Source organism: Pseudophryne corroboree, chromosome 3, assembly GCF_028390025.1.
Source record: "Pseudophryne corroboree isolate aPseCor3 chromosome 3, aPseCor3.hap2, whole genome shotgun sequence".
NCBI lineage: Eukaryota > Metazoa > Chordata > Amphibia > Anura > Myobatrachidae > Pseudophryne > Pseudophryne corroboree.
This window is the reverse complement of record NC_086446.1, coordinates 14,370,865-14,659,222: the sequence shown is the minus strand read 5'-3', so window position 1 is coordinate 14,659,222 and position 288,358 is coordinate 14,370,865. Positions and strand designations below refer to the sequence as shown.

Sequence of the window (288,358 nt, the reverse complement as noted above, 5' to 3'; positions counted from 1 at the left end):
TTCCTGGCTCTACAGTATCTGATAATCTGTTCTTATGCCCGATTCCTCTTTCTTCTGTTAGCATAGTCCGTGCTTTTTACGTGCCACAGGCACTCGTTTTAATAATACAATTAGTTTAATCCAGACCAGAATTTGCGATTTGCCTCTGCTGACACATCTGTGGAAAAAACATTAAACACAATTTAACTACAAAGTACAAGTATAATGTACATACCTATGTCATACAACCTGTATAGTATAGCACAAACAGCAATTTGAATTATGAGCACCCATCTGCAGGGCCGTTACTCATTATTACACACCGTTATGCCCATTACACATTATTACACACAGTAATGCCCATTACACAGTATTACACACCGTTATGCCCATTACACATTATTACACACCATAATGCCCATTACACATTATAACACACCATAATGCCCATTACACATTATTACACACCGTAATGACCATTACATAATATTAAACACCACAATGCCCATTACATATTATTACACACAGTTATACCCATTACACATTATTACACACCATAATGCCCATAACACATTATCACATGCCATAATGCCCATTACACATTATCACACGCCGTAACGCCCATAACACATTATGCTACACACCATAATGCCCATTACACATTATTACACATCATAATGCCCATTACACATTGGCCTTCATTCCGAGTTGTTCGCTCGCAAGGCGATTTTAGCAGAGTTGCACACGCTAAGCCGCCGCCTACTGGGAGTGTATCTTAGCATCTTAAAATTGCGAACGATGTATTCGCAAAATTGCGATTAGCACACCTCTTAGCAGTTTCAGAGTAGCTTCAGAGTTACTCGGCATCTGCGATCAGTTCAGTGCTTGTCGTTCCTGGTTTGACGTCACAAACACACCCAGCGTTCGCCCAGACACTCCCCCGTTTCTCCGGCCACTCCTGCGTTTTTTCCGGAAACTGTAGCGTTTTTTCCCACACGCCCATAAAACGGCCTGTTTCCGCCCAGAAACACCCATTTCCTGTCAATCCTGTCAATATGTAATGGGCATTATGGTGTGTAATAATATGTAATGGGCATTATACTGCCGTGAGTAAAAATACTACCTTCATAGCAAATTTACTTGGCGCAGTCGCAGTGCGGACATTGCGCATGCGCACTAAGCGGAAAATCGCTGCGATGTGATGAAATTTACCGAGCGAACGACTCGGAATGAGGGCCATTATTACACACCATAATGCCCATTACACATTATTACACACAGTAATGCCCATTACACTTTATTACACATCCATAATGCCCATTACACATTATTACACATCCGTAATGTCCATTACACATTAAACAATTTTATGCCCATTACACATTGCACATCATAATGCCTATTACACATTATTACATACCAGAACGCCCTTTACACATTATTACACACAGTAATGCCCATTACACATTATTACACGTCCGTAATGCCTATTACACATTATTACACACAGTAATGCCCATTATACATTATCACACACCACAATGCCCATTACACATTATTACACACAGTAATGCCCATTACACATTATTACACATCTGTAATGCCCATTACACATTATTACACATCTGTAATGCCCATTACACATTATTACACACCGATATGCCCATTACACACCATAATACCCATTACACATTATTACACACCGTAATTCCCATTACACATTATTACACACCGTAATGCCCATTACACATTATTACACACCATAATGCCCATTACACATTATTACACAGTGTTATGCACATTACACATTATTACACAGCGTAATTCCCATTACACATAATTGCATGGGTATGGGTCTCTGGGACTTCACCAAGAAGGTCGACACTGATTAGGTCGACACCCATTGGTCAACAGTGGATAGGTCAACACTAGAAATAGGTCGACATCAACAAGGTCAACATGAAAAAAAGATTGACATAAGTTTTTTATGCTTTTTTTGTGTCGTTTTCTCTGTCAAGTAATCCAGAACCCCAATTAGTGCACTGCGTCCCCTTGCATGGCTCGCTTCGCTCGTCATGCAGCAGATTACCATTCCTAATCATAGTATCAAAGTCCACGTGGATCGTAAAGTATGAAAAAGTCCCCCAAAAATGTGAAAAACTCATGTCGACCTTTTTTAATCTCGAACATGTTGATAACCTAATGGTCGTGTCGACCTATCCCCTGTCGACCATTGGGTGTTGAACTAATGGGTGTTGACCCAGAGTCCAGATAACTTATTACACACCCGTAATGCCCATTATTACACACCGTAATGCCCATTACACATTATTACACATATATGTAATGGCCATTACACATTATTACACAGTATAATGCCCATTACATATTATTACACACCATAATGTCCATTACATATTATTACACACCATAATGCCCATTACAGATTATTACACAGTTATGCCCATTACACATTATTACACACCATAATACCCATTACACATTATTACACAGCATAATGTCCGTCCAGGGTCCCTGCGTTCCACTGTCATCCGCACCTCTGCCATCAGACATCATCCTGGGCCTGGGAGCGCTCCTGTGACAGCGGGCGTGTAGCACGCCGCGTTTTCGCTAGGCCGCGGCATGGGCGCCGCCATGACAGTCTCCATCGATCAGAGCACGGCGGCCAATCCGGTGCTTGGCCGCACCTACTTTCATCACTCCCACCAATGACTGCACATCAGGGGGTATATCAAGAGCTGCAGGATCAGTCTGCAGGCATCCTGAACTTTGTGTCACTCCTGCGACCCATGTGTCTGGATCTGGTTCCTGTTCCTCCGTGTTCCTGGATACCTACCTGTTCCTCCGTGTTCCTGGTCATCTACCTGAGACTCCGTGCTCCTGGTTATCTTTCACAGCTCCGTGGAACTACAAGCCTCAGCAACACCTGCTTCTGTTTACAGGCTTCACACTAATCATCAACTCAGTGTGCTTCAGCCTAAGCAGTAGAGACTGACTCCAGGTGTGTTCCATCTCCCCACCTGTGATGCAGCTTGCTTGCTGCCAGTGCCTCATCACCTGCACTGTGGACATTGTCAGTCTCCTGCCTCTGCTACCAGGTTTGCCATTTATTATCATCACTATTTCTGCTGCCTTTTGTGAACTTTGTGTTAATAAACATCATTGCGCCCATGCGCAGAAACTTAATCCAGCCTCCTCACTTTCTCCCTCCTACCTCCACTGACCCACTAGCGCCCCCTCCGTGGACACAAACAAAACCTAGTCTGACAGTAAGTTCAGGATCGATGGACTCGGACGGTGGTCGGAGTGTGGGGTCAGAGGCCTTACAAAATCTGGTCTCCCGTTTGGATGGTCAAGAGGCTGTGCAGCAGCAGATGTTTCAGTTTTTGCAAGGGATGTCCTCTCGGATTGATACACTACAGCAAACCCTGCCTAGTGTACTTACTACTACAGTTCCAGTTACTCCAGCACCTGCAAGTGCTGTGAGTTCTTCCATACCGGCTGCATCAACTCCAGTGTCACGCTTGCACCTGCCCGTGCCTAGCAAGTATGATGGCAGCCCAAAGTCATGTCGCGGGTTTCTTAACCAATGCGAAATCCAGTTCGAATTATTGTCACACAATTTCCCCACGCCAAGGTCCAAGGTTGCCTACATTATCTCACTGCTCTCTGGTTCTGCCTTGAGTTGGGTGTCTCCTCTGTGGGAACGTGCTGACCCTCTGATGAACAACTACGCTGAATTCGTGTCAACCTTCAGACGGATCTTTGACGAGCCGGGTCGTGCAACATCAGCCTCTGCAGATCTTATGCAACTTCGTCAAGGTACCCGTAGTATGGGGCAATATGTCATCCAGTTCCAGACGTTAGCCGCAGAGATTCAGTGGAACAATCAAGCCCTGGTAGCAGCCTTCTGGCATGGACTTTCAGATCGGATTAAGGATGAACTGGCAACCCGCGATCTCCCTGAGCAATTGTCTGATTTAATTTCCCTCTGCATCAGGTTGGACTCTCGCATTCACAAACGCAACAGTGAACGTGCTCGTAGTGAGCCGCGCAGGTCAAGGATGGTACCTCCAGTACAATTTCAGTCTCCACCTTCTGATGAGCCTATGCAAGTAAATAGGTCCCGCATTACTCCTGAGGAGAGGTCAAGAAGACTGCATGAGAGACTGTGTCTTTATTGTGCGGCTGCAGGTCACCAGATTAATTCTTGTACAGTGCGTTCGGAAAACGCCAGATCCTGACTTGTAAAGGAGGAGTCAAGTTGGGATCTTCTTGTCAAGCTCCTTCAAATCAAGACCTTATTCTTCCCGTGACTTTAGAAACTTTGGCTGGTCTTCAATCTGCATTTGCGTTAGTGGACTGTGGAGCCGCAGGAAACTTCATCACTCAAGCTGCGGTAGATACATTTTGTTTGCCAGTCTGTGAACTTTCATACCCAGTCTACATTACCGCTGTAGATGGTAGCCGAATCTCCAAGGGGAATATCTCTCACCAAACCATACCAGTGGTTTTGGGAGTTGGGTTCCTGCACTCAGAATTAATAAAGTTCTTAGTTATTCCTCAGGCAACCCAAGAGATCGTTTTAGGTATGCCCTGGCTCCAGCTACATAATCCACAGATTGATTGGTCTACATTACAACTTACTTCCTGGGGTTCACATTGCCACCAGTCCTGTTTAGCCCAAGTTTGTCCTATCAAGTCTACTGAAGTTAAAACCCAGTCAAGTCTTCCTGCGGCTTACCAAGATTTCTCTGACGTCTTCAGTGAAAAAGCCGCTGATGTTTTGCCGCCCCATAGAGAGTGGGATTGCCCCATTGACCTTGTTCCTGGCAAGAAACCACCTAGGGGGCGTACCTATCCGTTGTCCGTTCCTGAAACTGAAGCGATGAGCGACTACATCAGGGAGAACTTACAGAAAGGATTCATCCGTCCCTCATCTTCACCCGCTGGTGTGGGCTTCTTCTTTGTTAAGAAAAAGGATGGAGGATTGCGTCCATGCATCGACTACCGGGGTCTCAATGACATTACCGTCAAAAATAGCTATCCATTACCACTCATCACCGAATTGTTTGACAGAGTTAAGGGAGCACGCATCTTCACCAAGTTAGATCTCCGCGGTGCCTACAACCTCATCAGAATCCGGAGTGGTGACGAATGGAAGACAGCTTTTAATACTCAAGATGGTCATTACGAGTACCTGGTAATGCCATTCGGGTTGAGTAATGCCCCAGCAGTGTTCCAGCACTTTGTGAACGAAATCTTCCGTGACGTTCTGTACAAATACCTTGTAGTTTATCTGGATGATATCCTCATCTTCTCCCAAGATCTCTCCTCTCATCGTCTACAAGTCCGTGAAGTTCTCCGACGTCTTCGTTTCCTCTATACCCTTCCTGGGGTATATAATTTCCGGATCGGATCTCCAGATGGATCCGACAAAGTTGGAAGCCATTGCCAATTGGTCCATTCCAAATTCTCTCAAGTCTATTCAGCGATTCCTGGGATTCGCCAATTACTATAGGAAGTTTATCCGAGGATTCTCAACTCTCATCGCTCCTATTACCAACTTAACTCGGAAAGGGGCAGATCATTCCAACTGGTCAGAAGAAGCTTTAGCGGCCTTCCAAAAGATCAAGCTGGCCTTTATGTCTGCTCCAGTTCTGTCTCAACCAGATGTAAACAAGCCGTTCGAGTTGGAGGTGGATGCCTCTACAGTAGGAGTTGGAGCTGTTCTCTCCCAGAAGGGAACTGATGGGAAGATCCACCCCTGTGGATTCTACTCTCGTAAATTCCTCCCTGCAGAAGTTAACTATTCCGTTGGAGATCAAGAACTACTGGCGATTAAGCTGGCCCTCGAGGAATGGAGGTATCTCCTGGGAGGGGCCAAATATCCGTTCAACATCTATACGGATCATAAAAATCTGCTATATTTAAAGGCAGCCCAGTGCCTTAATCCTCGCCAGTCCCGGTGGGCTATGTTTTTCTCTCGTTTTAATTTTAAGCTTCATTTCCGCCCAGGTTCTCAGAACATTAAAGCTGACGCCTTATCCCGATCCATGGAGTCCGAAGAGGAAACGTCTAACTCAGTTCCGCATTCCATCCTGAGTCCTGTGGTATTTGCTGTATCTCAAGTTTCTCCGGCTCCTCCTCCTGGTAAGACTTTTGTTTCCCCAGAACTCCGTCCCAAGTTGCTGTCTTGGGCCCATCAATCCAAGTTCACTGGACATCCCGGTGTCCTGAAAACTTTCAAGTTCCTCTCTGAGACATACTGGTGGCCAAAGATGAAAGCTGACATCAAGGATTTCGTGGCATCCTGTCCTAAGTGTGCGCAGCATAAGATTCCTCGTCAGTCTCCAGCAGGTCAGTTACAACCATTATCTGTTCCCAGCCGTCCCTGGTCACACTTGTCCATGGACTTTATCTCCGACCTTCCTCCTTCTCAAGGATATAATACCATTTGGGTTGTGGTGGACAGATTTACCAAGATGGCCCATTTCGTTCCTCTCCAGGGTCTCCCTTCTGCCGCAAAACTCGCCCAAATCTTCCTACGGGAGATTTTCCGTCTACATGGTCTACCCTCAGAAATAATATCCGACCGAGGTGTTCAGTTTGTAGCGAGGTTTTGGAGGGCTCTCTGTTCTGCCATGCAAGTTAAACTGAAGTTCTCGTCAGCTTACCAACCTCAGACGAATGGGCAGACAGAGAGGGTAAATCAGGAATTGGAGACATTTTTAAGACTTTATGTTTCATCTTCTCAGGATGACTGGTTGGATCTGCTCCCGTGGGCCGAATTTGCCCACAATTTCCGCTATCACACCGCTACTGACACAACTCCGTTCTTTGCTGTATATGGGCAACATCCTCGTGTTCCAGATTTCCAAGAACTCCCTCACATTGATGTTCCTGCTGCCACTACTGCCCTGAGTCAGTTCTCTTCAACCTGGAGGAAGATTCATGCTTCTCTCAAGAAGGCCTCCAGCCGGTATAAGTACTTTGCTGACCGCAAAAGACGTGCAGTTCCTAGCCTGAAACCTGGGGACAAGGTTTGGCTTTCTACCCGGAACCTCCGTCTTAGGGTCCCGTCGATGAAATTTGCACCACGTTTCATCGGTCCCTTTCCTGTTGAAAGAGTCATCAACCCTGCGGCCTACAAGCTTAAGTTACCATCTTCTCTGCGAATACCTAATGCCTTTCATGTCTCTCTCCTCAGACCATTAGTCCTGAATCGCTTCCAAAGAGCTCTTCCAGTCGGCCCCAAAGTTCGAACTTAGCGGGGCGTGGAGTTCGAGATAGAGAAGATTCTGGATTCCCGTTGCCGGTACGGTCGTCTACAATATCTTATCGATTGGTCCGGTTATGGTCCGGAGGAGAGAAGTTGGGTGAATTCGTCAGATGTCCATGCTCCAAGGTTGGTCCGTGTCTTCCATAACACTCATCCTTCCAAGCCACATGGGTGTTCAGTGCCCACCCTTAAAGGGGGGGTACTGTCAGGAATCGACTCACCACGGTCACATCTGTCCGCCGGTGCGGACTCCGTTCAGGGTCCCTGCGTTCCACTGTCATCCGCACCTCTGCCATCAGACATCATCCTGGGCCTGGGAGCGCTCCTGTGACAGCGGGCGTGTAGCACGCCGCGTTCCCGCTAGGCCGCGGCATGGGCGCCGCCATGACAGTCTCCATCGATCAGAGCACGGCGGCCAATCCGGTGCTTGGCCGCACCTACTTTCATCACTCCCACCAATGACTGCACATCAGGGGGTATATCAAGAGCTGCAGGATCAGTCTGCAGGCATCCTGAACTTTGTGTCACTCCTGCGACCCATGTGTCTGGATCTGGTTCCTGTTCCTCCGTGTTCCTGGATACCTACCTGTTCCTCCGTGTTCCTGGTCATCTACCTGAGACTCCGTGCTCCTGGTTATCTTTCACAGCTCCGTGGAACTACAAGCCTCAGCAACACCTGCTTCTGTTTACAGGCTTCACACTAATCATCAACTCAGTGTGCTTCAGCCTAGCAATAGAGACTGGCTCCAGGTGTATTCCATCTCTCCACCTGTGATGCAGCTTGCTTGCTGCTAGTGCCTCATCAGCTGCACTGTGGACATTGTCAGTCTCCTGCCTCTGCTACCAGGTTTGCCATTCATTATCATCACTGCTGGCTCCACGTTTTAAACTGTTCTGGTTCCCATACCAGATTATCTTCTATTTGATTATTCATCTATCACGTTATTATCCATCAGTCATCATTCATCAGTTACCATTCATTCATTGTCACATCTCTGTTGCCGTAGACTTTCAGCTTCCACGCTGTACCATTGACATTGCATTCCTTATTGTTTATTTCTGCTGCCTTTTGTGAACTTTGTGTTAATAAACATCATTGCGCCCATGCGCAGAAACTTAATCCAGCCTCCTCACTTTCTCCCTCCTACCTCCACTGACCCACTAGCGCCCCCTCCGGGGACACAAACAAAACCTAGTCTGACACCAATATGCCCATTAGAAACCATAATACCCATTACACATTATTACACACCGTAATGCCCATTACACATTATTACACACCATAATGCCCATTACACATTATTACACACCATTATGCCCATTACACACCATAATACCCATTACACATTATTACACACCGTAATGCCCATTGCACATTATTACACATCTGTAATGCCCATTACACATTATTACACACCGATATGCCCATTACACATTATTACAGACCGTAATGCCCATTACACATTATTACACACCGTAATGCCCATTACACATTATTACACCATAATACCCATTACACATTATTACACACCGTAATGCTCATTACACATTATTACACACCGTAATGCCCATTACACATTATTACACACCGTAATGCCCATTACACTTTATTACACACCGTAATGCTCATTACACATCATTACAAATCCATAATCCCATTACATATTATTACACACCATAATGCCCATTACTCATTATTACACACCGTAATGCCCATTGCACATTATTACACACCGTAATGCCCATTACACATTATTACACATCTGTAATGCCCATTACACATTATTACACACCGATATGCCCATTACACATTATTACAGACCGTAATGCCCATTACACATTATTACACACCGTAATGCCCATTACACATTATTACACCATAATACCCATTACACATTATTACACACCGTAATGCTCATTACACATTATTACACACCGTAATGCCCATTACACATTATTACACACCGTAATGCCCATTACACTTTATTACACACCGTAATGCTCATTACACATTATTACACACCGTAATGCCCATTACACATTATTACACACCGTAATGCCCATTACACTTTATTACACACCGTAATGCCCATTACACATCATTACAAATCCATAATCCCATTACATATTATTACACACCATAATGCCCATTACTCATTATTACACACATAATGCCTATTACACATCTGTAATGCCCATTACACACATAATGCCCATTACACATTATTACACTCAGTAATGCGCATTACACATTATTACACATCCGTAATGCCCATTACACATTATTACACATCTGTAATGCCAATTACACATTATTACTCAGTAATGCGCATTACACATTATTACACATCCGTAATGCGCATTACACATTATTATACACCGTAATGCCCATTACACATTATTACACATCTGTAATGCCAATTACACATTATTACTCAGTAATGCCCATTACACATTATTACACACGTAATGCCCATTACACATTATTACACATCGTAATGCCCATTACACATTATTACACATCTGTAATGCCCATTACACATTATTACACATCGTAATGCCCATTACACATTATTACACATCGTAATGCCCATTATACATTATTACAAATCCATAATCCCATTACATATTATTACACACCATAATGCCCATTACTCATTATTACACACATAATGCCTATTACACATCTGTAATGCCCATTACACATATAATGCCCATTACACATTATTACACTCAGTAATGCGCATTACACATTATTACACATCCGTAATGCCCATTACACATTATTACACATCTGTAATGCCAATTACACATTATTACTCAGTAATGCGCATTACACATTATTACACATCCGTAATGCGCATTACACATTATTATACACCGTAATGCCCATTACACATTATTACACATCTGTAATGCCAAATACACATTATTACTCAGTATTGCCCATTACACATTATTACACACGTAATGCCCATTACACATTATTACACATCGTAATGCCCATTACACATTATTACACATCTGTAATGCCCATTACACATTATTACACATCGTAATGCCCATTACACATTATTACACATCGTAATGCCCATTACACATTATTAGACACACAAAGCCCATTATACATTATGATGTGTGATGGGCACTTTTTGTGTTTTGATTCTGGTTCCATGCTCGTGTTTTGGATCAGGATTGGTTTTGCCAAAACAACCCTTTCGGACTTTGATTTTTTTTTTGGTTCTGGAATTTTTTAAAAAAAATATAAAACAGCTAAAACCACAGAATTTGGGGCTAATTTTGATCCTACTGTAACATTCATTTCCACTCATTTCCAGTCTATTCTGAACACCTCACACTTCACAATATTGTTTTTAGGCCAAGAGCTTGCACCAAGGTGGCTGTATGACTAAGCTAAGCAACACAAGTGTGCGGCATAAACACCTGGCCCATCTAGGAGTGGCACTGCAGTGTCAGACAGGATGGCAGATTTAAAACGCACAATAAAGACTGGATGTATATCACAGGGTACTTGTACTAGATAACCCTGACTAAATGCACTTTTTCTTAACTAACACTGTCAGCAGACATGTAGAATACTTAAGTGTCCTGTAAAATGCACAGCGCTGACATGCAGGCGGCTTTACAGAGGAGGATTTGCCCAATCAGCCCCAGGAACAGTGTAGCTGTGTGTAATGGCGCCCAAACACTGACAGGGAGTGAGGGAGATAGAGATATGCAGCTCCAGGGCGGGAACAATTACTCTAAATGGCGCCCTGCGGCTGGGGGAGGGGCTACAGCTCAAAGCCTTATCCCCCTGCTGGACTTCACAACCAGTACTGCGGGCTTAAATAAACAGTTTTATGAGAGAAAACCGACCTGCACCCATACCCTGGTGGTCCTGTACTGCCACAGTGTCCACGCCAGCGCATGTGGCCCGCCTCCCACCGGCCGCGCTGGATCGCGATTTACAGCAGGGCCCACCGTGGGGACCCACTTACCTCCTCCTTGAGTGCGGCCACGCGATCCAGGAAAGCAGCGGCCGTATGTGTGTGTGACTAACCAGAAGAAAACTGGAGCCTCCATTGCAGGTACCCGGCAACCAGGGCACGGGAGTATACAGCGCCACTGGGGGAGTGATGGAGCTGCTGTTGGAGATGTCAGACTGACATCCAGCACATACAGTGCCTCTGCTGCAGCCCTTGAGGTCTTCTTCTTCTTCAAAAAGCTTTTCTTCAGGGCTGCTGGAGCAGCCCCCCTGTTGTATGCCTGCTCACTGCAAGGCACCAACTACAAAACTGAGCTCCTGTACATGGAGGCGGGGTGATATAGGAGGTGGCGCTATGCATCTTGGGAAGAAGGTCAAAGCTTTGAGTCTGTTGGTGCCTCTGATCAAGATCCTACTCTACACCCCAATGTCATTCCTTGTGGAGCCCAGTGTACCCCGCAGCAGAAATTGTTTTTAGGCCAAAAAATTGCACCAAGGTGGCTGTATGACTAAGCTAAGCGACACAAGTGTGCGGCACAAACACCTGTCCCATCCAGGAGTGGCACTGCAGTGTCAGACATTATGGCAGATTTAAAAAAATAGGCCTAAAACAGCACATGATGCAAAGAAGTAAAAGAGGAGCAATGAGGTCGCTGTATGGCTAAGCGACACAAGTGTGCAGTACAAACACCTGGCCCATCTAGGAGTGGCACTGCAGTGGCAGACAGGATGGCACTTAAAAAAATAAGATTTTACACTTACCGGTAAATCTATTTCTCGTAGTCCGTAGTGGATGCTGGGGACTCTGTAAGGACTATTGGGAATAGACAGGCTCTGCAGGAGACAGGTCACTTTAAGAAAGAATTTGTATTCTGGTGTGCACTGGCTCCTCCCTCTATGTCCCTCCTCCAGACCTCAGTTAGAGAAACTGTGCCCGGAAGAGCTGTCAGTACAAGGAAAGGATTTTGGGAATCCAGGTTAAGACTCATACCAGCCACACCAATCACACCGTATAACTTGTGATAAACTTACCCAGTTAACAGTATGAACACAAAAGAGCATCAGATCAACCCTGATGCAACTATAACATAACCCTTATGTAAGCAATAACTATATACAAGCATTGCAGAAAAAGTCCGCACTAGGGACGGGCGCCCAGCATCCACTATGGACTACAAGAAATAGATTTACTGGTAAGTAAAATCTTATTTTCTCTAATGTCCTAGTGGATGCTGGGGACTCCGTAAGGACCATGGGGATTACACCAAAGCTCCCAAACGGGCGGGAGTGTGCGGATGACTCTGCAGCACCAATTGAGCAAACACAAGGTCCTCCTCAGCCAAGGTATCAAACTTGACCAAGTAGCTGCTCGGCAAAGTTGTAATGCCGAGACCCCTCGGGCAGCCGCCCAAGAAGAGCCCACCTTCCTAGTGAAATGGGCCTTAACAGATTTTGGCTGCGGCAATCCCGCCGCAGAATGAGCTTGCTGAATCGATTTTACAGATCCAGCGAGCAATAGTCTGCTTTGAAGCAGGAACACCAAGCTTGTTGGAAGCATACAGGACAAACAAGGATTCTGTTTTCCTGACCTTAGCCGTCCTGGCTACATACACCGTCAAAGCCCTGACCACATCTAGTAACTCGGAATCCTCCAAGTCTGTAGTAGCCACAGGCACCACAATAGGTTGGTTCATATGAAAGGATGAAACCACTTTCGTCAGAAATTGAGGACGAGTCCGCAATTCCGCTCTATCCTCATGGAAAACCAGATAGGGGCTTTTATGTGACAAAGCCGCCAACTCTGACACACGCCTAGCCGAAGCTAAGGCTAATAACATGACCACCTTCCACGTGAGATATTTCAACTCCACGGTCTTAAGTGGTTCAAACCAGTGGGATTTCAGGAAACTCAACACCACGTTAAGATCCCAAGGTGCCTCTGGAGGCACAAAAGGGGGCTGACTATGCAGCACTCCCTTTACAAATGTTTGAACTTCTGGTAGAGAAGCCAACTCTTTCTGAAAGAAAATGGATAGGGCTGAAATCTAGACCTTTATGGAACCCAATTTTAGGCCCAAATTCACTCCAGCCTGTAGGAAGTGAAGGAAACGGCCCAGCTGGAATTCCTCCGTAGGAGCATTCCTGGACTCACACCAAGAAACATATTTTCGCCATATCCGGTGATAATGTTTAGATGTCACGTCCTTCCTAGCCTTTATCAGCGTAGGAATGACCTCATCCAGAATGCCTTTTTCTGCTAGGATCCGGCGTTCAACTGCCATGCCGTCAAACGCAGCCGCGGTAAGTCTTGGAACAGACAGGGCCCCTGTTGCAACAAGTCCTGTCTTAGATGAAGAGGTCACGGTTCTTCTGTGAGCATCTCTTGCAGATCCAGATACCAAGTCCTTCTTGGCCAATCTGGAACAATGAGTATTGTTTTTACTCCTCTTTTTCGTATTATCCTCAGCACCTTGTGTATAAGAGGAAGAGGAGGAAATACATAAACCGACTGGAAAACCCACGGTGTCACCAGAGCATCTACAGCTATCGCCTGAGGGTCTCTTGATCTGGCGCAATACCGCTGTAGTTCCTTGTTGAGACGGGATGCCATCATGTCCACCTGTGGCAGTTCCCACCGACTTGTAATTTGTGCAAAGACTTCCTGATGAAGTCCCCACTCTCCCGGGTGGAGGTCGTGTCTGCTGAGGAAGTCTGCTTCCCAGTTGTCCACTCCCGGGATGAACACTGCTGACAGTGCGCTTACGTGATTCTCCGCCCAGCAAAGAATCTTGGTGGCTTCCGCCATCGCCACTCTGCTCCTTGTGCCGCCTTGGCGGTTTACATGAGCCACTGCGGTGATGTTGTCTGACTGGATCAGAACCGTTTGGTCGCGAAGCAGAGTCTCCGCTTGACGTAGGGCGTTGTATATGGCCCTTAGTTCCAGGATGTTTATGTGAAGGCAAATCTCCTGACTTGACCACAGACCCTGGAAACTTCTTCCTTGTGTGGCTGCACACCAACCTCGGAGGTTTGCATCCGTGGTCACCAGGACCCAGTCCTGAATGCCGAATCTGCGTCCCTCGAGAAGGTGAGCGCTCTGTAGCCACCACAGGAGTGACACCCTGGTCTTGGGGGATAGGGCGATTAACCGTTGCATCTGAAGATGTGATCCGGACCACTTGTCCAGTAAGTCCCACTGAAAAGTTCTCGCATGGAACCGGACAAAGGGAATGGCCTCGTATGATGCCACCATCTTTTCCAGGACATGAGTGCAGTGATGCACTGACACATGTTTTGGTTTCAATAGGTCCCTGACCAACGTTATGAGTTCCTGAGCTTTCTCCCTCGGGAGATAAACCTTTTTCTGGACTGTGTCCAAAATCATGCCCAGGAAGGGCAGACGAGTCGTAGGAACCAACTGTGACTTTGGAATATTCAGAATCCAGCCTTGTTGTTGTAACACTTCCATAGAAAGTGCTACACTGCTCAGCAACTGCTCCTTCGATCTCGCTTTTATGAGGAGATCGTCCAAGTATGGGATAATTGTGACTCCTTGCTTCCGCAGGAGTACCATCATTTCCGCCATTACCTTGGTAAATATTCTTGGTGCCAAATGGCAACGTCTGAATTTGGTAATGACAATCATGTACCACAAATCTGAGGTACGCCTGATGAGGTGGATAAATGGGGACATGCAGGTAAGCATCCTTTATGTCCAGAGACACCATAAAATCCCCCCATTCCAGGCTGGCAATGACCGCTCTTAGCGATTCCATTTTGAACTTGAACCTTTTCAGGTATCTGTTCAGGGATTTTAGATTTAATATGGGTCTGACCGAGCCGTCCGGCTTCGGGACTACAAACATGGTCGAATAATAACCACTCCTTGTTGAAGGAGGGGAACCTTGACCACAACCTGTTGTAGATACAACTTGTGAATTGCAGATAACACTAACTCCCTCTCGTGTGGGGAGGTGGGGAGGCTGGCAGGGCCGATTTTAGGTATCGGTGAGGGGGCATCTCCTCAAATTCCAGCTTGTATCCCTGAGACACAATCTCTATCGCCCAGGGATCTACTTGGGATTGAACCCACTTGTGGCTGAAATTTCGGAGACGCGCCCCCCACCGGGCCTGGCTCCGCATGAGGAGCCCCAGCGTCGTGGTGGATTTTGTGGAAGCCGGGGAGGACTTCTGTTCCTGGGAACCAGCTGCATTGTGCAGCTCCTTACCTCTGCCCCTGCCTCTGGCAAGAAAGGACGCACCTCGGACCTTCTTGTTTTTCTGTGATCGAAAGGACTGCATTTGGTAATACGGTGCTTTCTTAGGCTGTGAGGAAACATAAGGCAAAAAATTTGACTTTCCAGAAGTAGCTGTGGAGACCAGATCCGAGAGACCGTCACCAAACAATTCCTCACCCTTGTAAGGTAAAACCTCTATGTGCCTTTTTGAGTCGGCATCACCTGTCCATTGCCGAGTCCACAGGATCCTTCTGGCAGAAATCGACATAGCATTTATTCTAGAGCCCAGCAGGCTAATGTCTCTTGGAGCATCTCTCATATACAGGACAGCGTCTTTAATATGCCCCAGGGTCATTAATATAGTATCCTTGTCTAAGGTGTCAAGTTCCTCGGACAAGGTATCCGTCCATGCTGCCGCTGCACTACACACCCAGGCCGATGCTATTGCCGGCCTTAGTAAGGTACCTGAATGTGTATAAATGGACTTCAGGGTACCCTCCTGTTATCTATCTGCAGCATCTTTGAGGGTGGCCGTATCCTGTGATGGCAGGGCTACCTTTTTGGATAAACGTGTTAACGCCTTGTCCACCCTAGGGGAAATTTCCCAGCGTAACCTGTCCATTGGCGGGAAGGGATACGCCATAAGAAGCCTTTTGGAAATCTGCAGCTTCTTATCTGGAAATTCCCAGGCCTTTTCACATAACTCATTGAGCTCGTGTAAGGGGGGAAAAGTCACCTGCGGCTTCTTTTCCCCATACATATATACCCTCCTGTCAGCAACTGGGGTTTCCTCTGTGATGTGCAACACATCCTTAATTGCTATAATCATATATCGAATGGATTTAGCCAATTTTGGCTGTAACTTTGCATCATCGTAATCGACACTGGAGTCAGAATCCATGTCGGTATCTATGTCAACAATTTGGGATAGTGGGCGCTTCTGAGACCCTGACGGCCTCTGCGCTGTAGGATCAGTCATGGGTTGGTACCCTGACTGTCCTAAGGCTTCAGCTTTTTCTAACCTTTTATGTAAGGAATTAACATTTTCATTTAAAACCTTCCACATACCATCCAATCAGGTGTCGGCGCCGTCGGCAGAGATACCACATTCATTTGCTCCCGCTCTGCTTCCACATAGCCTTCCTCGTCAAACATGTCTACACACCGACACACCACACACACAGGGGATGCTCTATTTGAAGACAGTTCCCCCACAAGGCCCTTTGGAGAGACAGAGAGAGAGTATGCCAGCACACACTTCAGCGCTATATGTCCCAGGAATCACACAGTAACGTAGTGTTAACCCAGTAGCTGCTGTAAAACAAAGTTTTTGCGCCTAATTTATGTGCCCCCCCCCCCTCTCTTTTTACCCTCTTCTACCGTGATTCTGCAGGGGAAAGCCTGGGGAGCTTCCTCTCAGCGGAGCTGTGGAGAGAAAATGGCGCTGGTGAGTGCTGAGGAAGAAGCCCCACCCCCTCAGTGGCGGGCTTCGGTCCCGCGTTTCTGTGTAAAATAATGGCAGGGTCTCATGCATATATACAGTGCCCAACTGCATATATGCTCACTTTTTGCCAAGAGGTCCTAATTGCTGCCCAGGACGCCCCCCCCCCCCCCCTGCACCCTACAGTGACCGGAGTATGTGGGTTAGTGTGGGAGCAATGGCGCACAGCTGCAGTACTGTGCGCTACCTCAGATTTAAGACTGAAGTCTTCTGCCACCGATTTTTACGTCTTCTTTCTTCTGACACCGTTTTCTGTCTTCCGGCTCTGCGAGGGGGACGGCGGCACAGCTCCGGGATCGCACGACGAGGGTGCGATCCTGTGTACGATCCCTCTGGAGCTAATGGTGTCCAGTAGCCTAAGAAGCAGGACCTATCTTCAGTGAGTAGCTCTGCTTCTCTCCTCTCAGTCCCCCGCTGCAGAGAGTCTGTTGCCAGCAGATCTCCCTGAAAATAAAAAACCTAACAAAATACTTTCTTATAGCAAGCTCAGGAGAGCTCACTAAGGTGCACACATCTCGTCCGGGCACAGATTCAAACTGAGGTCTGGAGGAGGGACATAGAGGGAGGAGCCAGTGCACACCAGTATCCAAATTCTTTCTTAAAGTGCCCTGTCTCCTGAGCCCGTCTATTCCCCATGGTCCTTACGGAGTCCCCAGCATCCACTAGGACGTTAGAGAAAAATAGTCCCCAAACAGCACATCATGCAAAGAAGTAAAAGACGTGCAATGAGGTGGCTGTATGACTTAGCTAAGCGACACAAGTGTACGGCACAAATACCTGGCCCATCTAGGAGTGGCACTGAAGTCCCACTGCACTAATGGCAGATTCCGGATGCACATCTATCACCAACATAGCTGTCAAGGCCTCAGTTATCCACTATGCAACAGGATGCCTGCTGTCATATTTCATCTTCCTCGCAAGGACTGTTGGACAGTGATTTGCTTAGTTGAAGTAGTAAAAGTGGTCTTCTGACTTACCCTCTGGGATGACGATCGACTCCCTGCAGCGGCAACAGCAGCGGCAGCAGCAGCAGCAGTAGTAGGAGGAAGTGGTTCTTGATTTTTCCCTATTTTATCCTCCAAATTTTTGTTCTCCATTATTTTTCTGGAGTTATATAACAAAATGCAGCAAAGGAGAGCGTACCTCTACACTATACAGGGCAAAACCTGTCAAAATTATTTGGATTAAATATTAATAACCCCTTTATTTGGAGTAAATAATATTACAGCACAGGACAGCACTACTGAATTTATACTGCAGCACCACTGGACTGGACTTATATGGCAGTACCACTGGACTGGATTTATACGTCAGTACCACTGGATTTATACGCCAGTACCACTGGACATATACGGCAGCACCACTAGACATATACAGCAGTACCACTGGACTGGATTTATGCGGCAGTATCACTGGAAATATACAGCAGTACCACTGGACTTATATGGCAGTATCACTGGACATATACGTCAGTTCACTGGACTGGATTTATACCACAGTACCACTGGATTTATACGACAGTACCACTGGACATATATGGCAGTATCACTGGATTTATACAGCAGTATTACTGGACATATATGGCAGTATCACTGGACTGGATTTACACGCCAGTACCACTGTATTTTTACGGCAGTACGACTGGATTTATACGGCAGTATTACTGGAATTATACGGCAGTACCACTGGACTTATATGCCAGTACCACTGGACTTATACAGCAGTATCACTGGAATTATAAGGCAGTATCACTGGAATTATACGTAAGTACCGCTGGATTTATACGGCAGTATCACTGTACTGGATTTGTACGGCAGTATCCCTGGACTTATACACCAGTACTACTGGAATTATACGGCAGTACCACTGGACATATACGGTAGTACCACTGGACATATACGGTAGTACCACTGGACATATACGGAATCTAAACACGGATTATGGCACTGCGCTAACACAGAAAGTACACTCACTTTACTATAGATCAGGGCTGGCCAAACCGGTCCTCGAGATCTACCAACAGTTCATGTTTTCCAGTCCTCCTGGAGATCTGGAGATTTGTCAGTTTGGAATGAATGCAGCACATCTTAATTAGTAATGACTACACCTGTGCACCAGCTAGGTGATCTGGAAAATGTGAACTGTTAGTAGATCTCGAGGACTGGTTTGGCCAGCTCTGCTATAGATGCTGCTATGGGAAGATGTGGAATCACTACCTAATTCCACTTGGCAACCGGAGGGTACAAATTGTTTTTTCCCAACGCAAAATTAGCAAGGAAGAGTGACGAGTATATACAAATAAAAAAAAAAAGAGTTTTTAATATGGTTAGAAATTCATAAAGAATGTGCCGTATAATTCATTACATGAATGTGAAAATAATCCTCTAAAACTGTGAATATGCAATACGCAATACAGTTGTTCCACTCTCACTTTTGTACATAAATGACAAACAAAACAATACACATAACAAACCTAGTATGTAATATTAATTCTTATAATTGCTATTTAGATTAATACATAATATGCTTTCTTTATATAATCTACACAAACGCGTTTATCAAGTAATGTAATATTTAACTACTAAAAATTCTTATAAAGAATATATAGACCTATTTCAGCTAATATCTATCTGATAAATCACTATAGAGTGAATCTGAGGGGAATATGATTCAGAATCCTTTGTCCTCTATGCAATTGTATTTTATGTTAGAAAGGGGTTAAGATCAAAGTCAATATTTAGACCTTTGGGACTTAGTGTACCCATATGATAAATTATACATTTTGTTTCCTCTCTTATATTTTTAGTATCTAATAATGTGTAATAGGCATTATGATGTGTAATGTGTAATGGGTATAAAATTGTTTAATGTGTAATGGGCATTATGGATGTGTAATAATGTGTAATGGGCATTATGGATGTGTAATAATGTGTAATGGGCATTACTGTGTGTAATAATGTGTAATGGGCATTGTGGTGTGTAATAATGTGTAATGGGCATTACGGTGTGTAATAATGTGTAATAGGCATTACGGACGTGTAATAATGTGTAAAGGGCGTTCTGGTGTGTAATAATGTGTAATAGGCATTATGATGTGCAATGTGTATTGGACATAAAATTGTTTAATGTATAATGGGCATTACGGATGTGTAATAATGTGTAATGGGCATTACTGTGTGTAATAATGTGTAATGGGCATTATGGTGTGTAATAATGTGTAATGGGCATTACGGTGTGTAATAATGTGTAATGGTCATTATGGTGTGTAATAATGTGTAATGGGCATTATGGTGCGTAGCATAATGTGTTATGGGCATTATGGCGTGTGATAATGTGTAATGGGCATTATGGCGTGTGATAATGTGTAATGGGCATTATGGCATGTGATAATGTGTAATGGGCATTACGGTGTGTAATAATGTGTAATGGGCATTATGGTGTGTAATAATGTGTAATGGGTATAACGGTGTGTAATAATATGTAATGGGCATTGTGGTGTTTAATATTGTGTAATGGGCATTACGGTGTGTAATAATGTGTAATGGGCATTATGGTGTGTTATAATGTGTAATGGGCATTATGGATGTGTAATAATGTGTAATGGGCATTACGGTGTGTAATAATGTGCAATGGGCATTATGGTGTGTAATAATGTGTAATGGGCATAACAGAGTGTAATAATATGTAATAGGCATCATGGTGTGTAATAATGTGTAATGGGCATCATGGTGTGTAATAATGTGTAATGGGCATAACGGTGTGTAATAATGTGTAACGGCCCTGCAGATGGGTGCTCATAATTCAACTTGCTGTTTGTGCTATATGTAAGAAAAGGATAAGCACATGAGGGAAGAGAGCCCTGCTCGTTGAGAGCTTACATTCTAAAGGGGAGGGTAGACAGACCAGACAGGGGTGAGACAGATGGGATACATAGAGAGCATGGAACAGAGGTTTAGGATGACATTTGGCTGGGTTTGGTGAAGAAGTGGGTCTTGAGAGCCCATTTGAAGTTTTGTAGAGAGGGGGAGAGTCTGAAGGGGAGAGGTAGGGAATTCCAGAGAAGTGGTGCAGCACGTGAAAAATCTTGGAGGTAGGAGTGGGAGGAAGTAATCCGTAGGCAGGAGAGTCGACGTGCATTAGCAGAGCGAAGAGGACAGGTGGGAGTGTATAGGGAGATAAGGTCAGAGATGTAGATGGGAGAGGAATGAGTGAGGGCTTTGTAAGCAAGTGTGAGAAGCTTGAAATGGATTCTGAAAGGGAAGGGGAGCCAGTGAAGGTCTAGTAAGAGAGGAGAGGTGGACGTAGTGCGTTTGGTGAGGAAGATGAGCCGGACAGCAGCATTGAGTATACATTGGAGTGGAGGGAGGTATTTGTCAGGAATGCCAGTCAGGAGGAGATTACAGTTGTCCGGTCTGGAGATGACCAGTGAGTGGATAAGAGTCTTAGTAGCATCCTGGGTCAGAAAGGGTCTGATCCTGGAAATATTTTTTAGATGAAAACGGCAGGTTTGTGAGAGGTGCAGAATGTGTGATTTGAAGGAGAGGGAGGAGTTGAGTATTACTCCAAGACAGCGCACTTGGGGGCTAGAGGAGATAGCAGTGCCATCAATAGATAATGAGCTTGTAGGAGGTGAGGTTATGCGGGAGGGAGGGAAGATGATCAGCTCAGTCTTAGACATGTTAAGTTTAAGAAAGCGCTGGGACATCCAGGAAGAGGTAGCAGAGAGACAGTTGGAGTGAGGAGAGCAGGGGAGAGGTCTGGAGAGGAAAGATAGATTTGAGTGTCATCAGCATAGAGATGATATTGGAAACCAAAAGAACTAATGAGCTTACCTAGTGAGGACGTGTAGAGAGAGAAGAGTAGAGGACCAAGGACAGAACCTTGGGGTACCCCTACAGTTAGTGGAAGTGAGGGGGAGGTAGAGTCATAAGGGGAGACAGAGAATGAACGGTCAGAAAGGTAGGATGACAGCCAAGAAAGGGCAGTGTCACGCAGACTAATGAAGTGAAGGATTTGCAGTAGGAGAGGATGGTCCACAATGTTCAGGAGCCGGGACGGATAAGGTTTACAAGCCAACGCTGTGGTATTTTGGCCTCATGAAATTTACTTTGGAGCAAGAGCCAAGGATAAGGTCATGGCGTAATATGGTTTTGTATTCTCCCACTCTTGTGAAAGAGGAGGCATCGGAGAGTATGGATCTGGTAAGTACACACACATTTGTATTGTATTGTACACACACATTTTTACATGGAGTCTTTTGTTTTATATTGCAGGATATTACACCGAAGCTGGAAGTGGAGCTTTCCATGAGTGAGGCAACTGAAGTGGACGACCCAATTCCACAGCCACGACCCATGAAACAGCGGAGGTCATTCAGAAACTCACTTCTGCCCCACCCTGTACACAACAGTTTTTTACTCACGCCGAGGAGGTTCTTAATAGGCTCCCGGACTTGTAGCAATCTTTTGGCAATTACATTGTGGTAGAAATGCAACTGATGAAGGAGGATGAAAAGATCTACAAGCGTCTGGTTCTTGATGCTACCTCATGCACAAATGATGAATCTCTAGTTGAGGCATGTGAGATACCACCACCTGCCAGGCGCTGTCTCCCAAATGTGCCCCCACCCACCTACCCACATCCTCAACCCATGCATTATGTGCCAGGAAACCGTCCTCAACAGATGAGCTGTTTTCTGCCAGGACCCATACAGCCCACCCCCTCCTCTAATTCCAGCGCGTCCTCCAGTGGTGCGTACTTAGACATGCTTAGTACACAGTCCTCTGTACTGGACCATCCTCATTTTTTATATTTATAATTGGTTTTTGGTCAAACCATTTTTTTTGTTATTTTAAAATATTGTTGTTGCCCTTACCCTAGTTTCTTGCTCCAAGTGACCTGCATTGAGGTCATTAGTACCACAGTGATGGTTTTTTAACCTCATTGTCCCGAACTTCTGATCATTGTGATCTATGCACTTCTTATGTTCCTTCTAAAAGCACTGGGGGTAATTCCAAGTTGATCGCAGCAGGAATTCTGTTAGCAGTTGGGCAAAACCATGTGCACTGCAGGGGAGGCAGATTTAACATGTGCAGAGAGAGTTAGATTTGGGTGTGGTGTGTTCAATCTGCAATCTAATTTACAGTGTAAAAATAAAGCAGCCAGTATATACTCTGCACAGAAACAAAATAACCCACCCAAATCTAACTCTCTCTGCACATGTTATATCTGCCCCCCTGCAGTGCACATGGTTTTGCCCATCTGCTGCGATCAACTTGGAATTACCCCCCATGTTCAGAATTCTGCACTTTATCTTCTCTCCCCAATGTATGGTGGCAGCACTGATATTCTGTGAGATACGCCTGATTCCTCTTCTGCTTACTATTGGCATAATCCTTGCTAAAAAGGCTCTTGTTCTCGCGATAGAGTCAATGAAGAAAATTTACTAAGGTGGGACATTTTTAGAACTAGTGATGTTGCCCATGGCAACCAATCAGATTATATCTATTATATGCTAGAAGCAGTTAGATAAATGGTAAGTAGAATCTGACTAGTTGCCATGGGCAACATCACCAGTTCTAAAAATCTCCCACCTTAGTAAATTTACCCCACTGAGTCCAGACCAGAATTGGTGATTTTCTTCTATTTTTTTTATATGTAAAGTTTCTTTGGAATTTTTGTTTTTGTTTTTCTTGTTTAATTAATGGTTGTTAATGTAAATGTCATTTTGTGTAACATATTTTTGTAAAAATCAGAGGGTCAGCGAGACGTTATGGGGCCAATGTATCATTTAATATTTGCTGCAGATTCCCCCAAAACAACCGTACCTCCCAAATGTAAGTAGAAGGGACTGCTGCAGGTATCTCCCATAGCTTCATACATGGACATTTCCAGGCAACGGTCAGGTAAGTTTTTTTTTTAAATACAACAACCCTAATTCACCTACCAGTAAAAAAACAAACTGAACCTTTGAACAGACATAACTTATTTAAAACAAAAATAAACAAATGAAATAAATATATATATATATACACACACACACACACACACACACACACACACACACAAAGGGAATATGGAAATCAGAGGAAATCACATGATGTAATAGCAGCTTCCTGACAGGCCACCGCCCCCACTCCACATGAATGCACTGATATAAAATTCCTGTCACTATTTATTTACACAGATAAAAAATCACAAGTACATATAGTCATTATTGGTGGTTCTGGGCCTTGGCCAGTTCAAGGGAAATGGCACAGTCACAATGGCAGCGTGTGTACCCACCTTTACACACCAGAGATATTTATACACAGCAACACTGATATTATGTGGACACAAAAGTAACAATACAATGACACATTAACAGGAAATTGTTTCTGTCACCATAGCGACAATTATCTGATAATAAGATAATACACAAATAAAAAGACTCAACGGAAATCTTTTGTTTTTAAATGACTTTATTTCATATATTTAATACACACATTTTTGTCCATCTATATTTTAAACTTAAAAAATACTTTACTCTGTGCACAACATGGATAAAAACAGGATTTTAATACCTACCGGTAAATCCTTTTCTCCTAGTCCGTAGAGGATGCCGGGGTCCACTTTAGTACCATGAGGTATAGACAGTTCCGCAGGAGCCATGGGCACTTTAAGACTTTTCCAGTGTGTGAATTGGCTCCTCCCTCTATGCCCCTCCTCCAGACCTCAGTATAGGAACTGTGCCCAGGGAGACGGACATTTTGAGGAAAGGATTTATTTTAAAGTGAACGGTGAGATTCATACCAGCTCACACTTCAGCCATGCCGTACAACAGGGCATTCAACATAAAACATGTCAACGGCATGAACAAATTTACAGCAACATGTTGAAAAGAAGCGTAACACAACTCTTGTGTAATTACAGCTAACAACTGCAGGTAAAGTACGCACTGGGTCGGGTGCCCAGCATTCTCTATGGACTAGGAGAAAAGGATTAACCGGTAGGTATTAAAATCCTGTTTTCTCATACGTCCTAGAGGATGCTGGGGTCCACTTTAGTACAATGGGGTTATACCAAAGCTCCAGAACGGGCGGGAGAGTGCGAATGACCCTGCAGCACCGATTGACCAAACTTGAGGTCCTCATCGGCCAAGGTATCAAACCTGTAAAACTTGGCAAACGTGTTTGCCCCTGACCAAGTAGCTGCTCGGCAAAGTTGCAACGCCAAGACACCCCAGGTAGCCGCCCAGGAAGAGCTCACCTTTCTAGTAGAATGTGCATTCACCAAATTCGGTAACAGCAATCCTGCCTTGGAATGAGCGTGCTGAATCGTACCTCTGATCCAGCGCGCAATGGTCTGCTTAGAAGCAAGACACCCAATCTTGTGAAGGTTTATGATCCAACCGTGTTGTTGGAGTGTGCAATGTTCTGCACCAACCGTTCCCTGGACCTCACTTTTATTAGAAGATTGTCCAGGTAAGGAATTATACTGACTCCCTTCTAACGAAGGAGGACCATCATCTCCACCATCACCCTGGTGAACACCCTCGGTGCCGTGGAGAGTCCAAACGGCAACGTCTGAAATTGGTCATGACAATCCTGTATCGCGAATCTCAGGATAAGCTTGATGTGGAGGATAAATGGGAACATGTAAGTAGGCATCCTTTATGTCCACTGACACCATGAAATCCCCTTCCTCCAGACTGGAGATCACTGCCCTGAGAGATTACATCTTGAATTTGAACCTTTTCAGGTAGAGATTCAGAGATTTAAGGTTCAGGATCGGTCTGACCGAGCCGTCCGGATTCAGAACTACGAAGAGGCTTGAATAAAACTCTTCTCCCTGTTGTGACAGGGGAACCAGGACAATGACTTGATCCTGACACAATTTTTGTATTGCTGCCGTTACCACTTCCCTGTCTGGGAGAGAAACTGGGAAGGCCGATTTGAAAAATCGTGCGGGGGAACGTCTTAAAACTCCAGTTTGTACCCGTGAGACACTATTTGTAAGACCCACGGGTCCAGGCCAGAATGAACCCAGAACTGACTGAAAAGTTTCACACTTGCCCCCACCTCAGCGGACTCCAGCAAGGGAGCCCCATCGCCATGCTGTAGATTTGGCAGAAGCAGGGGATGATTTCTGCTCCTGTGATCCTGGAGACGCTGTGGACTATTTTCCTCTTCCCATTCCTCTACCCGCAAAGAAAGGGGAACCTTTTCCCTTTTTGTATCTATTGGGCCGAAAGGACTGCATCTGAAAGTGATATGGCTTTTTCACCGGCGTAGGAGCATAAGGCAAGAAAGTCGATTTACCTGCGGTAGCCACAAAAACTAAAGTATCCATCCCGTCTCCAAACAAGGCTTCCCCTTTATACGGGAGAGACTCCATATTCCTTTTGGAATCTGTGTCAGCATTCCATTGACGAATCCACAACGCTCTCCGTGCCGAAACTGCCATGGTAGTTGCTCTTGATACCAAGATCTCTCATGGCTTCACGCATGTACCCTGCAGCGTCTTTAATATGACCCAATGGTAGGAGAACCTCTTCTCTATCTATTGTCAATTTCAGATGATAAGTTATCTGACCACTTTTCAATAGCACTACTCACCCACGCACAGGCAATGGTAGGCCTGAGTAGCGTCCCATTGGCCACATAGATTTTAACGTAGTCTCCAACTTGCGGTCTGCCGGCTCCTTGAGTGAAGCCGTCCCAGGAGCAGGGAGAATTACCTTTTTTGTTAATCGTGGCAGGGCACTGTCTAAAACGGGGGTGACGCCCACCTTTTCCGGTCCTCTGCTGGGAAAGCATAAGCAGCCTGAATCCTTTTGGGGATCTGAAATTTCTTTTCAGGGTTTGCCCAGACACCCTCAAAGAGAGTGTTCAGTTCATGAGAAGGAGGAAAAGTTACATTAATTTTCTTTTCTTTATAAAGGTAAACCTTCTGCTGAGGTAAAGCGGGGTCTCCGTAACGTCTAACACCTCCTTTATAGCCACAATCATGTACTGAATGTTTTTTTGCTAAGTTTGGATCTATTTCCCTGGAATCACTAGTGTCCACACAGGAATCAGAGTCCGTGTCGGTGTCAGTCTGTATTACCTGAGTAAATGACCTCTTATGGGACCCAGAGGGGTCCACTGTGGATGAAAAAGCAGAGTTTTGACAAATCACATCTTCCACAGACTGACTTTCTCCAGGTTTCTGCATGAGACTCAGACTTATCCAATCTCTTACTGATATGATTCACACTTTCATGTAATTCTTTCACCCATTCAGGCTCATGGTGTGCCGGCAGTGTCACCACATTACAACTCTGTCCCTAAAATGGCTTCCTCAGGGGAGGAGCACCCTGCCTCAGACATGTCACACACGTGCACAACCGCACCACAGACACTCTGGGGATTATAGGGGACAGACCCACAGTAAAATCTGTCAGAGGGACGCAGAAAGGAATGGCCAGTCCACAACTCAGCGCCTAAAGAAAAAATCCCTGTGTCGCGTACTTTGTACACAGAGACTTTCCAGTGCTTATATATTGCCAATAATAGTTTGAGTACCTCAATATTACACTTTCCCCCCTTTTTTCACCCTGATACTTGATTCAGAAGTGGAGGAGGACCAGCGTTTCTTCCCCTGCAACCTTGCTTGGAGAAAATGGCGCTGAGCAGTGTTCTGGCTGACTGAGGAGGAAGCCCCGCCCCTGTAATTACGCATTTACCCTCAGCTTATTTGACAAAAATTTATACTGGCAGGGGTGTAGGATTGAGCCACGGTCCAATATGCCACTTTTTGACAGTCAGAGTAGGATTGTATGCTGCCCAGGGCGCCCCCCCGCACCCTGCACCCGCTGTGTGCCTGAGTTTTGATAGCATGTTCGCGCAGCATTCCCGCTCGTTGTGCGGTACCTTTAGCCGTCACAATGACCGGAGGTCCCTCTGGCAGATCTCCGGTAATAATACTCATGCGTCTTCTGACTTCTGGCTCTGTTAGGGAGGTGACGGCGTACTGTGGGAGTGAGCGCATAGCCGCAGCTAGTGTTCAGTACCCTTCAGGAGCTAATGGTGTCCTGTCAGCAAGAAGCAGGGCCATGAAACTATGCAGGAAGTTGTTTCCTACTTCTTCTCCCTAAGTCCCACGAGGCAGGGAGACTGTTGCCAGCAGTCTGCCTGAAAATAAAAAACCTAACATAAAGTCTTTCAGTGAAACTCAGTAGAGCCCCACTAGAGTGCGGCCAGTCTGCCTGGGCACATTTTCTAAACTGAGGTCTGGAGGAGGGGCATAGAGGGAGGAGCCAGTTCACACTCTGAAAAAGTCTTAAAGTGCCCATGGCTCCTGCAGAACAGTCTATACCCCATGGTACTAAAGTGGACCCCAGCATCCTCTAGGACGTATGAGAAATATCCTTTAAAGCACAGAAACAATTCAAGTTATGTTTTAGTATTGCAGGTAAGTAAAACAGATACATATCAGGAGAGCCAAAAGCCTTAAGGGGGGACATTCAGACCCAGCTGCAATAGCTGCCCGCAGCAGTTTGCTGGTGGTGGCAAAATTCACATGCGCAGCGGCCACACACATTGCGGTCGCATCCCTGAGGGGTGAACACGGGCCAGGACCATTTTCCAGGGGGCTGAGTGATGTCACATCTGCGTCTATCTCTGATTAACCCTCTACAAGCTTCCAGAGTGCACCTCATATCTCATCTTTTCCAAGTTACAAATGATATGAGATCGGTATCACCACTACTTTCAGGATTATTACACAGGACACACATAAAGGCTGACACAGCAAATAACAATAAATTATCACATACAAGGGATTAATTAGAAATAAGGAAGCATAATCATCATTAAGTCTAATTATCAATTGGTTCTGTGCGGGACCCATACACCTCTTTACTGCCTCCAGCAGCCCCTGGTACTGCACTGCGGCCATCCGCCCTGTCTCCCCCTCTGACACCTCAGCGCTGATTGGGGACAATACCCACTTACACACTGCCTCCAGCTGCCCCCACTACTGCCACTCATCCTGTCTGCCACCTCAGCGCTGATTGGGGACAATACCCACTTACACACTGCCTCCAGCAGCCCCCACTACTGCCACTCGTCCTGTCTGCCACCTCAGAGCTGATTGGGGACAATATTACCCACTTACACACTGCCTCCAGCAGCCCCCACTACTGCCACTCGTCCTGTCTGACACCTCAGCACTGATTGGGGACAATATTATCCACTTACACACTGCCTCCAGCAACCCCTGGTACTGCACTGCGGCCATCCGCCCTGTCTCCAGTCTGACACCTCAGCACTGATTGGGGACAATATTACCCACTTACACACTGCCTCCAGCAGCCCCCACTACTGCCACTTGCCCTGTCTGCCACCTCAGCACTGATTGGGGACAATATTACCCACTTACACACTGCCTCCAGCAGCCCCCACTACTGCCACTTGTCCTGTCTGCCACCTCAGCGCTGATTGGGGACAATATTACCCACTGCCTCCAGTAGCCCCCACTACTGCCACTCATCCTGTCTGCCACCTCAGCACTGATTGAGGACAATATTACCCACTTACACACTGCCTCCAGCTGCCCCCACTACTGCCACTCATCCTGTCTGCCACCTCAGCACTGATTGAGGACAATATTACCCACTTACACACTGCCTCCAGCTGCCCCCACTACTGCCACTCATCCTGTCTGCCACCTCAGCACTGATTGAGGACAATATTACCCACTTACACACTGCCTCCACTACTGCCACTCATCCTGTCTGCCACCTCAGCGCTGATTGGGGACAATATTACCCACTTACACACTGCCTCCAGCAGCCCCGCGACTACTGCCACCCACCCTGTCTCCCCCTGACATCTAAGCACTGCTTGAGCATTTATGGTACTGCTAACAGTCCTTCATCAACAGATGGCTGTAACCAGGGCAGTAAGGAGGCAGAAGCTGCTTCTGGTACCATGGGCCCTGGTCATGTAAGGCTCGGAGAGTCAGTAAGATTCTGTAATAGGGTGCTTCTAATTAGCAGCATTTGCAATCCTTTTCCTAGCATGCTGACTGCCGCCTCCACCTTTGATGAAGCAGAAATTGCGATCGCCTCACAATTTCTGCTCCATCATAGAAATTAGTGAAGCCTCCTATTGGTTCAGCTTAGCTGCACCCGCAGTTGGCACACCACGTTCTTCTCGATCGTGGCAGCTGCTTGTGATGTCACGTAGCAGACGTGATCACGCCCTCGTTTGTCCTACAATGCCCAGTCTAATCCCTGGAAATGGAGCGTTGCCCGCCCCCCAGCGACTGCCTCTGCCTGATTAACAGGCAGGGCCAATCACATGTTCTGCTCCCCCCAAAGAAAATGAGGGCGCATGCGCAGGACGGGTGCTGCGCATGCGTCCGCAACGTTTTCTCAATAATTCTGGTTGGATCGCACACTGCAAACCAACCTGAATCAGGCCCAGAGTCACCATCTTACAGGCAGCTGGTGGAGGGAGCAGAGAATGGGTGGTATGTGGCAGGAACGGGCTGGTTAGGTAACAGCCTGGCTGCTGCATTCTGTACAGGCTACAAGTGCTGCAATTCTTCTGCTGGGAGACCCAGGTAGAGGGCATTACAGTGTTCTATGTGTGATGATACAAATGCATGTATGACTGTATGTAGTTCTTCTGAGGGAAATAAGTGCTGGAGTCTGGCTATGTTCCTCAGATGAGGATCTGATTGTGGCTAATACCTGATGTCTAAGTGTCACTCCACCATCCAGGACACCAAGATTCCACACCGGATAAGCATTTTGTAACTCAGAACCCCCAAGTGTAAGTCTGGTTGGTAGGCAAAGCTGAGCTGTAGCCCTGCCCTTTGTCGTGAGCTTCTATCATATGGAACTGTTACACTAGGACGGAGTCACAGCCAACTGGCATCACCCACACCTGGAGCTCAGCTAGACATTTAGGATTGGTATTGGGTTCTCAGTACCCAGAGCAAAAGACCGGTCATCGGCATAGCAGTGGTAAACGAGGACATGACGTCTGTTTCACCCAGTGGTAGCACGTGTATTGCAAAAAGCTTGGGAGATAGGATAAGAACCTTGAAGAACGTTACATGGCAATGATAAGTATACTCCAGAAGAATAAAATGGTTCCTCACCTGAGTGATGTCTATTGTGTGCGACAAGAGCTGATTTATTTCTCAGAACATGGAAATGGCCTCTCACCTGTGTGACTTCTCTGATATGTAACAAGTTGTCATTTCTGGGTAAAACATTTCCCACATTCAGAACATGGAAATCGATTCTCACCTGTGTGAATTCTCTGATGTGTAACAAGATTTGATTTCAGGGTAAAACATTTCCCGCACTCAGAGCAAGAAAATGGCTTCTCACCTGTGTGACTTCTCTGATGTCTAACAAGAGCTGATTTGGATGTAAAACATTTCCCACACTCAGAACATGGAAATGGATTCTCACCTGTGTGACTTATCTGATGTGCAACAAGATTTGATTTCAGGGTAAAACATTTCCCGCACTCAGAGCAAGAAAATGGCTTCTCACCTGTGTGACTTCTCTGATGATTAACAAGAACTGATTTGTATGGAAAACACTTACCACACTCAGAACATGGAAATGGCCTCTCACCTGCCTTAGCTGATTGATGGGTAATAAGGTTTGTGTTCTGTGTAAAACATTTGGCATCTATAGAACAGGGAAACACTGTATCTACTGTCAGAGCTGTAACAGATGCACCAATATCAGAGTGATCAGGAGAACATTTCCCAGGATCAGAGGGATCAGCTGATAGAGCTGGATGTATAATTGGGGTAATGGGGTCATCTTCTGAAGAATCCGGTCTACTGTCATTATCTTTTTTTTCACAATCCGGGGATAACATTAGATGTCCTTCTGAGATATTCCTGCTTGTGTGTCCATCTGCTGGAAATAAAATACATTATGGAAATGGGACATTTTCTGTAACAATATTAATCTTGTAAACAATAGGAGAATACGACTCTCTGGGACACTTAATTGTAAATGTGTGTGTATAATAAAACATTACTTTTAATGAAGGCTTTATAATATTGTGTCTCAGACTATCATTGTGTCCACCCTCCTGAGAACACTCACAATAACAAATGTGATATTATAACAAGACTTAGATATATCTCTCTTGTACTGGTAACTAACCATGAAGTATAAATGGAGATGTAGTCACTCGCCAAGTCTTATGTCAGCACCAATGTAAAACTATGGATGGGGAATATATCGTATGAATTGGAGATTCTAGATGAACATTAACATCAGTCATATGAGCTGATAGATAAGAGAAATGTCTCCTAACGTTACTCCTGGAAGCATTGGTAAGGTAGCATTCCTTTATGTGTGTGCTCATACGCTGGTAAGCCTGTACATGTGTTACTCACCCTTATTTCTCTCACGTCCGAGAGGATGCTGGGGTTATTTAGTACCTTGAGAGCCATGGGCACTTTAAGAGTTTCACAGCGTGGGCTGGCTCCTCCCTCTATGCCCCTCCTACCAGACTCCATTTAGAAAATGTGCCTGGAAGAGCCGGTCACAGCTAGGGGAGCTCCTAGGAGTTTTTCTAGTTTTATTGTTGTTCTAAGAGTTTAGGATACAGGAAGGCTGCTGGCAACAGCCTTCCTGCTTCGTGGGACTTAGGGGGTGGGGGGAGGGGGAGTAGAAACTGAAGTTAATGGTTCTCTATCTCCGCTGACAGGACACTGAGCTCCTGAGGGTGCTGATCTCAAGCCCACGAGGCAACCGCTCACTCCTGCAGCACGGCCGCCACCCCCAACAGAGCCAGAAGAATGAAGAGTGGGGAGAACAGCGACGGCGGCCCGGGAAGCGGGTCGCCGGCAGGAATGGCGGCACAAGAGTGTGAGCGCAGCTCTGACAGGCTGCGCTCCTTAAGGCTCAGTGGCACACTGTGTACGATGCCTGGGCCAGCACAATCACCCTACACTGGTCAACTATAGCTATCAGGGGCTAATACCGCTGTTAGCTATAAAATACATCAGGCCAGTATAATCAACTAATTGCAGGAGAACGCGCCATTATAGGGGGCGGGGACTTCTCCTCAGAGTGGATCCAGCACTCATCAGCGTCATTTTCTCACTGCATACCTCTCTTCATACCGGGAGTGGACAACTGGGAAGCGGACTTCCTCAGCAGACACAATCTCCATCCAGGAGAATGGGGCCTCCACCCAGAGGTGTTTGCAGAGGTAACAAGTTGATGAGGTGTACCTCAGATAGACATAATGGCCTCCTGCCTCAACAAGAAGCTTTGGAGGTACTGTTCCAGGTCGAGATATCCACAAGCAGTGACGGTGGACGCCCTGGTAACTCCGTGGGTGTTCCAATCGGTGTTTGTGTTCCCTCCACTTCCACTCATCCCAAGGATTCTCAAACTAATAAAAAGAACAAGTGTTCAGGCGATCCTCATTGCTCCGGACTGGCCAAGACGGGGTTGGTACGCGGATCTTCTGGAATTACTGCTGGAGGATCCAAGGCCTCTTCCTCTTTGCGAGGACCTTCTACTACAGGGGTCATTCGCCTATGAAGACTTACCGCAGCTACGCATGGAAGTTGAACGCCAGACCATAGCTCGGAAGGGCATTCTGAAAAAGGTCATTCCTACCCTGATACAGGCCAGTAAAGGGAGTAACGTCTAAACATTACCATCACATTTGGAAAAAAGTATGCGTCTTGGTGTGAATCCAAGAAATTTCCTACGGTGGACTTTCAACTGGGACGGTTTCTCCTCTTTCTGCAAACAGGCGTGAATGTGGACCTACGCTTGGTCTCCATAAAGGTACAGATTTTGGCCCTGTCCATTTTCTTCCAGAAACAATTGGATGCGCTCCATGAGGTTCAGACTTTCTTAAAAGGGGTTCTGCACATCCAACCACCCTTTGTGCCTCCTACGGCACCTTGTGATCTTAATGTGGTGCTGCAGTTACTGCAATCGTATTGATTCGATCCTTTACAGGAGGTGGACGTCAAGTTTCTTACTTGGAAGGCGGTCACACTGTTGGCATTGGCATCTGCTCGACGTGTGTCAGAATTGGGGGCATTGTCATGCAAGAGCCCCTACTTGATTTTCCATGAGGATAGAGCTGAGCTCAGAAAGTGTCAGCAATTTCTTCCAAAGGTTGTATCAGCTTTTCATATCAACCAACCTATTGTGGTGCCAGTGGCTACTGACTCCTCAATCACCTCAAAGTACTTGGATGTTGTGAGTTCTTTGAAAATTTATGTGAAGAGAACTTCTCGTCACAGGAAGTCAGACGCTCTATTTGTCCTTTATGATCCCAACAAGATTGGGTGTCCTGCTTCTAAGCAGACGATTTCTCGCTGGATCAGGTTTACTATCCAGCATGCTTATTCTACAGCAGGCCTGTAGTGTCCAAAATCTGTTAAGGCCCACTCTACTCGTAAAGTGGGTTTTTCCTGGGCGGTTGCCCAGGGTGTCTCGGCTTTACAACTTTTTACCGAGCGGCTACTTGGTCAGGGTCGAACACGTTTGCTAAGTTCTACAAGTTCGATACTTTGGCCTCTGAGGACCTAAAGTTTGGTCAATCTGTTCTGCAGGAACCTCAGCACTCTCCCTCCCGTACTGGGAGCTTTGGTACATTCTCGTGGTACTAAATGGAACCCCAGCATCCTCTAGGACGTAAAAGAAAATATGATTTTAATTACTTACCGGTAAATCCTTTTCTCGTAGTCCATAGAGGATGCTGGGCGCCCGCCCAGTGCTTCGCTTTCCTGCATTGTTATTTGGTTAAGTACTGCATTGTTATTTGGTTAAGTATTATTGTTCAGCCGTTGCTGAATCGTTACAAGCTAGTTGGCTTGGCTTTTCTTTGCGTACGTGTGAGCTGGTGTGAATCTCACCACTATCTGTGTAGGGAGGAGCCAGCCCACACTATTAAACTCTTAAAGTGCCCATGGCTCCCAAGGGACCAGTCTATACCCCATGGTACTAAATGGAACCCCAGCATCCTCTACGGACTACGAGAAAATGATTTACTGGTAGATAATTAAAATCCTATTATAAGGTATATTGCTACAGCAGAGCAGGTGTGGAACAAGGTACTTTACATGCAATACACCATATAATACCCTGCAATCATCATACATCTGCTAGGTTACACTCTTACACCCCCATCATCAGTGCCTTACCTCTATACTCTCATTAGTAATAAGAATGATGTGTGTACGGTACGATACAGAGAATTACATATCAGAATCTATACAGCTGCCGCCATACTTCTGCTTCTCATGTGTGTGCTTCTGAAAGCAGTGAACATCTGAGTGAGAGTGCAGGGAAGACAGCAGAGTCTGATGAGAAAGAGATTGGATCTGCCTTTGCAGGGATGTACCAAACCTGTCACCCTGTAAGTATATAAAATAATAAATAAGAGGGGCGTGGCCTGAGTCCATCCAGATGTGCTTTCTGGAGCTCTCCTCGCTAAGTGGCTTCTTATCTACCCTACCTGATAGCTCTCAGCCGCCGCTGGGACCAACACCCAATCTATTAAGTCCCCCACTCTTCCTGCCCTAAAGCAGCTCGTTCAGCTCACTCTGGTCATTGTTCACTGTCTCAGCCTAGTGACGCCGCTGAAGCCTCGGGCTGTATTCTGGGGCTAAGTGTGCCCAGTCTTTCCTGCACGCTCCGGACTCCTGACTTGGAGGCGCTTTTGCTCAGGCAGGAACACTTGCTCTCCCGCTCACACAGGTGCACAACTCCCGCTACTGCTGGGGACAGAATGGGCTGCCCACAGTCACCGGAGCCCGGCAGTGATATTGGGAAGTGAGGTGGCTGCCATTTTGGATCCTGGTGCCCAGCCATCGCATGCTTTGCCTTCTGCCTTCAATAAAATTGATATAAGCTGCTAAATAAGTGTCCTGACGGCTGGACCGGGGTCACTACACTACATTGAAGCATTTGCCTGGAGGTGAAACTACCTTCTATGTATATGGTACCACTATAATCTACTTCCTCTCAGTCTACATGCAGAGCCCAGTATCAAGTATCGTCTGAGTACAGCTCATTAGACTCTGATTACAACCTCACAGTATATTATTTTGTGGATTTATTCACTGAATATATTTTGCCATTTGTGTCTCTCTGTGCTGAGTACTTCACGTCTATCACGCTTACCTCTAGTGGAATTTCTCACTCATTACTGTGTTATTTGAGTTGCATTACATCCTGTTAACTTGAAATTTTGCCTTGGATACTACCTTCACCCCGACTAAGAATGTCATTTTGAACTGAGTCATCTTGACAACGTACTACTGCTCCTTTTATTTAGAGATTGTTGGTATTTTCCTATCTCTGAGAGATCAGTCTCTTTGTAGCCGGCTTACCATGCCTCACAAAAAAGGTTAAAAGGTACCAAATCGGCCCCACCTATCCATCTCTTTGGTACCTCGAATTCAGGTGGTCCTTCTGAGACCGCTACAACATCATCTGCTTCTTCTTGTCAGTCGCACAGCCCAGCTGTAATGGCTGAAGACGTCTTAAGACACTCTAGATGGTCCTGTTACTCTGTTATTTACATTTAAGGACTGAAATAATCTCAGAATTTAACTCTAATATTCAGGCTTTGAGGTCCGATATTAGTGAGATTGGCATTCGTACAGACTGAGATGAAAGAGATTGATGCGTCTCAGAAAGACCTGATTTCAGCACGACACCCTTCAGGAAGACATGGTCTAATTCGTGATGAAGTCATTGATTTAGAAGACAGGTCTCGGAGAAATAATATCAGAATAATGGCCATTCCTGATTCTGTTACAAATGCTGAGCTTTATGACTATGCCACGGACCTCATTCAGAAACTTTCACAGAAGGCTTCTGCTGCGGACCTTCTTATTGATAGGATCCATAGACTCACAAAGTCCAAACAGACCCCTATCCAAGCACCAAGGGACAGGGTCCACTTTTTCATATTACAGAACGCATTCTACGTGCTACTTTGTCTTCCTCTTCCACAGCTGAGTGCCTGGATAATCTGCAGATATTTCCAGATATTTCTCCTGCGACGCTGGTCAAGAGGCGTCTATTCCACTTAATGGCTACAGCTTTACGCAAAGGAAATGTGCAATGCAAATAGGGCTTACCTACTAAGCTTATTGTGATGCGAAACGGCGCCTTAGCACTGATATTCACCCAAATATGGCCCTGCTATTCTGAAAAAGTAGTAGTTATGGTAGACTTACCGTCTATAACTCTATTTCTCCGTAAAAACCACAGTATCCACAGGATATACATTGTGATATGAGGTAGCGTCAGTGGAATGGCACCAACGATCACAGCATTCGGCCTCCCAGAATGCAACTGATAATGTTGATATTATCTTAAACCATAAAGCTATACCTTTAAACACAGTTTTACCGTGGAGCCACTAGACTTAATACACACGCTATGTACCTTGTACGCTATTTGCGTACAGAGTCCCGTAGCTTATACGGACTTAGCGTACAAATGCCGCGCCGGGAGTACAAAGTACACACCGCACGCACACACTCTTGATATACTTCAAACCTTGTTAGTACTGCAATGCAATGATATACTTACACTCTAAACCTTATGCAGCAAAGCACTGCAATGATGTTACACTTTAAACCTTAAGCAGCGCTTACTGCACAAAGTATCCGCAGTGCGTACACACCTTATCAATACACTTGCAAACCTTATACAGTTAAATACGCTTTAAACCCTAGCAGGGAAAAGAGGACACAACACTGATTTGTAGTTAACCACTGGGTTCTAACGCCACAGTGGATTATTTGAAAGGAGATAACAATACAATTCATACACTACAGAAATACAACAGAGTAAAAATAAGATTTTACTCACCGGTAAATCTATTTCTTGTAGCCGTAGTGGATGCTGGGAACTCCGTAAGGACCATGGGGAATAGCGGCTCCGCAGGAGACTGGGCACAACTAAAAGAAAGCTTTTAGACTACCTGGTGTGCACTGGCTCCTACCACTATGACCCTCCTCCAAACCTCAGTTAGCACACTGTGCCCGGAAGAGCTGACACAATAAGGAAGGATTTTGAATCCCGGGTAAGACTCATACCAGCCACACCAATCACACCGTATAACTCGTGATACTATACCCAGTTAACAGTATGAAATATAACTGAGCCTCTCAATAGATGGCTCACAACAATAACCCTTTAGTTAGGCAATAACTATATACAAGTATTGCAGACAATCCGCACTTGGGATGGGCGCCCAGCATCCACTACGGACTACGAGAAATAGATTTACCGGTGAGTAAAATCTTATTTTCTCTGACGTCCTAGTGGATGCTGGAACTCCGTAAGGACCATGGGGATTATACCAAAGCTCCCAAACGGGCGGGAGAGTGCGGATGACTCTGCAGCACCGAATGAGAGAACTCAAGGTCCTCCTCAGCCAGGGTATCAAATTTGTAGAATTTAGCAAACGTGTTTGCCCTTGACCAAGTAGCAGCTCGGCAAAGTTGTAAAGCCGAGACCCCTCGGGCAGCCACCCAAGATGAGCCCACTTTCCTCGTGGAATGGGCCTTTACGGATTTAGGATGCGGCAATCCAGCCGCAGAATGCGCCAGCTGAATTGTGCTACAAATCCAGCGAGCAATAGTCTGCTTAGAAGCAGGAGCACCTAGTTTGTTGGGTGCATACAGGATAAAAAGCGAGTCAGTTTTCCTGACTCCAGACGTCCTGGAAACATACATTTTCAAGGCGCTGACTACGTCCAGTAACTTGGAATCCTCCAAGTCCCTAGTAGCCGCAGGCACTACAATAGGTTGGTTCAAGTGAAAAGCTGATACCACCTTAGGGAGAAACTGGGGACGAGTCCTCAATTCTGCCCTATCCATATGGAAAATCAGATAAGGGCTTTTACATGACAAAGCCACCAATTCTGACACACGACTGGCCGAAGCCAAGGCCAATAACATGACCACTTTCCACGTGAGATATTTCAGATCCACAGTTTTAAGTGGTTCAAACCAATGTGATTTTAGGAAACTCAACACCACGTTGAGATCCCAAGGTGCCACAGGAGGCACAAAAGGGGGCTGAATATGCAGCACTCCCTTTACAAATGTCTGAACTTCAGGCAGTGAAGCCAGTTCTTTCTGGAAGAAAATCGACAGAGCCGAAATCTGGACCTTAATGGAACCCAATTTTAGGCCCATAGTCACTCCTGACTGTAGGAAGTGCAGAAAACGACCCAGCTGAAATTCCTATGTTGGGGCCTTCCTGGCCTCACACCACGCAACATATTCTCGCCAAATACGGTGATAATGGTTTGCAGTTACTTCTTTCCTGGCTTTTATCAGCATAGGAATAACTTCCTCCGGAATGCCCTTTTCCTTTAGGATCCGGTATTCAACCGCCATGCCGTCAAACACAGCCGCGGTAAGTCTTGGAACAGACAGGGCCCCTGCTGTAGCAGATCCTGTCTGAGCGGTAGAGGCCATGGGTCCTCTGATATCATTTCTTGAAGTTCTGGGTACCAAGCTCTTCTTGGCCAATCCGGAACCACGAGTATCGTTCTTACTCCTCGTCTTCTTATTATTCTCAGTACCTTTGGTATGAGAGGCAGAGGAGGGAATACATAAACCGACTGGTACACCCACGGTGTCACTAGAGCGTCCACAGCTATTGCCTGAGGGTCCCTTGACCTGGCGCAATATCTCTATAGTTTTTTGTTTAGGCGGGACGCCATCATGTCCACCTGTGGCCTTTCCCAACGGTTTACCATCAGTTGGAAGACTTCTGGATGAAGTCCCCACTCTCCCGGGTGTAGGTCGTGTCTGCTGAGGAAGTCTGCTTCCCAGTTGTCCACTCCCGGAATGAACACTGCTAACAGTGCTAAGACGTGATTTTCCTCCCATCGGAGAATCCTTGTGGCTTCTGCCATTGCCATCCTGCTTCTTGTGCCGCCCTGTCGGTTTACATGGGCGACTGCCGTGATGTTGTCTGATTGGATCAGTACCGGCTGGTTTTGAAGCAGGGGCCTTGCCTGACTTAGGGCATTGTAAATGGCCCTCAGTTCCAGAATATTTATGTGTAGGGACGACTTCTGACCTGACCAAAGTCCTTGGAAATTTCTTCCCTGTGTGACTGCCCCCCAGCCTCGAAGGCCACAGTCCTGTATGCCGAATGTGCGGCCCTCTTGAAGATGAGCACTCTGCAGCCACCACAGTAGAGATACCCTGCTCCTTGGAGACAGGGTTATCAGCCGATGCATCTGAAGATGCGATCCCGACCACTTGTCCAAGGGGTCCCACTGAAAGGTTCTTGCATGGAACCTGCCGAATGGAATTGCTTCGTAGGAAGCTACCATTTTTCCCAGGACTCGTGTGCAGTGATGCACCGATACCTGTTTTGGTTTCAGGAGGTCTCTGACTAGAGATGACAGCTCCTTGGCTTTCTCCTGCGGGAGAAACACTTTTTTCTGTTCTGTGTCCAGAACCATCCCCAGGAACAGTAGGCGTGTGGTAGGAGCCAGCTGTGACTTTGGAATGTTTAGAATCCATCCGTGCTGTTGTAGCACTTCCCGAGATAGTGCTACTCCGACCAACAACTGCTCCTTGGACCTCGCCTTTATAAGGAGATCGTCCAAGTACGGGATAATTAAAACTCCCTTTTTTCGAAGGAGTATCATTTTTTCTGCCATTATCTTGGTAAACACCCTCGGTGCCGTGGACAGTCCAAACGGCGTGTCTGGAATTGGTAATGGCAATCCTGTACCACAAATCTGAGGTACTTCTGGTGAGGATGGCAAATGGGGACATGCAGGTAAGCATCCTTGATGTCCAGGGATACCATGTAATCCCCCTCGTCCAGGCTTGCAATAACCGCCCTGAGCGATTCCATCTTGAACTTGAATTTTTTTATGTATGTGTTCAAGGATTTCAAATTTAAAATGGGTCTCACCGAACCATCCGGTTTCGGTACCACAAACAGTGTGGAATAGTAACCCCGTCCTTGTTGAAGTAGGGGCACCTTGACTATCACCTGCTGGGAATACAGCTTGTGAATTGCCTCTAGCACAGCCTCCCTGCCTGAGGGAGTTGTCGGCAAGGCAGATTTAAGGAAACGGCGGGGGGGAGACGCCTCGAATTCCAGCTTGTACCCCTGAGATACTACTTGAAGGATCCAGGGATCCACCGGTGAGCGAGCCCACTGCTCGCTGACATTTTTGAGGCGGCCCCCCACCGTACCTGCCTCTGCCTGTGGAGCCCCACCGTCATGCGGCGGACTTGGAAGAAGCGGGGGGAGGACTTTTGTTCCTGGGAACCTGCTGTTTGTTGCAGCCTTTTTCCCCTACCTCTGCCTCTGGACAGAAAGGACCCGCCTTTTCCCCGCCTGTTTTTCTGGGGTCGAAAGGAATGTACCTGATAATACGGCGCTTTCTTAGGCTGTGAGGGAACATGGGGCAAAAATGCTGACTTCCCAGCTGTTGCTGTGGAAACTAGGTCTGAGAGACCATCCCCGAATAACTCCTCACCCTTATAAGGCAAAACTTCCATGTGCCTTTTCGAATCTGCATCCCCTGTCCACTGCCGAGTCCATAAGCCTCTCCTGGCAGAAATGGACATTGCACTTATTTTAGATGCCAGCCGGCAGATCTCCCTCTGTGCATCTCTCAATTTTAAGACTGAGTCTTTTATATGCTCTATGGTTAGCAGAATAGTGTCCCTGTCTAGGGTGCAAATATTTTCCGACAGGGAATCTGACCACGCAGCTGCAGCACTGCACATCCATGCTGAAGCAATAGCTGGTCTCAGTATAATGCCTGAGTGTGTATATACAGACTTCAGGATCGCCTCCTGCTTTCTATCAGCAGACTCCTTTAGGGCGGCCGTATCCGGAGACGGTAGTGCCACCTTCTTTGACAAACGTGTGAGCGCTTTATCCACCCTAGGGGGTGTTTCCCAACGTGACATATCCTCTGGCGGGAAAGGGTACGCCATTAGTAACTTTTTAGAAATTACCAATTTTTTATCGGGGGAAGCCCACGCTTCTTCACACACTTCATTTAATTCTTCAGATGGGGGAAAAACTATTGGTAGTTTTTTCTCCCCAAACATAATACCCTTTTTTGTGGTACCTGGGTTTATATCAGAAATGTGTAATACCTCTTTCATTGCCTCAATCATGCCACGAGTGGCCCTAGTGGACATTAAATTAGACTCTTCGTCGTCGACACTGGTATCAGTATCCGTGTCGACATCTGTGTCTGCCATCCGAGGTAGCGGGCGCTTTAGAGCCCCTGATGGTCTTTGAGGCGTCTGGGCAGGCACGAGCTGAGAAGCCGGCTGTCCCGCATTTGGCATGTCGTCAAATTTTTTATGTAAGGAGTCGACACTTGCACGTAATTCCTTCCATAAATCCATCCACTCAGGTGTCTGCCCCGCAGGGGGTGACATCACATTTATAGGCATCTGCTCTGCCTCCACATAAGCCTCCTCATCTAACATGTCGACACAGCCGTACCGACACACCGCACACACACAGGGAATGCTCAGAGGACAGGACCCCACAAAGCCCTTTGGGGAGACAGAGAGAGCGTATGCCAGCACACACCAGAGCGCTATATAATACAGGGACTAACTGAATTATATCCCCTTATAGCTGCTATAATTATTATACTGCGCCTAAATTTAGTGCCCCCCCTCTCTTTTTTACCCTTCTGTATGTTGCAGACTGCAGGGGAGAGCCAGGGAGCTTCCTTCCAGCTGAGCTGTGAGGGAGAAATGGCGCAAGTGTGCTGAGGGAGATATCCCCGCCCCTTTTTCGGCAGACTTTTCTCCCGCTTTTTTATGGATTCTGGCAGGGGTATTTATCACATATATAGCCTCTGGGACTATATACTGTGATTATTTTGCCAGCCAAGGTCTTAATATTGCTGCTCAGGGCGTGCCCCCCCCCAGCGCCCTGCACCCATCAGTGACCGGAGTGTGAGGTGTACATGAGGAGCAATGGCGCACAGCTGCAGTGCTGTGCGCTACCTTGGTGAAGACTGAAGTCTTCTGCCGCCGATTTTCCGGACCTCTTCTTGCTTCTGGCTCTGTAAGGGGGACGGCAGCGCGGCTCCGGGAACGAACACCAAGGACGGGTCCAGCGGTCGATCCCTCTGGAGCTAATGGTGTCCAGTAGCCTAAGAAGCCCAAGCTAGCTGCAAGCAGGTAGGTTCGCTTCTTCTCCCCTTAGTCCCTCGTTGCAGTGAGCCTGTTGCCAGCAGGTCTCACTGTAAAATAAAAAACCTAAAATATACTTTCTTTCTAGGAGCTCAGGAGAGCCCCTAGTGTGCATCCAGCTCAGCCGGGCACAGAAATCTAACTGAGGCTTGGAGGAGGGTCATAGTGGGAGGAGCCAGTGCACACCAGGTAGTCTAAAAGCTTTCTTTTAGTTGTGCCCAGTCTCCTGCGGAGCCGCTATTCCCCATGGTCCTTACGGAGTTCCCAGCAGCCACTAGGACGTCAGAGAAATGGCTACAGTCAATGTACATACGTGAGAATATTCGCTTGCGCACCCTGGTCCAGTCCTCCGCTCATCAAGTAGACAGCCTTAAGAGTCTTCTGACCAGCCAGGCAGCAACAGGCTTTTTATACACTACTTCCATAAACAATACAATGGATACTGTAACCCCTTTGTCCATTGGACACAGAGACGCATCTTTACATTACAGGAGAGTTCACAGGTTGATTCGAAAAGGAGGGCGATGTCTTTCTCAACTGCTCTTGTGGGTGGTCTCCTCTGGATTCCCGACGCATACATAATATACAGTAAATACAGTTTATATCTATATTCTACTTCTGCACATAACTATACGCAGGAACATGCAATCTTCCTCTAACCAACACCGGAATGTTACCCTTAGAATACCCTACAGCTGGATACTAGACACCACCTTATAACCTTAGTCTGTCCCTTCCTATCATGTAAAGGCGAATCCCCGAGTCCTGGAATCATTTAAACTGTTGATACTGGCTGATGTGGTGCACGGGGGGCTATGTGTATAATGTGCACTATTTGGATTAAATATGTAATGTTCTGATAACCCTCTATACGCTCACAAACTCCGCTGTAAATACCCATACCACGCGCAGAACCGCGGGAGCGACCATACGCGCAACGGTCATGTGTGCGTGGTTAGTACATGGTGTGTGTGCTACAATATTTTTCGACTTTGACACAACGGGCCAGTATCCTTTATCCCCGCCTCCTGGTTATTTTCTAGTTATTTTTCAAAGCTCATGGCAGGAGCATCATAGAGAGCCCTTATCAGGCGAGAAGAACGCACACACACACACACGCACACACACACACACACACACTTCCATACAAGAAGGAAGAGGTTAGTAAGTGTGGACTTCAGAGAAATAAAGTTATCAACGGTAAGTCTACCATAACTACTTATTTCTCCTGCAGGGTCCACAGTAGTATCCACAGGATATACACTGGGATGTCCCAAAGCAAATTTAGTGGAGGGGACGCTCCTGATTGGACAGGAGAATCCTTCATCTGAATGCAGTGTCCTGAGAGGCAAAGGCATAATATCATTTGAATGTGTTAATGGAAGACCATGTGGTTGCCTTACATATCCATTCAGCTGAGGCACCACGGCGTGCTGCCCAAGATTGACCTACCTTACGAGTATAATGAGCAGAGACATAAGCTGGAACAGGGAGATAAGCTTGAGAATAAGCTTCCGAGATAGTCATCCGAGCCAACTCGACAGTGTTTGCTTGTCAGCAGGCCATCCTCGCTTATGGAACCCATAGAGAATGAAGAGAGTGTCTGTCTTTCGGATGGCACTGGTACGAATCATGTAGATACTTAAAGCCCGGACTACGTCTAAAGGTGCATCTCCCACATAAAGGTCCGGCCCTTGGAAAGCCAGAACTACAATTTCTTTGTTAAGGTGGAACTTAGAGACCACCTTAGAAAGATATCCAGATTTGGTTCTGAGAACTGCTCTATCTGGATGAAAAATCAAAAAAGGAGGATGACATAACAATGCCCTAAATCTGAAACTCTTCTAGCTGAAGCAATAGCCAGTAGAAAGAGAACCTTAGCTGTCAACCATTTAAGATTCACTTGACTCAGTGTTTCAAATGTGGCATCTTTAGGACTACATTTAGATCCCAAGGAGCTGTAGGAGGAACAAAAGGAGGTTGGGTGTGAAGTATTCCTTGGAAAAAAGTGCAAACATCCTGGGGTATATTTACTAAAATTCGTATTTTCCCGTTTGAGGTCAAAGTTCAATCACGAATGACATCGAAAGTGTAAAGTTGCAACTTTTTGAGTTTAGTACGACTAATTTACTAAGCTGCTGTATTCTGCATTTTCGGTTTTACCGATGTCATTCGGTTTTTTTGGCAGTGTTTTACGTGAGTGTCTTGTAAAACACTGCCGACTTTAATACAATGAATCTCGGCCGGATCTGAGAGATCCGTGCTGGGCTTCATTGTGCACCTTTTAAAAAAATTAAATCAGTGTTAAAATCTTTAAAAAAAATGCGTGGGGTCCCCCCTCCTAAGCAAAACCAGCCTCGGGCTCTTTGAGCCGGTCCTGGTTGCAAAAATATGGGGAAAAAAATGTCAAGAGGTTCCCCCATATTTAAACAACCAGCACCGGGCTCTGCGCCTGGTCCTAGTTCCAAAAATACGGGGGACAAAAAGCGTAGGGGTCCCCCGTATTTCTAAAAACCAGCACCGGGCTCCACTAGCCAGATACATAATGCCACAGCCGGGGGACACCTCACCGCTGACCACAAAGTTCCCACCATTGGTTATAATGGAGCGCATAGGCGCTACATTGTAACACTGCCGGGTGCTGCCTGTCATACAGCACAGGAGCACACAGCCAATCAGGAGGGTGCCACAATGTGGCGCTCCCTGAATGGCTGATGGAACCCTCTTAGACATAAGTCAGAGGGGGTTTCTGGCATTCGGGGAAAGGGGTCCCATGTGAAAACATGAGGCCCCTTTCAGTGCGAGGTCGGGTGTCCGTTTTTTTATTTTAACAAGTACCTGGATTACAAATGGATTACAAGAAGAAGAGCCTGCTACCCTGGATTTTGTGAGTATAATTTTTTCAACAGGTACACCATGGATTCTACATCGAGAAGAGGACCGACCCTCGTGTGAACATAGGTACGTATGTGTATATGGAGGTGTGGATGTATGCATTAAAGTTTTACTTTCAAGGTGTGTGTCTTATGTTTTTATTGGGGTATTTTTTTAGTAGTAGTACTACAAGTACCAGCGGGCCTGGTTTTCCTCCGCATGCTGGTACTTGTGGTTCTCCAAGTACCAGCTTGCGGGGGAGGCTTGCTGGGACTTGTAGTACTGCTACTAAAAACAATATTCATAACTTTTAACAAAGGCTATCAGCCCCCCATCCGCCGCCCTTGGATGGGGGGGACAGCCTCGGGCTTCACCCCTTGCCCTTGGGTGGCTGGAGGGGGGGACCCCTTGATTGAAGGGGTCCCCACTCCTCCAGGGTACCCCGGCCAGGGGTGACTAGTTGGTTATGTAATCCCAGGGCCGCCGGGACCTATATAAAAGTGTCCCCCGGCTGTGGCATTATGTATCTGGCTAGTGGAGCCCGGTGCTGGTTTCAGAAATACGGGGGACCCCTACGCTTTTTGTCCCCCGTATTTTTGGAAACAGGACCAGGCGCAGAGCCCAGTGCTGGTTGTTTAAATATGGGGAAACCTCTGACATTTTTCCCCCCATATTTTTGCAACCAGGACCGGCTCAAAGAGCCCGAGGCTGGTTTTGCTTAGGAAGGGGGACCCCACGCATTTAAAAAAACAAAAAAAACAACACTTTCCCATCCCCTTCCCACTAATAAACATGCACGGATCTCATGGATCCGTGCATGCCTATCCAAACACGGGATAAAAAAGCAGGTCTGTTTTTTAATAGCACTTTTTCACGATTTGTATTTCAGCACGACAGTGTTTGGCTATTGTCGGCAGTGTTTGTGATTTACACTTTTTAGTAAATTACCGATTTCTACCAAATTGCAGGCGTATTTGACCGATGGTGTATTGATTCGTAATTTTTTCCTAGGACTTCCAAAATATTACGAATGCCCTCATCACTGCCAAGATTTTTGCTTAGTAAATTCCCGAGATAACACTTTGAAGAAAAAAAGACATCTCGGTCAAAATCGGGACCTTAGTAAATATACCCCCCTGTAGGTTAGCAACTTTCTTTTGAAACCATACAGTCAATGAACTCTCAAGGAAGCGACCTGGAGACCTTTGTCCATAACTGCTTGAAGGAATGCTAGGACTCTGGAAACTCTGAAAGACCCAAGTTCAAATTTCCTGGCACTGCACCACTGAATATATGCTTACCCGGTAATAAATGTGAGCAGAGGACGGTTTCCTTGCTCTAAGTATTGTATGAATTACCTGTTGTGAAAATCCTTTTGCTTTCAGAATGGATGTCTCAAGAGCCACACCGTCAGACAGCCAATCCATGTGCTTGTAATTAGAAGGACCCTGAGGCAGTAGATCTGGACGTTGAGGCAGTAGAAACAGAGTATCCACGGACAGCCTCTGCCGATCTGTGTACCAATGACTTCTGGGCCATGCCGGAGCTATAAGTATCACGGCGCCCTTTCCTTGTTTGACTTTCCGAATAACCCTGGGCAACAGGGTGATTGGTGAAAACACATAGGCCAGATGAAAGTCCCATTTCACTGACAGAGAATCCACGAAGATCGCTTTGGGATCCTTTGTCCTTGACCCATATGCAGGAACTTTGTTGTTCTGCCGAGAAGCCATGAGGTCCATCTCTGGCAGCCCCCACTTATTTACCAGAATCTGGAAGAACTGTGGGTGTAAGGCCAATTCGTTTGCAGGAATGGCGTGTCGACTTAGAAAATCCGCTTCCCGGTTTAGAATTCCCGAAACAAACACTGCGGATTGTCAGGTGCCGCGGTCCATGGCGCCACAAGGCAGCTGCACGACATTTTGAGTAATTAGGCTCTGTACTCTTATTGGAGGGTTACCTGTTAAATGCCTCCTCAGTGCCTCACACAAACGCCGGTGATAGCTTCCTGTTTGCTGTTCCTGCCCTGCAGAACTCTATTCCTGTCAGCTGCATTTGGTGGATCTTGTTCCCTGCTCTCTTGTACCTTGGAGATCCGAAGCCGGTGCTGGGAATCCTTCTAGTCCTTGTGAACCTGTTGCTGTAATCTGGGGTTCTCGCCCGGTTTCGTGAGTAGTGTCATCAGCCGCGTGTTGTGGCCTATGCCGCTTAGTACTTACTTCTTTGTATTGGTGCATTTGCGGAGGTTTCCGCTTTCACTGTCCTCCCCGGAGCTCGGCGGTGCCGTGTGGGGAAGTGGACAGTGGTTTTCTTTGTAGTCCTTTTCCTTTGCCGGCGTGCCGCGCATACTTTTAGTTTTAAGTTAGCCAGTAGCCCCTGGCTTTGTTGTTCAGTTAGAGGGCCCCTTGTTATTACCCTGTCTTAGTTCACTCTTTGTCTCTCCTTAAGACCTGAGGGGGCATCGGAGTTGGGCAGACTTAATCCGCCCTTCAAATGCGGCTGCCATGGGCCCAAGAAACCATAGTCTCGCAAGAGTGAATTGACAGCACGGGTAAAACAACGGAGGTAGGGTGCCAGGGGCTATTCCCATTCAGTTTTCCTCTCCCAGCATAACGTCCTGCTGCTCAGGTCTCACCGTTTAAGACCTTCCCTGTCCTGAGCATCAGGATCATAACATTATCACCGGCCCCCCCCCAAAAAAAGGGGGAGTTTAATTTTTTCCATTGTTTTGGTGGGTCTAAAAATTCGGCTCCATGAATCCGGCAGGTTTAGGGCCAAATCCCAGTCAGCTTTTGGTTAACCAAATTCAGGAACTAACTCAGATGGTTCAGGACCTTACTCTTCGGGTGAGATCGCAGGAAGATCTTTTGCGAGCCTCCCCGAGTATGGTCCCAGAACCAAAAATGCATTTACCTGACCGTTTTTCGGGTAACCGAAAATAATTTTTTAATTTTAAGGAAGCTTGTAAGCTTTATTTTCGTTTAAGGCCCCGTTCCTCTGGTACCGAGTCTCAGCGGGTTGGGATTGTTATGTCGTTGCTCCAGGGTGATCCTCAGACCTGGGCGTTTGGGCTAAGAACAGATGATCCTGCCTTGTTGTCAGTAGACGCCTTTTTTAAATCTTTAGGCCTGCTTTATGATGACCCAGATAGAGAGGCATCAGCTGAGAGTCACCTGCGTGCCCTTAAGCAAGGTAAAAATCCAGCAGAGGTGTATTGTACCGAATTTCGCCGTTGGTCGAACGACTGTGGCTGGAATGACCCAGCCCTGCGCAGTCAGTTTCGCCTCGGTTTGTCTGAAGTTATTAAAGACAGTCTCCTTCAGTACCCCGCTCCTGAGACTCTAGACAAACTCATGGAGCTCGCTATTAAAATAGATCGTCGTCTCCGAGAGCGGAGGGCTGAAAGAGGTACAACTCTTAGGCCTAATCCTTGTGTTTATACCTTTCCCGAGGACGTCGAGGAGCCCATGCAAATGGGTCTCTCCCGGCTGTCCCCAGAGGAAAGATCCAGAAGGTTAAGTTCTGGTCTTTGTTTGTATTGTGGTGGTAAGGGACATATTGCTCGTAACTGCCCGAACAAGTCGGAAACGCTCTGACCAAGTGAATTGTGAGGGGGTTCACTTGGCTCTGCAGCTAATCTCCTCTAATGATTCTCTATTAGTTCCTGTTAAGATTTCCTCTGGCAGCCTCAGTTTGTTGGTGTCGGCTTTCGTCGACAGTGGAGCTGCAGGAAATTTTATGGATTTAGCTTGGGCTAAGGCTTTAGGTATTCCTCAGATACCCTTAGATAAACGTATCACCATGCACGGCTTGGATAGGGGTCCGCTTTCCAATGGGATAATTACTCACCGCACACCTCCAGTATTGCTGACAGTGGGGTCCCTACATTCAGAAGATATAGAATTTTACCTTACACATTGTCCGGCAGTTCCAGTAGTTTTGTGTCACCCCTGGCTTGCCTTTCATAATCCCATCATTGATTGGCGGTCTGGGGAGATTTTCCAATGGGGTCCTTTTTGTGTCAAGGAATGTATTTCCCATCCAGTCCGGGTTGCGGCAGTCATCCCAGAACTTATTCCTGAGGAATATCAGGATTTTGCCGATGTTTTCTCTAAAGGCAATGCGGACGTTCTGCCTCCCCATCGGTCCTATGACTGTGCGATAGATTTAGTTCCAGGTGTCACTTTACCTAAAAGGAGATTATATGCCCTGTCCGGTCCAGAAACCACGGCTATGGATAATTACATTCAGGAGAGCCTGAAAAAAGGCTTTATTAGGCCTTCAAAATCTCCACTGAGTGCAGGTTTTTTTTTTGTTGAGAAAAAAGATGGGTCGCTCAGACCATGTATTGATTTTCGGGCTCTGAATAAAATTTCTGTTAAAAACACCTACCCTTTGCCATTGATTTCAGTACTTTTTGATCAGTTACGCTCTGCCGTTATCTTCTCAAAAATCAATCTTAGAGGAGCTTACAACCTCATCCGCATAAGATCTGGGGATGAGTGGAAGACGGTTCTCAGCACTCAGTCGGGTCACTATGAATACCTGGTGATGCCGTTTGGGCTGTCTAATGCTCCTGCGGTTCAAGACCTCATCAATGATGTTCTTCGTGACTTCCTTGGGAAGTTCGTAGTCGTTTATTTAGACGACATTTTGATATACTCTGAATCTATGGAACAACATGTTGCCCAGGTGCTTCTGGTCCTTCAAAAACTATGAGAGAATCATTTATATGCTAAGCTTGAGAAGTGTGATTTTCACATCACAGAAGTGTCCTTCTTAGGGTATATTATTTCTCCCCAGGGATTTTTCATGGAACTGAAAAAACTCCAGGCCATCCTTAATTGGGCGCAACCCACAAATTTAAAAGCAATTCAGCGCTTTTTAGGGTTTGCAAATTATTATAGGCGATTCATTCATACCTTTTCTGATCTGGTCGCTCCTATAGTAGCATTGACTAAAAAAGGAGCGGATCCTTCCAATTGGTCGCCTGAAGCGGAGTCTGCCTTTCGGGCCTTGAAGCAGGCCTTTGTCTCGGCTCCTGTCCTCAGACACCCTAATCCGGAGCTCCCCTTTATTGTTGAGGTTGATGCCTCAGAGGTTGGAGTGGGGGCTATCCTTTCTCAGGAAGATCCGGAGTCTCAGGAATTACATCCTTGTGCCTTCATGTCCAGGAAATTCTCCTCCGCAGAATCCAACTATGACGTTGGTAATTGAGAATTACTGGCAGTTAAATGGGCTTTCGAGGAGTGGAGGCATTGGCTGGAGGGAGCTAGGCATGCTATTACAGTATTTACTGACCATAAGAACCTGCAGTATATTGAGTCAGCTAAATGGCTTAATGCTCGGCAGGCACGTTTGGCATTGTTTTTTACTCGTTTCAGGTTTATTATCACCTTTAGGCCTGGTTCCAAGAATACGAAAGCTGATGCCCTGTCACGTTGCTTTCTTCCGGTTCACAATAACAATCCTGTTACTACCCCCATAGTTCCATCATCTGTCATCCGGGCAGGCCTCACACAGGATTTATTTACTCAGTTAACTCAGCTTCAACAGCAGGCTCCTAGACTTACTCCTGCTGGTCGTCTCTTTGTCCCTGAATTTTTGAGAGGCACTGTTTTAGCTGAGTTTCATGACAACAAAGTCTCTGGGCATCCAGGTATCACAAAGACCTTGGAGTTAGTCTCTCGCTCGGTGTGGTGGCCCAGTCTTTCTAAAGACATAAGGGAATTTGTCCATTCCTGTCAGGTTTGTGCACAGCATAAGGTCCCTCGTTCGTTGCCGATCGGGCAACTCATACCTTTAGCCGTTCCTCTCAGGCCATGGTCTCATATATCCATGGATTTCGTGGTGGACCTTCCCCTTTCAGACGGATTTCGAGTCATTTGGGTGGTAGTGGATCATTTTAGTTAGATGGCTCATTTCATTGCTTTTCCCCGATTACCCTCTGCTCAAGGGGTGGCAGTCTTGTTTCTCCGTCATGTGTTTAGGCTCCATGGGTTGCCCAGGGATATTGTCTCTGATCGGGGTGCGCAATTCATTGCCCATTTCTGGAAACGTTTTTGTGCCTCATTAAATATGAAACTCTCATTAACATCTGGGTACCATCCACAATCTAACGGGCAAACCGAACGAGTCAACCAGTCATTAAAACAATATTTACGCTTGTATTCGGCCAAACTGCAGAATGATTGGTCTGAATTTCTTCCTTTGGCCGAGTTTGCTTATAATAACTCTTGTCATTCTTCCACCAAGGAGTCCCCATTCTTTTCAGTCTTTGGTTTTCATCCTAGAGCCAACTCTTTTTTCCATCATTCTCCAGTCTCCTCGTTGACCTTAACCTCCCATCTCAGAACAATTTGGAGAAAAGTGCACCTTGCCCTGAGAAAAGCTGCCTTCCGAGAAAATACATTTTCTGATAGGCTCCGACGTCCTTGCACTTTTAAGGTGGGAGATAAGGTGTGGTTGTCAACTCGCAACATCAAGCTCCGACAACCCTCGGCTAGATTGGGACCTAAATTTATTGGACCATTCCTTATCGTTAAAAAGAAGGTCAACCCAGTTGCCTTTCGGCTACGCTTGCCGAGATCTCTCAGAATTGACAATACTTTTCACTGTTCCCTTTTGAAACAGTACTTTTCTTCCAGGAGATTTCCTCGGAGGACTTCCCAGGGTAGATCTCCGGTGGATGTTCAGGGGCATCAAGAGTTTTTGGTGGAGAAGGTTTTAGATTCAAAAGTTTCTCGGGGCCGGCTTTATATTTTGGTTCACTGGAAAGACTATGGTCCGGAGGAAAGGTCTTGGGTCCTGGATAAGGATCTACATGCCCCTAAACTCAAGAGATTATTCTTTCAGGAATTTCCTCAGAAACCTGGCTTTAGGGGTTCTTTAACCCCTCCTCAAGGGGGGGTACTGTCAGGTGCCACGGTCCACGGCGCCGCTCGGTCTGTTTCCGAGCGACGACCGCGGCCGCTGCACCTTCCTCCCTGCCCGCTAGGACGCCGTGCGCGCTGAGCCGCCGGGTACCTAGCAACGCTAGGACGCCGTGCGCGCCGAGCCGCCGGGTCTATAGCAACGGGGACGCCACAGGCGGACCGCGTTCCCTGTTGCAGTAATTAATTAGGCACACATGTTTTCTCTGAACGTGCAGCAAGGCAGCTGCACGACATTTTGTGTAATTAGGCTCTGTACTCTTATTGGAGGGTTCCCCGTTAAATGCCTCCTCAGTGCCTCACACAAACGCCGGCGACAGCTTCCTGTTTGCTGTTCCTGCCCTGCAGAACTCTGTTCCTGTCAGCTGCATTTGGTGGATCTTGTTTCCTGCTCTCTTGTACCTTGGAGATCCGAAGCCGGTGCTGGGAATCCTTCTAGTCCTTGTGAACCTGTTGCTGTCATCTGGGGTTCTCGCCCGGTTTCGTGAGTAGCGGCATCAGCCGCGTGTTGCGGCCTATGCCACTTAGTACTTACTTCTTTGTATTGGTGCATTTGCGGAGGTTTCCGCTTTCACTGTCCTCCCCGGAGCTCGGCGGTGCCGTGTGGGGAAGTGGACAGTGGTTTTCTTTGTAGTCCTTTTCCTTTGGCGGCGTGCCGAGCATACTTTTAGTTTTAAGTTAGCCATTAGCCCCTGGCCTTGTTGTTCAGTTAGAGGGCCCCTTCTTATTACCCTGTCTCAGTTCACTCTTTGTCTCTCCTTAAGACCTGAGGGGGCATCGGAGTTGGGCAGACTTAATCCGCCCTTCAAACGCGGCTGCCATGGGCCCAAGAAACCATAGTCTCGCAAGAGTGAACTGACAGCACTGGTAAAACAACGGAGGTAGGGTGCCAGGGGCTATTGCCATTCCGTTTTCCTCTCCCAGCATAACGTCCTGCTGCTCAGGTCTCACCGTTTAAGACCTTCCCTGTCCTGAGCATCAGGATCGTAACATGGATAAGGCAGGATAATGAAGTTCTGCCCACCTTAACGTGCGGCTTACCTCCTTCATTGCCTTTTGGCTGCGAGTTCCTCCCTGATGATTGAGGTACGCTACTGCTGTCGCATTGTTCAAGCGAATCTGAACCGGTTTTCCTTGAAGTATGTCCTTTGCCTGAGTGAATGCCATATACAGTATATGGCCCGACGTTCCAATATATTTATCGGCAGGCAACTTTCTTCCTTGGTCCACTGCCCCTGGAAGCAGCACTTTTTTGACACGGCTCCCCAACCCTGAAAACTGGCGTCCGTTGTCAGAACCTCCCACTCAGAGATCCAAAAGGGTCGCCCTTTGTCCAGATGGGATGTCCATAGCCATCAGGCCAACGACCTCCCTACTTCCTGAGGAAAGACCATAGTCTGAGTTTTTATCGTCTGATGTAGCCCATTCCATCTGGAAAGAATCAGACGTTGAAGGGGCCTCGAATGGAATTGAGCATATTCCACCATGTCGAATGTTGACACCATAGATCCATACTTACATTGCTGCCTGAATGGATACTCTTTGATTGTGTAGTAGCTACTGAATCCTTGACTGTATTGTGGATATTTTGTTCAGAGGTAGAAAAAGTCTCTGAATCCTGGAATCCAATACAGCCTCCAGCTGCATCCTGCGTTGAGACGGAACCAGGGATGTCCGCCCAATTTATGAGCAAGCCGTGGCTTTGTAAACAGGCTATTGTCAATTGCAGATTGCTCTGGAGAGTTTCCTGGGAATGAGCCAGGATTAACAGGTCGCCCAGGTATGGGAAAATTCTTGTCCCCTGACGACGGAGATAAGCCACCATCATTTTGGTGTACACTCTTGGAGCTGTAACCAGTCCAAATGGTAGGGCCTGACACTGAAAATGTTGCCTGAGGATAGCAAACCTGAGATAGCACTGATGGAACGGTGCTATAGGTCAGGGATGGGGAACCTTCGGCCTTCCAGCTGTTGTTGAACTACACATACCAGCATCCCTTGCAACAGTTTTTGCTATTTGGCCATGCAAAAACTGACGCAGGGCATGATGGGATGTGTAGTTCAACAACAGCTGGAGGGCCCAAAGTTCCCCATCCCTGCTATAGGTACACGCAGGTAAGCATCCTTGATATCTAGGGCCCCCGGCTCCACGTCCAAGATAATGGAACGTAAAGTCTCCATATGAAAATGATGCACCCAAATGTACAGTGCATCCGGAAAGTAGGGAAAGATGAATGCAGCAATGTACAGAGGCTGATGGCTTATCTTCTGGTTTGGAAGCAGGCCCTCTGGTAGCCCAATGCTTTTTACTCTTTACAGACTTATCCGATCGGGACTGTTTGCCGTAACCCTTTCCTTTCGCTTTTCCTTGGGTCTGAAAGGACTGAAAAGCTGGAAACCTAGGTTTAGACTTGTAGGTAGAAGGAAACTTCACTTTCTTATAGGCCCTACACACATGCCGATATTCTGAAAGATATGAACGATCTCGTTCATAAATGAACGAGAACTCGTTCATATCTTTCAGTGTGGAGACTCCAGCGATGAACGATGCGCGGCCCCGCGCTCGTTCATCGCTGATCTCCCGTCGGCTGTGCATGCAGGCCAATATGGACGATCTCGTCCATATTTGCCTGCACTTCAATGCAGCCGGGTGACGGGGGGAGTGAAGAAACTTCACTCCCCCCGTCACTGTCCCCCCGCCGCCGAGTCACTCGTCGGCCGTCGGGCACCTCGGCGGCGCATCGGGAAATGTGTAGGGCCCTTACGAGTCTGCTTCTGATGCCAGAATATTGTTTAACTCTTTACCAAAAAGAATCTTTCTAGTAAAAGGCAAAGACTCCAGTTCTTTTTTGGACAATGAGTCAGCCTTCCATGTACGTAGCCAGACAGCTCTGCATGCTGCTACTGCGGAGGCTGGTGCTTGAGAAGCTATAGTACCCATATCCAAGGCTGCTTCTTCCATAAAGACAGCTGCTTGTTTAATATGTGCAATATGGGACTTTTGTTCTCTAGACGCCAATGAAAGATCATCTTCTAATGCAGGCCTGGCCAACCTGTGGCTCTCCAGCTGTTGTGAAACTACAAGTCCCATCATGCCCTGCCACACTTCTGCTATTAGGGAATGCTAAAACGGTGGCAGGGCACGCTGGGATGTGTAGTTTCACAACAGCTGGAGAACCACAGGTTGGCCAGGCATGTTCTAATGCATCAGCCCAGGCCATCACTGCTTTCGCCATCCAGGCTGAAGCCATGGCCGGCCTAACAACTGCCCCTGACAAGGAATAAACTGGTTTTAGAAAACCATCTATTTCTCCATCCGTATTATCAGTGGTTCCCAAACTGTGTGCCGTGGCTCCCTGGGGTTCCTCGGGACACATGCAGGGTGCCGTGGATTGGTGGTCCAGGACCAATTCAAATTATTTATGGTCAATATAATAGGCAAAACTAGTGCTGGTGGCTGCCAGTCATAAACTATTGGGACAAACAGAAACAAATCTTGTCCCTCAACACATAACTGAACCTCTGGATGACATATAAACATAATTTACTTAATTTAATATTTATTTCTATATATCTCAATAAGAAATGTTTGGCCTAGGGGTGCCGCGAAAAAAATTCAGATACTCCAGGGCGCCGTGATTCAAAAAAGTTTGGAAACCACTGCGTTATATCATTTAATGATGTTGAAGTCAGAGGTAATGTCGATTTACACACCAACCGAATTATGTGCATATCTATTTTGGGAGCAACCTCCCTTTTCAAACAAACCCCTGCCGGAAGAGGATAATGAGAATTCCCTTTTTTAGGAATTCCGAGCTTCCTACTGGGTGTGACCCATGTCTCTTGCATGATTTCCGTCAGCTGTTTTGACTCCGGAAATTCAGTTCTGACCGTTTTGGGACATTTAAACACAGGTGCCTTGGATTTTAACAAAAGCACTGCAGCCTCCTCTAAGGATAAAATGGCTTTCATAGCATTAATTAGCTCAGGTATATCTAATGAGCTGGGACCTTCATCCTCATCTCTGTATGCAGACCCAGAATACAAAAAATCATCCTCATCGTCCGAAGTGTCCCCTTCTGAAACCTGTGTAGACTGTGAAGATGTTGTTTCATGTCTGTGTGATTTACATTCCACAGGCCTTTCAGCCTGTTTTGTTGAAAGGCTGCAGATTCCTGGACTGGATGTAACTTATCCCTGGTATTGGAGCTGGTATTATCCGCTCAGCTATATTGTATAATGTTTGTGCAAAAGAAGTCCATGGAGGTTCTGATTGTACCTGTGCCTGCCTTGGATTATTAAGGAGGCTTTGGTGGAAGCTATAACAATTTGCACATAATCCATTTTGTACCAGATCTTGAGAGGTTAACCCTGCTTTGCATGACAAACATGATTGTGCTGCTGTGGAGAGTGTATCCTCCTCACCCTTGCCTCTCTTAGACATGGTAATCACACACCTGTATGGTGTTAACTACAGAATTTGTGAACGCATTCATTGTAAGCTTACTAAAGTGATATACAATCTGCTCCCTCCCTGCCTTGCACCAGCATTGAGGATCGGATATAAAGAAACCGCAAAACTGACAGAAATATAGTATAGTAAAGGTCAGCAGCCGCACTAGCAATCAGTCACAAGTTATACATTAGTATAATAAGCAATATAAGCACATATTCAACAACAGATACATTTCAGGTGTGTAGGAGAAACATATTACTGAATTACCTTATATAGGACACTTAACGTATTCAGTCGCACAGTGAAAGAAACAGCAGTAACAGTTTACCAGACTCATATGCATCAGGCACTTATCCAACTACATGTACCCTAATGGTAGGTAGAGACTTAGGGGGTCCTTCAGATCTGATCCCTCACTGCCGTTTTTCGCAGCGGTGCAAACTGGCTATCACTGCGCATGCGTATGCACTGCAATGCGCATGCGTGCCGCACAAGTACACACAGAAACGATGCCTTGCACAGGTTTAAGCAACGCTTCCATTCGCACCGCCATTCGCAAGAAGATTGACAGGAAAGGGGCGTTTCTGGGTGTCAACTGACCGTTTTCAGGGAGTGTTTGGAGAAACGCAGGCGTGTCGGGGAAAATGCAGGCGTGGCTGGGCGGGTTTGTGACGTCAAATCCGGACACAAATAGGTTGTAGTGATCGCAAGCGCTGAGTAAGTTCTGAGCTACTAAAAAAACTGCACAAGCTCCTTTTGTACCGGTCGGATGCACACGCGTTCGCACACTTGCACAGCTAAATCACACTCCCCTATAGGCGGTGTCTATGCGTTTGCAGCGCTGCAAAAAATAGCTAGCGAGCGACCAGATCTGAATGACCCCCTTAGTGCTGTATCACCTGCCTCAGTAGAGTGGGATACAGGGAGACTTAACCCCGATTCCAGGATAGATCAATATGTTATCCAACACTGAGAGGATCCAACTGCAAATAGTGAACCCCGACGCACAAGTGAACATATATGTTATCAGTGAACACAGACGCCCAAGTGACACAGCCGCCTATGCTGCGACTGGGTCCGTTGGATATCTAGCGTCTCAGACGGAAGCAGGAAATCAGTTCATGGCGGGAAACTCGGAGAAAACTGGTCATGAACCGGGCGGAGGGGCGCACAATGGAGCGTTTTACTCCCCACTGCTGACATCAACCTGGATCCCGGCCTCTTACTAATCCCTGGAGCCTATGATTCCTGAGGCCTAGCGCTGGTGCGGAACCAACGCATTACCTTCTCCCTGTCCTCCAGCCACAACTGGACTTTGCTAGTACATCCTCACTGACGCCCGCTGAAACAGCACTGTACACGTGGGAAAGCGTTATCGCCACCCGGCAGAGAGTTGTTGGAGTCACTCTTTCTAAGGTGCATATAAGACGCTTTTTAGAAAGATCGCTCAGAAAGAATAAGACTATAAAAATAAATTAAAGAAAAAATAAGAATTTACTCACCGATAATTCTATTCCTCGTAGTCCGTAGTGGATGCTGGGAACTCCTTAAGGACCATGGGGATTAGCGGCTCCGCAGGAGACAGGGCACAAAAGTAAAGCTTTAGGACTACCTGGTGTGCACTGGCTCCTCCCCCTATGACCCTCCTCCAAGCCTCAGTTAGGACACTGTGCCCGGACGAGCGTACACAATAAGGAAGGATTTTGAATCCCGGGTAAGACTCATACCAGCCACACCAATCACACCGTACAACTTGTGATATGAAACCCAGTTAACAGCATGATAACAGAGGAGCCTCTGAAAAGATGGCTCACAACAACAATAACACGATTTAGTTAACAATAACTATGTACAAGTATTGCAGCCAATCCGCACTTGGGATGGACGCCCAGCATCCACTACGGACTACGAGAAATAGAATTATCGGTAAGTAAATTCTTATTTTCTCTGACGTCCTAGTGGATGCTGGGAACTCCGTAAGGACCATGGGGATTATACCAAAGCTCCCAAACGGGCGGGAGAGTGCGGATGACTCTGCAACACCGAATGAGAGAACTCCAGGTCCTCCTCAGCCAGGGTATCAAATTTGTAGAATTTAGCAAACGTGTTTGCCCCTAACCAAGTAGCTGCTCTGCAAAGTTGTAAAGCCGAGACCCCTCGGGCAGCCGCCCAAGATGAGCCCACCTTCCTTGTGGAATGGGCTTTTACAGATTTTGGCTGTGGCAGGCCTGCCACAGAATGTGCAAGCTGAATTGTACTACAAATCCAACGAGCAATAGTCTGTTTAGACGCAGGAGCACCCAGCTTGTCCTCCAAGTCACTAGTAGCCGCAGGTACCACAATAGGTTGGTTCAGGTGAAACGCTGAAACCACCTTAGGGAGAAATTGAGGACGAGTCCTCAGTTCCGCCCTGTCCGAATGGAAAATCAGATAAGGGCTTTTACAGGATAAAGCCGCCAACTCTGACACGCGCCTGGCCGAGGCCAGGGCCAACAGCATGACCACTTTCCATGTGAGATATTTTAAATCCACAGATTTAAGTGGTTCAAACCAATGTGACTTTAGGAACCCCAAAACTACATTGAGATCCCAAGGTGCCACTGGAGGCACAAAAAGAGGCTGTATATGCAGTACCCCTTTTACAAACGTCTGAACTTCAGGGACTGAAGCTAGTTCTTTCTGGAAGAAATCGACAGGGCCGAAATTTGAACCTTAATGGACCCCAATTTCAGGCCCAATAGACACTCCTGTTTGCAGGAAATGCAGGAAACGACCTAGTTGAAATTCCTCCGTCGGGGCCTTACTGGCCTCGCACCACGCAACATATTTTCGCCATTTAGTTAACAATAACTATGTATCACCGATGCGGTGATAATGTTTTGCGGTTACATCCTTCTGGCTTTGATCAGGGTAGGGATGACTTCATCCGGAATGCCTTTATCCTTCAGGATCCGGCGTTCAACTGCCATGCCGTCAAACGCAGCCGCGGTAAGTCTTGAAATAGACAGGGTCCTTGCTGGAGCAGGTCCCTTCTTAGAGGTAGAGGCCACGGATCCTCCGTGAGCATCTCTTGAAGTTCCGGGTACCAAGTCCTTCTTGGCCAATCCGGAGCCACGAGTATAGTTCTTACTCTTCTTTGTCTTATAATTCTCAGTACTTTTGGTATGAGAGGAAGAGGCGGGAACACATACACTGACTGGTACACCCACGGTGTTACCAAAGCGTCCACAGCTATTGCCTGGGGGTCCCTTGACCTGGCGCAATACCTGTCCAATTTTTTGTTTAGGCGGGACGCCATCATGTCCACCTTTGGTTTTTCCCAACGGTTTACAATCATGTGGAAGACTTCTGGGTGAAGTCCCCACTCTCCCGGGTGGAGGTCGTGCCTGCTGAGGAAGTCTGCTTCCCAGTTGTCCATACCCGGAATAAACACTGCTGACAGTGCTATCACATGATTTTCCGCCCATCGGAGAATCCTTGCAGCTTCTGTCATCGCCCTCCTGCTTCTTGTGCCGCCCTGTCTGTTTACGTGGGCGACTGCCGTGATGTTGTCCGACTGGATCAGCACCGGCTGACCCTGAAGCAGAGGTCTTGCTTGGTTTAGGGCATTGTAAATGGCCCTTAGCTCCAATATATTTATGTGAAGCGATGTCTCCAGGCTTGACCACAAGCCCTGAAAATTTCTTCCCTGTGTGACTGCTCCCCAGCCTCGCAGGCTGGCATCCGTGGTCACCAGGACCCAGTCCTGAATGCCGAATCTGCGGCCCTCTAGAAGATGAGCACTCTGCAACCACCACAGGAGAGACACCCTTGTCCTTGGTGACAGTGTTATCCGCTGATGCATCTGAAGATGCGATCCGGACCATTTGTCCAGCAGGTCCCACTGGAAAGCTCTTGCGTGTAATCTGCCGAATGGAATTGCTTCGTAGGAAGCTACCATTTTTCCCAGGACCCTTGTGCACTGATGCACTGACACTTGGCCTGGTTTCAGGAGGTTCCTGACTAGTTCGGATAACTCCCTGGCTTTCTCCTCCGGGAGAATCACCTTTTTCTGGACTGTGTCCAGTATCATCCGTAGGAAAAGAAGACGTGTCGTCGGGATCAGCTGCGATTTTGGAATATTGAGAATCCAACCGTGCTGCCGCAACACTACTTGAGATAGTGCTACCCCGACTACCAACTGTTCCCTGGATCTTGCCCTTATCAGGAGATCGTCCAAGTAAGGGATAACTAAAACTCCCTTCCTTCGAAGGAGTATCATCATTTCGGCCATTACCTTGGTAAAGACCCGGGGTGCCGTGGACAAACCAAACAGCAGCTTCTGAAACTGATAGTGACAGTTCTGTACCACAAACCTGAGGTACCCTTGGTGAGAAGGGTAAATTGGGACATGGAGGTAAGCATCCTTGATGTCCAGAGACACCATATAATCCCCTTCTTCCAGGTTCGCAATCACCGCTCTGAGTGACTCCATCTTGAATTTGAACCTTTGTATGCAAGTGTTCAAGGATTTCAGATTTAAAATAGGTCTCACCGAGCCGTCCGGCTTCGGTACCACAAACAGCGTGGAATAATACCCCTTTCCCTGTTGTAGGAGGGGTACCTTGATTATCACCTGCTGGGAATACAGCTTGTGAATGGCTTCCAATACCGCCTCCCTGTCTGAGGGAGACGTCGGCAAAGCAGACTTTAGGAAACGGCGAGGGGGAGACGTCTCGAATTCCAGTTTGTACCCCTGAGATACCACCTGAAGGATCCAGGGGTCCACCTGTGAGTGAGCCCACTGCACGCTGAAACTTTTGAGACGGGCCCCCACCATGTCTGAGTCCGCTTGTAAAGCCCCAGCGTCATGCTGTGGACTTGGCAGAAACGGGAGAGGGCTTCTGTTCCTGGGAACTGGCTGTTTGCTGCAGCCTTTTTCCTCTTCCTCTGCCACGGGGCAGAAATGAGGAGCCTTTTGCCCGCTTGCCCTTATGGGGCCGAAAGGACTGCGCCTGATAATACGGCGTCTTCTTATGTTGAGAGGCCGCCTGGGGTAAAAATGTGGATTTCCCAGCCGTTGCCGTGGCCACCAGGTCTGTTAGACCTACCCCAAATAACTCCTCCCCTTTATAAGGCAATACTTCCATATGCCTTTTGGAATCAGCATCACCTGACCACTGTCTTGTCCATAACCCTCTTCTGGCAGAAATGGACAGCGCACTTACTCTTGATGCCAGTCGGCAAATATCCCTCTGTGCATCACGCATATATAGAAAAGCATCTTTTAAACGCTCTATAGTCAGTATTATACTGTCCCTATCTAGGGTATCAATATTCTCAGTCAGGGAATCCGACCAAGCCACCCCAGCACTGCACATCCAGGCTGAGGCGATTGCAGGTCGCAGTATCACACCCGTGTGAGTGTATATACAGTTTAGGGTATTTTCCTGCTTTCGGTCAGCAGGTTCCTTAAGGGCGGCCGTATCCGGAGACGGTAGTGCCACCTGTTTAGACAAACGTGTGAGCGCTTTATCCACCCTAGGGGGTGTTTCCCAACGTGCCCTATCCTCTGGCGGGAAGGTGTATGATGCTAATAACTTTTTAGGAATTAACAGTTTTTTATTGGGGGAAACCCACGCTTCATCACACACTTCATTTAATTCCTCAGATGCAGGAAAAACTACAGGCAGTTTTTTCTCACCAAACATAATACCCCTTTTTAGTGGTACTGGAATTATCAGAAATATGTAAAACATTTTTCATAGCCTCAATCATGTAACGTGTGGAACTACTGGAAGTCGCAGTCGTCTCTTCATCGTCGACACTGGAGTCAGTATCCGTGTCGGCGTCTGTATCTGCCATCTGAGGTAACGGGCGTTTTAGAGCCCCTGATGGCTTTGGAGACGCCTGGACAGGCACTAGCTGATTTGCCGGCTGTCTCATGTCATCAACTGTCTTTTGTAAAGAGCTGACATTTCACGTAATTCCTTCCATAAACTCAGCCACTCAGGTGTCGACTCCCTAGGGGGTGACAACTGCATTACAGGCATTTGCTCCGCCTCCACACCATTTTCCTCCTCATACATGTCGACACAATCGTACCGACACACAGCACACACACAGGGAATGCTCTGATAGAGGACAGGACCCCACTAGCCCTTTGGGGAGACAGAGGGAGAGTATGCCAGCACACACCAGAGCGCTATATATATACAGGGATAACCTTACAGAAGTGTTTTTCCCTTTATAGCTGCTATTTATTTATACTGCGCCTAATTAGTGCCCCCCTCTCTTGTTTTAACCCTTTCTGTAGTGTAGTAACTGCAGGGGAGAGCCAGGGAGCTTCCCTCCAACGGAGCTGTGAGGGAAAATGGCGCCAGTGTGCTGAGGAGATAGGCTCCGCCCCTTTTTCGCGGACTTTTCTCCTGCTTTTTGCTGAATTCTGGCAGGGGTTAATATACATCCATATAGCCCTGGGGGTTATATGTGATGTATTTTTGCCAGCCAAGGTGTTTTTATTGCTGCTCAGGGCGCCCCCCAGCGCCCTGCACCCTCAGTGACCGGAGTGTGAGGTGTGTATGAGAAGCAATGGCGCACAGCTGCAGTGCTGTGCGCTACCTTGGTGAAGACTGATGTCTTCTGCCGCCGATTTTCCGGACCTCTTCTTGCTTCTGGCTCTGTAAGGGGGCCGGCGGCGCGGCTCTGGGACCGGACTCCGAGGCTGGGCCTGTGTTCGGTCCCTCTGGAGCTAATGGTGTCCAGTAGCCAAGAAGCCCAAGCTGGCTGCAAGCAGGCAGGTTCGCTTCTTCTCCCCTTAGTCCCTCGAAGCAGTGAGCCTGTTGCCAGCAGGTCTCACTGAAAATAAAGAAACTAAAACTAAACTTTCACTAAGAAGCTCAGGAGAGCCCCTAGTGTGCACCCTTCTCGGCCGGGCACAAAAATCTAACTGAGGCTTGGAGGAGGGTCACAGGGGGAGGAGCCAGTGCACACCAGGTAGTCCTAAAGCTTTACTTTTGTGCCCAGTCTCCTGCGGAGCCGCTAATCCCCATGGTCCTTACGGAGTTCCCAGCATCCACTAGGACGTCAGAGAAAAAGCTTATAGCTGGCCAAAAAATCAGCAGCCTTAGACCGTGGTCCGGCTCATGCCACACCCAAAAACAAAAAAAATTGCCTGAGCCAGAAGGCAGGGATATAGGAGACTGGCCCGTTGCATTTTGGGAGGCCGAAAGCTTTGATTGTTGGTGCCATTCCACTGACGCTACCTTATATCCCAATGTATATCCTGCAGATACTACTGTGGACCATGCAGGAGACAGTGGGACATTCCTGTTGACAGTCATTCATGACACTTTACCTAAACCCTAAAGGAGTAAGACTGCAGTAGACACTCTGAGTTTGCTTCCTACTGTAACGTGTGCCAAATGGGACTAAATTATTGGGCAAGGGTCTTGATATGGGTTGAAAACATTTTTTTCTCTTTATTTCCTGTGCTATTTAATTGCTATATGGACTACGGTCTGACATTCTTCCTACTTACGTTTCGTTATACCTTTCTAGAATGCTTGGGTGTTCAGGCAAAGCATGGCTGATTCATCTCATATCCTGCTGCCCTTATAACTGTGTTGGTAGCACCTAAATTGGATATCAGGCCATGTTCTTGGCCTTCACCTCCTTTGGTTACATTGAGAATAAGAATAGTACTCTGTTATGCTATATTAGATATTTCTTTCTACAATTGTTACTATGATGATTATATTTTGCACTCTCGTATGGCTACTTGGGGTAGTCGGTGGGTCCCACTTTTAGGCCTGACCGCCACCTTTTTCCACCTTTCTGTCACAGTACCCTAGTGACGGAATCTTTAGCTCCTTTATGGACGCTATTTCTGTTAGTCTCCCATTTTTCTTCCCTATTTTATTTTCTTTGTTATTTGATAGTTTTGAAGAATGCAGATGTCCTACACTCTATTGGACTTTCCACAGATGATCCTAGAGGTTTCATACCATGATATGATCTCTCTCTATTATGGGGAAGTTTTTAAGTCTTAATGTAAAAGGTCTCAATTCTCCTCGTAAGAGACGTCTTGCACTAAAATATTTTGCTGATATTTTGTTGGTTTTTGCCCAACTGCTAACAAATTTGCTGCTACGATCAGATCCGGATACTAGTATATGAAGCAGTGGATTGATAAACTGTAATTCTAGTCATAATCTGGTACGCATTTTTTTTATTGGTGGGTGTGGGCACCCTGAAAAGAATTACTACGCCATAGGCGCTTGTTCCTCTCCCTCTTGTTCACAGATTCTTTGGCTATCTAACTAGTAGCAATTTGAGGAAATGAGCAGCCGCCCAAAGAAGTGGAGTGCGTGAGATTGAGGCTATAAAGCCTACATTGGACTTCATGGAACCCTGTGGACTACATCAGGGTACAGAAATATTGGACTGGGAGAAGCACACTGATCTATATCTTTTTGAAACTCTCTCTCTCTCTATATATATATATATATATACACATACACATATATACATACACATTTTATTTTTTTAGTACACAGCATGGCCACTGGTAACACACAGTGACATGATGTGAGGGGGAGAGCAGGAGTATAATAGGGGCTGATGGCTCCTGATGTATGAGATACACCAGAGAGTGTGAGGAGGAGACTGGTCAGATCTCTGGGCTGGTAACACGCAGTGACATGATGTGAGGGGGAGAGCAGGAGTATAATAGGGGCTGATGGATCCTGATGTATGAGATACACCAGAGAGTGTGGGGAGGAGACTGGTCAGATCTCTGAGCTGGTAACACACAGTGACATGATGTGAGGGGGAGAGCAGGAGTATAATAGGGGCTGTCGTCTCCTGATGTATGAGATACACCAGAGGGTGTTGGGAGGAGACTGGTCAGGTCTCAGGGCTGGTAACACACACAGTGACATGATGTGAGGGGGAGAGCAGGAGTATAATAGGGGCTGATGGCTCCTGACTACCCCACTGGGAAAATATATTTCCCTCATTAGTTTGTACTGATAGAGGATGGTGTAATATAAGAGATTGCTGTAGTGACTGAGCAAGGAGAATATGTAATAATAAGAATTTACTTACCGATAATTCTATTTCTCGTAGTCCATAGTGGATGCTGGGAACTCTGTAAGGACCATGGGGAATAGCGGCTCCGCAGGAGACTGGGCACAAAAGTAAAGCTTTAGGACTACCTGGTGTGCACTGGCTCCTCCCCCTATGACCCTCCTCCAAGCCTCAGTTAGGATACTGTACCTGGACGAGCGTACACAATAAGGAAGGATTTATGAATCCCGGGTAAGACTCATACCAGCCACACCAATCACACCGTACAACTTGTGATCTGAACCCAGTTAACAGCATGATAACAGAGGAGCCTCTGGATAGATGGCTCACAACAACAATAACCCGATTTAGTTAACAATAACTATGTACAAGTATTGCAGACAATCCGCACTTGGGATGGGCGCCCAGCATCCACTACGGACTACGAGAAATAGAATTATCGGTAAGTAAATTCTTATTTTCTCTGACGTCCTAGTGGAAGCTGGGAACTCCGTAAGGACCATGGGGATTATACCAATGCTCCCAAACGGGCGGGAGAGTGCGGATGACTCTGCAGGACCGAATGAGAGAACTCCAGGTCCTCCTCAGCCAGGGTATCAAATTTGTAGAATTTAGCAAACGTGTTTGCCCCTGACCAAGTAGCTGCTCTGCAAAGTTGTAAAGCCGAGACCCCTCGGGCAGCCGCCCAAGATGAGCCCACCTTCCTTGTGGAATGGGCTTTTACAGATTTTGGCTGTGGCAGGCCTGCCACAGAATGTGCAAGCTGAATTGTATTACAAATCCAACGAGCAATAGTCTGCTTAGACGCAGGAGCACCCAGCTTGTTGGGTGCATACAGGATAAACAGCGAGTCAGATTTTCTGACTCCAGCCGTCCTGGAAACATATATTTTCAGGGCCCTGACTACGTCCCAACAACTTGGAGTCCTCCAAGTCACTAGTAGCCGCAGGTACCACAATAGGTTGGTTCAGATGAAACGCTGAAACCACCTTAGGGAGAAAATGAGGACGAGTCCTCAATTCCGCCCTGTCTGAATGGAAGATCAGATAAGGGCTTTTACAGGATAAAGCCGCCAACTCTGACACGCGCCTGGCCGAGGCCAGGGCCAACAGCATGACCACGTTACATGTGAGATATCTTAACTCCACAGATTTAAGTGGTTCAAACCAATGTGACTTTAGGAACCCCAAAACTACATTGAGATCCCAAGGTGCCACTGGAGGCACAAAAGGAGGCTGTATATGCAGTACCCCTTTTACAAACGTCTGAACTTCAGGAACTGAAGCTAGTTCTTTCTGGAAGAAAATCGACAGGGCCGAAATTTGAACCTTAATGGACCCCAATTTTAGGCCCAATGACACTCCTGTTTGCAGGAAATGCAGGAATTGACCTAGTTGAAATTCCTCCGTCGGGGCCTTACAGGCCTCGCACCACGCAACATATTTTCGCCAAATGCGGTGATAATGCTTTGCGGTTACATCCTTCCTGGCTTTGATCAGGGTATGGATGACTTCATCCGGAATGCCTTTTTCCCTCAGGATCCGGCGTTCAACCGCCATGCCGTCAAACGCAGCTGCGGTAAGTCTTGGAATAGACAGGGTCCTTGCTGGAGCAGGTCCCTTCTTAGAGGTAGAGGCCACGGGTCCTCCGTGAGCATCTCTTGAAGTTCCGGGTACCAAGTCCTTCTTGGCCAATCCGGAGCCACGAGTATAGTTCGTGCTCCTCTCCGTCTTATAATTCTCAGTACTTTTGGTATGAGAGGAAGAGGAGGGAACACATACACTGACTGGTACACCCACGGTGTTACCAGAGCGTCCACGGCTATTGCCTGAGGGTCCCTTGACCTGTCGCAATACCTGTCCAATTTTTTGTTTAGGCGGGACGCCATCATGTCCACCTTTGGTTTTTCCCAACGGTTTACAATCATGTGGAAGACTTCTGGGTGAAGTCCCCACTCTCCCGGGTGGAGGTCGTGCCTGCTGAGGAAGTCTGCTTCCCAGTTGTCCACTCCCGGAATGAACACTGCTGACAGTGCTATCACATGATTTTCCACCCAGCTTCTGCCATTGCCCTCCTGCTTCTTGTGCCGCCCTGTCTGTTTACGTGGGCGACTGCCGTGATGTTGTCCGACTGGATCAGCACCGGCTGACCTTGAAGCAGAGGTCTTGCTTGGCTTAGTGCATTGTAAAAGGCCCTTAGCTCCAAGATATTTATGTGAAGTGATGTCTCCAGGCTTGACCACAAGCCCTGGAAATTTCTTCCCTGTGTGACTGCTCCCCAGCCTCGCAGGCTGGCATCCGTGGTCACCAGGACCCAGTCCTGAATGCCGAATCTGCGGCCCTCTAGAAGATGAGCACTCTGCAACCACCACAGGAGAGACACCCTTGTCTTTGGTGACAGGGTTATCCGCTGATGCATCTGAAGATGCGATCCGGACCATTTGTCCAGCAGGTCCCACTGGAAAGTTCTTGCGTGGAATCTGCCGAATGGAATTGCTTCGTAAGAAGCCACCATTTTTCCCAGGACCCTTGTGCACTGATACTTGGCCTGGTTTTAGGAGGTTTCTGACTAGTTCGGATAACTCCCTGGCTTTCTCCTCCGGGAGAAACACCTTTTTCTGGACTGTGTCCAGGATCATCCCTAGGAATAGAAGACGTGTCGTCGGGATCAGCTGAGATAGTGCTACCCCGACTACCAACTGTTCCCTGGATCTCGCCCTTATCAGGAGATCGTCCAAGTAAGGGATAACTAAAACTCCCTTCCTTCGAAGGAGTATCATCATTTCGGCCATTACTTTGGTAAAGACCCGGGGTGCCGTGGACAAACCAAACGGCAGCGTCTGAAACTGATAGTGACAGTTCTGTACCACAAACCTGAGGTACCCTTGGTGAGAAGAGTAAATTGGGACATGGAGGTAAGCATCCTTGATGTCCAGAGACACCATATAATCCCCTTCTTCCAGGTTCGCAATCACCGCTCTGAGTGACTCCATCTTGAATTTGAACCTCTGTATGTAAGTGTTCAAGGATTTCAGATTTAAAATAGGTCTCACCGAGCCGTCCGGCTTCGGTACCACAAACAGCGTGGAATAATACCCCTTTCCCTGTTGTAGGAGGGGTACCTTGATTATCACCTGCTGGGAATACAGCTTGTGAATGGCTTCCAATACCGCCTCCCTGTCGGAGGGAGACGTCGGTAAAGCAGACTTTAGGAAACGGCGAGGGGGAGACGTCTCGAATTCCAATTTGTACCCCTCAGATACCACCTGAAGGATCCAGGGGTCCATCTGTGAGTGAGCCCACTGCACGCTGAAATTTTTTAGACGGGCCCCCACCGTGCCTGAGTCCGCTTGTAAAGCCCCAGCGTCATGCTGAGGACTTGGCAGAAACGGGAGAGGGCTTCTGTTCCTGGGAACTGTCTGTTTGCTGCAGCCTTTTTCCTCTTCCTCTGCCACGGGGCAGAAATGAGGAGCCTTTTGCCCGCTTGCCCTTATGGGGCCGAAAGGACTGCGCCTGATAATACGGCGTCTTCTTATGTTGAGAGGCTACCTGGGGTAAAAATGTGGATTTCCCAGCCGTTGCCACCAGGTCTGTTAGACCTACCCCAAATAACTCCTCCCCTTTATAAGGCAATACTTCCATATGCCTTTTGGAATCAGCATCACCTGACCACTGTCTTGTCTATAACCCTCTTCTGGCAGAAATGGACAGCGCACTTACTCTTGATGCCAGTCGGCAAATATCCCTCTGTGCATCACGCATACATATAGAAATGCATCTTTCAAATGCTCTATAGTCAGTAATATACTGTCCCTATCTAGGGTATCAATATTTTCAGTCAGGGAATCAGACCAAGCCACCCCAGCACTGCACATCCAGGCTGAGGCGATTGCTGGTCACAGTATCACACCCGTGTGAGTGTATATACATTTTAGGATATTTTCCTGCTTTCTGTCAGCAGGTTCCTTAAGGGCGGCCGTATCCAGGGACGGTAGTGCCACCTGTTTAGACAAGCGTGTGAGCGCTTTATCCACCCTAGGGGGTATTTCCCAACGTGCCCTATCCTCTGGCGGGAAGGGGTATGATGCTAATAACTTTTTAGGAATTAACAGTTTTTTCATCGGGGGAAACCCACGCCTCATCACACACTTCATTTAATTCCTCAGATGCAGGAAAAACTACAGGCAGTTTTTTCTCACCAAACATAATACCCTTTTTAGTGGTACTGGTATTATCAGAAATATATCAAACATTTTTCATAGCCTCAATCATGTAACGTGTGGCCCTACTGGAAGTCACATTCGTCTCTTCCTCGTCGACACTGGAGTCAGTATCCGTGTCGGCGTCTGTGTCTGCCATCTGAGGTAATGGGCGTTTTAGATCCCCTGATGGCTTTTGAGACGCCTGGACAGGCATAGGCTGATTTGCCGGCTGTCTCATGTCATCAACCGTCTTTTGTAAAGAGCTGACATTGTCACGTAATTCCTTCCATAAACTCAGCCACTCAGGTGTCGACTCCCTAGGGGGTGACATCTGCATTATAGGCATTTGTTCCGCCTCCACATCATTTTCCTCCTCATACATGTCGACACAATCGTACCGACACACAGCACACACACAGGGAATGCTCTGATAGAGGACAGGACCCCACTAGCCCTTTGGGGAGACAGAGGGAGAGTATGCCAGCACACACCAGAGCGCTATATATATACAGGGATAACCTTACAGAAGTGTTTTTCCCTTTATAGCTGCTATTTTATTAATACTGCGCCTAATTAGTGCCCCCCTCTCTTGTTTTACCCTTTTCTGTAGTGCAGGACTGCAGGGGAGAGTCAGGGAGACGTCCTTCCAGCGGAGCTATGAGGGAAAATGGCGCCAGTGTGCTGAGGAGATAGGCTCCGCCCCCTTCTCGGCTGACTTTTCTCCCGCTTTTTGATGAATTCTGGCAGGGGTTAATATACATCCATATAGCCCTGGGGGTTATATGTGATGTATTTTTGCCAGCCAAGGTGTTTTTATTGCTGCTCAGGGCGCCCCCCAGCGCCCTGCACCCTCAGTGACCGGAGTGTGAGGTGTGTATGAGGAGCAATGGCGCACAGCTGCAGTGCTGTGCGCTACCTTGGTGAAGACTGATGTCTTCTGCCGCCGATTTTCCGGACCTCTTCTTGCTTCTGGCTCTGTAAGGGGGCCGGCGGCGTGGCTCTGGGACCGGACTCCGAGGCTGTCCTAAAGCTTTACTTTTGTGCCCAGTCTCCTGCGGAGCCACTATTCCCCATGGTCCTTACGGAGTTCCCAGCATCCACTAGGACGTCAGAGAAAAGTGATTATTACTCACCTTTGCTGATATCTGTAGGGATTTCATCCTCCTTACACTGCTGATCACCCCTCATATACGTCTCTTCTTCTCCCTCTATATCTACTGCCTTCATATCAGTCACATACGTCTCTTCTTCTCCCTCTATATCTTCTGCCTTCATATCAGTCACATACGTCTCTTCTTCTCCCTCTGTATCTTCTGCCTTCATATCAGTCACATACGTCTCTTCTTCTCCCTCTGTATCTTCTGCCTTCATATCAGTCACATACGTCTCTTCTTCTCCCTCTATATCTTCTGCCTTCATATCAGTCACACACGTCTCTTCTTCTCCCTCTATATCTTCTGCCTTCATATCAGTCACATACGTCTCTTCTTCTCCCTCTATATCTTCTGCCTTCATATCAGTCACATACGTCTCTTCTTCTCCCTCTGTATCTTCTGCCTTCATATCAGTCACATACGTCTCTTCTCCCTCTATATCTTCTGCCTTCATATCAGTCACATACGTCTCTTCTTCTTCCTCTATATCTTCTGCCTTCATATCAGTCACATACGTCTCTTCTTCTCCCTCTATATCTTCTGCCTTCATATCAGTCACATACGTCTCTTCTTCTCCCTCTGTATCTTCTGCCTTCATATCAGTCACATACGTCTCTTCTCCCTCTATATCTTCTGTCGTTATATCTGTCACATACGTCTCTTCTTCTCCCTCTATATCTTCTGTTTTAATATCAGACAGACGTTCTACCTAAAATAAAATCAAAACACTATAATGACAGTATAATATCAGTGCATAAGACACAGCTACTCTACTATAGCTACATATACTGACAGTCCAAACACCCATAAAGGGATATAACTTGTGGCGAGCGTAGCTAGCTACCGAGCCCGCATGAGGCTTTCTAGCACTCTCCTCGCTGCTGGCATATTAGTGGCCAGGATGCTGCTGTCGGTATACTGGCGTCCGGTGTCCCGGCCGCATGTAAATCATATGTATTCCTCCCACCTACCTGATCCTCCTGTGGGATCCTGTGATTCTCCTCTGTACAATCCTGGGAATACAGAGGATGGGGACATCTCTCTGGGGTATCTCTGTTACTGGGTCCATCTGTAGGAGACACACAGTGACTAAGTACAGTGTATATATGTGATTATCAGGTGATGTGTGTATATAGGGGCCCCCATACCTGCTCTCCCCTGTACAATACACGACAGTCTCCTCTTACTCAGTGATGTGAGGGGCCGGTGATTCTCCATCATCACGTCCTTGTACAGACCCCTGTGTTCCTCTATATACTCCTCCTCCTGCATGGAGACATATACAGTGACATCCTGACACCTTATAGACACCCAACACACACAGTGATACAGTCATTACCCAGACACAACCCCTGGTGTTACAGTATAATGTCCCATTCCCAGCAGTCACCTCTCCAGTCATCACCCAGACACGAACCCTGGTGTTACTGTATAATGCTCCATTCCCAGCAGTCACTTCTCCAGTCATCACCCAGACACGTTGAAGGGTTAAATATGCTATATGAACTGTTATGTGCTTGGATAGACACGTACCACTCTGTACAGGGTACCCTTATCTGTTCATACAATACAAGGCTTGTCTGTGTCTCCTTCTCAAGGAGAGTTACATTCCAGACCAAACCTGTTATTTCTACTTCTGTTACCAACTTTCCCAGAGGTTTGAGACCTTGCAGAAAACCCATATATGGAAATCCACCTGATGCACTATTTCTGTATTCTGCCTAGTAACTACTAACGAGCCAATAAGAGTGTAACACATGTCAGTTACACCCATGTACGTTGTCTTTATAAACCTTTGTTAACCTTATAATAAAGCAGAGTGATTCTTAACCCTCAACTGTGTGTTTTATGTATGGGGTTAGGAGCTGCTCTCACTGGTACCAAAGAGGTGATTACATCGAGGGGGCACACAAAAGGGTTAAAATCCCTTTCAGCTGGGGGCTCAAAGTCCGGAATCTAGGCGATCGTCCCCTGCCCGGTAAGATAGAGAATTTTATTGTCTGTCTTTTCCGTTCAGGGATTGCGATTACTACTAGATCTGAACTCATTCCGTGTTCCGGGAACACGTGACCAAAAATACAATCCAAGTCCGGGACTTGGCAGAAAATAAACTTGTTTTCTTAAAGGCGCCGGGCGCCACGTAAAGGTATTAGGGATACCAATCTTTAAAGGCAGAGGTATCAGGGATACCAATAAAGAGGACCAGGGGTCCACGAAATCTTTAAAAGGCACAGGTATCCGGGATACCATAGATGGACCAGAAGTCCAAATAACAACGCCTCCTCGATTTGATCACCTAAATGTTTGTATGTTTGTCTTATAAGTACTCATATTGTAATTATTTTCTATTAAGGACACTCAGTGAACGGGTGGTAAGTGCACGGGCGCTGAGTCTCAGAGGACATTGTTGTTTACAGTGATTTTAAGTACATTTGAAAGTTGATTTGTAACAAATAACATTGTCCACGATTGCAGAGATATTAATTGTACGGGTGGTAAGTGTACGTACATTTGGTATCACAAGTTGTGCTGTTATTCCTTATCTTCTCTGTTCTGTCTCTGGTAGTTTGTGTAGGGAATGTGTAATCCCACATGTTACCAATGATTTATGATCAGATCAGCTGAATGCATACATAGACTATTGCTCCCCTTCCCTGTTATTTGTGAATTCTTTTAGAAATATATTGCGTGGGTGGTAAGTGTACACGCACTATATGACACTGTGTTTGGAACAATCTATGTTTTTTTTATGATAAAGATTGTTATTAATTCAGTTTAGACACGTTAGTTACTTATTGGTAATATGGGATCAGATCAGAGTAAAGAGACTGAATACCCCCCTCCCCTCCCGGGAGAGACCTGCAAGGAATGTGCTGCTCGTCTCTCCCAGCAGCACTAGCTTGTAAACAGAAACCTAGTGAGAATGTGACTGAATTCTGGAAGAGATTTAAAAGTGTTGGTCAGAGGAGGCAGGTCTCACCCTAGTTAATACCGACAACTTACTCATTTCTACATTTATAAACAACTTGTTGCCAACAGTGTCATTAACTGTAAAACAGAGTGTTTCCAGTTGGACCTCTGATAATTTTAAAGATTTTGAAAAACATTTATATGAGAAAGAAGCAGCAGGTTGTTTTGAAATGAGGAAATCTGTCAGTACTATACCCTCACATAACTACCAGAACCCCCCGGGAAAGCCAAATAGGTCTTTCCGCCCACCCCAAGACAATAGGTTCCAGAGGGGCCCTATGACACTGGCCTAATATCTTGTACCCCCTACAAGGCCACACTGAAACCTGATGTACACCCCTTTACCAGAAACAATATCCATTGTTTAAAAGAAAAAAATAGAAGGTCTTAGACCTATGGTACAGCAATTTTTAGAGCAAGGCATTCTTAGACATGTAGTATCCCCATACTGCACACCAGTTAACCCTGTAGCAAAAGTAGATGGGACTATAAGGTTTGTGCAAGATCTTAGAGCAATTAATCAGCTAATTGTTCCCATTGCACCAATTGTACCTGATGTAAACTCACTCCTCTCAGCCATCCCTGTAGATGCTGCATTTTTTTCAGTGATTAATTTAAAAAATGCATTTTTCAGCATACCAGTGGACCCCCAAACACAGTTACTTTTTGCTTTTTCTGTTGAGGGCAAGCAGTTAACATGGTGCAGATTACCACAGGTATGTTTATTCACCTGTTGTGTATAGCATTGTACTCCAAGCCACATTGGCTCCCTGGCACCCCCCCTATGGTTCTGTCCTGCTACAGTATGCAGATGATCTGCTTCTCTGTAGTCAAACTGTTAAACTGGCTCTGTGAATGTGGACACAAGGTGTCTAAAAACTAAAATGCAATGGTGTAAAAAGCATGTCGATTATTTGGGTTTTGTACTCACAGAGGGAGAAAGGAAAATCAGTCCACAACGCATTCAGTCTGTATTGGGCCTGGTCACCCCAACTACTCAGAAGGAAATGCTATCCTTTCTGGGCATGATTAATTACTGCAGACAGTGGATATCTGATTGTTCCTACTATGACAATATCTTGAGACAAGCCACTCTCAATAACAAACCTAAACAGATTCAATGGTCACAAGAAATGTTAACTGCATATGAAAGTCTAAAATGTATGTTGGTAAAAAGTCCGGCACAGAGCCTCCCAAACTGTACTGCCGTTTCATTTATATGCAAGGGACAACTGTAAAACCATGGTGGGGGTACTAACTCACATGGAGGCAAACTGCACCCTGTGGCATTCCTGTGTCGGTCCAAGGTATGCCTGCCTGCCTCAGAGCACTGGCAGCTTGTGCAATGGTGGCTGAGATGGCAACTACACTCACCTTAGGTCACACAACAATTCTACACACAATACATGATGTCGTAGCAATACTTAACGGCTTGCATACACAGCATATGTCGGCCCAACGCCTTAGTGGGTATGAGGTCCTATTGCAAAGCAACCCATCCCTCATCATCAAATATGCAAACACGTCATCAGGCCCAGCACCCATTCTTAATGCACTCCTAGGACTAAAGGGTCCCCAAGATGACATACGTGACGACCATGACTGCTCAGCATCAATAGAATCAGAGACCTCCCCGAGATTAGACATGTCCCTTGTGCCAATACCCGGTTCAGACAATGTCTTTGTTGATGGCTCCTGTAGCAGACCAAATGACTCCACATACCAAGCAGGTTATGCCGTTGTGCGCCTGCCCAATGACATTCTTGAAGCAAAGCCCATACCTTACCAATCGGCACAGGCTGCAGAGCTCATAGCCCTTATCAGAGCCTGCCAAATGTACCAAAACAAACCTGTTACAATTTACACAGACTCCAAATATGCCCATGGCGTTGTCCACGACCATGAAGTTATTTGGGCAAGAAGAGGCTTTGTAGGAGCCGATGGAAAAGGCATTTCCCATGCACAACTTATCACAAACCTCCTCCATGCCATCACACTGCCCTCTGACATTGCAATTTTGCACTGTAGGGCCCATACTGGTGGCAAGGACGACATATCAGAAGGAAATGCCCTTGCTGACAGAACTGCCAAAGAAGCAGCTCTACAACCCATTGCCCAGTCCCATATGACTGTCATGACCCCCCCTGCCATTAATGATCAATATCTTATCACGGAACTACAGGCCACAGCCTCCAACAAGGATTTGGATGACTGGATATATCCTGTATTGCAGAAAAATCCCAAATCAGGATTAATCTGCAAAGAGGGGAAACCTTGTATACCCCAAACAAGTGCCCCTTTGTTCATTGCTCACTACCATGGGGTAGGACAAACTTAGGAAGGCCACAGGAGGTACCTTCCACAAATGGAAACAGGTCCTTCCCATTATCTTAGCAGAAATCAGAATGACCCCACAAAAGACCCTAGGTTATTCACCCTTTGAAATACTTATGGGTAGGCCTTTCCCACACCTTGGGCTAAGAAACCATTAATAGTACAGGAAGGTGATTTAGAACTTATAAAGGAAGAATATGTTAGGTCCCTTATAACGAAACTAGATGAAATTGAACACAAGGTTGTTTGTAAAAATCCTTCTAACCCACAGGAATCAACACATCCTTTTCAAGTCGGAGACAAAGTCGTTGTGAAAGTGCTCCCGAGGAATAAAGGTCCAGGGGATTTCACCTATGGTCCAGAAACTGAAGTCGTGGCAGTGACCAGGACGGCTGTCCTTACTGAAGACGGGCCCACCTGGATCCATGCATCCCGAGTAAAGAAGGTACTCAGACCCAGGGCCGGATTAACAATGGGGCGGATGGAGCTGCAGCTCCAGGCCCCCCACTGAAAATAGGCCCACAGGATCTCCTGCAATGCAGCCAGTGTTAACAGTAAAAAAAACACTGGCTGCATCGCGTTGTCCCCACAGAGGCCTGCACTTACCCCTCCACTGGTCCGGCTGCCGTGATCGGAGCTCAACTCCGATCAGGCAGCGTATGGTAACAGCAGCACCCCGAGCAGCCAGTATCCCTGATACTGCAGCCTGTGCTGTCTGTTGCTCGGCGGCTGGGCTCAGTGAGCTGTGTGTAGCACTTCCTGATATTGCAAGCCCCGCCCACTACATGACATCGTGTAGGGGGCGGGGCCAGGACTCGACACTGCTGCCAGCCATCCATCCATGTCACACACTATACTGAGCAGAGGCAGGAGAAGGTAAGAGAGAGAGAAGTAACATGGGAGGGAGAGTGAGGGGGGGAATGTAAGGAATGAGTGCAGCTGAGGAACAGTAATGCACCTGAGATAGACAGGTAGGTGATAAAGTTATGTTAGAAAAGTAAAGAAAGATACTGTGAGAGATTAGAAAAGAAGACAAGTATGTGATATCAGAGATAGGCAGTATTTGACCCTGTTTTTAAAAATGAGTGGGCCCTGCAGGACGTGCTGTGCAGTCAGTCTCTCACCGCTGGCAGCGATCTTATCCAATCGCTGCCTGAGACCAACGTCCTCCCCTCTCTGCCCACCAACGCACAGCATAACGCTCTACAATTTAAATCAGGTGTGCGTCGGGGAAGAGCTTGCTTCCCTTTGTCCCACACACCATCTGTATCTGACCCGCATTGTATCCCACCCACACTGTGTCCCACCCACACTGTGTCCCACCCACACTGTATCCCACCCACACTGTGTCCTACCCGCACTGTATCCCACCCGCACTGTATCCCACCCGCACTGTATCCATCCCATACTGTATCCCACCCGCACTGTATCCCCCCCCCGCACTGTATCCATCCCACACTGTATCCCACACTGTATCCATCCCACATTGTATCCCACCCGCACTGTATCCCCCCCCGCACTGTATCCATCCCACACTGTATCCCACCCACACTGTATCCATCCCACACTGTATCCATCCCACATTGTATCCCACCCGCACTGTATCCCCCCCCGCAATGTATCCATCCCACACTGTATCCATCCCACCCGCACTGTATCCATCCCACACTGTATCCATCCCACATTGTATCCCACCTGCACTGTATCCCTATCGCACTGTATCCGTCCCACACTGTATCCCACCCACACTGTGTCCCACCCACACTGTATCCCACCCACACTGTGTCCCACCCGCACTGTATCCCACCCGCACTGTATCCCACCTGCACTGTATCCATCCCACACTGTATCCATCCCACATTGTATCCCACCCGCACTGTATCCCCCCCGCACTGTATCCATCCCACACTGTATCCCACCCGCACTGTATCCATCCCACACTGTATCCATCCCACATTGTATCCCACCCGCACTGTATCCCCCCCCGCACTGTATCCATCCCACACTGTATCCCACCCGCACTGTATCCATCCCACACTGTATCCATCCCACATTGTATCCCACCCGCACTGTATCCCCCCCCGCACTGTATCCATCCCACACTGTATCCCACCCGCACTGTATCCATCCCACACTGTATCCATCCCACATTGTATCCCACCTGCACTGTATCCCTCCCGCACTGTATCCGTCCCACACTGTATCCCACCCGCACTGTACCGGTCCCCCACTGTATCGGTCCCACACTGTATGGCAGATGATGCAGGAAGAGCTGCTTAAGAGGCTGTTGTGTACGTGAATGCGCAGGTGCAGCAGGTCAGTGTACCCATCCAGTGTCTGCCCCTTCTCCAGCTCAGTGTCTCCACCATTACTGATCCCCATCCCAGTGTCTCCCTGCCTTCCCTCCCCAAACAGCCCACTGCACCCATCCCAGTACCCTCCCACCTAGAACCCTCAGTCCAGTCCAGTGGCGGGCTGGCCAGGGGGGCAGAGTGCCAGGAGCCCCCTGGGATGTGCTATCGCCACGGGACGCAACCTACTCCATTGCAAAAGGGCACAGGTGGTCCAGTGTGCGCGGCGGCAGCCATGTGGGCTCTCTTACTGTGTGTCCTACAGGGTTACAGAAGCCGTGTAGGACACAATTAAAAGATACGTAATCTGGGATACGGCTGTACGCTGCTGTGCATAGGTGGCCATATTACACGAGGGGACTGTTTGCTATGGCTCTGTGCACTGTACAGCAAGTGGCGGGGGGCGGCGGCAGGAGGAGTGAGGTACTGACTGTGCTCAGTATATTAGTGACACAGCCACCATCCTGCTAGCGGCCTTGTCACCCTGAACCACCCTTTACAGATTACATAGGTGACCATGTCCCCATTGCTCATTAATATGCCCCCAGCAGGGTTAGGGGTAGTGTGTGTGGGGAGCAGGTGCAGGATTAGGGGTAGTGTAGTGTGTACGGGGAGCGGGTGCAGGGTTAGGGGTAGTGTAGTGTGTACGGGGAGCGGGTGCAGAGTTAGGGGTAGTGTGTACGGGGAGCTGGTGCAGGATTAGGGGTAGTGTAGTGTGTACAGGGAGCGGGTGCAGGGTTAGGGGTAGTATAGTGTGTACAGGGAGCGGGTGCAGGGTTAGGGGTAGTATAGTGTGTACGGGGAGCAGGTGCAGGATTAGGGGTAGTGTAGTGTGAGCGGGTGCAGGGTTAGGGGTAGTATAGTGTGTACGGGGAGCGGGTGCAGGGTTAGGGGAAGTATAGTGTGTACAGGGAGCGGGTGCAGGGTTAGGGGTAGTATAGTGTGTACGGGGAGCGGGTGCAGGGTTAGGGGTAGTGTAGTGTGTACAGGGAGCGGGTGCAGGGTTAGGGGTAGTATAGTGTGTACGGGGAGCGGGTGCAGGGTTAGGGGTAGTATAGTGTGTACGGGGAGCGGATGCAGGATTGGGGGTAGTGTCGTGTGTACGGGGAGCAGGTGCAGGGTTAGGGGTAGTGTAGTGTGTGCGGGGAGCGGGTGCAGGATTAGGGGTAGTGTAGTGTGTACGGGGAGCGAGTGCAGGGTTAGGGGTAGTGTGTACGGGGAGTGGGTGCAGGGTTAGGGGTAGTATAGTGTGTACGGGGAGCGGGTGCAGGGTTAGGGGTAGTGTAGTGTGTACGGGGAGCGGGTGCAGGGTTAGTGTAGTGTGTACGGGGAGCGGGTGCCGGGTTAGGGGTAGTATAGTGTGTACGGGGAGTGGGTGCAGGATTAGGGGTAGTGTAGTGTGTACGGGGATGCAGGGTTAGGGGTAGTGTAGTGTGTACGGGGAGCGGATGCAGGGTTAGGGGTAGTATAGTGTGTACGGGGAGCGGGTGCAGGATTAGGGGTAGTGTAGTGTGTGCGGGTGCAGGGTTAGGGGTAGTATAGTGTGTACGGGGAGCAGGTGCAGGATTAGGGGTAGTGTAGTGTGTACAGGGAGCGGGTGCAGGGTTAGGGGTAGTGTAGTGTGTGCGGGGAGCGAGTGCAGGATTAGGGGTAGTGTAGTGTGTACAGGGAGCGGGTGCAGGGTTAGTGTAGTGTGTACAGGGAGCGGGTGCACCGTTAGGGGTAGTATAGTGTGTTCGGGGAGTGGGTGCAGGATTAGGGGTAGTGTAATGTGTACAGGGAGCGGGTGCAGGGTTAGGGGTAGTATAGTGTGTACAGGAAGCAGGTGCAGGATTAGGGGTAGTGTAGTGTGTACAGGGAGCGGGTGCAGGGTTAGGGGTAGTATAGTGTGTACGGGGAGCGGGTGCAGGGTTAGGGGTAGTGTAGTGTGTGCGGGGAGCGGGTGCAGGATTAGGGGTAGTGTAGTGTGTGCGGGGAGCAGGTGCAGGATTAGGGGTAGTGTAGTGTGTACAGGGAGCGGGTGCAGGGTTAGGGGTAGTGTAGTGTGTGCGGGGAGCGGGTGCAGGATTAGGGGTAGTGTAGTGTGTACAGGGAGCGGGTGCAGGGTTAGGGGTAGTGTAGTGTGTACAGGGAGCGGGTGCAGCGTTAGGGGTAGTATAGTGTGTTCGGGGAGTGGGTGCAGGATTAGGGGTAGTGTAGGGTGTACAGGGAGCGGGTGCAGGGTTAGGGGTAGTATAGTGTGTACTGGGAGCAGGTGCAGGGTTAGGGGTAGTGTAGTGTGTACGGGGAGCGGGTGCAGGGCTAGGGGTAGTGTAGTGTGTGCGGGGAGCGGGTGCAGGGTTAGGGGTAGTATAGTGTGTACTGGGAGCAGGTGCAGGGTTAGGGGTAGTGTAGTGTGTACGGGGAGCGGGTGCAGGGCTAGGGGTAGTGTAGTGTGTGCGGGGAGCGGGTACAGGATTAGGGGTAGTGTAGTGTGTACAGGGAGCGGGTGCAGGGTTAGGGGTAGTATAGTGTGTACGGGGAGCGGGTGCAGGCTTAGGGGTAGTGTAGTGTGTGCGGGGAGTGGGTGCAGGATTAGGGGTAGTGTAGTGTGTACAGAGAGTGGGTGCAGGATTAGGGGTAGTGTAGTGTGTACAGGGAGCGGGTGCAGGATTAGGGGTAGTGTAGTGTGTACGGGGAGCAGGTGCAGGATTAGGGGTAGTGTGTACAGGGAGCAGGTGCAGGGTTAGGGGTAGTATAGTGTGTACAGGGAGCGGGTGCAGGGTTAGGGGTAGTATAGTGTGTACAGGGAGCGGGTGCAGGGTTAGGGGTAGTATAGTGTGTACGGGGAGCGGGTGCAGGGTTAGGGGTAGTGTAGTGTGTGCTGGGAGCGGGTGCAGGATTAGGGGTAGTGTAGTGTGTACAAGGAGCGGGTGCAGGGTTACGGGTAGTATAGTGTGTACAGGGAGCGGGTGCAGGATTAGGGGTAGTATAGTGTGTACAGGGAGCGGGTGCAGGGTTAGGGGTAGTGTAGTGTGTACAGGGAGCGGGTGCAGGATTAGGGGTAGTATAGTGTGTACGGGGAGCGGGTGCAGGGTTACGGGTAGTATAGTGTGTACGGGGAGCGGGTGCAGGGTTAGGGGTAGTGTAGTGTGTGCGGGGAGCGGGTGCAGGATTAGGGGTAGTGTAGTGTGTACAGGGAGCGGGTGCAGGGTTAGTATAGTGTGTATGGGGAGCGGGTGCAGGGTTAGGGGTAGTATAGTGTGTACGGGGAGCAGGTGCAGGGTTAGGGGTAGTGTAGTGTGTGCGGGGAGCGGGTGCCGGATTAGGGGTAGTGTAGTGTGTACAAGGAGCGGGTGCAGGGTTACGGGTAGTATAGTGTGTACGGGGAGCGGGTGCAGGGTTAGGGGTAGTGTAGTGTGTGCGGGGAGCGGGTGCAGGATTAGGGGTAGTGTAGTGTGTACAAGGAGCGGGTGCAGGGTTACGGGTAGTATAGTGTGTACGGGGAGCGGGTGCAGGGTTAGGGGTAGTGTAGTGTGTGCGGGGAGCGGGTGCAGGATTAGGGGTAGTGTAGTGTGTACAGGGAGCGGGTGCAGGGTTAGTATAGTGTGTATGGGGAGCGGGTGCAGGGTTAGGGGTAGTATAGTGTGTACGGGGAGCAGGTGCAGGGTTAGGGGTAGTGTAGTGTGTACGGGAAGCGGGTGCAGGGTTAGGGGTAGTGTAGTGAGTGCGGGGAGCGGGTGTGACTAATGAAGCTAATTGGAAACTTCAAATTATATTCTGTCTGTTTTTGTTTTGTTTTTTGTATCCTGGTTTTTACCATATTTGTTAATGCGTATTTTTTTTTCTACATGGTAGTGGCATGTTAAAAGAAACTGAAAATGCATATTAGAAAAAACCAAAGCAGTACATGCTCATTAATGAGTTTAGTCTTAGGATAGTATTTTGTAAATGTTCTGGGGGAAAAATTTCCATGTGGATTGGACTGCCATCACTAACAGGTCTACGGACGGTGTGATGGTTAGCTTTACTGCCTTACAGCACTAAAGTCATGGGTTTGATTCCCACCATGTCCCTAACTGCGTGGAGTTTGTATATTCTCCCCATACTATATTTCCTCCCACAATCCAAATACCGTATATACCGGTACGTTAGCTCGCAGTATAAAAAGAAACCATAGTTAGGTAGGTGGGTAGCTATGCCCTCCATGGTGCTAGCCACACCACACCCCCATATCGGTAGTCACACCCCCACCACGCTGGTCACACCCCCTGCAGCGGCGCACAATAGGCCATTCATAAATTATAGCTCCAGGCCCATGAGGACCTTAATCTGGCACTGCCGTGAGTCATGTCCTTCTCTGTTTTTGAATGGCTAGTGTAAAATTCTGCACATATAATGTTGGCGGATTCCATTCCCCTGTGAAGCGGAAGACAACTCTGCTCTACATGTCCAAGCTGCAAATAGATGTAGCTTTCCTCCAAGAATCCCATCTCCTCCCACCAGAGATATTAAAACTCAATGCCTTAGGCTGGAGGGTGTTGGCGTCAGCCCCATTCACTGCTAAAGCTCGTGGGGTAATTATCTTAGTTAAACGCACTGTCCATGTTGAACTTCACTCCTCCCAATCAGACCCCAATGGTAGATTTCTCATTGTGGATGCCACTCTTGAAAACACTCGCTTCCTTCTATGTAATGTATACGCCCCTAATCCTTCTTTATATCTATTGCCGCTAAATGACACCCACACTCCCACAAGTAGCTAGTACTCACAGGTGATTTTCATTCTACTGTCTCCAATGCACTTGATAGAAACACTAATTCCAGATCTAGACGCCCAATCCCTAAACATGGTCTACCTTATCTGATGTCACAGCTGCGTCTTGAGGATGTTTGGAGGGCTTGTCATCCAGTGGACGATGATTACACCGGTCTCTCGGCATCTCATGGCACACTGTCAAGGATTGCCTATTTATATCTACCTCCATGTTTAATAGGGTTCAGGATTCCAGAATTGAACCTGTATCTCTATCTGACCATGCGGTCTGCTGGTTGACTCTCACTACCTTTCCTGACAGGGGCGTTTCCCGTCCCACCTTGCTAACTCCATCCAATCCCGTAATATGCTGGAGGCTTCATGGTGTTACGCACACCAGTGCTAACTTGAGTATACCGGTGTATGAACAGAGAGGGATGCGAAGCAAACTAACTCACAGACAGTATAACATAACATACACAGGAGGTGATGGAATAACTAATAAACACAAAGTGAACGGAGAAGCCCAAAGGCTCAGGAGCTGGGTGTCTCCCTAGTGTCAGGAATGCTCAGATGGAATAGAGCGGACAATGAAGCGAGATGTAGTGATTTAACATGTGGAGCACCGGAAATGATATTGCTAAGAGCAACAGAAAAAACCCCAAAGGGTTACCAACGGGTGTGGGAATAAACTCCTTGGTCAGAGAAAGTAATATAGACACAAGGAGAGTATCCACAATCCTAACCCCCACTTGCAGGGCACAGGTTCAGCTTACTGCCACTAAACTGACACCTGGACACCCTGCACAGTGAGGGAGGAGAGTACAGCAGCAAACCTGCTGGGTTCACAGAATAGCAAAAGAACCCCAGCAGGTCAAACAACTGACTCCAGTCTTACTGCTAGGTCCGGATTGGCAGAATGAAGTACCGAATCCCAAGGCCTATTTGCAGTAAGCAACAAGTAAATACAAAGTCACACAGTACTAGCTAACTCTCTGGAACTGACTAACAAACAAAGATTCAGCAGCATTTGCCTAGCCTGGGAGGATGGTTTCATATAGCAGGTGCTGTCCACGCCCCACTCAGACCTCACAGACTGTGAGCACAAAACCAGCGCCGGATTCCCTGCCGTGCAGAGCCTGTAACCACTGCACAGTAAAAACCCGGACCGGAGTATAAGCTGCGCTCAGGTTACTTCGCTAACACTTGCCTCCCGGTTGCCATGGCGACGTGGCAGCACAGAACAGGAGATCCTAACAGTACCCCCCCTCTGACGAGGGGTCAAAGAACCCCTACCACCGGGTTTATCGGGGAACTGCGAGAAGAAAGAGCGTATCAGTCTGGGGGCATGAAGATCACAACTGCGCACCCACGACCGCTCCTCCGGGCCATACCCCTTCCAGTGCACCAAAAATGACAGCCGACCCCGAACCATCTTGGAGTCCAGAACCCTTTCAACCACAAACTCCCTCTGACCCCGTATCAGAAGAGGAGAAGGTCTTCCACTGGAAGAAGGATTACTAACCGCCTGTTTTAAAAGGGAACAATGAAATGTTTTATTGATACCCAATGAACGGGGCAGATCTAACTGAAATGCCACCGGATTGATAACCCTGGTGATCTTATAAGGGCCGATGAACCGGGGGCCTAACTTATGAGATGGCTGTCTCAACTTCAAATTCTTGGTGGACAACCAGACGAAGTCTTCTAATTTGAAGCTGCAGGGTCTTCTCCGCTTATCAAAAACCCTTTTGGTCACTAATGACACAGACACAAGGGCTTTCTTCACTTTCCTCCAAATACCCCTAAGGGCCGAAACCACAGAGGAACCACCAGGCGTGGAATCCAGGGGGTCAAAAGAATTGGCCTTAGGATGATGCCCATACACACAAAGGAAGGGAGAGATCCCTGTAGCAGAGTGAGCCGCGTTGTTATAGGCAAACTCCGCCATGGACAGATGAGTAACCCAGTCAGTATGACACTTGGAGACATAACACCTGAGGAACTGCTCCAAGGACTGGTTCATCCTCTCAGTCTGCCCATTAGGCTGTGGATGGTAGCCTGACGACAAGCTCACAGAAATCTGGAGATCAGAACAAAATGCCCTCCAGAATTTGGCCACAAACTGGGATCCACGGTCAGAGACCACATCAAGTGGCAACCCGTGGAGGCGCACAACATGCTGCATAAATAACTCAGACAGGCGTCTGGCCGATGGCAACCCAACCAGTGGAACGAAATGCGCCATCTTCGAAAACCTGTCAACGACAACCCAAATGGCTGTCATCCCCGAGGATTTGGGCAAGTCCACCACAAAATCCATGGAAATGTGGGTCCATGGCTTAGATGGAATAGAGAGTGGATGTAATGGGCTGACAGGAACCCCTCTAGGAGTTTTATTTCGGGCACAAACGTCACATGCCCGAACCCAATGATCCACATCCCTAGCCACTGAGGGCCACCACACCGCCCTAGACAGCAACTCCCGAGTTCTGACAATACTCGGATGCCCTGCCGACTTCTTGGCATGGAATTCCAGGAACACTCGCTGTCTTAACCTAGGAGGCACAAACAAGAGACCTACGGAAGGTCTGGAGGAGCCTGCTCTTGTGCTCTAAGGACTAATGACAAGAGGTCCTGGGTGGTATTACCCACTTTAATACATGATGGGGACACAATGGGCAATGGCTCCTCGGTGGTCTCTTGGACTGGAGCAAAACTCTGCGAGAGCGCATCAGCCTTGATGTTTTTTGACCCAGGGCGATATGTTATCAAAAAATTTAAGCGAGCAAAAAACACAGCCCATCGTGCCTGCCTGGCATTGAGCCGCTTCGCTGACTCTAAATATGCCAGATTCTTATGGTCGGTGAGAATTGAGACCACAAACTTAGCCCCCTCAAGCCAGTGTCTCCACTCCCCGAGTGCAACCTTTATAGCCAACAATTCCCGGTTACCCACATCATAATTCATCTCGGCAGACAAAAATTTACGGGAAAAGCACAGGGATGAAGGCGATTATCAGACACCCCCATCTGAGAGAGCACTGCCCCAATACCTATCTCAGAGGCATCCACTTCTACCACAAAAGGACGCTCTGGATCTGGGTGTCGCAGCACCTTGGCCGAGACTGCCGGGGCATTAGAGAGCCCAAAAGGCATCACCAAATATTCATAATTCCCTGAGTGGGTATTAAAGGCAGTCTTCCACTCATCCCCCTCTCTTATTCGGATTAGATTGTAAGCACCGCGTAGGTCAATCTTAGAAAAAATGGTGGCAATACGAAGCTGGTCAAACAAAACCGAAATGAGAGGCAGTGGGTACGAGTTTTTAATCGTGATACGGTTCAATTCCCTGAAGTCGATGCAGGGTCGCAACGAACCGTCCTTTTTACCCACGAAGAAGAACCCCGACCCAACTGGGGACTGTGAGGGTCTGATAAATTCCTTAGCCAAATTCTCCTGAATGTACTCTGCCATAGCCTGAGTCTCAGGACGTGACAGGGAGTACAACCTGCTCTTGGGAAGCTTAGCATCTGGCAACAAATCAATGGCACAGTCATAGGGGCGATGGGGAGGTAGTACCTCCGCAACTTTTTTTGAGAACACATCCGCAAAATCTGCATAACATCCTGGCAAACTTAGCTGCGAGAGCCTGACTGGAAGGCTCAAGCAACTCCTGAAACAATCACTACCCCAACTAAGAATCTCCCCAGAGACCCAGTCAAATTGAGGGTTATGGGCCCTTAACCAGGGTAACCCCAAAACCAATGGGGCAAAAGAACAGACAGTCATATAGAAAGACAATTTTTCAGAGTGTGTAGCTCCAATAAACAAAGGAATTTGGCTGGTGCATGAGGTAATTTTACCCTGGGACAATGGTTCCCCATTTAACCCACAGATCTCAATCTCTGATGCCAAAAGGTACTGAGGGAACAGAGTGTTCCAGGGCGAATTGATGGTCCATGAAAACCCCATCGGCCCCACTGTCAACAAAGGCTTCAGTCTTGACAGTTTGGCCGAGGATCTCCAAAGTCACCGGAATGAGAAAAGTATTTTTTGGAAATTCTGACTTCTAGCCTGACAGGATATTTCCCATCACCCTCAGGCCCTGAAGTTTTCCGGCTTCTCTGGGCATGATACTACAACATGACCTTTATTCCCACAGTACAAACACAAACCCTGCTGTCTCCTCCGCGTCTTCTCACGCGAGGAGAGGCGGGTAGCCCCTTTCTGCATAGGCTCCTCGGAATATTCCTCAGAGTCTGAGGTTCCCTTGGGAAAAAAGGAAACTGCGGTCTCCCTTTCAAGCCTGCGCTCTCTCAGCCATCTATCCACCCGGATGGATAACTGCATGGGCTGATCTAAGCTATCAGGCGAGGGATATTGTACCACTTGGTCCTTTATCTGGTCAGAAAGGCCCCTTCGGTACTGGTTTCTCAGGGCTGGGTCATTCCACTGGGTATCATGAGCCAACCTCCGAAACTCTGTACTATAAACCTCAGCTGGCCGTCGCCCTTGCTTAAGGACCGTAATCTGAGCCTCGGCTGAAGCCATCTTGTCAGGGTCATGTCAAAGTCAGATAAATATCATGATGCACACTGCCATATTTGCACCTCATACATGTCCGCGCTGCGAATGCGTGCGCTCTCCCGTGCGTACGCATAACCGCTGTTACGTGCACCCGCACGGTATGCGCATTTACGGTAGAGTTTATGTGCGCCTAGCGTGTGACTCAATCGTTACATATTTTTACCATATAATGTATTTTGTAAATTATGGTCTCTTTGATAGAATCTGAAAGTTTAGTTAATGTAGCATGTTCATAGACAAAGAGATCCCTCTTTGTTTGATACGAAGGGTCAGACAAGGGCTATACAGTGGTATTTAGTATCCATCTGAAGAGTATTTAATTAGCAATATTCCGGTGTTGGTTTGAAGCGGATTAATCGCTTGTGCGAATAGTTATGGACATAAGAAGTTTATGTACTTTTACTATTATTTGCACTCACTTATCCATGCGGCAGGAAACCTAGTTTCCCACCCACCTGAGCAGTTGGAAATAGTCACAGCCCACCTGTATGAATCAACCTATGACCTTTTGTTATAATGCGAAGACGAATTCCTGTGTCCAATGAACAATGAGATTGTAGGGACCATTGTATTGTATTGTGTGTGGTGTATATATAGACGAGCCGATCTGATCTAGCACTACTCTCTTCAACGGTTCTCATCACTGATAATCGGGAGCTGGATATTCAGAAAGGCGCATGCGATTGTTCCCCTTGTGCGTAAGTTTTCTCCGCAATCATATTGTCTTTATTGTTATTGTGAGCCATATTTCTCTCTCTCTCTTCTCCCCTCTTCTCTCTCTTTTCCTCTTAAAGTGTTATTGTACTGTTATTGTATTTCATGTGTAGTTATCTGGTTAGTTAGTCTATGTTATATTGGTAGTGTATGACTTGTATTGTATTATTCTTTTACAAGTAGAACGTTCATATAAGGTGTTAGAACCTAAGATCGGTATCTGAGTATTTCTTAAATTTCTAAGTATTCTCAGAGCGTCGGAGACGCTCGAACAGCTTTTAAGTTAATAAGGTTACACTGTGTTACATTTACACCCTATCACTACACCAAGGTTTACTGCATAACACATTGTTTTATGGTATAGTTATAAAGGTTTAACATTGTGAGCGTCTGCGCCGCTGGTGATCTCCTCGTGGTCCCGAGCGTCCGCTACGCTAATAGCGAATCACTACATTAGTCGGCAGCCAATAGCGTGCCTGCCTGTGATCTCTTGGCCGTGAGCGAACGTGACGCTTGAGCGTCTCGACTACGGCTAAGCGATTTTTACGCAACGTGCGTACCCTTACGTATTCCATACGCCAATAGCGTACTGTGTTCTTTGACCTCTTAAAGGGTTTTAAGTAAGATAAATATTTAGCTATATCAGTCATCATACAAAATGCCCAGTGCCGTAAAAAAAGCATCAACACTTTTAAGCGACGGACAGTCAGGCTGCAACCCATATGCCCAGACCTGTGGGTCTCCTTGTAGCAAGGAAATCACTATGCCCACCCGCTGAATCTCCGACCCAGAAGACTGGGGCCTAAGCCTGAAATATAGCTTACAGCTCTCCTTGAAACAAAAGAACTGCGAGCGATCTCCAGTAAAACGATCCGGGAGATTTACTTTCGGCTCCTTAACCCCTGAACTTGCCGCTGCTGCTGCGGGAGCTCCGCTAGCGGCCTGCGGGGTGTTCATTTTAATGGACATTTCATTAAATTGTTGAGTCAGGACTTGCACCTGATCGACCACCTGTTGGAAAGTATTTTGAGGGGTATGCTCCATATTCCCACAAAATTTTAACAGGAGTAGGGCTGCTGAATATGTTACGCACACCAGTGCTAACAGGAGTATACCGGTGTATGAACAGAGAGGGATGCGAAGCAAACAAAGTCACAGACAGTATAACATAACATACACAGGAGGTGATGGAATAAATAATAAACACAAAGTGAACGGAGAAGCCCAAAGGCTCAGGAACTGGGCGTCTCCCTAGTGTCAGGAATGCTCAGATGGAATAGAGCGGACAATGAAGCGAAATGTAGTGATTTAACATGTGGAGCACCTGAAATGATGTTGCTAAGAGCAACAGAAAAAACCCCAAAGGGTTACCAACGGGTGTGGGAATAAACTCCTTGGTCAGAGATAGTAATATAGACACAAGGAGAGTATCCACAATCCTAACCCCCACTTGCAGGGCACAGGTTCAGCTTACTGCCACTAAACTGACACCTGGACGCCCTGAACAGTGAGGGAGGATTAAGCAAGCAGGTCTGGGAGTACAGCCGCAAACCTACTGGGTTCACAGAATAGCAAAAGAACCCCAGCAGGTCAAACAACTGACTCCAGTCTTACTGCTAGGTCCGGATTGGAAGAATGAAGTACCGAATACCAAGGCCTATTTGCAGTAAGCAACAAGTAAATACAAAGTCACACAGTACTAGCTAACTCTCTGGAACTGACTAACAAACAAAGATTCAGCAGCATTTGCCTAGCCTGAGAGGATGGTTTATATAGCAGGTGCTGTCCACGCCCCACTCAGACATCACAGACTGTGAGCACAAAACCAGCGCCGGATTCCCTGCCGTGCACAGAGCCTGTAACCACTGCACAGTAAAAACCCGGACCGGAGTATCAGCTGCGCTCAGGTTACTTCGCTAACACTTGCCTCCCGGTTGCCATGGCGACGTGGCAGCACAGAGCAGGAGATCCTAACACATGGGCAGGCTTTAAACATAGTGGTGCTACAACCGAGGAGGACTCACCTCTTCTGTATTGGTAGGCCTCTAAGCCTGTACTTAGGGGCTCTATTATCTCATACACTTCCAAACATAAGAAGGACACCCAAGCTTTATACCTGGATTCCCAGTCGAAACTTACTGACGCTTACCAGGCATTTACACAAAATCCCTCCCCAGCAACTAAAAAACAATATTATGAGCAAAAGTCTGTTTGATAAACTTTTGACCCAAATCGAATCTAAACTAACATTCATGTCTCAAAGTAGATTCCATAAGTTTGGCAATCGATCTAGTAGATTGCTTTCTAATCTTTTAAAAGGCCAACACCCACCAACGCTCATCCATGCTCTGAAAAAAGCAGATGGCACGGTGGTTCATAATAGTAGCCAAGTCTCTGAAGACTCCACTCCTTCTACTCCTCATTATATTCTGCCCCCACTGTTGATAGGCAACAACAACAATCTTTCTGGTCCTCAATCACACTCCCCTCGCTGTGTTCTCCTTCCTTCCAGTCCTTGGTAGCCCCCATTTCTGAAGAGAAAGTGCTGCACGCAATTAAAAACCTGAAAACAGGTAAGCCCCTGGGCCCGATGGCATGACCAATGAATATTACAAAATTTTAGCTCCCCATCTGGTCAAGCCCCTCTGCGCCCTCTTCAACCTCCTCTTAACAGGACCACCCCCCCTCTTTATTTTAATTTCGCGATTCTGAAAATTCTACACAAACCAGGAAGGGTCCCCCTACTTCGTATAGATCTATTTCCCTATTAAATACGTATTACAAACTCTACACAAAAATTATGGCGGATCGGGTCAAACCCTTACTGCCTTCCCTAATAAAAGAGGACCAAACGGGGTTTATCTGGGGTCGCCATTCTGCGGTAAATGTACGCAAGGTGTTGGCTGTCATGCAATGGTTAGAGGCCTCGGAAAGTCAAGAGCCTTTTGCCCTTCTATCTCTTGATGCTGAAAAGGCTTTCGACCTAGTCACCTGGGACCACCTATTTGATACCATGCACAGGTTTGGGCTCCCGGATGCTTTCAACCGTGCAGTTCAGCTTCTGTATTCTAACTCCTCTTCCCAAATAGTCTCTAATAGTTATCTTTCTTCCCAGATTCCTCTTCATAGGGGAACAAGACAGGGATGTCCTCTCTCACATCTTTTTATTTGCTATGGCCGTTGAGCCGCTAGCCATTGCCTTGCGCACAGCTCCCTTGTATACTGGTATTATGGTTGGGTCAACTGAAATAAAACTGTTTGTTTGCTGACGACATGCTATTGTTTGTCTCAAAACCTCAATTTTCTATCCCTGCCATAAAATTTATTATAGAATGTTTTGGTTCCTTTTCAGGCTTTCGAGTCAACTACGATAAATCCCGACTCCTCCTTCTGGGCTCTCCCCACTCCTCAACCCTTCCACCCCCCTCCATGACAATTCACTATTTGTCGCTCCTCACTTAAATATCTAGGCATTATGATCCCCCCTACTTTAAGCGCCCTTTATTCTGCAAATTTCCATCATGTCTACACTTCTTCAGAGAGAATATTGAAAGGGTGGATGGATTTACCTTTTTCCCTGTCCAGTAGAGAGGTGGTTATCAAGAACTTTGTTTTTCCTAAATTGTCTTACATCCTCCAAATGCTCCCACTGCAGCTGTCCAAGTCTGATACCCAACGGTTCGACTCTCTCTTCACAAAATGTATTTGGTCGGGGAAAAAATCTAGAGTATCTCGTCACACGTTGCGATTACCAAGGGTGGGGAGAGGCATTGGGCTGCCGGATATCTCTGCTTTCTCAAATGCGGCACTGTTTCGCTATATTGTAGACTGATTTTTTTGGTGGATCAGTATATACCCTCCTTGATGTTGAGGGCCCCCTTTTCCATCCATTTTCTCCAGCTGCCTTACTTCATGCCCGCGCCTCACTGATCCCCCCATATTTTAAGTCTAATATACTCTTCTGCAACACTTATAAAGCATGGAAATCTATTAATAAGCGCTTACACAGGAATTTTGCTAACTCCACATACACTACTTTCTGGGGTAACCCCCAATTCACACCTGGCCTTGAAAACCAAACTTACCTTACATGGAAGGAAAGGGGCATTTCATCTATACGAGACATCTTTGACCCGGGCGGTGTCATATACCCCTTCTCTACTCTAATTAATAAATATGAGTTACCAAATAGCCATTTCTTTATGTATCTACAATCTCGCCATTTTGCACAGTCGCTACCGACTGCAATGCCTCTTGATAGTGATACTGATCCCCTAACTCCCTTCTTACACTCAAGTTTAACCCTTGGTTATAGGATACGTAATTTATATTCCATTCTCATAGACTCTGGGAGGCGGACTTTACAATCTAAGCTCCACTGTCGCTGGTTGCAAGACGTCCCTGATCTCCCACCTATGTCGACCATTATGTCCACGCTATCCTACACACTTAAGTACTTGAAATCGGCAGCCTTACAGGAAACACACCTTACATTTTTAAATAGGGCTTATATCTCCCCGAAACAACACTCCTATTTTACCCTGGCCTCTTCTGGTCGCTGTTTTAAGTACGGGATGGCTGAGGCCACATAACTCCATAGCTTTTGGGGCTGTAGAAAGATTAGAACTTTTTGGAACAGGTTAATGAATTATAATATTAATGATGTGTTCTCACTCCACCTTTGCAAACTCCCAGCCGCCTGCCTTTTCTATTGCTTCTCAGACTGGGATTTAGGCCCTCAGAAAATGAAGATTGTCCCTGCTTTAACTGTTATGCTAACCATAGCTAAGACATTGTTTCTTACTCACTGGCTGCACAGGCATTCTCCTTCTATTGCTGAATTAAGAGCATCTTTACTAAATAATATTTTCTACGAGAGACAGGCTCTGGTGCCCGATGTGGAATCGCGAGCTCCTCAATTTTATGGGAAATGGGAGGTAGTGTTGCAAAGGTATGACGAGTCTACTCAACTCAGGATCCAAAAGATCTTTGAGACCACTATTGATTTTTGCCTAGACAGATCCCATGATCCCGAGTCTACTATGATATATATGCAGTGTGCTCTTATATTTATAAATGTATTACCTTGTCCATTGATTCTGGGTGCTTAACACCATCCCCTAGAATTATTGCTCCTCTCGGGACTTCGGATATGTACTGTCTTTGTCTAGTATAGGTTTGTCACCCCACCCTCTTCTCTTCCCATCTTCCCCTTCTCGATCTCTTTTTTCATCCCCCCCATGTTTTTCTACATTTTGTATTTTTGTTCCTAAATACTCTGCTTTGTATTTTCTTTCTATAAAAAACAGAAAATTTACTATTGAAGGACGGGCTGCATATCGATAGTTTTCAGTTGTTGGTTGGATTAATGGTATTCTGCGGCCCTTTTAGATATATTGGTTCACGTCTAACCTTCATTTTTTCTCAGACCTATATATACTCTTATGGAGACCATTGCTGTGCCTTCTTATGTAAGATACGCTCACTGGGTACTGCAGCCATATCCTCTTTCTGCTTGACATGTTTTGAATTATTTCCTTTGTGCTCACTCTATAACGCATTTTGTTGTATTTCCATATTATGTAGAGCCTTTCAAAACAGCTATGCATCATGTTGTTACATGTTCAATACTTTCAACCAATGATGTTTATATGATCTTCTATGCCTATTCTTCAATAAAAAAAATTTGTATAAAAAAAGAAAAGAAAGCAAGTAATACATTGAAGAATTTATACAATAAAGAAATTAGTAAAAGTTTCACTGAAGTGATCTAGTTATCTTATATTAATGACACACATTCCAATTATCTGTGGAAGGATAACATAAAGTGTTAAAATACTGTGACAGGAGTGTTGCTTAAACCCTGTTTTGTATCAACTCATAGTAATGCTTCTCCTGTGTGAAATCTGATGCATAACAAGACGTGATTTACGTGTAAAACATTTCCCACACTCAGAACATGAAAATGGCCTCTCGCCTCTGTGACTTCTCTGATGTGTAACAAGATCTGATTTCTGTGTAAAATATTTCCCACACTCAGAACATGAAAACAGCCTCACCTGTGTGACTTCTCTGATGTGTAACAAGATGTGATTTCAGTATGAAACATTTCCCACACTCAGAACATGGAAATGGCCTCTCACCTGTGTGACTTCTCTGATGTCTAACAAGATGTGATTTCCTTGTAAAACATTTCCTACACTCAGAACATGGAAATGGCCTCTCACCTGTGTGACTTCTCTGATGTCTAACAAGATCTGATTTCAGTGTAAAATATTTCCCGCACTCAGAACATGGAAATGGCCTCTCACCTGTGTGACTTCTCTGATGTGTAACAAGTTCTGATTTCTGTGTAAAATATTTCCCACACTCAGAACATGAAAACAGCCTCTCACCTGTGTGACTTCTCTGATGTGTAACAAGATGTGATTTCAGTGTGAAACATTTCCCACACTCAGAACATGGAAATGGCCTCTCACCTGTGTGACTTCTCTGATGTGTAACAAGATGTGATTTCCTTATAAAACATTTCCCACACTCAGAACATGGAAATGGCCTCTCACCTGTGTGACTTCTCTGATGTCTAACAAGATCTGATTTCAGTGTAAAATATTTCCCACACTCAGAACATGGAAATGGCCTCTCACCTGTGTGACTTCTCTGATGTGTAACAAGATCTGATTTCTGTGTAAAACATTTCCCACACTCAGAACATGGAAATGGCTTCTCACCTGTGTGATTTCTCTGATGTATAACAAGATTTGATTTCTGTGTGAAACATTTCCCACACTGAGAGCATGAAAATGGATTCTCACCAGTGTGACTTCTCTGATGTCTAACAAGATGTGAAATCTGTGTAAAACATTTCCCACACTCAGAGCATGGAAATGGCCTCTCACCTGTGTGACTTCTCTGATGTATAACAAGATGTGATTTCCGTATAAAACATTTCCCACACTCAGAACATGGAAATGGCCTCTCACTTGTGTGACTTCTCTGATGTTTAATAAGATGTGATTTCCGTGTAAAACATTTCCCACACTCGGAACAGGGAAATATATTATCAGGTGTATGAGCTGCACTATGTGTAACAAAAGCTGAGTTATCAGGAGAACAGCCCTCACGATTAGAGGGATTGGATGATATATCTGCGCTGTGAGGTACTGGATGTATATTTAGCATAACAGCGCTGTCTCCTGGAGAATCCTGTGTGATGCTATCTTCTGTTTTAGTATCTGCATATAAGATGAGATCTCCCTCGAAGGCATTCCTGCTTGTGCTGCCATCTACTGGAGATAAAATAGCTGTATTATTATTATTTACAGATCTCTATATAGCGCACACATATTACACTGTACAGAGAATATTTAGTCATTCACATCAGTCCCACCAGGGAAGCTTACACTCTATATTCCCAATGCACACACTCAGGATAATTCATTATTAGAAGCCAATTAACCTACAAGTATAATTTTTGGAGCAATTGTGTAAACACACACAAACTCCACACAGATATCACCTTGTTCGGGAATTAAACTCATGACTTCAGTGCTGTGAGACAGCAATGCTAACCACTAGACCGCTATCATACTATTACTAACAATGTGGTTTAGATGATTCATTTCAACGTGCAAACTTTGGGGGGTATTCAATTAGCCGTGGTACTTTACCGCATAAATAATCCCCCGGGGACTATTCACGTAGCCAGATACACAGCGCTTATCGGGGATTATGCTTTGGATAATCACCGATATAGCCCACAGAGCCGCAACAACACATAGGATCGGGGACTTAACCCTGAAAAAAACGGGCTCTAATTGAAGAGCACGATAATGACCATCAGTTATTAGTTAGTTATTAATTGCGCTATCAACCCCTTGGTTTTTTTTACAGAAAAAATAGCACATCCATTCGAAAATATATGTTATGGTAAGAACTTACCGCTGATAACGGTATTTTTCCTAAGTCCACAGTATCCACAGGATAACATTGGGATATGATGACGAGACAGCAGATTTGCACCAAATGGTCAAAGCTTTTCAGCCTCCCAGCATGCAATGAACCCGTCCATATATCCGCGCCTGGCTCAGGCAAATCAGTTGTTTTTCCAAAGCTCAAGGCAGGAGCATCATAGAGAGCCCTAATCAGGCGAGAAGAATACACATACACACCCTTCCATACAAGAAGAAAGAGGTTAGTGAGTAAAAGGATCCTCAAATCAGGTGCGTCAGAGTGGGATCCCTGGGGATACTGTGGCCTTAGGAGAAAACAAGATTTATGGTAAGAACTTACCGTTGTTAAATCTCTTTCAGCGAGGTACACTGGGCTCCACAAGGAATAACATCAGGGTGTAGAGAAGGATCTTGATCCAAGGCACCAACAGGCTCAAAGCTTTGACTGTTCCCAAGATGCACAGCACCACTTCCTATATAACCCCGCCTCCGTGCACAGGAGCTCAGTTTCGTTAACCAGTCCAATGCAATAGCAGATATCAGAGACGACAACAGTTAGTAGCCACATACACCACACACTCACTACACGAGAGGGTGTCAGCGGCTAATGCCATACCAATCCAAAGAAGCAAAGTGCGTCAGGGTGGGTGCCTTGTGGAGCTCAGTGTACCTCGTAGAAAGAGATTTAACAACGGTAAGTTCTCACCATAAATCTTGTTTTCTGCTGCGGGGTACACTGGGCTCCACAAGGAATAACATCGGGGATGTCCTAAAGCAGTTCCTTATGGGAAGGTACGCACTGAAGTGGGCCCAAGAACCCGACATCCAAAGGAGGCATCCTGGGAGGCAGAAGTATCGAAGGCATAGAACCTTATGAACGTGTTCCCCGAGGACCACGTAGCCACCTTGCACAATTGTTCAAGGGTCACACCTAGTGATATATTTGTAATTATTTATGGGGTGGGTGTGGTGTGCGGTGGCCCCTGTGTCGGTATGGCTGGGCTGCTTCAGGTCGGCACACCCTAACACTTTATTAACAATCATTATTTTTCCTATCACTTTGTATATATTATTTTAATCACACCACTCACATAGCACTTCTGTGCTTCTTATTAACCCCTATTAATTCTCACCTGTGTGCTGACCTGGGGTGGCCGACCTGTGCCGACATCGTGGGGTCCTGCACCCCAGGCCCATACCTAGTATTAGGGACCCCCAGTGACGGAGAAGCCTTGTCGATCGGCCTGGGGGCTTAACCCTATATCTGCAGATATACGCAACTAAGATCTCCGTATTATCTGACTATTATTATGTAGTAATATTATTCACTCGGTGTGCATTAGGGAACACAGTTTTTTTCCTACACAGAATTACCCCTCCCCTTTTAGCACCTGAGTGACATTACAATCTGATTGAGCAGCTTTCCACTTTGTGTATTGTACATAGATAGGCATAAATGGGTCAGCATTAGGAGGGATTGCTGACTCCAGAAGTGCCATAGGGGAAGCCAGGGGTATCCCCAGGTAAGCTGGCTCTCAGATGCTGTAGGTGCCATTACCATGTGGCCTTACACTGGGAATTTAACCCAGATATATTTGTAATTGTCTATGGGGTGGGTGTGGTGTGCGGTGGCCCCTGTGTCGGTATGGCTGGGCTGCTTCAGGTCGGCACACCCTAACACTTTATTAACACTTATTATTTTTCCTATCACTTTGTATATATTATTTTAATCACACCACTTACATAGCACTTCTGTGCTTCTTATTAACCCCTATTAATTCTCACCTGTGTGCTGACCTGGGGTGGCCGACCTGTGCCGACATCGTGGGGTCCTGCACCCCAGGCCCATACCTAGTATTAGGGACCCCCAGTGACGGAGAAGCCTTGTCGATCGGCCTGAGGGCTTAACCCTATATCTGCAGATATATGCAACTAAGATCTCCGTATTATCTGACTATTATTATGTAGTAATATTATTCACTCGGTGTGCATTAGGGAACACAGTTCTTTTACTGATTTAGGCTGCGGTAATCCTACCGCAGAATGCGCTAGTTGAATAGTGCTACAAATCCAGAGCGTGATAGTCTGCTTAGAAGCAGGAACACCCAACTTGTTGGGTGCATACAGGATAAACAGCGAGTCAGTCTTCCTGACTCAAGCCGTCCTAGAAACATATATTTTTAGGGCCCTGACTACATCAAGTAACTTGGAATCCTCCAAGTCCCTAGTAGCCGCAGGCACCACAGTAGGTTGGTTCAAGTGAAAAGCTGAAACCACCTTCGGGAGAAACTGAGGACGAGTCCTCAATTCTGCCCTATCCATATGGAAAATCAGATAGGGGCTTTTACAGGACAAAGCCGCCAATTCTGACACACGTCTGGCCGAAGCCAGAGCCAACAACATCACCACTTTCCACGTGAGATATTTTAAATCCACAGTCTTAAGTGGCTCAAACAAATGTGATTTTAGAAACTCCAAGACCACATTGAGATCCCAAGGTGCCACTGGGGGCACAAAAGGAGGCTGAATATGCAGAACTCCCTTGACAAAAGTCTGAACTTCAGGCAGTGAAGCCAGTTCTTTCTGGAAGAAAAATCGACAGGGCCGAGATCTGGACTTTAATGGACCCCAATTTGAGGCCCAAAGTCACACCTGCTTGCAGTAAATGTAGGAATCGACCCAGTTGAAATTCCTCCGTTGGGGCCTTCTTGGCCTCACACCAGGCAACATACTTCCGCCAAATGCGGTGATAATGCTTTGCGGTGACATCCTTCCTGGCCTTGATCAGGGTAGGGATGACTTCCTCCGGAATGCCTTTTTCCTATAGGATCCGGCGTTCAACCGCCATGCCATCAAACGTAGCCGCGGTAAGTCTTGGAACAGATAGGGTCCCTGCTGCAGCAGGTCTTGTCTGAGCGGCAGAGGCCAAGGGTCCTCTGCAAGCATCTCTTGAAGTTCCGGGTACCAAGTCCTTCTTGGCCAATCCGGAGCCACGAGAATAGTTCTCACTCCTCGCCTTCTTATTATTCTCAATACCTTGGGTATGAGAGGCAGAGGAGGAAAAACATAAACCGACTGGTACACCAACGGTGTCATTAGAGCGTCCACAGCGATCGCCTGAGGGTCCCTTGACCTGGTGCAATACCTTTTTAGCTTTTTGTTGAGGCGGGACGCCATCATGTCCACCTGTGGTTTTTCCCAACGGTTTACCAGCATCTGGAAGACTTCTGGATGAAGTCCCCATTCTCCCGGGTGGAGGTCGTGCCTGCTGAGGAAGTCTGCTTCCCAGTTGTCCACTCCCGGAATGAATACTGCTGTCAATGCTAGCACATGATTCTCTGCCCAACGGAGAATTCTTGTGGGTTCTGCCATTGCCCTCCTGCTTCTTGTGCCGCCCTGTCTGTTTACATGGGCGACCGCCGTGATGTTGTCTGACTGGAACAGCACCGGCCGGTTCTGAAGCAGGGGTCTTGCTTGACTTAAGGCATTGTAAATGGCCCTTAGCTTCAGAATATTTATGTGCAGTGATATCACCTGAGCTGACCACAGCCCCTGGAAATTTCTTCCCTGTGTGACCGCCCCCAGCCCCGAAGGCTGGCATCCGTGGACACCAGGACCCAGTCATGTATTCCGAATCTGCGCCCTCTAGTAGATGAGCCCTTTGCAGCCACCACAGCAGCGACACCCTGGTCCTTGCCGACAGGGTTATCCGCTGTTGCATCTGGAGATGTGACCCGGACCATTTGTCCAACAGGTCCCACTGGAACGTCCTTGCGTGGAACCTTCCGAATGGAATTGCTTCGTATGAAGCGACCATTTTTCCCAGGACTCGTGTGCATTGATGTACCGACACTTTTCCTGGTTTGAGGATGTCTCTGACCAGGAATGACAATTCCTCTGCTTTTTCCACTGGAAGAAACACTCTTTTCTGGTCTGTGTCCAGAATCATTCCCAGGAACAGAAGACGAGTCGTCGGAACCAGCTGTGACTTTGGAATATTGAGAATCCAGCCGTGCTGTAGTAGCACTTCCTGAGAAAGTGCTACCCCCACTAACAACTGTTCCCTGGACTTCGCCTTTATCAGATCATCCAAGTACGGGATAATTGAAACACCTTTCTTGCGAAGGAGTATCATCATTTCGGCCATTACCTTGGTAAAGACCCTCGGCGCCGTGGATAACCCAAACGGCAGCGTCTGGAACTGATAGTGACAGTCCTGTACCACAAATCTGAGGTACTCCTGGTGAGGAGGATAAATGGGGTCATGAAGATACGCATCTTTGATGTCCAGGGAGACCATGTAGTCCCCCTCCTCCAGGCTTGCAATAACCGCTCTGAGTGATTCCATCTTGAACTTGAACCTTTTGATATAAGTGTTCAAGGATTTTAGATTTAAGATGGGTCTCACCGAACCGTCCAGTTTCGGTACCACAAACAGTGTGGAATAGTAACCCTTTCCTTGTTGAAGGAGGGGTACCTTAACAATCACGTGCTGTGAATACAGTTTCTGAATAGCCACCAACACTGCCTCCCTGGCAGAGGGAGTTGCCGGTAAGGCAGACTTTAGGAAACGGCGAGGGGGAGACGTCTCGAATTCCAGCCTGTACCCCTGAAGTACTACTTTAAGGACCCAGGGATCCACCTGTGAGAGAACCCACTGTGCGTTGAAAGTTTTGAGACGGGCCCCCACCGTGCCCGGGTCCACCTGAGCAGCCCCAGCGTCATGCTGTGGACTTACCGGACGCAGGGGAGGACTTCTGCTCCTGGGAACTAGCTGTGTGTTGCAGCTTTTTTCCTCTATCTCTGCCTCTCGGCAGAAAGGAGGAGCCTCTAGCCCTCTTGCTTTTTTGGGGCCGAAAGGACTGTACCTGATAATACGGTGCTTTCTTTTGCTGTGGGGCAGTCTGTGGCAAAAAGGTAGATTTCCCAGCCGTAGCTGTGGACACGAGGTCCGAAAGACCATCCCCAAACAGTTCCACCCCTTTATAGGGTAAAACTTCCATGTGCCGCTTTGAGTCGGCATCACCGGACCATTGCCTAGTCCATAACCCCCGTCTGGCGGCAATGGACATAGCGCTTACTCGTGATGCCAGCCGGCAAATATCCCTCTGTGCATCACGCATGTATAAGACTGCGTCTTTTATATGCTCAAGCGTCAGCAAAATATTGTCCCTATCCATGGTATCAATATTATCCAAAAGGGAATCTGACCACGCAGCAGCAGCACTGCACATCCAAGCTGATGCAATCGCTGGTCGCAATATAATGCCTGAGTGTGTGTAAATAGCCTTTAGGGTATTTTCCTGCTTTCTATCAGCAGGTTCCTTCAGGGCGGCCGTATCCGGAGACGGTAGTGCCACCTTCTTTGACAAGCGTGTCAGCGCCTTGTCTACCCTAGGGGGTGTTTCCCAATGTGACCTATCCTCTAGCGGGAAAGGGTACGCTGCCAATAATCGTTTTGAAATTATCAATATCTTATCAGGGGAAGTCCACGTTTCCTCACACACCTCATTTAATTCCACAGATGCAGGAAAAACTACAGGTAGTTTTTTCTCACCGAACATAATACCCTTTTTTGTGGTACCTGGGGTATTATCAGAAATGTGTAAAACATTTTTCATTACCTCAATCATGTAACAGGTGGACCTATTGGAGGGTACACTAGTCTCATCACCGTCGACACTGGAGTCGGTATCCGTGTCGACGTCTGTATCTGTCACCTGAGGTAGCGGGCGTTTTAAGGCCCCTGATGACATTTGAGACGCTGGAACAGGCACAAGCTGTGTAGCCGGCTATCCTATGTCGTCAAACCTTTTGTGTAAGGAGTTGACACTTTCACGCAATTCCTTCCATAAGTCCAACCACACCGGTGTCGACCCCTCAGGGGGTGACAGCACATTCACAGGCATTTGCTCCGCCTCTACATCATTTTCCTCCTCGTACATGTCGACACAGCAGCACCGACACCCAGCAGACACACAGGGAATGCTCTTACAGAGGACAGGACCCCACAAAACCCTTTGGGGAGACAGAGGGAGAGTATGCCAGCACACACCAGAGCGCTATATATCACAGGGATATCACCTATAAAAGTGTGTTTTCCCCTTATAGCTGCATAAATACTTATACTGTGCCTAATTTGTGCCCCCCCCCCCTCTCTTTTTTACCCTTTTCTGTAGTGCAGGACTGCAGGGGAGAGCCAGGGAGCTTCCTTCCAGCGGAGCTGTGAGGGGAAAATGGCGCCAGTGTGCTGAGGGAGAAGGCCCCGCCCCTTTTTCGGTGGGCTTTCTCCCGCTATTTTAGTGTATCTGGCAGGGGTTAATATACACCTATATAGCCCCTGGGGCTATATATGGTGTTAGTTTTGCCAGCCAAGGTGTAATAATTGCTGCTCAGGCCCCCCCCCCCCCCCCAGCGCCCTGCACCCATCAGTGACCGCAGTGTGTGGTGTGCATGAGGAGCAATGGCGCACAGCTGCAGTGCTGTGCGCTACCTTGGAGAAGACAGAAGTCTTCAGCTGCCGAGTTTCTGGACCTCTTCTTGCTTCTGGCTCTGTAAGGGCGACGGCGGTGCGGCTCCGGGAACAGACAACGAGATCGGTGCCTGTGTTCGAACCCTCTGGAGCTAATGGTGTCCAGTAGCCTAAGAAGCCCAAGCTACCACCACTTAGGTAGGTTCGCTTCTTCTCCCCTTAGTCCCTCGATGCAGTGAGCCTGTTGCCAGCAGGTCTCACTGAAAATAAAAAACCTAAACTATACTTTCTTCTAGGAGCTCAGGAGAGCCCCTAGTGTGCATCCAGCTCAGCCGGGCACAGAAATCTAACTGAGGCTTGGAGCAGGTCATAGGGGGAGGAGCCAGTGCACACCAGGTAGTCCTAAATCTTTCTTAGAGTGCCCAGTCTCCTGCGGAGCCCGTCTATTCCCCATGGTCCTTACGGAGTCCCCAGCATCCACTAGGACGTTAGAGAAAGTACTTTTAGCCTTCGGAGCAGAAGGAGCCGTACTTGGTAGGCAAGCTGTTTTTTTTTGTTTTGTTTTTACCAAGCAGTTGATCTATTTATTTGTATAGATACAGTGCATCCAGAAAGTATTCACAGAGCTTCACTTTTTCCACATATTGTTATTTTACAGCCTTATTCCAAAATGGAATAAATTAATTTTTCCCTCAACATTCTACACACAATACCCCATAATGACAATGTGAAAATATATATATTTTTTATTTTATTTTTTAACTTCAAGAATTTTTATTGAGAAAAAAATATACATTTTTATGGGGTACAGAAAAGAAAAGAGGGGATGAGTAGTACATCATACAACATGGTATATAGGTATACAATAAAACATAAATCAAACGGAGGGGTACGGGAGGGGGGGAGGGTAGGGAGCATCCAGTAAATCCAGAGTGCTTGTACTCTCACGGGCTAGAGAGGAATCAAGTGAACCTTCTCGAGAAATAGAGGGACAGAATACGCCCAACAGTTATAGATGCAATACTAGAGATCCTAAAGCGATAGTATGAGGAGGGAGAGAGAACCAATAGCGTTACAAAGGGAAACCTAGAATCCAACATAGTGAATAGAGGCTATTGAAGAGAAAGAAAAAGGAGGAAGGTATGTAGGAATGTGCAGAGGAAAAATCGATACATTTATAGGAGATAGTGTTGGCTGGAATAATTGGGGGAGGAATTTCAGTAAGCTGGTACAGCAACTCTTTACTCACTGTCCGGTTGTTCGATTAAACTAGTCTGAGGAGGGTGGCTTGGAGAGGGGTTACGAAAGTAATGGGAGCCCTCGCCAGCCGTAACAAACTGCTGCCACAGAGACCAATTTTTCCTTGGAGAGGGTGAACTGTCGGGAGGGGGGAAATATTCAGTTTCCATAAGAAAGTGGTGATTCGTTTTGTGGATTACTTTTAGTAAAGTAGGGGGCACAGGTTGTTTCCAGAGTTGGGCCAAGTTAGAGCGAGCGGCAATTAAAATGTGACCTAGTACATATCTGCTAGATGGGGGGCCCGACGAGGGAACAATGGCCCTCATTCTGAGTTGATCGCAGCAGCAAGAAAGTTAGCAATTGGGCAAAACCATGTGCACTGCAGGGGAAGCAGATATATCATGTGCAGAGAGAGTTAGATTTGGTTGGGTTATTTTGTTTCTGTGCAGGGTAAATACTGGCTGCTTTATTTTTACACTGCAAATTAGATTGCAGATTGAACACACCCCACCCAAATCTAACTCTCTCTACACATGTTATATCTACCCCTCCTGCAGTGCACATGGTTTTGCCCAATTGCTAACTTTCTTGCTGCTGCGATCAACTCAGAATTAGGGCCAATATGTAATAACGCGAGGTCAGGGTCCGGGGTTAGGCGAGTATCGAGAACTCTATTAATCAGGTCAAAAACTTCAGACCAATAATTAAGAAGGTGTGGGCAGGACCAAAATATGTGAAAGATGTGTCCCACAGAGCCACAAAGCCTCCAGCATTTATTACTGCAGGAGGGCCAAAATCTGTGCAGTCGGTCGGGGGTCAAATATATTCTGTGGATTCGTTTTATGTGCTTCTCGGTGTGGTTCAGGCATCGGGACCTGGAGTGGGAGGCTAAGCAAACTTTTCGCCAGTCAATCGGAGATAGCGTCCTGCCTAAATCTGATTCCCATTTCAATTGTGCGTTAGATTTGGAAGGGGAAATAGGAGTAATCAGTAGGTTATACCAGAATGTGATATCACCCCTGGATTTATTCAAGGAGAGACGAGAGAAAATCATTTGTGAGGTCATGTCCGATGACAATGAGGCATTGGGAATCGATCTCCACCAGTGTGCGACTTGCAAGTAGTGAAACAGTTCTGAAGTGGGTAGAGAGAATTTAAGTTGAAGGGCTGGAAAAGGCAGTAGAGAGAGTCCGTCGAGAAGAGCACTTAAACATGTTATACCTGCTTGTTTCCATTTAGAGAGATTCAGATGGGGTATCATCTTTGTGAGTGTAGTGATGGAGATCTGGGTGAGACAACTGGTAGGGGTCTGTAGAGTGGCAGATAGTTTGTCCCAGGATGTTAGCGCAGCTTGTGTGGATGGAAGCAGGTATGGAAAGGCAGGCCGGAGCCTATTGGGAATGCGGAATAAATCTGCAATGGGCAACGGAAGGGCTCGAGTCTGTTCAAGGTCCACCCAACCTATCTGGGTGTTGACATCTAAATAGTGTTTAAGAGAAGCCAGGAGACAGGCTTCCTGATATAGGAGGATGTAGGTAGGTATAGACCTCCTAGTGCTTTAGGCAGGACTAATTTAGAATGTGCCAGGGAAGGCGGCTTCGAGGACCAAACATATCTAGTCATTATAGAGGAACAGGTCCGGAGGGCCTTCTTTGGAAAGTTATATGGAATCGTGCGGAACAGGTACATTAATTTAGGGAGAAGAGACATTTTAAAAGCAGCCATACGGCCTAACCAGGAGACCTCATAGGAAGCCCAGGAATTCGCCAGGGCCTCAAGCGTCTCTATTAGAGGGGAGAGATTGGAAGTGAAAACTTCGGGAGTATGGGTCGGGATATTAATACCAAGGTATTTTATCATGAGGTTCTGCCAATTATAGGGGTAAGATGATTGGAGGGATGGCAAGGAGTGGGAAAGGTTGATGGGTAAGGCGTCTGTCTTAGTCGTGTTGAGCTTATAATAGGAAGCCTGGCTATATGCATCTAAAGTAGAGTGTAAGAGAGGAAGAGTGTGGATGGGATCAGAAATAAACAGGAGAACATCATCTGCAAAGAGACTTAATTTGTGTCGGGAAGATCCAAATTGCATTATTCCGGATTGAGATGGCTAGAGGTTCAATTGAGAGGACAAATATTAGGGGGGAGAGGGGACACCCTTGTCTAGTACCATTGGTGATAGGAAAGGAGTCAGAGAGGAATCCATTGCTGAGCACCCGGGCCGTGGGGGAGCTATATAGCGCCAAAACAGAAGTCAAGATACGATCTCTAAAGCCAAAATGAAGAAGAACTTCACGCATATATGTCCAGTTCAGTCTATCGAAGGCCTTCTCGGCGTCTAAGGACAGCAAGAGAAGGCCTTGGTCATTTGAGAGTGAGTCAATCAAGTTAAAGACCCTGCGCGTATTATCTGACGTTTGTCTCCCAGGCACAAAACCAGTTTGGTCCGGGTGCACCAGCAATGGAAGGAATTGGTTAACGCGTGTCGCAATCAGCTTGGCATACAGTTTAATGTCACAATTGAGCAGTGCTATAGGACGATAGTTGTGTACGTAAGCCGGGTCTTTGCCAGGCTTGGGGATGGTGACTATACGTGCTTCCAACAGTTCTGGTGGGAGGGTGCCTAGACTCGAGAACGCGTTGAATAGGGCAGTCAAATGGGGGGTAAGAATATCGTGGAAAGCAATATAGAAATCAGCAATAAACCCGTCAGGGCCAGGGGCCTTGTTTCGGGGAGAGGTTTTAATAGCTTTAGAGATTTCAGCAGGGGACCAAGGGGCATTAAGTGATGACAACTGCTCCTGGGTAAGAGTGGGAAAGGGAAGATCATCTAGAAAAGAAGAAATAGAGAGAGGAGTGGGTTGGGGAGTTGAGGAGTCATCCAGCAAGTTGTAGAGTTTGGCATAGTATTGTGCAAAGAGGTTTGTTATGTCCTTAGGGTTTAAGACTTTTTGTTTTGAGGGGGAGTAGAGAAATTTTATTTTGTTTCTAGCTTGTTGGGCTCGTAGTTTGCGGGCTAGCAGTCTACCAGATTTGTTACCTAGGAGATAAAAATTTTGCCTCATCCTATGCAATGCCGCATCTGTACGAGCAAGCAGCAGTTGTTGGAGACGGCTACGTACATTTTTTAAGAAGTCTGGAGGGATTAGCTATATTCTCTGCTTCGAGAGCAATCACTTCATCTTCTAATTTCGACTGCAATTGGAGGGCTTGTTTTTTTGAGGGTGGCACCAGCCTGGATAGCCGCGCCACGAGTAACTGCTTTAAAGGCGCACCAGTGGTTCACAGTAGAGGTGTCTAGAGGGGAATTAGTAGCTAGATAGGAGTTTATGGAGTCAAGGATAAGTTTCTTGGACAAAGGGTTATTCAGGAGGTAAGGGTAGAGGCGCCACTGTCGTAAAGGGTGCTGGATGTCATGAAGGTTCCATTTCCAGAGGACGGGGGCATGGTCAGACCAGCTGATTGGAAGGATATCTATATCCCTAGTTCTCTGTAGAGACCATTTGTCACACAGAATTAGATCTATTCTGGAATAGGAGTTGTGAACCGAGGAATGGAATGTATATTCCCGTCCCGTGGGATTACGGGTTCTCCATATATCGTATAGATCAAATTCTGTGAGCAAATTGCGGAAGGCTAGGGAGGGGCCGGATTGGGCAGATGGGATGGGGTGAGAGGGATAGCGAGATTTATCTAATTTCGGGTCTAAAACTAAGTTATGATCCCCCAATATGACCAGAGAGCCTTTAAGCGATTTACGTATCATGAGGAAAAGTTTACGTAAAAATGGTACTTGGTTAGAGTTGGGGGCATATAGGCAAACTAGTGTAGCTGGTTTATCGACAAGGAGGCCCGTTAAAATCAGGTATCGGCCATTTTTGTCCGAGATCTGAGAATGGAGGACAAAGGAAACATGTTTGCTAAACAGGATAGCCACCCCGTTGCGTTTGAACGGGCCATTTGCAAAGTATCCTAGAGGGAAGTTGCTGTTTTTAAAAAGGGGAGGGTTAGCAGAGGTGAAATGGGTTTCTTGTAATGCAATTACATCAGCTTTTTGTTGTTGGAAAAAAGAGAGTGCCAATCTGCGTTTGTTAGGCGAGTTCAGTCCTTTAACATTAAGAGAGAGAAGATTCAACATTGGAAATACATGTCAGAAATGAAATGAAGAAATCTAGAGAGAGAGCATTGTAGGTGGGAACATGTAAAAAATCAGAGTACCACAGTAAATGTAGAACAAAGAGGAGTCTGGAGCTCAGTAGGGAAAGGGGCAGGTGTCTGAACCAGGGAGTGGGGAAACAAAACAAAAAAAAAGGTCCGGTATATTGGACCTGCATGACTACTGCAGGGGAGGGAGAACAAAAATACGGGAACTTGCAGTAGTATATAAAGGGTTGGAGGCGGGCTGGCGGAGCAGACACCGCCACTTCAACATAACCTGAAAAGATGCAAACATGTATAGTAAATCACGTAGAAAAACATGGATAAAAGCATAAGGGGCGAGAGCACAGGGTCGTCTGTAAGTGTTACTAAGACAGAATAACGCCCCTTAACAAATAAGACAAATCTAGACGACAACTAATAACATTGTAGAAGAAGAACCAATGAAAAACAAGAAAAAGAGTGAACCTGTAACACATAAACCTGGATAAGAATAGGCAAATGAAATGAGCAGCAACGTCAGTAGGGCTTTCCATCTCAGTAGAGGGAAAGGTGTCTAAAGCCTCAGAGGGCCAAAGCACAATTGGAAGGACCTAACATAACTATCACATAGCTCAGGTATTAGACCAGTCGTGGCGAACAGCAGAAGTACGCGGCGGTGCAGCCGACTTCTGAACGGTAATGTCCCAGTCCATCAACAATTTAACTCCCGCATCTAGGGAGGATACGATGAAGGTAGAATCCTCGTAGGTAATTATCAATTTAACAGGAAATCCCCAACGGTACATGATGTCATGTGATCTCAGGGCGAGAGTGATGGGTGCAAGGGCCCGCCTCTTTGCGATGGTGACAGCAGAGAAGTCCTGAAAAATTTGAAGACCCCCTAAGGTATCTGAAATTTTGGATTCTCTAGCCGCTCTCATGATACGTTCCTTAACGGGAAAGAAATGGACACGGAGGAGGGTGTCTTTAGGGAGGTCAGAAGAAACGGTGCAAGGTCTGGGAAGGCGGTGGATGCGGTCAATCAGGAGCTCTGCAGAGTCCGCAGCAGGGAGTAATTTTTTGAATAAGGCTGTGGCATAGGGTTCTAGCTCAGAGTTGGTGACCGAGTCCGGTATGCCCCTGATCTTGATGTTGTTTCTTCGCGACCTGTCCTCCATCTCCACCATTTTTGATTTAAACTGGTCCAGCTCCCGTTGCTGGAGGTCATGGGAGGAGACTAGTTCGTTATGGGATGTAACCAGTTCTTCAACCTTGCGTTCCAGGTGGTCAGTTCTGTTCCCTATTGCTACCAGCTCGGTCTTGACCTCACGGACAGCAGAGGTCAGGTCTTTGGAGAGTTCTGACTCAAGGCAGCCAAAATCTGGCAGAGGGATCTCACTGTCAAGGGTGCATCAGATTCACAGTCAACTCCTGAAACTGTGAGAGTGGAGGATAGGAGATTCGACATCCCAGGGTCCGGCATGGTAGATGGAGAGAGGACGCTTTGTAAAGGGGAGTTCTGAAGGGGTTTCTGGGGGGGGGGGGGGAGGAGATTTTAGGAGGCACCGAATCTTTGTTCTTTTTTGGAGGCATTCCTCGACGCCAGGGAAGTATCCAGATGTTGAAAAGAGGTGCACCGACGGAACGGGGACCGAATGGAGGATATATGTGAAACAGGAGCACTCAGTCACATTGGCAATCAATACATGTTGATTAAGTGAACAGAAGTGGCGGTGGAGGGAGTAAGCAGCTCTCACATTTCGGGGTTTACTCCCTTAGGCACCTGGAGGGTTGTAGGGCAGTTAGCTTGAAAGTGTGGCAGGGCCGTAGATGAGTGACACCAGTACAGGGATCAGCTCCGCACCAGGGGAGAGAAAGTTCAACGTGGAGAAGCGAAGCTAAAGACGCACAGGACACTTCGTCTTGCTGGTTGCCTCTAATACAGTGGAGAATGAGCCGACAGGAGCGGCCACTTTCTTCTCCGGGGCCCTCTGGAGGGCAGCTCCTAGTAGAGAGATGGGCCACAGGAGTGGGGGGCAGATATGCGTCGGACCTGCGTGAGAAAAGGACGCCAGTTCCAGCGGCGCTATATCGGGAGGAACTATTCAACGGGAGCACCCCGTCACAGGAGCAGATGGTAGCAGGGAGAGGCGTATCGGCACTGATCCTCCAAACCGGGAATGTGGCACTCGTGGGCAGGCACCAGGACCGTAGTCCACAGTGCCTTGGCTGTGACAGGGCACAGGTAGTTGGGCTGTGGAGCAAAGTCTCGATTGTGCAGGGCCTCAGAGGGGTGAGTGAGCAGGCACACTAGTGGGGAGAGGCAGAGGCAAGTGAAAATGCAGGGGGACGCTGGTTACAGAGTGCATAGGAGGGTCTGGCACTGAAGAAAGCTCTGAACTTACAGTTTGGGTGTACCAAGATGGCCGCTGCCAGGTGTACAGGCAGGAGAACTCCTGGAATAACTGCAGCTGCTGAGGGCTCAGAGGGTGCCAACCCACTTCCAAGTGTGCCCGAGGGGTCTGTGGAGGTAGGAGGTGAAGTGCCCACAAGTTGGAGCAGGCAGGGCAGCAGCCACAGGTCCCGTTTTGGCTGTGATCAGGTCCTGGAGCTCGTTTCTGAGGAGGCCTTCAACTCGAGGCCCCGGCTTCAGGGTAAGGAGTAGGCCCCAGGCTGGGAGCTGTGTAAAAATCCACTCTGCGGTACCCCTGAGCACAGGGAGGTATCCACAGCTGTGGGCAGAGCTGAGCCAGAGTAAATAACCACAGGGGTCTGCAGTAATAGGTGGCTTTTAACCCCGAGGGTGCAGGAGCTCTAATAAATCACAGCCTCTCAGAGCTGTTTCCAGGCCACGCCCCGTAGGCAAGCTGTTTTAGCGGAAGCCAGGTCAGCCACAATCTTGTTGAGATCTTCTCCAAAAAGAATGTCTCCTTTAAAAGGAAGCACCTCGGGGGCGTGGCCTGGACGCTGAGGAGAGAAGTCTGGCAACTGCTGAGCTCCTGCACAAACAGGCAAAGAAACCCTATCATTAAGGGTAACTTCTCCCTAGATCCCCCTAAAACACCTACCCCACGGCTGTGGGTCTCATCCTGAGTAGGGGGGCGCAATTTGAAGCTGCTGCACTATTTTTCTGCCCGCGGCCTACTCAGCTAATAAGAGCCTGGGCCTCGAGTTTGGAGCTCGCCCAGCTTCGAGCTCCGGACCCACCCGAAGGCCCGGACGAAGTGCGGGACGACATACCTCTCCCCCTGGGCTCACCGGCGCTCTGCATCAGCCTGGATCCACCCTTCTGCCGGACCTACAGCGGGACCACTGCCTGATCCCCCCGCCGACGCTGTGCCCCCCGGGTGCCTGACTGACGCACCTGACTACCGCAGGCGGCCATCTTCCAGACCAGAGGTGAGAGGGGCCACACAGCACACCCCGCTCCTTCCCCGCTGATCCTGTCTACCTCCCTCCCTGCCTCCCGTTTGACCGAGGTGACCGGGCCTTGGAGGCCCGCACAACACGGAGACGCCATAGCGGTCGACGAACCGCCGCATGACCCCCAGCGCCTGACCCCGTCCGCACCCTCCGGGCACTGCTGTACTCACCAGCCACATAACTACAACAGGGCCTGTGCACCCAGTGGCCCTGCAAGGCCCCAGGAGCCGAAACAACCTAGTGAGGGCACCTTTATCACCACCTGCTGCACCCTGGCTCTGCTGCAGGCAGCTAGGTGGGATGCTGGCAGTGAATCTCTGATGTGACCCCCTCTTGCCCTCCCCCACCACTCATGCTTAATGTGTCTAACACCTGACGGTCCTCCGTGTCCCGCATCTCTGTGAATAAAGTAACCACCGCTACGGCTGTCCTGGTCCTTTACAACTACCTCTGTACTCTTCTGTCATGGCACCTAAAAAGGTAAAAGGAGCGCTGCCATCTAAAGTGTCTTTTCCTAAGCAGAAGTCACCTCCGACCTCATCTTCCCCGCGGGGAGAACGCCCAGCTTCTGCCTCGACCCCGCTGAAATCAAGTAATTAATTGGGCACCATGTCGATTGCTGGCATAGATGTGGACTCTGAGGCGCCCCTGACGGTGAAATCTCTATGTCAGATTCTGGTGGCATTTAAATCTGATTTAACTACCGATCTTACAGCGGCTATTAGAGAAGTCAAGACAGACTTAACCGAGGTCGGAAACCGTACAGATCATTTGGAGCATAAGATGGAGGAACTTGTGTCATCCCACAACGATCTCATCACCGCACATGACCAGCAGAGGGCCGACCTGGACGCGCTACGAGATAAGATGGCGGATATGGAGGACCGTTCCCGCCGGAACAACGTTAAAATAAGAGGCATTCCGGACTCTGTGACTAACTCGGAATTGGAAGGCTACACCATGACCGTTTTTCGCAAGCTGTTGCCGGACGCTGACACTCGTGATTTACTTATCGACCGTATACACCGCCTGCCTCGCCCGCGTACGGTCTCTAACGATCTTCCCAGAGACACTCTACTACGCGTCCACTTCTTTTCTACCAAAGAAAAGATTCTTAAAGCGGCAAGAAATGTAGGAGATTCTGATGTCCTGGGAGGGCTCCAAATCTTCCAAGACTTCTCAGCTGTAACAATGGCGAAAAGAAGAAACCTGGCTCCGATAACGACAGCACTACGTGCTAACGACATACCCTACAGATGGGGGTTCCCGGTGAAGCTGATCATCACTAGCGACGGATCCTCGTATGTCGTTTCCTCTCTGGACGCCGGTATCAAGCTACTGTCGGACTGGGACATCTCCGTCAAACAGCCCCAGGGCCTTGGCAGTCGCCCTGGAATACGAGCCGAGTGGTCTACTCATTGAATCTTTTGACCCCTTCTGTTGGCTAAAATATCTTGATTACACCGGATTGTTGGTCGTTTCCTGTTCAGGACTATACCTTGCGATTGGGGCTATCCCCTGGGACTATGTGAGTTATACGACGACCCAATCATACACAAAGTAATTTTTGATATGTCAATGTGATTTATGTGTTGAGTTTTTACGTTCTCTCTCTGCCTAAAGGTTCTGTTTAATTGCTGTTTAGGTTATGTTATTTATAAATTCTAAGCACCTCGGTTGATTAACTGTCCCGAATGTGATAAATCGGAATTACTTTAATAGTATATAAACGGGTGGCATGAGTGGTGGCGTCAGGCCACATCACCCCCTTCCTCTTGTTATTCTACTGCACCTGTTCCTCCCCTTGCAGTAGCTATGCAGGCCCGATATACAGGGCCTTCTTGGTTTATTCCCCTGTTATTTATGCCCAATTTTAGTTTACACCCATGTACCTCTTTTCCCCTGTTTCTTTTTTGTCAGCTATTTTTTCCTGGGAAACATCTACTATTTGGTAATAAGTTAGGCCGGTGGTTCACTATACGATTGGTGGAGACTACTGACATGCATTTCATCTATCTAAAACATGGTACGGATTTTGTCTTTGAATGTTAAGGGGTTAAACTCCCCTAATAAGAGGAGATTGGCCCTTACATACTTTTTTAAACAGAAGGTGGATATTGCAGCGGTACAAGAGACCCACTTCTCAGCTTTGAAACCCCCGGTCTTTGGCGACCAAAGATACCCCCAGCGTTATTTTGCAAATGGCCCGTTTAAGCGTAATGGGGTGGCGATTCTAATCGGTGCAAAAACACCCTGTGTGTTGCAAGCACAGGCGTCTGATAAAAATGGCAGATACCTCATAGTGCAAGGCCTGTTAGCTGATAAACTGGTGACGATAGTATCGGTATATGCCCCTAATGCCAACCAACTTCCCTTTTTGCGCAAATTATTCACCAAAATTCAAGCAATTCGCAAAGGTTCCTTGATAGTTGTGGGAGACTTTAACCTAGTCTTAGATCCAACCTTGGATAGATCTCCGAGAGGTATTCCACTACGCTCGCCCCCCCCCCTCTCCAGCTTCCACTGGGTTTAGGACGTTAGTGAACGAATTTGACCTATACGACATATGGAGAGTCCAGAATCCTTCAGCAAGGGATTACACCTTTTATTCACCGGTACATAACTCATACTCACGCATTGATATCACTTTCTGTGACAAATGGACTCTGCAGCACATCCGCTCAGTGGACATCCTTCCCATACCATGGTCAGACCATGCCCCGATACTTTGCCGGTGGGATCTTGATAGACAGTCCCTACCTCCCCACCCGTGGCGACTATCCCCCCACCTGCTCTCCAACCATGTATCTAAAAAGATGATTGAGGATAGTATATCAGGCTATTTACTGTCCAATGCCCCCTCTGACACGTCCACATGTAATCACTGGTGTGCCTTAAAAGCTGTAGTTCGGGGAGCGGCTATCCAAGCTATAACCACCTTCTTACGTTTAAACCTATCAGGCGTCTTAGAGGCCACCTCAGGCTCAGGGTCATCAGAAACCTGAAGAAATATCCTGACAGCCTCAATCAAATCAGGTACGTCCACCAGTAATATCCCTTCCCCATCAGAGGCAACAGAGTCAGAGTCTGTGGGGTCAGTGTATGCCCCATCCTCCTCAGAGGATGTATCCGGCATAGTGGTGGATTGTGAGGAAGTAATGGCCCATTTAGAAGACTTCTTAGTCGCGGGCAGGTGAGCGAGAGTGAGACTTATTTTTAGTCATAGAGCGGTTCAAATGTTGTAACTGAGAGGAGATTTGATCCACCCATGGCGGATTGACTGCAGGGACCATAAACTGCTGTACTGGCACAGGAGGTCCCACAGGGGGCGTAAGTTTAGTTACCAGCGTATTCAACAACGTGGAGAACGTAGCCCAAGGTGGGTCAGTGGTGGCCCCCGGTGCTACGGACCCACTGGGGTGTAAGGAACCCCCAGAACCTGAACTCTCCGCTGCCATATTATCCTCAAAATGATCTGCAGCGTCACCACGCCGCGTGGGAGACGCCCCAGAACCGTTGCCCCTTGTAGCTGACAAAACAAGAAGCACAATAACAGGCAACCTAGTACAAAATTTGCAGCGATATAACTAACCAGAGCCCCTGGTATAGTGTGTTTACACAAACAGGGAATCTCAGAGATATATGGGGACTATGAAACACAGAGAAAAATACAAAACCAGTATGTGCTGTGATATACCTATATTAGAAAATAAACCTGACACACATGCCCCTCAGGTTAGAGAATATAGGAATAGCACGCTGAGTGAGACACTCTAAATGGCAGCCACGCAGCAGCTACATGCACACACACATATAGTCACAAAGGTACAATGCAGAAGATATGTTAAACAATAAGACTGCACTGGACTAGCAATACAAAGTGGTACTGAGTATGGCTAGAGAGATATATATGTAAACAAAAGATATAACAAAACATAGTAGGTACTGGATGTATATCATAGGGTGTTTGTACTACACAACCCTGACTGTATGCACTCTTTCTTAACTAACACTGTCCCTTGACAGGTAGAATACTTAAGTGTCCTGTAATAAGCACAGCGCTGGTGATCAGGCGTCTTTACAGAGGAGGATTTGCCCAAACAGTCCCAGTCCGTGTAATGGCGGCAGACAGGGAGTGAGGGAGAGATATGCAGCTCCAGGGCGGGAACATTTACCCAAATGGCGCTCTGGGGGAGGAGCTACAGCTTAGGCCTTATCCCCCTGCTGGCTTCCCCACCGGGAAGCCACCTCGCCAGTGTCTGCTTATCAGCAGGCCATCCTCTCTTGTGAAATCCGTAGAGAACAAAGAGAGAATCTGTCTTTCTGATAGCACTGGTACGATCTATGTAGATCCTTAAGGCACGGACAACGATGCATCTCCCACAGAAAAGTATGGCCCTTGGAAGGCATTGACTATAATTTCTTCATTAAAGTGGAATTTAGACACCACCTTAGGAAGATACCCTGATTTAGTTCTGAGAACCGCTCTATCTGGATAAAAAAATCAGAAATGGACGATGACATAACAATGTTCCTAAATCTGACAGTCTTCTAGCTGACGCCATAGCCAGTAGAAAGAGAACTTTAGCTGTCAACCATTTAAGATCCACGCTTTTAAGTGGTTCAAATGGGGCAACCTGAAGGGCCTTTAGGACTAAACTGAAATCCCAAGGCACTGTAAAAGAAACAAAAGGAGGTTGAATGCGCAGCATTCCCTGGAAAAAAAGTGCGCACATCCTGTAGGTTGGCAATTTTCTTTTTGAACCATACAAGCAATGCTGGCACTTGCTCTCTCAAGGAAGCCACCTTAAACCGTTATCCATTCCTGCCTGAAGGAATGCTAAGACCCTGGAAACTCTGAAAGACCTAGGGTCAAATATCCGTTCACTGCACAAATGAATATAGATTTGCCATATTCGGTGATAAATGCAAGCTGAGGAAGGTTTCCTTGCTCTGAGCATTGGCCCTCATTCCGAGTTGTTCGCTCGCAAGGCGAATGTAGCAGAGTTACACACGCTAAGCCGCCGCCTACTGGGAGTGAATCTTAGCTTCTTAAAATTGCGACCGACGTACGCGCAATATTGCGATTACAAACGAGTTAGCAGTTTCAGAGTAGCTCCAGACTTACTCTGCCTGTGCGATCATTTCAGTGCTTGTCGTTCCTGGTTGACGTCACAAACACACCCAGCGTTCGCCCAGGCACTCCCACCGTTTCCCCGGCCACTCCTGCGTTTTTTCCGGAAACGGTAGCGTTTTCAGCCACACGCCCCTGAAACGCCGTGTATCCGCCCAGTAACACCCATTTCCTGTCAATCACATTACGATCGCCGGAGCGAAGAAAAAGCCGTGAGTAAAAATACTTTCTTCATAGTAAAGTTACTTGGCGCAGTCGCAGTGCGAACATTGCGCATGCGTACTAAGCGGATTTTCACTGCGATGCGATGAAAAATACCGAGCGAACAACTCGGAATGAGGGCCATTGTTTGAATTACCTGTTGTGAGAATCCTCTTGACTTCATGATAGAGGTCTCAAGAGACACGCCGTCAAAGACAGTCGATCCAGATGTCTGTGATAACAAGGACCATGAGACAGTAGATCTGGACATTGAGTGAGTAAAAATGGAGCATCCATGGACATCCTCTGCAGATCTGTGTGCCAATCTCTTCTGGGCCAAGCCGGAGCTATTAGAATCATGGCACTCCGTCCTTGTTTTACCTTTCTCACCACCCTGGGTAATAGGGTGATTGGAGGAAACACATAGGCCAGATGAAAGTCCCATCTCACCGACAGGGCATCCACAAAGATCGCTTTGGTATCCTTTGTTCTTGACCCGTATGCGGGAACTTTGTTTTTCTGATGGGACGCCATGAGATCTATCTCCGGCAATCTCCACCTGTCAACCAGGGTCTGGAAGACCTCCGGGTGTAGAGCCCATTTGTTTGCATGAATGGCATGTCAACTGAGAAAATTTGCTTCCCGGTTTAGGACTCCCGGAACGAACACTGCGGACAAGGCTCGATGATGAAGTTCTGCTCACTTGAACGTGTGACTTACCTCCTTTATTGCTTTTTGGCTGCGAGAAACTCCCTGATGGTTGAGGTACGCTACTGCCGTCTCATTGTCCGTGCGGATCTGAACTGGTTTCCCCTGAAGGATGTCCTTTGCCTTAATCAGCACCATGTATATGGCCCAGAGTTGCAATATATTTATTGGCAGGCAACTTTCTTTATTGGTCCACTGCCCCTGGAAACAAAACCTTCCTGACACCACTCCCCATTCCTGAAGGCTGGCATCCGTTGTCAGAATTTCCCAATCTGATATCCAAAAGGGTCTCCCTTTGTCCAGATGGGATGTCTGTAGCCACCAGGCTAATGACCTCCTTACTTCCAGAGTAAGGACCATATTCTCTGTTTTTATTGTCTGATGAAAACCATTCCATTTGGTAAGGATCAGATGTTGCAGAGGCCTCGAATGGAACTGAAGCATGTATGAAAAAAACAGCGCATCTCAAAAATGTCTTAATACCAGGTGTAGTTAAAAAACATATATCATTCATTTAATAAAACACATCATTTATGACAAATTCATAACAGCATCACAATACTGATACAATTAAAAAAGAGCCTAATAGCCAATCTCTCTACTCAAATTCCTCTCTTTTTGAGGGGGGGAGGGGGGGCAAGTCAATGTATGTAAATGCCGGCATAAACAATATGTGCTGGTCATCAAATAGTCCTCCTAGAAATAAGATGTTACTGTGACATCCAGTTTGGAGATCAGTAATTACCAGCTCCCTTGTGGTATTGGCTGGGTATTTCACCTAGCGAGGGTCCAGATTACTCTCTTTGTAATGTGCAAAAGGTAGCGGTGGTTCTCCCTAAATTAATGTCCACATCTGGCAGCTTTATTAAAGACCTTTGATAAAGCTGCCAGATGACAGCGAAACGCGTAAGAGGCCAATTCTCTGACCAGGTATTGTCTAGCCGTGCAGTGGGACCATCTAAAGTCACTTTAAGCCTAGGGAGATCCCAGCACCCGTCATTGTGGACATTAATTTAGGGAGAACCACCGCTACCTTTTGTGCAGGACAGGGTTGATGTCAGCAGTCTAACTCCCCACTGCTGATATCAACCCTAGGGATCGCGGACTCATACTACCCCTGGAGCCTCTGATTCCTAAGACCAAGCGCTGGTGCACCTGAGGTGGCAGCCGCGTCAGCGAATGTTTGGTAGTCTCCTCCCAAAACAGTGCGGCTGTGTCCGTGTTCCCCCTCTAAGCGGAACCGATGCCTTACCTTCTCCCCGTGCTCCGGCCACAGCCTGGTAACATATGCTGGACCTGCTAGTATATCCGACACAGACGCCCGCTGAAACAGCTCTGTACTCGTGGGTAAGCATTGTTGCGACCCAGCGGAGAGTCGCTGGAGCAACTCTTTCTAAGGTGCTTATAAGACGCCTTTTAGAAAACTCACTCAGAAAAATAGTAAGACTATAAAAATAAAATAAGAAAGCTTATGGCTGCAAAAAACCAGCGGCCCACTGACCATAGTCCGGCTCCAGCCGCACCAAACAAACAACTGATATGCCTGAGCTAGGAAGAGGGGATATATGGACGGGCCCGTTGCATGCTGGGAGGCCGAAAAGCTTTGACCGTTTGGTGCAAATCCGCTGTTGCATCATCATATCCCAATGTTATCCTGTGGATAACCTGTGGACCCTGCAGCAGAAAACCCCCTTTGATCACATTACAAATGCACAATCAACAAATAAATACACTCATGGAACAGATACAACACTGGCTTATAATGCCACAACCACATTATCAGCACATGTCATAGCCCCGGCCACAGGGACATACAGATAGCACATCACCAATGGATATCCCCCATAATGCAGACTCTGCTGGGTAACATTCCCTAGCCAGCATCACAGAGCAGGAAGCCTCATCAGCCAGTGACGTTGCTGAACCACAATATCCATCCAGACCTCCTCACACATAACCACGGGACACTTGTGGCCTAATTATCAACAACGTCATCCACACTACACAAAGTGCTCCAAGTGGTCATATATACAGTATATGCGTGCAGGGCACAGAGCGGGGGAGACAGGAGGACAGGGTAGGGGAATGGTGCAGGGCACAGAGCGGGGGAGGCAGCAGGACAGGGTAGGGGAATGGTGCAGGGCACAGAGCGGGGGAGACAGCAGGACAGGGTAAGGGAATGGTGCAGGGCACAGAGCGGGGGAGGCAGCAGGACAGGGTAGGGGAATGCTGCAGGGCACAGAGCAGGGAGGCAGCAGGACAGGGCAGGGGAATGGTGCAGGGCAGAGAGCGGGGGAGGCAGCAGGATAGGGTAGGGGAATGGTGCAGGGCACAGAGCGGGGAAGGAAGCAGGACAGGGTAGGGGAATGGTGCAGGGCAGAGAGCGGGGAAGGAAGCAGGACAGGGTAGGGGAATGGTGCAGGGCACAGAGCGGGGGAGACCGCAGGACAGGGTAGGGGAATGGTGCAGGGAGGCAGCAGGACAGGGTAGGGGAATGGTGCAGGGCACAGAGCGGGGGAGACAGCAGGACAGGGTAGGGGAATGGTGCAGGGCACAGAGCGGGGGGTCAGCAGGACAGGGTAGGGGAATGGTTCAGGGAGGCAGCAGGACAGGGTAGGGGAATAGAGCAGGACACAGAGCGGGGAGGCAGCAGGGCAGGGTAGGGGAATGGTGCAGGGAACAGAGCGGGAGGCAGCAGGACAGGGCAGGGGAATGGTGCAGGGCAGAGAGCGGGGGAGGCAGCAGGATAGGGTAGGGGAATGGTGCAGGGCACAGAGCGGGGAAGGAAGCAGGACAGGGTAGGGGAATGGTGCAGGGCAGAGAGCGGGGAAGGAAGCAGGACAGGGTAGGGGAATGGTGCAGGGCACAGAGCGGGGGAGACCGCAGGACAGGGTAGGGGAATGGTGCAGGGAGGCAGCAGGACAGAGTAGGGGAATGGTGCAGGGCACAGAGCGGGGGAGACAGCAGGACAGGGTAGGGGAATGGTGCAGGGCACAGAGCGGGGGTCAGCAGGACAGGGTAGGGGAATGGTTCAGGGAGGCAGCAGGACAGGGTAGGGGAATAGAGCAGGACACAGAGCGGGGAGGCAGCAGGGCAGGGTAGGGGAATGGTGCAGGGAACAGAGCGGGGGCGGCAGCAGGACAGGGTAAGGGAATGGTGCAGGGCACAGAGCAGGGAGGCAGCAGGACAGGGTAGGTGAATAGTGCAGGGCACAGAGCGGGGAGGCAGCAGGACAGGGTAGGGGAATGGTGCAGGGCACAGAGCGGGGAGGCAGCAGGACAGCGTAGGGGAATGGTGCAGGGCACAGAGTAGGGAGGCAAAAGACAGGGTATGGGAATGGTTCAGGGAGGCAGCAGGACAGGGTAGGGGAATGGTGCAGGGCACAGAGCGGGGAGGCAGCAGGACAGCGTAGGGGAATGGTGCAGGGCACAGAGTAGGGAGGCAAAAGACAGGGTATGGGAATGGTTCAGGGAATGGTGCAGGACACAGAGCGGGGGGACAGCAGGACAGGGTAGGGGAATGGTGCAGGGCATAGAGCGGTGGGAAGAAGCAGGACAGGGTAGGGGAATAGAGCAGGACACAGAGCGGGGAGGCAGCAGGACAGGGTAGGGGAATGGTGCAGGGAACAGAGCGGGGGCGGCAGCAGGACAGGGTAAGGGAATGGTGCAGGGCACAGAGCAGGGAGGCAGCAGGACAGGGTAGGTGAATAGTGCAGGGCACAGAGCGGGGGAGGCAGCAGGACAGGGTAGGGGAATGGTGCAGGGCACAGAGCGGGGAGGCAGCAGAACAGGGTAGGGGAATGGTGCAGGGAACAGAGCGGGGGAGGCAGCAGGACAGGGTAGGGGAATGGTGCAGGGCACAGAGCGGGGGAGGCAGCAGGACAGGGTAGGGAAATGGTGCAGGGCACAGAGCGGGGGAGGCAGCAGGACAGGGTAGGGGAGCAGGAGAATAATAGGGGCTGATGGCTTCTGATGTATAAGATACACCAGAGAGTGTGGGGAGGTGTTAAATATCTAAGTGCATAAGGAATATAATTTATTTTATTAATTCAATATACTCGCATATTTCATAGGTGTACCAGTTATACCTATCATATTATAAACCCTAAACCCTCTATCAATTTTGTTACATTGGTGACCTTTATACAGACATTACTTAGATGCAACAGGGAAACAAATGGTTAAAATTAGGATTTAACAGAGGAGACTGGTCAGATCTCTGGGCTGGTAACACACAGTGACATGATGTGAGTGGGAGAGCAGGAGTATAATAGGGGCTGATGGCTCCTGACTCCCCCACTGGGAAATATAGGATTTTAATACTTATCGGTAAATCCTTTTCTCCTAGTCCGTAGAGGATGCTGGGGTCACTTCAGAACCATAGGGTATAGATGGATCCGCAGGAGACATGGGCACTTTAAGACTTTTCAAGGGTGTGAACTGGCTCCTCCCTCTATGCCCCTCCTCCAGACCTCAGTATAGGAACTGTGCCCAGGGAGACGGACATTTCGAGGAAAGGATTTACTGTTAAGGTGATGGTTAGATTCATACTAACTCACACCTCAACTATGCCGCACAACATGGCATTCAACACAACACATGCCAACGGGCATGAACAATAGCAGCAACATGCTGACAATAACCATACACAACATCTGTGTAACTACAAACAAGCAACTGCAGGTAAAGTACGCACCGAGTCGGGCGCCCAGCATCCTCTACGGACTAGGAGAAAAGGATTTACCGGTAGGTATTAAAAGCCTATTTTCTCTTATGTCCTAGAGGATCTTGGGGTCCACTTCAGAACCATGGGGTTATACCAAAGCTCTATTTCGGGCTGGAGAGTGCGGATAACCCTGCAGCACCGATTGACCAAACTTGAGGTCCTCATCGGCCAAGATGTCAAACTTGTAAAACTTTGCAAACGTGTTTGCCCCTGACCAAGTAGCTGCTAGGCAAAGCTGTAACGCTGAGACCCTCCGGGCAGCCGCCAAGGACGAGCCCACCTTTCTAGTAGAATGGGCATTTACCGACTTCGGTAACGGCAATCCAGCCATGGAATGAGCTTGCTGAATCGTACCTCTGATCCAGCGCGCAATTGTCTGCTTGGAAGCAGGACACCCAATTTTATTGGGAGCATACAGGACAAACAGAGCTTGTGTTTTCCGAATCCGAGCTGTTCTAGCGACATAGCTCTGACCACATGCAGAAACTTTGAATCAGTGAAGGTGTCAGAAGCCACTGGCACTACAATAGGTTAGTTTATATGGAAAGAGGAAACCACCTTAGGAAGAAATTGCTGCGAGTTCTCAACTCCGCCCTATCTTCATGGAAGATCAAGTAAGGGCTCTTGTAAGACAAGTTCGCCAACTCAGCCAAGGCCAACAGTATGACCACTTTCCAAGTGAGGAATTTCAACTCAACCTTCTGCAAAGGTTCAAACCAATGTGATTGAAGGAACTGCAACACCACGTTAAGATCCCATGGTGCAACTGGAGGCACAAATGGCGGATAGATGTGCAAAACGCCTTTCACGAAAGTCTGAACTTCTGGAAGGGAGGCCAATTGTTTCTGAAAGAAAACTGATAAGGCTGAAATCTGTACCTTAATCGAGCCCAATTTGAGGCCCGCATCCACACCTGCTTGTAGAAAATGGAGAAAACGTCCTAGCTGAAACTCTTCCGTTGGAGCCTTCTTGGATTCACACCAAGACACATATTTTCTCCAAATACGTTGGTAATGTTTAGACATTACTCCTTTCCTGGCCTGAATAAGTGTGGGGATGACTTCTTCGGGAATACCCTTTTGGGCTAGGATCCGGCGCTCAACAGCCATGCCGTCAAACGTAGCTGCGGTAAGTTTTGATACACACACGGCCTCTGCTGAAGTAGGTCCCCGCGAAGAGGAAGAGGCCAAGGATCTTCTATCCGTAATTCTTGAAGATCTGGATACCAAGCCCTCCTTGGCCAGTCTGGGACAATGAGGATCGCTCGAACCTTTGTTCTTCTTATGATTTTGAGAACTTTTGGTATTAGTGGAAGTGGAGGGAAGACATACACCGACTGAAACACCCACTGGGTCACCAGTGCATCCACTGCTATTGCTTGAGGGTCTCTCGACCTGGAACAATATCTCTGAAGCTTCTTGTTGAGACGAGATGCCATCATGTCTACATGAGGAACTCCCTAAAGACTTGTCACCTCTGCGAAGACTTCTTGGTGGAGGCCCCATTCTCCTGGATAAAGATCGTGTCTGCTGAGGAAGTCTGCTTCTCAGTTGTCCACTCCCGGAATGAAAATTGCCGACAGACTGCTTGCATGCCTTTCCGCCCAAAGGAGGATCTTTGTCGCCTCTGACATCGCCGCTCTGCTTTTTGTTCCGCCCTGACGGTTTATGTACGCCACTGCTGTTACATTGTCCGACTGGATCTGTACAGGTAGATCTTGCAGAAGATGCTCCGCTTGTAGAAGGCCATTGTAAATGGCTCTTAACCCCAGAACGTTTATGTGAAGACAAGCTTCCTGACTTGACCACCTTCCTTAGAAGCTGACACCCTGCGTGACTGCTCCCCAGCCTCGGAGACTTGCATCCGTGGTTACCAGGACCCAGTCCTGAATCCCGAACCTGCGACCCTCTAGTAGGTGAGAACTGTGCAGCCACCACAGGAGTGAAATTCTGGTCTTTAATGACAGGATTATCCTCTGGTGCATGTGGAGATGGGATCCGGACCACTTGTCCAACAGGTCCCATTGGAATACTCTGGCATGGAATCTGCCAAACTGTATGGCCTCGTAGTCCGCTACCATCTTTCCCAACAGCCGAATGCATGGATCGAAACTCTTGCTGGTTTCAGAAGTTGTTTGACCACCCTCTGGATCTCCAGAGCCTTTTCCACTGGTAGAAAAACTCTTTGTAGTTCTGTGTCCAGTATCATTCCCGGAAATGGCAATCTTGTCGCCGGTATCAACTGAGACTTTGGGAAGTTCATGATCCAACCGTGTTGTTGAAGTACAGTCAGGGAGAGTGCAAGGTTCTGCACCAACCTGTCCCTGGACCTTGCTTTTATGAGGAGATCGTCCAGGTAAGAAATTATATTGACTCCCTTCCGTCGAAGGAGGACCATCATCTCCGCCATCAGCTTGGTGAAAACCGTCGGAGCTGTGAAGAGACCAAACGTCTGAAATTGGTAATGACAATCCTGTACCGCGAATCTCAGATAAGCCTGATGCGGAGGATAAATGGGAACATGTAAGTAGGCATCCTTTATGTTTCAGGCAGAAATTGAGAGATTTTAGGTTTAGGATCGGTCTGACCGAGCCGTCCGGCTTTGGAACTACGAAGAGGCTTGAAAAAAATCCCTCTCCCTGTTGTGACAGGGGAACTAGGATAATGACCTGATCCTGACACAATTTTTGTATAGCTGCCGCTACTACTTCCGTGTCTGGGAGAGAAACTGGTAAGGCCGATTTGAAAAATTGGGATGGGGGAACGTCTCGAAACTCCAGTTTGTACCCGTGGGCAGGGCCGGCGCCACCATTAGGCAGCTGCCTTTGGGCGCCGGCCACTAGAGGGCGGCGCTGCACACTGTGGATGAACGCTTTATCTATTATTCCTTAAACTGCTCTCACTACTCCTCTTCTTCCACCCGCACCACAACAGCAACCTCATATAGTGAGGCCCCTGCAATCTCCCCCCGCATCTCGCATATTACACCCCCATCCGCGCGATTACACTCCTCAGCTTGTGATTGCTTACCTGGCGCCCCCCCCATCATACACACACTGTCGCACCCGCCCCTCCCACCCCCTATCCTCCGATCCGCGGTAAAGTCAGTTGCTCCCCACTGACCATGCTGCGGGCTGCGGCTCGGTGACTGGCCGGGCGCAGAAGCTGCAGGGAAGGAGGCAGTATCCCTGTCAGTGTCTTCAGGTTTTGTGTTCAGAAGAGAGTCATAGAGAAAAGTGCAGGCTCTCTCCAGTTGTGTGCACCTGTCATCACAGTCTGTCAGCAGCAAAAGACAGGCTCAGGCTGTATTATTACGTCTGTTACCAATTCAATTTGGATTTTAAGCTCTGGATTTTTATGTAAGTAGATAATATATATATATATATATATATAAAACCACGTTACCCGGCACTCCTGTGTGTTCCCTCCGTCAGGTAAAAGCTGCTCCCGTGCCTTCTTAGACGAGAGTGCATACTCCCGTATACAGAACATCCATAAAAGCGGCACTTGGAGACTTAGTTTAAGTGATGAAAAAAAGTGCTTTTATTGTAGCATCATCGATCTACGTATCGGGGTCGCAGCCCCTTCGTCAGGATAAATGCTTACATGAAATAAAGTGCTTAAATACCTGGTGAATATCGGAGTCCTCCCCGCTGCTCCCTGTCATGCTGCCCGGTTTCCGGTCCTGCATTCACTACACCCCCGGAAGTGACACAGCTCCGGTCCGTCCGGCTAACGTGCTGGGGCTGTGGAGAGTAACCATAGCAACCATAAACAACTCATGTTCAATGTTACCATTGTGGAAAAACTCAATCACATTGTAACTTAGTACAAAACATAGTGCATAAATTGTAAAACACAGCATTAATGTAACAAACAGCTGCCATATTCATTTGTACAAACAGAATAAAACTTATTAATCATATTAATGCAATTAGCTAATACATTGAAATCTTCTATAAAAAGCATCTCAGATTTAAAGACTCATTCAGGCCCTTCGGTTATTGAGTATCCGGCTCATATATCCATTTGGCCTCAATCTGCAGAAGTTTTTTAGAACGATTACCACCCCTGAGATTTTTTGGAACATGATCTATAATTTTGTAGCGCAAAGTCGCCATACTGTGCCTTGCTTGAACAAAATGGCGAGCAACCGGTTGTTCACTGTTGCCTGTTTTTAAAGCCTCTCGGATGGCATACCGGTGTTGTGCCATCCTGGTCTTAAATTCACAGTCGGTCTTGCCTACATATACCAGTCCACATGGACACGTTAGGAGATAGATTATGAATCTAGAGATGAGCGGGTTCGGTTCCTCTGAATCCGAACCCGCCCGAACTTCATGTTTTTTTACACGGGTCCGAGCGACTCGGATCTTCCCGCCTTGCTCGGTTAACCCGAGCGCGCCCGAACGTCTTCATCACACTGTCGGATTCTCGCGAGGCTTGGATTCTATCGCGAGACTCGGATTCTATATAAGGAGCCGCGCTTCGCCGCCATTTTCACACGTGCATTGAGAGTCATAGGGAGAGGACGTGGCTGGCGTCCTCTCCGTTTAGAGAAGAGAGAGACACAGTATTTTTGGGGAGCATTATTAGGAGGAGTACTACTATACTCCTGTATACTACTATACTACTTGCTGAAGTGATATTATTTTATAGATTAGATAGTGTGACTGTAAGTGTATTATCTGACTTGTGGGGGAGACACTGACAGTGGGGAGCAGTTAGAGTCTGAGAGCAGGACTCAGGAGTACATACTACATAATATAACGTACAGTGCACACTTTTGCTGCCAGAGTCAGTGCCACACTGCCATTGTTGTGACCACACTGACCACCAGTATAATAATATATTTTGTGATTGTCTGCTTAGGCCTCGGAGTACTAGTTGCAAGTTGCAACGTGACCTGACCACCAGTTTAATAATCAATCACCACCAGTTTAATATATATATATATATATATATATATATATATATATATAAACACAAGATATTCGGCACTCACTGCTTTTCAAGAGATTCACCTTGCCGGGTGCCCTCCGCAACAAACAGCATACATACACACAGAAGTGTCGGCGGCACACACGGGCTTTTCAAAGCCAAAAGACCAGAATAGTCAATTAGCGCTAATTGACTGGTCTGGTCTTTTGGCTTTGAAAAGCCCGTGAGTGCCGCCGACACTTCTGTGTGTGTATATATATATATATATATATATATAATTGTATATAATATATATATATATATATATATATATAATATTGTATACCACCTACCCGTGGTTTTTTTTTCTTCATTCTTCTTTATACTATTACATACTACTATAGTAGCTTACTGTAGCAGACTAGCAGTCTGCGGTGCTGTGCTGACCTGACAGTGTCCAGCAGGTCCGTCATCAGTCATTACATAATAAATATATATAGTACCTGTCCGGCTGCAGTACTAGTGATATTATATTGATTTAATCTCATTATCAATGATTTATCATCCAGTCTAGACTCTATATTAGCAGCAGACACAGTACGTTAGTCCACGGCTGTAGCTACCTCTGTGTCGGCACTCGGCAGTCCATCCATAATTGTATACCACCTACCCGTGGTTTTTTTTTTCTTTCTTCTTTATACATACTACATCTCATTATCATCCAGTCTATATTAGCAGCAGACACAGTACGGTAGTCCACGGCTGTAGCTACCTCTGTGTCGGCACTCGGCAGTCCATCCATAATTGTATACCACCTACCCGTGGTTTTTTTTTCCTTTCTTCTTTATACATACTACATCTCATTATCATCCAGTCTATATTAGCAGCAGACACAGTACGTTAGTCCACGGCTGTAGCTACCTCTGTGTCGGCACTCGGCAGTCCATCCATAATTGTATACCACCTACCCGTGGGTTTTTTTTTCTTTCTTCTTTATACATACTACATCTCATTATCATCCAGTCTATATTAGCAGCAGACACAGTACAGTACGGTAGTCCACGGCTGTAGCTACCTCTGTGTCGGCACTCGGCAGTCCATCCATAATTGTATACTAGTATCCATCCATCTCCATTGTTTACCTGAGGTGCCTTTTAGTTGTGCCTATTAAAATATGGAGAACAAAAATGTTGAGGTTCCAAAATTAGGGAAAGATCAAGATCCACTTCCACCTCGTGCTGAAGCTGCTGCCACTAGTCATGGCCGAGACGATGAAATGCCAGCAACGTCGTCTGCCAAGGCCGATGCCCAATGTCATAGTACAGAGCATGTCAAATCCAAAACACCAAATATCAGTAAAAAAAGACTCCAAAACCTAAAATAAAATTGTCGGAGGAGAAGCGTAAACTTGCCAATATGCCATTTACCACACGGAGTGGCAAGGAACGGCTGAGGCCCTGGCCTATGTTCATGGCTAGTGGTTCAGCTTCACATGAGGATGGAAGCACTCAGCCTCTCGCTAGAAAAATGAAAAGACTCAAGCTGGCAAAAGCAGTAGCACCGCAAAGAACTGTGCGTTCTTCGAAATCCCAAATCCACAAGGAGAGTCCGACTCCAATTGTGTCGGTTGCGATGCCTGACTAGTGTTCCCTCTAGGCAGAGGCAGGGGCAGGGCGCCGGAGTTTGGGGGCACATTGCGGTCATACAAATTAGGGGGCGTGGCCACGCCCCCGTCATTTTAGTTGGCGGTGCGGCCCACAGACGCTGCTATAGAGGGCGTCTGTGGCCATTGATGTCACTGTTGGGGGCGTGCCCAGCACCTCCGGCGGTGCTGGGCTTCCCCCAGCTTTCTTCCAATGCGTGAATGGATGCCGCGCGCATGCGTACGGCATCTTTACACGCTGGGAGGGCAGGAAGCGGGTGGCTGTTCTAGCAGGGCGCCGCAAAAGGGGCAGGGCGGGTTTTGCCTGCTAATAAACGGGCAGGGCGCGGCGCCCTGCTAAAACAGCCTAGAATGAACACTACCTGACCTTCCCAACACTGGACGTGAAGAGCATGCGCCTTCCACCATTTGCACGCCCCCTGCAAGTGCTGGAAGGAGCACCCGCAGTCCAGTTCCTGATAGTCAGATTGAAGATGTCAGTGTTGAAGTACACCAGGATGAGGAGGATATGGGTGTTGCTGGCGCTGGGGAGGAAATTGACCAGGAGGATTCTGATGGTGAGGTGGTTTGTTTAAGTCAGGCACCCGGGGAGACACCTGTTGTCCGTGGGAGGAATATGGCCACTGACATGCCTGGTGAAAATACCAAAAAAATCAGCTCTTCGGTGTGGAAGTATTTCAACAGAAATGCGGACAACAGGTGTCAAGCCGTGTGTTGCCTTTGTCAAGCTGTAATAAGTAGGGGTAAGGACGTTAACCACCTCGGAACATCCTCCCTTATACGTCACCTGCAGCGCATTCATAATAAGTCAGTGACAAGTTCAAAAACTTTGGGCGACAGCGGAAGCAGTCCACTGACCAGTAAATCCCTTCCTCTTGTAACCAAGCTCACGCAAACCACCCCACCAACTCCCTCAGTGTCAATTTCCTCCTTCCCCAGGAATGCCAATAGTCCTGCAGGCCATGTCACTGGCAATTCTGACGAGTCCTCTCCTGCCTGGGATTCCTCCGATGCATCCTTGAGTGTAATGCCTACTGCTGCTGGCGCTGCTGTTGTTGCTGCTGGGAGTCGATGGTCATCCCAGAGGGGAAGTCGTAAGCCCACTTGTACTACTTCCAGTAAGCAATTGACTGTCCAACAGTCCTTTGCGAGGAAGATGAAATATCACAGCAGTCATCCTGCTGCAAAGCGGATAACTGAGGCCTTGACAACTATGTTGGTGTTAGACGTGCGTCCGGTATCCGCCGTTAGTTCACAGGGAACTAGACAATTTCTTGAGGTAGTGTGCCCCCATTACCAAATACCATCTAGGTTCCACTTCTCTAGGCAGGCGATACCGAGAATGTACACGGACGTCAGAAAAAGACTCACCAGTGTCCTAAAAAATGCAGTTGTACCCAATGTCCACTTAACCACGGACATGTGGACAAGTGGAGCAGGGCAGGGTCAGGACTATATGACTGTGACAGCCCACTGGGTAGATGTATGGACTCCCGCCGCAAGAACAGCAGCGGCGGCACCAGTAGCAGCATCTCGCAAACGCCAACTCTTTCCTAGGCAGGCTACGCTTTGTATCACCGCTTTCCAGAATATGCACACAGCTGAAAACCTCTTACGGCAACTGAGGAAGATCACCGCGGAATGGCTTACCCCAATTGGACTCTCCTGTGGATTTGTGGCATCGGACAACGCCAGCAATATTGTGTGTGCATTAAATATGGGCAAATTCCAGCACGTCCCATGTTTTGCACATACCTTGAATTTGGTGGTGCAGAATTTTTAAAAAAACCACAGGGGCGTGCAAGAGATGCTGTCGGTGGCCAGAAGAATTGCGGGACACTTTCGGCGTACAGGCACCACGTACAGAAGACTGGAGCACCACCAAAAACTACTGAACCTGCCCTGCCATCATCTGAAGCAAGAAGTGGTAACGAGGTGGAATTCAACCCTCTATATGCTTCAGAGGTTGGAGGAGCAGCAAAAGGCCATTCAAGCCTATACAATTGAGCACGATATAGGAGGTGGAATGCACCTGTCTCAAGCGCAGTGGAGAATGATTTCAACGTTGTGCAAGGTTCTGATGCCCTTTGAACTTGCCACACGTGAAGTCAGTTCAGACACTGCCAGCCTGAGTCAGGTCATTCCCCTCATCAGGCTTTTGCAGAAGAAGCTGGAGACATTGAAGGAGGAGCTAACACGGAGCGATTCCGTTAGGCATGTGGGACTTGTGGATGCAGCCCTTAATTCGCTTAACAAGGATTCACGGGTGGTCAATCTGTTGAAATCAGAGCACTACATTTTGGCCACCATGCTCGATCCAAGATTTAAAGCCTACCTTGGATCTCTCTTTCCGGCAGACACAAGTCTGCTGGGGTTGAAAGACCTGCTGGTGAGAAAATTGTCAAGTCAAGCGGAACGCGACCTGTCAACAACATCTCCTCCTTCACATTCTCCCGCAACTGGGGGTGCGAGGAAAAGGCTCAGAATTCCGAGCCCACCCGCTGGCGGTGATGCAGGGCAGTCTGGAGCGACTGCTGATGTTGATATCGGGTCCGGACTGAAGGACTTGACAACGATTACGGACATGTCGTCTACTGTCACTGCGTATGATTCTCTCACCATTGAAAGAATGGTGGAGGATTATATGAGTGACCGCATCCAAGTAGGCACGTCACACAGTCCGTACTTATACTGGCAGGAAAAAGAGGCAATTTGGAGGCCCTTGCACAAACTGGCTTTATTCTACCTAAGTTGCCCTCCCACAAGTGTGTACTCCGAAAGAGTGTTTAGTGCCGCCGCTCACCTTGTCAGCAATCGGCGTACGAGGTTACACCCAGAAAATGTGGAGAAGATGATGTTCATTAAAATGAATTATAATCAATTCCTCCGCGGAGACATTGACCAGCAGCAATTGCCTCCACAAAGTACACAGGGAGCTGAGATGGTGGATTCCAGTGGGGACGAATTGATAATCTGTGAGGAGGGGGATGTACACGGTGATATATCGGAGGATGATGATGAGGTGGACATCTTCCCTCTGTAGAGCCAGTTTGTGCAAGGAGAGATTAATTGCTTCTTTTTTGGTGGGGGTCCAAACCAACCCGTCATATCAGTCACAGTCGTGTGGCAGACCCTGTCACTGAAATGATGGGTTGGTTAAAGTGTGCATGTCCTGTTTATACAACATAAGGGTGGGTGGGAGGGCCCAAGGACAATTCCATCTTGCACCTCTTTTTTCTTTAATTTTTCTTTGCGTCATGTGCTGTTTGGGGAGTGTTTTTTGGAAGGGCCATCCTGCGTGACACTGCAGTGCCACTCCTAGATGGGCCAGGTGTTTGTGTCGGCCACTAGGGTCGCTTATCTTACTCACACAGCTACCTCATTGCGCCTCTTTTTTTCTTTGCGTCATGTGCTGTTTGGGGAGGGTTTTTTGGAAGGGCCATCCTGCGTGACACTGCAGTGCCACTCCTAGATGGGCCCGGTGTTTGTGTCGGCCACTAGGGTCGCTTATCTTACTCACACAGCTACCTCATTGCGCCTCTTTTTTTCTTTGCGTCATGTGCTGTTTGGGGAGGGTTTTTTGGAAGGGCCATCCTACGTGACACTGCAGTGCCACTCCTAGATGGGCCCGGTGTTTGTGTCGGCCACTAGGGTCGCCCAGCTTAGTCATCCAGCGACCTAGGTGCAAATTTTAGGACTAAAAATAATATTGTGAGGTGTGAGGTATTCAGAATAGACTGAAAATGAGTGTAAATTATGGTTTTTGAGGTTAATAATACTTTGGGATCAAAATGACCCCCAAATTCTATGATTTAAGCTGTTTTTTAGTGTTTTTTAAAAAAAACACCCGAATCCAAAACACACCCGAATCCGACAAAAAAAATTCGGTGAGGTTTTGCCAAAACGCGGTCGAACCCAAAACACGGCCGCGGAACCGAACCCAAAACCAAAACACAAAACCCGAAAAATTTCCGGCGCTCATCTCTATATGAATCGTGAACTACAAGTGAGGAAATGATTAATATTATATTTCCTTCCTGTGTGAGGATGTTGAAAAGAATTCCCCGGGATTAGGTAACTGCACGTAGTGCACCCACTACATCTGTAGCAGCCATTTTTGCGTTTCAAAAAACTCCTAGTATCAGGGCCTGTAGAAAAGCCTGAAATATCGGTCTTAACTACATAATCTCTGACATTACGTTTCTTCGAATAACTAGACAAAAGTTTTGTCTGGTATACTTCTCCCAAATCCTTGTCAGTGGCTACTATTGGCCACAACTGACGTGCCTTTTTGGCTATGTATGTGCTACTGGTGTTGAATTCTGTGACCCATGGGAATCGGCCTTTTAATGATTTTCGTTTATTAGATTTAAGTAATTGTTTCCTTGATATCTTTATTGCTTTCTCCCGTGCCACCCTAAGATCATTCAGCGGATAACCTCTCTGTAAAAATGTATCCTGCATTGCATCTAGCTGAACATCCCTGGTCAATTCCTGATTGTTAATGCGACATACACGGATGAATTGTGAAAAGGGGAGGCCTTTTACTGTGGATCTTGGATGGAAGCTATCAAATTTAAGCAAGTTGTTTCTATCTGTCGGTTTTGTGAACATACTAGTACTAATAACACCATCTGTAATTTTTACTAATATGTCCAAGAAATGAATCTGTGTCTTATGGGTCTCCATAGTAAATTTAATCGGGCTGTCAGTGTTATTATGCAGTTCTACTAGAGAAATAAGATCAGATTCTTGTCCCAACCAGAATATTAGCACATCATCTATGTATCTCTGATATAATTGTAGACGTGTAGATACATGGATGTCCTGTAAAAAAATCTCTCTTTCAATTTCCCACATAAATGAATTGGCAAAGGCCGGGGCTACAGCCGACCCCATGGCACAGCCAGTGCGTTGTATGTAGAACATTTTATCATATAAGAAATAATTGTGAGAAAGAGAAAACTCTAAGAGAGATCGAAAAAAGTTAATCTCTGGACCTGTATACAGCGGGTTATTTGTAATTAAGTGTCTGACTGCAGCCACTCCCGCCCCATGTGGTATACAAGTATACAAACTCGTGACATCTATAGATGCCAACACAACCTCCTGTCTCAATTGACCCATCTCTTCTAGTTTGCGCAATAATGCTGAGGTGTCTTTGAGATGTGTGGGTGTGTTTTGTATACACGGTTGCAAAAAATAATCACAGTACCGGGAGATGGCTTCACACAAGGAGCCCCTGGCTGATATAATAGGCCTGCCAGGTGTATTAGCCATATCCTTGTGTAATTTGGGAATAATATAGAATATAGGCACAATCGGATATTCTACCAACAGGGCTTTCTTAATACCTTCTGAAATTATGTTTGATTTAACCGCATTATTTAATAATTCTTCCAACCTTTGTCCACAGCGGAGGAGGCAGTACTCAGCAGAGGATTATCATTTGTGCCGACAAGCACATTGGACCCATTTCAGTGGAAAATAGAGACTTATAAACTCACAAGGTCTCTTAAATTAAAAGAACATTTTGCTAAACAGGGTCCATTTAATGTGGACACAGGCAGTACATTGATTCCTCCACAGGTGAGAAAACTGTCTAAGTCTAATTTTGAACCGAATACTGTGAATTCATCCATTAGGACATTTAGCCGAATGTTAGAAACCGCTAAAGATGAGTGTCATGGCAGAGTCTATCCCAATTTGCCTAAAGCCGAATATGAAGCATTAAAGAACTTGGGCAAGAGGGAGGACATTGTCATCAGAAATGCAGATAAGGGGGGAGGCATAGTGGTATTAGATATAGAAAGTTATAAGATCGAATGTACCAGGCTTTTATCTGATGTGAATACTTATGGTGTATTATCTGCTGACCCTACTAATGCTTTTAAACGTGAATTGGAAGAATTATTAAATAATAAGATTTTACTTACCGATAAATCTATTTCTCGTAGTCCGTAGTGGATGCTGGGACTCCGTAAGGACCATGGGGAATAGCGGCTCCGCAGGAGACAGGGCACAATAATAAAAGCTTAAGGATCAGGTGGTGTGCACTGGCTCCTCCCCCTATGACCCTCCTCCAAGCCTCAGTTAGGATACTGTGCCCGGACGAGCGTACATAGGCCCTCATTCCGAGTTGTTCGCTCGCAAGGCGATTATAGCAGAGTTACACACGCTAAGCCGCCGCCTACTGGGAGTGAATCTAAACTTCTTAAATGTGCGACCGATGTATGCGCATTATTGCGATCACAAACGAGTTAGCAGTTTTTGAGTAACTCCAGACTTACTCTGCCTGTGCGATCAGTTCAGTGCTTTTCGGTCCCGGCTGACGTCATAAACACACCCAGCGTTCGGGCAAGCACTCCCACCGTTTCCCCAGACACGCCTGCGTTTTTTCCGGAAACGGTAGCGTTTTGAGTCACACGCCCTTAAAACGCCGTGTTTCCGCCCAGTAACACCCATTTCCTGTCAATCACATTACGTTCGCCGGAGCGATGAAAACACCGTGAGTAAAAGTACTAACTTCATAGTAAAGTTACTTGGCGCAGTCGCAGTGCGAACATTGCGCATGCGCACTTAGAGAATTTTCACTGCGATGCGATGAAAAACTCCGAGCGAACAACTCGGAATGAGGGCCATAATAAGGAAGGATATTGAATCCCGGGTAAGACTCATACCAGCCACACCAATCACACCGTACAACTCGTGATCTGAACCCAGTTAACAGTATGATAAATACAAAGGAGCCTCTGAAAAGATGGCTCACAACAATAATAACCCGAATTTTTGTAACAATAACTATATACAAGTATTGCAGACAATCCGCACTAGGGATGGGCGCCCAGCATCCACTACGGACTACGAGAAATAGATTTATCGGTAAGTAAAATCTTATTTTCTCTGACGTCCTAGTGGATGCTGGGACTCCGTAAGGACCATGGGGATTATACCAAAGCTCCCAAACGGGCGGGAGAGTGCGGATGACTCTGCAGCACCGAATGAGAGAACTCCAGGTCCTCCTCAGCCAGGGTATCAAATTTGTAAAATTTCGCAAACGTGTTTGCCCCTGACCAAGTAGCTGCTCGGCAAAGTTGTAAAGCCGAGACCCCTCGGGCAGCCGCCCAAGATGAGCCCACTTTCCTTGTGGAATGGGCTTTTACTGATTTTGGCTGTGGCAATCCTGCCACAGAATGTGCAAGCTGAATTGTACTACAAATCCAACGAGCAATCGTCTGCTTAGAAGCAGGAGCACCCAGCTTGTTGGGTGCATACAGGATAAACAGCGAGTCAGATTTTCTGACTCCAGCCGTCCTGGAAACATATATTTTCAAGGCCCTGACAACGTCAAGCAACTTAGAGTCCTCTAAGTCCCTGGTAGCCGCAGGTACCACAATAGGTTGGTTCATGTGAAATGCAGAAACCACCTTAGGTAGAAATTGAGGACGAGTCCTCAATTCCGCCCTGTCAGAATGAAAAATTAAGTAAGGGCTTTTATATGATAAAGCCGCCAATTCTGACACACGCCTGGCTGAAGCCAAGGCTAAGAGCATCGACACCTTCCATGTGAGATATTTTAAGTCCACAGTGGAAAGTGGTTCAAACCAATGTGACCTTAGAAAACTCAACACAACATTGAGATCCCAAGGTGCCACTGGAGGCACAAAAGGAGGCTGTATGTGCAGCACCCCTTTTACAAATGTCTGGACTTCAGGTACTGAAGCCAGTTCTTTCTGGAAGAAAATCGACAGGGCCGAAATTTGAACCTTAATGGACCCTAATTTTAGGCCCATAGACAGTCCTGTTTGCAGGAAATGAAGGAAACGACCCAGTTGAAATTCCTCTGTAGGGGCCTTCTTGGCCTCACACCACGCAACATATTTACGCCAAATGCGGTGATAATGTTTTGCGGTTACGTCCTTCCTGGCCTTGACCAGAGTAGGGATGACTTCTTCTGGAATGCCTTTTTCCCTCAGGATCCGGCGTTCAACCGCCATGCCGTCAAACGCAGCCGCGGTAAGTCTTGGAACAGACAAGGCCCCTGCAGTAACAGGTCCTTTCTTAGAGGTAGAGGCCACGGTTCGTCCGTGAGCATCTCTTGAAGTTCCGGGTACCAAGTCCTTCTTGGCCAATCCGGAACCACGAGTATAGTTCTTACTCCTCTCCTTCTTATGATTCTCAGTACTTTTGGTATGAGAGGCAGAGGAGGGAACACATACACTGACTGGTACACCAACGGCGTTACCAGAGCGTCCACTGCTATTGCCTGAGTGTCCCTTGACCTGGCGCAATATCTGTCCAGTTTTTTGTTTAGACGTGACGCCATCATGTCCACCTTTGGTTTTTCCCAACGGTTTACAATCAGGTGGAAGACTTCTGGGTGAAGTCCCCACTCTCCCGGGTGAAGGTCGTGTCTGCTGAGGAAGTCTGCTTCCCAGTTGTCCACTCCCGGAATGAACACTGCTGACAGTGCTATCACATGATTTTCCGCCCAGCGAAGAATCCTTGCAGCTTCTGCCATTGCCCTCCTGCTTCTCGTGCCGCCCTGTCTGTTTACGTGGGCGACCGACGTGATGTTGTCCGATTGGATCAACACCGCCTGACCCTGAAGCAGAGGTTTTGCTTGACTTAGGGCATTGTAAATGGCCCTTAGTTCCAGAATGTTTATATGAAGAGATGTTTCCATGCTTGACCACAAGCCCTGGAAATTTCTTCCCTGTGTGACTGCTCCCCAGCCTCTCAGGCTGGCATCCGTGGTTACCAGGATCCAATCCTGAATGCCAAATCTGCGGCCCTCTAGTAGATGAGCACTCTGCAGCCACCACAGGAGAGACACCCTTGTCCTTGGCGACAGGGTTATCCGCTGATGCATCTGAAGATGCGATCCGGACCATTTGTCCAGTAGATCCCACTGAAACGTTCTTGCATGGAATCTTCCGAATGGAATCGCTTCGTAAGAAGCCACCATTTTTCCCAGGACCCTCGTGCACTGATGCACTGAGACCTGTCCTGTTTTTAGGAGGTTCCTGACTAGCTCGGATAACTCCCTGGCCTTCTCCTCCGGGAGAAACACCTTCTTCTGAACTGTGTCCAGAATCATTCCTAGGAACAGTAGACGTGTCGTTGGAATCAGCTGCGATTTTGGAATATTTAGAATCCACCCGTGCTGACATAACACTACCTGAGATAGTGCCACTCCGACTTCTAACTGTTCCCTGGTCCTTGGCCTTATCAGGAGATCGTCCAAGTAAGGGATAATTAAAATGCCTTTTCTTCGTAGAAGAATCATCATTTCGGCCATTACCTTGGTAAAGACCCGAGGTGCCGTGGACAATCCAAACGGCAGCGTCTGAAACTGATAATGACAGTTTTGTACTACAAACCTGAGGTACCCTTGGTGAGAAGGGTATATTGGGACGTGGAGATAAGCATCTTTGATGTCCAGAGACACCATATAGTCCCCTTCTTCCAGGTTCGCTATCACTGCTCTGAGTGACTCCATCTTGAATTTGAACCTTTTTATGTAAGTGTTCAAGGATTTCAGATTTAAAATTGGTCTCACCGAGCCGTCCGGCTTCGGTACCACAAACAGCGTGGAATAATACCCCTTTCCCTGTTGTAAGAGGGGTACCTTGATTATCACCTGCTGGGAATACAGCTTGTGAATGGCTTGCAAAACTGCCTCCCTGTCGGAGGGAGACTTTGGTAAAGCAGACTTTAGGAACCGATGAGGGGGAAACGCCTCGAATTCCAGTTTGTACCCCTGCGATACTACCTGTAGAATCCAGGGATCCACTTGCGAGTGAGCCCACTGCGCGTTGAAATTCTTGAGACGGGCCCCCACCATGTCTGAGTCTGCTTGTAAAGCCCCAGCGTCATGCTGAAGACTTGGCAGAAGCAGGGGAGGGCTTCTGCTCCTGGGAAGCGGCTGCATGGTGCAGTCTTTTTCCCCTTCCTCTGCCCCGGGGCAGAAAGGAGTGGCCTTTTGCTCGCTTGTACTTATGGGAACGAAAGGACTGAGTTTGAAAAGACGGTGTCTTTTTCTGCTGATGTGAAGTGACCTGGGGTAAAAAGGTGGATTTTCCAGCCGTTGCCGTGGCCACCAGGTCAGATAGACCAGCCCCAAATAACTCCTCCCCTTTATACGGCAATACTTCCATGTGCCGTTTGGAATCCGCATCCCCTGACCACTGTCGCGTCCATAACGCTCTTCTGGCAGAGATGGACATAGCACTTACTCTTGATGCCAGGGTGCAAATATCCCTCTGTGCATCACGCATATATAGCAATGCATCCTTTAAATGCTCTATAGTTAACAAAATATTGTCCCTATCCAGGGTATCAATATTCTCAGTCAGGGAATCTGCCCCTGCGACTCCAGCACTGCACATCCAGGCTGAGGTGATTGCTGGTCGCAGTATAACACCAGTATGTGTGTATATACTTTTTAGGATATTTTCCAGCCTCCTATCAGCTGGTTCTTTGAGGGTGGCCGTATCAGGGGATGGTAACGCTACTTGTTTAGATAAACGTGTGAGCGCCTTATCCACCCTAGGGGGTGTTTCCCACCGCGCCCTAACCTCTGGCGGGAAAGGATATAGTGCTAATAATTTATTTGAAATTAGCTGTTTTTTATCGGGGGAAACCCACGCTTTATCACACACCTCATTAATTTCATCTGACTCAGGAAAAACTATTGGCAGTTTTTTCACACCCCACATAATACCCTTCTTTGTGGTACTTGTAGTGTCAGAAAGGTTCAATGCCTCTTTCATTGCTGTGATCATGTAACGTGTGGCCCTACTGGACATTACGTTTGTCTCGTCACCGTCGACACTAGACTCAGTATCTGTGTCAGGGTCTGTGTCGACCCACTGAGGTAACGGCCGTTTTAGGGCCCCTGACGGTGTCTGAGACGCCTGAACAGGCACTAATTGATTTGCCGGCTGTCTCATGTCGTCAACAGTTTTTTGCAAAGTGCTGACATTATCACTTAATTGTTTAAAAACAATCATCCAGTCAGGTGTCGACTCCCTAGGAGGTGACATCACTAACACAGGCAACTGCTCCGCCTCCACATCATTTTCCTCCTCATACATGTCGACACACGCGTACCGACACACAGCACATACACCGGGAATGCTCTGATAGAGGACAGGACCCCACTTAGCCCTTTGGAGAGACAGAGGGAGAGTCTGCCAGCACACACCCAGCGCTATATATATATATATATATAGGGATAACCTTATATAAGTGTTATTCCCTTATAGCTGCTGTTATATATAGTTTTTTTGCTGCCAAAATGCCCCCCCCTTCTCTTTTTTACCCTGATTCTGAAGCAGGACTGCAGGGGAGAGTCAGGGAGCCGTCCTTCCAGCGGAGCTGTGAGGGAAAATGGCGCTTGTGTGCTGAGGAGATAGGCTCCGCCCCTTCACGACGTCCTTATCTCCCGCTTTTTTGTGTAAAATGGCAGGGGTTAAAATACATCCATATAGCCCAGGAGCTATATGTGATGTATTCGTTTTAGCCACCTAAGGTATATACTGTTATATTGCGTCTCAGGGCGCTCCCCCCCCAGCGCCCTGCACCCTCAGTGACCGGAGTGTGAAGTGTGCTGAGAGCAATGGCGCACAGCTGCGGTGCTGTGCGCTACCTTAGTCTGAAGACAGGATGTCTTCTGCCGCCGATTTCACCTAACCTCTTTGTCTCTTCTGGCTCTGTAAGGGGGACGGCGGCGCGGCTCCGGTGACCCATCCAGGCTGTACCTGTGATCGTCCCTCTGGAGCTAATGTCCAGTAGCCTAAGAAGCAAATCCATCCTGCACGCAGGTGAGTTTACTTCTCTCCCCTAAGTCCCTCGTAGCAGTGAGCCTGTTGCCAGCAGGACTCACTGAAAATAAAAAAACCTAAACTAAACTTTTATTCTAAGCAGCTCAGGAGAGCCACCTAGATTGCACCCTTCTCGGCCGGGCACAAAAATCTAACTGAGGCTTGGAGGAGGGTCATAGGGGGAGGAGCCAGTGCACACCACCTGATCCTTAAGCTTTTATTATTGTGCCCTGTCTCCTGCGGAGCCGCTATTCCCCATGGTCCTTACGGAGTCCCAGCATCCACTAGGACGTCAGAGAAAATGCGGTTAAATCAAACATAATTTCAGAAGGTATTAAGAAAGCCCTGTTGGTAGAATATCCGATTGTGCCTATATTCTATATTATTCCCAAATTACACAAGGATATGGCTAATCCACCTGGCAGGCCTATTATATCAGCCAGGGGCTCCTTGTGTGAAGTCATCTCCCGGTACTGTGATTATTTTTTGCAACCGTGTATACAAAACACACCCACACATCTCAAAGACACCTCAGCATTATTGCGCAAACTAGAAGAGATGGGTCAATTGAGACAGGAGGTTGTGTTGGCATCTATAGATGTCACGAGTTTGTATACTTGTATACCACATGGGGCGGGAGTGGCTGCAGTCAGACACTTAATTACAAATAACCCGCTGTATACAGGTCCAGAGATTAACTTTTTTCGATCTCTCTTAGAGTTTTCTCTTTCTCACAATTATTTCTTATATGATAAAATGTTCTACATACAACGCACTGGCTGTGCCATGGGGTCGGCTGTAGCCCCGGCCTTTGCCAATTCATTTATGTGGGAAATTGAAAGAGAGATTTTTTTACAGGACATCCATGTATCTACACGTCTACAATTATATCAGAGATACATAGATGATGTGCTAATATTCTGGTTGGGACAAGAATCTGATCTTATTTCTCTAGTAGAACTGCATAATAACACTGACAGCCCGATTAAATTTACTATGGAGACCCATAAGACACAGATTCATTTCTTGGACATATTAGTAAAAATTACAGATGGTGTTATTAGTACTAGTATGTTCACAAAACCGACAGATAGAAACAACTTGCTTAAATTTGATAGCTTCCATCCAAGATCCACAGTAAAAGGCCTCCCCTTTTCACAATTCATCCGTGTATGTCGCATTAACAATCAGGAACTGACCAGGGATGTTCAGCTAGATGCAATGCAGGATAAATTTTTACAGAGAGGTTATCCGCTGAATGATCTTAGGGTGGCACGGGAGAAAGCAATAAAGATATCAAGGAAACAATTACTTAAATCTAATAAACGAAAATCATTAAAAGGCAGATTCCCATGGGTCACAGAATTCAACACCAGTAGCACATACATAGCCAAAAAGGCACGTCAGTTGTGGCCAATAGTAGCCACTGACAAGGATTTGGGAGAAGTATACCAGACAAAACTTTTGTCTAGTTATTCGAAGAAACGTAGTGTCAGAGATTATGTAGTTAAGACCGATATTTCAGGCTTTTCTACAGGCCCTGATACTAGGAGTTTTTTGAAACGCAAAAATGGCTGCTACAGATGTAGTGGGTGCACTACGTGCAGTTACCTAATCCCGGGGAATTCTTTTCAACATCCTCACACAGGAAGGAAATATAATATTAATCATTTCCTCACTTGTAGTTCACGATTCATAATCTATCTCCTAACGTGTCCATGTGGACTGGTATATGTAGGCAAGACCGACTGTGAATTTAAGACCAGGATGGCACAACACCGGTATGCCATCCGAGAGGCTTTAAAAACAGGCAACAGTGAACAACCGGTTGCTCGCCATTTTGTTCAAGCAAGGCACAGTATGGCGACTTTGCGCTACAAAATTATAGATCATGTTCCAAAAAATCTCAGGGGTGGTAATCGTTCTAAAAAACTTCTGCAGATTGAGGCCAAATGGATATATGAGCTGGATACTCAATACCCGAAGGGCCTGAATGAGTCTTTAAATCTGAGATGCTTTTTATAGAAGATTTCAATGTATTAGCTAATTGCATTAATATGATTAATAAGTTTTATTCTGTTTGTACAAATGAATATGGCAGCTGTTTGTTACATTAATGCTGTGTTTTACAATTTATGCACTATGTTTTGTACTAAGTTACAATGTGATTGAGTTTTTCCACAATGGTAACATTGAACATGAGTTGTTTATGGTTGCTATGGTTACTCTCCACAGCCCAAGCACGTTAGCCGGACGGACCGGAGCTGTGTCACTTCCGGGGGTGTAGTGAATGCAGGACCGGAAACCGGGCAGCGTGACAGGGAGCAGCGGGGAGGACTCCGATATTCACCAGGTATTTAAGCACTTTATTTCATGTAAGCATTTATCCTGACGAAGGGGCTGCGACCCCGATACGTAGATCGATGATGCTACAATAAAAGCACTTTTTTTCATCACTTAAACTAAGTCTCCAAGTGCCGCTTTTATGGATGTTATATATATATATATATATATATATAGATGCAGCGGTGGCCGGCACTCCGTTTGTTACAGCGTAATGGCCTGGGTGCCCTCCTTACCACTAAAAGTGGAATTTACAGTTGGAGGAAAGCTGGCGGCACTCTCAGGACTTAGTAACTGATAGTAATATAAAGGCAATCAAAGCCTATAAAGCATCAACGTTTCAGTTTTATTTGAATAACTTTCGTCAGGATACAGAGCATACAAAAACACATACCTTTATAGAAGAAATCACCCACAGTGTGAACTCGTGGTCCGGAGGCTGCGGCTAGGGTGAATGACGTCACAGCAATTGCGACGGGTGCCGAGTCTGCACCGGAGACCCGTGAGCCGTTGCCAGGAGACCATTACAATCAGACGGAGACATACCAGTGTAAATGTGCAACCACAAAAACATATGACACAGAGGGCATACTGAGCGGGATGTCGTAAAAACAATGATGATTGTGTCAAGTAGCCCCATCATGCTGAAATGAATCCTGCAAATCAGTAATATACGTTATTAGTACCGATGGTGGCAATGCCATGTGTAATCAGCATGAGGAGTGCGGTCACTCATGACACTACTTTTGACAAAAGTAGTGTCATGAGTGACCGCACTCCTCATGCTGATTACACATGGCATTGCCACCATCGGTACTAATAACGTATATTACTGATTTGCAGGATTCATTTCAGCATGATGGGGCTACTTGACACAATCATCATTGTTTTTACGACATCCCGCTCAGTATGCCCTCTGTGTCATATGTTTTTGAGGTTGCACATTTACACTGGTATGTCTCCGTCTGATTGTAATGGTCTCCTGGCAACGGCTCACGGGTCTCCGGTGCAGACTCGGCACCCGTCGCAATTGCTGTGACGTCATTCACCCTAGCCGCAGCCTCCGGATCACGAGTTCACACTGTGGGTGATTTCTTCTATAAAGGTATGTGTTTTTGTATGCTCTGTATCCTGACGAAAGTTTTTCAAATAAAACTGAAACGTTGATGCTTTATAGGCTTTGATTGCCTTTACATTACTATCAGTTACTAAGTCCTGAGAGTGCCGCCAGCTTTCCTCCAACTATATATATATATATATATATATATATATATATATATATATATATATATATATTTCTCCAACTCCGGCACTCCGCTGACATAAATATCATACTGCACCCGGTGCCTTCCTCATGTAAACCTGCACGGCTCCACGTAATATAACCCTCCAATGGCGGCACTCCAGGGTTCAAGAAAAAATGACACAAGTCGGCTGTTTATATATATATGTGTGTATACATATATATGTATAAATATGTATGTATGTGTATATATATATACACATACAGTTAACAAGAACTGAAACACTGTTTGCTGAAACCACAATTCAGCGTCTTACTTCTGATATGCTAAGAGTGCTGCACCCATGGAGTGGTATATATATATATATATATATATATATATATATATATATATATACACATATAATGTCTGGCACTTCCAGATGTAGTTGATAGTATCTACTCTATTTCACCCCTTTATCAAGATTTATAACCTATAAGTCTCGATAAAGGGGTGAAAATCCCTGAAACGTTGGATTAATCAGCTGTTGCCTGTCAGCTTTCTTTACCAAATCCCTGGAGTGCCTTCCATTTTCTCTCTCTCTCCCTCTGTGTGTGTGTGTGTATATATATATATATATATATATATATATATATACCTCTGGAAGAGTAGTAGAATCATCTCCAGCTACTACACCTTTGTCTGTATACCCACAGCGCTGCTTGTTCCCCTCCTACGTCGGAGCCAGTAATTATTAGTAAATGGCGCTGTGCTACTGGCACTGGAGGATGAGACGTCATGACGTCTCATCCCCCAAGAAGGAGCCGAGGTACAGGACTTGGAAGACTGGAGTTGGATCTGAATCTGCCTGACCATGCTGGGACCCGCAAGCCAGCTCTGAGGTTTGTGTGGGGGAGAAACTTATTAAATATATTTTATAGTGTCGGGGTGAGAGCTTCATTTAAATTACTGTATAAAGGATGGGGGTGAGGGAGGAAATATTTAATGGGTGGGGGGGGATCATTAAATCTGTACATCACAGCTAACACCAGGGGGCGCAAAATGAAGCAGTTAAATTGTTGCTCCGTTTAGACTCCCTGTAGCCTCGGGGCTAACATTTTATCTCGCAGCCTCCTTAGGTACGAGAAAAAAAAATGTATGGAAACTAAGCACTTTGGGCATACAAACGGGTGTTTGTACGCCCAAAGCAGGAAGTCTAGACGGGTTTGCCCATTTTAGGTGGCTAAATCTGATCTGTTTGGGTGCGACGTGCGCAATGTGCATGGGCACCCAAACACAATTGAATAGTGACAATTGTTTGGGCGTCTAAAAAGTCCTATTTAGATGGGATTTTTAGACTCCCAAAACAATTGAATCTGCCCCTAAGAGTGTGCACACTATCTTTTGTGAGATGTATTCAAGAGAGATAAGAGTTCATGAGGGCCAAGCAGTAGTAACCAGTGGCCAACTAATCTATGTCATCGCCATGTTATATTTAGGATCACTAATGGCATGTAAGGCATTACCCCTCCTGTCACAATCATGGGATGTTTTATAGATTGCGCCTCACTGAGATTTATGTCCATTTTCTTATATTCAGCATTGTGGGCCAGTCACTAAAATGCTGTCAATATTGTATGTCGGTCACAGTGATGCTCTCCGTATTGTCTGGTGTTTACTTAATTGCTTTCCGTATTGTTTGACGGTCACTAAAGTGCTCTCCGTATTATCTGGTGGTCACTACAATGCTCATATTGTCTAGCTGTCATTAAAATGCTTTCCCTATTGTCTGACGGTTAGTAAAATGCTCTCCGTATTGTCTGGTGGTAAATAAAATGCTCTGCGTATTGTTTGACAGTCACTAAAATGCTCTCCGTATTGTCTGGCAGTCATTAAAATGCTCTTAGTATTACATGGTGGTCCTGCAGACAGTGTTGTTATTGTTACTTTTTATAGTGTTATTATTTTTATATTTATGTTGTTCATAAATCTAAAAATGAATATAATATTTAAAGAAGTCCATTATGTATGTGAGTGGCTGGGTGGAGGGTATTGGAGGGAACAGGGGCGTTATTGTGTAGCTCTGCCTAGGGTGTCTTGAAACCTTGCACCGGCCCTGCCCGTGGGGCACTATTTGTAAGACCCATGGGTCCAGGCCAGAATGAACCCAGAACTGATTGAAAAGTTTCATACGCGCCCCCACCTGAATGGACTCCCGCAAGGGAGCCCCAGCGTCATGCAGTAGATTTGGCAGAAGCAGGGGATGATTTCTGCTCCTGTGATCCTGAAGAGGCTGCAGACCTCTTTCCTCTTCCCCTTCCTCTACTTGCAAAGAAAGGGGAACCTTTACCTCTTTAGTATCTATTGGGCCGAAAGGACTGCATCTGAGAGTGATGCGTCTTTTTTGACGGTGTAGGCACATAAGGTAAGAAAGTTGACTTACCTGCGGTAGCCACAGAAACCAAAGCATCAAGGCCGTCACCAAACAAGGCATCTCCAGTATAGGGGAGAGACTCCATATTCTTTTTTTAATCTGCATCAGCATTCCATAGGTGAATCCACAACGCCCTCCTAGCCGAGACCGCCATGGTAGCGGCTCTTGATCCCAAGAGCCCAACATCTCTCATGGCCTCACGCATGTATGATGCAGCGTCTTTTATATGACCCAACGTCAAGAGAATCTCGTCTTTATCGAGCGTGTCTATATCGGATGACAAGTTATCCGACCACTTTTCAATAGCACTACTCACCCACGCACAGGCAATGGTAGGTCTGAGCAGCGTACCATTGGTCACATAAATAGATTTTCAATGTGTTTTTTCAATTTGCGATCCGCCGGCTCCTTAAGAGCCGCTGTCCCAGGTGCGGGGAGAGCCACCTTTTTAGTTAATCGTGACAGTACCCTGTCCAGAACGTGGGGCAACTCCCACCTTCTCCTGTCCTCTGCCGGGAAGGGATAAACAACCTAATTTGAAATTTCTTATAAGGATTTCCCCAGACCCCCTCAAAGAGGGTGTTTAGTTCATGAGAAGAAGGAAAAGTTACCTCCACTTTCCTTCCTTTATAAAGGTACACCTTCTTGTCAGGCAAAGAAGGGGTCTCCTCAACGTTTAAGACGTCCTTTATAGCTACAATCGTGTACTGAATTGCTCTTCGCTAACTTCGGATCTATTGTGGAACGACTAGGGTCGACACAGGAATCAGAGTCCGTGTCGGTATCAGTATGAATTAGTTGGGCAAATGATCTCTTATGTGACCCCGAGGCGTCTTCTGTGGGAGAAAAAGCAGAGCTTTGTAACATCACATCCTCCACAGACTTTCTCCAGGTCTGTGCCTCAGACTCAGATTTATCCAATCTTTTTCTGTTATGATTCACACTATCACACAAATCTTTCACCCAATCAGGTTCGGGTGGGTGCCGACACGGTCACCACATTACAATTCTGTGTCCCTAATATAGCTACCTCCGGAGAAGAGCACTCTGCCACAGACATGTCACACACGTGTACCAAACACTCCACAGACACTCCGGGCTTATAGGAGACAAACCCACAGTAAAATCTGTCAGAGGGATACTGAGAGGATTTGCCAGCTTACACCCCAGCGCCAGTAACACAATGCCTGTAAAACAAAATTGCCTACAGACCTGCAGCACTTTTACAATTATAAATATATCACATGCAAAGCACCAAATTGCACTGTGCCCCCCGTTTTGCACCCTGATACTTGTTCAGCAGTGAAGGACCAGCGATCTCCTCTGCAGCCTGGAAGGGGAGAAAATGGCGCTGAGTAGTGTGCTGGCTAACGGAGGAAGAAGCCCCGCCCCCGCAATGGCGCGCTTCTCTTCAGATTATCCCACTGTAATATTTATACTGATGGGGGTAGGACTGTGCCACCGCACCATATGTCCCCTCTATGCCAGTTTTTTATGAGGTATCATGCTGCCCAGGGCGCCCCCCGCGAACTGCACCCTATTGTGCATGTGTGATATGGGAGCATGGCGCGCAGCATTCCCGCCCGCTGCGCGGTACCTTTCAGCCGTCACTGCAACATAGATCTTCTTTCTTATTATACTCACCCGTCTTCTGACTTCTGGCTTTGTAAGGGGGGGTGACGGCAGGCTGTGGGAGTGAGCATCTAGGCGCAGCTAGCGTTCAGGACTCTTCAGGAGCTAATGGTGTCCTGTCAGCCAGAAGCAGAAACTCTCAGGAAGTTGGTTCCTACTTCTGCCCCCTTGACCCACGAAGCAGGGAGACAGTTGCCAGCAGTGCTCCCTGAAAATAAAAAAACCTAAGTCTTTTCAGGTTAACTCAGTAGAGCTCCTCAGAGTGCATCCAGTCTGCCTGAGCACAATTTCTAAACTGAGGTCTGGAGGAGGGGCATAGAGGGAGGAGCCAGTTCACACCCTTGAAAAGTCTTAAAGTGCCCATGTCTCCTGCGGATCCGTCTATACCAGAGGTTCTCAAACATGGTCCTCGTGGGCCCACACAGTGCATGTTTTGCAGGTCTCCTCACAGAATCACAAGTGAAATAATTAGCTCCACCTGTGGACCTTTTAAAATGTGTCAGTGAGTAATTAATATACCTGTGCACCTGCTGGGTTACCTGCAAAACATGCACTGTGTGGGCCCACGAGGACCAAGTTTGAGAACCTCTGGTCTATACCCAATGGTTCTGAAGTGGACCCCAGGATCCTCTAGGACGCAAGAGAAATATATTTCCCTCAATAGTTTGTAGTGACAGAGGAGGGTGTAGGATAAGAGATTACTGTAGTGACTGAGGAAGGAGAATATATGACTCTTTTCGGTAATAAGTGATTATTACTCACCTGTGCTGATATCTGTAGGGATTTCCTCCTCCTTACACTGCTGATCACCCCTCACATACGTCTCCTCTTCTCCCTCTGTATCTTCTGCCTTTATATCAGTCACATACGTCTCTTCTTCTCCCTCTATATCTTCTGCCTTCATATCAGTCACATACGTCTCTTCTTCTCCCTCTATATCTTCTGCCTTCATATCAGTCACATACGTCTCTTCTTCTCCCTCTATATCTTCTGCCTTCATATCAGTCACATACGTCTCTTCTTCTCCCTCTGTATCTTCTGCCTTCATATCAGTCACATACGTCTCTTCTTCTCCCTCTATATCTTCTGTCGTTATATCTGTCATATACGTCTCTTGTTCTCCCTCTATATCTTCTGTTTTAATATCAGACAGACTTTCTTCCTAAAAAACAAACACACAAAAAAACACTCTGGCATTTGCATACAGTCAGATTAAAGTTTGGTGAAACAGTATAATATCAGTGTATAAGACACAGCAACTCTAATCATCATATATTGACAGTTCACAACACCCATAGAGGGAGAAAATAACTTGTGGCGAGCCCGAATGGGGCTTTCTAGCGCCCTCACCGCTGCTGGCATACTGGTGGCAAGGATGCAGCTGTCAGTATACTGACGGCCAGCGTCCCGGCCGCATTTAAATCGTACGTATTCCACCCACTTACCTGATCCTTCTGTTGGATCCTGTGATTCTCCTGTGGGGTCCTGTGATTCTCCTCTGTACAATCCTGGGAATACAGAGGACGGGGACATCTCTCTGGGGTATCTCTGTTACTGGGCCCATCTGTAGGAGACACAGAGCGACTGAGTACAGTGTATATATGTGATTATCAGATGATGTGTGTATATAGGAGCCCCCATACCTGCTCTCCCCTGTACAATACATGACAGTCTCCTCTTACCCAGTGATGTGAGGGGCCGGTGATTCTCCATCATCACGTCCTTGTACAGACCCCTGTGTTCCTCTATATACTCCCCCTCCTGCATGGAGACATATACAGAGACACCCTGACACCTTATAGGAACCTGACACACACTGATACAGTCATCACCCAGACACATCTCCTGGTGTTACTGTATAATGTCCCATTCCCAGCAGTCACCTCTCCAGTCATCACCCAGACACGTCCCCTGGTGTTACTGTATAATGTCCCATTCCCAGCAGTCACCTCTCCAGTCATCACCCAGACACGTCCCCTGGTGTTACTGTATAATGCCCCATTCCCAGCAGTCACCTCTCCAGTCATCACCCAGACACGTCCCCTGGTGTTACTCTATAATGTCCCATTCCCAGCAGTCACCTCTCCAGTATTCACCTAGACACATCTCCTGGTGTTACTGTATAATGTCCCATTCCCAGCAGTCACCTCTCCAGTCATCACCCAGACACACACCCTGGTGTTACTGTATAATGTCCCATTCCCAGCAGTCACCTCTCCAGTCATCACCCAGACACATCCCCCGGTGTTACTGTATAATGTCCCATTCCCAGCAGTCACCTCTCCAGTTATCACCCAGACACATCCCCTGGTGTTACTGTATAATGCCACATTCCCAGCAGTCACCGCTCCAGTCATCACCCAGACACATCCCCTGGTGTTACTGTATAATGTCCCATTCCCAGCAGTCACCTCTCCAGTCATCACCCAGACACATCCCCTGGTGTTACTGTATAATGCCCCATTCCCAGCAGTCACCTCTCCAGTCATCACCCAGACACGTCCCCTGGTGTTACTGTATAATGCCCCATTCCCAGCAGTCACCGCTCCAGTCATCACCCAGACACATCCCCTGGTGTTACTGTATAATGTCCCATTCCCAGCAGTCACCTCTCCAGTCATCACCCAGACACATCCCCTGGTGTTACTGTATAACGTCCCATTCCCAGCAGTCACCTCTCCAGTCATCACCCAGACACATCCCCTGGTGTTACTGTATAATGCCCCATTCCCAGCAGTCACCTCTCCAGTCAGCAGCTGAATGATCTTGTTGGCGAGTTCCAGGATCTTCTGGTCATTGGGCCTCTCATGTATCAGTGAGTAAGGTTGAGGAACCGTGATGGGGCTCCGGTTCCTGTTCAGTCCTCCTGACACACGGGGACGGCTGCTGCATGTCTCAAAATCACTGGATGTCTTCTTCACTACTGTGTAATCCTGTGAATTTGGGAAGACACCAACTATGAATACATATACTCCAAGATCTCCTCACTTCCCCAGTCATGTGTCTGTATTATTACTATAGATATTAGTGATGTCACTGTGACACTCCCAATCCCCTCAACTCCCCAGTCATGTCCTTGTATTATTACTAAAGATATGAGTGATGTCACTGTGACACTCCCAGATCCCCTCACCTTCCCAGTCATGTCCCTGTTTTATTAGTATAGATATAACTGATGTCACTGTGACACTCCCAGATCCCCTTACCTCCTCAGTCATGTCCCTGTATCATTACTACTATAGATATAAATGATGTGACAGTGACACTCCCAGATCCCCTCACCTCCCCTGTCATGTCCCTGTATCATTAGTATAGATATAAGTGATGTCACTGTGATGCTCCCAGAACCCCTCACCTCCCCAGTCATGTCCTTGTATTATTACTATAGGTATAAGTGATGTCACTGTGACACTCCCAGATCCCCTCACCTCCCCAGTCATGTCCCTGTATTATTAGTATAGATATAAGTGATGTCACTGTGACGCTCCCAGATCCCCTCACCTCCCCAGTCATGTCCCTGTATTATTACTATAGATATAAGTGATGTCACTGTGACACTCCCATATCCCCTCACCTCCCCAGTCATGTCCCTGTATTATTACTATAGATATAAGTGATGTCACTGTGACACTCCCAGATCCCCTCACCTCCCCAGTCAGCAGGTAGATGATCTCCATGGTGATATTTATTATCCTCTCAGTCCTGTGACTCCTGTCCATGTCAATGCTTAGTGATGGATGAGAATACAGAACATGTGACGTGTAATAAAGACTCTGGTTCCTCACTGCTGGAATGTCTAGAAATAAATATAATACATATAAGACACATCACAGAAAACAATAAAAAGGAGAGAAAAGACAAAAAACCCTTGTTTGGGAGCACTCATTGGTAACGATCGAATTGTGAGTAGTGAAAGGAAATGAAATAAAACTTAACCTTTATTTATTTCTTGAAAATAAAAATAAAAATAAAAAGTAGTGTCTATAATAGAAGAGCTTGTTGACTAATAAAAAAAAAACACTTGTTGACCTTTTTAACATATGAGGTACAAGATGGTTGAAAAAGGTGAAAATATCGAGAGACAATGATGTGTTATGTATCTATATATATATATATAAAAAATATAATATATATGTGTGGATGCCGTGTGGTACCAAACGGCATTAAAGGCATCAAAAAAGATCATCACTGAGCATGCCCAAAATGTAGGTATACCTGGTAGCGCAGTTGTAATGTGAAACTCGAGATTGGAGTACCAAAGAGGTAAGAGAAAAAATGTAAGGATAGGTCAAGGTTTTATTTAGTGAAAAAGGGCCCACTGCACCTGGTATTCTCAGGAGGTTTCCCTTCCGGATACTGACCAGGCCATGCCTGCTTAGCTTCCGAGATCGGACAGGATCGGGCGTATTCAGGGTAGTATGGCCGTGGGCCGTTTGTTAGAATGAAAATAAATGAAATGAAAAGAAAAGATCACTGCTGCTATCTGTACCGTACATAAATCAGAGGAAAATTGATTCAATAAGTTTTTCCAGAAGCAAAAGTGTGGAGAATGGGTATTTTTCTTGAAAAGGGGCCCACTGCACCTGGTATTCTCAGTAGGTTCCCCTTCCTAGTACTACCCAGGCCATGCCTGCTTAGCTTCCGAAATCGGACAGGATCGGGCGTATTCAGGGTAGTATGGCCGTGGGCCAATGTGAAGAGGGTAATAGGAAAACCACACTCTGCTTTCTGTACTTCACATATAGTGAAAGAATTGATCTGAAATGGTATTTCCAGATAAGAGTGTGTGTTGGTGGTGGAGAGATGTTGAAAAGGAGATACAGGGAATTGAAGAGAGATAGAAGAGGAAAAGGATAAATATAAATGTGTGTGGGAAGAATTGTGAAGATATGTGTGTATGTGAGATGTGTGTCTGCTGGTGAAAAAGAGTGTGAAATGGTGATTGTGTGTGGTATTGGAATGTGATGAAAAAATGTTACAGATGGGTGCTATGTGAAAATTGGGGCTGGGTCAAATTGGTTGTTAGCTTTTAAGCTCTGGGTCAGCTCCCAAAAAAATAGCAGAACAGTGCTCTTATTATAGTTCTTTACAGGAAACAAAAAGTAATAAAGATAAATGGATAATCATGTGATTGTTTAGAGCTCACGGCTGGCTCACATAACAATGTATGAGTATACATAAGCGAAAAATGAACATAAGATGAACATAAGGATGATCATGAAAAAAATAATGAAAAAAATAAATAAAAATAAAAATAAAGAGATAAGCATGAAACAATACTGCAGTTGTTGAAAAGCAATGTCAAACTTAATGCAAATATACCATATTGATATGCTGATTAATCTTGGATGAATGTCAAGTAGAAAATTAGATCAAAATATACCATAGGTACACCATACTGATAAGTTACGCTGGTCTAGTGTATTGTTTACCACAGCCGCAAGGTATGCGGCCAGTATCGTAGTTACTACTATACGATACTGGCCGCATACCTTGCGGCTGTGGTAAACAATACACTAGACCACCGGGGTTCTTTATATTTGTATTTGTACTCATATCCATTACTCTGTGTATTTGTACTCATATCCATTACTCCATTTCAGATCAATTCTTTCACTATATGTGAAGTACAGAAAGCAGAGTGTGGTTTTCCTATTACCCTCTTCACATTGGCCCACGGCCATACTACCCTGAATACGCCCGATCCTGTCCGATTTCGGAAGCTAAGCAGGCATGGCCTGGGTAGTACTAGGAAGGGGAACCTCCTGAGAATACCAGGTGCAGTGGGCCCCTTTTCAAGAAAAATACCCATTCTCCACACTTTTGCTTCTGGAAAAACTTATTGAATCAATTTTCCTCTGATTTATGTATGGTACAGATAGCAGCAGTGATCTTTTCTTTTCATTTCATTTATTTTCAATCTAACAAACGGCCCACGGCCATACTACCCTGAATACGCCCGATCCTGTCCGATCTCGGAAGCTAAGCAGGCATGGCCTGGTCAGTATCCGGAAGGGAAACCTCCTGAGAATACCAGGTGCAGTGGGCCCTTTTTCACTAAATAAAACCTTGACCTATCCTTACATTTTTTCTCTTACCTCTTTGGTACTCCAATCTCGAGTTTCACATTACAACTGCGCTACCAGGTATACCTACATTTTGGGCATGCTCAGTGATGATCTTTTTTGATGCCTTTAATGCCGTTTGGTACCACACGGCATCCACACATATATATTATATTTTTTATATATATATATATATATATATATATATATATATATATATATATATATATATATATATAGATACATAACACATCATTGTCTCTCGATATTTTCACCTTTTTCAACCATCTTGTACCTCATATGTTAAAAAGGTCAACAAGTGTTTTTTTTTATTAGTCAACAAGCTCTTCTATTATAGACACTACTTTTTATTTTTATTTTCAAGAAATAAATAAAGGTTAAGTTTTATTTCATTTCCTTTCACTACTCACAATTCGATCATTACCAATGAGTGCTCCCAAACAAGGGTTTTTTGTCTTTTCTCTCCTTTTTATTGTAGTCTAACCTACAAAATTCCTGGGAGCACCGCCAATCGTTAGCAGTTTAAGAATTATTCATTAACTGCACATATATTGGTTTCTTCATTTATTCCTTATACTTTAGTACTATTGTCAGACTAGTGCGGTTCCACAATAAATATTTTCTAACATCACAGAAAACACATGTAACACAGACACATGACACTCTGTGACCAGAAAGACCCCCCCCCTCCCCCCACAGCCAGAGATCCTTGGTCAGCGTCTGTCAGAGGTTCCTGTGCCCCATAAGGCTCCTCAGAGTCACACAGCGCTGTACTGTATGTTACCCCAATGCTCCTCCCATGGCCGGGGTCTTATTCCTCCCAGACACGTACTTGGTGCCAGTTGCTGCACAGGAATCAGTTACAGACACATGAATTAGGGATGTTGGGATTTTGTATTATATTTATTCCAGAACCTGAGAGGATTTGTGACTGTACCCAGGTCACACAGATAGGGGGGAGGTGAGGGGAGAGGGGATTCCGATGGTAGATCGACAGTCAATAAGTCCACCACGATTGATCGACATGGGAAAAAAGATTGACACAGGAAAAGGTCGACTTGACATTTTGATATTTTTTTTATACTTTACGATCCACGTGGACTATGATTGGTAATAGTAACTTGGGAAGCGCAGTGAGTCATACAAGGGGACGCGGTGCACTAATTGGGGTCCTGGTGATGTTACAGAGAAAATGACACCAAGTTGTTTTTTTCAATGTTTCATGTGTTGACCTGTCCCGTGTTGGCCTTCTTCACTGTGTCGGCTTTTTCCGCATGTCGACCAATAGCTGTCAACCTATTGACTGTCGACCTTAAACAGGTCGACCCTTTCATTCATAACCAGGGGAGAGTACACAGGAGAGCAGACGGGGTGTAGATGTGGGGAGAGGGGAACTAAAGTAGGAAATCTGGGTGTACAGCGGAGGGTGACCACTCATTACTGTTATTATTACTCTGCTGCTATAGTAACAGGACACCACAGGCCACTCCCACCCCTGTATAATACTAATAACAGGACACCACAGGCTGCTCCCCCTGTATAATAATACTAACAGGACACCACAGGCTGCTCCCCCTGTATAATAATAATAATAACAATAACAACAACAACAGGACACCAAAGGCCACTCCTCATGTATAATAGTAACAACAACAACAACAACAACAACACACTACAGGCTGCTCCCCCTGTATAACAACAACAACACACTACAGGCTACTCACCTTTTACCGTATCTGCTATGGGTGCTCCTCGGGTAACGCCAAGAACCATGAATAATATTTACTTACATTAAGACATCTCAAATATAGATTTACCAAATTATCAACACTCATTTATATGTACAACCATGAAGATCAGAAACTCCCGTGTGAAGAACGGGTAGAACAGCCAGTAACTTATAAATATCATCTTTGTGTTATTCTAATTACTTTTAAAGTCAGAACTCACCACTAAATCATATATGCAGTGCCCACAGTGTGGGAGGAGCTGTGAGATCATGTGGGAGGAGCTACAGTGGAGGACCTTGGTAAGAATAGAGAATTTTCCTTTGTAATAATTAAGAATTTGCGCCCACCTACCCAAAAAGGGGGCGTGGTGAAGATGACCCCAGTTTTGCAACCTGCACGCCCAGACATTGGCCACCACAGGGGAAAAAAATCCTTATTCATTCCCCTTACATTATTTGTCATGTTTGCTCCTTACAGCAATACCCATTACACATTATGCCACACAACGTAATGCCTATCACACATAATGCCACACACCATAATGTCCCTTATACATTATGACCACATAAGTGCCAGTTATACATAATTCACCCAGTATAGTGCCAGATACACATAATGCACCCAGTACAATGCCAGATACACATAATGCACCCAGTATAATGCCAGACACAGATAATGCACCCAGTATAATGCCAGATACACATAATGCACCCAGTATAATGCCAGATACACATAATGCACCCAGTATAATGCCAGATACACATAATGCACCCAGTATAGTGCCAGATACACATAATTCACCCAGTATAGTGCCAGATACACATAATGCACCTAGTAAAATGCCAGACACACATAATGCACCTAGTATAATGCCAGACACACATAATGCACCCAGTATAATGCCAGATACACATAATGCACCCAGTATAATGCCAGATACACATAATGCACCCAGTATAGTGCCAGATACACATAATGCACCCAGTATAGTGCCAGATACACATAATGCACCCAGTATAGTGCCAGATACACATAATGCACCCAGTATAGTGCCAGATACACATAATGCACCCACTAGAACGCCAGATACACATAATGCACCCACTATAACGCCAGATACACATAATGCACCCTGTATAACGCCAGATACACATAATGCACCCAGTATATTGCCAGATACACATAATGCACCCAGTATAGTGCCAGATACACATAATGCACCCAGTATAGTGCAAGTTACACATAATGCACATTAGTATAGTGAAAGTTATATATAATATTTCCAGTATAGTGCCAAATACACATAATGCACCTAGTATAATGCCAGATACACATAATGCACCCAGTGTAATGCCAGATACACATACTGCCCACAGTATAATGCCAGTTACACATAATGCACATAGTATAGTACCATTTTCATATATTCCCTGTATTGTGCCAGATACACATAATGCACCCAGTATAGTGCCAGATACACATAATGCACCCAGTATAATGCCAGTTACACATAAAGCACCCAGTATAATGCCAGATACACATAATGCACCCAGTATAATGCCAGATACACATAATGCACCCAGTATAGTGCGTTACACATAATGCACATTAGTATAGTGACAGTTATATATAATATTCCCAGTATAGTGCCAGATACACATAATGCACCCAGTATGCAAGATACACATAATGCACCCAGTATAATGCCAGATACACATAATACCCCAGTATAGCGCCAGATTCACGTAATGTACCCAGTATAGTGCCAGATTCTCATAATCAGTGGTGCAAGTATAACGGTAAGGGCAGGTACGGTGTATTGTTATAAGACTGGCAGCTGGTACACCATACAACCCAACCACTTTGCAGTTGCCCACTATTATTACTGCTCCACCGAGTGCTGTATTCTGTGATGTGGAAGTTACAACAGAGCGAGGGCTGCTGGGAGCTGTGATGATTCTCCCTGTTCTGTGGCTGCCATCCCCGAAGAGGCGCATGCTATCGCTGTGCAGTATATACATATGTGGCACAGAGATGAGAGTGGCTGGCTGCTAGGGAGAAGGCTGACATGAGAGACACAGTGAAGGGGGGTGGGGGCTCTAAGCCTAGAGACACAGGGGGTAATTCTGCTGCGATAACGAGATTTATGGTAAGAACTTACCGTTGTTAAATCTCTTTCTGAGAGGTACACTGGGCTCCACAAGGAATGGACAATAGGGTGTAGAGTAGGATCTTGATCCAAGGCACCAACAGGCTCAAAAGCTTTGACTGTTCCCAAGAAGCACAGCGCTGCCTCCTCTATAACCCCGCCCCTCCGCACAGGAGCTCAGTTTTCAGTTAACCAGCCCAATGCAGTAGCAGGATAAGAGACGACATCAGTTAGTAGCCACATAAACCACACTCTCACGACAGGAGAAGTGTCAGCGGCTAATGCCATACCAACCCAAAGAAGCCAAGTGCGTCAGGGTGGGCGCCTTGTGGAGCCCAGTGTACCTCGCAGAAAGAGATTTAACTAAGGTAAGTTCTTACCATAAATCTAATTTTCTGCTGCGCGGTACACTGGGCTCCACAAGGAATGGACAATGGGGATGTCCTAAAGCAGTTCCTTATGGGAGGGGACAAACTGTAGCGGGCACAAGAACCCGGCGTCCAAAGGAAGCATCCTGGGAAGCGGCACTATCGAAGGCATAGAACCTTATGAACGTGTTCACTAAGGACCACGTAGCCGCCTTGCACAATTGTTCAAGGGTCGCACCACGGCGGGCTGCCCAAGAAGGTCCCACAGACAGAGTAGAATGGGCAGTAATGTGAGCAGGAGCTGACAGACCAGCCTTCACATAAGCATGTGCAATCACCATTCTAATCCAGCTGGCCAAAGTCTACTTGTGAGCAGACCAGCTACATTTGTGAAATCCAAACAAAACAAAGAGAGAATCAGATTTCCTAATGGAAGCAGTTCTCTTCACATAGATACGGAGAGCCCGTACCACATCCAAAGACCGCTCTTTGGGAGACAAGTCAGGAGAGGCAAGGGCCAGAACCACAATCTCCTGATTAAGGTGGAATGAAGAAACCACCTTAAGTAAATATCCGGGCCAAGTCCTAAGGACCACCCGGTCACGGTGAAATATCAGATGAGGTGAGCTACAAGACAGAGCACCCAAATCCGACACTCTTCTAGCTGAGGCAATAGCCAGCAGAAACACCACCTTAAGGGAAAGCCACTTAAGGTCAGCTGAACCAAGAGGCTCAAATGAAGGTTCTTGCAACGCTTCCAAAACCACCGACAAGTCCCAAGGAGCCACAGGCGGGACATAGGGAGGTTGGATACGCAACACACCCTGAGTAAAGGTATGAACATCAGGTAAGGTTGCAATTTTTCTATGAAACCACACCGACAAGGCAGAAATATGAACCTTGAGGGAGGCCAGCCGCAAGCCTAAGTCTAGGCCCTGCTGAAAGAAAGCTAAAAGCTTTGCAGTACTAAATTTGGAAGCGTCATGATTGTTAGATGCACACCAAACAAAGTAAGAATGCCAGACCCTATGGTAAATCCGAGCAGAAGCCGGTTTCCGGGCCCGCAACATAGTTTTAATGACCGCCTCAGAAAAACCTTTAGACCTCAAGATGGGAGCTTCAAGAGCCATGCCGTCAAAAACAGATGGGCCAGGTCCTGGTAGACACAAGGGCCCTGAACGAGGAGGTCTGGGCGTTGTGGAAGTAATATTGGATGCTCTGACGAAAGGTCCTGTAGGTCTGAGAACCAGTGCCGTCTGGGCCACGCTGAAGCTATAAGAAGCAGGATTTCTCCTTTCTGCTTGAACTTGCGAATCACCCTGTGCAGAAGTGAAACTGGATGGAACAAGTACGGCAGCCGAAACTTCCATGGCACCACCAGCGCATCCATGAATGCTGCTTGAGGATCTCTTGTCCTTGCTCCGAAGACCAGAACCTTGTGATTGTGTTTCGAGACGCCATCAGATCCACGTCTGGAAGGCCCCACCTCTCCACTAGGAGTTGAAACACTTCTGGAAGAAGGCCCCACTCTCCGGCGTGTACGTCCTGACGACTGAGAAAGTCCGCTTCCCAATTCAGGATTCCCGGAATGAATATTGCCGATATCGCCAGTAGATGGCATTCCGCCCATTGAAGAATCCGTGATACTTCCTTCATTGCCATGCGGCTTCGAGTGCCGCCTTGATGATTTATGTAAGCCACTGTGGTGGCGTTGTCCGACTGTATCTGAACAGGAAGGTGCTGTAATAAATGCTGGGCTAGGTTCAACGAGTTGAAGACCGCCCGCAATTCCAGAATGTTGATCGGGAGGAGAGACTCCTCCTTTGTCCACCGTCCCTGAAGGGAGTGATACTCCAACACCGCGCCCCAACCCCTCAGACTGGCATCTGTTGTCAACAGTACCCAGTTGGATATCCAGAAGGGACGGTCCCTGCACAGTTGTTGGTCCTGGAGCCACCAGCACAGCGACAGACGGACCTCCGGAGTAAAGGAGATCATGTGAGATCTGATCCGGTGAGGCAGGCAGTCCCACTTAGCCAGAATCAGCCTCTGAAGGGGGCGCAAATGAAATTGAGCATACTCCACTATGTTGAATGCTGACACCATGAGGCCCAGCACCTGCATTGCCGAATGAATCGACACTTGCGGACGAGAGAGGAAGCAACGAATCCTGTCCTGAAGTTTCAGGACCTTCTCCTGAGACGAGAACAACCGCTGGTTGTGCGTGTCCAATAGCGCTCCCAGATGCACCATGCACTGAGCAGGGATCAGGGAGGATTTCTTCCAGTTGATTAGCCACCCGTGGGCTTGCATAAACTGGATCGTCAGATCTAGGTGACGTAGGAGAATTTCTGGGGAATTTGCCAGGATCAACAAGTCGTCTAGATACGGAAGTATCCTGACCCCTTGACGACGGAGTACCACCGTCATAACCTTGGTGAAGACTCGCAGAGCCGTTGTTAAACCAAAGGGTAGTGCCCGAAACTGGTAGTGGAGGTTGCCAACCGTAAACCTCCGGTATTGCTGATGAGACACTGCTATAGGAACATGCAGGTAAGCATCCTGTATATCCAGGGAGACCATATAAACCCCAGGCTCCAAGGCCAGAACTATAGAGCGAAGGGTTTCCATACGGAACTTGGAGACTCTCACAAACTTGTTCAGGGCCTTGAGGTTGAGAATGGGTCGGGAGGACCCATTCAGTTTCGGTACTAGAAACAGCGGAGAATAGTACCCCTGGCCTCTCTGAGCAAGAGGCACCTGTACTACGACTCCTGTGTCCAGGAGGGTCTGTACCACCGAATGTAGAGTCTTTGCCTTTATCTGGTCTGAAGGGACGTCTGTCAGGCAAAATCGATGAGGGGGACGGTTTTTGAAGGCTATGGCGTAACCTTGAGTAACGACTTCCCGTACCCAGGCATCTGTAGTGGTCCTCAACCATTCCTGGGTATACCCTAGAAGCCGGCTCCCCACCCTGGGGTCCCCCCAGGGGGAGGCCCGCCCCATCATGTGGCAGGCTTATCGGTCTTGGAAGCTGGCTGACGGGCAGCCCAGGCTCTTTTGGGCTTTGGCTTACCAGGTTTGGAAGTGCGGGCCCGTTTGTGGTACGCCTGACCTTTTGCTTTACCTGAAGGATGGAAGGGACGAAAGGAAGTACTTTTAGCCTTCGACGCTGAAGGAGCAGTACTTGTTAGACACGCAGTTTTGGCAGTAGCCAAATCAGCCACTATCTTATTTAGGTCCCCTCCGAACAGGATATTTCCCTTGAAAGGGAGCACCTCCGGGGTTTTTCTAGAATCCAGATCCACAGATCAGGATCTCAGCCACAAAATCCGGCGAGCCAGGACTGATGTAGTAGAAGCCTTGGCCGCCAGAATACTGGCATCGGGAGCCGCCTTTTTGATATAGTGAGAAGCTGTGACAATATAGGACAAGCATTGTCTAGCATGGTCAGAGGAGACTTCAGCTTCTAACTCCTGGGCCCACGCTACAATGACCTCTGCAGCCCATGTTGCTGCAATAGTGGGACTGTGTGCAGCACCCGTGAGAGTGTAAATCGCTTTCAGACAACCCTCCACACATTTATCCGTAGGCTCCTTAAGAGAGGTGACGGTAGTGACAGGTAGAGCTGAGGAGACCACCATCCGCGCCACATGCGAGTCCACTGGAGGAGAGGTCTCCCAATCTTTAGTCAGCTCTGGCGCGAGGGGATAGCGAGTAAGCAGCTATTTGTGAGGCACAAACTTCTTGCCTGGATTTTCCCAAGATTCCTGACGTATATCAACCAGGTGATCAGAGTGAGGTAAAACTTGTTTAACCACCTTCTGCCGCTTAAATCTATCTGGTTTCTTAGGAGGGACAGATGGCTCGGGATCATCCGTAATCTGTAAAATTAGCTTAATGGCCTCCAAGAGATCAGGAACATCCACTTGTGAGCCACTATCCCCATCAGTATTGTCAGTATCAGAATCTGTGGGGTCAGTGTAAACGCCATCTTCATTAGACCAGGTGTCAGTGACAGCAGTGGATTGTGAGGAAGTAATGGCCCGCTTAGAGGAACCCTTTGGTCTTAGGCGGGAGAGGGATAGACTTCGTAGTCAGTGACTAGTTCAATTTCTGTAACTGCGTGGACAAGGTATCTGCCCACGGAGGGTTAGCTGCGGGGACCATGTACGGTTGGACCGGCATAGGAGGTCCCATAGGGGGCGTTAGTTTAGTAACTAGCATAGTCAGCAGTGGTTCCGGTATGAATGGTCGACCATGTTATGGTCGACAGTCATTAGGTCGACATTGACATGGGCGACATGGACACATGGTCGACACATGAAAATGGTCGACACGTGAAAAGGTCGACATGAGTTTTTTAACTTTTTTGGGTGTCGTTTTTTGCGTAAAGTGACTGGGAATCCCAATTAGTGCACCGCGTTCCATCTCATGGCTCGTTTCGCTCGCCATGCTTCGGGCATGGTGCCTTCGCTCCGCTACTGCTTTGCTCGGCACAGATTACCGTTCCAATCGTATTCCACGTGGATCGTAAAGTATGGAAAAGTTCCCCAAAACAAAAAAAAGTTAAAATACTCATGTCGACCTTTTCATGTGTCGACCATTTCCATGTGTCGACCATGTGTCCACGTCGACCATGTCAATGTCGACCTAATGACTGTCGACCATAACATGGTCGACCATGTGAACGGATACCGTCAGCAGTGTGGAGAAGGTAGCCCCTGGCGGGTCATTCTGGACCCCCATTGCCACAGTTCCACTGGGGGGCAAGGAACCCCCAGAACCAGAGCCCTTGGCTGCTATATTTTCCTCAAAGGTATCTGTGGCTTCAGCACCACTGGCAGCGTGTTCCGCCCCAGAACCGTTACCCTGATCAGCAGACATGTTATATAACGTGCAGTATAAGGTAACACAGTCCAATATTTCAGCAGCACAATACCTAACCCAAGCCCCTGCGCAGTGTAGTCAGCACCGACAGGGATTCAGGAGAGATACGGTGACTAGAATCACAGAGAAAAATACAACTAAAGTATATCTGGTGAATATCCTATATTACAATATAATAACCTGACGCAACTAGCCCCCACAGGTTACAGAATATAGGGATAGAATTCAGAGATCTTCGTTACACATATTTGCGCAAATGTGTGAATAAGCCCCAAAGCCGCATCAAGGCGTCTCTGTATATTTGGGGTCCCTAGCGCTATATCTAGGTCCATGGTGTGGCACCCCAAAACACCAGCATAAGCCAGAAAGCCCAGCGAAGCATACCAGTGTAAAAAACTATAGTGTTAATAAATTAGTATTCAGGAAGCCGAAGCTATAGAGAAAGTGATACAAAAATGAAATGCACTTAAAATAGAGAAAAAGTGTTAAAAAAAAAAATAAGTGAAAAGTGTTAATAGAATTTAAAGGTATGCCACACTAAGGCCATCCAGCTCAGCCAGTCCAGAGGCACCACACCTCACAACCTCCATTACCCCAATCTGGGTCTAAGATTAACCAGCAAGGAGCCACATGATAATGGCTCCTTACTACAATATGTCTAAGCTAAGAGCTACCTACCTTGGAGCAACTCCATAATGCTCCATGTGGCATGTCAGGGCCTGCACCTCCTCATAATGCAGGAACCTCTCTGCCTCTCACAACAAACATATATATTGGTAGTTGTTCAATTAGCTTAGTGATATCATTCAGGTGCTCAAAAGGAAGGGGTATTCTAAGCAAGAAAAAAAGGCATTTGTTTCCCCCAGATTCTCATAACAGGTAATTTAAACAATGCTCAGAGCAAGGAAACCTTCCTCAACTCGCATTTATCACGACTATGGCAAACCTATATTCATTGGTGCAGTGAAGGAAAGGTGGACCTTATATCTTTCAGCGTTTCCAGGGTCTTGGCATTCCTTCAGGCAGGAATGGATAAAGGTTTGAAGGTGGCTTCCTTGAGAGTGCAAGTATCAGCATTGACTGTATGGTTCCAAAAGAAAATTGCCAATTTACAGGATGTGCGTACTTTTTTCCAGGGAATGCTGGGCATTCAACCTCCTTTTGTTCCACCTACAGTGCCTTGGGACTTAAATCTAGTCCTGAAAGCCCTTCAAGTTGCCCCATTTGAACCACTTAAAAAAGTGGATCTTAAATGGTTGACAGCTAAAGTTCTCTTTCTACTGGCTATGGCGTCAGCTAGAAGAGTAGCAGATTTTAGCGGCATTATCATGTCATTCCCCATTTCTGATTTTTTATCTTTTTTTTCTTGCTTAGAAATACCCCTCCCTTTCGAGCACCTGAATGATATCACTAAGCTAATTGAGCATCTACCAATATATATGTTTGCTGTGAGAGGCAGAGAGGTTCCCGCATTAGGAAGAGGTGCAGGCCCTGACATGCCACATGGTTGCTCCAAGGTAGGTAGCTCTTAGCTTAGACATATTGTAGTAAGGAGCCATTATAATGTGGCTCCTTGCTGGTTAATCTTAGACCCAGATTAGGGTAATGGAGGTGTGAGGTGTGGTACTTCTGGACTGGCTGAGCTGGATGGCCTTAGTGTGGCATACCTTTACATTCTATTAACACTTTTCACTTATTATTTTTTTAACACTATTTCTCTATTTTAATTGCATTTCATTTTTGTATGACTTTCTCTATAGATTCGACTTCATAAATACTAATTTATTAACACTATAGTTTTTTCACTGGTATGCTACGCTGGGCTTTTTGGCTTATGCTGGTGTTTTGGGGTGCCACACCCTGCACCTAGATATAGCGCTAGGGACCCCAAATATACCGAGACGCCTTGATGCGGCTTTGGGGCTTATTCACACATTGGCGCAAATATGTGTAACGAAGATCTCTGAATTCTATTATTATGTGGAATTTATATCTGGTTATGGTTATCATTCAGGGTGCTGGGGTTAACAAATGCCTTTTTTTCTTGCTTAGAAATACCCCTCCCTTTCGAGCACCTGAATGATATCACTAAGCTAATTGAGCATCTACCAATATATAAGACTATAGGGATAGCAAGCTGAGTGAAAGACACAAAGTGGACGTCACCCAGCAGGACAATGCACACACATATAGTCAGAGTTTGTACAATGCAGAGGTTATTACAAACAATAATACTCCACTGGACTAGCTTATATATATATAGCTATGTAATCAATAGATATAACACTGCACAGTAAAGACTGGTTGTATATCACAGGGTACTTGTACAAAATAACCCTGACCAAATGCACTTTTTCTTAACTATCACTGTCTAAATGACATGTAGAATACTTAAGTGTCATGTAAAGTCACAGCGCTGACTGTCAGCCGGCTTTACATAGGAGGATTTGCCCAAGCAGTCCCAGGAACAGTGTAGCTGAGAGAAATGGCGCCCAGACACTGACAGGGAGTGAGAGGGAGAGATATGCAGCTCCAGGGCGGGAACATTTACTGCAAATGGCGCCCTGGGGCTGGGGGAGTGGCTCCAGGTCTAAGCCTTATCCCCATGCTGGACTTAACCACCGTTACTGTGGACCTAAAGAAAAAATAGGATTTTAATACCTACCGGTAAATTCTTTTCTCTGAGTCCGTAGAGGCTGCTGGGGTCATCAATAGAACCATGGGGTATAGACGAAATCCGCAAGAGACATGGGCACTTTAAGACTTTTAAGAAGCGTGACCTGGCTCCTCCCTCTATATCCCTCCTCTAGACTCAGTATAGGAACTGTGCCCAGGGAGACAGACATTACGAGGAAAGGAATTATGAATTTAATTTAAGGTGAGCAGCAAACCAGCTCACGCCAGTGTGCCGTACAACATGGCATTCCATAGAACACGAGCTAACGGCACCAACAAAGTCAGCAAAGGCTGAACAAAAAACCGGAACACAACATGTGTTCGACCAAATTAACAATGTCAGCAACAGGCTGACAACATAAATAACCACACAACAAGTGTGCAACCAGAACGAGCAACTGCAGATACAGTACGCACTGGGACTGGCGCCCAGCATCCTCTACGGACTCATAGAAAAGGATTTACCGGTAGGTATTAAAATCCTATTTTCTCTTTCGTCCTAGAGGATGCTGGGGTCATCAATAGAACCATGGGGTTATACCAAAGCTCTAGAATGGGCGGGAGAGTGCGGATGACTCTGCAGCACCGATTGACCAAATTGGAGGTCATCATTGGCCAAGGCATCAAACTTATAAAACTTAGCAAAAGTGTTTGACCCCGAACAAGTAGCAGCTCGGCAATGTTGCAATGCCGAGCCCCCCCGGGCAGCCGCCCAGATCGTGCCCACATTCCTAGTGGAATGGGCCTTCACCGATTTCGGTAACGGCAATCCAGCCGTGGAATGAGCCTGCTGATCCGTCTGACAGATCCAGCGGGCAATGGTCTGCTTGGAACAACAGGTGTTTCCAATAATATGCGCAATTAGCTTGGAGTGCAGCTAAGTCAAGTGTAAAAAGAGGTGTATCCCACACTTCAAACAATATGATAATAGAAAAAGAGAGCTTTCACATATGACAATAGCGCTCACCAAGTGACATGCATAAGTGAGTGAACAACTAATATAGAATGCATTCACCCTTAATAAAAGTAGTCCTCGTTGATGTAATAAATGGAGGATGAAGATTCACTGTATGGGATCCTTGTGTCAAGCATTAACACTCGAAATGGAACGGATCAACTCTCAAGCATCTGAAAAATAAGTGCCTCTTTCCCCAATGTATGGGTTTTAGACAAGAGGCACCATTAAACACAGACCATAGTGCAGTAATTTTGTTAAAAGCACGCACAGGTTTTAATGCACAAGAAGCGTGGCTTCTTGTTTTTAACCTGTGACTGACCCTGGGACATTTTTCACCCTCTGCTATTCTACATGCCGTTGGACACTTGGAGAGACTGTGCACACTTTCCACTACCATCTGCTGTGGCTGCAAGGAATCGCTGGGTGATATAACATCTGTGTTATCCCATGAAGTCATTTTTATGAAATGCTTGTGTTCTTTTAACTTCTTGTAAGTTCAATCTGTGCATTAAAACCTGTGCGTGCTTTTAACAAAATTACTGCACTATGGTCTGTGTTTAATGGTGCCTCTTGTCTAAAACCCATACATTGGGGAAAGAGGCACTTATTTTTTGTCACGATCCGGGTATCTGGACGCCATTACTTACCCTTCAGATGCCTCCTAAGGCGGGCTCAGCGTTCCAGGACCGGATTCCGCTGTTCCTGAGTTTCCACATGCAGAGTGGTCTTTTCATCAGCCGCGGCCTCCGCTGTGCCCGCGTGGTTAAATGTGCATCTATCAGCCTGGCGTCTCCTGTCTCCGGTGGCCGGCGCCGCCATTACTGTTTCCCAGACCACATGGATTACAAACCAAACTTCCCTCCAAGTGTCTGCATGGGCGCAGCCATCTTGGATTCTGTCATCTGATCATTTCCACCAATCTGCTGTCTGTGTTGTTGATTTGCATAATTGCCTAGCCAACCCCTTCCTTGCTGCAGGTATAAGTAAGCTGTACCTGAGCAAGGAAGACGTCAGTGCTTTGGTTGTCAAACCTAGTTCCTGTTTGTCTCTCTTCTATGATTGTCTTCCAGGTTCCAGCTCCTGTCTCAAGACTTCCACCATAGAGACCCGCACCAGCATTCCACCTGCGGTGTAGCCTGACTCTCCAATCCATTGTGGATTCATCTGTTTCCAGCTACAACACTACCTGCTTCCAGCCTCAGCTTCCAGCAGAGTACAGCTTCCCTTAAAGGGCCGGTGTCCTTTCTACACTTTACCACTCTCCACCGGAATTATTATTTCTCCGCTCTCAAGTTCTACATTTCAGTTCACATTTCATCGCTCCCAAAGTTCATTTATTATTTAACTGGTTCCAGCCAGTATCCACTCCGTGCTAACAACAGTCTGGTTCCAGCCAGTATCCACAGCAGCTGTTTTACCTTCAGCAACCCAGCTCTTCCTGGAACACCAGCTGGTACAATCCTGGGTTATCTCCATTGCTACAGCCGGGCCTGGTAAGGACTTTCCATCTAGAAGATCATAAGAACTATCTCACACTACCAGTGCCCTGTGGCTCCTGCCATGCTGTAGTACTCAGGAACTGTATTTTTTCTTTGCTGACTTTTACGTTTTCTTTTATTGCTGCTGTGATGCGGAGTTGTCATAATAAACATCATTGACTTTTATCTAAGTTGTCGTGGTCACGCCTTCGGGCAGTTATTATTCATGTTACTTACATGTCCAGGGGTCTGATACAACCTCCCAGGTTCCGGTACATCTCAGCCCCTACAACTGAGGCTGCCTCCCGTCAGCTCAGGCCCTCAGTTGTGACAGTAAGCACTGACCTAATGAATCCAGCCGGAGACCAGGATCAAGCGGCCAGGCCGATGCAAGAACTGGCAGCCGGACTAGAACATCAGGAGGCTGCACAGGGCCACATCATCCGCTGTCTCCAGGATCTCTCTACTCGGCTGGATGGGATTCAGACAACTCTCCGTGGATCAGGCGCGTCTGGTGCGTCAACCACAGTGACTCCAGCTATAACCCCACCCACCTTACCCATTTCTGCTCCACGTCTTCATCTTCCAACGCCAGCAAAATTTGACGGATCTCCAAGATTCTGCAGGGGATTTCTCAACCAGTGTGAGATTCAGTTTGAGCTACAACCTGGCAATTTTCCCAGTGACCGTACAAAAATTGCCTACATTATTTCTCTTCTCAGTGGCTCAGCCCTTGATTGGGCATCACCGTTATGGGAGAGGTCCGACACCCTGCTATCTTCTTACACTGCATTTGTGTCAACATTCAGGCGCATCTTCGACGAGCCAGGCAGGGTAACTTCAGCTTCGTCTGAGATTCTCCGTTTACGCCAGGAATCACGTACTGTAGGACAATATCTTATACAGTTCCAGATCCTGGCATCCGAACTGGCATGGAACGACGAGGCCCTGTATGCTGCATTCTGGCATGGTTTATCCGAGCGTATTAAAGATGAGTTAGCTACCAGAGACTTACCCTCCAAGTTAGATGAGCTAATCTCACTTTGTACGAAAGTTGACTTACGTTTCAGAGAGAGAGCAACTGAGCGTGGAAGATCATCTGCTCCAAAATCTTCTACTCCTCCTCCTCGCCAACTGTCACCAACTACAGATGAACCCATGCAAATTGTCCGTTCCCGTTTAACTCCTGCTGAGCGCCGAAGACGTCTCTCCGAGTTTCTCTGTCTGTATTGTGCAGCTCCGTCTCACACCATTAATGCCTGTCCCAAACGTCCGGGAAACTCCAAATCCTAGCTCGCCAAGGAGAGGGCCGGCTAGGAGTAATGATCTCCTCTCCATCTCCTCAAGATTGTAACCTCCCAGTCTCGCTTCAAGTTGCTCAACGTTATCAGAACGTCATTGCCCTCCTGGATTCCGGAGCAGCTGGGAACTTTATTACTGAAGCCTATGTTAAACGGTGGTCCCTACCCACCGAGAGACTTCCTTCGTCCTTTTCCTTAACTGCTGTGGATGGCAGTAAAATTTTTGATACAGTTATTTCTCTAAGGACTCTACCAGTTCGTCTGAGAGTGGGAGTTCTTCATTCCGAACTTATTTCATTTTTAGTGATTCCAAGAGCCACACATCCTGTGGTCCTGGGCCTTCCATGGCTCCGTCTTCACAATCCTACAATTGATTGGACGACTACGCAAATCCTGGCATGGGGTTCCTCCTGTACTAAGACATGTTTGTTTAAAGTGTTGCCTGTCTGTTCTTCCTCCCCCAGGTCGTCTGATGTTCCACCTCCTCCATATCAAGATTTCACGGATGTGTTCAGTAAAGCTTCTGCTGATATCCTTCCTCCTCATAGAGAATGGGACTGCCCGATTGATCTCGTTCCAGGGAAGGTTCCACCTCGAGGCCGAACTTATCCGTTGTCTCTCCCCGAGACACATTCTATGGAGGAATACATTAAAGAGAACCTAGCAAAGGGGTTCATTCGACCTTCTTCTTCTCCAGCCGGCGCAGGCTTCTTTTTTGTAAAGAAGAAAGATGGTGGTCTGCGGCCGTGCATCGACTACAGAGGTTTGAACGACATTACCATCAAGAACCGCTATCCTTTACCCCTGATTACTGAGCTCTTTGACAGAGTTAGCGGAGCTACCATCTTTACAAAGCTGGACCTGAGAGGTGCATACAATCTCATCCGGATCCGTGAGGGTGACGAGTGGAAGACCGCATTTAACACCCGTGACGGACATTATGAGTACCTCGTCATGCCCTTCGGATTGAGCAATGCTCCAGCTGTCTTCCAGCATTTCGTCAATGAGATCTTCAGAGACATTCTATACCGTCATGTCGTGGTCTATCTAGATGATATCCTCATTTTTGCCAACGATTTAGAGGAACATCGTTTCTGGGTAAAGGAGGTTCTGTCCCGTCTCCGTGTCAATCATCTCTACTGCAAATTAGAGAAATGCGTCTTTGAAGTCAAGTCCATTCCGTTTCTAGGGTACATTGTGTCCGGTTCCGGACTAGAGATGGATCCTGAGAAACTACAAGCAATCCAGAATTGGCCGGTACCCTTAACCCTCAAAGGGGTCCAGAGGTTCTTAGGGTTCGCCAATTATTACCGAAAGTTTATACGAGACTTTTCCACCATTGTGGCGCCTATTACTGCTTTCACCAAGAAGGGTGCTAACCCGTCCAAGTGGTCTGAAGAAGCCATGCAAGCTTTTCATCTTTTAAAACAGAGGTTCATCTCTGCACCTGTCCTGAAACAGCCTGACATCGACTCTCCTTTCATCTTAGAGGTGGATGCCTCCTCCGTTGGAGTAGGAGCGGTGTTATCTCAGAGGGCTAAAGATGGTCATTTACATCCTTGCAGTTTCTTCTCACGGAAGTTCTCCCCAGCGGAGCGCAACTATGCCATTGGCGACCAGGAGTTGCTAGCCATCAAGCTCGCTCTAGAGGAGTGGAGATATCTGTTGGAGGGAGCTTCTCATTCAATCACCATCCTTACAGACCACAAGAACCTTCTATATCTAAAAGGCGCACAATGTCTCAACCCTCGTCAGGCCAGATGGGCACTTTTCTTTTCCAGGTTCGACTTTAAACTCCAGTTCTGTCCGGGCTCTCAGAATCGCAAGGCCGATGCCCTTTCCCGCTCATGGGAGCAAGAAAATGAGTCAGAGTCTTCAGACAAGCATCCTATTATAAATCCGTTGGCATTCTCCACGGTAGGGATGGACTCTACGCCCCCATCAGGGAAAAGTTTTGTGAAGCCGACACTAAGGAAGAAGCTCATGCATTGGGCCCATGCTTCCCGTTTTGCCGGACATACAGGTATCCAAAAAACCCTGGAGTTTATCTCTAGGTCCTATTGGTGGCCAACTCTGAAAAAGGACGTTTTGGAGTTTATTGCATCTTGCCCAAAGTGTGCTCAACATAAAGTATCCCGCCAGTCGCCTGCGGGGCAACTGGTTCCACTATCTGTTCCCCGTCGACCATGGACCCATTTGTCGATGGATTTTATTACAGATTTGCCCATGTGCAACAAGTTCAATACCATCTGGGTGGTAGTTGACCGGTTCACCAAGATGGCACACTTCATTCCTCTCACCGGTCTTCCGTCAGCTTCCAAGTTGGCTCAAGTATTCATACAAGAGATCTTCCGACTCCACGGTCTTCCAGAAGAAATTATCTCAGATCGAGGAGTTCAATTCACAGCCAAATTCTGGCGAAGTTTATGTCAAGTCCTCCAAGTCAAGTTAAAGTTTTCCACGGCTTACCATCCTCAGACCAATGGTCAAACTGAGAGGGTGAATCAGGACTTGGAGGCCTTCCTCCGCATCTATGTGTCCTCCTCTCAAGATGACTGGGTTCAATTACTTCCCTGGGCCGAGTTCTGTCATAACAACCAGTATCATTCTTCATCTTCCTCAACACCATTCTTCACCAACTTTGGATTCCACCCTAAAGTCCCTGAGTTCCAACCGCTTCCAGCAACTTCTGTTCCCGCAGTGGATATCACCTTGCATCAGTTTGCCAATATCTGGAAGAGCGTACGATCAGCTCTGCTCAAGGCATCGTTCAGGTACAAGAAGTTTGCGGATAAGAAGCGTCGAGCAGTTCCTGCTCTCAAGGTGGGTGATCGGGTATGGTTATCCACGAAGAATTTGAGGTTAAGAGTTCCCAGTATGAAGTTTGCACCTCGCTACATCGGTCCTTTTAAAATTGATCAAGTCATCAATCCTGTTGCTTACAGACTCCAGTTACCTCCCTTCTTAAAAATACCCAGGACATTCCATGTTTCCCTGTTGAAACCGCTAATCTTGAATCGGTTTCATTCCTCACTTCCACCAACTCCGAAAGTCCAAACTCAACGAGGCGTTGAGTATGAAGTGGCCAAGATCCTGGACTCACGTCACCGTTACGGTCAACTTCAGTATCTCATTGACTGGAAGGGCTATGGTCCTGAAGAACGCTCTTGGACCAATGCCTCTGACGTCCATGCTCCTGCCTTGGTCCGAAATTTCCACGCAAAGTTTCCTTTAAAGCCTAAGAAGTGTCCTGGGGCCACTCCTAAAGGGGGGGGTGCTGTCACGATCCGGGTATCTGGACGCCATTACTTACCCTTCAGATGCCTCCTAAGGCGGGCTCAGCGTTCCAGGACCGGATTCCGCTGTTCCTGAGTTTCCACATGCAGAGTGGTCTTTTCATCAGCCGCGGCCTCCGCTGTGCCCGCGTGGTTAAATGTGCATCTATCAGCCTGGCGTCTCCTGTCTCCGGTGGCCGGCGCCGCCATTACTGTTTCCCAGACCACATGGATTACAAACCAAACTTCCCTCCAAGTGTCTGCATGGGCGCAGCCATCTTGGATTCTGTCATCTGATCATTTCCACCAATCTGCTGTCTGTGTTGTTGATTTGCATAATTGCCTAGCCAACCCCTTCCTTGCTGCAGGTATAAGTAAGCTGTACCTGAGCAAGGAAGACGTCAGTGCTTTGGTTGTCAAACCTAGTTCCTGTTTGTCTCTCTTCTATGATTGTCTTCCAGGTTCCAGCTCCTGTCTCAAGACTTCCACCATAGAGACCCGCACCAGCATTCCACCTGCGGTGTAGCCTGACTCTCCAATCCATTGTGGATTCATCTGTTTCCAGCTACAACACTACCTGCTTCCAGCCTCAGCTTCCAGCAGAGTACAGCTTCCCTTAAAGGGCCGGTGTCCTTTCTACACTTTACCACTCTCCACCGGAATTATTATTTCTCCGCTCTCAAGTTCTACATTTCAGTTCACATTTCATCGCTCCCAAAGTTCATTTATTATTTAACTGGTTCCAGCCAGTATCCACTCCGTGCTAACAACAGTCTGGTTCCAGCCAGTATCCACAGCAGCTGTTTTACCTTCAGCAACCCAGCTCTTCCTGGAACACCAGCTGGTACAATCCTGGGTTATCTCCATTGCTACAGCCGGGCCTGGTAAGGACTTTCCATCTAGAAGATCATAAGAACTATCTCACACTACCAGTGCCCTGTGGCTCCTGCCATGCTGTAGTACTCAGGAACTGTATTTTTTCTTTGCTGACTTTTACGTTTTCTTTTATTGCTGCTGTGATGCGGAGTTGTCATAATAAACATCATTGACTTTTATCTAAGTTGTCGTGGTCACGCCTTCGGGCAGTTATTATTCATGTTACTTACATGTCCAGGGGTCTGATACAACCTCCCAGGTTCCGGTACATCTCAGCCCCTACAACTGAGGCTGCCTCCCGTCAGCTCAGGCCCTCAGTTGTGACATTTTTCAGATGCTTGAGAGTTGATCCGTTCCATTTCGAGTGTTAATGCTTGACACAAGGATCCCATACAGTGAATCTTCATCCTCCATTTATTACATCAACGAGGACTACTTTTATTAAGGGTGAATGCATTCTATATTAGTTGTTCACTCACTTATGCATGTCACTTGGTGAGCGCTATTGTCATATGTGAAAGCTCTCTTTTTCTATTATCAATGGTCTGCTTGGAAGCAGGACACCCAAGGAGCATACAGGACAAACAGAGACTCTGTTTTCCTAATCTGAGCCGTTCAGGCGACATACATTATCAAAGCTCTGACCACATCCAGAGACTTTGATTCAGCCAAAGCGCCAGTAGCCACTGGCACCACAATAGGTTGGTTAATATGAAAAGAGGAAACCACCTTCCGCAGAAACTGTTGCCGAGATCTCAACTCAGCTCCATCTTCAAGGAAGATCAAATAAGGGCTCGTGAGACAAGGCCGCCAAATCGGACAACCGCCTTGCGGATACCAAGGCCAACAAAATGACTACTTTCCAAGTGAGGAATTTCAATTCTACCTTACGTAAAGGTTCAAACCAATGGGATTGAAGGAACTGTAACACCAAGTTAAGGTCCCAAGGTGCCACAAAAGGAGGTTGGATGTGCAACACCCCTTTTACAAACGTCTGCACCTCAGTAAATGTGAGGCCCGTTGTTTCTGAAAGAAAACCGACAAAGCAGAAATCTGTACTTTAATGGAGCCCAATTTAAGGCCTGCATCCACTCCAGCTTGTAGGAAGTGGAGAAAAGCGTCCAAGGTTAAACTTCTCCGCAGGAGCTTTCTTGGATTTGCACCAGGAAATATATTTCCTCCAAATACGGTGATAGTGCTTTGACGTCACTCCCTTTCTAGCCTGAATAAGAGTGGGGATGACTTCCCTGGGAATAACCTTTCGGGCTAAGATTTGGCGTTCAACCGCCATGCCATCAATCATAGCCGCGGTAAATCCTGATACAGACACGGCCAGGGATTTTCCACTAGTAAACTCCCCAATGATTTGTCACTTCTGTGAAGACCTCTGGATGAATCCCCCACTCTCCTGGATGGAAATCGTGTCTGCTGAGGAAATCCGCTTCCCAGTTGTCTACTCCTGGAATGAATACCGCTGACAGAGCGCTTACCCGTTTCTCCGCCCAATGGAGAATCTTTGCGGCTTCTGCCATTGTTGCTCTGCTTCTTCCTGACTCGACCACCTTCCCTGGAAGTTTTCCCCACGTGTGACTGCACCCCAACCCCGGAGACTTGCAGCCGTGGTCACTAGAATCCAATCCTGGATCCCGAACCTGCGTCCTTCGAGGAGGTGAGAACCGTGCAGCCACTACAGGAGTGATATCCTCGTCTGGGGAGGCAGGATTATTTTCCGTTGCATGTGTAGATGGGAACCAGACCATTTCCCACTGGAACACTCTGGCATGGAATCTGCCAAACTGAATGGCCTCGTTGGCCGCCACCATCTTTACCAGCAATCGAGTGCATTGATGGATCGACACTCTGGTTGGTTTTAGAATTAACTTGACTAGAGCCTGAATTTCCCAGGCCTTTTCCACCGGGAGAAAAACTCTCTGTAGTTCTGTATCCAGAACCATTCCCAGAAATGACAGCCGGGTCGTCGGGATCAACTGAGATTTTGGCAGGTTGAGGAGCCAACCATGTTGCCGCAACACCGTCAGGGACAGTGCAATGTGTTGCATCAATCTGTCCCTGCATCTCGCTTTTATCAGGAGATCGTCCAAGTATGGGATAATCATGACACCTTGCTTCCGCAGAAGAAGCATCATCTCCGCCATCACTTTGGTGAAAATCCTCGGAGCCATGGACAGACCAAACGGCAATGTCTGAAATTGGTAATGACAATCTTGAACTGCAAAGCGCAGGAAAGCCTGATGTGGAGGATAAATGGGAACATGCAGGTAAGCATCCTTTATGTCCAAAGAGACCATAAAGTCCCCTTTCTCCAGACTGGAGATCACCGCTCGGAGAGACTCCATCTTGAACTTGAATTTCTGTAGAAAGAAATTTAGGTCTTTTAGGTTTAGGATCGGTCTGACCGAGCCGTCCGGCTTCGGGACCACGAATAGGCTGGAATAAAAGCCTACTCCCTGCTGCGCAGGAGGAACCTTGATAATGACCTGGTTTTGAGACAACTTTTGTATTGGGTCGCAAACTAGCTCCCTGCTGGGCAGAGAAGCTGGCAAGGCTGATTTGAAAAAACGGCGAGGGGGAACGTCTTGAAACTCCGGCTTGTACCCTTGTGACACAATTTTTAAAATCCAAGGGTCCAGACCCGAGCGAACCCAGACCTGACTTAAGAGCTTTAGACGTGCCCCCACAGGCGCGGACTCCCGCAGAGGAGTCCCGGCGTCATGTGGTGAACTTGGCAGAAGCCGGGGAGGACTTCTGCTCCTGGGAAGCAGGAGGGCCTGGGTTTCTTTTACCCTGCTCCCTGCCTCTAGTAGCAAGGAAGGCAGAGCCTCGACCCCTTCGGTATCTATTGGGCCGAAAGGAATGCATTTGATAATGATGCGTTTTCTTATGTTTAGGGGGGACATAAGGCAAAAAGGACGATTTGCCAGCGGTAGCCGTAGATACTAGGTCTGTAAGACCGTCCCCAAACAACGCACCTCCTTTATATGGCAGAGATTCCATGTTTCTTTTAGAATCAGAATCCGCATTCCACTGGTGTGTCCATATTGCTCGCCTAGCACCTACCGCCATAGCATTGGCTTTTGCTACCAAAAGACCAATATCCCTTTGCGATTCCTTAAGGTACGCTACAGCGTCCTTGATGTAACCCAGCGTCAGCATAATGCTGTCTCTGTCTAGGGTATCTAAATCTGATAACAAAGAATCAGCCCATTTTTCAATAGCACTACTGACCCACGCCGAAGCAATGACCGGACGGAGTTGTGAACCCGTGGTCGCATAAATGGTGTCACAATCCAGGTATCTGGACGCCATTACTTGCCTTTCAGATGTCTCCTGAGGCTGGCTCAGCGTCCCAAGGCCGGATCTCATCTGTGTCCACACACTGCATATCCCTCCTGTCACACTGAGACGCTGTCACAGTGGCGCCATGTTTGAATCCTGCATGGTGTCTTCTGTCCTCCGCTGCCGCTCCTGTGTTATAGTTGCAGGTTGTCAGTGTGGTGTTTCATGCCTGCCGCGGCCTCCGCTGTCATCCACGAGTCTCAGCATATATTTGTCAGTCTGGCGTCTCCTGTCCTCTGCGGCCGGCGCTGCCATTACAGTTATGTTTTCACATGGTTTCCCAAACCAGTTTTCCCTCCAAGTTCTAACATGGGCGCAGCCATGTTGGATCCAATCACATGCTTCAGTTCCACCAATCCACTGCCTCTGGAAATCTGCATAATTGCCCAGCCAATACCTACCTTGCTGCAGGTATAAGTATCCTGTGCCTGGGCCAGGAAGACGTCAGTGCTTTGTTTGTCATACCTTGTTCCAGGCTCTCTCCCCTATGGTTGTTTCTCCAGGTTCCAGCTCCTGTCTCCATCATCCACTAAGAGACCCGCACCTGCCTACCATCCTGCGGTGCAGCCTGACTCTGCAGTCCTCCGTGGCTGTTCCAGTTTCCAGCTATTTCATCTGCTTCCAGCAGTATCCACTACCACCGGTAACCATCCTTCAACTCCTCTGTTTCCACGCTCCCTAGCATCTTACAGTACAGTACCCACTCCGTGTTTCCTCCTTAATATTTAAAGCATTTAACACATTAGCCCAGTCAGGAGTCGGCTGCGCCGACGGGGCCACCCTACTGCATGCTATGCTCCCATTACAGGCTCTTCCTGGGAAGAGCACTCCACCTCGGACATTGTCCACCACACGTGGACAAACACACCGGACTATAGGGGACAGACCTAATAGAAGTCAGAGCGAGACACAGAAGGAGTATGCCAGCTCACAGCCCAACGCTGCTGTACATGTCTGGGACAGCTAGAAACTGCCCCAGACTGCAGCGTTTGTACACAAGATATAAATATATATATTATCAATCACAGTGCCCCCCCCCCCCCTGTTTTACACCCTGATACTTGTATGACGCGGTGAGGAGGAGCAGCGTCCTGCAGCTAGAGGAGAGAAAATGGCACCGGGCCAATTGTGAGCTGAGGAGAAGCCCCGCCCCCTGAATGGCGCGCTTCTTCCCGCACTTTAAGAAATTCTTTATACTGGCGGGGGTTAAGGGGACATAAATGTCTTATAATCACCAGCTTTTTAAGAGGCCAATGCTGCCCAGGGGTCAGTGCCACATACACATAATTCCCCTCGTAGTGTCAGGTACACATAATTCCCCTAGTAGTGCCAGGTACACATAAATCCCCTAGTAGTGCCAGGTACACATAAATCCCCTAGTAGTGCCAGGTACACATAATTTGCCTAGTAGTGCCAGGTACACATAATTCGCCTAGTAGTGCCAGGTACACATAATGTCCTTAGTAGTGCCAGGTACACATAATGTCCTTAGTAGTGCCAGGTACACATAATGTCCTTAGTAGTGCCAGGTACACATAATTCCCCTAGTAGTGCCAGGTACACATAATGCCCCCAATACTGCAAGGTACACATAATTCCCCAAGTAGTGCCTGATACACATAATGCCCCCCAGTATAGTACCAGTTACATATAATGTCCCTAGTAGTGCCAGATACACATAATTTCTCTATTAGTGCCAGATACACATTAGAAGTATTAATAAGTGTAATAAGCGTCAGAGCGTGCTGTTTCCGGATAAGTGACTTTCTGTGTATAATACACACTAGATACTGAGACTTTCATTCCCCATTATAAGGGTGAGAGGCCGACTATCCGGTGACCCGTGGCCCCCGGCGAGATTCCCCAATAACTTGAAACCACAACGATCTTGGGCAAACTTGGTCACAGCTTTATTGAAAATACACCAATACAGAATAAAATCGCAGGGCAAGGAAAGAATGAGTGAGCAAGGCTCCTATAACCATGTTCGTAAAAATAGCTAGAGGGGTACCCGGCCCAACCGCGTGGGCGCGCCACATCCCGCCCCCCCCCCCCCCCCCGGATACCTATGGGTGAAGGCGTGCTCAGCTCAACTTTGTGGGCACGCCGCATCCCGCCCCCCTGCCTACCAGTGTATGTGGGTGCGTTCGGACCAACCTTGTAGGCACGCAACATCTGCCCCACCTGGGGACCCCGACACCATGTGCATACCACCTTGAACTGGCACGCAGCCCGTGCGACCCAACCGTCCCAAGTCGGAGCCAGGCGTGCGGCCTGGTGAATATGACTGGCCGTCTGCCATCCCCTTACGTAACATTCCATACCATGCCTTGCTCACCACTTTCCCCACGCCGCTCACAAAGACTGTGACAATTTTTCGATCACCGCACTGAGTGTAACCAGATAACATTCCAGTAATAACGCTTTACCCAATAACAGCTCTTGCATATACCGCTTATTTAATGTTTGTTTTTTTTAAACGTGACCTCAACGACAACATTTTAAACACAGATCACAATAAATTACCCCTCACCTGCTTACACCGCAATATGGTTCTATGCACAAGAAAGGCTTGCTATAGCCTCCGGCTGGGTAGGTGGGCAACCTTACCGGTAAGAAGTACCTCCTCTCCCGCCTGCTGCTCCTTAAGAACGCTGCACCAGTATTGCCTCCCTGCCCGCGACCGCGCTGCCCCACTGGCTACCCCAGGTGCCAAATCGGGGACGAGCTCACTTGCCCGCCCCCCTGCCTTTCCCGCCGCCAGCCATGCACCCCCTCGCGGCCCTCCCCCTTTAACCGGCTTCGGTGGCCATTTTGGCGTCCTTTACCCCTATTACACAGAGTATAAATGTCACCATCACTCTCCTCCCTATACACATACATATTACACACATAGCTCCCATTCATACATACATATATACTCACAGAGGGGTGTGCTGCCCTATATCCTCACCCCTGCTACTCAGCCCATAATGCTGCACCACAGGCTGCTCCAGCTGCACTATAACAAGGCACCAGAGGCTGCTCCAGCTGCACTATCACAAGGCACCAGAGGCTGCTCCCCCTGTAGTACAGCAACCTGACACCAGAGCTGCTCAGCCTATAGAATAATAATAATAATAATAATAATAATAATAATAATAATAATAATATCATTACCTGCTGCCAGACACAGCAATGGCTGATCTCTGCTCCTAGTACTGCCTTGTGGGAAAGATAGAGGGAAGGAGGAGCTAAGACCAGGGGAAAATGGGCACCGCTCTTGACGTCACTACACGGCCCGTGAACCTATTGCTGCTTCCGGATTGGTCTACAAGAAAATGGCCGCCGGCCTCCTCCACTGAGGACATCTATGGCTATACTAATTACAGAGTTTTTTGTGGCCGAGGTGTTGGACGGGAGGGGCAAGACACCAGGAAGCAGCCTGTGCCAATCACGCCCTATTTCCGGACACTGCGTTTCACTGTATGTGCGTTCCACATTACTTCCGGCTTGCGCGTTCCAACTGTCGGCCTGTGCGTTCCACACACAGGAAGTGATTTTTTTCAGGTCCGTTAGGCCACGTAGTTCTAACATCTACCCGGCCAGTCTCCGTCAAGATCAGGTAATGGCGTCTTACTATACAGGGTGAACAGTCTGTGGTGTCCTGTTATTATTATTATACAGGGGGAGCAGCCTCTGGTGTTCTGTTATTATTGTTATACAGGGGGAGCAGCCTGTGGTGTCCTGTTATTATTATTATTATTATTATTATTATTATTTCTCTGACGTCCTAGTGGATGCTGGGGACTCCGTCAGGACCATAGGGAATAGACGGCTCCGCAGGAGACTGGGCACTCTAAGAAAGATTTAGGACTACCTGGTGTGCACTGGCTCCTCCCCCTATGACCCTCCTCCAAGCCTCAGTTAGATTTCTGTGCCCGGCCGAGCTGGATGCACACTAGGGGCTCTCCTGAGCTTCTAGAAAGAAAGTATAGTTTAGGTTTTTTATTTTACAGTGAGACCTGCTGGCAACAGGCTCACTGCAACGAGGGACTAAGGGGAGAAGAAGCGAACCTACCTAACTGGTGGTAGCTTGGGCTTCTGAGGCTACTGGACACCATTAGCTCCAGAGGGATCGAACACAGGACCCGACCTCATCGTCCGTTCCCGGAGCCGCGCCGCCGTCCCCCTTACAGAGCCAGAAGCAAGAAGGTCCAGGAAAATCGGCGGCTGAAGACTTCTGTCTTCTCCAAGGTAGCGCACAGCACTGCAGCTGTGCGCCATTGCTCCTCATGCACACCACACACTGCGGTCACTGATGGGTGCAGGGCGCTGGGGGGGGGGGCGCCCTGAGCAGCAATTAAAAACACCTTGGCTGGCAAACTGACACCATATATAGCCCCAGGGGCTATATAGGTGTAAATTAACCCCTGCCAGAATTATTAAAATAGCTGGAGAAAGCCCGCCGAAAAAGGGGCGGAGCCATCTCCCTCAGCACACTGGCGTCATTTTACCTCACAGCTCCGCTGGAAGGATCGCTCCCTGGCTCTCCCCTGCAGTCCTGCACTACAGAAAGGGTAAAAAAGAGGGGGGGGGGGGGCACAAATTTAGGCGCAGTATAAAATATATATGCAGCTATAAGGGAAAACACTTTTTATAGGTGATATCCCTGTGGTATATAGCGCTCTGGTGTGTGCTGGCATACTCTCCCTCTGTCTCCCCAAAGGGCTTTGTGGGGTCCTGTCCTCTGTCAGAGCATTCCCTGTGTGTGTGCTGTGTGTCGGTACTGCTGTGTCGACATGTATGATGAGGAAAATGATGTGAAAGCGGAGCAAATGCCTGTGAATGTGCTGTCACTCCCTGCGGGGTCGACACCTGTGTGGATGGACTTATGGAAGGAATTACGTGACAGTGTCAACTCCTTACACAAAAGGTTTGACGACATGGGACAGCCGGCTACTCAGCTTGTGCCTGTTCCAGCGTCTCAAATGTCATCAGGGGCTTTAAAACGCCCGCTACCTCAGATGACAGATACAGATGTCGACACGGATGCCGACTCCAGTGTCGACGACGATGAGACTAGTGTACCCTCCAATAGGTCCACCCGTTACATGATTGAGGCAATGAAAAATGTATTACACATTTCTGATAATACCCCAGGTACCACAAAAAAGGGTATTATGTTTGGTGAGAAAAAACTGCCAGTAGTTTTTCCTGCATCTGAGGAATTAAATGAGGTGTGTGAGGAAGCGTGGACTTCCCCAGATAAGAAATTTATAATTTCTAAACGGTTATTGGCAGCGTACCCTTTACCACCAGAGGATAGGTCACGTTGGGAAACACCCCCTAGGGTAGATAAAGCGCTGACACGCTTATCAAAAAAGGTGGCACTACCGTCTCCGGATACGGCCGCCCTAAAGGAACCTGCTGATAGAAAGCAGGAAACTACCCTTAAAGCTATATACACACACACGGGCATTATATTGAGACCAGCTATTGCATCGGCATGGATGTGCAGTGCTGCAGCTGCGTGGTCAGATTCCCTGTCGGATAATATTGATACTATGGATAGGGACAATATTTTGCTGACGATAGAGCATATAAAAGACGCCGTCTTATACATGCGTGATGCACAGAGGGATATTTGCCGGCTGGCATCAAAAATAAGCGCTATGTCCATTGCCGCCAGAAGGGGGTTATGGACTCGGCAATGGTCAGGCGATGCCAACTCGGAACGGAACATTGAAGTTTTGCCCTATAAGGGGGTGGAACTGTTTGGGGATGGTCTTTCAGACCTCGTTTCCACAGCTACTGCTGGGAAATCGACTTTTTTGCCACAGACTACCCCACAGCAAAAGAAAGCACCGTATTATCAGGTACAGTCCTTTCGGGCCCAGAAAAGCAAGAGGGCTAGAGGCTCATCCTTTCTGCCGAGAGGCAAAGGTAGAGGGAAAAAGCTGCAGCACACAGCTAGTTCCCAAGAGCAGAAGTCCTCCCCTGCGTCCGGTAAGTCCACAGCATGACGGTGGGGCTGCTCAGGCGGACCCGGGTACGGTGGGTGCCCGTCTCAGAAAATTCAGCGCACAGTGGGCTCTCTCACAGGTGGATCCCTGGGTCCTTCAAGTAGTATCTCAGGGGTACAGGCTGGAATTCGAGACGTCTCCCCCCCCCCCCCCCCCCCCGCCGTTTCCTAAAATCTGCCTTACCGGCAACTCCCTCTGCCAGGGAGGCAGTGTTGGTGGCTATTCAAAAACTGTATTCACAGCAAGTGATTGTCAAGGTACCCCTCCTTCAGCAAGGAAAGGGTTACTATTCCACAATGTTTGTGGTACCGAAACCGGGCGGTTCGGTGAGACCCATCTTAAATTTAAAATCCTTGAACACTTATATCAGAAGATTCAAGTTCAAGATGGAATCGCTCAGGGCGTTTATTGCGAGCCTGGACGAGGGGTATTACATGGACTCCCTGGACATCAAGGATGCGTACCTGCATGTCCCCATTTACCCTCCTCACCAGGAGTACCTCAGATTTGTGGTACAGGACTGTCGCTATCAGTTCCAGACGCTGCCGTTTGGGTTATCCACGGCACAGAGGGTCTTTACCAAGGTAATGGCCGAAATGATGATACTCCTTCGCAAGAAGGGAGTTTTAATTATCCCGTACTTGGACGATCTCCCGATAAAGGCGAGGTCCAAAGAACAGTTGGTAGTGGGGGTAGCACTTTCTCGGGAAGTGCTGCAACAGCACGGCTGGATTCTCAATATTCCAAAGTCACAGCTAGTCCTGACGACACGTCTTCTGTTCCTGGGAATGATTCTGGACACTGACCAGAAAAAAGTGTTTCTTCCAGTGGAAAAAGCCGAGGAGTTGTCATCTCTAGTCAGAAACCTCCTAAAACCAGGACAGGTGTAGGTACATCAATGCACACGAGTCCTGGGAAAAATGGTAGCTTCGTACGAAGCAATTCCATTCGGAAGGTACCACGCAAGGATTTTCCAGTGGGACCTGTTGGACAAATGGTCCGGGTCCCATCTCCAGATGCAGCAGCGGATAACCCTGTCGGCTGGTAAACCGTTGGGAAAGACCACAGGTGGACATGATGGCGTCCCGCCTCAACAAAAAGCTAAACAGATATTGCGCCAGGTCAAGGGACCCTCAGGCGATCGCTGTGGATGCTCTAGTAACACCGTGGGTGTACCAGACGGTTTATGTGTTTCCTCCTCTGCCTCTCATTCCCAAGGTACTGAGAATAATACGAAGGCGAGGAGTGAAAACTATACTCGTTCCGGATTGGCCAAGAAGAGCTTGGTACCCGGAACTTCAAGAGATGCTTTCAGAGGACCCATGGCCTCTACCGCTACGGCGGGACCTGCTGCAGCAGGGGCCCTGCCTGTTCCAAGACTTACCGCGGCTGCATTTGACGGCATGGCGGTTGAACACCGGATCCTGAAGGAAAAAGGCATTCCGGAGGAAGTCATCCCTACCCTGATCAAGGCCAGGAAGGATGTTACTGCAAAACTTTATCACCACATTTGGCGGAAATATGTTGCTTGGTGTGAGGCCAGGAAGGCCCAAACGGAGGAATTTCAACTGGGTCGATTCCTGCATTTCCTGCAAGCAGGGGTGACGTTGGGCCTCAAATTGGGGTCCATTAAGGTCCAGATTTCGGCTCTGTCGATTTTCTTCCAGAAAGAACTGGCTTCACTGCCTGAAGTTCAGACTTTTGTCAAAGGAGTTCTGCATATTCAGCCTCCTTTTGTGCCCCCGGTGGCACCTTGGGATCTCAATGTGGTTTTGGAGTTCCTGAAATCACATTGGTTTGAGCCACTTAAGACTGTGGATTTGAAATATCTCACGTGGAAAGTGGTCATGTTGTTGGCCCTGGCTTCGGCCAGGCGTGTATCTGAATTGGCGGCTTTGTCTTGTAAAAGCCCTTATCTGATTTTCCATATGGATAGGGCAGAGCTGAGAACTCGTCCTCAGTTTCTCCCGAAGGTGGTATCAGCTTTTCACTTGAACCAACCTATTGTGGTGCCTGCAGCTACTAGGGACTTGGAGGATTCCAAATTACTGGACGTAGTCAGGGCTTTGAAAATTTATGTTTCCAGGACGGCTGGAGTCAGGAAAACTGACTCGCTGTTTATCCTGTATGCACCCAACAAGCTGGGTGCTCCTGCTTCTAAGCAGACTATCGCTCGCTGGATTTGTAGCACTATTCAGCTGGTGCATTCTGCGGTGGGATTACCGCAGCCTAAATCTGTAAAAGCCCATTCCACAAGGAAGGTGGGCTCATCTTGGGCGGCTGCCCGAGGGGTCTCGCCTTTACAGCTTTGCCGAGCTGCTACTTGGTCAGGGGCAAACACGTTTGCAAAATTCTACAAATTTGATACCCTGGCTGAGGAGGACCTGGAGTTCTCTCATTCGGTGCTGCAGAGTCATCCGCACTCTCCCGGCCATTTGGGAGCTTTGGTATAATCCCCATGGTCCTTACGGAGTCCCCCGCATCCACTAGGACGTCAGAGAAAATAAGAATTTACTCACCGGTAATTCTATTTCTCGTAGTCCGTAGTGGATGCTGGGCACCCATCCCAAGTGCGGATTGTCTGCAATACTTGTAAATAGTTATTGTTACACAAATCGGGTTGTTATTGCGAGCCATCTGTTCAGAGGCTCCGTTGTTATCATACTGTTAACCGGGGTTCCTATCACGAGTTATATGGTGTGATTGGTGTGGCTGGTATGAGTCTTACCCGGGATTCAAAATCCTTCCTTATTGTGTCAGCTCTTCCGGGCACAGTGTCCTAACTGAGGCTTGGACGAGGGTCATAGGGGGAGGAGCCAGTGCACACCAGATAGTCCTAAATCTTTCTTTAGATGTGCCCAGTCTCCTGCGGAGCCGTCTATACTCGCATGGTCCTTACGGAGTCCCCAGCAACCTCTACGGACTAGGAGAAAAAGATTTACCGGTAAGTTTAAAATCTTATTTTTAAATGTAAAAGACGACCCTTCTGTTCCTGATACTAGGGTCTGTATGTATAAGGGGAAGAAACCTGAGGTAACGTTTCCCCCTTCTCATGAACTGAACGCTCTGTTTGAAAAGATGTGGGACACTCCTGACAAGAAGTTCCAAATTCCCAAGAGAATTCCGGTGGCATATCCATTCCCCACTGCTGATAGGGAAAAATGGGAGTTAGTCCCCGTAGTGGATAAGGCCCTGTCACATATGTCAAAACAGGTGGCTTTACCGTCCTCCGGTACGGCAGCCCTTAAAGACCCTGCGGATCGTAAGCAAGAAGCTACTCTGAAATCCATTTATGCGACCATGGGTGCTCAACTCAGACAGGTCATTGCTTCTGCGTGGGTCAGTAGTGCTATTGAGAAATGGGCAGATTCCTTGTTATCTGATATAGATACCCACAGAGACAGCATAATGCTAACGCTGGGTTACATCAAGGACGCTGCGGCGTACCTTAAAGAATCTGCCAGGGATATTGGTCTTTTGGGAGCAAAAGCCAATGCTATGGCGGTAGGTGCTAGATGAGCATTGTGGATTCACCAGTGGAATGCGGATTCTGATTCCAAAAGAAATATGGAATCTCTGCCATATAAAGGAGGTGCGTTGTTTGGGGACGGTCTTACAGACCTAGTATCTACGGCTACCGCTGGCAAATCGTAATTTTTGCCTTATGTTCCCCCTAAACATAAGAAAACGCATCATTATCAAATGCATTCCTTTCGCCCAATGGATACCGAAGGGGACGAGGCTCTGCCTTCCTTGCTACTAGAGGCAGGGGGCAGGGTCAAAGACACCCAGGCCCTCCTGCTTCCCAGGAGCAGAAGTCCTCCCGGCTTCTGCCAAGTCCACCGCATGATGCTGGGGCTCGCCTGTGGGGGCACGTCTAAAGCTCTTCAGTCAGGTCTGGGTTCGCTCGGGCCTGGACCCTTGGATTTTAAAAATTGTGTCACAAGGGTACAAGCTAGAGTTTCAAGATGTTCCCCTCGCCATTTTTTCAAATCAGCCTTGCCAGCTTCTCTGCCCAACAGAGAGCTAGTGTGCAATGCAATACAAAAATTGTGCCAAAACCAGGTCATTATCATGGTTCCCCCTGCGCAACAGGGACAAGGCTTTTATTCCAGCCTATTCGTGGTCCCGAAGCCGGACGGCTCGGTCAGACCGATCCTAAACCTAAAAGACCTAACTTTCTTTCTGCAGAAATTCAAATTCAAGATGGAGTCTCTCCGAGCAGTTATCTCCAGTCTGGAAAAAGGGGACTTTATGATCTCCTTGGACATAAAGGATGCCTACCTACAGGTTCCCATTTATCCTCCACATCAGGCTTTCCTGCGGTTTGCAGTTCAGGATTATCATTACCATTTTCAGACGTTACCTTTTGGTCTGTCCATGGCTCCGAGGATTTTTACCAAAGTGATGGCGGAGATGATGCTCCTTCTACGGAAGCAAGGAGTCATGATTATCCCGTACTTGGACGATCTCCTGATAAAAGCGAGATGCAGGGACAACTTGGTGTGACACATTGCACTGTTCCTGACAGTTCTACACCAACATGGTTGGCTCATCAACTTGCCAAAATCTCAGCTGATCCCAACGACCCGGCTGTCGTTTCTGGGAATGATTCTGGACACAGAACTACAGAGAGTTTTTCTCCCAGAGGAAAAGGCTTGGGTACTTCAGACTCTGGTAAAACAAATCCTGAAACCAACCAGAGTGTCGATCCATCAATGCACTCGATTGCTGGGAAAGATGGAGGCGGCCTACGAGGCCATTCAGTTTGGCAGATTCCATGCCAGAGTGTTCCAGTGGGACCTGTTGGACAAATGGTCCGGTTTCCACCTACACATGCAACGCAATATAATCCTGTCTCCCATGACAAGGATATCACTCCTGTGGTGGCGGCACGGTTCGCACCTCCTCGAGGGACGCAGGTTCGGGATCCAGGATTGGATTCTAGTAACCACGGACGCAAGTCTCCGGGGTTGGGGTGCAGTCACATGGGGGGAAAACTTCCAGATAAGGTGGTCGAGTCAAGAATCCTGTCTCCACATAAATGTGCTGGAGTTAAGGCCCATTTACAACGGCCTCCTCCAAGTGGATCACTTTCTTCGAAGTCTACCCGTCCTCATCCAGTCGGACAATGTCACAGCAGTAGCTTACATAAACCGCCAGGGCGGAACAAAAAGCAGAGCAGCAATGGCAGAAGCCACAAAGATTCTCCATTGGGCGGAGAAACATGTCAGCGGTCTTCATTCCAGGAGTAGACAACTGGGAAGCGGACTTCCTCAGCAGACACGATCTCCATCCAGGAGAGTGGGGCCTTCATCCAGAGGTCTTCACAGAAGTGACAAGTCATTGGGGAGTTCAAGTGGACATGATGGCGTCTCGTCTCAACAAGAAGCTCCAGAGCTATTGTGCCAGGTCAAGGGACCATCAAGCCATAGCGGTGGACGCTCTGGTGACACCGTGGGTGTTTCAGTCGGTGTATGTTTTCCCTTAACTTCCTTTCATTCCGAGGGTGTTAAAGATCATAAGAAGAACAAAGGTTCCGACGATCCTGATTGTTCCGGACTGGCCAAGGAGGGCTTTGTATCCAGATCTTCAGGATTTACTCGTGGAAAATCCCTGGCCGCTTCCTCTACGGGAGAACCTGTTACAACAGTGGCCGTGTCTGTATCAAGATTTACCGCGGCTACGTTTGATGGCATGGCGGTTGAATGCCAGATTTTAGCCCAAAAGGGTATTCCCAGTGAAGTAATTCCCACTCGTATTCAGGCTAGAAAGGGTGCGACGTCGAAGCACTATCACCGTATTTGGAGGAAATCTATTTCCTGGGGTGAGTCCAAGAAGACTCCTGCTGAGAAATTTAACCTTGGACGTTTTCTCCAAGCTGGAGTGGATGCGGGCCTAAAATTAGGCTCTATTAAAGTACAGAATTCTGCTTTGTCTGTTTTCTTTCAGAAACAATTGGCCTCTCTTCCTGAGGTGCAGACGTTTGTAAAAGGGGTGTTGCACATCCAACCTCTTTTTGTGCCTCCTGTGGCACCATGGGACCTTAACGTTGTGTTACAGTTCCTTCAATCCCATTGGTTTGAACCTTTACGAAAGGTGCAATTGAAATTCCTCGCTTGGAAAGTGGTCATTTTGTTGGCCTTGGCATCCGCAAGGCGGGTGTCCGAATTGTCGGCCTTGTCTCACAAGAGCCCTTATTTGATCTTCCATGAAGATAGAGCAGAGTTGAGAACTCGTCAACAGTTTCTGCCAAAGGTGGTTTCATCTTTCCACATTAACCAACCTATGTGGTGCCAGTGGCTACTGACGCTTTGGCTGAGTCAAAGTCTCTGGATGTGGTCAGAGCTTTGAAGATTTATATCGCCAGAACGGCTCAGATTAGGAAAACAGAAGCTCTGTTTGTCCTGTATGCTCCCAACAAGATTGGGTGTCCTACTTCCAAGCAGACCATTGCCCGCTGGATCTGTCAGACAATTCAGGAGGCTCATTCCACGGCTGGATTGCCGTTACCGAAATCGGTGAAGGCCCATTCCACTAGGAAAGTGGTCTCGTCCTGGGAGGCTGCCCAGGGTGTCTCGGCATTGCAACTTTGCCGAGCTGCTACTTGGTCGGGGTCAAACACTTTTGATAAGTTTTATAAGTTTGATGCCTTGGCCGATGATGACCTCCAATTTGGTCAATCAGTGCTGCAGAGTCATCCGCACTCTCCCGCCCGTTCTAGAGCTTTGGTATAACCCCATGGTTCTATTGATGACCCCAGCATCCTCTAGGACGGAAGAGAAAATAGGATTTTACCTACTGGTAAATCCTTTTCTCTGAGTCCATAGAGGATGCTGGGCGCCCGTCCCAGTGAGTACTGTATCTGCAGTTGTTCGTTCAGGTTACACACTTGTTGTGTTGTTGTTGTTGTCAGCCTGTTGCTGACGTTAATTTGGTTACACACATGTTGTGTTCCGGTTTTGTTCAGCCTATTGCTGACATAGTTGGTGCAGTTAGCTTGTGTTCTATGGAATGTCATGTTGTACGGCACGTTTGTGGTGTAAGATGGTATATATCTCACCTTAAATTAAAATCTTAATTCCTTTCCTCGAAATGTCCGTCTCCCTGGGCACAGTTCCTATAACTGAGGTCTGGAGGAGGGGCATAGAGGGAGGAGCCAGTTCACGCCCTTTGAAAGTCTTAAAGTGCTCATGTCTCCTGCGGATCCCGTCTATACCCCATGGTTCTATTGATGACCCCAGCATCCTCTACGGACTCAGAGAAAAGGATTTACCGGTAGGTATTAAAATCCTATTTTCTGTATCTGTGAGTGCATATAGCTGCTGGGTGATTTCTACTTCGTGTACCTCACTCCTACTGCTATCCCAATATTCTGTAACCTGCGGGAGCTCAGTGCGTCAGGATTATTAGATATATAGGTGTTTTCACAGGATATACGTATTTTGTATTTTTTCTGTTTTTCAGTCACATTTTACCTCAGAAATCCTCCATTTGTGCTGTCACTCTACACGGGGGGTTTGTGCTGGTATTTATCTCCTATTATTGTACTGTGTCGCCTGTAGTTTAAGCTTTCATACTATGTCGGCTACACAGGGCGATGGGTCTGTTTCCGCGACACGCGGTTATGGCGTACCAGATGCGTTTGAGGATAACATGGCTGCTGAGGGTTCAGGTTTTGGGGGATCTGTACCCCCCAGTCAGTTTGTAGCACCGGGGGCACATCAGGGTCCGTCCTGGTCAGCCTTTTCCGATATACTGACTACGCTGGTAACTAAACTTACGCCCCCTGTGGGACCTCCTGTGCATTATCAGCCTTATATGGTCCCTGCGGTTCATCCGCCATGGACAGATGTCCTGTCCACTCAGTTACAGCACTTGAATAATTCTTTGGTTATACAAAGTCCTGTCCCTCGCCCGCCTAAGACTAAGCCTAAGAAGTCCTCTAAGCGGGCTGTTACTTCCTCTCAGTCCACGCCAGCTTCAGATACCTCTTCTGAGGAGGATGGCGTGTATACGGACTCCTCAGATTCTCATTGTGATGTTTCTGATGGGGAGTCTGTTTCACAGGTGGATGTTCCTGATCTCATTGAGGCTATCAAGCTCATTCTTCAAATTGATGATGAACCAGAGCCCACTACTGCCTGTCACGATCCGGGTAATTTCTCATCAGTGTTTACCTTCCAAATGCCTCCTGAGACTGGCCCAGCGTTCCAAGCCTGGATTCTATCTGCGCTGTCTGCGTGCGGCACTCTGCATTCCATTGCCTCAAGTCTCTTCACTGTGATTCAGGCAGCATCACTGTTAAAACCCACATGCAAGTTACAAACAGTCTTTCCCTCCAAATTCAAACATGGGCGCAGCAATGTTAGTTTACATCACATGTTTCTTTTCAGCCTATCAGCTGCACTCTGGTCTGTGCCTAATTACCCAGCAGCTGCACTCTGGACTCTGCCTAATTACCCAGCCAATACCTTCTTCCCAGCTGGTATAAATATCCTGCATTAAAGCTGCCTAATTATCAGTGCTTTGGTTGTCTAACCCAGTGATACATGTCTCTCTTGTCTGTGGTTTCTCCAGCTTGTTCTTCAAGGTATTCCAGCTCCTGTGATCCAGCTCGACTAAGAGACCCGCACCAGTTACCATCCTGCGGTGCAGCCTGACTCTAGCATTGCATCCTGCGATCTGCAGTGATCCGTCCCTGGCTTCCAGCTTTGCTTCCAGCGGTGCTCCAATATAGCTCTCAGCTGCTTCCAGGTTACCTTGCTCCAGGAGATTCCATTCTGCCCTGAGACCTGAGTTCCATCTTGCTTGCAGCCCTGCCTGGCACCATCGGTGTTCCGCCATCGATCTCCAGCTACATCGGTGTTCCGCCATCGATCCCCTGCTTCATCTGTGTTCCGCAATCGATACTCATCTCTATCGGTGTTCCGTCATCGATCTCTAGCTCCATCGGTGTTCCGTCATCGATCTCTAGCTCCATCGGTGTTCCGCCATCAATCTCCAGCTCCATCGATCTCTAGCTCCATCGGTGTTCGCCATTGATCTCTAGTTCACCATCGATACCAGCAGAATCTATCTATTGCGGTGAGTTCAATACACCTGTTGTCTGCACCGGTTCCACCTGGCATCTCTGGCAATTCTTCCAAGTACCCTCCAACCTTTGTGCACTTGTTCCAACCCCAGCTTCCAAGTGTCATCTGCTGGGCAGCACCTGCTTGTTTCTTTATACAGTGGTTAATTGTGTCCCACGGACTTTCCAACTCCGGGTATTGCAAGGACTTTGTACATCTCATCCTGCATTCACAGCATTCATTACCACTGCGCTTCCACGAACTGTACTGCTTTATTACCTGCACAGCAATTATTTGAAGTTACTTGAATTGCCAAGGTGTTAAACTGTGTATTTAATAAACTGACTTTGTTTTATTCCGTTGTTGTGGTCACGTCTTCGGGCAAACGGTGCTTAGACCTCCAGTATGTCCAAGAACCCTATTCAGCCTCCACGCTTCACATACACGCCAGCCCCTATGTCTGAGGCTTTCTTAGTTCAGCCTCAGCCCTCAGTTGTGACACTGCCTCTAAGAAACCAGATAGGTTTAAACGTCGGAAGGTTACTAAATTGGTTTTACCTCATTCTGACCATAATCTATTGAGGCGTTGGCTCAGGAAATAGAGGATGTGTTTCCCTCTCATTTTCCTGAACATGCCAGACAATGCCTCTCATATATTGTCACGGCATCTCATTACATTAAAGAAGCAGCTTCAGATACTGGCGTTCTGGTGGCCAAGGCTGCTACGACATCCATTTTGGCTCGCCGTATTCTTTGGTTAGGGTCCTGGTCAGTGGACCTGGAATCTTAAGAAAACCCTGGAGGTGCTCCCGTTCAAAGGTGACATCCTCTTTGGTGAGGATCTCAATAAGATTGTTGCTTACTAATAGGCCCTACGCACTGGCCGATTTGTTTGAAAGATATGAACGATCTCGTTCATAAATGAACGAGAACTCGTTCATATCTTTCAGTGTGGAGGCTCCAGCGATGAACGATACGCATCCCCGCGCTCGTTCATTGCTGGTCCCCCGTCGGCTGTGCATGCAGACCAATATGGACGATCTCGTCCATATATGCCTGCACTTTAGTGGAGCCGCGTGACGGGGGGAGTGAAGAAACTTCACTCCCCCCGTCTCTACCCCCCTGCCGCCGGGTCGCTCGTCGGCCGTATCCGCCATCGGGCAGCTCGGCGGCGGATTGGCCAGTGTGAAGGGCCCATTAGTGTCTGCTAAAACGGCATTTCTTCCAAGTACTACTCCTTCTGCACCGAAGGCTAAGAGTACTTCCTTTTGTTCCTTTCGACCTCCAGATAAAGCAAAAGGTCAGGCGTACCAGAAACAGTCTCTCACTTCCAAGCCCAAGCCTAAACGTGCCTGGGTGGCCCGTCAGCCCGCTTCCGAATCTGATAAGCCTGCGGCATGACGGGCGGGCCTCCTCCTGGGGAATCCTAGGGTGGGAGGCCGACTTCTACAGTTTACCCAAGTGTGGTTGGAAACCACTTCAGACACTTGGGTGCGGGAAGTCGTCTCTCGCGGATACGCTATTTCCTTCAAGAATAGTCCCCCTCCTCGCTGTTGCCTGACAGACATCACCTTGGTTCAGAAGAAGGCAACTACTCTACGCTTGGTGGTACAATCCCTCCTGGACACCGGAGTGGTGGAATCTGTGCCTCTGGCTTAGAGGGGCAGGGGGTACTATTCAACGCTGTTCCTAGTCCCCAAACCGAATGGTTCCTCTCGGCCCATTCTCAACCTCAAATCATTGAACAAATTTGTGAAGGTGTCCAAGTTTCATATGGAAACCCTTCGCTCTATTGTCCTGGCTCTGGAACTAGGGGACTATATGGTAAACCTGAATATTCAGGATGCTTACCTGCATATCCCTATTGCCATGTCACATCAGCAATACCTACGGTTTGCTATTGGCAATCTCCATTACCAATTCTGGGCCTTACCGTTTGGTGAAAAATCGAGAGGCCGTAGTCAGACCAAAGTCATGGCGGTTATGATAGCTTCGCTCCGCCGTTGGGGCATCAGGATTCTACCGTATCTGGACAACTTGCTGATCCTGGCTCATCAACTGGAAGAAATCCTCCCTGGTCCCTGCCCAGAGCAGGGTACACCTGGGAGCGTTGTTGGACACATAAATCCAGAGGTTGTTTTTGTCACAGGAAAAAGTCCTGAAACTTCAAGACAAGATACATTACTTCCTCTCTCGCCCACGTGTGTCGATAAACTCAGCGATGCAAGTACTAGGCCTCATGGTGTCGGCTTTCGACATGGTGGAGTACGGTCCATTTCTTTCCCGCCCTCTACAGAAACTGGTTCTTGCCAAATGGGACGGCCTGCCTCACCGAATCAGGTCTCAAATGATATCCTTGTCTCCGGAGGTCCTTCTGTCCCTGGCCTGGTGGCTACAGGACCAACGGTTGAGCAGGGATTGTCCCTTCTGGATCTCCAACTGGGTACTTCTGACGACTGATGCCAGTCTGAAGGGTTGGGGCGCGGTGTTGGAGCAACACTCTCTCCAGGGTTGGTGGACCAGGAAGGAGTCTCTCCTCCCAATAAACATTCTGGAGTTGCGGGTGTTCAATGCTCTGAAACTGGCCCAGCATCTGGTACAGAACAGGCCTGTTCAAGTACATAATTCATCAAGGCAGCACTCGATGCCGCATGGCAATGATGGAAGTGTCAAAGATTCTTCAATGGGCGGAACGCCATCTGCCAGCCATATCGACAATATTCATTCCGGGGGTCCTCAACTGGGAAGTGGACTTACTCAGTTGTGAGGACGTTCACACCGGAGAGTGGAGCCTCCATCCAGAAGTATTTCAACTCCTAGTGGCCAAGTATACTACTAACAGGACACAGGGCCGGTTCAAGGGCGCAGAGCGCCCCGGGCAGGGAAGGGGCGTGGCCTAATACAGGGGGCGTGGTGAGTCACGCCCCCTGTACATTGAAAGCGCCGCTTGAATGCTGAGCGGTGCGCGATGACGTCATCGCGCACTGCACAGCAAAAGGTCCTTTCCACGAAGAGAAACTAGACGCTATGCGTCTAGTTCCCTTCGTGGAGAGGACCTTTGCTGTGCGGTGCGCGATGACGTCATCGCGCACCGCTCAGCAGTTACTCTCCACGAAGGGAAACTAGACGCATAGCGTCTAGTTCCCTTCACAGGAGACGACAGGGACGGCAGCGGACGGGGGACACAGCGGGCAGCAGTGGCGGATCTTGCCACGGTGCGGCGCCCTCCGGATGGCGCCAGCGCCCTCCGGAAGGCGGCGCCCCGGGCAAAAGTCCTGCTTGCCCGTGGCAAGAACCGCCACTGACAGGACACCATAGGCTGCTCCCCTTGTATAATAATACTAACAGGACACCACAGGCTGCTACCCCTGTATAATAATAAGGAGATTTATGATAAGAACTTACCTTTGTTAAATCTCTTTCTGCGAGGTACACTGGATTCCACAGGGCGCCCACCCTGACGCACTTAGCTTCTTTAGGTTGGTATTGCATTAGCCGCTGATACCTTCTCCTGTTGTGAGAATGTGATGTTTGTGGCTACTAACTGTTGTCACTTTTACCTGCTACTACATTGGACTGGTTAACAAAACTGAGCTCCTGAGCATGGAGGTGGGGTTATATAGGAGGCGGCGCTATGCATCTTGGGAACAGTCAAAGCTTTTAGCCTGTTGGTGCCTTGGATCAAGATCCAACTCTACACCCCGATGTTATTCCCTGTGGAATCCAGTGTACCTCGCAGAAAGAGATTTAACAAAGGTAAGTTCTTACCATAAATCTCCTTATTATTATACAGGGGTAGCAGCCTGTGGTGTCCTGTTAGTATTATTATACAAGGGGAGCAGCCTATGGTGTCCTGTTAGTAGTATTATACAGGGGGAGCAGCCTGTGGTGTCCTGTTCGTAGTAGTATACAGGGGGAGCAGACTGTGGTGTCGTTGTTGTTGTTGTTGTTGTTGTTGATAATGATAATAATAATAATATTATTATTATTATTATTATTATTATTATTATTATTATTATTATTATATAGGTGGATCGGACTGTGGAGTCCTGTTGTTATTATTATTATACAGGGAGAGCAGCCTGTGGTGTCCTGTTATTATTATTATACAGGGTGAGCAGCCTGTTGGTGTCCTGTTAGTATCATTATACAAGAAGAGCGGCCTGTGGTGTCCTGTTGTTGTTTTCTCATACGTCCTAGAGGATGCTGGGGTCCACTTCAGTACCATGGGGTATAGACGGTTCCGCAGGAGCCATGGGCACTTTATGACTTTTTAAGGGTGTGAACTGGCTCCTCCCTCTATACCCCTCCTCGAGACCTCAGTTTAAAAAAATTGCCCAGGCAGACTGGATGCACTACTAGAGTTTCTCTGAAAGACTTTATTAGGTTTTTTATTTTCAGGGTGACCTGCTGACAACAGTCTCACTGCTTCGTGGGACTTAGGAGGGAGAAGTAGGAACCAACTTCTTGAGAGTTTAATGGCTCTGCTTCTGGCTGACAGGACACCAATAGCTCCTGAAGGGTACTGAACGCTGGGTGCGCCTAGATGGTCACTCCCACAGCCTGCCATCACCCCCCCTTACAGAGCCAGAAGTCAGAAGACAGGTGAGTATTAGAAGAAAAGAAGACTCTTTTCCAGTGTGACGGCTGATAGAGGTACCACGCAGGCACGGCAGGGCGCAGGAGGGGGGGGCACTCTGAGCAGCATGAAATCCTCTTAAATAACTGGCAGCTAGGGGACATATAGTGCGGTGGCACAGTCCTACCCCCGCCAGTATAAATATTCTGTAAAACGGACTGGAGAGAAGAGCGCCATTCCCGGGGCGGGGCTTCTTCCTCAGTCAGCCAGCACATTACTCAGCGCCATTTTTCTCTCAGAGAACGCTGGTCATTCCTTCACTACTGAAAGTATCAGGGTGCAAAACGGGGGGGGGGGGCACAGTGCAAATTGGTGCTTTGTATTTATTATTATTATATGATAAAAGCGCTGCATGTCTGTGGGCACTATTGTTTTCACAGGCTCTGTGTTACTGGCGCTGGGTTGTGAGCTGGTAAATCCTCTCTGTGTCCCTCTGACAGATTTTACTGTGGGTCTGTCCCCTATAAGCCTGGGTGTCTGTGGAGTGTTTGGTACACGTGTGTGACATGTCTGAGGCAGAGTGCTCTTCCCCGGAGGAAGCTATACTAGGGACACAGTATTGTAATGTGGTGGCCCTGTCGGCACCACCTAAACCTGAATGGGTGAAAGATTTGCGTGATAGTGTGAATCATATCGGGAAACAGACCTGGAGTAAATCTGTGGAGGATGTGATGTTACAAAGCTCTGCTTTTTGTTCCACAGGAGACCCCTCGGGGTCGCATAAAAGATCATTTGCCCAGATAATTCACACTCATACCGACACGGACTCTAATTCCTGTGTCGACCCTAGTGTTTCCAGAATAGATCCAAAATTAGCTAAGAGCATTCAATACATGATTGTAGCTATAAAGGATGTCTTAAACGTTGACGATACCCCTTCTTTACCTGAAAAGAAGGTGTACCTTTATAAAGAAAGGAAGGTTGAGGTAGATTTTCCTCCTTCTCATGAACTAAACACCCTCTTTGAGGGGGTCTGGAAAAACCCTGAAAAGAAATTTCAAATTCCCAAAAGAATTCAGGTTGTTTATCCCTTCCCGGCAGAGGACAGGAGAAGGTGGGAGTCGCCCCCCGTTCTGGACAGAGCCCTGTCACGATTAACTAAAAAGGTGGCTCTCCCCGCACCTGGGACAGCGGCCCTTAAGGAGCAGGCGGATTGCAAATTGGAAAACACATTGAAAATCTATTTATGTGACCAATGGTACACTGCTCAGACCTACCATTGCCTGAGCATGGGTAAGTAGTGCTATTGAAAAGTGGTCGGATAACTTGTCATCCGATAGACACCCTAGATAAGGATGAGATTCTCCTACCGTTGGGTCATATAAAAGACGCTGCAGCATACATGCGTGGCGCCACGAGAGATATTGGGCTCTTGGGATCAAGGGCCGCTACCATGGCGGTCTCGGCTAGGAGGTCACTGTGGATTCACCAATGGAATGCTGATGCAGATTCAAAAAAGAATATGGAGTCTCTCCCCTATAAAAGAGAGCCTTATTTGGTGACGGCCTAGATGCTTTGGTTTCTGCGACTTTCTTGCCCTATGCTCCTGCACAATCCAAAAAGACGCATCACTCTCAGATGCACTCCTTTCGGCCCAATAGGTACAAAAGAGGAAAAGGTTCCCCTTTCTTGGCGAGTAGAGGAAGGGGAAGAGGAAACGGATCCGCAGCCTCTTCAGGATCACAGAAGCAGAAATCATCACCTGCTTCTGCCAAATCTACTGCATGATGCTGGAGCCCCCTTACGGGAGTCCGCCCCGGTGGGAGCACGTCTGAAAATTTTCAGTCAGTACTGGGTTCATTCTGTTCTGGACCCGTGGTTTTTACAAATCGTGTCCCACGGGTACAAACTGGAGTTTCTAGACATTCCCCCATGCCGATTTTTCAAATTGGCCTTACCAGTTTCTCTCCCAGACAGGGATGTAGTCAGCACAGCAACTCAAAAATTATGTCAGGATCAGGTCATTATCCTAGTTCCCCTGTCACAACAGGGAGAGAGGTCTTATTCAAGCCTCTTCGTTGTTCCAAAGCCGGTCGGCTTAGTTAGGCTGATCCTAAACCTGAAATCCCTAAATTTCTACCTGAAGGGATTCAAATTCAAGTTGGAATCTCTCAGGGCAGTGATCTCCAGCCTGGAGAAACGAGATTTCATGGTGTCAGTGGACATAATAGATGCCTACTTACATGTTCCCATTTATCCTGCGCATCAGGCTTATCTGAGATTCGCGATACAGGATTGTCATTACCAATTTCAATTTCAGACGTTGCCGTTTGGTCTCTCCACGGCACCAAGAGTTTTTCACCAAGGTGATGGCGGAGATGATGAACCTCCTTCGACAGAAGGGAGTCAATATAATTCCTTACCTGGACGATCTCCTAATATAGACAAGATCCAAGGACAGATTGGTGCAGAACATTGCACTCTCCCTGACTGTACTTCAACAACACGGTTGGATCATAAACTTTCCAAAGTCTCAGTTGATACCGACAGCAAGATTGTCATTTCTGGGAATGATACTGGACACAGAACTACAGAGAAACCAGCAAGAGTGTCGATACATCAAAGCATTCGGTTGTTGGGAAAGATGGTAGTGGCCTACGAGGCCATATAGTTTGGCAGATTCGATGCCAGAGTATTCCAGTGGGACCTGTTGGACAAATGGTCCGGATCCCACTTACACATGCACCAGAGGATAATCCTGATATCCAAAGCCAGAATTTCACTTCTGTGGTGGCTGCATAGCTCTCACCTGCTAGAGGGACGCAGGTTCGGGATTCAGGACTGGGTCCTAGTGACCACGGATGCAAGACTCCGAGGCTGGGGAGCAATCACACAGGGAGTAAGCTTCCAAGGAAGGTGGTCAAGTCAGGAGTCTTGTGAAAAAAGCTGATTCTATACCTTATAACACAAGCTATTTACTGTATATTGTGAAGCTGTAATGGCCGCTGAACCTCGTGCACGTGCTACGCACTCCGTACGCTATTTGTGTATGAAGACCTCGCACGTGGTACGCAAGTTACGTACACACGCCAAAAGGGGAAACACAGTTAACATTTCATACACTACTGGCTAACATTAATATCTAACAGAATAACTACACATGAATATACAATAGCGGCACAATCGCAAACACAAATACATAGATAAGAATGAATGGCTAACATTGAATTGGTAACAAAGTTGCCACAGAGAAACATACCATACGGGGAACACTCACCAGCGCAACCGGATCCAGTCCTCCAATTATCAGAGATAAATGTTGATGAGAGAGAGTACTGGCCGGTCTGGGGACAGTGGCCTTTATATACACAACATACAGTACACTACAAAGGGCCCTACAATCTTATTGTTCATTGGACACAGGAATGTCTCTCTGCACTGTAACAAAAGGTCATAGGTGGATTTGAACAGGTGGGCTGTGACTATTACAAACTGCTCAGGTGGGAGGGAATCTCAGGATTCCCGCCGCATGGATAATGAACCGCAAATATAGTAAATGTCCAGAAACTACTAATAGATATAACTATACGCAGGAGCGATTAATCTTTACCTAACCAACACCGGATTGTTACTAATAAAATACTCTTCGGTTAGGTACCAGACACCACTGTTCAACCTTTGTCAGACCCTTTGTATCATGAAAAGAGGGATTCCCAAGTCCATGAACCAGTCATATTAAACAAACTTACAGTTATTATTAAGGGGAACATTACCTATAAAACATACTATTTGGATTTGTTATGTAACGATTGAGTCGCCCGCTAGACGCACACAAACTCTATCGTAAATGCACATACCACGCGCATGGCCGTGGAGGTGCCGGCACGCAACTGCGAATATGCGCACGCACGGGAGAGAATGTGCATGTGCAGCGGGCAAGCGCATGGGGTGAATATATGGCAACGTGTAGCATGATATTTTTCCGACTTTGACAGTCTACCCTTTGGCAGACATCAATAACTGCCACTTCCTAAAACAGTTCAAAAAGAAAAAATATGTCATCATGTAAATACATTTTTATGATTGGGTAAAGGGAGGAGAGGAGAAGGTGGGAAAAGGGTATGACCTAGTGAGATAGTAGAAGCATGTGTGTATGAATCCATGTTTGAGGGGTTCATGTATCATCGTGCCGTACGTGTTTTAAATCAAGCTTCGAGGTATTGCAAAGTATACATTTGAATCCTTCTTATCCCGTATTAAGGGTCTGTGGATGGGCTGTCAAACTTTACCGAGCTCTTTTCGGCTTTTGGTTGCAACAAATGGGGAGCACATTTAGTTGATGATACATGAATGGGGGGATATGTGAGTGCTGATATCTGTGTCTATATTCCCTATCGACTATGTGTGTCATTACCTGAAGGTTGTAGAGGTGAAGATAAGAAGCAATTATTATAAATGCAGACATAAACTATGTGAGTTTAGTATACATTCGCCGATTGAGGTCTTGTCTTGATGTACATGTTGTCTGATGTCTCTCAATGCTTTTGCTATAAATGGCGACAAAAGCTTTTCCATTGTCCAGAAAATTACAGTCACTAAAGTATTTGGGCTTTCGTAAGAATTTAAAGTCACTAGGGATATTGGGGGTCTGTGGTATGGTCCATCAATGGTCTGTATAAGAGAGGTTGTCAAATTCTTCTTCCAAGCGGATGTCTTTGTACCTTGGAGGAAAACAAAGGAGAAACGGGTGAAAGAAACGGACCGTGGAATCACATTTTCATCACAACATTGTCTCTATCGTTGGGTCATAAATCAAATTAGTTGTTGTTATTATAGTGTCAACGCTCCTCAGACTCATCACTCTGGTATTACCTTTACACTTCGTTAAAATCCGAACGCATCTAAATATCAGACCAACCAATATGACGATTCCCAGAATACACAAGAGAAATTTCCCTACATCCATGATAATACCTTGGGCCCATTCTCCTAAACCCGAGAACCAATTTTGTGGGTTCAACCAGGACACGCAACCGGTCAGCTCATTACCCACAGCAGCGAGAGTGAGATTGTGTCTCCTTCGGAACTCCAACTTCAATTGCAAAATGTCATCCATCTTTTGGTCTATGACCTCGGCCGGGTCCTCTGTGCTGTTTGTAATGTACGTGCAGCACTTTATTCCATATTGAGTTGCTAGGGTAACACAATACCCACCTGTCACAGCTGTGAGGTAATTGAGAATCATCCTATGCTTAACCAGTTCTGTTTTGTAGGCTTGTAACTCTCTCCCCGTATACCTGAATGTGTCGTCATACATTTCGGTGATATTGTCTAATAAATTTGCAAGCACAGATATATATCTATAGTTTAACACTCCTCTGGCGGTACGAGTGATATCTAACGCGAGTAGGACTTGAATCCCGGTGGATTCATGGATCAGGTCAGAGGCCGGATGCTCTGTTCTTTCTATCAGGTGCCGTTTAACGATGTGCTCGTAATGAGTGTGAGTATAGGGAGCTTGGGCACTACGGTGAATATCTTTCATTTTACTATGGGATACAGTCATTACTTCAGGCAGTACTTTTCCAATGTAACATAATCCTTCTGAGTTTGGGGCAAGCCACTTATACGCCTTCCTCCCGCATATGAAATATGCATCATCGGGGAGAACATATGGGACGGAGTATGACATGTGAAATCTCCTAACCCTAATTCTCCCATCTGTTTAGTACACGTATCTGTTTGTACGACATGTGCACAGTATCCTGGTGATACTTCTCCAACTTGCATGGTCCTACTTTCTAAAGTGTACCTATACCGGAAAAATCTTCCATGGTCGGCTATCTGGCGTATAAGTTCTGTGTCTATAGGCAATCTGTCGGCTCTGTGTGAAAATGTCATGGTTTGATTACTCCATGACACTTCCCAATTTCCCGGCTTTCGGGGATTGGAAATGTTAAAGCACACTAGGGACCTATCCACATGATATTGGTGGAGCTTCAAACTAGGAGGACTAGAGATATTAAACCTCTTGTCCACCGGCCTCCCACCACTTAGCTCAAGTACCTCTCCTACAGTTAAAGGGAATGGTACTAGTCCTGATTTGCTATGACCTTGAGGTACTTGAGAGCACACCCAACAGTCTGTCTGATTTAACACTTTACCCACTAAGGAGTGATAGTCACCCAATGGATGCCGGTCCATGTGGATATTAAAACTGGACTGACATTTCTTGATGCACCCATCCTCAACTATATTGTCACAGTGCCTACATATGCAGTTCTCTTCAGCTAACAATCCTTCACAATTCCTTCTATTGTCAATGCTATCAGATCGTTTTCTGATACTCGCCTTTACTCTGTGATTATGTTGTTCTTGGAAATTTACGCCTCCATCCTGGTCATCAGAACCCATTCCAGATCCTTTCTCGACCTCCATGGTACTCTCACCGAAACAGACTGCTCTGGTCAACATCATGGTCAACAGGAAAATCCGGATCACAGACTCTCGAGGCAAGTCCATCTTAGAGGAGTAAAAGGAGAAAAATGAAAAGGGGGAAGGGAAATAGGAGGGAGGTGGGAACTGGAGAAAACAATAAACGGGAAAAAGAAATCTAGCTCGACAACGCCTCCGATCTTATTATTCTCAGCGCTCAGGTGCCGTCTCAATCTTCCCTGAATAGACACTCTAGTGATACAACCTCTACCGTCTGTTCTTTATCACGGGACCTCTCTGGGTCAGCAACCTTTTTACAATGAGACGAATGGACCCAAGTCTCCCTCTCGGCAACCTTCAATGCAGTAGTGCTAGTCAATAAGACTTGATATGGTCCTTCCCATCTGTCAATAAGGCAACCTGAGCGTAGAAAATTCCGTATCATTACATAATCCCCAGGTTTAATGTCATGACAATTACTGTCTGGCAAATCAGGAATCACCAACTTTAGATTATCATTCTGATTCCTCAATTGCTTACTCATTTTAACCAAGTACTTTACGGTTACTTCATTGTTACATTTCAAATCATCCTGGGGGTTAATCATAACATGGGGTTGTCGACCAAACAGAATTTCAAAAGGAGACATTAAGAGGGGACCTGGGAGTGGTTCTGATGCTGTATAATACGATTGGCAAAGACTCAGGCCATAACAGTCCTGTTTCAGTCATTACCTTGCTCAATTTATTTTTAATAGTGCTGTTTACTCTTTCCACCTTCGCACTCGCCTGGGGGCGGTACGGAGTGTGCAGCTTACTATTAATTCCCATCAACTTACACATTGTTTGAAAGACTTCACCTGTAAAATGGGTACCCCTATCACTCTCAATGATTCTAGGGATACCATACCTACACACAAATTCCTGCACAATTTTCTTTGCAGTAAACACAGCGGTATTTGTGGCCGCGGGAAATGCTTCAACCCAATTTGAGAACACATCAATACAGACCAATACATACTTTACATTTCTACAAGGTGGCAATTGTATGAAATCAATTTGTATTACCTGAAAAGGGTCATCTGTCGGAGGGATATGGGATGGCTCTGTCGGTATTGCCTTTCCGATATTCTTCCTCAAGCAGGTGAGACATGTCATTGCTCTTTTACCCGCATGGGAAGAAAATCCTGGGGCGCACCAATAAGCTCTTACCAACTTACACATTCCTTCTTTGCCTAGATGAGTCAGCCCATGTGCCGCTTCCGCTAGACTTGGAAGGTATGCTCTGGGTGCCACTGGCTTACCCTGTCCATCTGTCCAGAGTCCTGAGGACTCCTGGCCATATCCTTTTGACCTCCAAACTGCCTTTTCCTGTGGGGAACACAAGTTTTGCATTTCACACAATTTCTGTGTGTTTACAGTATTAAATACCATCAGTTGTGTGATTTCTGTCTGTCTGGGGGTACCGGCTGCTGATTTAGCAGCTTCGTCTGCTCGGCTGTTACCAAGTGATACCGGGTCTTGGCTATATGTGTGAGCTTTACACTTGATAACAGCCACTCTGCCGGGTTCCTGTATCGCTGTTAGAAGTATTTTGATGTGGGCTGCATGCGCTACGGGTGTGCCAGCTGCCGTCATGAAATTTCTAAGGCGCCATAGGGCCCCGAAATCATGGACTACTCCGAAGGCGTACCTAGAATCTGTGTAGATATTGGCTGACTTTCCCTTAGCCAATTCGCATGCTCTGGTTAGGGCAACCAGTTCAGTAACTTGTGCTGAGTGTGGTGGGCCTAGCGGTTCTGCTTCTATGGTACTTTGGTCATCTACGACTGCGTATCCAGTACACAAGTCTCCCGAGTCTGTCTGTCTGTGACAACTACCGTCAGTGTAGAAAGTAAAATCTACATCTTCCAGTGGGTTGTCACTGATGTCAGGCCTTGCCGTGAAATTTTGGGTCAAATATTCCATACAATCATGCGTGTCATCTCCTGTACTAAATCCTCCTTCACCATCACTCTCATCCTCCACCCTTTGGTGCTGTCCAGGCACACCTGGAAGATATGTTGCAGGATTTAGTGCGCTGCATCTCTTTATAGTAATGTTTCCCGGGGCCATTAATGCCAATTCCCATCTTGTAAACCGTGCTGATGAGACGTGTCTGGTTTGGGCAGAATTCAGCAAGGCTGACACTGCATGTGGCGTATGAATTGTGAGGTTGTGTCCTAGCACTACATCTTCGCTTTTCGTAACTAGCAATGCTATTGCTGCAACACATCGCAAACATGTGGGGAGGGATTGCGCTACCGTATCTAGCTGAGCGCTATAGTAAGCTACCGGCCTGCTGGCATCACCATGCTTTTAGGTTAAAACACCTGCCGCGCACCCAGCACTCTCTGTTCCGTACAGCTCAAAGGGTTTCCCATAGTCTGGCATACCTAATGCCGGTGCCTGCGTTAGGCACTGTTTAAGTCTCTCAAATGCCATCTCAGACTCGTCTGTGTGCGAAATCCGATCATGTTTGCTCGATGAGACCATCTCCTGCAAAGGTAATGCTAGAATGGAAAAACCTGGGATCCAGTTACAGCAATACCCACACATTCCTAAAAACGTTCTGATCTGTTGCTGGGTTTGTGGCAGGGTCATGTCACGAATTGCTTGAATTCTTTCAGCTGTAAGGTGTCTCAGTCCTTGTGTCAGACAGTGTCCCAAATACTTCACCCTGGTCTGGCATAATTGTAACTTATCTTTGGAAACCTTGTGTCCGGTGTCTGAAAGATGAAACAGGAGTTGTTTCAGGGATCTTTCAGGGATGCTTCCAGTGAATCTGAGCACAGCAGTAAATCATCCACATACTGTATCAATATTGATCCACTCTCAGGTTGGAAAGACTGTAAACAGTCATGCAAGGCCTGTGAAAAAATAATTGGACTGTCAATGAAACCTTGTGGTAAGCGAGTCCAGGTGTATTGAACTCCTCTGTATGTAAATGCGAATAAGTATTGACTGTCAGGGTGCAGAGGTACCGAGAAGAATGCGGAGCAGAGGTCAATTACAGTGAAAAATTTGGCAGTGGGAGGGATTTGCATAAGGATAACAGCTGGCTTTGGCACTACAGGGAATTGACTCTCAACTATTTTGTTGATCCCCCTTAGATCCTGCACTAATCTGTAACCCCTCCCCCCACTCTTTTTAACAGGGAAGATGGGACTATTGGCAGTGCTGGACGTCCTTACCAGAATGCCCTGTTGTAGCAAGCGCTCTATTACAGGGTAAACTCCTAACTCCACCTCTGGCTTCAGGGGGTATTGTAGGATTTTTGGAGCTATCCTACCATCTTTTACTTGCACAACTACTGGGGCTATGTTTGCCATTAATCCAGTGTCTTGTCCATCCTTGGTCCAAAGTGACTCCGGTATCTGGGAAGTCATTTCTTCTACCTTGGACGGACACCTATTTACAATAACAGTGTGTGACATTAATCTTGTTGGGGAGTCTAGCATATCTTGTGCTTCCTGAGCGTGGTTTTCGGGTATGTCCAAGAACACACCTTCAGGAGTACAATATATGACGCATCCCATTTTGCACAGTAAATCTCTTCCTAGGAGCTTAGTCGGAGCCGATGCAGCCAGCAGAAAAGAATGCTTGGTATGCAAAGGCCCTATCGTAATCTCTGCTGGTTTGCTTAAAGGATATTGTCGTACTACTCCTGTTACTCCCATGTCTGGAATTGTTTTACCAGTGGTTCTCATGCCGTCGAATTTATCACTGACTTGGCCGCCCCCGTATCTACAAGGAAATTTAGAGATTTTCCAGCTACATCAATTGTGACCTCTGGCTCACTTCCAAGGCTCGCAATTAATTTCACTGGCTGCAGATTACAGGTGTGGCCCCACGCCTATGGTGCGTGGTGACCTCCCTGCATCGCACTGGCAGCTATTACCTGTGAAGGGGGTAAATGGGAACTACCAGAGACTTGTCAGTCTCTTCTTGGGGGATACCTTCTTGTTTCCCCTGCGTGTGGCTCATAACTCCGTCTCTGCGATCCTTGATCCCAATCTCGTATGTCATGTCGTTGTCTAGACTCTAGAGTTTTTATATGTATTGTGTGAGGTACTGGTGCAGTTACGTGCAAAATGTCCTTCCCTGTTACAATTGTAACATTTTACCATATGCGGCTTACCACCAGGGGTCTGAAATTTAGACTGAGGCGGCCTTGTTGTAAGGGCTTGGATACTTATAGCCATCAGTTTATCACCCTGTGACTCCCTGCGTCTTGTGATGTTCCTGTCGTGTCCAACAGCAGTCTCTCTTAAGGCGGCCACCGACATACCTCTCCAGTTAGGTTGAGTAGTTTGTACCCTATTTCTTAATACCTCCTTTAAACCGTCCATCAAGACGGACACCTCTACCTCTCTATGGTGTACATTTGCCTCAATGTCCATGATCCCAGTATATTTAGCCATTTCCTCCAGTGCCCGGTGGAAATAGTCAGAGGCAGTTTCCCCTTCCATTTGTTTGATGGAGAAAATTTTGTTCCATTTTACCACAAGCTGGGAAATATACTCCCAACTGCAGATTGATTCTGGTTACATTATCTTGATTATACTCATCCGTAAGGGGTACCTCTTCATCTAATTTACAGTCAGCTATAAATTTACAGGGTCAATACTGGAGGGCAGTCATGCCCGCAGTAGTGTCCGCCAATCTTTGTTAGGTTCAGTGGAGTTACCCAGGTCCTTAATGAACCTCTAACATGCGGCTAAATCTTTTCTGGGATCAGGAAATTCAGACAAAATTGTTCTTAATTCTGCTCGGGACCAGGGACAGTGCATTGCAATATTCCTGATGGGTGTGACCCCACTTGTGTCGGTCTTCCCATTGGGGACCGCTATCACTCTAACAGGATTAAGATTAATTACTTCACTCTGGGTTGATTCTACGGTGGTGCAACAGTTTCAGCATATTGTACAGTGCCGTACTTACCTTTAGACACAACCTCACCTGTCCCTGAACTATGGGCCCTTGATACCACTCTTACTGGTTGGGCCGTGCCCACTGGAGTATCGTTTATGGTGGCCGCTAGAGAGAGAGCTGAAATCGTAGTGGGCTCATCTTCCTGGTCGCATTCCTGGGGGAAGTTTAAAATGGGATACAACTTGCATGGGTTAGCATTGGTATCAACATTTGCATTAACTTTTATCTTAATCTTATCACTACTACATTGGTTAAGTGCACCCTTATCGTACACCCGCATGCCATTCTCTGCAGCCACTTTGTCCCCTACTATATACGGTGGTGGTGCCGTTGCTATCAGACTTCTACCATGATTTGAATTTGCTTTCTGAGCTAATTCCTGTTGTATTTCACTTTCCTGTTGCCATATCTGTAAACAATCATAATGTCTAATCCTCTGCTTTGCAGATTTTATTAGACCTATCCTTTTTCTTAGGTTTTGCAATACCTCAGGGTTCAAACTGCCTACCCGGGGAAACTGCTCCCCATCATCCTCTGTCATTCGTTCCCATTCTTTGCATAATACCTGTGTGTGTGATCTGTATTTTTCACACATTATATACCGTGCTGACCCTTTGGGCCAACAAATACCAACGTGAACCCTTGTTGGACGTCCCTTCTTTGAGCAACTGGCCCCCATCGTTTGCAGATATTGCTGTCTCAGTGTTAGGGTCTCCTGCCCTGTGCTGCCACGTCGTCATGGCAACCGGGAGACAAGTGCTAGCGGAGTAACCTGAGCGCAGCTGATACTCCGGTTTGGGTCTTTTGCTGTGCAGTGGTTACAGGCTCTGTGCACGGCAGGGGATCCGGTGCTGGTTTTTGTGCTCACAGTCTGTGAGGTCTGAGTGGGGCGTGGACAGCACCTGCTTTATAAGGCCTCTTTTCAGGTTAAGCAGATGCTCCTGAATCTTTGTTGGTTAGTCAGTTCCTGAAAGTTAACCAGTACTGTGTAGCTTTGTATTTGTTTGTTGCTTACCGCAAATAGGCCTGGGGATTTGGTATTACACTCTGCCAAATCCAGACCTAGCAGTAAGACTGGAGTCAGTCATTTAGCTTGCTGGGGTTCTGTTACTACTCTGTGAACTTAGCAAGTTTGCGGCTGTATTCTAAGACTTGCCTGTCTAATCCTGTCTCACTGTGCTAGGTGTCAGGGGTCAGTTTAGTGGCAGTAAGCTGAACCTGTGCACTGCAAGTGAGAATTAGGATTGTGGAGACTCTCCTTGTGTCTATCATTCCATCTCTGACCAAGGAGTTTACTGCCACACCCGTTGGTAACCCTTTAGGGTTTTGCTGTTGCCCTTAGCAACAGCATTTCGGGTTCTCTACGTATTAAAACACAACATCTTGCTTTTCCCATCTGAGCATTTCTAATACAAGGGAGATACCCAGTTCCTTAGCCTCTGGGCTTCTCTGTTCACTTTGTGTGTATTTTGTTACCCTATCACCTTCTGTGTACGTTATGTCATATTCCCCAGTCTGTCTGTGAGTCCATTTGTTTTGCATAACAGTTCAAACACCAGTACTTTCCTGCAGGCACTGGTGTGCATAACACTCAGCGAATTCTAGCAAAACAAACCAAGTTGCCCGCGGTAAGGCGACGGTGAAAGTTCAACTAGTGCCTTCACTCACTTTACGCCCCAATTGGCCAGTACGAGTTCCAGCAATGTGCCCACCACTGGTCGTACCCAATTCGCGGGATCTTTTTGTAACCTCTATTTACTGAGGCGTGTGGGAGCATGCTACCCTCCCCCAGTAAGTATTGGTTGTTGGAGATTTCCTGAGTGAACATCTAAACTCCCTTAAAATAACAAAAACCTACACAAATCACGTTAGAATGTACAAATAGCGTTTATGATCCCACAGTAAAATTTTAATGGGTATCAAGGTAACAAACTAATGCACACAATTACGTGCGGTACAGTCGCACTGCGCAAAAGTAACTTAATATTTATACGCTGTACGACCAACAGAATCTGTTGTTTAGGCTGAAAAACCTTCAGCCGGAGCTCAACTTGTGTCTATATGGGTACTACGCAAAACCCCCCGGGCTGCGCTTAAACCTTCGCAGTCCTTTTGTCTGCGGATACTACTTGCTCCTTTTACCTTATATAATGTTAACGCGGGCAAGCCAGTTCCACGCCACCAAGTGTCCACTCACCTGATGTGGTCTCCGACGGGATCCCGATTTCTGGGTTCACAAAATAATACCTTTATTTCCACACTCACTCCTGTTCATTCATATACACTCTAATCTTTCTGTACAGAAATTTCTTTCATACAGGCAGTAGTCCAATCCCTGGGTTTTGCAATAGAAAAAGGTTCTCTTTTAACTAAACTTTTTGGAAACTGAACAAACCTGTGCTATTATTAGGTGGCTATACTATACCGCCCACACTAAAACAATGTTATTGTGTGATTTGAGTCTCAATGGGCGTATCTGTACGCTCCGTTGCGCACTTTGCCCGAGACACGTATGCACAAAGTTCAGATATGCCCACAGCGACACAACTAACACGCTTCTATAAATGTAAACGATGTTCAACTGTAATCGCTTTCCGTACACCACACAGTATCTGCTATGCTGTGTGCGTGTCCTTTACAATTATTCCCTTAAAAATTATCCTTTATAATCTCAACTAAATAGCACCAGATTTCCTGAGCACGTGTCTAATAATCGATTCTAATGGCAACAAGAGAATGAGATGCAACAATATACAAATTAAAAGAAATGCAGGTGCGTGCGTGCGTGTGTACGCAAAACAGAAATAAACAGTTTTAAAAGACAATAGCGTATTGTTCTTACCTTCCGGTTCTGGATTCCACCAGCACCCCTACAGCGTAGCGTAACAGACGCTTATCTAGTCAGCACCACTGTATCCCTCACCACCAATACGGATACGAAAGGATACTGCTTTCCCGCCCTTTGCTGACAGATAAAGTCTGTGTTCGCTAGTGTGGATGTGTGGAGGACGTACGAGGCCCCAATTGATAAAGCTGATTCTATACCTTATAACACAAGCTATTTACTGTATATCGTGAAGCCGTAATGGCCGCTGAACCTCGTGCACGTGCTACGCACTCCGTACGCTATTTGCGTATGAAGACCTCGCACATTGTACGCAAGTTACGTACACACGCTGCGCTGGGTGTACGGAATACACACAGCGAGCGTATACACAGATGATAACCTTTTTAACCTTACACAGAGTATGATTATACTATAATTCTTAGTGTTGAGATACTGTAAAGATATAACGCTGCTTAACCTTGTTATTTCAAAAGCTGCTTGAGCGATTGAGACGCTCCGAATACCCTCAGCAATGTAATAAACACACAATACCTTGCTAAGGCTCCAAAACCTTTACTAACGAGATTAGTTATATCAAAAGGGGAAACACAGTTAACATTTCATACACTACAGGCTAACATTAATATCTAACAGAATAACTACACATGAATATACTATAGCGGCACAATCGCAAACACAAATACATAGACTAAGAATGAATGGCTAACATTGAATGGGTAACAAAGTGGCCACAGAGAAACATACCATACGGGGAACACTCGCCAGCGCAACCGGATCCAGTCCTCCAATTATCAGAGATAAATGTTGATGAGAGAGAGTACTGGTCGGTCTGGGGATAGTGGCCTTTATATACACAACATACAGTACACTACAAAGGGCCCTACAATCTTTTTGTTCATTGGACACAGGAATGTCTCTCTGCACTGTAACAAAAGGTCATAGGTGGATTTGAACAGGTGGGCTGTGACTATTACAAACTGCTCAGGTGTAAGGGAATCTCAGGATTCCCGCCGCATGGATAATGAAACGCAAATATAGTAAATGTCCAGAAACTACTAATAGACATAACTATACGCAGGAGCGATTAATCTTTACCTAACCAACACCGGTTTGTTACTAATAAAATACTCTTCGGTTAGGTACCAGACACCACTGTTCAACCTTTGTCAGACCCTTTGTATCATGAAAAGAGGGATTCCCAAGTCCATGAACCAGTCATATTAAACAAACTTACAGTTATTATTAAGGGGAACATTACCTATAAAACATACTATTTGGATTTGTTATGTAACGATTGAGTCGCCCGCTAGACGCACACAAACTCTACCGTAAATGCACATACCACGCGCCCGAGCGCACGGCCGTGGAGGCGCCGGCACGCAACTGCGAATATGCGCACGCACGGGAGAGAATGTGCAGCGGGCAAGCGCATGGGGTGAATATATGGCAACGTGTAGCATGATATTTTTCCGACTTTGACACTTGTCTTCACATAAACGTTCTGGAGTTAAGAGCCATTTACAACGACCTTCTACAAGCGGAACATCTTCAAGATCTACCCATACAGATCCAGTTGGACAATGTAACAGCAGTAGCGTACGTAAACAGTCAGGCAACTGGGAAGCAGACTTCCTCAGCAGACCAGATCTCCATCCAGGAGAGTGGGGCCTCCACCAAGAAGTCTTCGCAGAGGTGACAAGTCGTTGGGGAGTTTCCTCAAGTAGACGTGATGGCATCTCGTCTCAACAAGAAGCTTCAGAGATATTGTTCCAGGTCGAGGGACCCTCAAGCAATAGCAGTGGATGCACTGGTGACACCGTGGGTGTTTCAGTCGGTGTATGTATTCCCTCCACTTTCTCTCATTCCAACAGTTCTAAAGATCATAAGAAGAACAAAGATTCAAGCAATCCTCATTATCCCAGACTGGCCAAGGAGGGCTTGGTATCCAGATCTTCAGGAATTACTCATAGGAGATCCCTGGCCTCTTCCTTTGCGCAGGGGCCGTGCGTGTATGAAGACTTGCCGCTGCTACGTTTGATGGCATGGCTGTTGAACGCCGGATCCTAGCCCGAAAGGGTATTCCCAGAGAAGTCCTTCCCACACTTATTCAGGCCAGGAAAGGAGTAACGTCAAAACATTACCACCGTATTTGGAGAAAATATGTTTTTTGGTGTGAATCCAAGATGGCTCCAATGGAAGAGCTTCAGCTAGGACATTTTCTACAGGCAGGTGTGGATGCGGGCCTAAAATTTGGCTCAATTAAGGTACAGATTTCAGCCTTATCAGTTTTCTTTCAGAAACAATTGGCTTCCTTTCCAGAAGTTCAGTCCTTCGTGAAAGGAGTTTTGCACATCCAACCTCCATTTGTGCCTCCAGTGGCACCAAGGGACCTTAACGTGGTGTTGTGGTTCCTTCAATCACATTGGTTTGAACCTTCACAGAAGGTGGAGTTGAAATTCCTCACTTGTAAAGTGGCCATTCTGTTGGCCTTGGCATCCGCAGGGCAGGTGTCTGAGTTAGCGGCCTGGTCTCACAAGAGATTTTATTTGATCTTCCATGAAGATAGAGCAGAGTTGAAGACTCGTCAGCAATTTCTGCCGAAGGTGGTTTCCTCCTTCCACATGAACCAATCTATTGTGGTGCCAGTGGCTACTGACACCTTAGCTGAGTCAATGTCTCTGGATGTGGTCAGAGCTTTGAAGGTTTATGTCACCAGATCGGCTCGGATTAGGAAAACAGAGGCTCTGTTTGTCCTATATGCGCCCAATAAGTTTGGGTGTCCTGCTTCTAAGCATACCATTGCACTCTGGATCTGTGGTACGATTCAGCATGCTCATTCCACGGCTGGACTACCGATAGCGGAATCGGTAAATGCCCATTCTACTAGAAAGGTGGGCTCGTTCTGGGCGGCTGCCCGGGGGGTCTCGGCGTTACAACTTTGCCTAGCAGCTACTTGGTCAGGGTCAAACACTTTTGCTAAGTTTACAAGTTTGATACCTTGGCCGATAAAAACCTCAAGTTTGGTCAATCGTGCTGCAGAGTCATCCGCACTCTCCCGCCCGTACTGGAGCTTTGGTATAACCCCATGGTACAGAAGTGGACCCCAGCTGTTAGGCGCCGGGGTCCGCTCGTCGGTGCGGCCCGGCGCCTAGCAACCAGGGACGCCGTACGCGGACAGCCGCCGGCTCCCTGGCAACGCTGGACGCCGGGCGCGCTGAGCCGCACGGACCCTAGCAACAGGGACGCCACTGGCGGACCGTGTTCCCCGTTGCTAGGCTTTAAGAGTTAATGTATTCTCCTGCTCTCTGGCCTTGCAGCAAGGCAGCTGCACGGCATTTATTCTAATCAGCCTTTTGGCAGCTGATTGGAGGACTCCTTGTTAAATACACTCCCAGGGCTTCTCACAGACGCCGGTAATAGCTTCCTGCATGCTGTTTCTGTTTGCTGAGAGTCTGTTCCAGTCTTGCTGTATCCGGTCATTCCAGTATTCGGAAGTCCTGAACTCGGAAGTTTGTCATCTTATTCCTGGAGTCCTGACTAATCACCATATAACATCCAGTGGTGTTCGTGAGTCGCGGCCTTGCCGTGTGTTGCGGCTTGTCCGCTTTATCATTTATTATTTGTGTTTTGGAGCATTTTGCGGACGGTTCCGCTTCCACAGGTCCACTCTGGTATCCGGCGGTGCTGGGTACGAGTATTGGACAAGTGGATTTTGGTTGTCCTTTTCCCTGGCGGGTTTCCGCACATACTTCTGTTTTTGTTAGTTAGCTTGTTGCCCCTGGCCTGTTGTCAGTCAGAGGTCCTCTTGTTATCATCCTGCCTCGGATTTCCCTTTGTCTCTCACTAAGACCGGGGGGCACCGGAGTTGGGCAGACATAATCCGCCCTTCAAACGTGGCTGCCAGGGGCTCAAGAAACCATAGTCTCGCAGGGGATTTCCGATAGCACGGGTGAGACAATAAAGTTAGGGCGCCAGGGGCAACTAGTCTTCCCTGCTCCCGTTACCTGCATTCCATTCCAGCGCTCTGGTCCTTGTCATAAAATCTCCTCCGGTCAGGAGTGCTGGAATCATAACATTATTACCGGCCATACCAAAACTTAAAATTAAACGGAGTTTAATTTTTTCTTATTCAGTTTTTGTAAGAAATTGTCGGCCTCATGAATCCAACAGGGTTAGGACCAAATCCTGGTCAGCTCTTAATCAGTCAGATTCAAGAACTTACTCAGATGGTTCAGGATCTTTCCCTTCGGGTGAAGTCGCAGGAAGATCTTTTACGAACTTCCCGAGGGTAGTTCCTGAACCAAAAATGCATTTGCCTGACCGTTTTTCTGGGGATAGAAAAGAGTTTTTTAATTTTAAAGAATCCTGTAAACTTTATTTTCGTTTAAGACCGATCTCCTCGGGTACTGAATCTCAGCGGGTCGGGATTATTATTTCTTTGCTCCAGGGGGATCCCCAGACTTGGGCATTTGGTTTAAAAGCAGATGATCCGGTGTTGTTGTCAGTAGACGCTTTTTTGGGGTCTTTAGGACTGTTATATGACGACCCTGATAGAGAGGCATCCGCTGAAGGTCAGTTGCGCGCTCTCAGACAGGGTAGGAATCCCGCAGAGGTTTATTGTACGGAGTTTCGCCGGTGGTCGAACGACTGTGGCTGGAATGACCCAGCCCTGCGCAGTCAGTTTCGCCTCGGCTTATCAGAATCTATTAAAGACAGTCTCCTCCAGTATCCCGCTCCTGAGACTCTCGATAAACTCATGGAGCTTTCTATTAAGATTGATCGTCGTCTCAGAGAGCGGAAGGCTGAAAAAGGAGCATCGGTCAGGTCATCTCCGTGTGTATATTCCATCCCTGAGGACATAGAGGAGCCCATGCAGATGGGTCTCTCCCGGTTGTTTCCTGAAGAGAGAGCCAGAAGGCAAAACTCTGGTCTTTGTTTGTACTGTGGGGGTAAGGGACATTTTGCTCGTAATTGTCCGAATAAGTCGGGAAACGCCTTGACCAGGTGAATTGTGAGGGGGTTCACCTAGGTCTGCAGCTTATCTCCTCGCAAAACTCCCTTTTAGTCCCAGCTAAGGTTTCCTTTGGCAGCCTCAGTTCCTCGGTGTCGGCTTTTGTCGACAGTGGAGCCGCAGGAAACTTTATGGATTTAACTTGGGCCAAGGCCTTAGGCATTCCTCAGTTATCTTTGGGTAGGAGTGTCACCATGCATGGTTTAGATGGGAGTCCACTGTCCAATGGGGTTATTTCCCTCTGTACACCCCCTGTATTACTTACGGTAGGAGCTCTTCATTCTGAAAAGATTGAGTTCTTCCTTACCCATTGCCCAGCAGTTCCAGTGGTTCTGGGTCACCCTTGGCTGGCCTTTCACAATCCCACCATTGATTGGCGGTCAGGGGAGATTTCTCAGTGGGGTGCCTTCTGTGATAAGGAATGTATTTTGTTTCCAGTCAGAATAGCTGCTGCAATTCCTGAACTCATTCCCGTGGAGTACCAGGAGTTTGCTGATGTGTTCTCCAAGGGCAATGCAGACATTCTGCCTCCCCATCGGCCTTATGATTGCGCCATTGAGCTAATTCCTGGTGCCGCATTGCCAAAGGGAAGGTTATATGCTTTATCCGGGCCAGAAACTGCGGCCATGAATGACTATGTTAAAGAGAGCCTAGGGAAAGGATTTATTAGGTCATCTAAATCTCCTTTAAGTGCAGGCTTCTTCTTTGTGGGGAAAAAGGATGGCTCGCTCAGACCTTGCATTGACTATAGAGCCTTAAATAAAATCTCAGTTAAAAATACTTATCCTCTGCCGCTGATTTCTGTCCTCTTTGATCAGCTGCGTTCGGCTGTGATTTTCTCCAAAATCGATCTAAGAGGAGCGTATAACCTCATCCGAATCAGGTCCGGAGATGAGTGGAAGACGGCCTTCAGTACTCAGTCGGGTCACTACGAGTACCTAGTGATGCCGTTCGGCTTGTCTAACGCTCCAGCAGTTTTCCAGGACCTCATTAACGATGTGCTCCGTGACTTCCTAGGGAAATTCGTGCTAGGCTTTAAGAGTTAATGTATTCTCCTGCTCTCTGGCCTTGCAGCAAGGCAGCTGCACGGCATTTATTCTAATCAGCCTTTTGGCAGCTGATTGGAGGACTCCTTGTTAAATACACTCCCAGGGCTTCTCACAGACGCCGGTAATGGCTTCCTGCATGCTGTTTCTGTTTGCTGAGAGTCTGTTCCAGTCTTGCTGTATCCGGTCATTCCAGTATTCGGAAGTCCTGAACTCGGAAGTTTGTCATCTTATTCCTGGAGTCCTGACTAATCACCATATAACATCCAGTGGTGTTCGTGAGTCGCGGCCTTGCCGTGTGTTGCGGCTTGTCCGCTTTATCATTTATTATTTGTGTTTTGGAGCATTTTGCGGACGGTTCCGCTTCCACAGGTCCACTCTGGTATCTGGCGGTGCTGGGTACGAGTATTGGACAAGTGGATTTTGGTTGTCCTTTTCCCTGGCGGGTTTCCGCACATACTTCTGTTTTTGTTAGTTAGCTTGTTGCCCCTGGCCTGTTGTCAGTCAGAGGTCCTCTTGTTATCATCCTGCCTCGGATTTCCCTTTGTCTCTCACTAAGACCGGGGGGCACCGGAGTTGGGCAGACATAATCCGCCCTTCAAACGTGGCTGCCAGGGGCTCAAGAAACCATAGTCTCGCAGGGGATTTCCGATAGCACGGGTGAGACAATAGAGTTAGGGCGCCAGGGGCAACTAGTCTTCCCTGCTCCCGTTACCTGCATTCCATTCCAGCGCTCTGGTCCTTGTCATAAAATCTCCTCTGGTCAGGAGTGCTGGAATCATAACACCAGCATCCTCTAGGACGTATGAGAAAATATGATTTTAATACCTACCGGTAAATCCTTTTCTCTTAGTCTGTAGAGGATGCTGGGCGCCCGACCCAGTGCGTACTGTATCTGCAGTTATTAGTTTGTGGTTACACACATGTTGTGTTACGTTTCTTTTCAGCTTATTGCTGCAATTGTTCATGCCTGTTGGCATGTGTTATGTTGAATGCCATGTTGTGCGGCATGGTTGAGGTGTGAGCTGGTATGTATCTCACCTTAAATTAAATGTAAATCCTTTCCTCGAAATGTCTGTCTCCCTGGGCACAGTTCCTATACTGAGGTCTGGAGGAGGGGCATAGAGGAAGGAGCCAGTTCACACCCGTGAAAAGCCTTAAAGTGCCCATGGCTCCTGCGGCACCGTCTATACCCCATGGTACTAAAGTGAACCCCAGCATCCTCTACGGGCTAAGAGAAAAGGATTTACCGGTAGGTATTAAAATCCTATTATTATTATTATACAGGGTGAGCAGCCTGTGGTGTCCTGTTAGTAGTATTATACAAGGGGCGCGGCCTGTGGTGTCTGGTTACTATAGCAGCAGAGTAATAATAACAGTAATGAGTGGTCACCCTCCGCTGTACACCCAGATTTCCTACTTTAGTTCCTCTCTCCCCACATCTACACTCCGTACTCTCCTGTGTACTCTCCCCTGGTTATCCTGGTCGCCCTGGATAAGGTCACCAGCCAATAGGCTGATGATTATTGGTTGTTGTGGACGTGGTCAACATGGTAAGAAAGTCGACAGTGAAAAGTCCAACGCATGACAGGTCGACAGATGAATAATTTGACATTACATTTTTTTATGTTTTTGGTGACGTTTTTGCCGTAACATGACCAGGAACCCCAATTAGTGGATTGCGTCCCATTGCGTGGCTCGCTTTGCTTGCCAGGTAACTATTCCCAATCATGTGTCGACATGTCCAGTGTCAACTTTTTTTTTTACTGTATTACTTGTGGGAATAGTTCCTTTTTAGTCGGCATGCCGACTGTTGGGATTTTCAGGATGCAGGAGGAGGTATTGTGACCGGCGGTCACATGACTACATCCCATAATCACAAGTCTACTATGATTTTCTGGAATAAATTTAATAGAATAGTCCAACATCCCTAATTCTCGTGTTTTGTAAATGATTCATGTGGAGCAACTTGCACCAGAAGTGTATCTGGGAGGAATAAGACCCCGGCTAGGAGAGTAGCATTGGTGTAACATTATACAGTACAGCCATATGGAGCTGGGTCACAGGAACCTCTGAGAGATGCCGGCCAGGGCTCTGAGATTCACTCAGGATGGACACGGACAAGAGTCACAAGACTGAGAAGATAATTAATATCACCCTGGAGATCATCTACCTACTGACTGGGTAGGTGAGGGGATCTGGGAGTGTCACAGTGACGTCACTTATATCTATAGTAATAATACAGCGACATCACTGGGGGAGGAGAGGGGATCTGGTTGCATCACAGTGACATCATATATCTATAGTAATAATACAGGGACATGACTGGGGGATGTGAGGGGATCTGGGAGCAACACTGACATCACACATATAAAAAATATATGTATATAGTAATAATACAGAGACATGACTGGGGAGGTGTGGGGATCTGGGAGCGTTACAGTGACATCACATATCTATAGTAATAATACAGGGACATGGGTGAGGGGGTCTGGGTGCGTCACAGTGACATCACTTATATCTATAGTAATAATACAGGGAAATGACTGGGGAGGTGAGGGGATCTGGGAGTGTTACTGTGACATCACTTATCTACAGTAATAATTCAGGAACATGACTGGGGAGGTGAAGATTTCTGGGAGTGTCACAGTGACATCATATATCTATAGTAATAATACAGGGACATGACTGGGGGGAGGTGATGGGATCTGGGAGCGTCACAGTGACATATACATATATATAGTAGAGATGAGTGGGTTCGGTTTTACTCGGTTCTCAAAACGGCATCTTATTGGCTCACGGACGTCACGTATTTTGGATAGCCAATAAGAAATCTCCGGATAAAACCGAACTGGCGTTAATTCTGGCTTTACACCCGAAACCGCTCATCTCTATTATATAGTAATAATACAGGGACATGACTGGGGAGGTGAGGGGATCTGGGAGTATCACAGTGACATTGCTTATATCTATAGTAATAATAATACAGTGACATGGCTGGGGGGATCAGGGAGCGTCACAGTGATATCTCTAATATCTATAGTAATAATACAGGGACATGACTGGGGAGGTGAGGGGATCTGGGAGTGTCACAGTGATGTCGCTTACAGCTATAGTAATAATACAGGGACATAGCTGGGTAGGTGAGGGTATCTGGGAGTGTCATATCAATTGTAATAATAGAGGGACATGACATATCTGTAGTTACAGCTGTAACCAGGGAGCCGATAGCCTCTGTGACTGGATGCTTCCGACGCCCTCACCGACTCGCGTCCGCAGTCACAGAACAGGTATGGGTCACACGGGACCTGGCAAATTAGGGGATTCCAGCTTGCTGTCAGTAACCATCTTTTACTGACTCCACCAACTGTGCAGTGGGCAGGTTCTACAGTACCAGTCAAAAGTTTGGACACACCTTCTCATTCAATGGCTTTTTTGTATTTAAATTATTTTCTACATTGTAGAATAATTCTGAAGACATCAAAACTATGAGAGAACACATATGAAATTATGTTGTAAACAAAAAAGTGTTAAACAAATCCAATTATGTTTTATATTTTCGATTCCTCAAAGAAGCCCCCTTTTTGCTTTGATGACAGCTTTGCACACTGTTGGCATTCTCTCAATCAGCTTCATGAGGTAGTCTCCTGGAATGGTCCATTGATTTACTACTGCTGAAAAATGTACTGATGAAACTAAGCAAAGTATTTTGGAATAGAACCATGTTTGATAGCTATCAGAGTAATAAACTGATTCCTAGAGGGCTAAGACCTAATGTTTTTCCAACCTTTGACCGTGAAGAAAGGATGGGAAACTGTTTTACTGGAATGTTCTGAGATCCTTATTAAGATACTGATTAAACATCATGATAGTAAAATAAAACAGTATACGGAGGAAATCTCCACTAATGGAGAGAAATTGAAACAACATGATGGTTTGGAGCAATTCCAAAATACATATCTGAAATATAAACATGAGGTTGAGGTAGCAGAGAAAAATATAATTGAACGAAAACAACAGAAATTCTTAAGAGACAAGAATGACTATCTCAACGGTACCATCTTCAGATGGAGCATAAATAAGACATACAGGAATACAATGAGGGAAAAGGTTTCTCTACATCAAAGGTAGAGACATCTGAAAGTGAAATGTCAGATCAGTCAACAGTAAGGAATCAGAGATGTTCACAACATTTTTTAGGGGCAAGTCCGAGTGGATAACCAGATACAGGACCCCAAAGAGAACAAGAAGGGGACTCAATAAGAAAAAATCAGAGAGAGAGAGAGAGGAGACTGGGGAAGAAACCCACAGCGGAAGTACAACGCCTTCAGGAGATAACTCCAGAGGACACTATGAAAATCATCAATATCAGTGACAGAATTTTAAATGAGCATCATAAAAGTGTGCTTTCCAAAGGACTGTCATTTCCCCCCACTAAAAATATGGATAGATTTATAGTGGAAAAGGACCTGAACCTCTTTGCAAGGAAGATTATGTTGAGGAAATTTTACCACAATAGGGAAAATGATGCCACAACTACTGATATAGGAGAGATGGAAGTAGATGCCATTAGAGCATTGGGAGATCTGCTACAGAAAAATAATGAATATCAAGGAACATGTTCCAGGAACTATCGTGATATGAGTCTAAGAAAGAAATCAACTTTCTTCCTGAACATTAATATTTGTCCACAAGTTAAAATTTACATGGATTTAGTATCCAAGGATTTGGACAATCTTTATAGTGAAGGGAAGAAAATACTGTATCCCAACCTAACAAAATATGAACGGAAAGCTCTGCAGGATATTGAAAAATGGGACGATGTAGAAATCAAATCATCTGATAAGGGTGGTGATGTTGTAATTTGGAGGAAAGATTACTACCTTGAGTACATAATGAGGCAATTGAATGGTACATCATGCTATCAAAAATTAATTTTCAATCCCACAGCAAACTTCTTGAAGTGTTATTTACAGCTGATCGAAAAGAGTTATGCCGAAGGAATTATTACTAAGAGGGAAAAATAATTTTTATGGGTGGAGAACCCCAAGGTACCAACCTTCTATGTCCTGCTCAAAATACATAAAAATCCTGACAAACAACCCGGAAGACCTATGGTGTCGGGTATGGGAGGCCTTGCTGAAAAGGTAAGTGTGTTTGTGGCTAAACAAGTCAGAAAGTTTGTTACTGAATTGCCATCTTAGACAAGGGACACCTTGGACATATTGGCCAAAATAGAAAATCTGACAGTAACATCAGACACATGGCTCTGTACATGCGACGTTGAGTCGCTATATACAAGTATTAATCATGAGAGAGGACTTTGAGCTGTTGAACATTTTCTCAGTATGAGGAATATAAGCAAACTTGACGAATTTACAATTAAACTTTTGGAATTCATTCTAACAAAAAATTATTTTGTTTTCAATGAGAGATTTTATCTCCAGATCCAGGGTACAGCGATGGGCAGTACATGTGCGCCTACGTACGCCAATCTGTACCTCGGGTGGTGGGAGCGTGAATTCGTAATTTTGGATAATAATGACATCTATACGAACCACATAACGGGGTGGTTTCGATATATAGATGACATCCTGATACTGTGGGAAGGAGAGAAGGAGCTCCTAATAGAATTCATCAACATCTTGAATCAAAATGAGTTAAATTTAAAGTTAACTTCAGAAATGAGTCAAACATCTATTACTTTCTTTTCTTGGATTTAGCTATTAAATTGAAGAAGATGGTGCAATTACTACTGATTTGTACAGAAAAGCAACTGCCACAAACAGTTCCCGTCTTCCAGCAACAATACGAGGAGTCCCTAAGGGAGAATTTATAAGGATACGTCGTAACTGCTCAAGTAAAGAAAAATGTGAAAAGAGGGCAAAAGAACTGAAGGAAAGGCTTAAACTGAGAGGGATACAGTAATAAAAGCATCAAAACCAGCTCCAAAATAGCTGCAAATACAGATAGAAAATCTCTAATTCTCCCCAAAAAAGCAAGAGCTACAGGAGAACAACAACCGGAAATTAGATTCATGGGAACATTCTGTAATGAACACAGAGATACGAGACATCTTACAGAAACATTGCCATGTGGTAATCATGGATGCAGATATAAAAGTAACCTTGGGAGAAAAGGTGCACACAAGTTGGAGAAAGTCACCATACATAAAAGATACTTTAGTACCCGGCCATTTCCTGCGAGATGGAAAACATCATAAAGACAAAAACATCACGAGGTGCTTTCCTTGTGGAGTATACAACACCTGCCAGTATATTCAACGGACAAAGAAGATTAAAGACCGCTATGGAAAACAAAGAAAGATACATGCCTATATCAACTAAATCAGTTGGAGTAGTGTATTGTGGGAAAAATACATAGGAATGACAAGCAGGCAATTAAGGATACGCATCATGGAGCATATTAGAAACATCAGGAATGTATCCATAGATCTCTGAGGAGAATCACAGGATCCCACAGGAGGATCAGGTAGGTGGAATTTAGGGTCTCGCCAATATACCAAAGTGACTGTCACTGGGCTGATACTGAGGTGGGAGTGAAGCAAATAAGAGCAAGTAGGTGACACCATGCTGCAGTGCAGGGGGCAGATCTGGGAGGAGCGTGTCCAATGTCAAATCTGAATTACTCTGTAAGAATAGAACTGCCCAGTACTTGTTGGGCTTCGTGTCAAAGCAGCCAGTATTTACCCTGCATGCAATCACAAGGTTTGTCCAGATGCAAAGTTATATAATATGCAGAGCAGCTGTGTGTGTCTCATACACTGATATTATACTGTTTCCTCTCAAGTAATTACATCAGGCATTACACTTTATATTCTCTGATCTATTTAGGGGGAACAGCTGACTGATATGAAAATAAATTATATAGACAGAGAAGAAGAAATGTATGTGACTGATAAGAAGCCAGAAGATATAGAGGGAGAAGAAGAGACGTATGTGACTGATATGAAGGCAGAAGATACAGAGGGAGAAGAAGAGACGTATGTGACTGCTATGAAGGCAGAAGATACAGAGGGAGAAGAGGAGATGTATGTGACTGATATGAAGGCAGAAGATATAGAGGGAGAAGAAGAGACGTATGTGACTGATATGAAGGCAGAAGATATAGAGGGAGAAGAAGAGACGTATGTGACTGATATGAAGGCAGAAGATACAGAGGGAGAAGAAGAGACGTATGTGACTGCTATGAAGGCAGAAGATACAGAGGGAGAAGAGGAGATGTATGTGACTGATATGAAGGCAGAAGATACAGAGGGAGAAGAAGAGACGTATGTGACTGATATGAAGGCAGAAGATATAGAGGGAGAAGAAGAGACGTATGTGACTGATATGAAGGCAGAAGATATAGAGGGAGAAGAAGAGACGTATGTGACTGATATAAAGGCAGAAGATAAAGAGGGAGAAGAAGAGACGTATGTGACTAATATGAAGGCAGAAGATACAGAGGGAGAAGAAGAGACGTATGTAAGGGGTGATCAGCAGTGTAAGGAGGAGGAAATCCCTACAGATATCGGCACAGGTGAGTAATAAACACTAATTACAGAAGTCACATATTATCCTTACTCAGTCACTACAGCAATCTCTTATCCTACACCGTCCTCTATCAGTACAGACTAATGAGGGAAATGTATCTGCCCAGTGAGGTAGCCAGGAGTCATCAGCCCCTATTATACTCCTGCACTCCCCCTCACATCATGTCACTGTGTGTTACCAGCATAGAGATCTGACCAGTCTCCTCCCCACACTCTCTGGTGTATCTCATACATCAGGAGCCATCAGCCCCTATTATACTCCTGCTCTCCCCCTCACATCATGTCACTGTGTGTTACCAGCCCAGAGATCTGACCAGTCTCCTCTCCACACTCTCTGGTGTATCTCATACATCAGGATCCATCAGCCCCTATTATACTCCTGCTCTCCCCCTCACATCATGTCACTGTGTTACCAGCCCAGAGATCTGACCAGTCTCCTCCCCACACTCTCTGGTGTATCTCATACATCAGTGGCCATCAGCCCCTATTATACTCCTGCTCTCCCCCTCACATCATGTCACTGTGTGTTACCAGCCTAGAGATCTGACCAGTCTCCTCCCCACACTCTCTGGTGTATCTCATACATCAGGAGCCATCAGCCCCTATTATACTCCTGCTCTCCCCCTCACATCATGTCACTGTGTGTTACCAGCCTAGAGATCTGACCAGTATCCTCCCCACACTCTCTGGTGTATCTCGTACATCAGGAGCCATCAGCCCCTATTATGCTCCTGCTCTCCCCCTTACATCATGTCACTGTGTGTTACCAGCCCAGAGTACTGACCAGTCTCCTCTCCACACTCTCTGGTGTATCTCATACATCAGGAGCCATCAGCCCCTATTATACTCCTGCTCCCTCCTCGCATCATGTCACTGTGTGTTACCAGCCCAGAGATCTGACCAGTCTCCTCCCCACACTCTCTGGTGTATCTCATACATCAGTACTGGAGGCGTCAGTATAATGATCAAATAACTGGTCAGTGTGATGAGACCCCATGTGACATGGGTGATCATTCCGAGTTGTTCGCTCGGTATTTTTGCGCCAAGTAAATTTCTCTGCAGTTAGGTATTTTACTCACGGTTTTTTCTTCGTTCTGGTGATCGGAGTGTGATTGACAGGAAGTGGGTGTTTCTGGGCGAAAACTGACCGTTTTATGGGTGTGTGCGAAAAAACGCTACCGTTTCTGGGAAAAACGCGGGAGTGGCTGGAGAAATGGGGGAGTGTCTGGGCGAACGCTGGGTGTGTTTGTGACGTCAAACCAGGAACGACAAGTAACTGATCGCAGATGCCGAGTAAGTCTGGAGCTACTCAGAAACTGCTAAGAGAGGTCTAATCGCAATATTGCGAATTCGTCGGTCGCAATTTTGATAAGCGAAGATTCACTCCCAGTAGGCGGCGGCTTAGCGTGTGCAAAGCTGCTAAAAGCAGCTTGCGAGCGAACAACTCGGAATAAGGGCCATTACCCATTATCTTCCTCGAGTAGTGTTAGTGAAGTGACTGATTTTCAGCATGATGTATCCTACACATCACAATACACACTTCACATAAACTGTATTTCTCTTATGTCCTAGAGGATACTGGGAACCATTTAGTACCGTGGGGTATAGACGGGTCCACTTGGAACCATGGGCACTTTATTTGATAGTGTGCGCTGGCTCCTCCCTCTATGCCCCGCCTAACGGACTCTGTTTAGAAAATGTGCACGGAGGAGCCGGTCACGCTTATGGAAGCTCCTGAAGAGTTTTCTGCATTTATTTTATGTTATTTTCAGGCAGGACTAGGTGGCACCAGGCTGCCTGCTTCATGGGACTTAGGGGGATAATGGCCCAACCTCTTGAAGGATTAATGGTCCCTTTCCCCGCTGATAGGACACTGGCTTCTGAGGGAAATATTTGCAAGTCCCACCACGGCGAGTGTACATTCCCGCAGCACGCCACCACCCCTAACAGAGCCAGAAGAGTGAACAGTGGGGAGTACTAATCCAGCGTCCTGGTTAGCGGGTCGCCGGCCATTATGGCGGCATGAGGGTATGAAGACGCATGGTTTCTAACCGGGGCAGACTTATGAGGGAGCGAACTGAGTCTCAGTAAACTGTACACAGTACCTACACTGGCAAACACAGACTTAAAACGACTCTGACTCCATTTTAAGCACTAAATTACCTCAGCCAGTATATAAAAAAAGCGGGAAGACCGCTCGCCATTGCGGGGGCGGGGCTTCACTATGAGCGGATCCAGCAGCTCACCAGCGCCATTTTCCCTCTGCATTGGACACAGACGCTGACTAGACAGGGACACGCAGCTACTCCGGAGAGACTCCAGATTACCTCAGCGATACCAGGGGATCATAACAGGGGGGAGCGATTATTAGTGTACTAACAACCCGCACGGCAGTGAAAATCTGCTAGCGATTGACCAACTCGGAATGACCCCCTCAGTCCCCAAACCAGCATCTCAGACCACTACCATTTGTCTGCAAAAACGTACACTGGCCCATAACTTGCAGTCTGACTCTGATGATGATGGGTCAGACATGGAGGAGGGTGAGGCGGACTCAGAGGCGGGGATGCTGCTCTGTCACAGGGAATAGAGGCTCTTATAGAAGCTATCAGAGACGTTCTGCAAATTCCTGATAATGTGACAGAGAAGTGTGAGGAATCTTATTTTAATGTTAAAAAGAAATCCTCCATCACTTTTCCTGCGTCAATGGAGCTGAATACCCTGTTTGAAGAAACGTGGGTTAACCATGATAGTAAATTTCAAATCCCTAAGAGGTTACTCTCATCCTTTGCTTTTCCTCCTGAGGATAGGAAAAAATGGGAAAATCCACCGATAGTGGATGCATCAGTATCTAGGCTGTTACGTAAAATAATTTTTCCTGTTCCTGGTGCAGCCTCCCTAAAAGACACGGCTGATCATAGAATTGAGACCACACTCAAATCCTTGTACACAGCTGCTGGGGTGGCCCAGAGACCCACTATAGCAGCGGTGGCCAACCAGTGGCTCTTCAGCCACATGCGGCTCTTTCTTTATTCAGATATGGCTCCCAACACTCAAAATCACATGATCACAACGGATCCGGAAACTGCTGCACTCCAGCCAGACACGCAGCAGCACTACGGGCACTGAGAACTGAGGGAGCCAGATACATGAGGTAAGACACCCACCGGCAAACAGAGGACACATTTGGGGCTGCAGCAATGGCATGAGTTGTGGGAGCTGTAGTGACACATGAGGGTGGGCTGGAGTGACTCATGGGAGAGCTGGCTGGCGTAACACAGGAGGGTGCTTGTAGGAGTGACTCATGGGGAGCTGGCTGGAATGACACAAGAGGGTGCTTGTAGGAGTAACATGGGGGAGCTGGTTAGAGTGACATAGGAGGATGGTAGCAGGAGTAACATGGGGGAGCTGGCTGGAGTGATACATGGGGGAGCTGAAGTGTATTTTGTGAATCTGACCTTTTCAATTATTTTATGTGGAAGTGGTTTTTTTAATGTATTTTATATTGGATCTGGCCTTTTCAATGTATTTTATACCAGGGGCGTGGTCTAGCAGGCACAAGGCCACACCCCATTTTTGCACGTACGCCTTCGGCGTACCTTTGATGTACCTAACTAGATTTTTTGGCTTTTTGTCTCTTACTGGTTGGCCACCCCTGCACTATAGCATGTGCTTGGATCACAAAAGCCATTGCTAAATGGTCAGGTAACCTAATTGAGGGGTTAGATTCCTTATCTAGGGGGGAGGTTGTTTTACTCTTGCAACATATACAGGACTCTGCGAACTTTATGGTGGAAGCCATAAAAGAAATAGGTTTGCTTAATGCATGCACCACTGCTATGGCAGTGTCAGCTACGCCAGTGGACTGCTGATGCGGATTCCAGGAAAGGCATGGAAGGCCTACCGTTTACAGGTGAGGCTTTATTTGGAGATGAACTGGATAAATGGTTCTCCAAAGCTGCTGCGGATAAGCCCACATATCTTCCTTCCACAGCTCCCCAGTCAGGAAGGCCTACTCCGCTTCCAATTTGCAGTCCTTTCGAACAGCCAAGTTTAAGGGAAAACCAGAGGTTCTTCTATAGCCACCAGAGGCGCTAGAGGTAAACCACGAAAACCAGCAACTGCAGGTTCACAGGAACAGAACTCAAGTTCTGCTTCCTCAAAGCCGTCAGCATGACGGTGGACCGCGATGCCTGGAAGACCAGCAGGTGGGAGCCAGACATAAATTTTTCAGTCACATCTGGACGACATCATGCCAGGATCCCTGGGTCATAGGATTTATCTCCCAGGGCTACAGACTGGAGTTTCAGGAGCTCCCACCTTACAGATTCTTTAAATCGGGCTTACCAGTTTCTCAGGAAGCAAGTATAACCTTACAGGACGCCATTCAGAAATTGGTACAGACTCAGGTCATTGTTCCAGTTCCACCTCATCTGCAAAACAAGGGATATTATTCCAACCTGTTTGTAGTACCGAAACCGGACGGTTCAGTAAGGCCATTTTTGAACCTCAAGTCATTGAACCAGTACTTACGGGTGATCAATTCAAGATGGAGTCTCTGAGAGCGGTGATCTCAGGTCTGGAGGAGGGGGAATTCCTAGTGTCTCTGGATATCAAGGATACGTACCTTCATATTCCAATCTGTCCGCCCCTCAGGCTTATCTATGGTTTGCACTGCAGGACTGTCACTTCCAGTTCCAGGCCCTGCCATTTGGTCTCTCCACGGCACCGAGGGTGTTCACCAAGGTGATGGCAGAGATGTTTCTATTACGTCCTTGAGGATGTTGGGGACACCAAAAGAACCAAGGGATATAGACGGATCCGTAGGAAAAATGGGCACTTTAAGACTTAAGACAAAGGGGCGTGGCCTGGCTGCTCCCTCTATATCCCTCCCCAGACTCAGTTTTAGAAATGTGCCCGGAGAGTACACAGGCACTCGGGGGAGCTCTTAGAGTTTCTCTGAAAAGACTTAATGTTAGGTTTTTTATTTTGGGGTGATCTGCTGGCTACAGACTCCCTGCTTCGTGGGCAAGAGGGGAGAGCAGTCTAGACCCACTTCTATTGAGTTTCAGGGCTCTCCTGCTGCTGACAGGATGCCTTCAGGGGAGAAGATTGCCGGGCGCTCCTGGAAGCTCCCTCCCACAGCCTGCCGTCCCCCGTCTTCTAGCCAGAAGTCAGGTGAATATGTGAGGAAAAGACATCGATTTGCTCAGTGCGCGCCAGGCTCCCGGACAGTGCAGGGCGCTGGGGGGGGGCGCCCTGGGGAGCAATTTGGACCTAAAATAAGGCTGGCATGTATAGACACAGTGCCCAGGCACTGTATATAACCCCCGCCAGGATAAATAATTAATGAAATAGCGGGACCGAAGCGCGCCATTACAGGGGGCAGAGCTTCGTCCCCACAACTCACTTGGCGCCATTTCCTCCTCCAAGCAGCACCGCTGGTCCTTCCTCAAAGCAGCAAGTACCAGGGGATTTATTGCAAAATGGGGGGGCACAGTTATTATTATTATAATATAATATAGCGCTGCAGCTCTGTGACACTTCAGGGTGTTGTCAGACCTGCACAATTTGGCGCTGGGGTGTGAGCTGGCTATCTCCCTTTGTGTTCCTGACAGGCTTTGTGTTAGTGGGATGTCTTTCTAGAGGACGACATGTCTGAGGCAGAGTTCTCCTCACCAGGGGATAACTTATTGGGGACACCTCCCGTGTTGGGGGTCCCTTTGTCGGCACAGCCGACTGCTGACTGGTTTTCTACGTTGAATGCTTTGAAGGCAAATGTCACACTTTTAAGTTTCTCAGTCTGAATCCAAGATCCAGGTATGGCAGAGATCTATGGAGGATGCCATATTGCACCAGGACCCTATGGGTTCTCTCAAATGTAATATTGACCAGTTAGCTGACACCGACACGGACTCTGAAACCGATGTCGACTATGCAGATTCTAGGTTAGATCCTAAATTGACAAAGAGTGTTCAGTATATGATTGTGGCAGTTAAAGAAGTTTTGCACATTAATGAGGACCCTTTTATACCTGAAACCACGGTCCTCATTTATGGGGAGAAGAAACGCTCGGTAACGTTTCCCCTCTGTTTTGAACTGAATTCTCTATGTGAGGGCATATGGAAAACCTCTGATAGGAAATTCTTGATCCCTAAAAGAATTCCTGTGGCGTACCCTTTTCCCGCTGCTGATAGGGAAAAATGGGCGACACCCCCCACGGTTGACAATGCCCTGGCGCTCTTGTCTAAACAGGTGGCCCTCCCTGCGGCTCAGTCAACGACCCTTAAGGAGCCGCTGACCGTAAGCAGGAGGCTACTTTGAAAGCTATTTTTGCTACCACGGGGACGCAACTCAGATGTCTGCGTGGGTGAGTAGCGCTATTGAAAAGTGGGCAGACGGGTTGTCTTCGGGTTTGGATACTCTTGATAAGGATACTATCCATATGACGCTGGGTTATATCAGAGATGCAGCTGCGTACTTGAAAGAGGCTGCTAGAGACGCTACCCTGCTGGGTGCTAAGGCAAATGCTATGTCAAATGCAGCTAGGCGAGCGCTCTGGACTCACCAGTGGAATGCTGACGCAGATTCCAAGAAAAATATGGAGTCTCTCCCCTTTAAAGGGGGCGAACTCTTTGGTGACGGTCTTACTGATTCAGTGTTGGCAGCTACCGCGGGTAAGTCGACATATTTACCTTTTGTTCCTGCGCAACAAAAGAAACCGCACCATTATAACATGCAGTCCTTTCGGCCCAACAAATATAAAAAAGGCAGAGGAAATTCTTTTCTTGCCCACAGAGGAAGAGGGAAGAGGGCACCCGCCTCCTCGGGTTCCCAGGAGCAGAAGTCCTCCCCGGCTTCTGCAAAATCCACAGCATGACACCGGGTCTACTGTACAGGAGACCACTCCGGTGGGGGCACGTCTGAAGCTGTTCAGTCAGGTTTGGGTTCACTCAGACCTAGACCCTTGGGTGTTAAAAAATTGTGCCCCAGGGGTACAAACTGGAGCTTCAAGACGCCCCCCCTCGACGTTTTTTCAAATCAACCTTAGCAGCCTCGCACCCAGACAGGGATCTGGTCTGTGGGGCGATACAAAAGTTATGTCAAAATCAGGTTGTAGTACCGGTTCCCCTGGAACAGCAAGGGGAGGGCTTTTATTCCAGCCTGTTTGTAGTACCAAAACCGGACGGTTCGGCGAGACCGATCCTCAACCTGAAATCTCTCAATTTCTTCCTAAGGAAATTCATATTCAAATGGAGTCCCTCAGAGCAGTGATCTCCAGTCTAGAGGAGGGGGAGTTCATGGTCTCATTATACATAAAGGATGCATACCTTCCTGTCCCCATCTATCCCCCTCATCAAAGTTACCTGAGATTTGCTGTTCAGAATACTCACTACCAATTTCAAACGTTGCCGTTTGGCCTGTCCACGGCTCCGAGGGTTTTCACCAAGGTAATGGTGGAAATGATGGTTCTCCTCCGCAAGCAAGGAGTTACAGTTATCCCGTACTTGGACGATCTCCTGATAAAGGCGAGGTCCAAGGACAAATTGATACAGGACATTGCACTGTCCCTGTCCATTCTGCAATGACACGGCTGGCTTTTAAACTTGCCGAAGTCGCAGTTAATCCCGACAACATGGTTGGCGTTTTTGGGCATGATTCTGGACACGGTCCAGCAGAGAGTGTTTCTCCCTTTGGAGAAGGCTCTGGAACTTCAGAGTTTGGTAAAACTCATACTGAAACCAAAAACAGTCTCCATTCATCAATGCATTCGGTTGCTGGGGAAAGTGGTTGCAGCATACGAGGCCCTCCAGTTCGGAAGGTTCCATGCCAGGGTGTTTCAGTGGGACCTGTTGGACAAGTGGTCGGGGTCCCACCTTCATATGCACAGCAGAATAGTTCTATCTCCCAACACCAGAATCTCACTCCTGTGGTGGCTCCACAGCTCTCACCTCTTAGCGGGACGCAGGTTCGGGATCCAGGACTGGATCCTAGTGACCACGTATGCAAGTCTCCGAGGTTGGGGGGCAGTCACTCAGGGGGTGACCTTCCAAAGAAGATGGTCAGGTCCAGAAACTCATCTTCACATAAACGTTCTGGAACTGAGAGCCATTTACAACGGCCTTCTACAAGCAGATCATCTTCTTCTAAACCTCCCAATCCTGATCCAGTCGGACAATGTCATGGCAGTAGCATACACAAACCGCCAAGGCGGCAAAAAAAGTAGAGCAGCAATGGCGGAATCCATAAAGATTCTTCGCTGGGCGGAGAAGCATGTAAGCGCTCTGTCAGCAATGTTCATTCCAGGAGTGGACAACTGGGAAGCAGACTTCATCAGCAGACACGACCTACATCCAGGAGAGTGGAGTCTCCACCAGGATGTCTCCACACTGGTGACAAGTCTCTGGGGGGTTCCCCATATAGACATGATGGCTTCTCACATCAACAAGAAAATTATGAAGTATTGTTCCAGGTCCAGGGTCCCTCAGGTGGCGGCAGTGGACGCACTGACGACACATTGGGTGTTTCAGTCGGTATACATATGTCACAACTGAGGGTTTAGGCTGACGGGAGGAAGCCTCAGTTGTAGGGGGTGAAATGAAATTAAACTTAGATGGTTTAATCAGACCCCTGGACATGTAAGTGTGGAAGGAAACCCGAAGGTGTGACCATGACAACCAGGTTAAAAGTCAAATGAAAGTTTATTAAACAGACTCCGTATAATCACAACAGCGTTCACAGTCAGTATTAGCAGTGGCAGATAATACAGTCCCTGGATCACTAAATCATAAAAGGTATAACAGGGCACTGGTAGGTTGCAGAACGGATGGTATAGTCCTTTGGTAGAATAACCTTACCAGGCCAGGCTGTAGTAGTGGAGACAACCGAGGAACATGCCAGTAGGTGTATGAGATGATGCTGGTAACTGGAATGCACTGTAGGAGTCACTGGACGGAACCAGCCAGATGGTGGAAACACAGAGTTAAAACTAAAAGATGCTAGGGAGCGTGGAAACAGATGAAATGAAGAGTGGTTACCGGTGGTAGTGGATACTGCTGGTAAGTAGAAATCCGCTGGGAGAACACCGGCACTTTAAGGAAGCTGAATTCTGTTGGAAGCAGGTTGCTGGAAACAGATGGGTTAATAGCTGAAAGCTTGGAAGCTGGAAGCAAATGGAGTAATAGCTGGAAGCTTGGAAGCTGGATCAATCGCAGAGGATTGCAGAGTCAGGCTGCACCGCAGGATGGAAAGCAGGTGCGGGTCTCTTTGTGGATGCTGGAGACAGGAACTGGAACCTGGAGAAACAAGCCACAGGAGAGAGAGACTGGAACAAGGTATGACATTCAAAGCACTGACGTCTATCTGGCCCAGACACAGGATACTTATACCTGCTGCTATGCAGGCATTGGCTGGGCAATTATGCAGATTCCAGAGATGGTGGATTGGAGGAATTGGAGCATGTGATCAAATCCAACATGGCTGCGCCCATGCTGGAACCTGGAGGGAAAACCTGGTTTGGAATGACATGTGCAAACATAGTGATAATGGCGGCGCCGGCCACGGAGGGCAGGAGACGCCATATGACAATTACATGCTGAGACACATGGAGGACAGCGGAGACTGCGAGAGGCATGATAAATCCCTCTGAGAACCCGCAGCAATAATACAGGAATGGCGGCGGAGGCCGCCGAGGACGGGAGACGCCATGTTGGATTCAAACATGACGCCGCTGTGGTAGTGTCTCAGAATGACAGGAGGGATGTGCAGAGTGTTGACACAGATGAGATCCGGACTTGGAACGCTGGGCCAGTCTCAGAAGACACCTAAACGGCAGGTAATGGCGTCCAGATACCCAGATCGTGACAACATATTCCCTCCGCTTCCTCTCATTCCAAGGGTTCTGAGAATTTTGAGAAGAACAAAGGTTCCAGCGCTCCTTGTAGTTCCAGACTGGCCAGGGAGAATTTGGTACCCAGATCTTCAGACATTACTGATAGAAGATCCCTGGCCTCTTCCTCTTCGCGAGGACCTGCTATGACAGGGGCCGTTCGTCTATCAAGACTTACAGCGGCTACGTTTGATGGCATGGCGGGTGAACGCCAGATTTTACCCCGAAAGGGTATTCCCAATGAAGTCATCCCTACCCTTATCCTTGCTAGGAAGGGTGTGACGTCGAAACACTATCACCGTATCTGGAGGAAATATATTTCCTGGTGCGAGTCCAAGAAAGCTCCAGTGGAGAAATTTGACCTTGGACGTTTTCTCCATTTTCTACAGAATGGAGTGGATGTGGGCCTTAAATTAGGCTCCATAAAGGTGCAGATTTCTGCGTTGTCAATTTTCTTTCAGGAACAATTGGCCTCACTTCCTGAGGTGCACATCCAACCTCCCTTTGTGCCCCCTGTGGCACCTTGGGACCTTAAAGTGGTTTTAGCATTCCTTAAATCACATTGGTTTGAACCTTTACGTAAAGTGGAGTTGAAATTCCTCACGTGGAAGGTTGCCATATTGTTAGCTTTAGCATCCGCAAGGCGGATGTCTAAGTTGGCGGCCTTGTCTCACAAGAGCCCTTATTTGATTTTTCATGAAGATAGAGCAGAAATGAGGACTAGACAACAATTTCTGCCAAAGGTGGTTTCTTCCTTTCATAGAAATCAGCCTATTGTGGTACCAGTGGCTACTGGTGCTTTGGCTGAGGAAAAGGCTCTGGATGTGGTCAGAGCTTTGAAAATGTATGTCGCCAGAACGGCTCCACTTAGGAAAACAGAGTCTCTGTTTGTCCTCTATGCTCCCACTAAGATTGGGTGTCCTGCTTCCAAGCAGACCATCGCCCGCTGGATATGTCAAACGATTCAGCAGGCTCATTCCATGGCAGGCCTGCCGTTACCGAAATTGGTTAAGGCCCATTCCACTAGGAAGGTGGGCTCGTCCTGAGTGGCTGCCCGGGGTGTCTCGGCATTGCAACTTTGCCGAACTGCTACTTGGTCGGGGTCAAACACGTTTGCTAAGTTTTACAAGTTTGATACCTTGGCTGATGAAGACCTGAAATTTGGTCAATCGGTGCTGCAGAGTCATCCGCACTCTCCCGCCCGTTATAGAGCTTTGGTATGATCCCTTGGTTCTTTTGGTGTCCCCAACATTCTCGGACGTAATAGAAAACAGGATTTTAATACCTATCGGTAAATCATTTTCTGTAAGTCCGTAGAGGATGTTGGGCTCCCGTCCCAGTGTGTACTGTATCTGCAGTTTAGTTCTGGTTACACACAGGTTGTGTTATGGTTTCTTCAGCTTGTTGCTGAATTTTGTTCATGTCCGTTGACGTGTTCAGTTGAATACCATGTTATTCGGCATGTTTATGGCGTGAGCTGGTAATAGGCTCACCTTGTTATTAATTCATTTCCTCGAAATGTCCGTCTCTCCGGGCACAGTTCCAAACTGTGTCTGGGGAGGGATATAGAGGGAGGAGCCAGGTCACGCCCCTTTGAAAGTCTTAAAGTGCCCATGTCTCCTGCGGCTCTGTCTATATCCCTTTGTTCTTTTGGTGTCCCCAACATCCTCTACGGACTTATAGAAAAGGATTTACCGGTAGGTATTAAAATCCTGTTTTCTCCTCCGCAAACAGGGAGTGAGTATTATTCCGTACCTGGATGATCTTCTGATAAAGGTGTCGTCCAGAGAGAGGTTGTTGGACAGCATTGCCCTCTCAACCAGATTACTCCGGGATCATGGGTGGATTCTGAACCTTTTGAAATCTAACCTAGAGCCAACACGGAGGCTTCCATTCCTGGGGATGATACTGGACACAGTCGCAGAAGGTGTTCCTTCTGTTGGAAAAGGCATTGGTAATCCAGTCGATGGTTGGGGATGTCCTGAAGCCAACCTGGATATCGGTGCATCTATGCATTCGTCTTCTGGGAAAACTGGGAAAAATACTTCAGTACAGAAGATTTCACGCAAGACCTTTCCAGCTTGATCTGTTGGACAAGTGGTCTGGATCGCATCTTCACATGCACCAGAGGATTAGTCTGTCGCAAAGAGCCAGGATTTCTCTTCTACTGTATAGTGGCTTCAGACTTCTCACCTAATCGAGGGTCGTCGGTTCGGGATTCAGAATTTGATTCTGCTAGTCACAGACGCAAGCCTCAGAGGTTGAGGAGCAGTCACCTAGGGGGTGCAATTTCAGCGAAGATGGTCAAGTCAGAAAGTTGTCCTTCCAATCAACATTCTGTAACTCAGGGCTATATACAACGCTTTTCTGCAAGGCTCATATCTTTTTCAAGATCAGGCCATTCGGGTCAGGTCAGACAATGTGACGGTGGTAACGTACATATACCGACAAGGCGGAAGAAAAAGCAGAGCAGCAATGTCAGTGGTGACCAGCATTCTCCTCTGGGCAGAAAAACACGCTGTGGCGTTGTCAGTGGTCTTCATTCCGGGAGTAGACAACTGGGAAGCAGACTTCCTCAGCAGACACAACCTGCACCCGGGGGAGCGGGGCCCACACCCGGAGGTGTTCACGTACTTCATACGTCGGTGGGAATATCCACAGATCGACATGATGGCCTCTCGTCTCAAGAAGCACAAGCAGTGTTGTTCCAGGTCGAGAGACCCACAGGCAGTGGTGGTGGATGCTCTGGTGACTCCATGGATCTATCAGATGGTGTATGTGTTTCCTCCACTTCCTCTGATCCCAAGAATTCTCAAAATAATAAAAAGGGAAAAGGTTCAGACAATCCTCATTGCTCTGGACTGGCCAAGAAGGGCCTGGTACGCGGACCTTCTGGAGATGCTATTAAAAGGTCCGTGGCCTCTACCGCTTTGCGAGGATCCCCTGCAACAGGGCCCGTTTGTCTTTCAAGACTTACCGCAGCTACGTTTGACGTTGGAAGTTGAATGGCTAATTCTAGCCCGGAAGGGGATGCCGTACAAGGTCATCCCGACTATGATCCAAGTCAGAAAGGGGGTAACGTCTAAACATTACCACCATATTTGGAAGAAATACATCTCTTGGTGTGAGAACAGGAAATTTTCTGCGGTGGAATTTCATCTGGGACATTTACTGCTTTTTCTACAGTCAGGTGTGGATGTGGGCCTATGTCTAGGCTCCATAAAAGTCCAGATTTCAGTCGTATCCATTTTCTTTTAGAAACAATTGGCTTCTCTCCCTGAGGTCTAGACATTCTTGAAAGGTGTTCTGCACATCCAACGTCCCTTTGTGCCTCCCACGGCACCTTGGAATCTCAATTTAGTGCTGTAGTTCCTCCATTCGGACTGGTTTGAACCGTTACTGAAGGTTGACGTAAAATATCTTACGTCACACTGTTGGCCTTGGCTTCAGCAAGACGTGTGTCAGAGCTGGGGGCGTTGTCTCACAAGAGCCCCTATTTATTTTCCAAGAAGACAGAGCTGAAATCAAAACTCACCAGCAATTTCTTCCAAAAGTGGTGTCTCCTTTTCACATCAACCAACCTATTGTGGTTGCGGTTGTTACCGAAACCTCTGCTACTTCAAAGTCTTTGGATGTTGTGAGGGCTTTGAAGGTGTATGTAATGCGAACGGCTCATCACAGAATTTTGGACTTGCTGTTTGTTCTTTATGATCCCATTAAAATTGGGTGTCCTGCTTCAAAGCAGTCCATTGCATGCTGGATCAGGTTCACTATCTAGCATGCTTATTCCACGGCAGGATTACCGGTTCCAAGATCTGTACAGGCCCACTCTACTAGGTCAGTGGGTTCTTCTTGGGCAGCTGCCTGGGGTGTCTCGGCTTTACAGCTCTGCCAAGCAGCTACTTGGTGAGGTTCGAACACGTTTGCAAAGTTCTACAAGTGCGATACTTTGGACTCTAAGGACCTTAAGTTTGGTCATTCAGTTCTGCAGGAACCTCAGCACTCTCCCACCCGATTTGGGAGCTTTGGTCCTTCCCCATGGTAAAATGGTTCCCAGTATCCTTTAGGACATAAGAGAAAATAGGATTTTAATTACCTACCGGTAAATCCTTTTCTCGTGGTCCGTAGAGGTTGCTGGGCACCCGCCCAGTGCTTCGTACTTCCTGCACTGTTATTTCGTTAAGTATTGTTGATTTATTCAGCCATTGCTGTTCCTCTTTTACAGTTTGGTTAGCATGGCTTTCCTCTTGTTCGTGTGTGCTGGTTCGGAATCTCACCACTGTGCTTTTGTATCCTTCTCTCAAAGTATGTCTGTCTCCTCGGGCACAGTTTCCTAGACTAAGTCTGGTAGGAGGGGCATAGAGTGAGGAGCCAGCCCACACTATCAAATTCTTAAAGTGCCCATGGCTCCTAGTGGACCCATCTATACTCATGGTACTAAATGGTTCCCAGTATCCTCTACAGATTACGAGAAAAGGATTTACCAGTAGGTAATTAAAATCCTATTTTTCTCACTCACACAGAGCTATAACCACATTCCCGTCATTATACAATGGCTGCCTCCAGGCTCTGTTCTTGGAGGCTCCGTACTAATGCTCTTTATCTGCTGATCTGTCTCTGTATCCTGCTCTAACCTTCTGATGTCTTCCTATTTCTGATGTTGCCTGTCTGTGTCCTGCGCCATTCCCCTACCCTGTCCTGCTGCCTCCCCGCTCTGTGCTCTGCGCCATTCCCCTACCCTGTCCTGCTGCCTCACCGCTCTGTGCCCTGCACCATTCCCCTACCCTGTCCTGCTGCCTCACCGCTCTGTGCCCTGCACCATTCCCCTACCCTGTCCTGCTGCCTCACCGCTCTGTGCCCTGCACCATTCCCCTCCCCTGTCCTGCTGCCTCCCCGCTTTGTGCCCTGCACCATTCCCCCCCCCCTGCTGCCTCCCCGCTCTGTGCCCTACACCATTCAGCTACCCTGTCCTGCTTCCTCCCTGCTCTGTGCCCTGCACCATTCCCCTACCCTGTCCTGCTGCCTCCCCCACTCTGTGCCCTGCACCATTCCACTACCCTGTCCTGCTGCCTCCCCCACTCTGTGCCCTGCACCATTCCACTACCCTGTCCTGCTGCCTCCCCCGCCCTGTGCCCTGCACCATTCCCCTACCCAGTCCTGCTGCCTCCCCCGCTCTGTGCCCTGCCCTATTTCCCTACACTGTCCTGCTGCCTCCCCCACTCTGTGCCCTGCACTATTTCCCTACTCTGTCCTGCTGCCTCCCCTGCTCTCTGCCCTGCACCATTCCCCTATCCTGTCCTGCTGCCTCCCCCGCTCTGTGCCCTGCACACACATACTGTATTTCTACAGCATGGTACACTGGGATTCTACAGGGAATAGATTGGGGTGTAGAGTTTGATCTTGATCCGAGGCACCACAGCCTAAAGCTTTGACTGTTCCCAGGATGCACTGCACTATCTCCTCTATAACCCCGCCTCCAGGCACTGGAGCTGTTTTTAAGTTGGTGCCTGCAGTGCATCCCAGCTACTACACATCCCAGCAGGCCCTGACAAAGTTTTAGCTTTCCCAAATAGAAAAGCAGTAGCAGAGCATCATGAGACTTGAAGTTTCACAACAGCTGGAGAGCCGCAGGTTGGCCAGGCCTGCTATATGGTATCCCAGGACATACAGAATGCTTATCTCCACATACCTATTGCCATTTCGCATCTGCAATATCTGCGGTTTGCTATTGGCAACTTACATTACCAATTCCAGGCTCTGCCATTTGGACTGACCACGGCTCCTCGAATCTTCACCAAGGTAATGGCCGTGATGACGGCCCATGTCCGTCGTCAGGGAATCAGAATCCTGTCGTATCTGGACGAATTGCTGATCCGGGCAAACCCCCAAGATGTTCTCCTCAGTCATCTGGAACTGATGGTACAATTCCTACAAGCCCACGGGTGGCTCATCAACTGGAAAAAGTTCTCACTGGTCCCTGCTCGGAGCATGGTGCACCTGGGGTCACTGCTGGACACACACAGTCAAAGATTGTTTCTGTCTCCAGAGAAAGTCCTGAAACTTAAGGACAGGATCAGATACTTCCTCTCTCGCCCAGGATTGTCAGCGATGCAAGTACAAGTACTAGGCCTCATGGTGTTGGCTTTCTACATGGTGGAATACACTCAATTTCATTCCCGCCCTCTGCAAACGTTAATCCTCTCCAAGTGGGTTGGCCGGCCTCAGTAGATCAGGTCTCAAATGATTTCCTTGACTCCGGATGTCTGTCTGTCACTGAACTGGTGGCTACAGGACCAACAGTTGATCATGGGTCATCCCTTCTGGATCTCCAACTGAGTCCTTCTGACAAAGGATACCAGTCTGAGAGGTTGGGGCGCAGTGTTGGAGCAACACTCTCTCCAGGGTCGATGGACCAGGGAGGAATTTCTCCTCCCAATAAACATTCTGGAATTGCAGGCAGTGCTCAATGCTTTGACACTTACCCTGCCTCTAGTACGGAACAGGCCTGTTCAAGTACAATCAGACAACGGCACCACGGTGGCGTATATAAATCATCAAGGCGGCACTCGAAGCCGCATGGCAATGCTGGAAGTATCAAAAATTCTCAATTCGGCGGAACGCCATCTGCCAGCAATGTCGGCAGTGTTCATTCCCGGAGTCCTCAACTGGGAAGAGTATTTCCTCAGTGGTCAAGACGTTCACTCTGTAGAGTGGAGTCTTCATGCGGAAGCCTTTCAACTCCTAGTGGACAAGTGGGGCTTACCAGATGTAGACCTGATGGCGTCTCGACACAATCATAAAGTTCCGGTCTTCAGATCAAGTACAAGGGATCCTCAAGCAAAGTTCATGGACGTACTGCAATTCCATGGAACTTTCGGCTGCCCTATGTGTACCCTTCGGTGTCACTCCTGCCCAGGGTACTACGGAAGTTCAAGCAAGAAAGTGGAATACTACCTCTAGTTGCTCCGGCGTGGCCGAGTCAGCATTGGTTCTCAGACCTGCAGGGCCCTCTTCTACTTCCTCAATTCCCAGACCTACAGGTTCAGGGCCCTTGTGTCTACCCAGACCTGGCCGAAGAAAGGTCTTTGGATGTGGTACGGGCTCTCCGTATCTACATGGATAGGACTACCTCTATCAGGAGGTCAGATACCTTGTTTGTACTTTTTGGTTTTCACAAACGTGGCTGGCCTGCAAATAAGCAAACCTTGGCCAGATGGATTAGAATGGTGATTGCACAAGCCTATGCACAGACTGGACTCCCAGCTCCTGTTGCTATCAAAGCCCTTTCTACTCGGCGTTGGACCTTCTTGGGCGGCCCACCCTGGTGCGTCCGCTGAACAATTGTGCAAGGTGGCTCCGTGGTCCTCAGTGAACACGTTCATTTGGTTTTATGCCTTTGATACTTCCGCCTCCCAGGATGCTTCCTTTGGACGCCGGGTTCTTGTGCCTGCTACAGTGCGTCCACTCCCATGAGGAACTGCTTTGACATACCCAATGCATTCCCTGTGGAATCCCAGTGTACCCTGCTGCAGAAAAGGAGATTTATGGTAGACTTACCATGGTTAAATCTCTTTCTGCGATGTACACTGGATTCCACAGGGTGCCCACCCTGACGCACTTAGCTTCTTTGGGTTTGTAGGGCATTAACCGTTAGAACCACATTCTCACGACAGGAGAAGGGACTATGTGAATAACATCTACCGTCTCTTTTACCTGCTACTGCATTGGACTGGTTAACGAAACTGAGCTCCAGGGCTTAGAGGCGGGATTATGGAGAAGGTGGGGCAGTGCATCCTGGGAATAGTCAAAGCTTTAGCCTGTTGGTGCCTCGGATCAAGATCCAACTCTACAGCCCAATGTATTCCCTGTGGAACCCAGTGTACCTCGCAGAAAGAGATTTAACCATGGTAAGTCTACCATAAATCTCCTTATATAACCACTTGGAGCACTTTGTGTAGTGTGGATGCAGTTGTTGGTAATTAGCACACAAGTGTCCCGTGTTTATGAGTGAGGCGGTCTGGATGGATATTGTGGTTCAGCAACGTCACTGGCTGATGAGGCTTCCTGCTCTGTGATGCTGGCTAGGGAATGTTACCCAGCAAAGTCTGCATTATGGGGGATATCCATTGGTGATGTGCTATCTGCATGTCCCTGTGGCCGGGGCTATGACGTGCTGATAATGAGGTTGTGATATTATAAGCCAGTGTTGTATCTGATCCGTGAGTGTGTTTATTTGTTGTTTGTGCATTTGTAATGTGGTCAAAGGTTTTTTTTTTAATGGATGCGCTACTTTTGTATAAAAAAAAAAACCCGGGATGATAGCGCGAATAATAACTAATTAATAACTGATGGTCTTCAATTAGAGCCCTTTTTTTTCCAGGAGAAAATGTTGCGTTATCGGGCGATCACCCATGGGTTCAGGGTTAAGTCCCCGATCCTATGTGTTGTCAAGGCTCTGTGGGCTATATCTTTGATTATATGTAGCATAATCCCCGATAAGCGCTGTGTATTTGACTACGCGATTCCCCCTGGGGATTATTTAAGCGGTAAAGTACCACGGGTAATTGAATAGCCCCTAAAGTTTGCAGGTTTAAATGAATCCGCTAAACCTCTTTGTTAGTAATAGTAAGATAGCGGCGTAGTGGTTCGCATTGCTGTCTCACAGCACTGAAGTCATGAGTTCAATTCCTGAACTGTGTGGAGTTTGTGTTTGCACAATTACTCCAAAAATCATACTGGTAGGTTAATTGGCTTCTGATAACAAATTGACCCTAGTGTGTGCGTGTGGTAGGGAATATAGAGTGTAAGCTCCCCTGGTGGGCCTGATGTGAATGTCTAAATATTCTCTGTACAGTGTAATATGTGGGCGCTATATAAAGATCTGTGAATAATAATAATAATACAGCTATTTTATCTCCAGTAGATGGAGGCACAAGCCGGAATGCCTTGGAGGGAGATCTCATCTTGTCTGCAGATACTAAAACAGAAGATAACATCACACAGGATTCTCCAGGAGACAGTGCTGTTATGCTAAATATACATCCAGTACCTCACAGCGCAGATATATCATCCAATCCCTCTAATCACGATGACTATTCTCCTGATACCTCCGCTTTTGTAACACATAGTGCAGCTCATACACCTGATAATATATTTCCCTGTTCCGAGTGTGGGAAATGTTTTACACTTAAATCACATCTTGTTACACATCAGAGAAGTCACACAGGTGAGAAGCCATTTCCATGCTCTGAGTGTGGGAAATGTTTTACACTTAAATCATATCTTGTTACACATCAGAGAAGTCACACAGGTGAGAAGCCATTTCCATGCTCTGAGTGTGGGAAATGTTTTACACTTAAATCATATCTTGTTACACATCAGAGAAGTCACACAGGTGAGAAGCCATTTCCATGCTCTGACTGTGGGAAATGTTTTACACTTAAATCACATCTTGTTAGCCATCAGAGAAGTCACACAGGTGAGAAGCCATTTCCATGCTCTGAGTGTGGGAAATGTTTTACACTTAAATCATATCTTGTTACACATCAGAGAAGTCACACAGGTGAGAAGCCATTTCCATGCTCTGAGTGTGGGAAATGTTTTACACTTAAATCATATCTTGTTACACATCAGAGAAGTCACACAGGTGAGAAGCCATTTCCATGCTCTGAGTGTGGGAAATGTTTTACACAGAAATCACATCTTGTTACACATCAGAGCAGTCACACAGGTGAAAAGCCATTTACATGCTCTGAGTGTGGGAAATGTTTTACACAGAAATTAAACCTGGTTAGCCATCAGAGCAGTCACACAGGTGAGAAGCCATTTCCATGCTCTGAGTGTGGGAAATGTTTTACACTTAAATCAAATCTTGTTAGCCATCAGAGAAGTCACACAGGTGAGAAGCCATTTCCATGCTCTGACTGTGGGAAATGTTTTAGATGGAAATCACAAATTGTTACACATCAGAGCAGTCACACAGGTGAGAAGCCATTTCCATGCTCTGAGTGTGGGAAATGTTTTACACTTAAATCATATCTTGTTAGACATCAGAGAAGTCACACAGGTGAGAAGCCATTTCCATGCTCTGACTGTGGGAAATGTTTTACACAGAAATCACATCTTGTTACACATCAGAGAAGTCACACAGGTGAAAAGCCATTTCCATGCTCTGAGTGTGGAAAATGTTTTACACGTAAATCACATCTTGTTACGCATCAGATTTCACACAGGAGAAGCATTACTATGAGTTGATACAAAACAGGGTAGAAGCAACACTCCTGTCACACACTATTTTAACACGTTATGTTATCCTTCCACAGATAATTGGAATGTGTGTCATTAATATAAGATGACTAGATCACTCCAGCAAAACTTTTAGTAATTTCTCCTAAATATTTTTCTGTATAATATTTCCTATATATGTAATTTAGTCTAGATGTTGCCAGCACTCTCCACAGTAATACCAGACCACATAGCTGTTATGTATGGGTTACATTGTATGGATTTCAGTCACAGATAAATGATAAAACACATTATCATCTTGTAAAAACATTGTATTCTGGAAACGTATGGGTAGAATCCAGCAATTGCTGTTCTGGAATGGTGGAGAAATGGTGAAGCACGAACCACAAAGTATTTCCTGGAGGTTAGAAAAAAAACCTATTTACTTTCTTTTTACTTTGCAATTTATTGAAACCTAATTATTTTGTCAAAAAGCTAGCTAATTATATTTTCTGGGGGTAAAAATATTGTGTGGGTCTCTACATCAGCACCTAATGAGCTGGTTAATTAGCTTCTATAAAACTATTCCCCTCTGATCCCTCCGAACTCAGTGCTGAAGGGGCAGGTATCTCCCCTCTTCTCCATAGATGCCCAGGTATGTGTGTCAGTGCGGTGTCTCTCCTTACTGGTTACAGGCTCTCTAAAGAGCAGATACTGGTGGCTGAGAAGACGCTGTTTTCACACAGTTCTGGACAGATTCAGGGGTTTCAGAAGCAGGGGGAAGGCGGGAGGCACTGCGGTAACATCCCCAGGAGTGAGGGACAAGCCAGGTGCCCACACTCTGCCAGCAGCACATGAAGATGTTAGCAGGAAGTGCATCTTAGTCCTCTTTATCACCCTAACAAAAGCGTAATTGGTATGGGCAGACATGGTCAATGTCTACCCTAGTAGAGAGGGTAACACACTAAGATAGGTCATCTGACCAGCTGGAACAACACTGCCAAAACCGCATTAACCTACAGCCAACCACACTGGATATGCCCAATCTCATCTGATCTTGGAAACTATGCAGTGTTGGGCCTGGTTAGTATTTGGATGGGAGAACACCTGGGAAAACCATGTGCAAATACTTTTGACTAATGGGATCATTGTAGGCTGCTTGATCAGAGGTATGTGCGAGAAGCATTGTGGATGTTAGGAAGGTTCCTAAATCCACTCTGTCATTAATGCATGAAAGAAGAACATTCACTGCAGGAATGCACCCCCCCCCCCTGGAACCCCCCGCCCCCAGCCCCCCAAACTGCACCCCAGGGACCGGAGAGTGGTAACCAGGGAGCTGCAAACAGGGGTCTTCCCATGCATACCATTGCACATGAGTTCCACATGGCCACTAATGTGCCGGTTTCCACAAGAACACTTCGTAGGGAGGCCCATGCAACTCTAATCACAAAGAAGAATGCAGCCCAGCGCTTATGATGGTGGTAAGACTGCAAAAACTGGACAATGGAACAATGGCGGCGAGTGTTATGGGGCGATGATCACAGTTTCCACTTTTCAGATCAGATGGACGTGTTTGGTGACTGCCAGGAGAAGGTCTGATACCAGAGTGTACAGTACCTACAGTAAAGCATGGAGGTGGTGGTGTTACGCTGTGGGGCTGTGTCAGCTGGTTTGGCATGGGTCCACTAGTTTCCAAGAAGTAAATAAAGAGATACGCCCGGGCGCTATTATTTTCACTAATTAGCTAATAATATAATGATAAATCAAGCAGCAAAATATTACCCTCCTATATGCTTGTGAATATATACTCTATATACTGGCTACATGACCTGTATATAACAAACTGGGAAAAAAACATTTTTTGAGAGTTTTGCGCTAGTTGTAAAAACACTCTGGGGTCTGATATGTGAATAAAGCATCCACACTAGATGGTATACCTCATACTGTACGTTCTTTTATTTATCAATGGCATGAATATTCATTATAAAAATATCACATGAACAACCGCTTATTCACAATATCAATAAAAGCAGACCTATAAGAAACATCACACATATATAACATACTGACCCTTGGTCCTAAATTAACTTTCCTACTAAAGGTGGATTTTGTATATTGGCTCTTATAAGTCACTTCCACGGGATTACGCACAGTCCTTGTGTTGATAAACTTCCAGAAAATAACTGGTTAAATCATGATAATGTTAATTATTATCTTTAAACATAAAGCTATACCTTCTAATACACTTCTACTATGGAGCCGCTGCGGCCGCTAGCTCATGCTATGTACTTCGTACGCTATTTGCGCACAGAGTCCCGTACCATGTACGCACTCAGCGTACTAACGCCGCACTGTGGGTACAAAGCACACACAGCGTGCGCATACACAATTGATAACCTTTAAACCTTGTTAATGATATAATGCAATGATATGATTACACTTTAAACCCTTAGCAGCAAAGTACTGCAACAATGTTATACCTTAAACCTTAAGTAGCACTGACGGTATAAAGTATTCACAGTGCGTACACTTTACCAAACACACGTTAAACCCTTAAGCAGTTTGTGAATATAATAACCTTTTAACCCCTAGCAGAGAAATGAGGACACAACAGCGATATGGGGTAAAACCACAGGGTTCTAAGGCCACTGCCGATTGATTAGAAAAGGTAAAACAGTACAGATTATACACTACAGACTAACAAGATATCTAAACAGAATAATGGCTACAGAGAATGTACATACGTGAGAATTGTTCGCAAGCGCAACCCGGATCCGGTCCTCCGCTGGTCATACAGATAGCGTTCAGAGTCTTTGATAGTGACCTGACCTGCAACACGCTCTTTATTCAGTAGATCAAGGCATAATACAATAGACACTGTGTGCTCTTCTTCCATTGGTTAGGGGGTGGGACATGTCCTGCACCGGGGACCATTGGTTAGTTTAAAAAGTGGCTGATGGCTAGGACTTGGGAGTTCCCGCCCCATGATCAGTTAAACCCATCACATTAAACATAAATCTGGTATTATTAATATCTTAATGAGGTAAATTTTAACAATGTTCTTATTTCCCCAAGATTAATGTTCACGTGACTCTGAACAATATGATCCCATACATGATATTACTATCTATTTCAATCTTCAAGATATTCATATAGCCACATATTTATATATATATATACACACACATACATATACATTTATATATATATATACATACACACATACTCCTGCTATTACAATTTGTTAGGAATTATATATATATTTATTCATTTATACATATATATATAATATATATATAAATGAATACCTCTATCTCCATGGATTTTGGACTAGGAATGTTTTTATCCTAAATTCCTATCTGTCTGGTTTTGTTGTGGTTAGCTATTGTTTCTGATCTTCCAAACATTCTCGGCTCCTGGGCATTGTTCACCCTTGTTTGTCCCTTTCAGGTGAGACAATGACAACTCAGCACTCATTATTCTGAAGAGAAACCTGGCCATCTTAGTAAACAAAGGTGTAGGCCCTCTTTATAGAATCTCAAAGCTTAGTGTAAATAAGGCCATTGTATCTCAGTCTGTGGGAGATTTAATTTATGTGTGACAGGGTTCCATTCTCGTTCCCTCCACATTCATAATATATTTTAAATACAATTTATATCTATATTCTACTTCTGCACATAACTATATGCAGGAACATGTGATTTTTCTCTAACCAACACCGGAATATTACTCTTGAAATACCCTACAGCTGGATACTAGACATCACCTTCTAACCTTAGTTTGTCCCTTCCTATCATGTAAAGATGAATACCCTCGCCATGGAATCATTTAAACTGTTCTAACTTGCTGATGTAATGCAAGAGAGCTATATCTATAAAGTACAGTATTTGGGTTAGATATGCAATGTTCTAATAACCCTCTATTCGCTCACAAACCCCGCCGTAAATACGCACACCACGCGCAGGAGCGATCATACCCAAATTGTGAGTATGTGCACGCACGGCAGAATGGGCGCGCGCACAGTGGGCATGCGCCTGGTGTTAGTACATAGTATATGCATTTCGATATTTTTCGACTTTGACAATCACAATGTCCTGATGCATTTGCTTTCTTTCCTTTGTATATTTAATGGAGTTATCAAGGCATGGCGCACCTGGGGGCTGTATTGGATTCCAGGCTTCAGAGAGTTTTTCTACCTCTGAACAAAATATCCACAATACAGACAAGGATTCAGGAGCTACTGCAGAATTGAATGGTATCCATTCACACAGAAATGTGAGTGATAGGCTCAATGGTGTCGACATTCAATATGGTGGAGTATGCTCCATTTCACTCCAGGCCTCTACAACATCTGATCCTTTCCAAATGGAATGGTTTTCTTCAGACAATAAAAACACAGACTATGGTCCTTCCTCTGGAAGTAAGGAGGTCATTTTCCTGGTGGCTACAAACATCCCATCTGGACAAAGGGAGACCCTTTTGTATATAATGAACAACAATTTCACCAATCTTGTATCCCTCGGCGCTAGAGAACTCTGTTGAGCAAGAATTCTTGTCCCATGAAAGTGTTCCCTTTATCCTGTGCGTTTCCTTAGAGGAAGAAAAAACACTTCATAGGGCAGAACCGTTTATTCTCAAAAGACCAGAATATCAATAGTAAGATGGACTCCTACCATATGTACTAGTCTACAATAAAAGTAGACAGATAAGCAGATATATTGAGAGGGTATCCCCACCATGGATTGGTAGCCGCGTATCCTCAAAAACAATAGAAACACATCATAGGGCAAACAAACATCTTCCAATGTATGGGCATCAACACTGTTAAAATGGACTCCTACCCTGTATATTGGTCTACCATACAAGTAGACAATAGCGCAGATGTATTTAGATGGTTTTCCCCACCATAGGTGCTCGGCTGGATTTCCTCAAAAACAATAGAAAAAGGCCGTCATAGCATAATAAAATTTAATCACAATAAAACATACAAAATGTGCAGAAAAGGCAGTCGTACTAGACTCTCACCCTGTGGATTGGTCCACTCCGAAAAGTAGACAAACAGATATAAGATGATACAAAACAGGCGTCCCTGCAAGCTCTTATCCAACCTGGTGATAGTCCAGACTCCTGCTTTCAACCTCAGTGCCTTTTGTATATATTGGGAAGTTCTGACAATGGATGCCAGTCTTCAGGGTGGGGGAGCAGTGACAGGAAGAAGTTGTTTCCAGGGGCAGTGGACCAAGGAAGAAAGTGGCCTGCCGTACACAGTAACATAGAACACAGTAACATAAGGGGTAATTTAGAGTTGATCGCAGCAGGTAATTTGTTAACAGTTAGGCAAAACCATGGGGGTCATTCCAAGTTGTTCGCTCATTGTAGATTTTTGCAACCGAGCGATTAGGTGGAAAATGCGCATGGTACACAGCGCGCCTGCGCCAAGTTATTTAACACAAAACTTTGCTATTTTACTCACGGCATAACAAAGTTTTTCCATTGCTCTGCTGATCGAAGTGTGATTGACAGGAAGTGGGTGTTTCTGGCCGGAAGCTGACCCTTTTATGGGAGTGTGCGGAAAAACGCAGGTGTGCCAGCAGAAAACGCAGGAGTGTCTGGAGAAACGGGGGAGTGGCTGGACGAACGCTGGGCGTGTTTGTGATGTCAGACCAGGAACGAAAAGGACTGAGCTGATCGCAATGGAGGAGTAAGTCTGAAGCTACTCAGAAACTGCGGGGAAATCGGTACGAGAAAATTTGCTAAGGTTTCGTTAGCAAATCTGCTAAGCTAAGATACACTCCCAGTAGGCGGCGGCTCAGTGTGTGCAATGCTGCTAAAAACGGCAGCCAGTGAAAATCTCGGAATGAGGGCCCATATGCACTGCAGGGGGGGCAGATATAACATGTGCAGAGACAGTTAGATTTGGGTGGGGTGAGTTTAAACTGAAATCTAAATTGCAGTGTGAAAAAATAAAGCAGCCAATATTTACCCTGCACAGAAACAATATAACCCACCCAAATCTAACTCTCTCTGCAAATGTTATATCTGCCACACGTGCAGTGCACATGGGGGGTAATTCCAAGTTGATCACAGCAGGAAATTTTTTAGCAGTTGGGCAAAACCATGTGCACTGCAGGGGAGGCAGATATGTGCAGAGGGAGTTAGATTTGGGTGGGGTGTGTCCAATCTGCAATCTAAATTGCAGTGTAAAAATAAAGCAGCCAGTATTTATCCTGCACAGAAACAAAATAACCCATCCAAATCTATCTCTCTCTGCACATGTTATATCTGCCTCCCCAGCACTGCACATGGTTTTGCCCAACTGCTAAAAAATTTCCTGCTGCGATCAACTTGGAATTACCCCCATAGTACACCGTAATATAGTGCACTGTAACATAGGCCCTCATTCCGAGTTGATCGCTCGCTAGCTGCTTTTAGCAGCAATGCAAACACTAAGCCGCCGCCCTCTGGGAGTGTATCTTAGCATAGCATAGACGTATTCGCAATATTGCGATTAGCACACTTCTTAGCAGTTTCTGAGTAGCTTCAGACTTACTCTGCATCTGCGATCAGTTCAGTGCTTGTCGTTCCTGGTTTGACGTCATAAACACACCCAGCGTTCACTCAGACACTCCCCCGTTTCTCCGGCCACTCCTGCGTTTTTTCCGGAAACGGTAGCGTTTTCAACCACACGCCCTTAAAACGCCGTGTTTCCGCCCAGTAACACCCATTTCCTGTCAATCACATTACGATCGCCAGAGCGATGAAAAAGCCGTGAGTAAAATTACTATCTTCTTTGTTGATTTACTTGGCGCAGTGCGAATATTGCGCATGCGCACTAAGCGGAATTTCACTGCGATGCGATGAAAAAGAACGAGCGAACGACTCGGAATGAGGGCCATAGTACACAGTAACATAGTACACATTTTAAATAGTCCACAGTAACATAGTAACATAGTACACAGTAACATAGTACACATTTTACATAGTCCACAGTAACATAGTACATAGTAAAATAGTACATAGTAACATAGGCCCTCATTCCGAGTCGTTCGCTCGTTCTTTTTCATCGCATCGCAGTGAAAATCCGCTTAGTACGCATGCGCAATGTTCGCACTGCGCCAAGTAATTTTGCTATGAAGAAAGTAATTTTACTCACGGCTTTTTCTTCGCTCCGGCGATCGTAGTGTGATTGACAGGAAATGGGTGTTACTGGGCGGAAACACAGCGTTTTAAGGGCGTGTGGTTGAAAACGCTACCGTTTCCGGAAAAAACGCAGGAGTGGCCGGAGAAACGGGGGAGTGTCTGGGCGAACGCTGGGTGTGTTTGTGACGTCAAACCAGGAACGACAAGCACTGAACTGATCGCACAGGCAGAGTAAGTCAAAAGCTACTCTGAAACTGCTAAGTATTTTGTGATCGCAATATTGCGATTACATCGTTCGCAATTTTAAGATGCTAAGATACACTCCCAGTAGGCGGCGGCTTAGCGTGTGTAACTCTGCTAAAATCGCATTGCGACCGATCAACTCGGAATGAGGGCCATAGTACACAGTAACATAGTACATAGTAACATAGTACACAGTAACATAGTACAGAGTAACATAGTAAACATTTTACATAGTCCACAGTAACATAGTACATAGTACACAGTAACATAGGCCCTCATTCCGAGTTGTTCGCTCTGTGTTTTTCATCGCATCGCAGTGAAATTCCGCTTAGTGCGCATGCGCAATGTTCGCACTGCGACTGCGCCAAGTAACTTTACTATGAAGTTAGTATTTTTACTCACGGCGTTTTCATCGCTCCGGCGATCGTAATGTGATTTACAGGAAATGGGTGTTACTCGGCGGAAACACAGCGTTTTAGGGGCGTGTGGCTGAAAACGCTACCGTTTCCGGAAAAAACGCAGGAGTGGCCGGAGAAACAGTGGGAGTGCCTGGGCGAACGCTGGGTGTGTTTATGACGTCAACCAGGAACGACAAGCACTGAACTGATCGCACAGGCAGAGTAAGTCTGAAGCTACTCTAAAACTGCTACGAGGTTAGTGATCGCAATATTGCAATTACATCGGTCGCACTTTTAAGAAGCTAAGATTCACTCCCAGTAGGCGTAGGCTTAGCGTGTGTAACTCTGCTACATTCGCATTGCGACCGATCAACTCGGAATGAGGGCCATAGTAAACATTTTACATAGTACAGAGTAACATAGTAACATACTGAAGCACACAGTAACATAGGGGGACATTTACTAAACAGTGATAAGAGCGGAGAAGAGAGCCAGTGGAGATATTTCCCCATCAACCAATCAGCAGCTCTGTATTATTTTATAGTGTGCAAATTATAGATGTTACTTCAGTGCTGATTGGTTGCTATGGGCAACTACTCCACTGGCTCACTACTCCGCTCTTATCACTGCTTAGTAAATGTATCCCATAGTACACAGTAACATAATACACAGTAACATAGTACACAGTAATATGGTAACATACTGTAGCACACAGTAACATAGTACACATTAAAATAGTACATAGTACACATTAACATAGTACACAGTAACATAGTACACATTAAAATAGTACATAGTACACATTAACATAGTACACAGTAATATAGTACACAGTGACATAGTAACATAGTACACATAAACATAGTAAACAGTAACATAGTACATAGTAACATAATACACAGTAACATAGTAACATAATACACAGTAACATAGTAACATAATACACAGTAACATAGTACACTGTAACATAATACACAGTAACATAGCACACAGTAACATAGTACACATTAAAATAGTACATAGTACACATTAACATAGTACACAGTAATATAGTACACAGTGACATAGTAACATAGTACACATAAACATAGTAAACAGTAACATAGTACACAGTAACATAATACACAGTAACATAGTACACTGTAACATAATAAACAGTAACATAGTACACTAACATAATACACAGTAACATAGTACACATTAACATAGTAATATAGGAAACATTAACATAGTACACAGTAACAGTACACAGTAACATAGTAAACATTAACATAGTACATAGTAACATAGTAACATAGTACACAGTAACATAATACATAGTAACATAATACATAGTAACATAGTACACATTAACATAGTAACATAGTACATAGTAACATAGTACACAGTAACATAGTACATAGTAACATAGTACATAGTACATAGTAACATAGTAACATAGTACACAGTAACATAGTACATAGTAACATAGTACATAGTACATAGTAACATAGTAACATAGTACACAGTAACATAGTACATAGTAACATAGTAACATAGTACACAGTAACATAGTATATAGTGACATAGGGGGTCATTCTGAGTTGATTGCTAGCTGCATTTGTTCACTGCGCAGCGATGAGGCTAAAAAATGGCACTTCTGCGCATGCGGCGCAATGCGCACGCGCGACGTACTATTACAACGGCCAATGTAGTGTCACACAGGGTCTAGTGATGCTTTTCAGTCGCATTGGCTGCCGCAGATTGATTGACATGAAGTGGGCGTTTCTGGGTGGCAACTGACCGTTTACAGGGAGTGTTCAGAAAAATGCAGGCGTGCCAGGAAAAACGCAGGCGTGGCTGGACGTCAAATCAGGAACTGAATGGTCTGAAGTGATCGCAAGCTCTGAGTAGGTTTTGAGCTGCATCGGTCGTTGTAATAGTACATTGTGCGTGTGCATTGCACCGCATACACATGTGCAGAAGTGCCTTTTTTAGCCTCATCGCTGCGCAGCGAGCAAATGCTGCTAGTGATCAACTCGGAATGACCCCCATAGTGACATAGTACATAGTAACATAGTACATAGTAACATAGTAAACATTAACATAGTACACAGTAATATAGTACACAGTAACATAGTACACAGTAACATGGTACAGAGTAACATAGCACACATTAATATAGTACACAGTAACATAGTGACATAGTGAAATAGCACACATTAACATAGTACACAGTGACATAGTACACAGTGAAATAGTACATAGTAACATAGCACACAGTAACATAGTACCATAGTACACAGTAACATAGTACACAGTGACATAGTAACATGGGGGGTCATTCCGAGTTGTTCGCTCGTTGATTTTTTTCGCAACGGAGCGATCAATCACTCCCGCGTATGCGCAATGTCCGCAGTGCAACTGCGCCAAGTAAATTTGCTATGAAGTTAGGTATTTTACTTTCGGCATTACGAGGTTTTTTCTTCGTTCTGGTGATCGTAATGTGATTGACAGGAAGTGGGTGTTTCTGGGCGGAAACTGAGCGTTTTATGGGTGTGTGTGAAAAAACGCTGACGTATTTAGGAAAAACGCGGGAGTGGCTGGAGAAACGGGGGAGTGCCTGGGCGAACGCAAATTTACTTGGCGCAGTCGCAGTGCGAACATTGCGCATGCGCATTAAGCGGAAAATCAATGCGATTCGAAAAAAATTACAGAGCGAACAACTCGGAATGACCATCATAGTACACAGTAACATAGTACAGAGTAACATAGTACACAGTAACATAGTACAGAGTGACATAGTACATAGTGACATAGTACATAGTAACATAGTACACAGTAACATAGTACAGAGTGACATAGCACACAGTAACATAGTACACAGTGACATAGTACATAGTAACATAGTACAGCGTAACATAGTACATAGTAACATAGCACACAGTAACATAGTACACAGTAACATAGCACACAGTAACATAGCACATAGTGACATAGTACAGAGTGACATAGTACACAGTAACATAGCACACAGTAACATAGTACACAGTGACATAGTACAGAGTAACATAGTACACAGTAACATAGTACATAGTAACATAGTAAACAGTAACATAGTACAGAGTGACATACCACACAGTAACAAGGGGTGATTCCGAGTTGTTCGCTCACTAGCTTCTTTTATCAGCATTGCACACGCTAAGCCGCTGCCCTCTGGGAGTGTATCTTAGCATAGCAGAATTGCGAATTAAAGATTCGCTAATTTTCTCGTAATGATTACCCCGCAGTTTCTGCGTAGCTCCAGGCTTACTCTGCCATTGCGACCAGCTCAGTCCTTTTCGTTCCTGGTTTGACGTCACAAACACACCCAGCGTTTGCCCAGTCACTCCCCCGTTTCTCCAGCCACTCCCGCGTTTTTCCTTCCTCAAGGATCTTGAATCCGAAACGCGTCGGTGTTACATGTTTACATCTCAGGTTGTATGGGTTTTTCACCTGATATTACTGCCTAATAGGATCCTCACTCAGTTTTTGAGCTAATAGTCTCTATGCATGTTTTTGGAGTGGTGGGTACCATAGGGCATATGGTGGAAAAAACGGTTTCCCATTAACCAGGAGATAGTAAAGTTTTACATTTTTTGTTCGTTTCATGTTTTTATTCAGTCCTTATGTTTTTATGGGTATATCTGTTTATGGTGCAATAAATCTGTGCATTTTTTTTGGATACCCTTTTGTGATTTTTCCATATATCTGCTACAAAACCGTTGGTCACCAGTAGAAACCTTGGGGCCTGCTGCCTATAAAGATACCTTTCAAGGAATATAGGGCACATTAATAAGGTGAGTGCCCCCTCTAAGGGACGGGTTGTGGAATCATTGTGACCTTGGAGAAATGAGTATAGATGAGAAGATTGTCTAAAGAAACCTTTTGACGTATATATCCCGTATTGAGGAGGTTAGTCGTAAGGTGCGAACCTTCAAGAAATTGTGAAGTGATACGTATTGGAAGAATTCATGTGTTCCATGCAGACGTATATGGTTCTGAGAGACTGAGAACAATTCATCTATTATCTGCAGCGCTTGTGGACCACCCCATATTTTTTTGTATAGATTGTCTCAAGGAGTTGTGCTCTTGGGGGTTGGTACTGGGCCGCAGCAGGGGCGCAAGCGACCATTCTCTGTTTGTTGTATACATAGTGATAAAGCTAAATATTTATCTTATTTAATATCCTTTAAGAGGTCTAAGAACACTGTACGCTATTGACTTATGAAGTACCGTAAGGGTACGCACGTTGCGTAACGATCGCTTAGCCGCAGTCGAGACGCTCAAGCGTCACGTTCACTCACGGCCAGGAGATCACAGGCAGGCACTCTATAGGCTGCCGACTAAAGTAATGATACGCTATTGCGTGGCGAACGCTCGGGACCACGAGGAGATCACCAGCGGCGCAGACGCTCACAGTGTAACACCTTTCTATCTAAACCTTGAACAATGAAATATACAGTGATACCATTATGTAATGAAAGAGTGTAGATGCAACACAGTGTAACCTGACCAACTTAATAGCTGTTTGAGCGTCACCGACGCTCTGAGAATACTTAACACTATAAGAAATACACAACTACCTGGCTTAGGGTCTAACGCCTAATATATATATTTTATGAATGATATACTTGCAAAAGAATTATCACAGTACAAATCATACACTACAATATAACATAGACTACCTAACCAGATAACTACACGGGAAATACAATATAATACAATAACGTTCAAGGGAAACAAAGGAGAAATAGGAGAAGAGAGAGAGAGAGACAAGAGACAAGAGAGAGAGACAAGAGAGAGGAGACAAGAGACAAGAGAGATGTGGCTCACAATAATCAACAAAGACAATATGGTTGCAGAGAAAAACTTACGCACAAGGGGAATGATCGCATGCGCCTCTGGACATCCAGCTTCCGATTATCAGCAATGAGAACCGTTGAAGTGAAGCTGGATACCATCGACTTGTCTATTTATGCCCCACACACAATACAATACAATGGTCCCTACAATCCCATTGTTCATTGGACACAGGAATTCGGCTTCGCATTATAACAAAAGGTCATAGGTTGATTCATACAGGTGGGCTGTGGCTATATCCAACTGCTCAGGTGGGTGGGATACTAGGTTTCCTGCCGCATGGCTAAGTAAGTGCAAATAATAGTAAATGGACATAAACTTCTTATGTCCATAACTATTCGCAAGAGCGACTTATCCGCTCCAAACCAACACCGGAATATTGCTAATTAAATACTCTTCCGATGGGTACCAAACATCACTGTATGATTCCTGTCAGACCCTTCGTATCAAACAAAGAGGAATCTCTTTGTCCATGAACATGCTATATTAACTAAACTTTCAGAATCTATCAAAGGGACCATGATCTACAAAATACATTATATGGTGAAAATATGTAACGTTTGTGTCGCACGCTATGACCACATACACTCTACCGTAAATACGCATACCGTGCACATGCGAGTGCACGCAACAGCGGGTATGCGCACGCACGGGAGAGTGCACGCATGCGCAGCGCGGACATGAATGAGGTGCAAATATGGTAGTGTGCATAGAGATATTTTTCTGACTTTGACAGTCCACCCTTTGGCAGTCAACAATAACTGCCACCTTCTAAAACATTTCAAAAAGAGAAAAATATATGTCAGGGGTTAATACATTTCCATGGTCGGGTAAGGGAGGAGAGAAAAAGGTGTGAAAAGGTTATGACCTAGTGAGATAGCAAAAGCATGTGTGTATGAATCCATGTTTGGGGGGTCATGTATCATCGTGCCGTACGTGTTGTAAATCAAGCTTCGAGGTATTGCGAAGTATACATTTGAATTCCTTCTTATCCCGTATTAAGGGTCTGTGGGTGGGCTGTCAAACTTTACCGAGCTCTTTTCGGCTTTGGTTGCAACAAAATGGGGGAGCACATTTTAGTTGATGATACATGAATGGGGGGAATATGTGGTTGCTGATATTTGTGCCTGTATTCCCTATCGACTATGTGTGTCATTACCTGAAGGTTGTAGAGATGAAGATAAAGAACACTTATGGTAAATGCAGTGGTATTCTATGTCAGGTTAATGAACATCTGTCTGTTGAAGTCTTGTTCGGTGTCTGTTGAATGCAGTCTTCTTTGAGCTTTTGCAAAAGGGTGTGAGCAAAAGCTTAGCAATGTCCATAGATTTACAAAAGTGTTGGGCTAGCGTAATTTTAAAATTTCTAGGGAAACTGGGGATCTATGGCATAGTCCATCAAATATCTGTGTATAAGGTTGTCAAAACTTCTTCTTTAGTCTATCAGTTGTCTGTATACCGGCTCAAATTCCTCATCCAGGTGGGTCTTGTTACCTTGGAGAAAACCGAAAAACTTGTTAAAAAAAAACGGACCGTATAATCGCATTTTCATCTCATCATTATTTCTACCGTTGGGTCATAAATCACATCCATTGGAATTACAGTTTCCTCACTCCTTAGACTCATCACTCTGGTACTTTGTTTGCACTTCATTAAAGCCTGACCGCATCTAAATATCAATCCAATAAATATGACAACACCTAAGATACATAGAAGAAACTTCCCAACATTCATTATGACTCCTTGAGCCCATTCTCCTAAACCAGAGAACCAATTTAGCGGGTTCAACCATGACACCCAACCAGTCAGCTCATTACCCACTGCAGCAATAGTGAGATTGTGTCTCCTGCGAAATTCCCACTTCAATTGGAGAATATCGTCCATCTTTTGGTCTATGACCTCGACCGGATCCTCGGTGCTATTCGTAATGTATGTGCAGCATTTCACGCCGTACTGCGTTGCCAGTGTGACACAATATCCGCCGGTCACTGCAGTAAGGTAATTAAGAACCATTCTATGCTGTACCAGTTCTGTTTTATAAGCTTGAAGTTCCCTTCCAGTATACCTAAAAGTGTCATCATACATTTCAGTGATATTATCTAACAAATTTGCAAGCGCCGATATGTATCTATAGTTCATCACTCCTCTGGCGGTGTGAGTGATGTCTATTGCAAGTAGAACCTGAATCCCGGTGGATTCATGGATCATGTCAGAGGCCGGATGCTCTGTCTTTTCTGTCAGTTGCCTTTTAACAACGTGCTCGTAATGAGTATGAGTATAAGGAGCTTGGGCACCACGGTGTATGTCTTTCATTTTGTCATGTGATACAGTCATAACTTCAGGCAGTACTTTTCCAATATAACACAATCCTTCAGAGTTTGGGGCAAGCCACTCATACGCCTTCCTCCCGCATATGAAATATGCATCATCGGGGAGGACATATGGGACAGAGTAGGACATAATCAAATTACACATCTTCCATGTGAGATCTCCTAAGCCTAATTCTCCCATCTGTCTAGTACACGTATCAGCTTGTACGATATGTGCACAGTATCCTGGTGATACCTCTCCAACTCTCATAATCCTACTTCCTAGGGTATACCTATATCGAAAAGATTTTTCTCTACTGGCTATGTGGCGTATAAGTTCTGTATCTGTAGGCATTCTATCGGCCCTATATGAAAAGGTCATGGTTTGGTTACTCCATGACACTTCCCAATTTCCCGGCTTTCGGGGATTGGTAATGTTGAAACATATTAGGGATCTATCCACATGATATTGGTGGAGCTTCAAACTAGGAGGACTAGAGATATTAAACCTCCTGTCCACCGGTCTCCCACCCTTTAACTCAAGTACCTCCCCTACCGTTAAAGGAAATGGAACTAGCCCTGATTTGCTATGGCCTTGAGGCACTTGAGAGCATACCCAGCAATCTGTTTGATTTAACACACTACCCACTAAGGAGTGATAGTCACTCAAAGGATGCTGGTCCATGTGGATATTAAAGCTGGATTGGCATTTCTTAATACAACCATCCTCAACTACGTTGTCACAGAGCCTACAGATACAGTTTTCTTCAGCTAACAATCCTTCACAATTCCTTCTATTGTCAATGCTATCGGATCGTTTTCTGATACTCGCCTTTACTTGTTGGTTAAGTTGTTCTTGGAAAACTACGCCTCCATCTTTATCATCAGAACCCATTCCAGAACCTCCCTCGACCTCCATGGTACTCTCGCCGGAACAGACTGCTCTGGTCAACATCATGGTCAACAGGAAAATCCGAATCACAGTCTCTTGGGGCAAGTCCATCTTATAGGAGGAAACGAAGAAGAATGAGAAGGGGGAAGAAAATAATTGAGGGAGAGGGGGATGGGAAGTGGAGAAAAACAATAAAAGGGAATGGGGAATCGACAACAGCTTCGTGGTTTTCAAGGCTCAGGTGCCGCCTCAGTCCTCCTGGAACAGACACTCCAGTGATACAACCTCTACCGTCTGTTCCTTATCACGGGACCTCTCTGGATCAGCAACCTTCTTACAGTGGGACGAATGAACCCAAGTCTCTCTCTCGGCAACCTTTAATGCTGTGGTGCTAGTCAATAAGACTTGGTATGGTCCTTCCCATCTGTCAATAAGGCAACCTGAGCGTAGAAAATTCCGTATCATTACATAATCCCCAGGTTCAATGTCATGACAATTACTATCTGGTAAATCAGGAATCACCAACTTCAAATTGTCATTTTGATTCCTCAGCTGTTTACTCATGTTAATCAGATATTTCACAGTTACTTCATTGTTACACTTCAAATCATCCTGAGGGTTAATCATAACATGCGGTTGTCGACCAAACAAGATTTCAAAAGGGGACAGATTAAGAGGGGACCTGGGAGTGGTTCTGATGCTATACAGTACAATGGGTAAAGCTTCTGGCCATGTCAATCCCGTCTCTGCCATAACTTTACTCAATTTATTTTTAATAGTGCTGTTCACTCTTTCCACTTTCGCACTCGCCTGTGGACGATACGGAGTGTGCAGCTTGCTATCAATTCCCATCAATTTACACATTCCTTGAAAGACATCACCTGTAAAATGGGTACCCCCATCACTTTCGATTATTCTAGGGATACCATATCTACATACAAATTCCTGCACAATTTTCTTAGCAGTAAACATAGCGGTATTTGTAGCCGCCGGAAATGCTTCGACCCAATTTGAGAAAACATCTATACAAACAAGTACATATTTCAAATTTCGACAAGGGGGTAATTGAATGAAGTCAATCTGTATTACCTGAAAAGGGCCGCCTGCAGGTGGGATATGAGATGGTTCTGTTGGTATTGCTTTTCCGATGTTCTTTCTCAAACAGGTAAGGCATGACATTGCTCTCTTACTTGCATGAGATGAGAATCCTGGGGCACACCAATATGCTCTTACCAACTTGCACATTCCTTCCTTGCCCAGATGAGTCAGCCCGTGAGCTGCTTCAGCCAAACATGGAAGGTATGCTCTGGGTGCCACTGGTTTACCATGTCCATCCGTCCAGAGTCCTGAGGACTCCTGGCCATATCCTTTAGCCTTCCAGACTGCCTTTTCCTGTGTGGAACACAAATTTTGCATTTCACACAACTTCTGTGTGTTGATGGTATTAAATACCATCAATTGTGTGGTGTCTGTCTGTCTGGGGGTACCAGCTGCTAACTTAGCAGCTTCGTCTGCTCGGCTGTTACCAAGTGATACTGGGTCCTGGCTATATGTGTGTGCTTTACACTTGATAACAGCCACTCTGTCGGGTTCCTGTATCGCTGTTAGAAGCCTTTTTATGTGAGCTGCATGCGCTACCGGTGTACCAGCTGCCGTCATGAAATTTCTGAGACGCCATAGGGCTCCGAAATCATGGACTACCCCGAATGCGTATCTAGAATCGGTGTAGATATTGGCCGATTTGCCCTTGGCCAATTCACATGCTCTGGTTAGGGCGACCAGTTCAGCAACCTGGGCTGAGTGAGGTGGGCCTAGCGGTTCCGCTTCTATGGTGCCTTGGTCATCTACAACTGCGTATCCAGTACACAAGTCTCCCGAGTCTGACTGTCTATGACAACTACCATCCGTGTAGAACGTAAGTTCTACATCTTCCAGTGGGTTGTCACTGATGTCAGGCCTTGCGGTAAAATTTTGGGTCAAATATTCCATACAATCATGTGTGTCTTCCTTTGAATTAAATCCTCCTTCCCCATCATTCTCATCCTCCACCCTTTGTGCCTGTCCAGGCACACCTGGGAGATATGTTGCAGGATTTAATGCACTGCATCTCCTTATGGTGATGTTTACGGGGGCCATTAGTGCCAATTCCCATCTTGTAAACCGCGCTGATGAGACGTGTCTGGTTTGGACAGAATTTAACAAGGCTGACACTGCATGTGGTGTATGAATTGTGAGGTTGTGACCTAGCACGACATCTTCGCTTTTCGTCACTAGCAATGCTATCGCAGCAACGCTTCGCAAGCATGTGGGAAGGGATCGCGCTACCGTATCTAGCTGAGCGCTATAGTATGCTAGTGGCCTGCTGGCATCACCGTGCTTTTGGGTTAGTACGCCTGCCGCGCAACCAGCACTTTCTGTTCCGTATAGCTCAAAGGGTTTCCCATAGTCTGGCATACCTAATGCTGGCGCCTCCGTTAGGCACTGTTTAAGTCTCTCAAATGCTGTCTCAGACTCGTCTGTATGCGAAATCCGATCAGGTTTGTTTGAGGAGACCATCTCCTGTAAAGGTAACGCTAGAATGGAAAACCCTGGGATCCAATTACGGCAATACCCACACATTCCTAAAAACGTTCTGATCTGTTGCTGGGTTTGTGGCAGAGTCATGTCTCTAATTGCTTGGATTCTATTAGCGGTCAGGTGTCTCAGTCCTTGTGTTAGACAGTGTCCCAAATATTTTACCTTAGTTTGGCATAATTGCAACTTGTCTTTGGAAACCTTGTGTCCTGTGTCTGAAAGATGAAACAGGAGCTGTTTCGTATCCTTCAGGGACGCTTCCAATGAATCTGAACACAGCAGTAAATCATCCACATACTGTATCAATACTGATCCACTCACTGGTTGGAAAGACTGTAAACAATCATGCAAAGCCTGAGAAAATATACTTGGACTATCTATGAAACCTTGTGGTAATCGAGTCCATGTGTATTGGACTCCTCTGTATGTAAATGCGAACAAATATTGGCTGTCAGGGTGCAGAGGTACCGAAAAGAAAGCGGAGCAGAGGTCAATACCAGTGAAAAATTTCGCAGTGGGAGGGATTTGCATTAGGATGACAGCTGGATTTGGCACTACGGGGAACTGACTCTCAACTATTTTGTTAATCCCCCTTAGATCCTGCACTAGCCTGTAACCCCTCCCCCCACTCTTTTTAACATGGAAGATGGGACTATTGGCAGTGCTGGACGTTCTTACCAGAATGCCCTGTTGTAGCAAGCGCTCTATCACTGGGTAAACTCCGAACTCCACCTCTGGCTTCAGAGGGTACTGTGGGATTTTTGGAGCTATCCTACCATCTTTTACTTGTACAACTACCGGAGCTACGTTTGCCATTAATCCAGTGTCCTGTCCATCTTTAGTCCAAAGTGACTCTGGTATCTGGGATGTCATCTCTTCTACTTGGGATGGAGTCCTATTTGTCATAATGGTATGTGACATTAATTTTGATGGGGAGTCTAACATGTCTCGCACTTCCTGAGCGTGATTCTCAGGTATGTCCAAGAATACACCTTCAGGAGTACAATAAATGACGCACCCCATTTTACACAGTAAGTCTCTACCCAGGAGATTGGTTGGTGCCGATGCAGCCAGCAAAAAGGAATGCTTGGTATGTAAAGGCCCTATTGTAATCTCGGCTGGTTTGCTAACAGGGTAATGCTGGATTACTCCTGTTACTCCCACGGCTGGAATTGTCTTACCAGTGGTCCTCATGCCTACTGTCGAATTTAACACTGATTTGGCCGCCCCTGTATCTACAAGGAAGTTTAATGTTTTACCAGCTACATTGATTGCAATTTCGGGTTCACTTCCAACGCTTGCAATCAATTTTACTGGCTGCAGATTACAGGTATGGCCACACCCCTATTGGGTATGGTGACCTCCCTGAATCCCGCTGGCAGCAACTACTTGTGACGGAGTTAATTGGGAGCTACCAGAGGCTTGCCAGTCTCTGTTCGGGGGGTATCTTTTTGTTTCCCCTGCATGTGGCTCATAACTCCGTTTCTGCGGACCCTGATCCCAATGTCGTGTGTCGTGTCGTTGTCTAGGGGGTTGGTATGAGTTTCGTGAATTTTTCGCTCTACAGTCTCGTGACATGTGTCCCTGTTTATGACAAGAATAACAAGTAACAACATTTGACTTACCCACAGGGTTTGGTGATATAAACAAAGGCTGTCTTGTGGTCAGGGCCTGTATACTTACTGACATTAATTTATCACCTTGTTGTTCCCTGTGTCTGGTGATGTTCCTATCGTGATCAATAGCAGCCTCTCTCAAAGTAGCCACCGACAGACCTCGCCAACATGGTTGTGTGGTCTGGACCCTTGCCTTTAATGTTTCTTTTAAACCATCCATTAGTACCGATACTGCTACTTCTCGATGGTTTATGTTGGTTTTAATGTCCTCTATGCCTGTGTATTTTGCCATCTCTGATAACGCCCTGTGAAAATATTCTGCAGCTGTTTCTGACTCCTTTTGTTTAATGGAAAATATTTTGTTCCATTTAACAACGGCTGGGAAATACTCCTTCAACTGTAAACTTATTCTTTTTACGTTATCTTTGTTGTACACATCTGTAAGAGGTACGTCCTGATCTAATCCACAGTCAACTAAGAATTGAGCTGCGTCAACATTGGAGGGTAAACAAGCTCTTAGCAGTACCTGCCAATCTTTATTATTGGGCTCTAAAGTGTTTCCTAGGTCCCTGATGTATTTTTGGCTAGCAACTAAATCTTTTCTAGGGTCAGGGAATTCAGACACTATGGTCCTTAATTCCATTCGGGTAAACGGGCAATACATGGCAATGTTCCTTACGGGAGTGGCTCCTGATGTGTCTGTTTTCCCATTTGGAACTACTATTACCTTAACAGGATTTACTCTAACAACCTCATTCTGTGTAGATTCTACAGCCTGTGGTGAAATAGTTTCAGCATAGTGTATGGTGCCGTACTTACCCGTTGATACGATCTCACCTGTCCCACCACTAGGGGCCTTTGTTACTAATCTTGGGGGTGGAGCAGTGCCTACTGTTGTCTCTGATATGGTGGCTGCTAGAGAGAGTGCTGATATTGTTGCCGATTCGTCCTCTTGATCACACTCCTGGGGAAAGTTCAAAACAGGGTACAACTTGCACGGGTTAATACTTGCATTGGTTAACTTATTAACATTTATACAGTTGCTAAGTGTTTGCTTGTCACATTTTAGTGCGTCATTCTCCGCAACCAATTTCTCTCCTGCTATGTATGGTGGCGGTGGGGCCGTCGCTATCAGTTTCTTGATAGAGTTCGATCCCGCCGCCTGAGCCAAACCTCTCTGTATTTCACCTTCCTGTTGCCACAACTGTAAATAATCGTAATGTTTGATTCGTCTCTTTGCTGATTTGATGAGACATATCCTCCTCCTTAAATTTTGTAACACTTCTGGGCTGAAGCTACCTATTCTTGGGAATTTCTCCCCGTCATGTACCGTCATTCTCTCCCATTCATCACATAAAATTTCTGTGTGTGACCCATATTTTTCACACATCACATATCGTGCCGACCCGACTGGTCGGTTCACTGAATCAACCCGAACCGAGGTTGATCGCCCCCTACCTGAACAAGTGGCCCCCATAGTTCGAAGGTGTTGCTTTATTCAGCCAACCCTTACGCAAACCAAATGTTCAAAATAGGCTGACGGTGGCGGTTTACCGAGTACCCCACTCACTCGCCCACGCCGACCAATACGACCTACACACTGTCCTAGTGCTGGCGTACTCGACCCAGGGCCCCTGCGACCTGAACCTCTATTTACTGGAACCTGCGAGAGTTATCCGAAGAACACTTACTCTTTCCAGTAACTATTGGTTGTTGGATAGTTCCTGAGTGAGCAGCGAACCTCCCTTAAAATAAAAAAAAATTACACAAATCATGTTAGAATGTACAAATAGCGTTTGTGACCCCTGTACTCTAATGGTACTAGGTCAGATTACTAACTAATGTACACAATTACGTGCGGTACAATCGTTCAGTACAGAAGCAACTAATCTTATGTACTGAGCGACCAACGGAATCGAAAATTGCGGCTGCGAATTCCTTCAGCCAGAGCTTGTATGGCCTATATGGGTGTTGCACCAACCCTTTCTTGGTGTTGTGCCTCTTGACTCTATAGCGGACTTCCTTGTCTGCTGTACCTGGACCTCCTGGTCTGTGCTACAGTATGACCTCCTGGTCTGCTATACTCTAATGCTCTTAGTTTATGTTTTAACCAAGGATGCCTCCCTAGCCACCATGTACGTCACTTATACGCATGTACCTCACGAGAACTCGACTTTTCTTGTGGTTCAACCTCTAAGTTATATAAACTTATATATGTAAAACACACTCACTCACCACATGTACACTTTTGTTTCTATTTCTTATTTCTGCTCAGAAATTTTCTTTAGACCAGATGTGTTACCAATTAGGAGTAGGATCTGTTAATTTAAATTTCGGACACCAAAAATAGATTTGCGTTATTTATCGCGTTGCGCTAATTATCGCGTTGCGCTAATTATCGCGTTGCGCTAACTATCGCCTTGCGCTAACTATCGCCTGTTGAAAATAACACTTATCGTGTGATTTAAGTTACGTGGGCGTAACCGGACGCTCCGTTGCGTAATTTACGCTGCGTGCGTCGGCCTTTGAGTTGCGGACGCAAGTCTCAGTCCTTTGTTAGAGACAGGTGTACGCGACGCAAAAATCCACCGTAACACAATTTATACGTTTATCAATGTAGATGATCCTTGATCATCTACCGCGCACCACACTGACTTTTTCTTGTATTTTAGGCAAAAGCTGTGTGTGTTTTATACTTTAACTATATTACCTTTACTCTTAAACTATGAAATAACGGCAAATCTCTTTTAGCACTTTTATCAACTAAAAAGCTGGCAAACAGGAGAGTGATATACGAAAATACACAAATGGAAAGTAAATGCAGATATATATATGTGTGCGTGCGTGTGTACGCAAGACAGAAAAATTAAACAACAGTTTTAAAAGACACTAGCGTGTTGTTCTTACCTCCGGTTCCCGGATTCCTTCAGCACCCTTTACCAAGTGAAGCAGACGCTTATCCCGACAGCACTACGGGGAATATAACCTCCCGCCCTTTGCTGATGGATAATGTCTGCTGAATCTACCTAGTGCAGATATGTGAAGGACGGATGAGCCGCCAATTGATAAAGCTAAATATTTATCTTATTTAATATCCTTTAAGAGGTCTAAGAACACTGTACGCTATTGACTTATGAAGTACCGTCACGTCACGTTCGCTCATGGCCAAGAGATCACAGGCAGGCACTCTATAGGCTGCCGACTAAAGTAATGATACGCTATTGCGTGGCGAACGCTCGGGACCACGAGGAGATAACCAGCGGCGCAGACGCTCACAGTGTAACACCTTTCTATCTAAACCTTGAACAATGAAATATACAGTGATACCTTTATGTAATGAAAGAGTGTAGATGCAACACAGTGTAACCTGACCAACTTAATAGCTGTTTGAGCGTCACCGACGCTCTGAGAATACTTAACACTATAAGAAATACACAACTACCTGGCTTAGGGTCTAACGCCTAATATATATATTTTATGAATGATATACTTGCAAAAGAATTATCACAGTACAAATCATACACTAAAATATAACATAGACTACCAAACCAGATAACTACACGGGAAATACAATATAATACAATAACGTTCAAGGGAAACAAAGGAGAAATAGGAGAAGAGAGAGAGAGAGAGAGAGAGAGAGAGACAAGAGACAAGAGAGAGAGACAAGAGAGAGGAGACAAGAGACAAGAGAGATGTGGCTCACAATAATCAACAAAGACAATATGGTTGCGGAGAAAAACTTACGCACAAGGGGAATGATCGCATGCGCCTCTGGACATCCAGCTTCCGATTATCAGCAATGAGAACCGTTGAAGTGAAGCTGGATACCATCGACTTGTCTATTTATGCCCACACACAATACAATTCAATGGTCCCTACAATCCCATTGTTCATTGGACACAGGAATTCGGCTTCGCATTATAACAAAAGGTCATAGGTTGATTCATACAGGTGGGCTGTGGCTATATCCAACTGCTCAGGTGGGTGGGATACTAGGTTTCCCGCTGCATGGATAAGTAAGTGCAAATAATAGTAAATGGACATAAACTTCTTATGTCCATAACTATTCGCACGAGCGATTTATCCGCTCCAAACCAACACCGGAATATTGCTAATTAAATACTCTTCCGATGGGTACCAAACATCACTGTATGATTCCTGTCAGACCCTTCGTATCAAACAAAGAGGAATCTCTTTGTCCATGAACATGCTATATTAACTAAACTTTCAGAATCTATCAAAGGGACCATGATCTACAAAATACATTATATGGTGAAAATATGTAACGTTTGTGTCGCACGCTACGACCACATACACTCTACCGTAAATACGCATACCGTGCACATGCGAGTGCACGCAACAGCGGGTATGCGCACGCACGGGAGAGCGCACGCATGCGCAGCGCGGACATGAATGAGGTGCAAATATGGTAGTGTGCATAGAGATATTTTTCTGACTTTGACAATAGTAACATGGGCCCTCATTCCGAGTTGTTCGCTCGGATTTTTTCATCGCATCGCAGTGAGAATTCTCTTAGTGCGCATGCGCAATGTTCGCACTGCGACTGCGCCAAGTAACATTACTATGAAGAAAGTAAGTTTACTCACGGCATTTTCATCGCTCCGACGTTCGCATTGTGATTGACAGGAAATGGGTGTTACTGGGCGGAAACACGGCGTTTTAGGGGCGTGTGGCAGAAAACGCTACCGTTTCCGGAAAAAACGCAGGAGTGGCCGGGGAAACGGTGGGAGTGCCTAGGCGAACGCTGGGTGTGTTTATGACGTTAACCAGGAACGACAAGCACTGAACTGATCGCACAGGCAGAGTAAGTCTGAAGCTACTCAGAAACTGCTAACTCGTTTGTAATCGCAATATTGCGCATACGTCGGTCGCAATTTTAAGAAGCTAAGATTCACTCCCAGTAGGCGTAGGCTTAGCGTGTGTAACTCTGCTACATTCGCCTTGCGACCGATCAACTCGGAATGAGGGCCATAGTACACATTAACATAGTACACAGTAACATAGTACACGTTAAAATATTACATAGTAACATAGTAAACATTAAGATAGTACACAGTAACATAGGGGGTCATTCCGAGTTGTTCGCTAGGTAAATTTCTTTGCATCGCAGCGAATTTCCGCTTAGTGCGCATGCGCAATGTCCGCAGTGCGACTGCGCCAAGTAAATTTGCTATGCAGTTAGGTATTTTACTCACAGCATTACGAGGTTTTTTTCTTCGTTCTGGCGATCGTAATGTGATTGACAGGAAGTGGGTGTTTCTGGGCGGAAACTCGCCGTTTTATGGGTGTGTGTGAAAAAACGCTACCGTTTCCGGGAAAAACGCAGGAGTGGCTGGAGAAACGGGGGAGTGTCTGGGCGAACGCTGGGTGTGTTTGTGACGTCAAACCAGTAACGACAAGCACTGAACTGATCGCACTGGCAGAGTAAGTCTCGAGCTACTCAGAAACTACACATAGAGGTCTTTTCGCAATATTGCGAATCTTTCGTTCGCAATTTTACTATGCTAAGATTCACTCAGTAGGCAGCGGCTTAGCGTGTGCAAAGCTACTAAAAGCAGCTTGTGAGCGATCAACTCGGAATGAGGGCCATAGTACATACAGTGGCGGTTCTTGCCACGGGCAAGCGGTACTTTTGCCCGGGGCGCCGCCTTCCGGAGTGCGCCGGCGCCATCCGGAGGGTGCCGCACCAGGGCAAGATCCGCCACTGTGCCCCCCGCTTTGAAGGGAAACAGACGCGTAGCGTCTAGTTTCCCTTCATTGAGAGGACCTTAGTTGTGCGGTGCGCAATGACGTCATTGCGCACTGCACAGCAAAGGTCCTCTCCATGAAGGGAAACTAGACGCTACGGTCTAGTTTCCCTTCATGTAGAGGACCTTTGCTGTGCGGTGCGCTCCGGTCTAGTTTCCCTTCATGTAGAGGACCTTTGCTGTGCGGTGCGCAATGACGTCATCGCGCACCGCACAGCATAGTGGCACAGACACTAAGGGTCATAATTGACCTCTAGTGTCTATGCTGTTCTATGGGAGAGACGTAATAACGTCTCTCCCATAGATCGGGGAAAGGAGAGAAGAAGAGCGGTGCCGGCGGAGGAGGTCTGCAGCAGTCTGGATCAGGAACGGGGATGGTAAGTATACTTTTTTTTCTTTTATTTTATCTTTCAGCGTCGCTACAGGGGCATAAATAGGGGCGTAACTGACCACACCCATTTGAAGCCACACCCCTATACTTTGCCCGGGGCGCCACAATCCCAAGAACCGGCCCTGAGTACATAGTAACATAATACATAGTATCACAGTACACAGTAACATAGTACATAGTATCATAGTACACAGTAACATAGTAACAGTTCATGAGGTTGAAAAAAGACAATTTGTCAATCGAGTTCAACCTACCTGTATTTGTGGTCTCCTACACTGCATTGTTTTTACGACTAATTTTATCTGGCAGATGGAACAGAGAAAGAGGTTTCCATGGCAAGAGTCTACCTGGACTGGGGAGCTGGACCAGAGTTGCGAGAAGTTGCCGTCACTGATGGTCTCCCAACTGATGTGGTCCTAGGAAATGATCTGGGTGGTGGGATCGTCACCACATGTGCTGGCGCCATTCCACGGAGTCAAGTTCCACAATCACCGTTGACATCAGCTACTGCAGCACAGCCCAGCCCTGAGGAAAAGACTACAGCTGCTAGACAACTGCCAGCACAGACAACCACAGCCCCAACCAGCCCAGAGGGAAAGATTACAACGGCTAGATCGGCACATCGACCCCGCATGCCTTTTGCCTCTGGTATGCCTACGTCACCTAGCAATGCAGAGGATGTTGGTTCCAGCTTGTTTGATCCTGTGGGGGTGCCCAATGATGCTCCTGACCCAAGTGGATTGCCAACTCTGGCGGTGAGTATGAGAAACCACACTGACTTTTCCGTGTCTGACCACTACCAGACTGACCCTAGTAGTCCCCACCTAGATCCCCCTGTAGAGTGTCCCAATTTAGGAAAGATTGGGGGCCTCAGGCAGGAGTTTAGGGAGGCTCAACTCTCTGACCCATCCCTGAAAGGCATGAGGCGCCACTCTGGCAGTGGCCTTGACAGGGTTGGGGCAGGAAAGTTTTACCTGGCGGGAAGGGTTAAGGTGCAGGGTAGCCAGGAAAGTGGGAGGGGATGGAACAGATAGGAAACATGTCCAGCTGGTCCCCCCAGGGAACTTTCCTGCACAACCTGTGTCGGTTGCCAGCGAAACCCCTTTGGACAGCCACTCAGAGATAGACCATACCCTGAAGTGCCTGACACAGAGCTTACCCTGGTCTGGAATGTCAGATTACGCCTAGACCAACTGTAAGGCTGGTGCCATGCGTTGGCAGATGGGGCACTCCAGCGGTTGTGTTGTCTCTGGGCCTCTGGCCATAGGAGAACCGTTGCAGCAAGTTGCTGTGGATATAGCAGGTCCCCTGCCTGTGCACAGTAGATCAGGGAAGAAATGCAGCGTCCCTGTAGTGATTGCCACACATGATCCAGAGGCTGGTGGTCTGGCCGCCATCACTGTGGCACAGGTAGTGGACGAGGAGGAAAGAGCAGACCTAGGTGACAGGGTAGGTTTCCCAAGTCATAGGTCGACAGAGGAGGATTGGAGTGCAGGTCTGACAGTTAGGGCAGACCGTTGCCAGATAGGGATGACGGAGATGCAGTGCCTGGGGCACCATGTGGGAGGAGATAGGGGTAGGCCCAAGGCAGAGGCTACCAAAGGCTGTCCCCAGCCCACATCACCCAGACTGCTACTGACCTTAGAACCTGTAAGGTCCTACGGACATGTTGTCACCGACTTTAGTTCTGTAGTGAACCCCCTTACAGAGATGACTAGGAAGGGCATCCCCAAGTCAGTGGACATTGCACCCGCTTGTGAGTTGGCATTCCAGTCATTGGAGGAGGCTCTGGTATCCGCTCCAGTGCTGAGGGTGCACATTCTTGACCAGGATGTTGTGGTACAAACTACTGTGCCACTGCATGGACTGGGAGCAGTACTGAGCCAGAAAGAGCCATATGGGCAGGAGCACCCTGTGGCCTGTTTGAGCAGAATACTGCTATGGTGGGAGGTGGGGCATGCCACAATTGGGACACCTTGGGTGGCACTTATGTGTACACTGGACCAGTTTTTTCTCTGCTTGTGTAACTGGCCCCCTACAGTGGTGACTTTCCAGCCATCTGTTAGGTGGCTGCAACCTACCTTGGGGAAATCGGACAGACTTTTGTGGTGGAGCCTTGAACTTGGACTTCAGGTGGACTACTTGAACATTGTGCACCCACGAAGAGAAGCCCACTGCACTATGGATAAACTGTCTAGGCCGGAGCCTACACCCCCCAGGTAGCGTCTTTTGCAACCCAAGAGACTGCGGGACCAGGAGTCAAATCGTTGGGACATGGCTCCCTGGTTTCCCGCTTGAATTGGGTTGGAGGAGTGTGGCCAGACAGCCCTGGTGGCCACATGGACAATGGCGGCTGTGGCACTGAAGGGGTTAACCCCTAGTGCCCGGCGCCGTCAGGAGGACAGTGGGCGCTTGGCGCCACTTTTAAACTGTGCACTGGCGATAGGCGCCATCTTTAAATGTATTGTAGATGTTAGGCTCCGGGTATTTAAAAATATGTTTAATACTGTGTTTTCACCATGGTATATTTTATGCTCTAGGCACAGTTGTAGGATTGCACATTTACAATGCAGCAAATGCCAGCACTTAGAAGGAAGGTGTAAGCTGTGTTGATTTTAAAATGCATTTACGTTTGAGGACAAATGGCCTTGGAAGCTTCTCACCTAGGAATTGAGATGCTGATGTCCCTGGCACCTGGAAATGGGTCTGTGGAGAAGCCATTTCTGTGAGATTGAGATGTGTCGGCACATACAGAGCAGAACTGTGGTTCCAAACGCCACGGCAGGTTAGGAGTTTGGTAGTGACAGCATAAACCCGCCCACGGCGCAGTGGGTGGAGTCAGTAACAGGCAGCTACCGACGGTAAGCGGGAATCCCCTATGTGGTCAAGTCCCGAATGACCTAAACATCCATTATGTGTACTGGGGACGAGACGCGAAAGCGGTGAGGGATTTCGTACTGGACCGTCCGGTCACAATTACAGATTGACAAAGGCAACACATGGCTTGGAACCTGTTGTCCCGATTTGTGGAGAAATAATTCCACACCAAAGAGGTGGCTTTTTTGGTATTTTGCCCAGGCATGACAATGGCCTTTCTCATCCCCTGGACAACAATTGTCTCCACTGGTGCCTTATTCAAACCAACCATATCACCATCAGAATCCTTATCGTCAACTTCCTCCTCAGAGCTACACCAATATCCTGCTCATCCCGGTGTAAGTCTACAGTGACATCCTCAATCTCAATATCAGCAATTGGACTGGCGGTGCCCCTCCCCGCACTTGCAGGGGGCGTGCAAATGGCGGTAGGAGCCTTCTCTTTCCATACAGTCTTGGGAAGGTCAGGCCTAGACACTTGGACTCTCCTTGGGGATTTGTGATATCTCTGAATGCATAGTTGTTTTTTTTCTTGTACTTTAACAAGCTTCATTTTTTTTATATTTTTCGAGAGGGAGGAGGGCTTCCATCCTCATGAGAAGATGAGCCACCAGTCATGAACATAGGCCAAGGACTTAGCCTTTCCTTGCCACTTCGTGTTGTGATTGGCATATTGTCAATTTTATGTTTCTCATCAGATAATTTCTTTTTTTTTCCGGATTATTTATTTTTGCTTCTTGGATTTTACATGCCCTCTATGACATTGGGCATTGGATTTAGCAGACGACATTGATGGAATTGCATCGTCAATGTCAGCTTCAGCACTAGCCCTGGGAACTGGAAGTGGTTCCTGATCTTCCACTATTTTTTCCTCCAATTGTTGTTCTCCATTTTACAGGACAGAACCACTTTATTATTACAACACACAGGACAGCACCCCTTAACTTTCACAGGGCCCCTGTATTCTTACAGCACACAGAACAGTGCCCCTTTATTTTCACAGCACCCCTGTATTCTTACAGCATACAGGGCCAGTGTAATGTTATTTGAACAGCAACACCCCTATATTTTACAGCATTCAGGATTAGTGTGCTTTAATTTTAGCAACTACACCACATAATTTATATAGCATGCAGTGCCAGTGTACTTTTATTTTCTTTTACGTCCTATGGGATACTGGGAATCCATTCAGTACCATGGGGTATAGATGGGTTCACTTGGAGCCATGGGCACTATAGAAATTTGATAATGTGTGCTGGCTCCTCCCTCTATGCCGCTCCTACCAGACTCAGTTTAGAAAATGTGCCCGACGAAGTCAGTCACATCTCTGGACGCTCCTGAAGAGATTTCTGTATTTATCTTAAAAGTTTGCTATTCTCAGGCAGGACTGGATGGCACCAGCCTGCATGCTTCATGGGACTTAGGGGGGAGGGGACGGCCCAACCCCACTAAGCAGTGGCGGAACTACCTTCAGTGCAAGCAGTGCCTTGCACTTGGGCCCACCACTGTCCAGGGGCCCAAAGCCAGCACGGCATGTAATGAGTCAAACTGACTCATTACATGCTGCTGCCCACCGCCCGCTGAGGAGCGGAGCGCTGCACCACAGGGGGGTGGGAGGAGGAGGAGGGAGTTGGAGGAGGAGGGAGCTGCAGCAGCATAGTGTAATTAGTGCACATCCCAGCATTCACAGCAGCAGAGGACAGCCTATCGTGAAGGAGAAGGACAGCAGCAGCAGCGCCTCCACCAATTATACTGCGCTGCTGCAGCTCCCTCCTCCACCTCCCTCCTCCTCCTTTTCCCCTGCCCGGGATCATCATCCGCCATCAAGCTGCACCGAGGAGCCTGACTGCCAGACAGTAAGTATAATCTTTCTTTTCTTTCTTTCTTTCTTTCTTTCTACAATGTGTAAAAAGGGGGACTGGCTGCCTAAATGTGTAAAAAGTGGAACGCTGTCTGCTGTAATGTGTAAAAAGGGGACGCTGTCCACTGTAATGTGTAAAAGGGGCTCTACCTGCTACTGTGCGGTGTAATTTGAATAATGGAGACTACTGTGCACCATTATATGAATTGATATTTTGTGGCCACGCCCCTATATTTTGTGCGTGCGCCTACGGCATGCACTGCCCCTGTTTACTATAGAGAGGGGTGGCTCCGATGCCGTTTCTTGCACACAGCGCTAAAATGTCTTGATACAGCACTGTTGCTAGGTATCCATTTCCCTGGCCCTGAGCAGGTTCCCCTCACCAGATCCTCTCCAGGGGTGAGGGGGTGGACTTGGATGGGAAGCATTTTGTCGCACCTGGGCCCACCGCACGCTAGTTACGCCACTGCCACTAAGGTTTAATGGTCCCATTTCCCGCTGACAGGACACTAGCTCCTGAGGAAACTATTCGCAAACCCCACCACGGTGATCGTACATTCCCGCAGCACGCCGCCATCTCTAACAGAGACAGAAGAGTGGTGACTACTAAGCCGGCGTCCCGTTTAGCAAGTCACCGTCCATTATGGCAGAATTAGGGTACGGAGACGCATAGCTTCTAACGGGGTGGACTTAGTCTCCAGACTTAGTGCACAGTAAGTGTTCACAGTACCCAGACTGGCATTGCAGATTAAAAGACACATAATGGCAGTATAAAGAAGAGCGGGAAGACTACGCGCCATTGCAGGGGCAGGGCTTCAATGTGGGGGTCATTCAGACCAGATCACATGCTAGCTTTTTGCAGCAGTGCGATCGGGTCTGAACTGCGCATGCATATGCTCCGCAATGCGCAGGCGTGTCAGCCACCGGCGGTGTAGATTGCCGGACAGCGATGGATTTAACGAAGAAAGTGATCGCACCGGCGGTTGCAAGAAGATTGACAGGAAGAGGCCATTTGTGGGTGTCAACTGACCGTTTCTGGGGAGTGTCTGGTAAAACGCAGGCGTGCCCAGCCGTTTGGAGGGAGGATTCCTGATGTCAGCTCCTGGCCGGATCATCGCAGCGGCTGAGTAAGTTCTGAGCTGTGCAGAGACACTTTTGTTTGTGCAGCTCTCTGCACAAGCGTTCACATCCCTGCACATCAACTACTCCCTCCCCCTAGGAGGCAACTACCTGATTGCAGCACTGCAAAAGACGCTTATGTGTGATCAGGTCTGAATTAGGCCCTATGAGTGGATCCAGCAGCTCACAGACGCCATTTTACCCTACTGCAGCTAACACAGATGCTGACTGCAGGGACGCGTAGCTCCTCCGGAGAGCCTCCAGATAACCTCAGTGGTACCAGGGGGTCATAGCAGGGAGGAGCTTTATACTTGTCTACTAAGTCCCTAATCTAGGTACTAAGACTGTGACCTGGCTAAGCATGGCTTTAGCGATAAGTGCGTAATGTGCTGGTTCTAGCCTCTCTCTGTATCTCTCAGGAAGGGCTCTTTGTGGGTTAATTGTGCTTTTAACCTTTTCCTGTATATGTTTCCTGTTACCACTGCAGTGTGTCAGGCAAAGAGTTTGTATCATGCAAGACACAGTGTTTCTCTTCTCCAGGGGGTTCACTAGTGTGTACTTAGTGTAGTGTCCCTTCTCAGGCTAGTGGGACGGAGGCAGCATGGCTGGAGTCCATTCAGGGGATGATTTCCACCATCTCTACTAAATTATCTCATAATGAGAAGAAGACACAATACTTAAGACAGTCTATGACTGAGTTTATACAAAAGGAATCAGTACCCAGACCAGCGTCTCAGTCCTCTGCTATTTGTCTGTAAAAACATTCTTTGGCCCATATCCTGCATTCTGACTCTGATAATGAAGGGTCAGAAATGGAGGAAGGTGAGGTGGACATAGAGGTAGGGGAAGGTACTCTGTTGCAATGTGTTGAGGCTCTCATAGACTCTATAAGGGAAGTCCTAAATATTCCTGATGGTGACAGAGGTGCGTGAGGAATCTTTAATGTGAAGAAATAATCCTCAGCCACTTTTCCTGTGTCAAAGGAACTAAATACCCTGTTTGAAGAACCGTGGGTTAATCCAGATAAGAAATTTCAAATTCCTAGGTGGTTATTGTCATCTTTTCCTCCTGAGGATAGGAAAAATGGGAAAATCCACCGATAGTGGATGCGTCAGTCTCCAGGCTCTCACATAAAATAGTATTACCTGTTCCTGGTGCAGCCTCCCTAAAGGAAGCAACTGATCGTAAGATTGAGACAACACTCAAATCTTTCTATACAGCTGCTGGGGTGGCCCAGAGACCCAGTATTGTTATGATTCCCGTACTCCAGACCAGAGGAGATCTTATGGCAGAGGTCTGGGTACTGGAAAGATATGCTGGTTACGGGAGCAGGAAAGCCTAGTAACCCCTGGCGCCCTAACTCCGTTGTCTCGCCCGTGTTGTCAGAAATCCCCTGCGAGACTATGGTTGCTTGAGCCCATGGCAGCCGCGTTCGAAGGGCGGATTATGTCTGCCCAACCCCAATGCCCCCTCAGGTCTTAATGGGAGACAAAGGGAAATCCGAGACAGGGTGATAACAAGGGGCCCTCTGACTAAGCAACCAGGCCAGGAGTTACAAGCTATCTAACTAAACCAAAAGTATGTGCGGACAAACCGCCAGGGAAAAGGACAACCAAAAGATCCCCTGATCCGTTACTCCTATCCAGCACCGCTGGATACCAGAGGGGATCTGTGGGAGCGGAATCCTCCGCAAAAACTCCGGAACACAAAGAAACTAAATAATAAATAGTAAGCGGCCAGGCCGCAACACACGGCTACGCCGCGACTCACGAACACCACAGGATGTTAAAAGGTGCTCGGTCGGACTCCAGGAATAGATGACAAATTCCGAGTACTGGATCACTGAGGACAGGAACAACCGGATTGAGCAGGACTGGAAACTCTCTGTAACAGACTCAGCAAACAGGAAGCTATCACCGGCGTCTGTAAGAAGTCCTGAGAGTGCCTTTATTTGGGAACCCTCCAATCAGGATCCAGACAGGGTAATAAACATCATGCCGTGCAGCTGCATGCTGCACGGCCAGGATACAAATGAACTCATTATCTAGACCTAGCAACGGGGAACGCGGTCCGACAGTGGCGTCCCCGTTGCTATGGTCTGAGCGGCTCCGTGCGCCCGGCGTCTAGCGTTGCTAGGGAGCCGGCGGCTGTGTGCCTGTGGCGTCCCTAGTTGCTAGGCGCCGGGCCGCACTGACGGGCGGACCCTCGGCGCCTAACAGTACCCCCCCCTTGAGGAGGGGTCAAGGAACCCCTAAAGCCAGGTTTCTGAGGAAATTCTTGAAAAAATGCTTTTTTAAGCCTTGGAGCATGGAGATCCTCATCCAGGACCCAAGATCTTTCTTCTGGACCATAACCTCTCCAATGTACCAAAAAATAAAGCCGACCCTGGGACAACTTAGAATCGAGAACCTTCTCCACCAAGAACTCCTGCTGACCCTGTACATCTATTGGTGATTTCCCCTGAGGGATCTTGCGAGGAAATCTACTGGACGAAACATATGGTTTTAACAAGGAGCAATGGAAGGTATTCCCGATCCGTAAAGTTCTTGGTAAACGTAACCGGAAAGCAACTGGGTTGACTTTTTTGATAATATGAAATGGTCCAATAAATTTAGGACCCAATCTGGCTGAGGTTTGTCGAAGTTTAATGTTGCGAGTCGACAACCATACCCTATCTCCAACTTTAAAAGTGCACGGCCGCCGGAGCCTGTCAGAAAAATTTTTCTCCCGAAATGCCGCTTTTCTGAGAGCCAGGTGCACTTTTCTCCAAATGAGTTTGAGATGAGAGGTCAAGGTCAGTGAGGAGACAGAGGAATGTTGAAAAAAGGAATTAGCTCTGGGGTGAAAACCAAAAACTGTAAAAAATGGAGATACATTGGTGGAGGAATGACAGGCATTGTTGTAAGCAAACTCTGCTAACGGAAGAAACTCAGACCAGTCATTTTGGAGTTTGGCCGAGTACAAACGCAAATATTGTTTTAATGATTGATTAACTCGCTCAGTCTGCCCGTTGGATTGGGGATGGTAGCCAGATATTAAAGATAATTTCATCTTTAATGAGGCACAAAAAGACTTCCAAAATTGTGCAATGAATTGTGGACCCCGATCAGAAACAATATCAGTGGGTAACCCATGGAGTCTGAAAACATGGCGGAGGAACAAGACTGCCAATCCCTGGGCAGATGGCAATCGGGGAAGAGCAATGAAATGGGCCATTTTGCTAAAACAGTCCACTACCACCCATATGACTCGGCATCCGGCTGACAGAGGGAGGTCCACCACAAAATCCATGGAAATATGAGACCATGGCCTAAGAGGAACATTCAAGGGCATAAGTTGACCGATAGGCAAGGAACGGGGAACCTTATGCTGTGCACAGACCTGACAAGAAAAAACAAACTCCTTAATGTCTTTGGAAAGACCAGGCCACCATACCGAGCGGGAAACTAATTCAAAGGTTTTAGCGATCCCCGGATGCCCGGCAACTTTGCTATCGTGAAACTCCGTCAAAACTGTTGCTCTCAAAAACTCGGGGACATAAAGACGACCAGCAGGAGTATTTCCAGGAGCTTGATGTTGAAGCTGCTTTAACTGGGTAAATAAATCTTGTGTGAGGCCTGCCCGAATGACTGAAGACGGAAGTATGGGAGAAACAGGACTGTTGTCTTGAACTGGAAGAAAACTGCGTGACAGGGCATCTGCCTTGGTATTCTTGGAACCTGGCCTGAAGGTGATAATGAACTTGAAACGAGTAAAAAATAAAGCCCAACGAGCTTGCCGGGCATTCAGACGTTTAGCTGATTTAATGAATTGAAGATTTTTGTGATCAGTCAAAACTGAAATGGTATGAGTGGCTCCTTCAAGCCAATGCCTCCACTCCTCGAAAGCCTATTTAATAGCCAGTAATTCCCGGTTACCAACATCGTAGTTGGATTCAGCAGACGAGAATTTCCTGGACATAAAAGCACAGGGATGTAATTCTAGGGAATCCGGATCCTTCTGAGATAGGATGGCCCCTACTCCAACCTCCGAGGCATCAACCTCAACAATGAAAGGCAATTCTGGGTTGGGATGTCTGAGGACAGGGGCTGAGACAAAGGCTTGTTTCAAGGCCTGAAAAGATAACTCCGCTTCACGTGACCAGTTGGTAGGATCTGCTCCCTTCTTAGTCAGTGCCACAATGGGAGCAACTAGGTCAGAGAAAGAGTGAATAAATCTTCTATAGTAATTCGCAAACCCTAAAAAGCGCTGAATTGCTTTTAAATTGGTGGGTTGCGCCCAACTAAGGATGGCTTGGAGCTTCTTTGGTTCCATACAGAATCCCCGAGGGGAAATAATGTACCCTAAAAAGGATACCTCCGTGACATGAAATTCACACTTCTCCAGCTTGGCATATAGGTGATTTTCACGTAATTTCTTTAGAACCTGACGCACCTGGGTAACATGTTGTTCTATAGAGTCAGAATATATCAAAATATCGTCTAAGTAGACTACAACGAATTTTCCAAGAAATTCACGGAGCACATCGTTAATGAGATCCTGGAAAACTGCCGGAGCGTTGGACAGGCCGAATGGCATAACCAGATACTCATAGTGGCCTGACTGAGTACTGAATGCCGTTTTCCACTCATCCCCTGACTTGATTCTGATAAGGTTATATGCTCCTCTCAGGTCAATCTTAGAAAAAATCACAGCCGAGCGTAGCTGATCAAAGAGGACAGAAATCAGCGGCAAAGGGTAAGTATTCTTTACTGAGATTTTATTCAAGGCTCTAAAGTCAATGCAAGGTCTGAGTGATCCATCCTTCTTCTCCACAAAGAAGAAGCCTGCACTTAAAGGGGATTTAGATGGCCTGATAAATCCTTTCCCTAGGCTTTCTTTAACATACTCATTCATGGCCACAGTTTCAGGTCCGGACAATGCATATAACCTTCCCTTAGGCAAAGTGGCACCAGGAATTAACTCAATAGCACAATCATAAGGCCTATGGGGAGGCAGAATATCCGCATTGCCCTTGGAAAATACATCAACAAAATCCTGGTATTCCACAGGAATGGGTGCGGGAATGACAGCAGCTATTCTGATGGGAAGCGTAATACATTCCTTATTACAGATGGTACCCCATTGTAAGATCTCCCCCGACTGCCAATCAATGATGGGATTATGAAAGGCCAGCCAAGGGTGACCCAGAACCACAGGAACTGCTGGGCAATGGGTAAGGAAAAACTCAATCTTTTCAGAATGCAGAGCTCCTACCGAAAGTAGAACAGGAGGTGTACAGAGAGAAATAACCCCATTGGATAAGGGACTCCCATCTAAACCATGCATGGTGATACACCTACCCAAGGCTAATTGAGGAATACCTAAGGCCTTGGCCCATGTTAAATCCATAAAGTTCCCTGCAGCTCCACTGTCCACAAAAACCGAGACCGAGGAACAGAGGCTGCCAAAGAAAACCTTAGCTGGAACTAACAGTGAATTATTTGAGGAGATAAGCTGCAGACCAAAGTGAACCCCCTCACAACTCACTTGGTCGAGGCGTTTCCCGACTTGTTCGGACAACTACGGGCAAAATGTCCCTTACCCCCACAGTATAAACAAAGACCAGAATTTTGCCTTCTGGTTCTTTCTTCAGGAGACAGTTTGGAGAGGCCTATCTGCATGGGCTCCTCTATGTCCACAGGAATGGAAAAAACACAAGGAGTAGACCCGACAGATGCTCCTTTTTCAGCCCTCCGCTCTCTGAGACGACGATCAATCTTAATAGAGAGCTCCATGAGTTTATCGAGCGTCTCAGGAGCGGGATACTGAAGGAGACTGTCTTTTATAGACTCGGATAAGCCGAGGTGAAACTGACTGCGCAGGGCTGGGTCATTCCATCCACAGTCGTTCGACCAACGGCGAAACTCCATACAATAAATCTCTGCGGGATTCCTACCCTGTCTGAGAGCACGCAACTGACTCTCGGCGGATGCCTCTCTATCAGGGTCGTCATACAATAGCCCTAAAGACCCCAGAAAGGCGTCTACAGATAATAAAGCCGGATCGTCTGTCTTTAAACCAAAAGCCCAGGTCTGAGGATCCCCCTGTAGCAAAGAAATAATAATTCCTACCCGCTGAGATTCCGTACCTGAGGAGACTGGTCTTAAACGAAAATACAGTTTACAAGACTCTTTAAAATTAAAAAACTGCTTTCTATCCCCAGAAAAACGGTCAGGCAGATGCATTTTTGGTTCAGGAATGACCCTCGGGGAAGTCCGTAACAGATCTTCCTGTGACCTCACCCGAAGGGACAGATCCTGAACCATCTGAGTAAGCTCTTGAATCTGGCTAACTAAAAGCTGGCCAGGATTTGGCCCAACACCGGTGGGATTCATGAGGCTGACAAATCTCCCAACTGAATAAGGGAAAAAATTAACTCCTGTTTAATTTTAAATGTTAGTCTGGCCGGTGATAATGTTATGATTCCCGTACTCCAGACCAGAGGAGATCTTATGGCAGAGGTCTGGGTACTGGAAAGATATGCTGGTTACGGGAGCAGGAAAGCCTAGTAACCCCTGGCGCCCTAACTCCGTTGTCTCGCCCGTGTTGTCAGAAATCCCCTGCGAGACTATGGTTGCTTGAGCCCATGGCAGCCGCGTTCGAAGGGCGGATTATGTCTGCCCAACCCCGATGCCCCCTCAGGTCTTAATGGGAGACAAAGGGAAATCCGAGACAGGGTGATAACAAGGGGCCCTCTGACTAAGCAACCAGGCCAGGAGTTACAAGCTATCTAACTAAACCAAAAGTATGTGCGGACAAACCGCCAGGGAAAAGGACAACCAAAAGATCCCCTGATCCGTTACTCCTATCCAGCACCGCTGGATACCAGAGTGGATCTGTGGGAGCGGAATCCTCCGCAAAAACTCCGGAACACAAAGAAACTAAATAATAAATAGTAAGCGGCCAGGCCGCAACACACGGCTACGCCGCGACTCACGAACACCACAGGATGTTAAAAGGTGCTCGGTTGGACTCCAGGAATAGATGACAAATTCCGAGTACTGGATCACTGAGGACAGGAACAACCGGATTGAGCAGGACTGGAAACTCTCTGTAACAGACTCAGCAAACAGGAAGCTATCACCGGCGTCTGTAAGAAGTCCTGAGAGTGCCTTTATTTGGGAACCCTCCAATCAGGATCCAGACAGGGTAATAAACATCATGCCGTGCAGCTGCATGCTGCACGGCCAGGATACAAATGAACTCATTATCTAGACCTAGCAACGGGGAACGCGGTCCGACAGTGGCGTCCCCGTTGCTATGGTCTGAGCGGCTCCGTGCGCCCGGCGTCTAGCGTTGCTAGGGAGCCGGCGGCTGTGTGCCTGCGGCGTCCCTAGTTGCTAGGCGCCGGGCCGCACTGACGGGCGGACCCTCGGCGCCTAACAAGTATAGCATGTGGGTGGATTATGCGAGCCATTGCTAAATGGTTTAATTGAGGGGTTAGACACCTTACCTCAAGAGGAAATAGTTTTACTCCTGCAACACATACAAGGCTCTGTGAACTTTATGTTGGAAGCCATTAAGGAGATATGTTTGCTTAATGCATGCAACACAGCTATGGCAGTGTCGGCACGTAGGGGATTATAGCTGTGTCAGTGGACTGCTGAAGTGGACTCCAAAAAAGGTGTGGAAGGCCTACATTTCACAGGTGAGCTCTTATTTGGTCATGAACTCGACAAGTGAATTTCACAAGCTACTGCGGGTAAATCCACCTATCTGTCTTCTGCAGCTCCCCCATCTAGAAAGGCCTACTCAGTGTTGGCATTTGATTGCTTTACCCATGCAGTCAGGATCACCTCATGAGCTAAGTTTCTATCAGTAGGCACACACCGGAAAGCTCTTTGTGGTATAACTTGTTTATACACTGCTCAAAAAAATAAAGGGAACACTAAAATAACACATCCTAGATCTGAATGAAATATTCTTATTAAATACTTTGTTCTTTACATAGTTGAATGTGCTGACAACAAAATCACACAAAAATTATCAATGGAAATCAAATTTATTAACCCATGGAGGTCTGGATTGGGAGTCACACTCAAAATTAAAGTGGAAAAATACACTACAGGCTGATCCAACTTTGATGTAATGTCCTTAAAACAAGTCAAAATGAGGCTCAGTAGTGTGTGTGGCCTCCACGTGCCTGTATGACTTCCCTACAATGCCTGGCATGCTCCTGATGAGGTGGCGGATGGTCTCCTGAGGTATCTCCTCCCAGACCTGGACTAAAGCATCCGCCAACTCCTGGACAGTCTGTGGTGCAACGTGGCGTTGGTGGATGGAGCGAGACATGATGTCCCAGATGTGCTCAATTGGATTCAGGTCTGGGGAACGGGCGGGCCAGTCCATAGCATCAATGCTTTCGTCTTGCAGGAACTGCTAACACACTCCAGCCACATGAGGTCTAGCATTGTCTTGCATTAGGAGGAACCCAGGGCCAACCGCACCAGCATATGGTCTCACAAGGTGTCTGAGGATCTCATCTCGGTACCTAATGGCAGTCAGGCTACCTCTGGCGAGCACATGGAGGGCTACGCGGCCCCCCAAAGAAATGCCACCCCACACCATTACTGACCCACTGCCAAACCGGTCATGCTGAAGGATGTTGCAGGCAGCAGAATGTTCTCCTTGGTGTCTCTAGACTCTGTCACGTCTGTCACATGTGCTCAGTGAGAACCTGCTTTCATCTGTGAAGAGCACAGGGCACCAGTGGCGAATTTGCCAATCTTGGTGTTCTCTTGCAAATGCCAAACGTCCTGCACGGTGTTGGGCTGTTACCACAACCCCCACCTGTGGATGTCGGGCCCTCATTCTACCCTCAAGGAATCTGTTTCTGATCGTTTGAGTAGACACAGCACATTTGTGGCTTGCTGGAGTACATTTTGCAGGGCTCTGGCAGTGCTCCTCCTGTTCCTCCTTGCACAAAGGCGGAGGTAGCGGTCCTGCTGCTGGGTTGTTGCTCTCCTACGGCCTCCTCCACATCTCCTGATGTACTGGCCTGTCTCCTGGTAGTGCCTCCATGCTCTAGACACTACGCTGACAGACACAGCAAACCTTCTTGCCACAGCTCGCATTGATGTGCCATCCAGGATGAGCTGCACTACCTGAGCCACTTGTGTGGGTTGTAGACTCCATCTCATGTTACCACTAGAGTGAAAGCACCGCCAGCTTTCAAAAGTAACTAAAACATCAGCCAGAAAACATAGGCGCTGAGAAGTGGTCCGTGGTCACCACCTGCAGAACAACTCCTTTATTGGGGGTGTCTTGCTAATTGCCTATAATTTCCACCTGTTGTCTATTCCATTTGCACAACAGCATGTGAAATTGATTGTCAATCAGTGTTGCTTCCTAAGTGGACAGTTTGATTTCACAGAAGTGTGATTGACTTGGAGTTACATTATGTTGTTTAAGTGTTCCCTTTAATTTTTTGAGCAGTGTATAATGAAGCTGGAACCGATCATAATACAAACTGATAATCAGAACAGGATAACTGTGTATGAGCAGCAATCACTGCATGCTCCATCTCTCTCCTTCATGTCACCTTCAGAACACAGGAACAAACAAGTGTAAGACATACATCACAGACTGTAAAACACATAACACATATACGACATCTCCACCTGCTGTCCCTCCTGTGCAATTACACATCAAAGTTTCACTCTATTGCAGTTTAACACCCCTTCTCAATAGGTGAGGTTTGATCCATGAGACTGATAGAGTCAAATAACTACCCTTTAACATTAGCTATATATTAATACCGTGTAGCCGTAATGGCTGCTAAACCATGTGCACATGCTACGCACTCCGTACGCTATTTGCATATGAA

General features: G+C 46.9%; 2 protein-coding genes and 5 pseudogenes across 2 annotated transcripts; 3 read left to right on the top strand and 4 right to left on the bottom strand.

Moving 5' to 3' along the window:
• Positions 1 to 31,240: 31,240 nt before the first annotated feature.
• LOC135056950 (gastrula zinc finger protein XlCGF71.1-like) lies at positions 31,241 to 31,882 on the bottom strand. Its single transcript, XM_063962731.1, has one exon. The coding sequence runs from the start codon at positions 31,880 to 31,882 to the stop codon at positions 31,241 to 31,243; it is 642 nt and encodes a 213-aa protein (XP_063818801.1).
• Positions 31,883 to 95,321: 63,439 nt separating this feature from the next.
• Positions 95,322 to 151,394, bottom strand: LOC135056991 (gastrula zinc finger protein XlCGF57.1-like; annotated as a pseudogene).
• Positions 151,395 to 153,949: 2,555 nt separating this feature from the next.
• LOC134896477 (5S ribosomal RNA) lies at positions 153,950 to 154,067 on the bottom strand (annotated as a pseudogene).
• A 141-nt stretch (positions 154,068 to 154,208) lies between these two features.
• On the bottom strand, positions 154,209 to 154,326 carry LOC134895095 (5S ribosomal RNA; annotated as a pseudogene).
• A 983-nt stretch (positions 154,327 to 155,309) lies between these two features.
• Positions 155,310 to 155,427, top strand: LOC134893932 (5S ribosomal RNA; annotated as a pseudogene).
• Positions 155,428 to 155,568: 141 nt separating this feature from the next.
• LOC134896475 (5S ribosomal RNA) lies at positions 155,569 to 155,686 on the top strand (annotated as a pseudogene).
• Positions 155,687 to 182,305: 26,619 nt separating this feature from the next.
• On the top strand, positions 182,306 to 246,734 carry LOC135056986 (gastrula zinc finger protein XlCGF26.1-like). Its single transcript, XM_063962816.1, has 3 exons — positions 182,306 to 182,385; positions 225,607 to 226,294; positions 245,120 to 246,734. The coding sequence occupies exons 2-3, from the start codon at positions 225,625 to 225,627 to the stop codon at positions 246,448 to 246,450; spliced, it is 2,001 nt and encodes a 666-aa protein (XP_063818886.1). The 5' UTR covers positions 182,306 to 182,385; positions 225,607 to 225,624; the 3' UTR covers positions 246,451 to 246,734.
• The last annotated feature ends 41,624 nt before the right edge of the window (positions 246,735 to 288,358 follow it).

Coding starts and splice junctions, on each gene's coding strand:
- LOC135056950 (XM_063962731.1), bottom strand. CDS start 31,882: ATGTTATCCCCGGATTGTGAAAAAAAAGATAATGACAGTAGACCGGAT.
- LOC135056986 (XM_063962816.1), top strand. CDS start 225,625: ATGAAAATAAATTATATAGACAGAGAAGAAGAAATGTATGTGACTGAT. Junction 226,295..245,119: donor CCCTACAGATATCGGCACAG/GTGAGTAATAAA, acceptor TATCTCCAGTAG/ATGGAGGCACAAGCCGGAAT.